Source organism: Urocitellus parryii, chromosome 8 (assembly GCF_045843805.1).
Source record: "Urocitellus parryii isolate mUroPar1 chromosome 8, mUroPar1.hap1, whole genome shotgun sequence".
In the NCBI taxonomy this organism is placed as follows: Eukaryota; Metazoa; Chordata; class Mammalia; order Rodentia; family Sciuridae; genus Urocitellus; species Urocitellus parryii.
Window position 1 is genome coordinate 16,104,190 of NC_135538.1, and position 216,693 is coordinate 16,320,882.

The following is a 216,693-nucleotide window of genomic DNA, read 5'->3' on the forward strand; positions in this document are numbered from 1 at the left end:
GGGATGCAAGGTTGGTTCAACATAAGGAAATCAATAAATGTAATTCATCACATCACTAGACTTAAAGATAAGAACCATATGATCATCTCAATAGATGCAGAAAAAAACATTTGACAAAATACAGCACCCCTTTGTGTTCAAAACACTAGAAAAACTAGGGATAACAGGAACATATCTTAACATTGTGAAGGCTATCTACCCTAAGCCTCAGACCAATATCATTCTAAACAGAGAAAAATTGAAGGCATTTCTCTAAAATCTGGAACAAGACAGGATGTCCTCTTTCACCACTTCTATTCAACATAGTTCTTGAAACACTGGCCAGAGCAATTAGACGAAAGAAATCAAAGGGATATGGATAGGAAAAGAAGAATTTAAATTAGCACTATTTGCTGAAGATATGATTTTATACCTAGAAGACTCACTCATGTAACCCTGCTTTACATAGGGCTTAAATCTTCTCCCAAAGTAAATAGGTTCTTCAGGGTCATAATTGGAAAGCAGCCATCTCAACTTGTCTAGTATGACATATGTATCATCATCTGCTTTCAGAAACCAATCAGCATCTTCTAAATAATGGTCATGAACATACTGAAAAGCTTTAATTGTTTTCCAGTAGAGTTGATCTCTGCCTCCTTTGGTTTTTAATCCCACAGTAGGAAAGTCTTTATTTTCTTCTGAATTCATAAACAACATTTTATTACAACATTGAGCCCATGTAGCTTTGACAGGTTTGGCCTTATCTCTAGATTCTGAGGGCCTGTCAAAACCCAACAAAGAATTTTAACTTTCTGAAGGAGGTTTTCAGCGATGTCTGTGTTCTCATCTTTATGTTGGCTAGAATCTGCATTGAAGTTCACTTGTCCTTGCAGATGAGTCTGTCCATTATCATCTGGATGCCTAGCATGAGGATCATTATGAAGAATATTGGGCTGTGTGTCACCCTGTTCTCCCAACAAAATACTAAATAGCTGAGAGCATTGAAAAAAAAAAAAACACAACTATTGTTGATCCACAGAGGAAAATTTAAAAATTCAACCAAGATTTAGAGGTTATTTCCCGAAAGTGTGTTTTTTTTTTTTAATTTGTTTTAGTTGTAGTTGGTCATAACACCTTTATTCCACTTGTTTATGTTTTGTATGTGGTGCTGAGGATGGAACCCAGGGTCTACCATGTGAGAGGCAGCCAGAGGGAGCAGCTGCTGATGTCAGAAATACACTGGGGGCTGGGGGGGGCGCGGGGGGGGGGCTGGGGGGGGGCGGGGGGGCCTACCACAATCCCAGCCCCCTCCCCAAGTGTATTTCTGACATTAGCAGCTGCTCCCTCTCGCCCTTCCAGGGCTGGCGACTTTTGCTTGACTCCACTCAGAAGCTGCAGAACTGGCTTGTGGCTGCTAGCCTGGACCACCCTCTACAGCCCAGATCATTCTCCCACTGAGGTGGCAGCAACAGCCAGCCAGTGGCAGCAGCAGCCAAAGCGGCTGCAGGCAGGCCTGTGCTCCCCCAGGCTCGCCCTGCCCCTCCCTACAGCGCTGCAGCCACCCAGGGGGATCCTAGCCACCGCAGAGGAACTATGTGGGCTCATGCTTGCTTTAAAAACAAGCATCTACTGTGTGTATATATGTGACTGCATGACCAATATGATTCTGCAACCTGTACACTCAGAAAAATGAGAAATTATATCCCATCTGATTCAAATGTATGATATATCAAAATCATTGTACTGTCATATATAACTAATTATAGCAAATTTTAAAAATTTAAAAAAAACAAGCATCAAGGACTGGGGATATAACCCTGCCTAGCATATATTAAGGCCCTGGGTTCAATCCCCAGCACCACCACCAAAAAAAAAAAAAAAGTATAAAAATAAGCATTAATACATCAACAGAGCTCTCTTTTTCCTAGCGAGGACACTGTTCCCATAACCTATTCTGAGTTTGCCTGTCCACTGACTAGTCATCAACTCCCCTGATTCTACAGTGTCCGAAATCAAACAACCTTATTGTGGGATTAGGACAGGAGCATATCCCAGACTGGAAGCTTGAAGGAGTCCCTGGTAGCAGACCGCGCAGCGCCCAGTGCGCAGGACCTGACTAAGCTGGGCCCCCTTCTCCGCCCCAGCCCCCCAGGTCCAGGTTACCAAGTCCAGAGCCTCACCCCCTCCCCCGGGTGCAGCAAAGGTTACCTGACCGGACATTGCCACTAGGCACAAAACTGCTGTGCTTGTTAAAACACCTTGAGAAGAAGAAAAGCAAAACTCGACTGGGAAAAAAAAGACTTGCAAAATATGTCTTGGATAAGACCATTTTTATGGAAAAGAAAAGGGCGGAGGCTAAAAACCGCTGATGGAGAAACCAAGGGAAAGCGGCCTCAGTCCTTGAAGTGAAAATTCTGAAATTCCTTAACCAGTGGAGGCTTAAGGAGGTCCCGCCCTCCACAAGGCTCTCATCAAAACACAGAAGTTCCTCTGGTCTTCCAACTCACGACCTAAAAAGAGAAGTTTTCAGCTCCCGCCAAAAACTTTCCATTTACTAATTTATGCTGCAGTACAACAAGCCCGCCCCCCCCCCGCCGCCACCCCTCCCCCGCCAGGCCCCAGCAGAATCTTTTAAGAAGCCGCTGCACACATTGCCACCCTCTCGCGCTCTGTCTAGTCCAGATATGGCTCTGGACACCCTCATCGGGCTCTTTTCTGTCACCCTGGCTCTGCTTCTGGGACCCAACTGTTTCTGGGCGGCGCCAACCGGTGAGTTCCCAGGACACAACTTAAGGGGTGGCGAAGGGGTCATGGGACAGAGTGTCACCTACAGACACCTGATCTCAAGACTGAGCCTGGGTCCCCTCTTCAGGCCCCTCCACCATCACCACCACCACCACACCCCTCACCCACCCTCCTCCACCCCCAGTGAACTCAGTCCTGCCTGGTCCAAGTCTTCTTGTCTCGTTCTCATCCTCAGGCCCTTGAGAGGAGCAAGAAAGAAAACAGTAACCACAGTAGATGGGAAGGACAATAGGGAAGGAGACCACAAGTTGACAAAACTGGTGATGTCCCCAGCCCCACAGCTGCCTTCCCAAATCAGTGCCACAGCCACAGCCACAGCCACCAGGACCAGGTGCACAGGGGCAAGATCCCCCAGGTTCATGACAACAGACACCCCCAGACTCAGCTCTGCCCTACAGACTCTCACCCCCTGCAAACCCTTCAGCATCCCAAGGCTGCTGACCCTTGAACTTCCCACCACACTTTGCCTGGGGATCTCAGGAAATGCACCCACAGAGCCTCACTAGCCGCATCCACCCATTTTTCTGTGATTCATTGAGCAACAACCCAGCTCACTTCCCTTCACTGCTTTTCTCATCTAACCAAACCCACCCAGGGCCTCCCTACCTTCCCATCCACCTAGGGACCCTCACCTCCTCCACCAGGACCATTGGCACCATATGCCTCTGCCTGAGGACACAACCAGCAAACATCCCCACCTCACCCACAGATCGTAACACAAGAGGAGGGGGCCCCATTTCTCCAAATATGGCCCTGGTAATTTATAGAGCTGGGGTCTTCTAAGAAACTGAAACAGGGCAAAGACCCTCTGTTTAAACCCCGATTCTTTGATCAACTCAGATTTCAGACTTGTTGCTCAGAGTAACAGGAATGAGTTCATTGAAGGGATAGGAAAAGGGAAGGGCAACACTCTCAAGGGAGAGAGTGGGTTCTCTCAGAGAGGAGAGAGACAACCTGCCTCTCCTGTGCTCCAGTTTTATTGGGGATCCCAGGAAAGTCTCCAGAGAGTCCCACCCAGGCCCTCCTCTTGGCTTTTGACTGACAGCAGGTGACATCAGAATTTCAAGTCTGCTTTGCCATGGCAACTCTGTCACCTTGGCCCATACTGACTGGTTCTATCTGCATTCTTAATCATTTTTGCAGGTTTTATGGTTAGGAGGAATTATCCTTATCTTCCAGAATTTGGTCTGTGAAAGGTCACAAATGTCTCCCTGCTAAGTAACTTGAGTTTCTCTTATCAATGTTACTTCCTGCCTGCATTTTCTTGCAGTTAACAGGTAGTTTGCTGAGGAATGTGACATATCCTGTCCAGTAGAGAGAGATAAATTGCTTTTTAGCAAAGAAAGCATATGGGGGTCAGCACAGTGGGATGTTTTATAGAATTATTCTCTTGACATCATGTTCCCACCATCCTCATCTGTCTGTCTAACAGCAAAGGTGCATCTATATGTTTCTTTTGTGGGGGCATCTATACACTCCTGACCTTGGATCCTAAGCCCATCTAGTCTATCTCTTGGGGATCCAGCATCATATAATGGTATAAAGTAGGCACAAGTTGCAGACAGTAAAGGCAGACAGTAAGCACTTTCAACTCTGCAGGACACACTATACTATCCTGTCTCTATATCAAGTACTCAATTCTGTTTACTGTGAGAGCAACTGAAGACAACATGAAAATGAATGGGGCACTGGATTTGCCCACTGTCCTAGTCATCTGACCCTAGATTAGAGTGCCTCCAGTGTTGGTGCCCATCCCCAGGTTGTCTTCCCCAAAGAGTTCTGCAGATGCATATTTCATAGTAAGAAGCAGGTCCTATGTTCCTGTGGCTTCAGGTTGGACTGGCTTTTAGGAGGGGTTCCTGTAGATTGGGGTTGACTGTCCCCCAAACCACACCATTTGCTATTTAGTGGATTCTTTGATTCATTGGGCAGTAGGCTCCTTTCTGAAGTCACAGGTGAGAGCTGAGGGTGAGATGTTGCACTAAATAGAGGACAAATATGTGTCCTCCAGGATGAGATACTATTTTATTTTTTTCTTTTTTTATTGTTGGTCGTTCAAAACATTACATAGTTCTTGATATATCATTTTTCACAGTTTGGTTCAAGTGGGTTATGAACTCCCATTTTTACCCCGTATACAGATTGCTGAATCACATCAGGTATACTTCCATTGATTTACATATTGCCATTCTAGTGTCTGATGTATTCTGCTGTCTATCCTATCCTCTACTATCCCCCCTCCCCTCCCCTCCCCTCCCCTCTTCTCTCTCTACCCCCTCTACTGTAAATCACTTCAGGGTTATACAGAATTACATACAAGAGGAAGTGAGGGGTAAGGGAAGAATAATACAAGTGGAGATACTATTTTAAACAAACTGCCTGGGCAAGGCATTGTCAGAAGATTGTACTTAACCTTCCCTACAGGGGGAAGCCCTGACCTCACAAGTGACTCACTAAGCCCATGGATGATTCATTCCAGTTACAAATTCAGAGAATTTGAAATAACCATTGAGTGGGTCTGTGGCCCCAGACCCCTATGAGTAGGACCTGGGACAGATCCATTCTTTCCTGGCCCCACATGTACCTTGTCAGTACCAGGGGGCCATGGTGGTGCTTCAGATGCCTGGACATGGGGTCAGCTCACACTGTCTCCAGGATGAATGTCTGCATGTTTTCTGTTTCTCTATGCACACAGACCCAAGTGAATGGGCGGATGCTGTGGGGCAGGCTGAAAGGAGACATTGAACTGGCTCTGGGCTTGAAGGGACCCTCCTGATAGGAGCCTGACCTCTTCCTCCTAGGACTAATTTCAGGCTCTGAGACATGGCTGGGGTCTGGAAACTGAGCCAACAACCAGACTTTAGTTGGGTGTCAGCTTTCAACCTCCTGATCATCCCATGCTTGGATGTGGTTTCCTTCCTGAAATCAGGCAGAATCTGGTTGCCTGCCCAGGTGCTTTGCCATGAAATTCCCTGTGATCTCTCAGCCCCAGGGCTTAGCTTCCTGAGGGTCAGGCCCCTGGCTGTCTTTCTGCTCTCTAATCATATACACACTCTTTCTTTCTGCCTCCATTTGGGTTCCATGGTATCAGAGTTTTTCTTCCCCATTACTCACTCTGAGCCCAGTCCTGGAATTCTCTCACCCATCATGCACCTCAACCTTTAGCAGTCACATCAGTGACCTTTTACACAATGCTGGTGCCCTTCTTGGCAGGTTTTTTTGTTATTTTATTTTTAATGGCTACATATTAGCATAAAAAATTCATATATTAAGGGAGAGAGGTTTTGGTACTGTGTGAGGTTTAAATCCTGTTAAATGTAGCTGCAAGCATTTATCATTTCTTTATGGTGAAAACTCAAAATCCTTTCTTTTTGCTACTTGAGTTCCACAGGACTTTTGTTGTTGTCTATACTCACCCCACTGTGCCATAGCACACCAGAACTTCTTACTCCTAGGACCATCAGTCAAGCTTTCCCCAACCCTCTTTTCCCACAGCTTCTGCTAACCACCGTTCGATTTCAACATTTAGGATCAACATTTTTGGATTCCACCTGCAAGAGAGATCATATGGTACTTGTCTTTCTGTGCCTGGCTTAATTTCCTTCACAGTGTTGTATTGCATATAGATAGACATAGACATGAATGAAATAGAACTAGAAACCCAGAAACAAATGCTTACATTAGGTTTGTTTGGGGCACAGGTGCAGAACAATTCAATGAGGAAAAATAATCTTTTCAACAATTTTGAAACAATTTTAACACCTGGATATATTTGTGCAAAAGTGCAAAGTTAGACCCTTCATTACACCACATACAAAAAAGGAACACAAAATGAGTCATCAACCTAAATGTATAAAATAAAACTGTGAATGCTTAGAAGAAAATACAGGAGCAACTCTCACATTAATTTAGATGACTTCTTCTAACAGATCATACCAAAATAACAAACAGGAAAAGAAAAAATAAACTGGATTTAATAAAAATTAAAAACCTTTGTGCTGCATACTGTACCATCCAGAAAGAAAATAAACTGGGTGCAGTGGCATACACCAGGAATCCCAATGGCTTTGGAGGCTGAGGCAGGAGTATCATGAGTTCAAAACCAGCCTCAGCAACTTAGCAAGGCCCTAAGCGACTCAGCGAGACCCTGTCTCTAGATAAAATATAAAAGGGGTCTGGGATTGTGGCTCAGTGGTAGAGCACTTGCCTCAGATGTGTGAGGTTCTGGGTTCAATCCTCAGCACTACATATAAATAAATAAATAAACAAACAAACAAATAAATAAATAGTGTCCACGTACAACTAAAAATATATATTTAAAAATTTAAGAAAAAAAATAAAATCAAAAAGGCTGAAGGTGTTACTCAGTGATTAAGCACCCCTGGGTTTTTTTTCCTTGGTACAAAAAAAGAAAAGAAAAGAAAAAAGTAAATAATCAATATAATCAACACACAGAATTTTAGAAATATTTGTAAATCATAGATCTAATGAGGAAATAATATCCAGAATATACATGAACTCTTTTAAAAGTCAACAAGAAGATAAATTGCCCAACTTAAAATAAGCAAAAGATCTAAATAGACATTTCTCCAAAGAGAATACATTAACCATCAGTAATCACATGAAAAGATGTTTAATATCATTAGTATTTGAAAACTACAAATCAAAATCACAATAAAATACCACTTCACATTCACCTGGATGGCTGTAATCATGAATACAATAGACAATATAAGATATAAATCAGAACCCACGTACTTTGCTGGTGGTAATGTAAAATAATGCAGCCACTTTTAAAAAACAGTTGGGAAATCCCCCCAAATATCATCAGAGAGTTAACAGTGACCCAAGAACTCCATTCCTAAATATATAGTCAAGAGAAGTAAAAATATGTCCACACAAACTGTATACAAATGTTCACAACAGCAGCATTCAGAATAGCCAAAAAGTAGAAATAATACAAATGTCATGAACTAATGAATGTAAAATCAAAATATGGTATATCCACATGATGGATCATTATTTGCAACAAAAAGGTATGAAGTAGTCATACATGCTGTATCATAGATGAACCTTGAAAATATTACATGAAGTGATGGAAATCAGTCATATAAAGCAACTTATTGAATCGTTCCATTTGTATGAAATGTCTAGAATAGACACAGAAAGCAGATTACTGGATGTCAGGGGCTGCAGGGGAGGGGGGAAGATGTGAGACCTGTTATAGATGTGGCTATTAAAGCATAGTTTCTTGGAATGATAAAATATTCTGGAATTAGATGGCTCAACTGTGTGAACATGCCCAAGAATCCACTGGATTTAATACTGCCCAGGGGCCAGTTTTATTGTCTGTGAACATCAGATGGTATACAGACATCTCTATCAAACCTCCCCCTGAATGCTTTTAAAAATAAAGGTCATGGGCCATTTAAGTGGGGGACCACCTAGGAGGCTGCTGTAGTAACAAGCAGCAGGTGAAAGTTGGGGGCTGACCTAGGGTGGGTGCAGGGGTGGGAGTGAGAAGTGATCAGATTCTGATTTAATTTTTTTCTCTCATTTATGGGAATGTAGGAGATTTCCATGCCAAATGAATATGGTTTATGGTTTGTGCTGTGTGTGTGTATCTTCAGGATGGCTACATATTATCTCTTAGTGAGGTCTACAGTGGCTAGGAGACAATGTTGAAAATATAAACGATGTCCAGTGTTCCATTTGGGGTTTTGGATAAAGGAGAATTCAGAGGCGAGGACAGTGAAGCATGGGAAAAGCGAGCATTCGGTGGAAGCTGGGAATTGGAGCCAAAGGCAACCAGAATAACATGGGCCCAGCACTGTCACAGAATTCAAAGAGTGGAGGGAGACATCCAGTTCTCCAGAAAACAGGAGGAAAGGCCTCCACCTCAGATGGATTAAGACTTGAGACATCTGGAACACTAGGCTTCTGCAGTGACTTTAGTTGCACTGACAGAAAAGGGGTACAATTGGAGCAGAAAGGAACATGAGTGCCTTAGGTTACAAGGATCACTCTGGCTTCTTTCAACAGGAAATTCTGAAGAAGGTTGAACCTGGAAAGACCAAATAGTACAGGAGAGCAATAATCCAGGCTAAAGAGGAAGGGGCCTTAGTAAATATTCAGTAAGAAATGAGAGATAGTAAAATAATCAATATTTTATTTCTAATCCAAAAAAAGTAGGAAAGAGATGAAGTTAATATAGGATTTTTTAATACTAACTTTGGCATCACTACCATATAACCCCTAAGTCTTTAGTCAAGGTACCCAGGATAAAAAGAATTTGCTATCACTGAGGCAGGTGCTCTGGTCTGGATATGGATTAACTGAGTGCCCTCTAGTCCAGGTGATTGGAGGCTTGGTGCTATTGGGAGGTGCTGTGGAGCCTTAGAGGAGTGGTTCTAGTGGGGGGCCTCAGGTCTTGGGGGTCACCCTCGGAAGCTCGCTCTCCAGGTGGGATTGTAGAAGGAACTGTCTGGCCCCCCACCCTGCCTGTCTGGCTCCAACTGTAATCTTGCTCCTCTCACCCGCTTGCCATTGCCATGAGGCAACACAAGGGACAGTTCTTGTCGCACAACCTGCACAGACAGTTTGAACTTCAACCTTCCAGAACCATAAACCAAATCAATCTCTTTACTTTGTAAAGTAGGGCTGTTCAGCTATTTCATTGGGTCTGATTTCAGTTGGGTCATTGATAATCAGTCCAGCCCTGAACTGGACTAAGAAGGAATCCCATCCTACAATGACTAATGTGGCAGTGGCCAGGCAGTACCATAGATGTGTTTTTCTGAGGGAGGACTCCATGCCCAATGGGGCTGAGCCAGTTTCTGCTCCTCCAAGAGTTTGCCCTGCACCCCTGAACAATCCTATTCCCAGGAGGCCTCTTCCTCATACTAAGGCCAGAGACCCAAATCCAGACTCCAGTGGAAGGGGGAGTAGCATGTTTGTGAGGGAAGGAGAAAAGTGTGGGGAACAGGACGTGAGAATTGGGCTTGGGATATAGCTCAGTTGGTAGAGTGCTTGCCTCACATGCACTAAGGCCCTGGGTTCAATCCCCAGCACCAAAAAGTGAGAGATGGGGGAAAATTATGTTTAAGAAGCACTTCTGCAAGATCACAGAGCCCACAACACAATGGTGGTCTGGTCGGGTCTCATCTCAGGTAAGATCTTACCTCTGGTATCACTGCCAGGAAACAAACTTAGCAGGAGAGAAGAAATGAGGGAGCTACAGGTTCAACAGATTTGTGAACAGGTTTGGCTGCTACAAAGCAGACACATTTCAGACACACTCAAGTATATTGAAAAAAAGTCAAAGTCAAATATTCCATTGTGTATATATACCACATTTTTGTTATCGATTTATCTGTTGATTTGCACCTAGTTTGGTTTTATTGCTTTGCAATTGTGAATTAAGCTGCTATAAACACTGATGTGGCTACATTACTGTAAATGATGACTTTGAGTTCTTCAGATACATATCAAGGGGTGGAATAACTGAATCAATTGATGGTTCCATTCCATATGTGTTGAGGAATCTCCATAATGCTTTCCAGAGTGGTTGCACCAATTTGAAGACCCTCCAGTAATGAATAAGTCAAACTTTTCCCCCATATCCTTGCCAAAATTTATTGTTATTTGTATTCTGTTTTTTAATATGGATACAATATCTTTACTTTATTTATTTCCTTTATTTTTATATGGTGCTGAGGATCTGCCGCTGAGCTATAACCCCAACCTTGTTGCTTGTATTCTTGATAATTGCCATTCTGAATGGAGTGAAATGGAATTTCAGTGCAGTTTTAATTTGCATTTCTCCAATTGCTAGAGATGTTGGACATTTTTTCATATAGTTTTTGACTATTTGTATTTCTTCTTCTATAAAATGTCTGTTCAGGTCCTTTGCCCATTTATTGATTAAGTCATTTCGGTTTTTGGCATTAAGTTTTTTGAGCTCTTTGTATATCCTGGAGATTAATGCTCTAGCTGAGGTGCAGGTGGCAAGATTTTCTCACATTCTGTAGGCTCTCTGTTCACATTCTTGACTGTTTCCCTTGTTGAGAAGAAGCTTTTTAGTTTGATACCATCCCATTTATTGATTCATGACATTACTTCTTGTGCTTCAGAAGTTTTCTTGAAGAATTTGGTTCCTAAGCTGACTTGATGAAGAGTTGTGCCTATATTTTTTGCCTGTTTCTCTATGACTTATTCTTAACAGAATGTCTGCAGTATATTTTGCTAGGTATCTTCTTTGATACTACCACTGCTAGTAGAAGCTTGGAAGACTCTGGGTCATGAGTGTTAGCAAGAATTAGTTGGGAACAGGGAAGAGAGATTGGGGCTCCATGCTGGTCACAGATAAGTGGAGATCTCTTCTGAAGAATGGGGAAAGGGTGTGGTTTGGCTGGAAAGGTTCCCTGGAATCTGATAATCAGCTCATAGGGCCCCAGCCTAGGACACCAGACTAGGTTCTGTGCTCCTGTGTGGCAGCTCCCCTCTGCTGCCATGTTCCTGCATCTACTCCATATGACCTGCCTGAACACCAAGACCATGATGAATTGACCTGTGATCCCTGATGCCTCCTTTTCTACTCTATTGGAAATACTGTATGTTCAGCTAAGTTTTAAGTTAAAGGAGGACTGATACCATCCTGTATTTTTTAACCCAGAACTTGGTAGAAGTCACTAAAAGTTCTTATCAGATGAATCCTCCTAGTAACACTGTGCCTGTGAGGGGTCCCTGATGGCATGTGAGCATTCTACCACCTCAGTTAGACGTGACACCAAAATAAAGATCTAGAATATTGAGAAGGTCTAGGATGAAGAGTCCTCCCTCTGCCAGCCTGGCCCTTCAGAGGGAGTCTGGGAGTCACAGAAGGATGGGAACTAATGGTCCTCTTCTCCCTGTCCTGGACCTCACTTCCATGTTTCTCTCACAGGTACCCACTCTCTTTGCCTCGACTTCACTGTCAAATCTCAGTCCAGACCTGGAGAGTCCTGGTGTGAAGTGCAGGGCTCAGTGGATAAGACCGCTTTCCTTCAGTATGACAGTGAGAGCAACAAGATCAAACCTTTGGGTCACCTGGGAAGGGAGGTGAATGCCACCAAAACATGGACACAATTGAACGAAATGCTGAAAGAACTGGGGCAAGATCTCAGGATGATCCTGCTTGACATGGACTTGGAAAAAAAGATGGCCAGGGGTAAGTAATGGAATGGGGTGAACAGAGAGAGCAGGAGAGAGGAAGGGGTGGAGTGCACATGTGGAGGAGGCTCTGGATGTATTTGTGTAAAAGAGCTGGACATTGGCCCAGCCTTAGAGGGATGCAGGACTTAATGTGCAAGAAAGGGCAAATCTGGGAGAAAAGAATACAGGCCTCTAAATGTGCAGAGAAATGCTCAACTTATTGGGAGGTGATGGATCTATCAAGAGTGGGAGATGATGGTTTTGTTGTGTATTGCAGGTCATCTCACCCTGCAGGCCAAGATGTCTTGTCAGCTTGAAGGAAACAATGACCTTGGTTCATTCTGGAATTTCAGCATTGATGGACAGCCATATCTCTGCTTTAATGTGATGCACATGGAGTGGACAGTGATTAATCCTAGAGCCAGAGGGATCAAGGAGAAGTGGGAGAATGACAAAGAAATGATAGAACGTTTAAGGAAGGTCTCCATGGGAGATTGCAATCACTGGCTCAGAGAACTCTTAAAGCACTGGAAGGAAATGCCAAGTAGGTGGGAATGCAGGGTGGGAAGCCTGTGGGAGTTCCCTTTGAAAGTCTGATGACTTTCCTGTGGGGTGTTAGCATGTGCATGTAATGAATGAGTGACTGATTTCTTGATGGGCTTCCTCACTGGACAGTCAGTGATCTCCATGTGGATTTGTCACCAGCCTCCTTTCTCATCTCACCTCCCAAGGTCTCCTCCTCTGTGCAGGAGCCCTCATTGTCCATTAAACAATGATCTACTCATTAATGGCCTGCTAACTAGTTCACAGGTCTATAAACATTTCTGCAAACTTCCAGGCCTTCTCTTCTTCCTTTGTTACAATTAACCTTCAACAACTTGATGGACATTTGCTGTCCCCTTCAGTAGTAATGTGAGCTCCATAAGGACATGGCACAACCTCTGTTCATCTCTGTACCCCCCCCCCAGGACCTGGTAGAATAGTTGTCCCATAATGAATCAGTAAATATGAGTCGAAAGCACTGTATGGGGAAAACAGCTGCTGAAGAATGGATATTCTTAAGGTTGACAGGGATTTTGCTCTTTTGTTTGTTTTAGCACCAACATCAACAGTCCCAGTTACCAGCGGATCTCCACATGCCTCATCTGTTACAGTGACCAGCTTAGGGATCATCATTGTCTTAATTGTAGTCGTCAGTCATCATCATCTTCATGGCCATCAAGTTCTATAGGAAATCAACAGACACCATGAAAGGTGAGGAATAGGCTGTCCTCTGGCCTTTGGGTGGCGCTGTCTCAGTCTGGTAGGGCCTTGGGACAGGTGTCCCGCGAGTTTCACCCAAGCCCCTGGCCACTGATATCTCTCCACAGAAATGATGCCCTTCCTTAGCCTTGAACACTGTCCATTCCACAGTAGTGCTGGAATGAGGGCTGCTAAGTAGAGGAGGCCACTGTAGGTAGCACAGCAGTGCAGTGAGAGGAGGGACACACAGGAGTCTCCTCCTGAGCTGGGGCAGTGTCTGAGATCTGGAGAATCTGGTGGGTGTTGGCTCCAGATCTTTGGTTGAGGAGTTATTTGCTCTCTGGGATAATATAACAAAGGCTAATAATTTTCCTTAATATTGTAGAAGCTGTTCCATCATCTACTATGTCTTCTGTGGACCATGGGAAGGCAACATCATCAGACCACCCTTGGTGGCAAGAAGGGTCCTTCAATGACAGTCTTGGTGACAATCTTTACTCTGCCAATCTTCCCACTTCTGAGCCTGCCTGATTAACAGTAATTTAAATATTGAACCTTCTTGAATATTACACAAAGCTCCTAACATTGCACATTGCACCTGTGGATTGCAACTATGGAAAAGCTCCATAGATGTTTCTTTTTTCTGTAAAAAAAAGAATAATGCTTGCATAGTCTTTAACCTGATTTGACACATATCTAATAAAGATTGCTAGATAACCTTGAGATCTGCTTCTCCACCAGAGAGCAGCACTCCACCTAATCAGAGCTATTTGATTCAAAATGTATGTGTAAGGTTTTTTATTTTCTAATCCAATCATTGCCTCTTGCCAGAATCATGAGTGTGGCCACACTGGTCACAGCATATTTTAATGTCTGGCAAGTGTCAATGTGATCTTCAAGTCTGTCTGCTTTGCCGAAACTTTCTCACAAATGACGTGTGTGTGTGTGTGTGTGTGTGTGAGTGTGATGCTGGTGAGCAATCCTAGGGCCTTATGCATGAGAGGCAAGCAGTCTACCAACTGAGCTATGTCTCCAGACCACAAATAACTTTTTGATGACAAAACCTATACCTATATCATAAACATCCTGAGCTAGCTCTAGGTTATTCATCCTCCATCAGAGATTGAATTCGCACCTGGCCTCAGGCTTTCTGTCTGTTTGTCTATTCGCAGTCCCCCATCACCTCTCACCAGTTTCTGAATTAACAGCCATGCAGGTCATTGCACCTGAGTTCAGAAAAGCTCCCTGAACTTAGCTGATCCAGATGCTGCACTGTGCACTGGTGTTTGAAAAGTGCCCTGTGCTACCCAACTAACCATGGGCACCTGAGGCAGAGCCATCTTGAAGTGTCCATTCTGCATCTGCTTCTTAGGGAGCCAGGAAATCAGAGCAAAGACTGTCACACTGTCCCAGCAGGCACCTACACTACAGCCTAGGGTGTACCTAGCAGAATGGGAGTGAAACAGGCACAGAGAAGATTATACCCATGGTGATTCACATTGGAAAAGAGAAAGGGAGCCCAACCCACTTCCTTTTTGAGTCTAGTGGTTCACATGACCAGCCAAAGCAGGTGTGAATATACTCAGGGACTAACTCGGGAAGGCTGTACTCATGGGTAGCAGAGTGTGGAGGATTGGCTCCCCTGTGCCATGAATGGAATTCATGGGAGGTTCCTGAGATCCGCACAAGAGATGGGCAACTGCCAGGCCCTAGGGGTATATTGATCTAATGCCTCCAGAGCAGAGTCCACCCAACAAAGTCTCTGAGGCCTGATTAGACCTCAGTCCCACTCACAAGCTGTCCCCTCATAGGATTCTGTGGCTGCCCCACCCTGAGAAGGCATCAATCTGGTATATGCAGACAAAACGCCCACTGACAGTAGTTAACATCCCATCCTACCACATCCTGGGGAGAAGAGAAGCTGAGAATTGTTTCAACCAGCTTCAGTTTAGACCATACCAACTGGCTTCTAGGTGAGCAACACAGGAGGAAGAGGTTAACAACCCCCAGCGCTTGCCCTCCTGCTCAGCACATAGCTCAAGAAGAAATAGAAAGGACAATAAAGCATAGACAGTGATCATCTATTCTTGTAGGCTGCTTTGACAATCTCAGCAGAGTCCTTCATTTTCCATTAAGAATCTTTTTTTCTTTTTTCTTTCTGTGATGATTTAATTAATGTATCTTATGCTACTTGTTAAGTACTAAATCAAATCTAAAATGCAAAGATCAAGATTTTCAGCTTAGGCCAGGCCTGGTGGGGCATGCTTGTAATCTCTGTAGCTCAGGAGGCTGAGACAGGAAGATCAGGAGTTCAAAGCCAGCTTCAGCACAGCAAGTTGCTAACAACTCAGGGAGATCCTGCCTCTAAATAAAATAAAAAATAGGGCTGGGGATGTGGTTCAGTGGTCGAGTGCCCCTGAGTTCAGTCCCCAGTACCCCCCCAAAAAAGATTTTAAGATTAATGTTTTATGTTTTTCATTAATAAATTTTTTTGCACCAGAACTAACAATATGTATTTTAAATGTAAATATTTAATTTCTTACTTGTTGCTGTTAGTCATTTTCAAAGTTTAAAATGTGTGAGGAACCAAAGCAAAATTTCATAATCTTTAAACCAAAAAGTTGGCTAATAAGCAAAAAAGTAGGAAAACAGTAGTGGAAGTTTTACAAATTCCCACAACCACCTAAAAATGATTTTAGGAAAAGCATTTTACTAAGCTTGTAGATAGGGACCCTTGAAAAAGAAGAAGAATTAGTACCAGTTACTTTCTTGCCTTTCACCCTTTGGTCAGACTTGGTCACTGAGAGGAGCAAGACAAGTCAATCTACATAATTTAAACTGTCTGCTTGTGCAATACAGGTCAGGTTTTCTGTTTGTTTTTGGGTTTTGTGCTGGGTACCAAGGGGTCAGGTTTCAGGGAGTTAAGTCTAGTTTCCTCATATCTTTTGTCAGCAGATTGACTCAAAGGCAGAGCAAGCAAAAGGGACCTATTTGTGCACAGCCCAGACAGAGCAGAATCGTCAGTCCAGTCCACTTTGTGTGCTCAAAATGTTCACAGCCCCCACACACAGCCCATGGCTGGCTCTCCAGTCCGGAATAGAATGAATTTAAAAGACGGTAGTGGGCTTTAAAGTGGGAATGGTAATGAATACTTTTAATTTATGAAGAAGATCTCAAACCAATAGGGAACTGGGCACTTGGTACAACTATTTAAAAATGGGATAGTGAAAAGGATTCAAATATGCAAAAAAGGGTAGGTCTCTGCAATGGATATGTAGGGGTTCCTGAGACTCCCACAACTGGGGTATTTGGTTTAAAAGTATATTCATGGCACTTAGTCCAAAGCAAAAGAGCTGCCCCACTGTCGACCACTATCGACCACAAATGAAACCTCATGGCCGTCCACAATCCCTTTAACCCAGGACTCCTCAGATGTGCCACCTGTGATGGCAGAGGCAATGGAGCCCAGTGAATGGGACTTGGGAATTGGGTGTGTGTACCCAGGGGAGGGGTGTCATTCCCTGGGGACATTCCACATTTAAGGATCCCCATTTCCCACAGTTGGGACAGGTCTTGGAGAGGGGCCCCAGGTTAGGGCAGGCTTTTGCCCAGTGTCCATCTTGCCCACATTGGAAGCAGGGCCTTGGAAATATATTGGAGGGTCACATGAGGCCATGAACCATGAGGATATTAGAGGGTCAGGTGGGGTCATGAGCCATAGGGGCTTTCCTTGGGCTCTGGATGGAGGAGGCTGGGAGCTGATAGTTAGGTTTAAAAGGTTTCTGTGTTGTGGCCTCATCCTCCTGCTTGCTAAAAAAAATGAAAGCTGTATCTAAAAGTAACTACTGAGGAGACTCAGGACCCTTCTCTTTCAGTTTCTTGCAGATGTCAGGTGCAGACCCGCTGATAAAGTTAAAATGTAGAAAGAGACTGCCACCAGGACTGTTGACATCCGAATTTGTATACTTGGTGACATCCTCAGAAGTTGGGCCAAAAATAGGGTGGGAATTTTCATCAGGTCCCGGGTAACTTCCTTTATCTTTTCCCAGTTTACTTGGGTGTGAGAATTTTTGTCATTCCTTCAACAAACGATCATGTGTTGTAATCTTATAACCCTTATAAATTCTATTTCGGTAATCATTCTATTTTAACAACTGTCCATATATATAAGCTATTGGCTGTTGAGCCAGTGTGTTCATGGCCATCTCTCTAGTACATTGGGGGTGACTATTTATAGGGTTATTTCTCTCGTGACAAACAGGTTAAATCTTATTTAGTAGGTGAACTGAAGACAGGAGCTCCAAGCAAGGCCCTGTTTTAATGTCTTAGAGGCTCCCAAAACCTGCTCACAACTCAGAGGGGGAGTAAAATTTCTACCCCTCCTGGGGCCAAGACTAGCATTTCAGTCTTTTTTTTTTTTCTTCTATGCTCTTCTTTCTTTTTATTTGATCTCTATTTAAGCTGCAGGGTATCATCTAAGAATTGATCAGAGCCATATGTCAAATTTTGTAATTTCCTCTGAATGTCCGGGGCCAACTGAATGATAAATTTATCTTTTAAAAATGAATGGCCATCTATAGATTCAGGATTTAGGATGCTATGTATTGTCTCCTTCAGTCTTTCCATAAAAACAGCAGGAATTCCCTGAAGGCCTACTATAATTATTTTCCAGGCATCCTGTTCATCATTTGCATCCCAGGTTGTTTTGGGAATTTGCTTGTGCTCTAGATAATAATTAGACTTGTTTGTGCTGTTGGGGCATGGGCAAGTGCAACGTTTTTTGTTCCTTTGACAAGTAGTCATTTCCCTATTGGTATGGGGTTGGTCTAGGTGGAAGTTTTTGGATTTTTGGTGTCTTGACTTTTGTAAAATGATATAAATGTACTATTCCTGGCCTATCATGACTGTTATATGAAATTAGTACATATATGCTACAAAAAGTTATTCTGGCTGTATATTAAAGTAGATGCTGCTCTCTAAAATTGTCTCTGGAGTGGATACTTTGTGTCCTTAAGCTCCCTGCAGATGATGTTAGAGGCTAAGATTCCCAGGAAACATGATTTTATTGTTATATAAAGTATGTATATTTATGTGTACAGGAAACAGTTTAAAAAGTCATATATTAGATGTCAACAGTAGTTAACTATGGACAGTGGAATCCTATGGGGTTTATATGTATGTCTCCTATTAATTTCTGTAACCATGGGTCTTTTGGATAAAGATAGGTAAAGTGTTTTAATCTTGAAATTAATTTGAGTTTCTCATTAGATTTTCAGCCTATAAACTTTGGTATGTAATTTGGTGTGTGTGGGGGGGGTAACATAAATAAGTCGATCCTTAGGATTATAGCTGTCTCAAGGAATCCACAAGCTAGGACCCGAAACAATAGTTCCCCTAGGACAATATCCTCTACCCCAGAGAGTAAGGCAATTTAGAGGCTTCCTAGGAATAACTGGACACTGCAGGCTTTGGATTCCAGAATATGGGGAATTAACTAAGTCTCTTTACAGCCTCCTTAAAGAAACTTTACACCAAGGAACAACTGCCATATGGGAGCCAGAACATATTAAAGCCCTTAAGGCATTATTTTTTTTTTCCCTTACCAGATCTCTTTATTTTTTTCTCTACATTTTTTATTGGTGTATTACAGTTGTAAACAATGATGAGTTTGTTGTTACATATTTGTACATGCACACAATATAACAACATGACAATATGATTTGGCCAATATCACTCTCCACCTCTTCCCCGCCTAGTCCCTTTCCACTACTGATTTTCCTTTGATTTTCACGAGATCCACTCCTACCTTTCTTTTCATTTTTCCTCTCTATCTTCCTCCTATGAGAGAAAACATATGACCTTCTGAGTTTGATTTATTTCACTTAACATGAGGGTCTCTAGTTACATCAATTTTCCTTGTCCATCAACAGATGAATGGATAAAGAAAATGTGGAATATATATACAATGGAATTTTATTCACCCTTAAGGCATTAAAAGAGGACTTGTTTTAAGTTCTTGCCCTCACATTACCTACTGAACAAAAATTTAAACTGTTGTCACTGAGAGGGGATGAATAACACTGGGAGCGGTCATAAGAAAGAGGGGACCTGATCAACAGCCAGTAGCTTATCTCAGTAAGGAGACTGACATATTGTTTGCAAGTGGTTGCAGCAGTTGCCCTGCTAGTCCCTGAGGCAACCAAAAGCACCCTGGAAAGAGACCTCATTGTCTACACCTCCACTTGTCACCAGCCAGCCAGGGACTAGGTGTAGGCTGTTGCACTGTAGCCTCCTGAGGGGATAGGTCTGGAATTTCAAACTCCCTGTTGAAAGAAAAGTGACCACAACATTCAGAGCGACCAAGAGATCTTTATTGCAGCAGTGAGAGAGAGAGAAAGAGAGAGAGAGAGAGAGAGAGAGAGAGAGAGAGAGAGAGAGAGGGAGAGAGAGAGAGAAGCTAGAGAAGAAAGAGAGAGTGAAAGCAAGAGCAAGAGAGATCAAGACATAGGGGCCCAGCAGGAGGAAGTTTTTATAGCCAAAATCTAATGGGCTCTCTGGTTCTGCAAGTGATTGGATCATATGATAGTGTCATCATCTGCCTTCAGGCAAACAGGGCAGGTGCTGGATGTGGGTTCCCTTGCGCCAGACAGGTGGGGGTCGAGTGTCAGCCTTGAGTGGGGTTGAGTGTTCAGACTTGATGCAAACAGGTGATAAAGGACCAGACAGAGGGGGTTTGAGTGCCAGGGTTATCCTGCAGCTAATGTTTGTTCATCCTGCCCTCCAAACAACTTAATTCAGCCTGCCTTGCACCTAATACCTGTAGCACCCCCTAAAGGACTGATCACCTGATGCAGATGAACCTCCCTCCCAAGCTCTGCCTAATCCCATACTGCATCTGAGATGGGTGTGACATGCCAAGATGACAATCAATCTGCTGACCAGAAGACTCCACCCTTGAAACCTTATCCCTGCTTTTGATGTCCCTGTTATAAATAAACCAAAATAGGGTTTATTCTCTCACTCTTCTTCCCAGTGTGGAGGCAGGATCCTTAAGGTCACAGAGTCATCCCACCCCCATTCCAAAATTATTTCTGTGTCATGTGACTTTTCGTTGTATTTTGAAGTCAGCTCACTACACATATGGGAGGGAACACAGCATATCTTGCCTGAGGGGGTTGCACCTGGGACAGGGACTTTCTCATTGCATGGATTCAAGGTGAATGGTGAGATCTAATAGGTGAGGTCCGACCTCTCTCATAGGTAAATCCTGCTTATGGTATAGATATTGTGGGAGTTTTTTAATTGTGGATTCCCTGTATAATGGATTGAAGAATTATTGAATGGAAATGTTTGGGAAGAGAATTTTGTGGATATATTGTATTGTGGATCGTAGTGTTATGGATAGAAATATTTTGAACAGGATTAGCATGGAAATTCAGTGCTCTATGGATTAGTTTTTGAGAGTAAGAGGAGAAGGGAAAGATTTCTTTTACTGTGAGACATTAAGCAGGAGGAATTCTCCATTTGGGAGAAACAATTTTACAAAAAAGCAAGCAAATAAAATAAAGAGACTCTTTTTCTACTGCTTTCGGGAATATGCAGGCAATTTGAACTGGGCTGGCAGAACCCGCTGATCCTCTCGCTGCATTCTTGCGGATTGCTGCGACCAATAACCTAACCTAGAGCTGTAACCAGGCTGAGCTTTATTTTTGCAGATTCCGTACTCTAAGACAGGAGCAGGGCTCTAACCGCTGATTCCTTCCGGGTCCACCCAAGTACAGATCCGCAACCGGCAATGTTTTTGCCCCTTAGACACCTAGCTTGGGCGCAGTGGCCCTGGGAACTGCTAGCTGGAATTACCTTTGAGTTGGAGAATATTTGTGGTGTGCACCCTTTGGAGGGTGCTTGGGCGCCTGCCCGCGAGCGGGAGGGACACGGGAATGGCTGCTGTTCCCGCCCAAGGCTCTGGGGCGATAAGGAAACGCCCGCCCGCGGGAACCCCCGCGCAATGCTGCCATTGAGGGGTTCGGAGCCGTGAGATGCAAGCGGGTTGGGCACGATGTGGGCCACCGGGGAAGCTCTGGGAGTGGGCGGCGGCTGGCGGAGCACTTGCCCCAGCCTTAGGAACCAGGCACCGCGCACAGCGGCACAGCAGCGGACGTGGCGGCTCGCTAACAGGCGTCCACAGAAGGCTGCCAAGGCTCCGGGAAGCTGCCGCTCTCCGCCCTGCGGAGTCCAACCAGGACTACTTCAGAGGGACGGCGCGGAGGGCACTCAGGAGGGGACTACAGGAGGAGTGGGAACCCCGGGACTGACTCCCACCTCCCGCACTTTCGTGGACTTCCCTTTGGTCCTTCCCGCTGTCACTCAGGCGGGGCTTCACCTCCCCACCTTTGCTAACCCGCATCTCACCCTCTCTCCACACAGACATCCAGCAGTTTCTGTTCCTTAAGGAGAAGCGCCTAACTCTGGAGCCCTAATTCCTAACTACTAACCCCAAGCATTTCTTCCTTATAGTCAAGAGTCCAGACAGGCAAACTTCTGCATCCTCAATAAGAGTCTTATGCTTAACCTTTAGAGACTGCCCCTTTTTCTCCACAGTTATGCTACCAAGAAAGAGATGCAGAAGAATTATTCCATTGATGAAAGTTGTTGTACTTACGCTTGTTATATTTTAACTTTCCTTTCAGGGATTTTAGAGGTAAATCCTAATCCAAAATTCTCATTCTTCTGAATTCTAAGTATGTAAATACAAAAAAAAGAATAAATATATGCACAGTAATTCTATTTTAACTACATTACATTTGTCAAGGTTTACACAGATAAGAGTGCACTCAAAAAATTTTTAAAAGAGTGCTCTGATAATATTCAGACTAAGATTTTAAAAGATCCAAATACTTTTTAAATCGTGATTTAATAATATTCAATTCAAATTAGGTAATTATATAAGAATAAACTGTATGTTTATTCTTGATATATATTTTCCACTTGCTTAAATAATCTATAATCTTTAATTCATAAGATAATTAACATATGTGTATTCTTCTAACCGTTTTTCCTCAACAGGAAACATGTAATTCATATTTTCATTCATGTGTTTACCTGATGCTCTGCCTTTTACAGTTAGTGATATTCAAGATAAATGCAATTTATTATATAAGTGCTTATCCAAAGGGATACTATTTAAATTATAAGATTAAGATGCAACCATCAAGTAATCTTACCTGCCAAATGTTATTCAAGTTTTCATAAGATGCTAAACAGAGGGCTGGGGCTGTAGCTCAGTGGTAGAGTGCATGCCTGACAGGTGTGAGGCACTGAGTTCAATCCTCAGCACCACATAAAAAATGAATAAATAAAGTTAACCAAAAAAGGTGGATAATAATTACCTTGGGAAAAAAAAAAGAGATGCCAAGCATATGATTCTATGAACAACATGTCCAAAAATTTTGGCTACATTTCTATTAAAATATTTTTAATTATGAAAATATAATAATTTGTTTAGATTCTAAGATTTACAGAAATTGTTCCCAAGTATAATCAAAAGGAAGAATTCTGGAAGGAGAAAAAGAAATGCTTCTACAAAGAAGAAACAAAAATTGGAGAGTCCTAAAAGAAAGAAAGAAAACATTTCTGGGTAAAAAAGGGCCTTTATGTATTCAAGACTTTATGGATAAAAAAATTTTCCTCAGGCTGGGGATATAGCTCAGTTGGCAGAGTGCTTGCCTCACATGCACAAAACCCTGGGTTCAATCCCCAGCACCACACAAAAAAAAAAAAAAAAAAAGGTTTTCCTCAAAAGAAAAATCTTAATATGATTATCTAGACAGGTGATATAAATGGTTAAAATAATTGAAAAAACAAACTTATGTATGACTAAATTGGCTAGAGATATATTGTTGAGAGCCACAGCCAAAGGGGCCCCAGCAAACTTCCAGCTGCCAGCAAACTTCAGACTGCCAGCTGATGATTGGCTCACAGCGGCCCCAGCAATAAATATATGAAGCAATCAATTTCAGAATATTTCAGGCTTTTCCCTAATTATGCTAATATTATGCTGAAATAAACCAAGATTTTACTCATATATTGAGATGACAAAAACTTATGGAAACATTAGTCTATTCTCATTCCAATAAAATCATTACTTATGCCTAGTAATTTTTACTATTTAAACAAAGGAATAATATTTAATAAATTAAGATTCGTGCATCTTTGATTAGATGGTAAACGTTTTCAAATAACACGTTAAGTTCAAATTTTAAAACTTCTCCACAAAAGCTAAATTTGATTGATATAAAAACATCAATAATTATGATAATTATATCAATTCTATCTCTGTTTTCTAAAAATGTCTTTTAAAGTATAAGATTTAAGAGAACATTTTAACAGAAGTGGTTTCCTTCAAACTAAAGCTATATGTTAATTCTAAATTATAAAATTTACAAATTTTATTATAAATTCATTTATATTGTTTAGGGTTATCTAACTGGACCTATTATTAATAAGATATATTGTAAAATTTGTATGTTATTCCCTATACTGGAAAGTAAACTTGGTTATATTTTTAAAGGACAATTGAGAGACACTGACTTGTTTAGTTGGTAGCATTTAAAGATACAAAGATATTTTAAGACCTTCTCTTGTGAAGGAATTAAAAGTTTTCTTAATTTGTCCATTTTATATTTTAGATTTAACATTAAACTGGCTTTTCTAATATAGTAATTAGTTCCCCTTTCTCTGATGCCACAAGTCTGGGGCCCAGGTCATGAGGTGGGGCCCCCTGTGTGCTTCCTGGGTCTGAACCCTGAATGTGATGTAAGAGGTGGCAGACCAGCAGCCACTCATCAAGAAACCAGGGTAGAGAGCCCCAGACTCCCTTCACAGTACTGCAAAAGAAAATTTAAAAAATTGTTTCTGCAAGCCTCAATCTTGCTGAGATGGCATTTCATGTCCCACTGTGGGAACAGTCCTAAAGGAGAAGTTGCTCTTGCTTGCTTTCAATGTTTTGTTTTGGGTTTTTTGTTTTTGTTTGTTTGTTTTTCTTTTTCCTCAGGTTGCAGACCAGGAGCCACTCATCAACAAGCTCCTTCATCAGCAGTCTTCTTAGACTCAGGTGATCATTACTCTCATTCTCACACTGGCCTGAAATGTGTATCTGAAGTTATTTAAATGGTGCTTACCTGGTGGTTGCAGGATGTTTAAATGATTGCATCTCAAGATAACATTGAAAGTGACTAAAGGAAACTTTAAGAGGTTAATCATGGCCAGGCACTGTGGCACATGCCTGTGATCCAGCTTCTTGGAGGCTGAAGCAGGAGGATCCCATGTTCCAGGCCAGCCTGGACGATTTAGCCATATCCTGTCTCAAAAAAAAAAAAAAAAAAAAAAAAAATTTAAGAAGCCCCTGGATTCAATGCTCAGAGTACCTCAAAAGAAAAAGAAAAGAAAAGAAAAGAAACGATTCTTTCTGCCTTCAGGGCACAGAAGAGCTGGCATTTCCTGACTGTGGATCTTTTCCTAAAGAAGTTGCTTTTGCTTTCGGAGAGTTTTTCCTGAAGGTTTTAGGCTCCCACAGAGAATCTACTAAAACCCATGATTGATGGCGGGCTACCTAAGCCCGAAGTTCTTTGGTCTTTTCAGAATAAAAGGGATGAGCCCCAGGATGGTGTTGGAGATGGTTAAAGGCCCTTGCCCAAATCTCCAGAGGAGGAAGGAAAGAGGATGAGGCTGGAGGCACCAACTTGATCCTTTGCATGGGGTCCACCATATCCAGAAAACAGCTGGAATGGCTGGGAGGGCTAAGCCCTGGGGAGTCTCTGGCGACTTCGCAGGAAGACTGACAGAGGTGTGTAGGAGAAACACACTGTCGCCTATGTCACCTTCAAGGACAAAAGGCGAGCCAAGACTCAAGCTTTAGTCTCTGCGCCTTACCTGGGCAGGTGCGGTGGGCGCTGCCCTCTTTCTAGGCGTCCTGGCTCAGCTCCCGCCTTCCTTTATTTGGGCGACACAGGCTGATGAGTTGCGGGATCGAATTTACCGGGCGCCTCCTTCTTCCCCTCAGTCCCCAGACTTTGTCTGCAGGCTCTGTCCCACAGGTCTCCGCCCTGAGGCAGGTTCTGCACCCTGCGCCTGCGGGGAGAGCCACAGGACGAGGTAGCGGTAGCCCCGGAGCAGAGAAGAGAAGGAAAAGTAAGGTCAGGGAAATGCCAGGGAGCCAGATGTCAGGAGAGTGAGAGGTGGCTTGGTGTAGGTCCTCAGTGCCACCTGCGTCCTCAGAAGCGGGAGCACTGCCCCTCCTTTGCGGGGGCACTGCCCCTCCTTTCCGGGGCCCAGGAGCAGGAAAGGGCCATTATGAAAGGGTTTCCTTTTCCCGCTGCAGATGGCATTTACATCTGTGTTGAGCATTTCCAGTGAGGATTTGCCCTGAACTGCACGCAGCCCCTTTGCCCAGCACAGATGCCTCTATCCCAGGTCCAGTGGCTTCCAAGTTCATGTGATATCTACTTTTTAGAATTTTCTTTTAAAGGAAAAGAAAGGTAGGGGAGGTGTCTCAGGAAAATCAAGGGTAGAGTAGAAGAAAGAGACCAGGGGAGAGAGGAGAGGAGAGGAGAGAGAGAATTTCCATGTCAATGATATAGTTGTATATAGAATTCAACATCACATTGAAAATTCACACACAATGATCAAGTTACTTTTATTCCAGAGATACAAGATTGGTTCAGCATATGCGAATCAGTAAATGAAATATACCACAAACTTAGAATCAAAGATAAAAATCACATGAGCATATCCACACCTACAGGAAAATATACTTGAAAAGCCACAGGAGTATGAATTAGTCATAAAACATCCCTGATGTTAGTGTATGTTACTAATAATCTGACTGAAATGGTCAACAGGAACCCAGTGACAGTGATGAGAATTTACTGTAGGGCTGGGGATGTTGCTCAGTGCTGTGATGCCTGTCTAGCATGTACAAGGCCCTGAGTTCAACCTCCAATACTGAAAAAAAAGGGGGGGATTATGGTAACATGTTTGAACCAATTGATAATCCATGGATGGAACAAGAGGGTACACCTTGAAATACTATCATTTGGTGAAGGAATCTTTCTGGAAAAGTATATGTAACTGAGTTATGTCTAGGAATATTTCTCTAGGTCCTACTTTTAGTGTGTGGTTATGTAATGAAATTTGTATATAGATAGGTTTATTTTGCTTTTACTTTTCAAGGATAATTTTTTGTAGAATTTAATTTTATTTTTCATTTATATAAAATATTGTCATATTCCCAAAGTAAAATTTTATGAAACCATGTATGCTCAAACAATGGTTTTTTCTTTGTTTGTTTTAGATCACTGAGCCACATCCCCAGCCCTACTTTGTATATTATTTAGAGGCAAGGTCTCACTGAATTGCTTAGCACCTTGCTCTTGTTGAGGCTGGCTTTAAACTCCTTAGCTTCCTGTCTCAACATCCTGACCTACAGGGATTATAGGCATGTGCCACCAAGCACAGCATAGTCAAACAATTTTAATTTCTATCCCTGTCTCTTTCAGTGGGCTTTTCTTTCCTTTTCCAGACAACGAATTTCAGAAGGAGATTTCCTGGTGAACTTTCTCTGGAAGTCGGTATGTCCCCCATGAAACTGTCTTTTATCTTCCTGCTCTCAGGGAACCTCTTGATCTTCTTCCTCATTAAGCTGACCCAAAGGGACTATGGTTTACTCTCTTGGACTGCTTACTGTTCCCACACCAGTTTGCATAATGGCACTAGCTTCTGATCATCTCAACATTTACACAATTTTTCCCACCAGATCTACTAGCAATATTTCTTCAGGGGTGGGTTTAATGTCGTCTGCTAACATGTTTTCTCAACCTGTCCCAGATCTATGTACCTATATTTACAAAAGGCTCTGGCTACAGAAGAATTCCACCAGATGTGGACAGAATGTGGTCTCTCTGACTCCCACACTGGGATGATTGGCTTTTTAAAGAAAGGGAAGGCTTTCTTTGCCTTTGACTCCCTGGGAGAACCATATATACAACATAGGTGCTCAGTATATGTTAAGGAACTATTTAGTAAACTAACAACAGAAATTTCCCCAAATCATGAAAATTATATGCACATTCAGGTACTCGATTTATTTGTGTTGTGTGTGTGTGTGTGTGTGTGTGTGTGTTGTTTGGTTTTTGGTACTAGGGTACTAGGTATAGAACCCAGAAATGCTTAATACTTGATGCCTAACCCCTGTCCTTTTTTTAAAAAAAAGTATTTATTTTTTAGTTATATGTGGACACAATATCTTTATTTTTATATGGTGCTGAGGATCCAACCCAACCCAGTGCCACAGGCAGGTGATTGCTAGGTGAGCAATCTACTTCTGAGCCACAATCACAGCCTGCCAGTCCTTTTTAATTTTTTTGTTTGTTTGTTTGAGACAGGTTCCACTAAGTTGCTCACACCCTCCCTGAGTTGCTGAGGCCAACTCTGCAGTCCTCCTACCTGGGTTCCTTAGCCACTAGGATTACAGGTGTGTGTCACCATGCCCAGCTTGGGGTTATGTTTTTGTTTGTTCGTGTGTTTGTTTTGCTTTGTTGAGTCATTTATATATTCTGGATATCAGTCCCCTGTCAGAGGAACAGCTAAGGAAGGTTTTGTCCATTGTGTAGGCTGTCCCTTCACACTTTCTATCCTTTCCTTTGCTGTCCAAGGCTTTTTAATTTGATGGCCTCACATTTACTGTCTCTTGATTTCTTAAGACCCTAAAGGGGAAGGGTCTTGTTAAGGAAGTAATTGCCTGCACGTATTGGATAGAGTGTTGCCCAATGTATTCTTTTAGCAGTTGCAAGGTTCTGGTCTCTTTCCTCAAAGACTGTCTTTGAGGAGCGGGCCAGGAGCAGGGCTCGGGTCCTGGGGAGGGAGGGCTGGGCGCTTTCCAGAGGAGCGGGGCGGGGCCGCGGCCTTGCTGGAGTCGGCTTGGCGGGGCAGCTGGTGGCAGATAAGCGCGACGGAGCCCCGACGACCACAGACCTAAGGAAGCGGCAACTGGAGCCCCGGAGACGCAGGTCCCGCGGAACCCTCCGACAGAGAGCCCCGCGCAAAAGTCGGGGCGGGCACGTCCGGGGCGAGCGTCAAAAGTCGGGGAGGGGAGTCGGGCCGAGCGAGTCCCAGGCCAGCAGCGAGGCTGCACGGGGAGCTGCGGCGGGGGAGGAAGGAAGCCGGGGTGAAGGGGCGGGGAGCCGGCGGTGAGCGGGGCTTTGCGTTTTCAAACGCCGGGAGAGAAGCCGGGCGAGGGGGCGCGTGGAGAGCGTGGAGGACTGGGGACGAGTGACCGGTGAGTAGGGCGAGGGCAGAGCAAGCCCGGTGGGGCCAGGCCCAGCGGGTCGGGCTGCGGGATTCGCAGCTTCCTCAGGTGCCGGCCGCTCCTCAGCCTGGTCTGGAGGCCGGGCCGCGGGCTTGCGAAGGAGCATGAACGCGAGGTGGGGGTGGGCGCTCCGACCCACGGGACAGGGCAAAGCCCCCACCTTCCGACAGGAAAAGGGGTGCAGCGGAAGCTGAGGGCCTGGCCGCGGGGCCCAGAGGCTTGCAGGGGGGTAGGCGGGGCAGGGAGTTCACAAATGAAAGGGTGGCGCCAGGGGAGCCCAGATGCCCAGCGTCCTGGACTCTGCTCCTATCCTGTCCCCTTCCTTTAGATTCTTCATTGCGCACCGGGTCGTCAGCTGATTCACTCAGTCTTCATGGCCTGACGTTGTTCTATCCTCAAAGCTGGAAGTGCTGCTTTCTAGGCAGTCTAACGTGTTGGTGCTGTCGCCAGGGAGCTTTTAATTCAATTCCTTGTCTCATTCATTTACAGCTATTCTGATTGGTTTCTTTTCAATATCGACATGGTCTTTCGTCTGCATTTATTCTCTTATTCAATTGTTAGATCTTCTTTTAGATCATTGGATGCTTTAATAATTACTTTTTCATAATCTTTATCTGGAATTTCATCCACTTCCTTATCTGTGGGATCCTTCCTTGGAGGATTCTAAGTGGGGGAGGGGGATTTTTTGCTTGTTTCCTCATATTTTCTGAGATCTTGGACTTTCACACCAAATGAGATGGATTTTCTTTCCTCTTTTATATATGGGTCCCTTTGTCTGTAGTTATCCTTTTGTTGGTATATTTCTGTTTCTGATATATGAGTAGATGTCAGGAGTGGGAGACCTAACATCTCCTCTGGTTGTTCCTCCTTGGGGCTTGGTTGTTAGTTTCAGAGTTTTGTGGTTTATTTTTTATTTGTTTGTTTGCTTGCTTGCTTGCTTTTAGTATTTTTATAGTAGATGAATATGATGCCTTTATTTTATTTTTCTGTGGTACTAAGGATTAAACCCAGTGCCTCACACAGTGCCAGAAAAGTGCTCTACCAAACTGAATTGTAAGGACAGCCCTATAGTTTCAGATTTTTATCTCCTTAGTTCTATGTGTCCCAGTTTTGTTGAGGCTTAGAAGGGGCTACATCATGTGTGGGGTGAGATTCACTATTACTTGCTGAGTTGTGAGTATTGGTTGGCAGGAGGATCTCTACTCTTTGAACTTGAAGTGTCCCCACCACTTTCCAGCCCAGCTTAGAGGAAGAGGGGAGCCAGGAATTGCTCTAATGTTAACAACAGATGTACAGCCTTAATATTAATGCCCAGTGTCTACTTTGACATCTACAACACTAACTGCCAACACTTTTTAATATTTATTTTTTTTAATTGTAGAAGGACACAATACCTTTATTTTGATGATTTACTCCTATGTGGTGCTCAGGATCTAAACCAGTGACTCATACTTGACAGGCAAATGCTCTACCACTGAGACACCACCTCAGCCCCTGCCAACACTTGCATGAAATGGTGATTCAATTTGATCATGTTAAATAACTTTTTAGTGGGCAGTTGAATTTAGTTTGCTGATTGATATTTTGTTCAGGATTTTTGCATCTTTATTCATCAAGAATATTAGCTGTGGATTAGTTTTGTGTGTGTTGTCAGGTTTGGGGATCATGGTAATGCTGGCTTTATCAAATGTATTTGGAAGAATTTATTTCTCTTCCATTTTGGGGAATAACTTAAGGAGAACTAGAAACTGTTCTTTAAATATTTGATAGAACTTAGCAGTAAAGCTCTCTTGTATTGGTATTTTCTTTCCTGGAAGGCTATTACTACTGATTCAATCTTGGTACTTCTTATTGGTCGGCTCAGTTTTTTTTTTTATTATTATTTCTTCATGATTCAACCTGGATAAGATATATATGTGTAAGTGTTCAGGAATTTGTTCATTTATTCTAGGTTACCAAATTTTTGCAGATAATAACAAACATGGATATCTTTGTTCCTAATAATCTCGAATGAACCTTTGTATTTCTGTGATGACACTTGCAATGACCCCCTTCTCTTGTCTGAATTTGAGTCTTCTCTCTCCTTTGCCTAATTAGTCCAGCTAAGGTTTATCACTTGCTTTAGTTCTTTGAAGAACTCCTTATTCTATTACTCTCTTGTGCTTCTTTTTGTCTCTAATTCATTTATTTGTGCTCTGTTCTGATCTTATTATTTCTTCCTTTCTGCTAATATTGGTTCTGGTTTGGGTACCAGACATTTTCTAATACATTTGATCAATAAGAGTCTCCCAGGCTTTCTTATAAAGCACAGGGGACTGGGCATTTCACTGGCTTTTCTATTACATCTAACCTGGTACATACACTTTTCTGAGCCACAAAGCACATACTTTGGATTCCTTCCTCTACTGCCTTTCTTTGAACTTATGGATTTTTCCATTTCTTTTAGGGTAGGATATCAATTCCAACCTGAAAAAAGGAAATCTCCTGGGATACTAGTACCATCTAACACTCAAGCTAAAACCTATTAACCATAATTATGAACTCTTTCTCATGCAGCTGTGATCCCATCCTCACTGTGCCCACCATGACTCAGCATGCACAGTCCCTTCTCCTGCGTCTGATCATCCTCTGCCATGCAGGCCCTTCCCTCACAGCAGGCCTGGCACCTCCATTGCAAGGTGATGTGCTGCTGGGTGTAGGCATTGTTCAAAGGGCAGAGGGGAAGTGGGCCATGTCCTGGGACATGAGATTGCTGTCCCCTCCTCCTCGAAGTAGGGGAACATGCCCACCTTAAACAGGTGGAGCAGACAGCCTTGGGAAGGGTCATTCTTGCTCTGCCAGCTCAGCCCTTCAGAGGGATGGGGAGGGGGTGCCTAAAGGGTCCTTTCTCACCAGCCCAACCCTTACTCGCCTTTTCCTTCATAGGGACTCACTCCCTTTGCTATGACTTCACCATCAATTCTAAGCCAGCACCTGGACAGCAATGGTGTATGATCCAAGGCCAGGTGGACCACAAGAATTTTCTCTCCTATGACTGTGGTCTGGACAAGGTCAAATCCATGAGTGCCCTGGGAGGGAAAGTGAATACCACAATCACCTGGGAAGAGCAAAACACCATGCTGAGAGAAATGGCGGATATGCTAAAACAGCAACTGGCTGACATTAAAGCAGAAAATGGCATGGCCAGGGGTAAGTAAGGATGGTCCAGGGGCATGAGAGAGCAGACTGTTGGTGTAGAGATATTGATTGTATCCAAGTTAAAAAAAAAAAAGGATGTTTTTCATGCTAAAAAACGCACACAAGACTGGTTTGGGGGAGAAAACCAGCCAGATTAGGAGGCCGGGGAAGGTGGTACAGGATGGACAAAGGATTTGTTAAGCATGGAGGCTGATCTCTCTCTGATGGGTGCAGCTCTCGAGACCCTGGAGGGGAGAATGACTTGTCATCATAAATCCAGTGGATGCACCAGTGGCTCCTGGCAGTTTGGATTCAATGGACAAATGTGGCTTCGCTTTGACTCAGACAAGAGAAGCTGGACAGAGGTTCATCCTGGGTCCAACTGGATGAAAGAAAAGTGGGAAAATGACAGGGAAGTGTCCGAATTCTTACACAAGACCTCAATGGGTGACTGTAGAAACTGGCTTGAGAAGTTCTTGGTGGAATGGGAACCAGAGCTGGAGCCAACAGGTAACTGGCAGGAGAGGGAGGAAGTGGGAGCTGCCTTCACATGAGATGCTGCTACCTGAATGTGTGTGTGTGTATGTGTGTGTGTGTGTGTGTGTGTGTGTGTGCCTGAATGTGTGAGAGAGAGACACATCATCCACCTTGAGTCAGACCTGGGTTAACAGCCAAAGGTATAGTCTTCCTATCTTTTCCCTTCTCACTTCCTAATGCCTCTTCCTCAATGCACATGCTTTGGTCTGCATTTGCTCATCTCTTTTTGGAAATTCTTGTGAATCATTTCACATGTCAGTTCCTGAGACCCTTCTCCACCACCATCCTCATGGGTCACCTCATATTCTGCCACCAGGAAGGATGGGAGTTGTATGTCACCCAGGCTTCTCCCTTTATCTATGTGAGCTTCTTAAGGTCAGGACCCTTCTCCTGTCTCCCTCCTTCTCATGACCTGCACAGCAGCTGACACATAGCAGAGGTCTAGGAACTATGTGCCTGCCTGAGTGACATGGGGCAGCAGGAGCTGAGCAGGCATCTCCACAGATTTTGGTCTGAAAAAGGGCTAACACTCTTGTGTTCCCATTTCAGGACCTTCAACCACCACCCCAGACAGAGTCTCCCAGGAGTCCACAGCCAGCACCCTTATTCCCTCGGTCCTGCTCTTGATCCTCACCTGCTTCATCCACCTAGGCCTCCAGACCTTCCTGACAGGTGCTGTGGGCAGAATGGGAAGAGAGACATGGGGCAGCTGTGTGAGCAATGAGGACAGGAAAGTGAACTCCCAAGGTCCTAGTCTGCGCTCTGACTGGTCCTTCTCATTCTGAGATGAGACAGAAGAATCAGGCCTCCCTCCTGTCACTGGTAGCAATAGCTTGGCCATGCTCAGCTCTGAGTTCTGAGAAATCCTCCCTGTCAGGGCCCATGGGAAAGAGGAGGGGCCATACCAAGGCAGCCTGTGGATTCTAAAGGGTTTTAGCTTATGCAGGTCTGACTCAGACCAGATTTCTACAAAAAAGGGGCCCATGGTGCATGGTGAACAGATAACAGGAAGGAAATACCCAATCCTGGGTGATGGCAGCAGGGTAGCTCCATTCAATTTGTTAAAAGAAAGGAACTCCTTACCCACAGTCAAAAAGAGAGGTCCTATGGCTAATTCCAGGATAGGGAGCAGGAAAGGTCTTTCTCAACCAAGCTTGGAAGGCTGGAGTTCAGGGCTGCATTCCCACAGGAGGCTCATTTCCAGCTGTTGAATAGATAACTGAGAAGAGAGTCTGTCCAGGATGAAGGCAAAGGATGCCAGCTCTCTGGGGATCCCTAGGACTCCAGAATTGACCCTTGGGCTGTGGCCCTGGAACCCAGCCTCCTGCAGACTCCAGATCCTGAGCCAGCTCAGCAGCCTCTGCCTTGAGCAGAGCCTCTGCAGAGACAGGTGGGGCTGAGCAGCTGCTGGAGTCTGATGCTCCAGCTGACTTAACCAGAGTGGAGGGAGTAGGCAGGGCCAGTCACTTTTAGAGCTGTGCTGCTCTGAGGTAAGGAGAGGCTGAGGGAGAAGGGGGAAGAAAGATGTCGTCTGCAATCCCACCCAAGGCCCAGGAACCAGGTTCCAGGCCCTTCTCTTTGGGCAGGGTTCTCCCCATCCCCAGGTCCTATGGCCCCTCCTATCTGGAAGAGGAGCAGGCTCCCAGTCAGGGAGCAGATCCAGTCATTACAGCTTCAGTCCTGAGACACCAAGGCCTACAGCAGGGCTGGGCTGACTCTGGCCTGTGAGAAAGAAGGGAGGAGGGTGGTAGAGGCTGCAGGACCCTTGGGTTGAGGGTGGAGGGGAACACATGACCCAAGGTGAGCATGGCTCTGAGAAGGGAATGCCTGGTGAGGGGTCACCTAGGAGAACTTACTCAGGATTTCTTCAGAGAGTTGGAGTAACATCTGTTTTATTCTAAAAGTTAAAGATGCTCATCTTCTGCTAATGTACTACCTGCTATTCCTCCATAGATATATGAAGATGAAAGTGCAAATCCAGAGGCTCCAGCATGTCAGACTTTGTCTGGGATATGAAAAGACATCACTGTTTCTCAGGCTCCATGACTCAGATTTAGCCTTCGACCATTTCAACCCTCAATCCCAGGTCTTTGGTTCAAACTGAATTAATCCCCTTGCTTTCCTGATTCTCCAGCCTGCAGACAAACACTGGAATGTCTTGGCTCCATAAACCATATACTGTGGGAGACCAACCTTGCACTTGACTGAGTCACAGTCAAGTGGGTGCTGAGGGGCTCAGTTGCAGAAATGTGGCAGCACTTTCCCCACCCTTCTTAGGTGGGAGGGTCAGTGTCTCGTGCATGGGTGTGTCTTGCTACAGCCCCATTAGTGAAGCTATGGTCACCTGTTCCTTTGTAATATAATCCCTTGCCCTGTTTAGGATAGAATATTAAATGGAAGTGCCTTGTATGTGTCCCCTCCTCTTACTGTGTCCTTGGGTGTGGCCTACCCAGGTGTCAGTCAACCTGCTGACAGTGGACATCATGAAGATAGACTCAGTCCCCTGAAACCTGACCCCTTGCCTCATTTGAATAGCTTCTCCTCAATAAAAGGGGTCAACTAGTGCTCTTGCTCTCTCTCTTCCTGTGGACCCTTTAAGTCAGAAGAGCCCTCACAGCAACCCCAAAGAAAAAGGTATTTGTGTCTCTTGTGTGGTTATTTTGCACAGTCTAGTCAGCCCAGTTCAACTGGAGTAATCCCTGAGCATGAGAACAGAAACCTGGCAATAAACCAATTATTACAACAAATCTCTGGGTTCTGTTTCCCTGGAAAACCCAGATCAAAAACTTAATAGAGAATGAATGACATTTTGTGCTCTTTTCGCATTGTAAACACAACCAGTGATTTTGCTAAATTTGTGTATGTAAGTAGAATTGAAGGATTAATCTTAAACTACTAGGTAGTCTAGATGTCAAATCTCAAACATTTTGCTGGCTCAAAACAAATTTTATTGTGCTTAAGGAATGAAATTTTTCCCGGTTCTACCCAAGTGTACATCACCCTTGATAGTGATTTTTTGTTATTATTGTTATTCCTCAACCTGACCTCACCTTTAATTAGAAGTAAGTTGTATGCATGTAAATATGGGTGTATAGAGTGGAGTGAAAATTAAAAAAAAAAAAAAAACAGTTCCATTTGTTCTCTTCCTTCCCCGGTAGAAAAAAACAAACAAATCTTTACATTCAAAACAAAAAGAAGAAATACACTGCACAGCAGAACACTCTCTACTTTAAAAAATTGTTTTACTTATTCAAGGATAGGATTAATATTCAAAATATATGAAGAATTTCTACCAAAGTTAGTTCTTTTGACATATGTGTATATGCTATGAGCAATTCACAGCATATAATCCTGCACCAAGATTCTACAATCTGAAATAATCAGGAGCACAGATTAAAAGCACACTGGGCCATTATTACAACCATCAAATTGACAACTTCTTGCATATACATGTACCAAGTGGGGAATAGGAAAAAGATCAACATAGCTGTCATATTTCTTGGTCAGAACATAAATTGAATCAATCCTTTGATATGTAACTGGATAATAACCTGTACAGTTAACAATGCGCTCATGCAACTTCATAACAATATGGGCATTATTTCTGGGTTTCCGAATGTGTTCATATAGCATTTAGATGTATAGTTGCTTATTGTAGTGTGGTAGTGTAGCCAGAAAGAGTTCTGGTTATTTCATTTTTCCTAGATTGTGGTTACCAAGGTAATAGGCCTTTTATCCCTGTGTGGCAAGCTAGAAAAAACATTAAAAGCATAATTTTGCATTTGTGTTCCAAGGTTTTACACATTGCAACACACCTCCTCTTCATTCAAATCATTCTGGGTTTCTAATCTGGCTTAGGTCTTGGAATTGATTGAGGTAATACAGCTGTTTTTATTATTCCAGTTAGACCTTCCCCCTTGGTCTTAAACTCTTCTGTTTACTCAGATCCAATGAGGATTTAGCAAACCTCTCATATCTTTCACTTCCAGGGACACCATGAACTCACATCCTCGGCTGCAGGAGTCAGACTATTCTGTTTGCTGTTTTGACTCTCCTGCCCATTACAGTAGCCCCTTTTCTCTGCAGCGTGAGTGCCATCAGATGACTCCCATTGCATTTTAATGTCCTAATTCAGGGATGTGGGCAGGATGTGGAGACAGACAGGGTCAGCTTCATCAGGTGAGAGGTTGTAAGAGGATGTGAGGGCATCTTGCTTTCAACTCACCTAGCCAATTGACTGGCACCCATCGGACTGGAGCTGTCATCAAACTCCAGACAACCCCCACCCCCATCACAACTCTAAATGAGCTCAACTTGAGCCTGTTTTGCAGCCATTCTAACATGTAATAAGTTTCTTATCTTAGCTAAGTGGGACAAATAATACAATACAACATTACATCTGAAACATGAATCAAAGGCTAAGAGAGCTTTTAACTTTCTTTTTGTGGAAAAAGTGAAAAAAATGCTTCCATGTTTTACAATTTCACTTTTAAACAGATCAGGCTCTCCTTACTAGCTTCCAAAACTGCATTTAAATTCCAATTCCTTTGTGAAGAGTAAAACCAAATTGTATATATAACTTATTGACAATAGGTTACTTGATCCAGCTATAAAACCTCAAATGACATGAATAAATACCAACCAAATTTGTTATTTTTATACAAATCAGAGATTTTGTTACACATAATCTTAGTTTGTAGAACACCAACTTGACAAAGCTTTGCATTTAACTAAGTGTAACTTTTAAAGTGCAATTTAGAATCCACAGTGCATGGTAACAGTAACCACAGGTCTGTAGGGGTTAACAAAATCAATAGTGTTAAATCTCTTATACATTTAGGAAACAGGGCTAATGATAAGAAATTGACTTACTCAAAGCAAACATATATAAGACAGGTCTTCAATTGAGAGCATACCCTTCAATATCAGATATAATGTATAAAAGAGAGCACTTAGTGGTTATCTTGCCATTAAACTTCAATACACTTTCATTTTATAAACTTTTACAAAACACATACACAAGGTTTAGACAGCTATGGTTTTCAGACGCATACATATACCTAGTCACATATATTTAGGGTGTCATACATATCGGTAGGTTTAAATAACAGTTGCTTGTTTAACCAGTTACAAAGTAATCATTTCAGACTTTCGAACAGGTACAAACCCTAATTACCTTAGGACTTAATTTCCCCTTTCCCCCCCAAAACCTAACAAATACAAGAAAATTATCTTGATTAGATAGATAGATAGATGGAAAGCTTTTCCATGCTGTAGTGGCAACCCCTCCTCCACAGAATATCTTAACCAAGCTTCTCCAGAAATCTTCACCATAATTGATTTTAGGACTATCAGCAAAAGAGACTTTACAAAAGAGTTCAATGTACGTAAACTTCCTATTTTCCAGTTGCTCAATTTTACTTGGCCATTGGCCTGGAAGAAATCAGCACTCCAGGTGCTAAACACCCCTTTACAAGTTTTTCACAAATATTTATCCAGTATAGTAGTTTGTAGAAAGTGTTTGCAAAGGCAAAATAAAACACATACTCCAAGGAGTGTTTGGGGCATTAAAAAAAAAAAAAAAAGATCTTTAACAAGGCCTTTGGCCCTGAGCTGGAGTTTTACAGAGATGTCTACATTTCTAAGATAAGAGAAGATACCAACAGGGCTCCATGTTAACATCTGGCAGGAGGAGGGAAGAAAGTGGAGAAGAAGCTCTCCCCTTATCAGGTGTTGTCCTTGAAGGGTTAACTTGTCCAGAACAGTGAAAGAAAAATCTGCTTTTATGTGAACTTCTGCAGACTGTGAGCTCCTGAGCCCCTTCCCTTACATGCTGCATATGAAGTTCTGAAATGACCTGAACTCAGGGTTCAGGGAATTAATTGATTACAGTGAAAGCTTATCCTCTGAACTTGGCTGCAGCCAAATAAAACTGTTCCCTGCTATCTTCAGTGCCCTGCCTCGTCCTGCAACAATGCTTTTAGATAGGCAGAATTAATGGTCTCAAAATGGCGATACTACCAAAAGCGCTATACAGATTCAATGCAATACCAATTAAAATCCCATCATCATGGGCTGCATTTGTGGTTCAATGTTAGAGTGCTTGCTAGCACACATGAGGCACTGGGTTTGATCCTCAGCACCACATAAAAATAAATAAGTAAAATATAGGTATTGTTTCCATCTACAACTAAAAATTTTAAAAATTAAAATATCATACCTAATAGAAATAAAAAAAGCACTAATGAAATTCATTTAGAAAAATAAGAGACCCAGAATAGCCAAAGCAATCCTTAGCAAGAAGAGTGAAGCAGAAAGCATCACAATACCAGAACTTAAACTATATTACAGAGCCATAGTAAAAAAAAATGGCAAGATGTTGGCAACAAAAAAGACATGTAAACCAATGGTACAGAATAGAAGACACAGTGACAAACCCACATAAATACAGTTATCTCATAGTAGACAAAGGCCCCCAAAACACACATTGGAGAAAAGATAGCCTCTTCAACAAATAGTGATGGGAAAACTGGATATCTACAAGTAGCAAAATGAAATTAAACCCTTATCTCTCTCTACAGAAAACTCAACTCAAAGTATGCCAAGGACCTAGGAATTAGACCAGAGACTTTATGCCTAAGAGAAGAAAAAGTAGGCCCAAAACTTCATCATGAGAGATTAGGCCCTGACTTCATTAACAAGACTCCTAAGCACAAGAAACAAAATTAAGAATCAATTAATGGTATGGATTCACTTAAAAGCTTCTTCTCAGCAAAAGAAACAATCAGTGAAGTAAAGAAAGAGCCTACAGTATGGGAGCAAATTTTTACCAAATGCACATCAGATAGCACACTAATCTCCAGGATATATAAAGAACTCAAAAATCTTAACACCAAAAAAAACCCCAAAAAACCCATCATAAATGGGTTAAGGGGCTAAACAGACATCTTTCAGAAGAATATATACAGTAAATCAGTAAATATATGAAAAAATGTTCAATGTCCCAGTAATTGGGAAACATAAGTCAAAACTACTCTATGATTACATCTCACTCCAGTCAGAATAGCAGTTATCAAGAATACAAACAACAATAAGTGTTGGTGAGGATGTAGAGGGAAAGGCACACTCATACTTTGCTGGTAGGACTGCAAATTGGTGCAACAAATCTGAAAATTAATATGGAGATTTCTTTAAAAATTTGGAATGGAACCACCATTTGATACAGCTACTCTACTCCTTGGTCTATACCCAAAGGACTTAAAAACAGCATACTATAGTAATAGAGCCATACCCATGTTTATAGCAGCACAATTCACAATAGCTAGAGTGTGGAACCAACCTAGATTCCCTTAAATAGATAACTGGATAAAGAAATTGTGGTGTATATGCACAATGGAATATTATTCATCAGTAAATGAGAATAAAATGATGGCATTTGCCAGTAAATGGATGGAGTTAGAGAATATCATGCGAAGCAAAGTAAGCCAATCCCAAAAAAACCAAAGGCCAAATGTTTTCTCTGATAAGTGGGTGCAATTCATAATGGAAGCGGGGGCATGGGATAAGTGGAGGAACTTTGGATTGGCCAAAGGGGAGGCAGGGGTGGAGAGGGGCCATGGGAATAGGAAACATGTGGGAAAAATGAAACTACTCTAGGCACATGTAGGATTGCACAAATGGTGTGATCTTCCTTTGTGTACAAACCAGAGAAGCTCAAAATTGTGCCCTATTTGTTTATAATGAATCAGTCTGCTGTCCTCTATAACTAATAAGAACAAATAAATAAAACAAAATTATTGAATCCCAAAACTTAAAAAAAGAAAAGCAGGATTCAAACAGTGAGAGAAATGGTTTGCTTTTCCCATGCTGTCCCTTCCCCAACTGACACGAAACCACACACAGCACATACCCCTAAAACACGGTTTCTACAGTGGAAAATGTGAAGTGGAGGTAGACATCAGCTTCACCACCATTCTGGAGCCTTTCACAAGAGGCAGGGCCCTGTCTTGCCCCACTAAAAACATAGGAAGCAATTGCAGAATTGGATCAACTAGAGCAGCTATAAAGAAACAAAGAGGAGCTCACAGAAAAAGATGTGCAGATCTTGGTGGTTGCCCTATACTCTGGCCCAGGGAACACTGTAAAATTCTGACCCCTACAGGGAAGCTGTGGCAATCCTGGTCCTATAGTGGGAAGTAAGGGTCCAACAGCTGCAGCAGAGACCAATCCAGATAGTCTGATGGGACTTTATGAACAGGATGCCTATTGGAAAACCTAATAGGATAAAGATAGCTAGGAAGACTGGAATAAATATACATATTTCAAGCAATACAGTGTACATGACAAATGAACACAATGTTATTGGTCCACTTTTTTAAGACAATAAAAATTAAAGCCTCAGCCAATTAAAAATAGAAGAGATCCAGATGTGGTGGCACATGCCTATAATCCCACCAGGTCTGGAGGCTGAGGCAGGAAAATTGCAAGTTCAAAGCCAGCTTCAACAATTTAGTGAGGACCTAAGTAAGCAACTTAGTGAGACCTTGTTGTTGCAGTCCGACTGCAGCAAAATAACCGGGGGGTGACAAATAACTTGTGTACGTTGATACAGCAGGAATGGGAGCCGTTTATTGTAGGACAACAGAGGTATTTATACATTTTACACAGCTTATCTTAATTAGCATAAACTAGATACATCAGTCAACCAATAAGAAATCTCCACACTTAATGGCTAGCTTTTGTTACTTCTCAAACCACTCCCTCTGGCATTTTGCCAGGCACCAATCAGACTTGTTTAGGAACTCTAACATTCCCCTGGCAAAATACCAGGTGTTATTTTGACTTGTCTACAGACCTTAACACCTTGTCTCTAAATAAAATACAAAAAGGGCTGTGGATGTGGGTCAGTGGTTAACACCCCTCTTCTATCCCATTGAATAATCAAACAATTAAAATATATCCTATAGACTGTATAAATTGTCTCCCCCATGCAAGCCTGCATCCTCTGGCATTAGCCACACACTCAAGATAAAAAGTTTTATGGAATTATTTGTTACCCTCACAGGGAGGATACATTTCAAGCATTATTGGGAATGTATTCTCCACTGGAAATTCTCTTTTACACTTATAATGAAAACTGAAAACTGTCATGTTCTTCTTGGGAAAAGTTGTACCAGTTTGCACTCCTACTATAGTAAGAGTTTCAACTTCCCTTGCCAATGCTGGGTCTTAACAATTACAAGTTTTTACAAATCATTGCCCTAGATGAAATGATGCACTTTTGAATTGTATCAATTTGCACAGCAATTTATTCTAGGAAATTGTTTAGAGGCTCATACATGTATGGTTATTGCAACCTTCTCTATTTGTCAAAGTAACTAACCAGAGACAATCTTTATCTTCAACAACAGGAAGCTGGCTGCATATAAATCTAACAGTCATTCCATAGCTTGCCAAGCAGAGCTAAGAAGAAAAGTACCTGTAGGATGCTCTAGTCTGGGAGAAACTTCAAGAAGATTGTAAGACATACACTGGGAGCAGCAGAACATAAAAGGGATCATATTTGCTTTGAAGATAAGCATTAATACACGGACACAGCTCTCCTTTTCCTAGCGAGAACAGTGTTCCCATAACCTATCCCAAGTTTGCCTGTCTGCTTGTAGGAAAAAGAAATATATTTGAAAAGCCACAAGTATTAGTCATCAACTTTGGTGATTCTGCAGTGAAATAATCAAACCACCTTATGTCACATTAGAACAAGAACAGGGTCCCAGCATGCAGGGTGGGGTGAGGGAGCTCATGAAGATGCCCTCTACCTGGTACATTATAATAAAAATGGCAGCATACAGAATAAGGAGAGAATTTTCAAAGCCACAAGAGAAAGGAATCAGATTACATACAGGGGGGAAACCAATTAGGATCTCTGCAGATTTTTCAAACCAGACCCTGAGAGCTAGAACATCCTGGAACAACAAAAACAAAGCTCTGAAAGAAAATGGATGCCAGTCAAGAATCTTCTGTCCAGAAAAATTAACCTTTAGATTTGATGAGAAAATAAAAATCTTCCATTATATACAAAAGTTAAAATAATTTACAACTAGAAAACTTGCACTAGAGAACATCCTCAGCAAAATGTTCCATGAGGAAGAAATGAAAAAAACAATGAAAATCAGCAAAGTCAGGAACTACACTAAAGGAAAAAATAATCAAAGGAGAAACCAAGTCAAGTTCAAAAACCAAAATAAACAAAAATGATGGAGAATATGAATTATGTCTCAATAATAATCCTGAATGTTAATGGCCTAAACATCGATTGGCATATTGCATTTAAAAATGATGCAACAGGGCTGGGGTTGTGGTAGACTGTTCACCTAGCTTGTAGGAGGACTGGGATCGATCCTCAGCACCACATAAAAAATATAAGATAAAGGTATTGTGTCCAAGTACAACTAAAAAATAAATATTTTTTTAAAAAATGCAAAAATATGCTGTCTTCAAGAGACTCATCTCATAGGAAGAGACATCCAGAGACGGAAGGTGAAGGGTGGGAAAAAACATACTACTCATGTGGACTGTGGAAACAAGCAGGGGTTTCCATCCTTATACCAAACAAAGAAGACTTCAAGCCAAAGTTAATCAAAAGGGATAAAGAATGATTTTACATCCTGCTCAAAGGAACCATTCACCAACAAGATTTAACAATTATAAATATATATGCCCCAAACAATGGAGCCTCTGCATTCATCAAACAAAATCTTCTCAAATTCAAGAGTCAAATAGACCACAACACAATAATTCTGGGTGACTTTGACATACCTCTTTCACCACTGGATAGATCTTCCAAACAAAAGCTAAACAGAGAAACTATAGAATTCAATAACATAATCAATAACTTAGACTTAACAGACATATATAGACTATTTCATCCATCAACAAGTGACACTTTCTTCTCAGCAGCACATGGATCCTTCTTTAAATTAGACCTCACATTATGCCACAAAGCAACTCTTAGCAAATACAAAAAAACTAGAGATACTACCCTGAATTTTATCAGACCATAATCAGATGAAATTAGTGCTGAGGGCCATTACCAAGTAGGAATGACGCATCGTAATCCTTGCCAGCATACCCCATGTTAAATGGACTTGCCTTGGAAATTTGCTGCGACCTTGCTTGTGTGTTTGAGAAAGGTGACCCTGCTCAATCACCAGGGTGGATCCAGGATTAGGGTGTATCTTGCAGGAAGTATCCCCGTCCTTGGGTTTAGGGCGTGACAATAGGAGTTTTAGGGAAGTTGGAGGTTGAAGATTATTCCTGCTGGGAGTAGGGCATGCCTGCTGCCTGAGTTCCCGCTGAGTTCTCCTGGAGAGAAAGTATTTAGGACTTGAATTGTACGGGAGATTGGAATTGCCCCTGGACCTGTGTGGAGGCAGTGTGAGTTCGGAATAAAGAATTGCTGTTTGAATCTACAAGGTGTGTGGTGGCTCCTGATTCTGTGCCAAGCCAAGACATTGGCATTTGGCATTTAGAAATCAATGATAAAATAAAAAGTATTCTCCATCACCTGGAGACTAAAATACGCTATTGAATGAACAAAGTATTACAAAAGATATCAAAAAGGAAGATTAAACAATTCTTAGAGGCACATGAGAACACTGATACAACATATCAAAATATCTGGGACACTATAAAGGCAGTACTAAGAGGAATGATCATTGCAGGGAGTTCATTCCTGAAAAGAAAAAGAAAAGTCAACAAATAAATAAAATAACATTACATGTAAAAGCCCTAGAAAAAGAAGAACAAATCAACACCAAAAACAGTAGAAGACAGGAAATAATTAAAAACAGAACTGAAATCAATGAAATTGAAACAAAAGAAAAAGTTGACAAAACCACAAGTTGGTTCTTTGAAAAAAATAAATAAAATTGATAAACCCTTAGCCATGCTAACAAAGAAAAGGCGAGCGAACACTCAAATTACTAACATCCATGATGAAAAAGAAAATATCATGATGGACAGAAACACAGAAGATAATTAGAAATTGTTTTTAAAACTTGTATTCCATCAAAATAGAAAATATCAAAGTCAATAACAGGTTTCAAGAGACATGATTTGCCTAAACTGAATCAGGATGACATACACAAGTTAAACAGATCGATTTCAAGCAATGAAATAGAGGACACTATCACAAGCTTACCAACCAAGAAAAGCACAGGACCACATGGATACATAGCTGAGTTCACAAGACCTTCAAAGAAGAACTAATACTGATACTTCTCAAATTATTCCATGAAATAAAAAGAGGAAACACTGCTAAATCATTATATGAGGCCAATATCACCCTGATTCCAAAACCAGGCAAAGACACATAAAAAAAAAAAAAAACCTTCAGACCAATATCTCTAATGAACATAGATGAAAAAATTCTCAGTAAAATTCTGGCAAATCGAACACAAAAATATATTTAAAAGGTAGTTCACCACAATCAAGTGGGGTTCATCCCAGGGATACAAGGTTGGTTCAACATACAGAAATCAATAAATGTAATTCATCACATCAATAGAAATATGATCACATGATCATTTCAATAGATAGAGAAAAAGCATTTGACAAAATACAGAACCCCCTCATGTTCAAAACACTAGAAAAACTAAGGATAACAGGAAGATATCTCAACACTGTAAAACCTATATAAGCTAAGCCCAAGGCCAACATCATTCTAAATGGAGAAAAATTGGAAGCACTCCATCTAAAAACTGGAACAAGACAGGGATGTCCTCTTACACCACTTCTTGTTAACATAGTTCTTGAAATTAGACAGATGAAAGAAATTAGAGGATACAAACAGGAAAAGAAGAACTCAAAATATCACTACTTGCTGACGACATGATTGTACACCTAGAAGATGCAAAAAATTCAATGAGAAAACTTCTAGAACTAATAAATGAATTCAGCAAATTAGCAGGATATAAAATCAACACCCATAAATCAAAGGCATTTCTGTGTAATAGTGACAAATCCTCTGAAAGAGAAACTAGGAAAACTACCTCATTTATAACAGCCTCAAAAAAAAAAAAAAACGTTGGGAATCAACTCAACAAAAGAGATCAAAGACCTCTACAATGAAACTTTTTCTGAAAAAAATCAAAGACCCAGAATAGCCAAAGCAATCCTTAGCAAGAAGATTGAAGCAGGTGGCACCACTATACCAGAGCTTGAATTACACTATAGAGCAACAGTAACAAAAATGGCATGGCACCAAAATAGACTTGTAGACCAATGGTACAGAATAGAGGACACAGAATCGAATGCACATAAAAACAGTTAGCTCACTCTAGACAAAGGTGCCAAAACATACATTGGAGAAAAGATAGCTTCTTCAACAAATGGTGCTAGAAAAACTGGAAATCCATATGCAGCAAAATGAAACTAAAACTCCATCTCTCACCATGCACAAAACTCAACTCAAAATGGATGAAAAACATAGCAATTAAACCAAAGACCCTGCGCCTAATAGAAGAAACAATAGGCCCAAATCTCCATCATGTCGGATTAGGCCGAAATTCCTTAATAAGACTCCTATAGTATAAGAATTAAAACCAAGAATCAATAAATGGGATGGATTTAAATTTAAAAGCTTCTTCTCAGCAAAAGAAATGGTCAGTGAGATGAATAGAGAGCTAAAGAATGGGAACAATTTTTTACCACACACTCATCAGAGAGAGCAATAATCTCTAAGATATATAAAGAACTCAAAAAAATAAACACCAAAAAACTCAATCAATAAATGAGCCAAGGAACTGAATAGATACTTCTCTGAAAATGATATACAATCAATCAACAAATATATGAAAAAATGTTCAACATCTCTAGCAACTAGAGAAATACAAATCAAAACTACTCTAAGATTTCATCTCACTACAGTCAAAACTGCAGTTATCAATAATACAAACAACAATAAGTGTTGGCGAGGATGTGGGGGGGAAAGGCACATTCATACATTGCTGGCAGGACTTCAAATTGGTGCAACCAATCTGGAAAGCAATATGGAGATTCCTTGAAAAACTTAGAATGAAACCACCATTTGCCCCAGCTATTCCACTCCTCAGTTTATACCCAAAGGACTTAAAAACAGCATACTACAGTGACAGAGCTGCATCAATGTTTATAACAGCACAATTCACAATAGCTAAATTATAGAACCAATCTAGATGCCCTTCAATAGATGAGTGGGTAAAGAAACTGTGGTATAATACACAATGGAGTACTACTCAGCATTAAAACAGTACTACTCAGCATTAAAACATTAAATCATGGTGTTTGAAGGTAAATGGACAAGAGTTGGAGAATATCATGCTAAGTGAAGTAAGCCAATCCCAAAAAAACAAATGCTGAATGTTTTCTCTGATATGTGGATGCTGATCCATGATGAGGGTAGGGAGGGAACATGGGAGGAATCTAGGAACTTTAGATAGGGTAAAGGGGAAAGAGGGAGAGGGAGAGAAATGGGAGGAAAGATGGAGGAATGAGAAGGATATGATTACCCTGAATGCATATATGAAGACACCAGTGGTGTGACTCTACTTTGTGTACAGAGACATGAAAAATTGTGCTCTATATGTGTACTGTGAATTGAATTGCATTTTTTTGCCAGGTATAACAGATTAGAATAAATTTTAAAATTTTTTTAAAAAACTTCCATTAGTCATAAAATATCTCATTATGTCTGATGAACGAAGCTGACAGTATGACTAGTGTTTAAGCCTATGATTAATACGTGCTTCCAATGGTCTAAAAGGATTATATGTTTTATTAAAATACCTAACATAATTATAATAAATCTAGGATAACATGGACTGGTTTTATGAAATCTATAAAATCTTGGAAGTCACAGTGAACTATAGTTCCAGAATTCATTTTGACTGAAGTTAAGTGTTTTTACTGAAAAAAAAAAGATTTTTTTCCCTTCAGAAAACATGAAGATACTACAACATGGAAATATGATTCTCAGAATTTACAGGTTGGTAAGATGACTCATAGCAGAAATCATACCATACATCTCTTTTTATGTCTGTAGCCTGGTAATATGCTAAATTACCAAATTAGACAAATGCCCACATATTTCTAACATACTCCCCAAGATAAGGGACTTTAAATTCAAAAAGAAGTTTTGTTCTAAATTACCTCAATGAATTTGATTTTTATAAAAGTGAGGGGAAGATGAGACTTGTAGCAGCTGAATAAAACAAAAGCAATGAATTTATTGTATCTACCAGTGCACCTAAGAAGAAGCAGGGAAAGAAATTAAACCTCCCCACCTCCAAGAGACCATGACCAGCAGCCAAGTAGACTGCAAAGCTCAGCAGAGGTGACAAACCAGTTCAGCCTTCTGGCTCCCTTCCCACATGGCCCTGAGAAACAAGTAAGAAGCAAGCACAGCAACAGACTCCTGGACAGCCATCCTGGTCACATGAGAACTAAGAAATATTATTTCTAAAGCATTGAAAAAAAGAATTTTATATCCAGGCAAATTCTCATTTAAATGGGAAGGAGTTGGTATTCATTTTGTATCACAGTCATGACAAATAACTCCGAAACTAGCTGCTTCAATCAACACATTTATTATCTTACAGTTATATAGGTCAGAAATCTGAGTTGGCTCAACTGATGTCTCCACTTTGGATTTCACAAGATCAAAATCAAGATGTTGAACAGCTGAACTCTTATGGGGAAGCTCTAGAAAAGATGTGCGTCGAAGGGCGTTCAGATGGTTGACAGAATCCACTTCCTTGCTGGCTGTGAGCAGGACACTCCTTAACTTTCAGAGGCCTCTCTCTGGTCTACACATCTCAAACCCACCAACAGCGCATGTAATCCTTCTCTTGTTTAGAGTCAAACTTCTCCTTTCGCTTCCTCCTTCCTGCTTCTAGCCTGAGAAAGTCCTCTGATTTTAAGAGCTCATCTGATGGCCCTGGGCCCACTCAGGTAACCTGGAAAGACTTTCTATTGGAGGGCCAACTGATTGATAACTACAATTATAAAATGCTCTCAGAGCTGTGTCTAGATTAGTGTTTGAATAACCAAGAGATAGAACCTTGAAAAGACAGCTTTAGAATTTGTCTGCCAAGTGTGCTAAAATATTTTGAACATAGAAAGAATATTTCCCCTTGAAGACCCAAGTTGGCAATAGAGGAAGGGAATAGAGAGAGGGAGGAGGGAAGGACATAGAGAACAAATTCTACCAAATCATGCTATGTCCATGTATGAATGGACCACAATGAATCTGCTTATATATACAATTATAATATTCTATTTAAAATAATCAAATAATAGAATGGAGATTAGCTGAGTACAACAAGTGAGTCACAGGGAGATTCCTGGCTGCCAAACTCAAACCAGATCCCAAATGGGGACAGAATCAACTCCAGAGTTGGCTGAAAGAGTGTGAGTTGGAGATTGTACTTTCGGAAGTAGAAGTCATGATATTTTGACTGATGAGTATTGCACTCCCATTTTTAAACATTTTCCTGCATCAATATTAACTTCTGTCTGTTAGTGCCCTCTGGTGGAAAGAAGGTGAATGGACGCACCCTGTAGTTAGACAAACTGATCCCTCACCAGGACTTTCCTAACTCAGTAGTTAGTTCTCCCTTCTCTGATGTCACAGGCCTGAGGCCCAGGCCATGAGATGGGGGTCCTGTGTCTGAACCTCTGAATGGCAGTATCTCAGACCAGGGGCCACTCATCAAGAAGCCAGAGTCTTCTCAGACTCATGTGATCATTTCACTCATCCCCACACTGGACTGAAATGTGTATTTGAAGTTATTTAAATGGTGCTTACCTGGTGGTTGGATAGACATTTAAATGATTGGATCTTGAGAAAACAATGAAAGTGACCAAAAGAAACTTTAAGAGGTTAATCATGGACAGGCACTGTGGCACATCCCTGTGATCCCAGTTTCTTGGAGGCTGAAGCAGGAGGATCTCAAGTTCGAGGCTGGCCTGGACAATTTAGGGACTTGCCATCCAAAATAAAAAAAATTTTAAAGGAGCAGAAGATGTAGCTCCATGGTGAAGCACACCCAGATTCAATCCTTAGTACCTCAAAAGAAAAGGGGAAAAAAAAAAGATTTTCGCCTCAAGCTGGCAGCAGAGCTGGGCATTTCCTGTTGACTGTCAGAACTCTTCATAAAGGAGAAGGTGCTTTAGCTTTTGCTTTCAGAGAGTTTTTCCTGAAGGTTTTTGGCTCCAAAGGCACAGAAAAACTATCAAGAAAACTATTGTTGATGACAGGCTACCTAAAAACTGCCTCCAAACACATTGATTTCAGATGGGACTTTATTGGGGGATGGAAATTCTTTTTCTTTTTCTTTTTTTTTTTCAGAATAAAAAGGAATGAGTGTGAAGATGGGAATACAGATGGTTTGGGTCCAATAAGTCCCCAGAGGAGGCAAGAAAGAGGCTGAGGCTCGAAGCCACAACTTTAGCCTTTGCTTTGGGTCCACCTTCTCTGGGTAACAGCGGTGGTGGCTCAGTGAGTGAGGCAGGGAGGGCTGAAGCCAGTGGCAAGGAGGCAGCAGGAGTCACTTGGGAGACCTCAGGCCCATGCCCTCCCAGGAAGTGGAATACAGGTGTGGTCCCACACAAAAGTTTCTGCCCATGGCTCGAGGCACAGGAGCAGAGGTGTCTGGGTCTTTAAAGGCTGGACACCAGGAGGCAGGTCTCCCAGTGCTCTTGAGCTTGGGACCCAAGGCAGGTGCAGTCAGCTCTGCCCTCATTCTTTGCATCTGGGCTCAGCTCCAGTCTTATTTTCTTTGGGTGGCACTGGCCAGTGAGTTGTGGGATCCCTCTTAAGGGACACCTCCATATCCACCTCAGTCCCCAGACTTCCCCTGCAGGCTCTGTCCCACCCACCGGTCCAAGTCCTGCATCAGGTTCTCCACCCTACACCTGCCTTGGAAGCCTGGGGACTGAGGTAGCCCAGGGAGTGGAAAAGAGACTAAAAAGTAAGGGCAGGTGAATGGGAGGGAGTGAGATGGCAGGAAAGAGCAAGACAGTTGGTGTAGGTCCCCAGTGCCACCTCCATCCTCAGAAGTGAGGGCAGAACTCTGTCTCTGGGGGCCCAAAAACATGAATGAGCCACTGTAAAAGGGTTTCCCTTTTCCTGCTGAGGCTGGCATTTCTGGAATTCAGGGACTGTGTTGTGTGTTGGCATGAATTGCATGTGGCCCCTTTTCCTAGCACAGATGCCTCTATTACAGGTTGTCCTGAATCATAGTGGCAGGTCCAGTTCCTTCCAAATTCATGTTTTATCTACTTTACAGAGTTTTCTTTTAAAGGAAAAGAAAGGTGGGGGGAGGGGTCTCATGAAAATCAAAGGAAGATAAGTAGAGGAAAGAGATGAGGGGAGGGAGGAGAGGAGAGAAAGGAAACAGTGGGGAATTATATTGGCCAAATTCTGTTGCTGTATTGTGTGTATATGAATGGAACAAGAAATATAAACATTACGACAACTACTATAATGCACCAATAAAAATAGAGAATTAAATTAAAATTTAAAATATCCAAAAGAATATTCCTACATTTGAAATATCCCTATTTAAATCAATAGGAAATTAGTTAACTAAAGTATGATAAATCCTTTTACTAGAAAACTACTCACTTGATACAAAGAAAGTACATGTTTCCCATCCTTAGCAATCAGGGAAGTGCAAATCAAAACAACATTGAGATTTCATCTCACCCCAGTTAGAATGACAATCAACAAAACTACAAATACCAATAATTGCTGATGAGGATGTGGGGGGAAAGGAACAATTATGCATTGTTCATGGGGCTGCAAATTGTTATGCCACTTTGGAAAGCAATATGCAGATTTCTCAAAAGACTAGGAATGAAAGTGCCATATGACCCAGCTATTCCACTCATTGGTATTTATCCAAAACAAAAAAACTAAAATCATCTTATTATAATGATATGTGCATACTAATGTTTATAGCAGCACAATTCACAATAGTTCGATTATGGAAAAAGCTCAGGTGCTCACCAACATTGAATGAATAAAGAAAATGTGCTATATTTACACAGTGGGGTTTAATTCAATCACAAAGAAGAATGGAATTACATCATTTGCTGGTAAATAAATGGATGAACTGAAGAACATCATGCTAAGAGAAATAAGGCAGACTCTGAAACTCAAAGGTTAAATATTTTCTCTCTCATAGGTAGAGATGTCATTTCCTGTCTGACTGTCGCCACTTTTCCTAAAAGAGAAGTTGGTTTTGCTGTTACTTTTAGACAGTTTTTCCTGAAGGTTTTAGGCTCCAGGGTCCCAGAATCTACTAAACACTATCCCTGAGGGTAGGCTAGCTAACATCTGCCTTCAACCAGGCTGATTTCAGATCGGATTTTATTGGGGGACCGAAATTCTTGGGTCTCTTTAGAATAAAGGGGATGAGTTCGGTGGTAGTTCAGGTGGTGAAATACCTGGGCCCAGGAAGTTCCAAAAGGAGGCAGGAAAGAGGATGAGGCTGCAGGCCCCAACTTTACCCTTTGCTTTGGGTCCACCTTCTCTGAGCAATAGCCAGAGCAGCTCAGAGTGAGGCGGGAAGGGAGGAAGGCAATGGCAGGGAGGCAGCAGGAGTCCCTGGGACACCCCGTGTTCCGCCCCGCGAAATCCTAGAAAGTGGGACCAGAGCACGTTACTGCCTACTCAGAGATCCTGACACAGATTCTGGGAGGACACCTGGGCCTGGCGGCTTAGGGAAAAACAAGGGGGCTTAGTTAAGGCCAGACGCAGGGGGAGGGAGGTGGGGGGATCTGTGGAGGGGCGGAGCCTCTGCTTTAAAGGCTCAGACCCAGGTGAAGGTCTCCAGGTGCTCTTGAGCACCAAGACCTGGGCAGGTGCCTTGCGCCTTCCTCTCATTCTTAGCATCCAGGCTCTGCTCCCTCCTTACTTTCTTGTGGGGCCACTATCAGAATTGCAGGATAGAACTTAAGGGGACACCTCCGTCCCCTCCTCAGTCCCCAGACTGCCCCTAAAGACTCCTTCCCACCAGTCCACGTCCCTGCAGCAGGTTCTCGACCCTGCGCCTGCAGTGGGAGCCTCGGGACCGAACCGAGGTAGCCCAAGAAATGGAAAAAAAGACAAAGCATTTGGGCAGGAGGATGGGAGGGAGCGGGATGGCGGGGGGGGGGGAGAGAGAGAGAGAGAGAGAGAGAGAGAGAGAGAGAGAGAGAGAGAGAGAGAGAGATTGCTGTAGGTCCCCAGTGCCACCTCCGTACAGGAAGTGGGACAAGGGCAGACTTCTGCCGCCACGGAGATCCGAATGATGATTCTGTGAGGACACGGTGGACAGGGGAGCATGGGGAGAAATACCACGGGGCGAAAATATGGCCAGATGCGGGAGGTAGGGTGCTGCAGGAGGCCAGGCCTCGAGCATTAAAGGCTCTGACCACTGCCCAGGTCCAGCAAAGCTCTGAGCACCTTAAAGATGACAGGTGCAGTCCGCGCTCCTCTCATTCTTAGCATCTGCTAAGAAACCTCTGCTCCCCCCTTACTTTCTCTGGGCGGCACCCTCCAGTGAGTTGCATGTTGGAACTTATGGGGAGACTTCCCCAGACTTCCCCTGCGGGCTCTGCCGCGGGTCCACTTCCCCGCAACAGGTTCTCGACCCTGAGCCTGCGGTGGAAGCCGCGGGACCGGGACCGAGGTAGCTGGCGCAGGGAGCAGAAGAGAGGGAAACGTTAGGGCAGGCAGAGGAGTGGGAGCAAGAGGGCTTGGTGTGGTCCCCAGTGCCACCTGCATAGGGGACATGGGAGGAGAGCAGGGTTCTGCCACCGCGGCAGTCCGAAGTATAATTTTGGAGGACTTCAGTGGCCCGGGTTGCTGGAGGGCTGGTAACAAGGGGGTGAAACTATGGCAGGGCGCTGCGGGCGGGGTGGGGGGGATCTCGCACATTAAAGACTCTGACCTGGTCCAGGTCCTGGAGCACTCTGAGCACCTCAAGGATGGCTGGTGTAGTCCATGCTACTCTAGCTAGGGCAGGCGGATGGGTGGGAGCGAGATGGCAGGAGTGAGGGATGGCTTGGTCTAAGTCCCCAGTAACAACTCGGTGCAGGAAGTGGGACACAGACAGGCTCCTGCCACCACAGCGATTCAAAGGACGATTCTTCGAGGACACGGTGGACCAAGCAGCACGGGGTGTGTGTGTGAGGGGGAAATGCCAGGGGGCTAAACTATGGCCAGACGGCGGGGGGCAGGGTGGGGCAGCGGGTCGGGCCTCCAGCATTAAAGGCTCTGATTGCTACCCAGGTCCAGCAGTGCTCTGAGCAAGCACCTGAAGGATGGCGGGTGTGGTCTGCGCTACTTTTACTCTTAGCATCCGAGGTCTGCTCCCGCCTTACTTTCTTTGGTTGGCGCCTACCAGTGAGTTGCAGGATCGAACTTAGGGGGATACTTCCGTCCCCAGAATTCCCCTGGGGGCCTGTGCCTCTTGACCACTTTGCAGCAGCGGGTTCTTGATCCTGAGCCTGCTGTGGGAGCCTCGGGACCAAAGTAGCCCTGGGAGCTGAAAGGGGAGGAAAGGGTTAGGGCAGGCGGATGAGAGGGAGCGAGATGGCAGGAGTCAGCGAGATGGCTTGGATCCCAGTACCACCTCCATAGAGGAAGTGGGACTTGAGCAGGGTCCTGCCACCACAGGATCCAAAGGATGATTCTGCGAGGACCGCGGTGACAAGGGGACGAAACTATAGTCAGACCCGGGAGGCCAGGCGTTGCGGGAAGAAGGGTAAAGGCTCTGACCCTGCCCTGGTCCTGCAGCGCTCCAGACTTCCTTAAGGATGGCAGGTGAGTCTGCCTTACTCTCATTCACTGCATCCAGGCCCAGCTCCCTTCTTACTTTCTATGGGCGGCTCCGCAAGGTGAGTTGGGAAATGAACTCACAGGAACACCTCCATCCCCTCCTGGGTCCCCAGACTTCCCCTGTGGGCTCTGCCCCACACCTGCACTCATGCATCTCATTCTTGACCCTTTGCCTGCAGAGGCTCCAGGGAACCAAGTTAGATCAGGGAGAGGAAAAGAGATGAAAAGGTAAGGGCATGAGGATAGGAGGGAGCAAGTTGGCAGAAGAGAGCAAGATTGCTTGGTGCTGGACCCCAATGTCACTTCTGCCCTCACGTGGGGAGGGGGCGAGGTGGGATTTGTACCTTCCTATCCAGGGGCCCAGGAGCAAGAAAGAACCACAGTGAAAAGGAGTGCGTTTTCCAGCTGCTCATGGCATTTACTACTGGACCCTAGGGTCTGTGTTGTGTGTTTCCAGTAAGGAATTGTCATTAAGCCCTCCTGGCCCCTTTTCCCAGCACAGATGCCTCTAACATAGTTTGTCCTGAGTCATAGTGGCAGGTCCAGTCGCTTCCAAGTTCATGTGATATCTACATTTTAGAATTTTCTTTTCAAGGAAAAGAAAGGTAAGGGGAGGTGTCTCATGAAAATCAAAGGGAGAGTAGAGGAAAGAGACCAGAGGAGGGAGGAGAGGAGAGAAAGGAAATAGTGGGGAATTATATTGGCCAAATTCTGTTACCATATAGTGTGTGTACGAATATTTGTAACAACAAATATGAACATTATGACAACTATAATACACCGATACAAATAGGGAATTAAATTAGAATTTAAAATATCAAAAAGAATATTCTTACATTTCAAACATCCCTATTTGAATCGGTAGGAAAATAATTAACTAAAGTATGATAAATCCTTCTATTAGAGTTTATTCAGGAAACTGAAGGTACATCTGAAATGCATCTGTATTTTGGGCAAATAACAAGAGTAATATGAAAAATAGAATTTTATTTAAAAATATGTTTTCGGTTTTTTAATTAGTGCATTATAATTATACACAATAGGAACAGGGATGTAGCTATATGTTGGGCTTCATGCACCAGACCCCGGTTTAAAAAAAAGACCTTAGAAAATAAATAGGCAGAATTAATATTATCAAAATGACCATATTTTCAAAAGTGATCTACAGATTTGATGACATCTCCATTGAAATATGAATGACAACCTTCACAAAACTAGAGGGGGAAAACAGAACATAAAATTCATCTGGAAGAATAGAAGAACCAGAATAGCTAAACCAATCCTGAGTAGGAAGATGGAAGCTTGTGACAGTCCCTGATCTCAAATTATATTACAGAGCTCTAGAAGAAGATGATGATGAGTATGTGGAAGACGCCATGGTATTTGAAAAAAAAAAAAGATATGAAGACCTGTAGAATAGAATAGAAACCACAGAGACAAATTCACATCAATATGGTCATTTGATCCCTGACAAAGGTGCCAAATACATATTTTGGAGATACGACAAGCATTCTAATGGTGCTGGGAAAACTGGATATCTCTGTGTAGAAATGAAACTAGCCTATTTCTCACCCTGCACAAAAGTAAATCAAAAGGGATCAAAGACTCAAGAATTAGATCAGAAACCTTGCAACTGCTAGAAGAAAACATAGGGTCAACACTCCAGCATATAGTTACAGGCACCAACATCCTTCACAAGATGCCCAAAGTACAAGAAATAAAATCAAGGATGAATAAATGCAATGCCATCCAATTAAAAAGCTTCTGTACAGCAAGGGAAACAATTAAGAACATGAAGAGTGAGCCTACATGATGAGAGAAAAACTTTGCAAGGTGTTCCTCTGACAAGGGATTAATATCCAGAATACATAAAGACTCAAAAAACTTATTGAAAAATAAAAGAAAATAACCCAATCAACAAATGGGATAAAGAACTAAACAGACATTTCTCAAAAGAAGAAACACAAATGGCCAACAAATATGTGAAAAATGTTTAACATCCTTAACAATAAAGAAAGTGCAAATCAAAACCACATTGAGATTTTATCTCACCCCAGTTACAATGACAATCATCAAAACTACAAATACCAATAATTGATGAGGATGTGGGGATAAGGTACATTCATGCATTGTTAGTGGGGCTGCAAGTTGTTATAACCACTTTGGAAAGCAATATGGAGATTCCTCAAAAGACTAGAAATGGAACTGCCATATGACTCAGCTATGCCACTCCTTGGTACTGGGAAGTACTGGGTAATAAAATCTACCAGATTGTGCTATGTGCATGTGTGAATACGGTGTACATCCCATTATTATGTATAATTTTAATGAACCACTGCAAATATTTTACATGAGAATGTGCAGGGGCAGGAGAGGGGGAAACATACACTATTGATATGAAAGTATGGCTTCTTTTGAGCTACAAAAGCAGAGTTGAGTAGTTGTAACAAAGACTGCAAAGCCTAAAATATATAATAGTAATCCCTACAGAGAAAATTCCAGGATTCAGGCTGGGAATAAAATAGGAGAGGATAGAGTTGACCTATGTGCAACTTTCATGGTTTTAGATCCATAAAATCTCCATGTGTTCTCCAGGATGAGATATTATTTTAAACGTAGTGTCTGGGGGATGGGGGAAGCAGTGTCAGAAGATTGTACTTGGCTTTCCCTACTAGGATAGCTCTGACTCCACAAGAGACTCACTAAGACCAAGATTATTCATTTTTATTACAAATTTGGGGAATTTAATGACCCCTATGAGCAAGGGCCTGGGATAGGTCCATTCATTCCTGGCCCCACATGCACCTTTGCTAGTACCAGGGGGCCAAGGTGATGCTTCAGATGTCTGCACATGAGGTCAGCTCACACTGTTTCCAAGATGGAGTGTCTTCATGTTTTCTGTTTCTCTATGCACAGAGACCTGAGTGAATGGGCAGATGGCCCTTTGGGACAGGCTGGAAGGAGACGTTGTAATGGCTCTTGGGTTGAAGGGTCCCTCCTGATAGACTCCTGGCCTCTCCTCCTAGGAATGAGTTCAGGCTCTGAGACATGGCTGAAGTCTGGAAACTGAGCCAACAACCAGACTTTTGGTGGGTGTTAGCTTTCAGCTTCCTGATCATCCATCCTTGGGTTTTGTTTTCCTTCTTGAACTCAGACAGAATCTGGTTGCCTGCCCAGGTGCTTTGCCATGAGATTCCCTATGATCTCTCAGCCCCAGGCTTAGCTCCCCTAAGAGCCCACTGCTTCCTGGATTCTTCCTTTTTACCTCTCTGCATCATTCCATATACATTCCTTCTATCTGTTGATTGCCTCCATTTGGAATCTATGGTATCAGCATGTTTCTTTCTCCTTACTACTGGGACCACAGTTCTGAAACCCTAAATTCCACCATAGACCCTAGCCTTTAGCAATCATCAGCAGCAGTGACAATGCTGGTGCCCTTGTGAGCAGACTTTATTTTATGTCATTAACTAATACATAACAACATAAAATTATACATATTAAGGTGTGCCATGTGAAATTTTAATACATGTTACATTGTATAAAGTTTAAAGCAGGTTAAACATATACCTCTGCAAATTTCAAAATCCTTTCTTTTTTATTTTTCTTAGAGCATTTTAGTTACACATGGCAGGGTGGATTCATCCCAACATAATCATACTGGCATGGAATCTGACACACTCCAATTTGGTCCCCATTTTTCCCCCCACCATGCCCCCACTCCCTCTCCATTGAACCTCCCCTCGCTTATCCATTTATTCATCCTTGTTTGATTCTTTTTGCCTACACATAAATGTGAAGTTCCCTGAGGTACATTTATATATCATTTTGCTAAATTTATATATACTTTTGTTAAATTCATTCTACATTTCCTCCCTTTTCTGTCCCTCCTCCCTTCCTATCTCCTTCTACTCCACTGATCTGCCTGTATCTTTATGATATCTGATCCTCCTCCCACCTTCTTTCCCTTATTTCTCTCTAGCTTCCACATATGAAGGAAAACATCTGATCTTTGTCTCTCTCAGTCTGGCTTACTTCACTTAGCAGGAAGTTCTCCATTTTCATCCATTTACCTGCAAATGCCATAATTTCATTATTCCTTATGGCTGAGTGCATATATACACCATGTGTATATATATCACATTTTCTTAATTCATTCATCTCTTGACGGGCATCTGTACTGGTTTCATAATTTGACTATTGTGAATTGTGCTGCTATAAATATTAAAGTAGTTGTATCATTATAGTATGCTGAATTTAGTTGTTTTGAATAAAGATCAAGGAGTGGGATTCCTGAGTTGTATGGAGGCTCCATTTCTAGTTTTTTGAGGAATCTCTGTACTGCTTCTCAGAGTGGTTGTATTAATCTGCAGTCCAACCAACAATGTAAGAGTGCACCTTTGTCTCCACATGCTCCCTAGCATTTATTATTTTTTTGTTCTTGATAATTTCCCTTCTGGCTGAAATGAGATGAAATATTAGTGTAGTTTTGATTTGCATTTCTCTGATGTATTTCTCTGAAGATAGAAATAATTGAACACTTTTCATTTATTTATTGGCCATTTATGTTTCTTTTTGTAAGAAATGTCTCTTTAGTTCTTCTGCCCACTTATTGATTGTGTTATTTAGGTTTTGGTGGATACACTTTTTGAGTTCTTTATATAATCTGGATGTGACAGGAACAGCTGGTAAAGATTTTCTCCTGTCATGTGGGCTCTCTCTTCATGGTCCTGTTTTTCTTGCTGTGCAGATGTTTTTTTTAATTTGGTGACATCCTAATTACTCATTGTTTTTTTTTTCTTTTTTTAAAATTTATGTGTGACAGCGGAGTGCATTACAATTCTTATTATACATATAGAGCACAGTTTTTCATATCTCTGGTTGTATACATAGTATATTCACACCAATTCATGTTTTCATACATGTACTTTGGATAATAATATCCATCACATTCCACCATCATTTCTAACCCCATGCCCCCTCCCATTCCCTCCTACTCCTCTGCCCTATGTAGAGTTCGTCTCTTCCTCCCATGCTCCCTCTCCTAACCCCACTATGAATCAGCCTCCTTATATCAGAGAATACATTTGGCATTTGGTTTTTTGAGATTGACTTATTTCACTTGGCATTATCTTCTCTACTTCTATCCATTTACCTGCAAATACCATGATTTTATTTTCTTTTATTGCTGAGTAATATTCAATTGTGTATTTATGCCACTTTTTTATCCATTCATCTATTGAAAAGCATCTATGTTGGTTCCATAGTTTAACAATTGTGAATTGTGCTGCTATAAACATTGATGTGGCTGTGTCCCTGTGGTATGCTGTTTTTAAGTCCTTTGAGTATAGACTGAGGAGAGGGATAGCTGAGTCAAATGGTGGTTCCATTCCCAGTTTTCCAAGAAATCTTCATACTGTATTCCATATTGGCTGCACCAATTTGCAGTCCCACCAGCAATGTATGAGTATACATTTTTCCCGACATCCTCACCAACACTTATTGTTGTTTGTCTTTGTAATAGCTGCCATTCTGATTGAAGTGAGATGGTATGTTAGAGTAGTTTTAATTTGCATTTCTCTAATTGCTAGCGATGATGAACATTTTTTCATATTTTTTGATTAACTGTATATCATCTGAGAAGTATATCATTAATTGTATATCATTCTGAGAAGTGTCTGTTCAGGTCCTTGGCCCATTTATTGATTAGGTTATTTGATTTTCTGGTATTTAGCTTTTTGAGCTCTTTATATACCCTAGAGATTAGTGCTCTATCTGATGTGTGAGGGGTAAATATTTGCTCCCAAGATGTAGGCTTTCTATTCACCTCACAGATTGTTTCTTTTGCTGAGAAGAAACTTTTTATTTTGAGTCCATCCCATTTATTGATTTTTTATTTTAATTCTTGCACCAAAGGAGTCTTTTAAAGGAAGTTGGGGCCTAAACCCACACGATGGAGATTAGAGCCTACTTTTTCTTCCATTAGACGCAGGGTCTCTGGTTTTATTCCTAAGTTATTGATCCATTTTGCGTTGAGTTTTGTGCATGGTGAGAGATAGGGGTTTAATTTCATTTTGTTGCATATGGATTTCCAGTTTTCCCAGCACTGGTTGTTGAAGAAGCTATATTTTCTTCAATGCATGTTTTTGGCACCTTTGTCTAATATAATTATAATTTTGTGGGTTAGTCTCTGTGCCTTCTATTCTGTACCATTGGTCTACCAGTCTGTCTTGGTGCCAATACCATACTAGTTTTGTTACTTTTGCTCTGTAGTATAGTTTGAGGTCTGGTATAGTGATGCCACCTGCTTCACTCCTCCTGCTAAGGATTGCTTTAGCTATTCTGGGTCTCTTCTTTTTCCAGATGAATTTCATGACAGCTTTTTCTATTTCTATGAGGAATGTCATTGGAATTTTGATCAGAATTGCATTACATCTGTGTAATATTTTGGTAGTATGGTCATTTTGATAATATTAGTTCTGCCTATGCAATGTCAAGGTAGATATTTCCATCTTCTAATGTCTTATTTGACTTCTCTCTTTAGGGTTCTGAATTTTCATTATATAGATCTTTCACCTCTTTTGTTAAGTTGGTACCCAAGTTTTCTTTTTCTTTCTTTTTTTGAGGCTATTGTAAATGGAGTAGTTGTCCTTGTTTCTCTTTCTGAGGAGGAGGAAACCCTATGATACTCAACATTACGGTCCTCACTGTGGTGGTGGTGGTGGTCCACTCTGCAGACAAGTAAGCTCTTACTGATCTGGCTAATGTCTTCTTTTCCATCCATTTTCTGGATGAGGATCAGGACCAATTTTCATTTATCTGAAACAGCCTGGAATATACTTCCACTGTACTTCCTTCAGGAGACTTTAGTTCCCCTACAATACAGCAGCAGTGAGCAGGACTTGATCTGCTACAAACCCATTGCCCATGGAAAGAAGTTCTTCATCCTCAATCTAAATGACATCCTGTCAGCCAAAATCACAAACAAGTTGGCTATGCCCCTACATATGGTCACAGACACCATGACACATGCAGGTTGAGCCATCAATCCCAAAAAATTCCAGACCTGCCAACAAATAGTGATCCAAATGCCATCTCAGTCAGTCACTAAAAGAAATTTCCTGATAAGTTCAAACAATCATTGCTGCCCTTGAAAGCCTCAATCAATGACCAAGAAGCTGAATAGCTAGTAGGAGTATTTGACCCACTGTGTCATTCTGGATGTTTTTTGGATCCTTTAATTAAGGTTACCTAAAGAGATAGTGACTTTTGAATGAGGGCCCCTATCAACGGCAAGCTTTATAGACCATGCATCATGCAAGGGAACAAGCCATGACATTGGGGGGTCAATGAATCCCATCAACCCTATGAAACCACAGGCCAGCACCTCTTACACATACAGAATAGAACCTGTGGCAACCAGAGACTCCTACAAAGGTATCTAATCCTCTCAGACTTTAGACATAAAAATTATCAGTGGCCAAAAATTATACCCTATTGGATCACTAACTCCTAGCCTCTGATGGGACAGGGACAAAATATATCCTTTAAGAGCACACTCCCATGGACCTACTTCCTCCAACTAGGACTCACCTCCTAAAGTATTCATCACCTCCCAATAACTCATTAAGTAATAAATCAATTTATGGTTTGGATGTGAGATATCCCCCAAAGACTCACATGTGAGACAATGAAAGAAAGTTCAGTGAAGAAATGATTAGGTCGTGAGAGCCTTAACCCAAACAGTGAATACATCCCCTGATGGGATTTACTGAGCTGTAACTAGAGAAGGTGGGGCACTGGGGGACTTTGCTTTGGGGTACATATTTGTATTTGGTGAGTGGAGTCTCTCTCTTCTTCATGATCATCATGTTATTAGCTTCCCTCTGCCACATTTTTCTGTCATAATGTTCGGTCTCACCTTGAGCCATGAGGAATCAAGCCAGGCTTCTATGGACTAAGACCTATGAAACCCTGAGCTCTCAAATAAATTTTTTCTCCTCTGCCATTTTTCTGGTTGGATCTTTTACTTAGCAGCAAGAAAGCTAACTAAAACAGAAATTGCTACCTAGAGTGGGGTCATTGCTGTAAATAAACTATGTGATTCTAAATTTATTGGAGCTTTTTGGAATAGGTGGGAGGAATTTTGATAGGTTTACCAGTATACACAGGAAATGCTTTAGATTGTTGTAAATGGAACTTAAAGGCTGATTCTGGTGGAAGCTCCAAAGACCAGAATGCCAATGGGACTGTGGACAGTGAAGACAGAGTTCAGGGGAGTTCCAAGAAGGAATCTATGGAATTTGTGTTGCCAAAAGCTCAGTCCTGTATCCAATCCCAATCCATTAATGAGGATATGGTATTATTGAGGGAAAAAAAGGGGGAGTATTGTTTTGGTAGCAAAGGAGAAACACTGGGGATTCCTTTTCCAGAGTCTGTGATTCTGGACATCAGCAGGAACAGGGGACTTTTAAAGGATGATTCAAAGTCTACATTCCACTTGTTCTCTGTTGGAATTGTAATTCACTTGTTATTTTGGGAGATAGTCATTTCTGAGATCTTCTGGTACCATCCCCAAAGTCTGAATTATTTTCTTTCTATGATGGGTGTATACTCAAGGAGAGATATCTCTGCCTATGATGAGGAATAAAGGTAATCTTGTTTCCCAAAGTTTAGGGAAGGAGAAGAATTGGGGAGGAAATGGGAGAGAGGAAGAGAAAGAAACATGTCCTTTTAAAAAGTATGTTGCAGTAGCTGAGAAGCAAGGACTATATTCAAAGCACAAAGTGAACCACTGTTAGATTTCTCCACTGTCAATCTCTACATTCCATTTCCATGGCAAATTGGGTGATGTGCCAGGTGCATTGGCACATGCCTGTAATCCCAGCAGCTCAGGAGCCTGAGATAGGAGGATCATGAGTTCAAAGCCTTCCTTAGCAACAGCACAGCATAAGGCAACTATTGAGACCCTCTCTCTAAATAAAATACAAAAATAGGGCTGGGGATGAGGCTCAGTGGTCAAATGCCCCTGAGTTCAATCCCCGATATCAAAAAAATAAAATAAAAAATATAAAGGGTGATGACATTTCCAAACTGTTTCCTACTGAAAGGGGGTAAAGTTGGCAGAAGTAACCCAAAGACCTTGTTCTCTATCAGGTGGGGTGTGGACAATTAAGGACATTCACCATCAAAACAGTCCAGAGGTCCACAGTAGCAGATGGCAGGTGACTGGACAAGGCATACATAGGACAGGGATCATACTGACACAACCCTAAATAAGACAGAAAAGCATTACTATTTGTAAATAATTAGTCACAAAATAATTAGTATTTCATCCAGTTTCTGAAAAACCATGAGAACAGTAACACAATTTTATTAGTGAAGAACAGATCAAGTTTATCAATGTAGGAGGTTAGGAAGATTTGTAGGTCTATGGGATCAGACTCAAATTTAACTCAGGACAAATTTGTGGCTCTAGAGTCCTTTGTGATCATTACTATTAGGCACTCTGACACAAAACACTTCCTTTCTAGCTTTCAGCCTTACTTCCTTTTGGTATTGCTGACGTAAGTGTACATTTTAATATACATTTTTTAAAAATTGGTATTCCTTTTAAATATCCATGTAAGACTGTGCTCAGGCTAGACTCTCCTGCCAGTGTTTAAGACCAAGTTGGTCAAAACTAACTTTCTTCCTATCTACTCATAAGAATCACTTGAGATTCCTCAGAGATCATTCTTGGGGATGCATGCAAAGTCTCTTGGCTCCTTTGGCTTTCATCTACCAGGGGTTCTATCTGTCAGGATGAAAAAGGGTCCTAATGACCATATGTAGCTTCTCATGAAAGCATCATGAACATTTCCATCTCTAATGACCCTCCTCTTTGGAGACTGTGCGCTGGTTTTGGTTTCCTGTTCTCTGGGATCCTCTAGATCTCCCTGATCAGATCAGGTGACTCACCAGAATTGCAGAGCCCAGAGAGGGGTCCCATGGTTCCCTGGGTTCTGGCCAACCGTATAGTGCAAGAACCAAAACATTGGCTGCTTTTTCCTTGGCCCTTTTACTTTCTTCACTTTGGTCTCCAAGGTTTTCATTTTAAACACCCAGCAAGCCAGTTTCACCAGTCTTAATGAGCGAGTGACAGGTTATAACTTCAATATCTATAGTTTTATAGACATCACTTTTATTTAATTTGGGTTAGAAGTAGTAGTGGAAGTCAGCATTATATAATATTTGTCCTGTAGGTGATGGCTTATTATCTCAAATTAACCCAGGTTTATTTAGGGATTTTTTGTTTGTTTGTGTGCAAAAAACTAACAGGCAACAGTTATAAAGTTTACAAGAAAAATACATACTGAAATTAACAGATCAAAAACAAATATTCAGTTTGTATAACAGGTATGAACCAAGAAAAATGACTTTTATAATCTTGAATGTTTACCTAGTTATATATTCCCTGCTTGAGATCATAGTAATCTTCACAACAAAAATCAATCTTTTGAACACAACTTATTTTAAATAAGCTAAAGTATAGCCTATTTTGGAGCCATTCTAACATGGAGTTTCAATAATAAGGTGGGAGGCAGAGCTTTCTCTCAGGTAAAGTGGGCTGTTAACAAACAACACAACACAACATTATATCTGAAACATGAATCAAAGAAAGGCTAAGAGAGCTTTTAACTTTCTTTTTGAGGAAAAAGCAGCAGATTGCTTCCATGTTTTAAAACGTCACATTTAAACAGATCAGGTTTTCCTTAATACCTTTCAAAAATACAATTAAATTCCTATTTCAGTGTGAAAAGTAACACAAAATCGAATATATGACTTATTGACAATGGGCTATTTTATCCAGCCCCAGTGATGAATATCACCTGGCCAAATGGGATATCCAAATATCACCTAAAAAGGGAGACTATTCCTGTCCCCAGGTCAAAACTTAAATCACTGAAACCTACTATCACATTCTTTGTGGGCAGCAGCCTCCACCCCAGGGGTAAAAGGGACTGGAAGGCAGGGCAGAGACCAGGTTCTCTTTGGCCATTTTCTACAGCACAGACAGCTTTTCTGGGATTTTCCCCCCAGTTTAGAGCTGGTGTTCTTTACCCACAGTGAGATGATCAGCAGCCGCCTGAGGCCAGGCTGAGACACTGCTGGAGTGCCAGCACTGGGCTTAAAAGATGGAAGTCTTTTTAACCCTTTCTTCTGGTGTCCTGCTGTCCTTGCACACCAGAGGCTCTGTCTTTTGGCACCGTCAAATTATTTCCTGATGGTTCAGACCCCTTCATCATGCAACTGCATAAGTGCCTATACATACAGAATCTCATTCATATACTTTACCCATGACAGACCAACTTCAATGTCAAGATTGCATAATAATCCAGAAAAACCACTTAAAGTCTATATTGTGTTACAGCAAACCCTCTTTCTTAGACATGGTTTTCCCCATAGGTGGCTTGTGCAGTCAAGATCTCTCTGCTCAAGAAATTACTAGTAAGATCAATACAGAATGGCCCAGGTCTTAAGGGTCAGTAACAGAATCCCCCCCCCAACCCCTCCTAAAAAAAAAAAACAGATAAGAGAAGATCACCAAAACCAGAGCTGACAGAGGGGACCCTTTAAAACAGACAGTCATGCATGTACAAATTGCTTCCACTTACTTTACCTTTGACAGACCAACTTCAACTGCAATATCGCAGAATAATTTAGAAAGCTATTAAAAAGCCAGATACTTACAGTAAAACATTATCTTAGACAGACTTCTTGGTGACCCTTTCTTCAACTCACTTTCCCTCTGACAGGCCAATGCTAATTACAAGATTGTACAAAATGGAAACGAGAGAGACAACCAGAGAGGAGCCCCAAACCAAGGTCAACCGATGGGAATCTTTATATTGAGCAGCCAAGATATTTCCCAAGAAACTACCCATAAAATGAATGCAGTACTGACCACATCTTACAAGGGCCAGTAATAGATACAAACAAAATGGACAATCAGAGGGAATTCCCAAGCCTAAGCCCAACAAACAGAACATAGAATAGATCAGAAGGGAGTAAATATCCCGAGGTTCTAAAGTTTCACTTATATATGACTCCTATACCAGTGGTGCCACAGATGTCCCCAAATGAGTGACCAGCTCTTCCCATGAAGAAGAACCTGATGTGTGGAATCAAGGGTCTCATGGGCACACCCAAGGACTTACCAAATGGTCAGGGTGTCACGACCTTACTGAGTTCAGTTTCCTTTGTCTCAAGGTGGACCATGACGGAGCAACCTCTAATATTCAGGTTCAGGGAGCAAAGGTAGAAGCTCCCTGAAACAAAAGCTTCAGAAGCTGCAAGATAGCCCCAAGTCCCTCCCTTTACTCAGAGAAACAGCTCCTCTGGTTTGACATGAGTGAGGCAAACTCACCCTCAACAAGTTTGCCTGTACCTTGCATCCTCAGCATGGAGTGGGAGTCTTTGGAGAGCCTGGCCTGCCCAAGAAAGCCAGAGTAGAGCTGCTCTCAGGTCCCATCTGGATCACCATATTTGTTGTTGAAAGCACAGTCCATGTCCCCAGTACCAATCCAATAATAAGGACATGGTTTTGAGAAGAAAGAAAAAAGAAAGTCTATTGCTTTGCTAGCAAAGGAGAAACACAGAGGACTCCAATCCCAAAGGCATGATTCTGCCTAACAGCAAGAACAGGGGGCTTTTAAAGGGTGATTCAAAGTCTACATTCCACTTGTTCTCTGTAGGAGTTGTAATTCCTTTGCTAATTTAAGAGATAGTCTTTTCTGAGATCTTAAGACTAGATTACTTCCTTCCTATGGTGGGTGTGTACTCAGGAACAGATAACTCTGCCTAGGATGGGGAAGAAAGGTAATCCTGTTTCCCCTGAGATTAGGGAGGGGGATAGATTAGGGAAAAGCAGGAAGAGAGGAAGAGAAAGAAACGTGCACATTTTAAAGAATAAGTGCAGTAGCAGAGAAGCAAGGGCTATATTCAAAGGTTAAAGTGGACCACTGTTACAACACATTACCCACACACATAACACAATTCCAACAGTGATCAGTCTTATTGTGTGCACATTCATCATAGCCCAGGAATGGAACTTATTTGCATAGGAAAATGGATTTCACTGGGAACAGTGATGGAGTGACATGGGTTCTGTTTTCTGGATATGAAAAATAAACACCAGAGAAACGCTGAAGCAATTGTAGAAAGCAATGGGAACACAGACTTCTTTCTGCCTGGAAGAATAGGGGGACCATAGTTGCTGTCCATATGTAATGGGTAACTGACTCAGGCCTGGATAGAAATTAAACTAAGGACACTGTCTGTGAAAATTAGTGCCTGGGAATGGGAGAATTCTCCTGTCCCCTTTCTAGCTGATTTTCAGGGAATCTAATTAGCACTATTCACTCTGACTTTCCCTAGGATCAACTACTTTCCATTGAAGTGTTAACACCCCTGTGAAGGCTCCAAGTCCAAGGCTAGAGATTTACTGAAGGCTTTGTAAAAGGAGTCAGTTCACCTCTATGGCACTATGCCTCTGTAAACATGCTTCCCACTTAAACACTCTTAAACACAATCATATATCTTTTTTTAAAAACCTTGTACATAAGCATGTACCATTTCAGATTAGAAGATTTATGTCACTAGATAGCCTATAAATGGTGTGAAAAACTGCTAAGTGGTTCTCAAGAATCTGGAACGCTGATCTCCTCTGGGCCCTCTGGTGCAAAATAAAGTTTGGTTTCTCCCACTCTTCCAGTGGCATTTGCAGATTCTCGCCTGATTCCTGCAATGTGGGTATTGGTATCGCAAGTGGGAATGTCCTACCCTTTTAATAAATTTCGGGTTTTATTAGTTCTCCTGCCCTCTTCCCTCTCTTATCTCTCCCCATCCTGCGTACATGATTAGGCCTATGTGACCAGGGCAGGGTGAGCCCAAAGGTGAGAATCAAATGGACAAGGGGTAGGGACAAATGGTGGAGTGATCAGACAGGCTGCAAGCCAGGAGACATTAATTAACAGCTCCTGCTAGTTACTTTAGCAACAGGTTGGAGCAGGGGAAAGGGATTTAGAGGGATGAGGGAGAAAGGCAGCATTTGATTTTATTTCCTCTCCAACTAGGACTCACCTTCCTGATTGAACCCAAGTATTTATTTCTTAAGCTGTCTTTTTGTCCCCTGTCACGTCCCATGTCCCTCCCCACTTCCTGGCCTCATGAGGACTCTGATTATCCTCGCTCTTCCCCAGGCACTCCCATTTTCCTATGACCAGGTCTATTCTCTTCCTCTAAGTTTGTTATTCACTCCTCTTGGTTGAAATCTAAATTCTTGACCCAAGTGAAGTTGAGCTGAAAATCATTCAGTGCTTGAAGCTGCCAAATGTGAGTGGCAATACAAGAGGGGCACCCAGTCTGAAGCAAGAGATGGTGATCAGAAAACAATGGAAAGGACCAGACACCAAAGGGATGGTTTATAACCAATTATTGTAATTTCCAATTGTAAAATTGATTTATACTGATCACACACCATTTGAAAATCAAGAATATGTAAATAACTAAATTAACTTACATGTACATTAACAACTCAAAGATAATTAGTGTGGGTGACATCAGGAAGTCGGCCAGATAGAAATTCTTCAGCTTCATCCTGCTCCTCCCATACAAATTCACCTAGCAAATATGCACAGACAAGAACATTACCCTGGATGTCCCCAAAACTTGGGAGTAACCTGAGACAAACTTCTGAATCAATAAAAGCGGAATTCAAACAGTAAGATAAAGGGTTTGAATTTATCATTCTGCCCCTCCCTCAGCTGGCATGACACCACACACAGCTCATGCCCCTACACATAAGGGTTTCTACAGCTGAAAATGTGAGGTGGAGGTGGACATTCAACTTCATTGCCATTCTGGGGCCCTTCATAAGAGGCAGGCTCCTGTCTTGTCTCATAGAAAACACTGGGAGCACTTGCAGAACTGGATTAACTGTAGCAACTGTAAACAAACAAACAAACAAAAAACAAAAAGAGGAGAGCTCACAGCAAAAGAAGTGCAGATCTTGGTGGTTGCCCTATGCTCTGGCCCAGGAAACACTGTAAGATTCTGACCTGTGCAGGGCATCAGTGGCAATCCTGGGCATACAGTTCCACCTAGTGGTCCAACTACTACAGCAAAGAGACCAATCCAGATAGTCTATGGGACTTTATGGATGTCTCTTGGAAAACCTCATAGGACAAAGTTATCTAGGAAGACTGGAATAAATATACACACTTAAAGCATAAAAGAGTATACATGACAAATACACAATATTATCTATCCATGTTTAAATAATAAAAGTTAAAGGCTCAGCCAATGAAAAATAAAAGAAAGCCAGGTGTAGTGGTGCATGTCTGTAATCCCAGCAATTCTGGAGATATATATATATATATATATATATATATATATATATATGATAGCCAGGTAGAAGTGCTTCAGCTTCATCCTACTCCTTCCATACAAATTCACCCAGCAAATATACACAAACAAGAATACTACCCTGGATGTCCCCAAAACGTGGGAGTGACCTGAGAAAACTTCTCAATTAATAAAAGCAGATTTCAAACAAAAAGGGAAAGCGGTCTCAGTTGGGTAAATGAAAAGTCTGAAAGTTGACATTAAAGTGCTAGAACTAAGGCCCGAAAGCCCATGCTTGCGTGGTGTCCAGGGAATCGCCACACCTTGGTGACCAGTACGCTTTGCTCATTCCATGCAGTGACCCACAAGCCTGTCCCATCATTTACTAATCAATAAGCAACTCTATTGTCAACTGCTTTGAGAAAGCATGCTTTCTTTGATAGCTATTGACAACCAAGTATATTGTTACAGTTGTGTTTTAAGTATTTCCTTCTATAGAAATACCTAATCTACTATATAGGTGTCTGCTCAATATTTGAAATGTTCATATCCCAAAATGGCATGTCCATTTCTCTTTATGCTCATGTCAGCTACATTTAGAGCTAATAATAATTTCTAAATTTCTTTTCTTTTCTTCCCCGCACTCTCCTCCTGCTGGTTTTGAGAATCAAATCTAAGGCTGTGCAATTACTGTGGCACACTCTCCATGAGTTCCCCACCCCTAATCCCAGAATTTCTAATTTTCCAAACCTGCAGTGCTGAGATCAAGATGGAAAGTAGCAGTTAATGAAAACTGTTAACTGAGAGGCTTTACTTGCCTAGATTTACAGTATTTTTTAACTCTCAGGCAGTTTATTGTATTATTATTTCTTGGTAGGGTACTGGAGATTGAAATTGGGGGAAATCAACCACTGAGCCCCACCCCCAACCCTATTTTATATTCATTTAGAGACAGGGTCTCACTGAGTTGCTTAGAGCCTTGCTTTTGCTGAGGTTGGCTTTGAACTCTTTATCCTCCTGCCTCAGCCTCTGGAGCCCCTGGGAATACAGGTGGGCATTCCCGAGCACAGCCAATTTATTGGATTATGAAAGGTCTTTTGCACAGAGATTATTATTTGTTTCTTTAGAATATGTTAACTGAGAAAAACTGAGTATATAACAGAACTCTTGTCATATAAACAAATGTGGAGAGATAATTAAGAAAAATGTATAGAATTTCATGTTCATGAGCTCTTTTTTTTAGGAAGATGCTTATGTTCGATAATTCATGCTATGCAAAATAATCCAATCCCAAAAAACCCAAAGGCTTAATGTTTTCTCTAATATACAGATGCTAATTTACAATAAGTTGGGGGGACACTAAGAAGAATAGTATTACCTTAGATTAGGTAGAGGGAAGTGAAGGGAGGGGAGGGGGAACGTGAAGATAGTAGAATGAAACACACATTTTTACATTATGTATATGTGTGACTACATGATCAATATGATTCTGCAACATATACATTCAGTAAAATGAGAGATTATAACCCATCTATGTGTGATATACATAAATGCATTCTACTGTCATGTATAACTAATTAAAACAAATTAAAAAAAATTTTAAAAACTGGTTCAATTGAATAGCATAATATATAATATAATATCAAGGAATATTGACTGTAGTCACTGTGTATATACTGCACAAGCTTAATTCATTTCCAGGGATTCTCTCCACTAAGTATTGCAAAAGCCTAGAATCTTGAGAGGCTGGAAACATAGGCATTTTCTCATTTATCAAACACTAGAAGGCTGGACACACTTCCCATTGCTTAAAAAGACACAGCAAAAGTAAAAATTTTTTACTTTTGTTATATATTTTTGTTTTATTATTGTCACCCTTAAAGATTTATAACAACATCCACTGAAGAGTACCAAAACTACACAATTGCTCTCCCAACACATGCACATCCAGGTAGCTGAAAATTAAATTAAAGAACCTTTTTTCACTTGTTTTTCATGGAAGACAAATGTCCTATCACTGTCAACTCCAGGCCTATGCAGTCAGAGTGTGAAAGTTTTAATATATTTCTCTCAAGCAACATCTTGAGATAAATTAAAATCATAGAACTTCACACACAAAAAAAATGATAATAATACAGAAGAATATTCCTTACCTTAAAGGCTTGGTGCCAGAGCATTTTAGATTTGGGATTTGTTTAAATTTGTTACACAAAATGAGAGCTCGGGGCTGGGACCCAAGTCTAAACACCAAATGCATGTGTTTCGTATACACCTTATATGCATGGCCTAAGGATGATTTTTATAAAATTTTTAACGAGTCGTCATTTTGACAGCATCCCATCACGGGAGGCCAGGGTGGAATTTTCCACTTGTGGCATCAGGTCAGAGCTCAAGCACTCCCCCTGCTGACCAGAAAATGCCGAGTAAGTAACTTCTTCCAGTCCTCACTTCTGCCACAAAAGGGAAAGGACTTGGACATTGTCAGCTCAGGCATTCACCTTACAGATAATTGAGGACAACTTCCTCATCTGAAAGACCAAGAAATCAAGACCCAAAGAAGCCAAGGCGCGGTGACGAGGCCGGCTGGACCCAGCCAGGGCAGCGGGGCGAGCGGTGTGGATAGGGCTCTTGGGGGCGCTCGCTGCAGGTGGGGGTGCTCACTCTGGGCTCTTTTAGCTCAGCCCCCTTGCTGGCTCCTGCCTATCTTGGCAGGATAAGGCGGCGGCAGTGGCTGGGCATCAGACAGGGCTTCGGATCGGAACCTGGAGTGGATCTGCTCCCTGTTCTGGTCCTGGACTTATGGGATCACCAGGGGCGGTCCAGTCACCGTCATCATTGAGGAGGCCCAGGGTACCCCTGGCTGCACCCTATCACCAGCGAGGCCCTGGTCACAAGACAACACTGGTAGAGCTCAGATTGCCTACTGGCTGGGAGGAAGCCTATACTCTCAGAGGTGCAAGATCCTATCTACAGAGGCTACCCCAGACGTGCTCTCTGTTGGAGAAAGAGTTCAAGAAAATGAGCAGAAGCCCTCAAGGTCTCCTGGGGTCTGGGCTTCCAACTGGGGCACTGAGGCTTCTACCACTTTCCCTTGGCAGAAGGTAGTCATGAGGCCAGCTCAGATTCAAGGACTGGAGACATAGATGGCTTTTTTTGATGGAAGAGGTTGCAAAATCACATTGGAAAAGGTTGTCGATTCAAGGAGGAAATGAAAATTGGGACTTTTTATTTTTATTTTTGTCATCCATATAGCATGTTACAAAAGCATTACTGAACCCAGCTGAAGTTTTATGATTCCTCCTTCTCAAATAGTCAGGTAACACTTGGTCTCAGGCAGAGCGTTAATCATATACTCCTTTGATTATATACAAAAATTAAGTGGACACATGTGAGGATTCTTTTTTTAAAACTTTTTTTTTTTTTTTTTTTTTTTTTTTTGAGACAGGGTCTAAGATGCTTAGGACCTCAAGAAGTTTCTGAGGCAGGCTGGCCTTTAACTCACAATCCTTCTGCCTCAGCCTCCTTCGCCTGGGCCAGTATGCCTGGCTAAAACAGATAATTCTAAACTTCTGTAAAATAAGGTGATTGATTGATTGGTTGATTGATTTTTAGGCATGTGTGGGTTTTTTTTTATTTGTTTGTTTATTTTGGCTTTTTTTGTTTGTTTGTTTTTTGTTTTGGTGCAGGGGATTGAACCCAGAGGCACTTTACTACTGAGATACATCTCCTATTTTATTTTATTTATGTATGTATTTTATTTTGAGACAGACTCTCACTAAGTTGCTTAGGGTCTTGCTTAAGTTACTGAGGCTGGTTTGAACTCATTATCCTCCTGACTCAGTCTTCATAGTCACTGGGATTACAGGTGGGTACCACTGCCAACCCAGCTATTTTTTCATTTTGATTCTGGTTTAGTTGGTTTGAGATCCTGTCAGTTAGTTAAAGCCCACAAGGCCTGAGTACTTCTATTTTGGGGAATGGAGAAGATGGGTTTCAATTTGTTTCTGAAAAGGCTTTTAAGATGACCTTCCTGTTCTGTTGATGAGAAAAAAAATCTGTATGTGTTCAGTACAGACAGAACCATTAAAGGCCTAACTGCACAGCACATGAACAAGGCTCAAGGTACTGAAGAGAAGGAGGATCTCTGAAATGGCAGAAGGACAATAAGTCACTTCATTCACACAGATTCTGCTTACTGCTCAATGTGAGGCTAATTAAAGTTGGAATTGTAAGAAGTTCCTGGGGAAACCCTCCACCATCACATCCTATCTGCAGGTGATTGAATCTGTGGATGCTGAACCCATAAATATGCAGGACTGACTATATGCTCATTTAATAGTTTTGTTATTTGCACTGTCACTTTTTCAGAATATTTTAAATATATTTTTCATTAGAAATTACATTTGTAAGCTATTTAAAGATATGAAATATTAATAATATATGCAAATTTTAAAGGATAATGATTTAACTAATTTATGTAATGCTATTGTTATGTAGTAAGTCAAATTCTAAAATGCAATGATCAGATCAGGATTTTCAGATCAATATTTTCTAGGTTTTGTATATAAAGTTTTTTGCATTGGTACAAACAATAGATTTTTTTTGTAGAGATACTACCATTCTATTTATTTTATTATTATTATTTTTCCTTTATTTATTTATTTATTTTTTATTATTAGTTGTTCAAAACATTACAAAGCTCTTGACATATCATATTTCATACATTTGATTCAAGCAGATTATGAACTCCCATTTTTACCCCGTATACACATTGCAGATTCACATCCGTTCCACATCCACTTTTTTACATATTGCCATACTAGTGTCTGTTGTATTCTGCTGTCCTTCCTATCCTCTACTATCCCCCCTCCTCTCCCCTCCCCTCTCCTTCCATCTTCTCTCTCTACCCCATCTACTGTAATTCATTTCTCTCTCTTGTTTTTCCCCCTTTCCCCTCACTTCCTCTTACATGTAATTTTGTATAACAATGAGGGTCTCCTTCCTTTACCATGCAATTTCCCTTCTCTCTCTCTTTCCCTCCCCCCTCTTGACCCTGTTTAATGGTGATCTTCTTCTCATGCTCTACAATAGATATTTTAAATGTAAATATTCAATTTCTTACTTGTTGCTGTTAGTCTTTTTTGTTTGTTTTGTTTTCTTTTTTTGGTAGTTCAACACAATACTTTTATTTTATTTTTATGTGGTGCTGAGGATCAAACACAGCACCCAGCATGTGCCAGGCGAGTGCTCTACCACTAAGCCACAACCCCAGCCCACTGTTAGTCATTTTGAAAGCTTAAAATGTGTGAGGAACCAGAGCAAAATTTCTTTATCTTTAAACCACAAACTTGGCTAATAGGCTAAAAAGTAGGAAAACAGTAGTGGAAGTTTTACAAATCCCCACAACCACCTAGAAATGATTTTAGGAAAAGCATTTTATTACAAGCTCATAGATAGGGACTCTTGAAAAAGAAGACAAATTAGTACCAGTTACTTTCTTGCCTTTCACCCTTTGGTCAGACTTGGTCAGTGAGAGGAGCAAGACAAGTCAATCTACATAATTGAAAATGTCTTCTTCTGCAATGCAGGTCAGGTTTTCTGTTTCTTTTTGGGTTTTGTGCTGGGGATCAAACCTATGCCCTTGCTCTGTTAGTCAGCTTTCCATCTTTCCATCACTGTGACAAAATATTGAGAGAATCAATACAAAAGATTCCCAGTTTGGGAGGTTTCATTGCATTTGGGCCTGTGGGGCAGCGTACCATGGTGGGAGTACAGAACTCCCACTAACCCCCCCATGGCATCCCCCCCCCATTTTAAGTTTCCACCAAGTTCTAATAGTGCCACACTAGGGCCAAGTCTTTAACCCATGGGCTTTGGGGTACATTCTAGATACAAACTATAGTACTAGTGCATGCTAGGCCAGTGCTGTGCCACTGAGCTTTTATCTCCAGTCCCCAGGTCAACTGGAAATAGTGTCACTTCTGAATCAAACAATATTTTTATCATACTGATTAAATATGATGGTAAGAATTTTTTTAAAAAAACTTTTCAGTATGTGTTTTATTATGAAAATTTAATTATGTACCAAATGAATATAACATTTATCAGACATAAAAGAAAAATAAGATGAATAACCTTATGATATAACTTATGCATATGATAACTTAAAAATATATAAAATTTTTCTTCATAGAACTTTCTCTAACACAGGTGACTAGGAGTGTAATTGAAGTTGGAAGGTATGTACATTTCACCTTTATTGAAAAAAATCTAAATAGTTTTCCTAAGTAGATTTATTAGTAGCATTTGCCTCTGAACTATATGAGTCTGTGTTATTCCAGCACAGACTTTGTCAGCACTTAAGAGTGTCCAATTTTGGCATATTTTGCCAGTCTATTGGATCTCAATATTTTCTCCTTGTGGTTTTAATTTGTATTGCCCAGATTAATGAAATAAATTGTCTTTTAATACAACAAAAAAGACCCAAAGGAAATTAAGAAACTTGTCAAGATGATAGGAGTTGGTTTTACCACCGAGATGTGCTAATCAACAAATAGAGCTGCACTTGACTTTGTGGTATCATGGGTAAGCACTACACTTAGACTATTTTTAACTGAGCCTTGCAACACTATTTCAGGGTAGACTATACTTCCTCCTATTTTAGGGATAGGGAAATAAAATTGTGGAGATCCAAGATGGCAAGCTAGAGGGAGGCTTCATTCTTTGTGTCTCCGTGACCTGGGATTCAAGTAGTGGGAATACTATTTCTTTGCAAGTTATTAGAAGACCCTGAATGCTGCTCCAGCACAGGAATCCTAGCCACCTTGCCAAGCAGGACCAGGGGCATCAGCACCCATGCAGGACCCCCTGCTGCTGTTTCCATGTAGACCCCCATCTACCAACATGAGGCTTCCCTGGTCACCTCCATCTGCAACCACTGCTATAGTTTTCTACACATGGTAGCTGGCACCTGAGGATAAAGGACAGGATCTGGAGACAGCTGCCAGCCACAACATTGCACGCCACAGAGGTGCACCCTGATCACACCACCCAACACCACCATAGGTCATGACTCAACATCCCATCTCTGAAAGCAGCCACCTCCATCTTGGGACACCTTTGTTGCAACTTTACTTGAGGCAACTCCCAGTTTGGGACACTGGCTAGGACCTAGAAGCAATATCAAGGTACTTATAGTCCCCAACTCCCCCCTCTCCCCCACAGCCACTAGCCCAGCACAATGATTGCAGCTACACAGCTGGTCCCTAGCTCACAAAACCTGACCCTGAACTGACCAATAGAAACCAGCTCTCTCTGTGACAGGTGTACAGTCCACAGAGCGCAGCCCACAAGACCTCCAGAGAGAGAGGTTCCTGACTAGGAAGTAAAAAGGGAGGGGGTGAGTGAGATAAGTTTAGAGACTAAATTAGAGATCAGTATATGTGAGGTCTACAGGCAATATAAGGAGATAAGACCAGACGCCCACATCACCCAAGTGGGCCCCAAAGGAGAGCCTTAGGATGCAGTCTCCCAACAGGGACTGGCAGGTGCTCCAGGAGCCCCACCCCCAACACCACTCTCTCACCCTAATGACCTTCATCACCCAGAGGGTGGAGAGACCAGCAAACAACAGACCACCCCACCTATTGGATGAGAAGGGAAGCAGGAAACATACTCAACTCCAACAGAAACAATCCTTTAATTTTCCTTCAATTTTTTCCTTTCCTTTTCTTTTCCTTTCTTTTTTCTTTTCTCTTTCTCTCTCTCTTTTCCCACCTTCACATCCCCAACATTTGTGAAACCAAGTACTTTTCATGGATTAGGCTACTGAGAACTGGGATGTCTGATTAGTATATTACAGTTGTGTTCTATATTCTTTTATCTCCTATTTTTTACATTTTTAAAATTTTTCTTAATTTTTACTTATTTTCTGTACTCTCTCTATTGTCTTCTCACTTACTTGTCTCCCCAAATCACTTTCTCTCTTTCTCCTGCTACTAGACAACTTCTTTTGATTCCTCTTTCTTGCTTCCTAAGATCTAATAACTATATCCACACCTCCCACCTCTTCAATATCTCATCCTACACCTCAATCCCCAGTTCTCTCTTAGTCCACCATCAGAAACTGTAGACCTTTTTGAAAACCTACTGTTTATATTGTAGATAATAAGTGAACTCACCATTTTTGTATATTTTGACAAAACCATAAACTTCTTAATAGGAGCTATTTGGTTTAAGGCTGTATGTATATTGTTTGTATCGGGATCTGTTAACATTGATTTCCCCCATAAAGGAGAAGTATTAGAACTCTGCATGACATAATAAACCTCTAGGGTAAAAACTGTAACAACTTGAATCCGCAGTGCTAGAAGGGAAGACACATGAACAACGTGAAAAAACAAGGGAAGAAAGTGCCCCCAACAAACTAAGATGCTACATTATTAGAGTCCATGGCTAACACAGCAGAAGAAATGTCAGAGAAGAAATTCAAGATATACATAATTAAAATGTTCTGTGAATTGAAGGATGATATAAGAGAGCAAATACAGGCAGCAAAAGATCTCATTGATAAAGAGTTACATAAGCAAATACAGGAAGCAAAAGATTACTTCAATAAGAAGATAGAGGTTCTAAAAAACAAAAAAGAAATCCTTGAATGAAGGAAACAATAAACTAAATTAAAAACTCAATAGAAAGCATCACCTACAGATTAGATCACTGGGAAGACAGAACCTCAGACAAGGAAGACAAAATATATAATCTTGAAAATAAAGATGACCACACAGTGAAGACAGTAAGAAACCATGAGCAGAACACTCAAGAATTATGGGATAACATAAAAAGACCAAATTCAAGAATTACTGGGATAGAGGAAGGCAAAGAGTTATAAACCAAATGAATGAGCAATCTATTCAAGGAGATAATATCAGGAAAATTTCCAAACCTGAAGAGTGAATTGTAAAATCAAATACAAGAGGCTTACAGGACACCAAACAGATCTAAACCAAGGCAAATTTTAATAAAAATGCTTAGGATACAGAATAAGGAGAGAATTTTAAAGCCACAAGAGAAAGAAATCAGATTACATATAGAGGGAAACCAATTAAGATTTCTATAGATTTCTCAACCCAGACCCTCAAACTAGAAGAACTGGAATAATATATATACCAAGTTCTGAAAGGAAATGGATGACAAACAAGAATTTTATATCCAGCAAAATCAAACTTTAAATTTGATAACAAAATAAAAACCTTTCATGATAAACAAAAATTAAAAAATTTATAACTAGAAATCCTGCACTACAGAACATCCTCGACAAATGTTCCATGAAGAAGAAATTTAAAACAACAATGAAAATCAGCAAAGGGAAGTATTACACTAAAGGAAAAACCAATCAAAGGAGAACCTAAGTCAAGTTCAAAACAAAAAATAAACAAAAATGAATAGGAATATAAATCATGTTTCAATAGTAATCCTGAATATTAATGGCCTAAACTCTTCAATCAAAAGACATAGACTGGGGCTGGGGTTATGGCTCAGAGGTAGAGTGCTGACCTTGCACATGCAAAGCCCTGGGTTCAATCCTCAGCACCATGTATAAATAAATAAAAAATAAAGTTATTAAAAAAAAGACATAGAGTGGAAGACTGGATTTTTTAAAAGATACAACAATATGCTGCCTTCAAGAAACTCATCTCATAGGAAAAGACATCCACAGACTAAAGGTGAAAGGTTAGGAAAAGAACATAGCACTCACATGGGCTGTGTAAGCAAGCAGAGGTATTCATCCTCATATCAAATAAAGTAGACTTCAAACAAAAGCTAACCAAAAGGGATAAAGAAGGATATTTTATACTGCTTAAGGGAACCATATATCAACAAGGCATAACAATTATAAATATATAGTGCCCCAAACAATGAAGCATCTACATTCAATCAAACAAATTCTTCTCAAGTTCAAGCATCAAATAGAACACAACAAAAGAACACTGGAAAGTAAAATATCTGGGAGAAAGGTTGAGGAAACATGGGCATCCACATCACACACAAACACAGGTTTTGAACACCAGGCTGAATCTGGAACCCAGGATTGAAATAACTACTCATCTTATTGCATTTATGGTAACTGTGTATGGAGATATATAGGTAAAGGTATATGGACATACTGTATTTAGGTATATATGAAAAATCAATAAGCAAGATATAACATTATTTTTGCAGATTTTCAAACAATAACTAAATTGCATTTCAACTGAAGGGTGGACAGGGGAAACAGGAGCAGGACATCCATTGTTTCTTCTTTCTACTGTACCTTCTATACCACAGAAACCATAAAAGCTAAATGCTACACTTCCCAGACTCCTTTGCAATCTAACTACTAGAGGTGCTTTAGATTCTGTCAATCAAATGTAACAGAACTGGAGCAGAGGCCAGGCATCTGTTGCTCCTGATGCCACAATGGTTATGAAGACATGTGGTTTCTTTGCTGTACCATTAACAGAGGTTCTGGGCTGTGGTCAGTGGTTTGGAGGGCAGAGGGCAGGGCCTACGGCATCCATTCTAAGAGTACAGAAGCTTATGGGCACAGTGTGATTCCACAGCCAGCAATGTCATTGTGGCTATTGTGGTAAGCACTATGGTGGTTTCCTACCCTAACTTGATGGCTTCTTAGTTGTGATAGAGTGATATGGCACCCCCCCCCCCCCAGTGACTCATGCAGGTTTGGATAGCTTCCTAGGGCAAAGCAAGAAGATATTGAAGTTCACGACCTTCCAAAAGCAAGGACCTTGAAAAATTCCCTGCCCTTTGTGGAGTGATCCTAAAGGACTGGACCCTCAGAGGAAGGGTGACCTGGAGGAAAACCAGTCTTCAGACCACTGCAGTCCAGCCTCAAGGCTTCTGCATGGCCTGAAATATCTTAACTCCTGAAATGGAAATAAGTAATTCTGGACTTGTGGCTACCAAGTCTGGTACAAGCAAATGAGAATAATACTAGAGGAGGGAAATACCCTAAGCATCAAATTCTTTCAATGGAAACTTTTAAAACAGCATATCTCACAGAGACCATGATAATCAAGCATTAGGATAATAACAATGAGAACCAGCAGAACATTCAATAGAAAAAAGAAAATATACAGAAGCTGTAGATCAGAATTCTAACAAAAGTCTAGTGCATGTTACAAATGCAATTTAAAACTTTCTAGTAACAACATTAAAAAGATCAAAATAGTTTGTGAATATTTTCCTATAACTCAATGTATGTCAACTTATATTTTTATTTAACCACTATTGTTTCAACACGTACTCACCACAGGCCACATCTCCACTTCCTCTCACAGCCCAGCCATCCTCTTCCCACCAAGGGCTACCAAACAAATGATGAATCCGGGATCTGTGAAAAAATAGGCATTGCTTGCAGTGCACTTGGACTCAGCCATGGAACACTAAAGACAGGGACACTCCATGTTATAACCAGGAAAATGCATCTTTTGACCAAGAGTGGAGACCAAAACTATTGTAAGAAAGAATTCCTGCAAAATAAGAGAAAGGTAGAGTTCAAATAGTCCTTGGTAAGGAAGTTCTACAAGCTGAAATCATACAGAAGGCAAGCATATTCCTTTGAGATGAGGATTACTGATATAAAGAATATATCAGTAATATCAGAAATATTCTGACAGTAACAAAAATAGATAGCATCCTTTGAAAAGCAATTTTTTCATATTCTGGAAGGAAAAAAGAGAAAATGTCTTATCGGTTAAAAAATTAGAAAAAGGAAAACAAAAGCAATTATCTGCTTTTCTCAAGGTCAAATTCAATATTTGGCACATGCCTAACAAAGCAAAATAGTCTCATGAGAAATGCACGTTTTTGGCTTCTCATTTCATGTCCATCTACCATTTTTAAAAGTAAATAAATATTAATCCACTCCAGTTTTAAATCCCATCCCATAGTGCAAGCATCAGAGGCTTCAATGCTGTTCATTATTGTTGCTGGTTTTGCTTGTTTGCTAGTTTGTTGAGGAGGAGGGATCTTAGATAAAACGCTTTGCAAAAGGATATCTGAAATACACCACAGTGAATCACCACATCTGTACAACCACATGCTGGTATCCTAATTAGAGTAAGATGTACTCCATGTCTGTATAAATATGTCAAATCCCATTCTACTGTCATGTATAACTAAAAAGAACAAATAAAATAAATAAATGAATAAGAAGATTTGAAATAATTTCCTGTTCCACTCTTGCTAGGTCACCTGGTGTCTGCCAGCCAGAGCTGACAGGGTCAAGCCGTTTCTAAGCAGAAAAATGCTCACATGGCAGTAAACATAGAGGTATCCCATGAAGTGGCTCTAGTAATAAGTATTTTCATGCTCATTTGTACTCCAAATGTACAATTCTCTTGACTTTACATGATTTCCAGTGTGCCATTCTATATGTGAAATCCATAAATTTTGATGATTTCTTTTCAAAAGCAAAATGTTAGTATACTTCTCAAAGAACAAGTATGATCTTTCAAAATATTTACATATATTTATAATTTAGTCATTAAACTTCTGTTTAATATCTCATAATATCTGATGAATGCAGCTAACAATATGCCTAGTGTTAAAACCTATGATTAACACATGCTTCCTTGACTGAAAAGGATGATGTTTTATTAAAATACCTATTATAATTACAATAAATCTAGGATAACATGGACTGGTTTTATGAAATCTATAAAATCCTGGAAGTCAAAGTGAACTTAATGTAATTCCAGCATTCATTTTGTTTAAAAGTTTATATGTTTTTATTGAAAAAAAATTGGTTTTCTTTTCCCCTCTGTAAACCTGAAGAGGGTTCTGCATGGAAATAAGATTTTCAAACTTTACACTTTGGTAAGATGACTCATGGCAGAAGTAATACCATGCACCTCTTTTTAATTCTGTAGCCCTGAGAATATGCCACATAAATTAGCCAAAGTCTACATATTTCTAACATACTCCCCAAGATTAGAGACTTTAAATCCAAAAAGGAGTGTTGTCTTAAATTATCTCAATGATTCTGATTTTTATAAAAGAGAGGGGAATATGAGACTAGTAGTAGCTGAATAAAACAAGAACAATGAGTTTGTCATATCTATGAGAGCACCTCAGAAGAAGTAGAGAAAGAAATTAAACCTCCCCCCCTCCAAGAGACCATGACCAGCAGCCAAGTAGACTGCAAAACTCAGCAGAGGTGACAAACCCACATCCTTCTTTCCCAGAATGCCCTGAGAAACAAGTAAGAAAAATATAGAGCAACAGACTCCTGGACACCCACCCCGGTCATGTGCAAATAAAGAAATATTATTTTTAAAGCATTGAAGAAAAGATTTTTATATCCAGTCAAATTCTCATTTAAGTTTGAAGGAGTTCGTATTCATTTTCTATTGCAGTCATGACAAATGACCCCAAACCTAGCTGCTCAAATCAGCATATATATTATCTTACAGTTCTATGGGTCAGAAATATGAGTTGGCTCAACTGATGTCTCCACTTTGGGTATCACAAGGTCAAAATCAAGATGATAAACAGCTAAACTGTGATGTGGAAGGTCTTGAAATGATGTGCTTCCAAGGGCATTCAGATGGTTGGCAGAATCCACTTCCTTGCTGACTGTGAGCAGGGCACTCCTTAACTTTAAGAGGCCTCTCTCTGGTCCACACATTTCAAATCCAGTAACAGTGCATTTAATCCTTCTCCTGCTTGGAGTCTAACTTTTCTTTCTGCTTCATCCTTCTTAACTCCAGCCTGAGAAAGTTCTCTGATTTGAAGGGCTCATCTAATGGCACTGGGCCCACTCAGGTTACCCGGAAAGATATTTCTATTGGAGGGCCAACTGATTGATAATTACAACTACAAAACACTTTCAGAGCAGTGTCTAGATTACTGAAAGAATAAACAAGTAAGGGGAACTTGATAAGAGGACTTGTTTACAAAGTGTGCTAAAAATATTTTGAACACAGAAGCCTATAAAGAGTATTTGCCCCTTAAAGGTCCACGTTGGCAATAGAGTAGAAGAAGGAGATTGGGAGGGAGGGAGGAGGGAAGGACATAGGGAACAAAGTCTACCAAATCATGCTATGTCCATATGCGAATGGACCATAATGAATCCCTCTTACATATATAATATTCTAATTAAAATAGGACACTCCCTATCTGATCTTGGAACATTTTGATTTCGCTTTTGTTCTCAGAGTTTTTTCTGAAGGTTTAGGTTCCAGGGAGATTGGTCAAGTAGAGCAAGTGAGTCAGGAGGTTTCTGGCTGCCAAACTCAAACCAGATATCAAATGGAGATGGAATCAGCTCTAGAGTTGACTGAAAGAGTGTGAGTTGTAGATGGTACTTTCTGAAATAGATGTCATGACATTTTTGACTGATGACTGTTGCACTCATTTTTTTTAAAACATTTTCCTGCATCAATTTGCACTTCTGGTCAGTGCTCTCTGGTGGAAGGAAAGAGGTCAATAAAGAGATTATGCAAGAGCCCTGCACTTAGACAAGCTGATCTCTAGCCAGGGCTTTCCTAACTAAGCAGTTAGTTCCCCCCTTTCTGATGCCACAGGCCTGAGGCCCAGGCCATGAGATGGGGCCCTGTGTGTTCTTCCTGTGTCTGAACCTCTGAATGGCTGTGTCAGAGGTGGTAGACCAGGAGCCAGGAAGTGGTAGACCACTCATCAAGAAGCTGGAGACTTCTCAGGCTCAGGTGATCATTACACTAATCCCCACATTGGTTTGAGTGGGTATTTGAAGTTATTGAAATGATGTTTACCTGGTGGCTGGATAGCTGTTCAAGTGATTGGATCTCAAGATAATGATGGAAGTGACCAAAGGAAACTTTAAGATGTTAATCATAGTCAGGTGCTGCCACACATGCCTGTGATCCCAGCTTCTTGGAGGCTAAAGCAGGAGGATTGCAAATGGAGGTCTGCCTGGACCATTTAGCAACATGCAGTCACAAAATTTTGGAAAAAAATTAAAGAAGCAGAGGATGTAGCTCCTGATAGAGCGCCCTTGTATTCAATCTTCAGCATCTCAAAAGAAAAAGAAAGAAAGATTCTTTCTGCCTCATGCAGGCAGCAGAGCTGGACACTGTCTATCTGACCTTGGAACATTTTGCTTTCGCTTTTGTTCTCAGAGTTTTCTCTGAAGATTTAGTCTCCAGGGGCACAAAATCCACTCAAAACTATCCTTGATGGCAGTCTAGCTGACAACTGCCTTCCACCACGTCGATTTCAGAGGGGACTTTCATTTTCAGAATGAAAGTGATGAGACCAAAGGTGGAAATGCAAATGGTTAAACCCCCGACCCAAGAAGTCCAGAGAGGAGGCAGGGAAGAGGATGAGGCTGGAGGCTCCAACTTACCCTTTGCTTTGGGTCCACCTTATAAGGTGACAGCCAGGGGAGGCGCGGCAAGTGCAAACCACAGGGCAGAAGCCAGTGGCGAGGAGGCAGGAGGTGTCGCTGGGGACGCGTCCTGTTCCGCGCCCTCTCAGGAAGGGGGACCAAGGCGGGGTCCAGCACCTGGCCGGCGACATCTCTGCCTCGGGCAGGGGAGCGGAGGGGCCTCGGGCTTTAAGGTCTCCCAGGGCTCCTGAGCTCCGGATCCACGGCCAGGTCGTGCTTGGCGCCTGGGCTCAGCTCCCGCCTTAATTTATTTGGGCGCGCTGGCCGCTGAGGGGCGGGACCGAACTTATGGGGACACCTCCGTCCCCTCCTCCGTCCCCACACTTCCCCTGCGTGCTCTGTCCCGCTGGTCCGCGTCCCGTGGAAGGTTCTCCGCCCTTTGCCCGCAGAGGGAACCGAAGGAGCTGAAAAGAGACGAAAAGGTAAGTGCAGGAGGACGGGAGGGCGCGAGGTGGCAGGAGAGAGCGAGTGCGGGTCCCCAGTGCCACCTCCGTCCTCAGAAGTGGGGACAGAGCTGCTCTCTCCCGAGGCCCAGGAGCACCAAAGAGCCACTGTGAAAGGTTTTGAGTTTTCCCGCTGCGGGTGGCATTCACTTCTGGACTCCAGGGGCGGTGTCCTGAGTTTCCAGGGAGGAACTGCCCTGAACCCCAGGAGGCCCCTTTGCCCAGCACAGAAGTCTCTATCACAGGTCGTCCTGAGTCACAGTGGCAGGCCCAGTCCCTTCCAAGTTCATGGGATATCTACTTTTTAGAATTTTTCTTTTAAAGGTAAAGAAAGGTGGGGAGAGTGTCTCATGAAAAATCAAAGGGAGATAAGTAGAGGATAGAGACCAGGGGGAGGGAGGAGAGGAGAGAAAAGAAACTCAGGGGAATCATACTGGCCAAATTCTGTTGCTGTATTGTGCGTGAACGAATATGAAACAACAAATGGCAACATTTCAGACAACTGTAATGCCCCAATAAAACTATGGGATGAAATTAAAATTTAAAATATCAAAAAAGAATTTTCTTACATTTGAAATATCACTATTTCAATCGTTAGTTAAAATTGTTAACTAAAGTATGGTAAATCCTTCTACTAGAGAATTAGGCAGTTGTTATAAAGAATGTACATCTGAAATGCATCTATATTTTAGATTAAAAAAGAGCCAAGTGCAAAAGAAAGATTTAAGAAAATATTTTCTCTTTTTTAATTGGTGCATTATAATTATACACAATAGGACCCAGGATGTAGCTCAGTGGTAGGGTTGCATGCACCTGACCCTGGGTTCAATGAATACCTTAGAAGATGGATAGTCATAATTAATATTGTCACAGTGATCTACAGATTTGATGCAATCCCCTATTGAAATATTAATAACAGCCCTCATAAAACTACAGGGGAGAAAAACCAGTCATAACATTCATCTGGAAGAATAAAAGAACCAGAATAGCCATAGCAATTCTGAGTAAGAAGAGCAATGCTAGAGGCATGTGACAGTCCCTGATCTGGTCTCAAATTATACTACAGAGCTATAGAAGACAAAAATAAAATAAAATAAAACCTACATGGTATTGGGAGGAAAAAGATATGGAGACCAATAGAATAGAATAGAACAGAAACCAGAGACAAACCCACTTAGATCCAGTTATCTGAGCCTTGACAAAAGTGCCAAAAAGATATATTGGAGAGAAGACAGCCTTTTTAGTGGTGCTGGGAAAACTGGATATCTATATGTAGGAAGTGAATCTAGCCTGTCTCTCACCCTGCACAAGACTTAAATCAAAATGGATCAAAGACTCAGGAATTAAATCTTAAAACTGCTAGAAGAAAACAGAGGGTCAACACTCCAGCACATAGGTGCAGGCACCAACTTCCTTCTGAAGACACCCAATGTACAGGAAATAAGACCAAAATGAATAAGTGTGATGCCATCGAATTCAAAGCTTCTGCACAACAAGGACAACAATTAAGAACATGAAGAGAGAGCCTACGTGATGGGAGCAAACCTTTGCCAGCTCTTCCTCTGACAAGGGATTTTTATCCAGAATATATAAAGAACTCAAAAAAATTATCACCCAAAACAAATAAACAGACAACCCAATCAACAAATGGGCCAAAGAACTAAACAGACATTTCTCAAAAGAAGAAACACAAATGGCCAACAAATATGTGAAAAATGTTTAACATTGTTAGCAATCAAGGAAGTGCAAATCAAAAGTACATTGAGATTTCATCTCACTCCAGTTAGAATAACAATCACCAAAATTACATATGCTAACAATTTCTGATGAGGATGTGGGGGAAAAGGTACTTTCATGCACTATTCATGGGGCCACAAATTCTTATAGCCACTTTGGAAAGCGGTGTGGAGATTCCTCAAAACACTAGGAATGGAACTGACTCAGCTATTGCACTCCTTGTTATTTATCCAAAAGAAATAAAATCAGGATACTATGATGATATGTGCATACTAGTGTTTATAGCAGTGCAATTCATAATAATTAAGTTATGGAACCAGTCTAGGTGCTTATCAGCATTGAATGGATAAAGAAAATGTGCTCTATTTACACAGTGGAGTTTAATTCAGGCATAAAGAAGAATGAAACTACATCAGTTGCTGCTAAATGGATGGAACTGGAGAACATCATGCTAAATGAAATAAGACAGACTGAGAAAGTCAAAGGCTGAATGTTTTCTGTCTCATAGTTTGAAAAAGGAAAAGGAAAAAGAATTTAACAATAAAGGGACAATCTCCGGAAAATAGAGGAAAAGGGAAAACAATAGAACAAAGGAAGGGACTGGAGAAGGAGAAATGAGGAGAGAGTATTGGGAAGTACTGGGTTACAAAATCTACCAGACAGTGCTATGTGCATGGATGAATATGACATAAATCTCACTATTACATAAAATTATAATGAACCACTGAAAATATTTTACACATATTTGTTTTTTCTCCTTTTTAAATTGTGTCTTATAATTATACATAGTAGGATTAGGAGCATAGCTGGGTGGTAGAGTGCTTGCCCAGAATTTGCAAGGCCCTGAGTTTGAGCCCCAGCATCGCTAAAAAAAATTAATTTAAAAATAATAGTAGGATTTATTAAAACATGTTCATTTCACACATGTATATGTATAACATAATTTGAACAATTTCATTTCCCAGTACCTCCCCTTTCCTCCCTTCCTTTCACCCCTTGATCCTATTTCTCTACCCTAGTCATCTCCCTTCTATTTTCTTATTGCCTCCACATATGAGAAAAAATATATGACCCTTAACTTTCTGAGTCTGGTTTATTTAACTTAACATGATCCTCTTTAGCTTCATCCATTTTCCTGGAAACAATATAATTTTGTTCTTCTTTAGGGCTAAATAAAACTCAATTGTGTATATATACATTTACTTTACCTATTCATCTGTCCACAATCAACTAGGCTGAGTCTATAACTTGGCTATGGTCAATAGTGCAGCTATAAACATGGCTATACCTTTATCTCTATAGTATGCTGATTTCAGTTCTTTTGGATAAATACCAAAGAGTGGGATAGCTGGATCATATGGTAGTTTCATTGCTAACTTCCAAAGTAGGTGATTTTTAAAAGTTGATGTACAATAACCCAATCAATAAGAGGGCAAAGGAACTAAACATGTTTCTCTAAAGAAGTACAGATAGCAACAAATACATGAAAAACCACACGAAAATTTCATCTCCAGCTACAATGGCAAGTATCAAGGTTAAAAATTATAATTAGAGCTGGTAAAAATATTCAGGGGCAGGAGAGGGGAAAACATGCAAAATTTGAAGACACGTGGGTTAATATGGCTGCTTATAAGCTACAAGAACAGAGTTGAATGGTTGTAATAAAGACTGCAACGCCTAAAATATATAATAGTAATCCCTTTACAGAAAATTTGAGGGCCCAGGCTGGGAATAACAGGAGAGGATGGAGTCGACCCAAGTGCATCCCTCAAGGTTTTAGATTGGTAGAAATCTCCATGTGTTCTCCAGGATGAAATATTACTTTTAACATAGTGTCTGGGGAATGGGAGAAGGAGTATGAGAAGATTGTACTTGGTTTTCCCTACTAGGGTAATTCTGATTCCACAAGTGATTCACTAAGCTCATGATTATTCATTTCTATTACAAATACAGGGAATTTGAAATGACCCCTATTAGCAGGACCAGGGATAAGTCTATTCATTCCTGGCCCTTCATGCACCTTGTCAGTACCAGGGGGCCATGGTGATGCTTCAGATGCCTGAATATGAGATCAACTCACACTGTCTCCAGGATGAATGTTTGAATGTTCTCTGTTTCTTTGTGCACAGAGACCAATGTGAACAGGCAGATAGCCTTGTGGGGCAGGATGAAAGGGGACACTAAACTGGCTATTGTGAATTGTGGTGCTATACACATTGAAGAGGTTGTATCATTATAGTGTGCTGATTTTAATTCTTTATTTAAATAAACATCAAGGAGTGGGATAGCTGAGTTGTATGGAGGTTCTATTTCTCGTTTTTGGAGGAATCTCTGTACTGCTTTTTGGAGTGGTTGTACTAATCTGCAATCCCACCAACAACGCATCAGTGTACCTTTCCCTCCACATGCTCACTAGCATTTGTTATTATTCTTGATAATAACAAATGATCTGTATTCTTGATAGTTGTCCTTTTGAATGGAATGAGATGAAATCTTGATGTAGTTTTGCATTTCTCTGATGTATTTCTCTGATTCTAGAGATGTTGAACATTTTATTCATATATTTGTTGGCCATTTGTGTTTCGTTTTGTGAGAAATGTCTGTTTAGTTCTTTTGCCCATTTATTGATTTGGTTATTTGGGTTTGGGGTGATAAGTTTTTTGAGGTCTTTATATATTCTGGATGTTAATCTTCTGTCAGAGGAACAGTGACAAAGATTTTCTCCCATTGTGCAGACTCTCTTTATGCTCCTGCTTCCCTTGCTGTGCAGAAGATTTTTAATTCAATGGCATCCCAGTTACTTGTTCTTGGTTTTATTTTTTGAGCTTTGGGGGTCTTGTTAAGGAAATGCACCTATATACTGCACCTATATATTAAAGTATTGGCCCTATGTTTTCTTCTAGCACTTGCAAGTTTTCTGGTCTAATTCCTAAGTCTTTGATGTTTTTATTGAACTTTTGTGCAAAGTAAGAGATACAGATCTAATTTCATTCTTTTACATAAGGATATCCAGTTTTCCCTCCACCATTTGTTAAAAAGCTGTCTTTTCTCCAACATATCTTTTTGGCAACGTTGTCAACTCTCAGATGGTGAACAATACACTTTTGACTAAGCAGTCAGTCTTTCAAGAAATCAAGAAGGAAATTTAAAAATTTATGGAGTCAAATGAAAAGAGAAACACAGAATCTTTGCAACAGTAAAAGCAGATACATGGGCTGGGGATGTGGCTCAATTGGTAGCGCACTCGCCTGGCATGCGTGCGGCCCGGGTTCGATCCTCAGCACCTCATACAAACAAAGATGTTGTGTGTCTGTTTCTCTCCCTCCTTTAAAAAAAAAAGCAGATACATGATGGAAATTTATACTCATTAATGCCTACATTAGAAACAGAAAGATCTAAAAAAAAGTAACCTAATGATGTATCTCAAGGCCTTAGAAAAACAAATTAGCCCCCAAATCAATAGAAGGATAGAAGTAATAATAATCAGAACAGAAATAAATGGGACAGAGACTAAAAGAACAATACAGAGAATTAATGCAATGAAGAATTGGTTTTTTGAAAACATAAGCAAAATTGACAAACTGTTAGCCAAACTAACCAAAAGAAAGAGAAGACATAAATGAATAAAATTAGAGATGAAAAGAGGATATTCCAATAGGTGCTATTGAAATCAGGGGATCATTAGGGAATATTTTGAAATATTATGTAACAATAAATTGGAAACTCTAGAAGAAATGGACAAACTTCTAGACACCTATGACCTACCAAAACTTTTCCAAGGAGATATTTTTAAAAACAAATTGATCAATGACCATAACAAGACAATGAGATTAAAGCAGTAACAAAAATTCTCCCAACAAAGAAACTCCCTGGACAACAGGGACTCGCAACTGAGTTCTTCCACATTTTAAAGTGGAAGTACCAGTGCTCCTTAAACTATTCCATAAAATAGAAAGGAAGGAATGCTTCCAAACTCATTCTATCAGGCCAGTATTAGCCTGATACTACAACACAGTAAGTTCATATAAAAAAAAAATAGAGGGGCAGGGGTTGTAGCTCAGTGGTAGGGTGCTTGCCTCAAATGTGTGAGGCACTGGGTTTAATCCCAGCACCACTTAAAAATAAATATAAAGATATTGTGTCCATATACAACTAAATTTGTTTTTTAAAAAAACTATAGACTGATATACTTGGTGAACATAAATTCAAAAATTGTCAGTGAAATAGTTGTAAATTGAATTCAACTTCACATTAACAATTCACACACCATGATTAAGTTAGTTTTATTTCAGAGATACAAGATTGGGTCAACATTGCAAATCAGTAAATGTAATATACCACATACATAGAATTAAGGATAAAAATCGCATGACCACCTCAACACATAGAGGAACATGAACAAGGAAAGCCTTTGATAAAATTCAACATCTCTTCATGATAAAAACCCTATGTAAAGAAGGTATAAAAGGGTCATACTTTAACATAAATATATTACCATGCTACATATATCTTGTGCCATACATCTTCTAAGATCTTCTTCAATTCATTTCTTAAGAAACAAAGGATTGCTTTCTAGAAATTCTTTCTAGAAATTCTTCCTAGAATGGATTTGTATTAATTAAGAGTGCTATAGTTTTCATTATAGAGATCTTTATCTCCTTGGTTAGATTAATTCCAAAGGCTTTGGGTGTTTTTGGTTTTGTTTTGTTTTGTTTGGGGTTTGGTTATTGTTTTAGGGTTTTGTTTGTTGAGGTTATTTTGAATAAAGTGATTTTCCTTATCTTGTCAGCTGAACCACTGTTGGAGTATAGGAAAGCTATTTACTTATGAATGTTTTCTAATATCCTGCTAATTTGATGATTTCATTTATCATCTTTAGAAAGTCTTCTGGTGAACTTTTTGGGGGTCTCTATATGTAGGATCACGTCATTAGCAAACAGAAATGGTTTGACTTTTTCTTTTCCTATCCATATCCCTTTAATTTCCTGCCCTTGTCTACTTGCTCTGGCTAGAGTTTCAAAAACTAAATTGAATAGAAGTGGTAAAAATAGACATCCTTGACATATTACCTGATTTTAGAGAGAAAGCTTTCAATTTTTCTCCATTTAGTATGATATTGGCTTTGGTTTGTTATGTAGTCTTTATAATGTTGTGGTATATTTCCTCTATACCTATTCTTTTCAGGATTAACATGAATGGATGCTGTTTCTTATCAAAGGCCTTTTTTCATCTATTGAGATGATCACATGATTCTTGTCCTTAATTCTATTTATGTGGAGAATTGCATTTATTTTTTGTTATTTTGCAGGTACCAGGGATTGAACCCAGGGCACTCAACCACTGATCCACACCCCCAGCCATTATTTTGTATTTTAGAGTCAGGTATGGGGACCGCTGGCCCCTGAGCTAAGCTTGCTGTCTCAACCTTGAGTGATTGGCTTGGCACATGCGCTCCACACACCACCAAGCAAGTGCCCTTACCTTCACTGGGTGAAGAATCTTGCTTCAGCCCTGGACCTGAGCATTACCCAGTGGGGTTGAGAAACACCCCAGCCCATCCCCACTAATCCCTGTCGCCCCCCTATGAAACCTGATCCCCTGACTAATTTGGGGTAGAATACTCTATGGAAAGTCCATTTCTCCCTTTCCCTATAAATGAAAGGAATCCCGGTATGCTAGCTCTCCTGCCCTCTCTTGCCTTCCAGTGAGGAATAGGACCCTCCAGGTCCCAGAGCCCTCTGCAACCCCCGCTTTGTGATAAAATTGCCTCAGTCTCTGTGTGGTCATTTCGCCCCAGTCCACGCCCCACAGAGTGATCCTGATTCTATTGCTGGTGCTGGATTTGGGCGACAGAGAGAGTCTCACCAAGGTGCTTAGTGCCTCACCAGGCTGAGGCTGGCTTTGAACATCTCAGCCTCCTGTGTCACTGGGGAGGTGACACAGGAGGCTGTGTGGGCCACCACGCCTGGCTAAGAATTGCATTCATTGATTTCTACATTTTTGAATAGACCTTACATTCCTGGGATGAATCCCACTTGATCATGGTGCATTATCTTTTTAAAATATTTGTTTTGTGGTTTGCTAACATTTTATTAAGGATTTTTGCATCTATGTTCATTAGGGAGATTGGTCTGCAGTTTTCTCCCTTTAATGTATCTTTTTCTGGTTTTGGTATCAGGGTTACAATGAATTCCTAGAATGGATTTGTGAGTGTTCTCTCCCCTTCAATTTTGTGGAATTATATGAGAAAGACTGGTGTTAGTTCTTCTTTAAAGGTCTGGTAGAACTCAGCTGAGAATTCTTCTGGTCCTGGGCTTTTCTTAGTTGGAAGACTTTCAATTGCCATTTCAATTGTATTATTTGTTATTAGTTTATATAGGTTTTCTATGTCTTCCTGATTTAATTTGGGTGGTTGTATATATCTAGAAATTAGCCAATATTTTCTAGGTTTTCCAATTTATTGAAGTTTATATATTCAAAATAGTTTCAATGATCCTCAAGATTTTAGAAATGTCTGTGATAACATCTCTTTTTTCACCTCTAATTTGTTTTTGGTTTTTTTGTTTTGTTTTATTTTTTGTGTCTTCTCTCTTCTTTTCTTTTTGTTATTTTGGCTAAGGGTTTATCAATCTTATGTATTTTTTCAAAGAAGCAACACTTTGTTGTATGGAACCTGTGTATTTTTTTAATTCTCAATTTCATTATTTTGAGCTCTGGCCTTAATTATTTTCTGTCATCTACTGATTTGGGGATTAGTTTGTTCTTCCTTTTCTAAGACTATTTATTTAGGATCTCTCCATTTTTTTAAGGTTGGCATACATTCCCTTAGAAAAATTCATACCCCAGAGATTTTGATATATTATATCTCACTTCCCACTTGTTTCTAAGAACTTCGTGATTTCTCTCTAATTTCTTCCATGACCCATTATTCATTTAAGAGTATTGTTCAATCTCCATGAGTTTATGTGGTGTCCATCATTTTTCTTGCTGCTGAATTCTAGTTTCATTCCATTATAATCTTATAGGATGCATGCCATTATGATAATTTTTTGTATTTACCAAGATGTGCATTGTGAGCTAGAATATTATCTATTTTGGATAAGGTTCCATGAACTTCCAAGGAGAAGGTAAATTCAGCTGTTTGGGGGTGAAATATTCTGTAGTTGCCTATTAGATCCATTTGATTTATGCTGCTATTTAGATTGAAGATATCTTTATTGACTTCACATTTGTATGACCTCTCTATTGATGATAGGAGTGTGTTGGAATCAGTATTATTGTTCGGGTGTATGAGGAATTGAACGTCAAGAAGTTATTCATTTTATGTAATTAGCTCTACTGACATTTGGGATATGTACGTTACTACTGTTATATCTTCTTGTTGAATTGCTCCATTAATCTATGTGGTGGCATTCTTTGTCTCTTCTCATTAATTGTGCTTGAAATCTGTTTTATCAGATGAGAATAGCTGCTCCTGCTTGTTTTTGGACTCCATATGCATGAAACAATTTTTCCATCCTTTTACATTCAGCCTGGTGTATTTGTCTATGAGATGAGTCTAGTGCAAATAGTAAATAGCTAGATCTTATTTATAGATCTATATTCAACCAATCTTTGTCTTTAAATTAGGAAATTGAGACCATTTGCATTTAGTGTTATTATGGATATGTGTTTGTAGTTTCCTGCCATTTGGCTTTGTTTGCTATATTTAATTCTGTCTTGATTCTCATTTGGTTGTTGCTCTTCTAATGAATCTTCATCTATTGGGGAGTTTTTTTTTGTGTGTGTGTGGCAGGGAGGGGTTCCTCTGTGTGCAGTTTAACTTGGCGTATTTTTTGTAGTGATGGCTTAGTGATCATGACTTCTTTTACTTTATTTTTGTCATAGAAAGATTTAATTTCCCCATTGATTTTGAAAGAAAGCTTTGATGGATACAGCAATCTTGTCTAGAAATTGCTTTCTTTTAGAACTTAGAATATCTCATTTCAGGCCCTCCTTAGTTTTAGGATCTTATTTGAAGTGAGCCTTATTGGCTTTAAATGAAACAATATTTTTCTCTTTCAGCTTTTAATATTCTTTCCTTATTTTCTGTGTTAGGTATTTTGACTATGATGTGTCTTTGAGAATTTCTTTGCTAATCTTGTCTACTTGGGGTCCTATACATCTTCTGTATGTAATTGTTTATCTCATTTCTGATACAGGGAATGAGATACCCTGTATCTCCATATTCTTTTCTATACCAAGTATTCTCGGGTTTGTTCTCTTGATGCTATCACGGAGTTTTTACATATTCTGATCATGATCATTTTTATTTATTTTTTATTACCAAGTGATATAATTGGTGATATGCTGTTTCTTCAATACCCAAGCCTTGGGAACCCAATGACTATCCCCCAAGAAGAATCACAATGTGAGGCTGTCTACAAGGTCCAGATAACAACTGTTTCCTCATCACAAAGTTACCCCACCTGGCAACCCTTTAGAGAGAGATTAAGGGGGAGGAAGGGAGAGCCTCTTAGGAGGGTCTAGCCTTATGGCTCCCCTAGGGCTGCATCCCAGCAAAGTTCCAACCCATACCAGAGAGGAGGAAGGAATGAGAGGGATCCACAACTAAACCATCTCTACTTCACCATGGGAAAAACCAAAAACCTAAAACCCCAAAGGAAGGAGGGTGCCAAATGTATCAATGGAGAAGTATTTTACAATTGGGATGCTTGCTCTGCCCATGGCCTTGCATCTTCTCATTGCTGAGTCACTGGCTAAGCCTTAAGGTGTTGAAACTGGTCTGGTGTCTTGCTAATTAATGAATTACAAATCCCCCCCGGCATGTGCATTTTCCCTGGTCACTGTTCCAGCCTCTGGTGCCTCACTGAGCTCCATCTTTTGGAAATGGGACAAGCAGCAGAACAATAGGCAAGAGGGTCAGTCAGCCCAGACAAACAGCAGCAGGAAAAATACCATTACTTGCTTTGAGGCCAGTTCACTGGCATTTGGAGAATGTATCACTGCATTTATTCAAGGGGGAGGGAATGTTAGATGATGAGGCAGAGATAGGGTGGGAAGAGGGAACCCAAACAGGGCAGGAGGCAGGGGGTAGGTAATACTGCTGGTTATAGGTGATGAATCCTGCTTTCTCACATGTTGAAGTTTGAACATTAGAGAAGCTCACTAAGGCAAGCATATAAAGCAAGTTTATTTAAAAAGGGGTAACATAGACTTCTCCTGGGAGGGAGAAGGGGGCCATAGCTGGTATCCTGGTATCCCCAGAAATGAGGTGTTCTGCCCTTTTATATGTCCTAGCCTTTCTTTGTTCTGAACTTATGTCTCTCCTTCCTGCATACATGAAGGCCTAGAAAATGCTCAGTGGGATGACCAAAAGTTAGGAAACAGGTAGGCTGAAGGCAGAAGGGCAGGATGGTGCAGCCAACAACACATTAACAACCTTATAGCTTCCTGTAGGGAGGGGCCAATCCTGGGACAAGTTCCCTTAGCAACAGGTTGGAGCAGGGGCAGGTTCTTGATAAGGGTGGAGGATGGGCTCTGAAGAAATTAACATTTCAGTCCCACAAGGGACAGTCCCCACTTCAGGGAATTCACTCAAAATTGGCATCCTTGATTAGACCTGACTCACTTTAACCATTTATGCTGATTGCCCATCTAATTCTGGTTTCATTCCCCCCTCTAATTTTAGGAACTCTTATTGCTGTAAGGAGAATGGGCAATTACTGCTCTGGCTGCTTCAAAGCTGAGAGGGGACAATATGAGGTGGGGCAAGCAACTTTGGAGTTCCCTTTTAGAAATCAGGGTCAGTCCAGTTGTGGAAGAATGGGTTGTAAAGTCATTTGGGGATGGGGGCATCTATGAGAGAGAAACAAAAATATGAGTACTGAATAAAGGTTGCAGCATTTGGGACATGTCAATGTATACCATACAGATAATAGCAGTCAATAATCTCTTACCAGGAGGTGTGAGGGCTGAGAAGTTGTTTCCATAATAAGGCCAGAGTGTACAAAGCCTTTATTTGGAAATGCAAATCTTTAATATCCCCAGAGTTACCAGGAATGTAAACACAACATTTAACTTTTAATGTTACAAATGTCAATCCCCATAAGATGTACTTAAGCTACTTTATGTCATCTGATCTTATAAAACCTTTCTACTGGTATGATCTCTGTCTAGTAGAGAACCCATTGTTTCTGGTACTTAGGGCTAGATAATGATACTAGAGAACATCAGGCCTACCTGTGTGGGTTAGGAAGATCTGTACCCTTAAACTGACTAAAAACTTCTGACTTGGCAGTTTCACTTGATAGTTATTAGGCATTCCTTCCTAAGAATCTCTCTTTTGTAGCAACTAGTCTTACTTATTTTGGGAGGCTAACACAAATGTATATCTTAAGTTACATTTAACTATTATTTTTTTAAATGCCCAGGAATGGCTGTGTTTGGGTTTTAACTGTTTTTGCTAGGTGTTTAAGATGAAGCAGGTCAAACTGACTTTTGTTTCTATCTATTGTTAAGAGTCAGCTGAATTCCAATGAATGTCACTCTTGGGGGAACTTGAGAGCAGCTTCTTAGTTCTGCTAGTGCCATTTGCACTAGGATGGTCCAGGTCTTACTTGACCATGGGGCTTCCCTGGAAGCATCAGGGATGTCTCCCTTTTCCAATGATCTTCTCCTTCATAGCAAGTGCACTGATTGATTTTGGCTTTCTGTTCTCCAGGAGTCTCATTAATCTCCCTGATCAGGAGGTTATGTGGCTCAGAGTTGCAAAGCCTTTAGAGAAGTTTCCTGTTCCCTGATTCAGACTGAGTCCGAGGGCAAGAGCCAAGTATTGGTTTTCTTAGCCCTTTTAATTTAACTTAAATTTTTAAGTCATGATCTTAAACATCTAGCAAATCAGTCTCATCAGATGTAAATTAAAATTACTGGACATTAACTTTAATGTCTATAACCTTATAGTCATTTACCCTTTTTATTAATTGGGTTCTGCACTATCCTATCTGTCCTGTAGGTGATGGCTTATTATCTTAAATTAACCCAGGTTGTATGTTCTTAAAGCAATAACTCTGCAAAACATTAACAGACAACATTTAGACCATTTATAAGGAAAATATGAAATAAAATGAAAAAGAGTAGAAACATATTTACTTTGTGTAATCATTATCTTGAATTTTGACTGAGTTATACATTATACCCCTCGTTTGAGATCCTGGTAATCTTAAAAACAAAAATAAATATTTTGAACATAATATTCAATGAACTGAAGTCTGGCCTACTTTGGAGTCATTCTGACATGTAGTAAGATGGGAGGCAGAGCCTTATCTCAGGTAAGACAGGACTTCATAAATTTTTATAAATCTTAAGTAAAGTGTTCTAGTTCTGAAGCTGATCTTTGCTTTTTTAAATATCATATTACAAAGTTTACATATGTTGCTCAAGGTCACATGAATATTAGCTAACACAGTATGATGTTACATTTAAAACATGAATTTAAAAAAATACTGAGAGCTTTTAAACATTTGTGGAAAAGTAGCAAAATGCTTTTGTATTTTACAATATTAATCTTTACATAGATTAGGCTCTCATTAACTTAAAAATACATAAAACTTTATATATCTTATTGAAAATAAGTCCAGTTACAGAACATTAAATGATGTAAATAAGTCTTCAATATGTTATTCTTATAAGCCTAAATTTACCATAAAACTTTAGTTTGGAGAACACCAGCTTGATATAATGCTCTTTTAAAGCTTTTACTTTAAAGACTTGCTTACCTGGAAGATATTAACACATTTAATACCCAAAGAAGAGTAATAGCACCACAATTGCATTGATGTTTTTATATTAACCAAGTTTAGCCTTTAAAGAAATAACATAGTACAATGCACTAACAGTTGTTGTTTAACCAGTTGTTGTTTAATTTCTTCAAGATTACTTGCTCTAAAAAACCAAAACTTAATAAATACAATGTTATGGGTAAATTAATGTTTTAAAAAAATCTTTGTCCCTTTAACATATAGGTGTGTTTACCAAGGTAATAGGCCTTACATCTCTGTGGAGAATGTTGGGACTAACATTAAAAGTATACTTTTGCATTTGTGTTCCCAGTTTACTCATTGCAACACCCCTCCTCTTCATTCAGATCATTCTGGGTTTGTAATCTGGCTTAGGTCTTGGAATTGATTGAGGTAATGTAGCTGGTTTTATTATTCCAGTTAGATCTTCCCCTTTGGTCTAAAACGGCTCTGTTTACTCATATCCAGTGAGGATTTAGTAAACCTTTCACTTCCAGGAACATCATGAACTCACATCCTCGGGCTGCAGGAGTCAGACTATTCTGTTTGCTGTTTTGACTCTCCTGCCCATTACAGTAGCCCCCTTTGCTCTGAAGCTTGAGTGTCATCAAATGACTCCCATTGACTTTTAATGTCCCAATTCAGGGTCTGGTCTCAGGATTAGAGTAATGACAGAGCCCTTCAAGGATTCCAGAGTTTCCCTTGTAAATTGTGTTGCACAGTAGTGGTGACAGTGGTAAGAAGCAGTGGGGACTCTCAGGGTGCCACTGCCGCCACTGTCGCCCAGAAGTCCAACTTGGGCTGCAGGTCTCCCTCCCACTTACAGCGTTTCTGACACTCGGATGCAATTTCTCTAAGCATTTATGTTTGGTTTGCACTCTGGTTGTTCATTTACTAAAAATAATCTTGAAGACAGGGCCTTTGGCTCCCTCACCTTGTACTTCTTTTTTGCAGTTCACACAGTGTCTGATGCTATGGGTGCTCACTAAATATTTGTTGAATTTCACTGTATCATGAATTCAGATTCCCAATTTAGACTGTAACTGGTAAATGCCCTATCACCAATGTATTTGCCCCACTTAGAAAGTTGAGATAAATAATAAAACTAATGAAAGGAATAATAACTTTTCAGAAGTCTGTTTCAAATTTTAATTCTTCACAGTCACATTGTATTTTAGTCCAGTGCTGCTATAACAAAATACTTGAGATTGGGTTATCTATTTTTTAAAAAAATTATTTAGTACAGTTCTGGGGCCTGGGAAGTCCAAGTTTAAAGGAACCCATATCTGATGAGGTCTTGCTTACTACTTCATCTCAAGACAGAATAATATGAGGACATGAAGCATAAAAAAACTTAAGCACATAGACTCAGGCATTTGTATAATGGACCTGAATTCACTCAGGAGGGCTCCACCTTCATGATTGACTCATCTGTTCAAGGTCTTGCCTGTCAACACTGTTGCATTGGGGACTGAGTTTGTAAGAATTTGGAGGTGCACATGCACAACAAAGCACCCAATATAGAGGGAGTGGTGGCTTTCTTTCACAGGAAGATAGAGGAAAGCAAGAAAGGCAGATTCTGTGGTCCATCCTGTCCTGGAACTTGATGCTCACCAAACCATTCTCACTACAAGATGGGTTTCCCAGGTGTCACCAGCCATCCATGGGCTCTGTGTGTGAGCTGTGTGCATTGGAGCTGTGGGACGGGGCAGGTGTGGCATTGCACTCTGATTGGGCTGTGCAACACAAATGCGCCTCTCTAACTCTGCCTACGATCACTGCACTTGAGATGGGTGTGACTTGCCAAGATGTCAGTCAATTTGCTGACATCTCAAAGCAAGACTCTTCCTTTGAAACATTATCCCCTACCTTATTTGGTGAAGAATATTCCATCGAATCTCCTTTGTGAGTCCCACTTATAAAAATAAATAGATTCCAGATGCACACTCTCTTTCCCAGCTGACCCCTAAGGTCTCAGAGCTGTCCTACCCTTGACATGAAAACTACTTCTGTATTGTGTGATTTCTCACCATTTTTCTTAGCTTAATGTTGCAGCCAGCTCTTTTGAACCCAGCTTATCTCATCAGTGCAGGCAGCTGGCGAGACCCAGGTATGTGGAAAGGAAGGCTCACAAATACTTTGAGAAATAAGAATCAAGAGGCACGTCACTGGCCTGACTTCCATGCTGCCATTAAAACTACTTATAAACATCAGGGTTTTCCCTGTGCTAGCCAGAAGGGACATTAACCTAATCATATACATTTGTTTTACAAAGTACTGTATCATCTCCTCTCCTGGCCAACTCCTGTGACTTTTCAACACCCTCTTCAAGTGGCACCGCCTCTGTAAAGCTTTCCACAGCAGCCCAACCAGTCCACGTTTGTACACTGAGCACCTAGGATGTGCTAGTCACTGTGCTTAGTGCTAGAACACAGTGATGAGCAGGACTGACGTGGTCCCCACCTTGTGGAGCTCATGGATAGTGTAAGGTAAGGTTCAGCCTTAGGACAGGGAACTGTAACCTTGAGCAGGGTATCAGGGAAGACTTGGAGGCTTCCATCCTTGCTTGGAACCATGAGGTCAATCTACCCATATGGGTCAAAGACAAAGACATGGTAGAGCCTGGCATGGGACAGTGTTCGGTATGTTAGTCAGCTTTTGATCACTGTGACCAAAAAACCTGACGAAAACAACTTAAAGGAGGAAAAGTTTATTTTGGCTCATGGTTTTAGAGGGTCAGTCCGTGGTCAGCAGGCTCCATGGCTCTGGGCCTAAGGTAAGGCAAAACATCATTAACAAAGAACACGGCAGAGGAAAGAGGATCAGCTCAAAATGGATAAGAAGCAAAGAATAAGAGAGGAGCCAGGGACAAGATATAGAGTCCCCAAGAGCACAAGCCCAGTGACTTACTACCTCCTCCAGCTATGCCCCAACTGTCTGAAGTTATCACCCAGTAATCCAGTCAAATCATTAATCCATCGAATGGACTCATCCACTGATTAGGTTACACCTCTCATAATTTCATCATTTCACCTCTGAACATCCCTGGATACCCCACAGGTGTTTGTAGAATGAGTGAGGCAGCTCTCTGGCCCAGCCTTATGACAAAGTAGACACTGGTCAGAAGAGGACAAACATCCCACCAAATCTATAAGACCCCCTGGGTGAGCTCTTTGGGGATACTTAGAATTGGCTCTGTGTGACCTTCTAGCTGACCATGGTGAACTCCCATCCCAGACATTTAGCTACTGGTAATCACCCTCTTATCCTGACATAGATGAAGCCATGACACAGGTAATAAAATAACACCTGGCAGAGAAACAGTGCAGGTTTGAGGTTAGAGGGAGCCCAGAGCTCAAAAACATTCAAGTAGGTCTTTTTCTCCACCATGTCCCTCTCTCAGGCCAGGGTTAGCAGCTAAGGTCTCAGAGGCACAGCTGTGCTGTTCTCTTCCATCACAGTAGTGAGAGAGAAGCCACATAATCGCCCTAACTGACCTTGAAAACCAAGCCTCATGTGGAAGAGTGCTTACCCGCCTTCCAAGGGGAGGCCCCCTTCAAAGCTCAGCCATTTTATCCCACACAAGGAGATAAACTTGAGGGCCATCAAAATCTTCTCTAAGGTCAGCCCAGCTTGCAGAAAGAACACTCAGAATTCATTAGTATGAAGTAATTGTGGGAGGGCTGAAGGCAATTGCCACCAGAAGAACTGGTTTAAACTCACTTAATCCTACTCAAACTGTATTTTCTTCAAAAGACACTGACCACCAAGGACATTTCTAGCACAAGGCTCAGCAACAATTTCCAAAGGGTCAATTGGGCTGAAACCAGCAGGATCCAAAGAAATCCCTCTTTCTAAGTGTTGTGTTAGGGATATTTGAACCCCAACCTGCTGGAAAGGGGCCAAGGCTGTAGAGCAGGAGACTTGGTAAGAACTTCTAGGGAAACATAAACCAGGGTGAACTTTTCATTTGAGAACTTACTATTTTTAAGTGCTATTTATTTTTTTACTCATGCATCCATGCACCCTATTGTTCATGGATTTCATAACATTCCATGTCCTGGACAGTACTAGGTGACAGTGACACAGAGATGATATGAACAGCCTTTGCCCTTGGCCCTTGTGATGCTCTTAGTCCATCAAGGGACATGGAGGCACAAACATTGGAGAAAAAAGAGTAAACTATGTAGCCACATCAGAGGATCACCCAGGAGGGAGTTCCTGATGGAGGACCCATTGAGACAGGTGACCCAAAGCTGGGGTCATAAGCACAGGACACAGGAGCCCACCAGGAGAGAAGGATGAGGAAATATTCATATGGACATACACAGATTAAAGCACTTCTTGAAGCTCTGATGTCTTTATCTAGTAAGACAGAAGAAGGCATGGATGTGACATTCTTGATGTCATCCCTACTGGTGCTCCTGAGAGGATTAGGGAGCAAATGGCAAGAACAACAGCTGACACTTGCATAGCACTCAAGGAGCTCACCCTCTGGTGAGGCCATTTCCCAGCCATGGTGGGTGGATTTAAGGAGATTCCTTCCTGCTGAGACTCATTCTTCCAGGAGCCTGGAGTGTGCCTTTAGCATCCAAGGGCCAGAATTAGAAGGAAGCCCACAGCCAAGGAATAAAGCAAAGTTTAGCAGTGGAAGTGGTTTAGTGAATCACGACCACAGGCCATGAAGATGAAGCAGCAGCCAAGGACACCGGCTTGAAATGAACTTGTTGAAGGCAAGCCATCTCCCGTCTCAGTTAGCAAAGTGCTTTCAACTGCTAGACACAAGTCTTTGGGCTCCATTTCCTCATTCAACACTTCAGACTTCACTCCCATCTGTTATCTGTATTCAGATTTCCTTCTTTCTTTTAAAATACATATTTCTACTGCTGAGGGACTGAGACTAAATCTAATATCATGGACCATCTTAGATTCTTCCATAAGCCACCCAATCATGCCTTCTCTGAATTTTCTAATTGGCCAAGAACAAGTATCCAAGGTTAACTTGAAGATGGAAGGCGTATAAAGCCAAATTACATTCACAAATCAGGTTTTCTCTTTGTGCTTTTTTTTATGTCGAATGAGATTGTTAAGCAAGGATCTGGTCTGCAAATGTTTAAAGAGCATGAGTGAGCATTTGTTTTACACTTAAGGACCAAGAAATTCATTTCAAAGCCCTCTGCAAGAGAGAAATGTTTTTGAAGTTCTTGATTCTTGCTGGAAAAAAGTCATGAACAGTTTTGCATTTTACTCCATAATATAGCTGGATTTGTTTTAATAGAAACAAGGAAACTAGCTTGAAATGAGTTTCTCCTCTGCAAATTTTTGACTCAAATGGATTCTTCTAACCAATGTCCCAGCTCACCCTATACTTTCCTGCACTCTTGTCACTCAGCAGAGAACCAACAGGTGCATGCAGGTGAGATTCAGAGACTTACATACCTTGTCCATCTCTGACCCACATCTTATAGGCCTTCACTGAGTCTCAAAGAACAAAGCTATGAAGTCACATCCAAATTTGATAATGAGTATTATGAAGATGACAATGAAAAATAATGATTTTTACATTTGTATGTGCAAAAAAAACCCACAGCTCCTTCATGCCAACCAACCAGTATACTATGGATCTGCAAATTAACACTCTATGACTAGAAATTTGCTTTAAATATGAAACATGATCCCATCATTTACTAATCACTGAGCAAGTCTATTGTCAACTGCTTTGGGAAAGCATGCTTCCTTTGATAGCTATTGGCAACCAAGTATATTGATAAAGTTGTGTTTAAGTATTTCCTTCTATGGAACTACTTAATGTAGTATATATGCATCTGCTCAATTTTTGGAATTTTCATGTATGCCCAAATTGGGATATCCAGTTCTCTTAATGTTCATGTCAGTGATAGTTATAGCTAATTGGAATTTCTAATTTCCTTTTATTTTCTCTTCTCTCTCACAGCCCCCCACCTCAGTCCCCTACCAGTGCTGAGAATCAAGCCCAAGGCTAAGCAAGCATTGTGGCACAGTGTTCCCACCCACTAGCCCAGAAACTTTAATTTTCTCCACCTGCAGTGCTGAGATGAAGATGGAGAGCAACAGTTAATGGAAATGTTTGTTATCTATGAGAGGCTTTATTTGCCTAGATTTCCATTATTTTTTAACCCTCAGGCAGTTTATTTTGTTATAAATGTTCATTTGCACAAGATCTTTATTTTTTCCCTTAGAATATGTTAATTGGGAAAAAAGAGTATATAACATAATACAAACCCTTGTCATATAAACAAATATTGAGAGATGATTCAAGAACCCTGTATAGAATTTTATGTTCATGAGCTCCTTTTCTGGGAAGTTGCTTATCTTTGAGAATTCAAACTGGTTCAATTGAACAATGTAATATGTCATATAATATATAATATCAACTAATATTGACTGCAGCCACTGTATCTGTACTGACACAAGCTTAGTTCATTTCTAGGGGTTTTTTTCCACTAAGTACTGTGAAAGCCTAGAATCTTGAAAGGCTGGAAACAAGGGCATTATTCATTCATCAAACACTGGAATGCTGGGTACACCTTCTACTTCATAAGCAGCCCCAGCAAAAGTAAAGATTTTCAATTTGGTTATGTGTTTGTTTTATTTAAACTTTTATTTAAACTTTATAACAAAAATCCTCCTGAGGATATCAAAACTATGCAATTGCTCTCCCAAGGCGTGCACAACCAGGTAGCTGATGATTGAATTAAACAACCTTTTCTCACTTGCTTATCATGGAAGCAAACGTTCTACCACTTCCACTTCCAGGCCTCTGCACTCAGACATTTCCTCCCCACCCTGGAAAAACCTAGCTAGTCACCTTTGCTTCCTCCACCTCATTCTTTGACTGAAGTGCCCTCTGGTTTTTAGCAAATTCACTAGCCTCTGATTCAAATGCCTCAGTGGAAGTTTTATCATGTTACTCTCAGGCAACATCTACAGATAAATTAAATTATAGGACTTCACAAAAAGTGATAATAATACACCTGAATATACCTTATCTTTAAAAAAAAACATGTTTTTTAATGTGGTGTTGAGGATTGAACCAGTGCCTTAACACATGCTAGGCGCACTCTACACTGAGCTACAACCACATCCCCAAGAATATCCCTTATCTTAAACACTTGGTACCAGATTTGGGGTTTGTTTCAATTTCTTATACAAAATGAGAGCTTGGGGCTGGTACCCAAGTCTAAACAAAAAATTCATGTATATTTGTTTCATATATACCTTATATGCATGGCCTAAAAATAATTTTATAAAATATTTTTAATGAATCTTTATAGTGGCTGCAACCCATCAAGGGAGGCCAGGTGTGGAATTTTCCACTTGTGACATCAGCTCAGTGCTCAGGCACTCCTCCTGCTTACTGTAAATGCTGAGTAAGTTACTTCTTCCACTTCTCACTTTCTCCATGAAAGGACTTGAGATTGTTAGCTCGGGTATTCATGTTATAGATTGTTGAGGACAACTTCCTTACCTGAAAGACCACAACATAATGACCTAAAGAAAATTAAGTGACTTGTCAAGATGATATCAGTTCGTTTTACCACCTCGATCTTCTCCTACTCATAACAAAAAGAACTGCAATTTACTTCATGGAATCATGAGCCAGGCACTACACTTAGATGACTGCATGTATTATTTTATTTGAGCCTGACAACACTATTTCAAGGTAGATTGTCCTTCCACTTACTTTAGAGATAGGGAAATAAAATATCTGGGAGAGAGGTTGAGGAAACATAGGTACCCACATCACATACAAACACAGATTTGAACACCAGCTGAATCTGGAACCCATGCTTCAAATCACTACTGATCTTGCTGCCTTTTTGGTAACTGTGTATGGAGATATACAGGTAAAGGTATATAGATATACTGTACCTGGTATATATCAAAAGTCAATAAGCAAGATATACATTATTTTGCAGGTTTTAAAACTGTAATAAAATTGCATTTCAACTGAAGGGTGGACAGGGGAAACAGGAGCAGGACATCCATTGTTTCTTTCTTCTACCTTCTATACCACAGAAATCACAAAAGCTAAATGCTACATTTCCCAGACTCCTTTGCAACCTAACTCCTGGAGGTGTTTTGATTCTGTCAATCAAATGTGGCAGAACTGGAGCAGAGGCCAGGCATCTGTTTTTTCTGATGCCACACTGGTTGTGAAGACATGTGGTTTCTTTGCTGCACCATTAACAAAGGTTCTGGGCTGTAGTCACTGGCTTGGAAAGGTTGAGAGCAGGGCCTGTGGCATCCACTCTGAGGGTACAGATGCTTACAGGCACAGTGTGATTCCAGAGCCAGCAATAGAGCTGTGGCTATTGTGGTGAGATACTGATTATGGTGGTTTCCTAGCCTAACTTGATGGCTTCCTAGTTGTGATAGAGTGGTATGGCAATGATGTCAGCAGTATTTTGATCAAGAATGGGACACTTCCCCAGTGACTCATGCAGGTTTGGTTAGCTTCCTGGAGTAAAGCAAGAAGATATTGAAGTCAAGGCCCTACCAAAAGCAGGGACCATGATAAATTCCCTGCCCTTTGGGGAGTGATCCTGAAGGACTGGACCCTCAGAGGAAGGGTGACCTGGAGGAAACCAGTCTTCAGACCCACTGCAGTCCAGCCTCAAGGCTTCTGCATGGCCCCAAATATCTTAACTCCTAAAATGGAAATAAGCAATTCTGGACTTACGGTTACCAAATGTGGTACAAGTTAATGAAAGTACTTCTGGAGGAAGGAAATATCCTAAACTTCAAGTTTTTTGAATGGCAACTTTTAAAACAGCATATCCCACATGTTGCCTATGATAATCAAGCAGCTATGACAATGAGAATGAGAAACAGCAGAACCTACAATAGAAACAGAAAATAATCAGAAGTTATAGCTCAAAATTCTAAAAGAAGTCTAGTGCATGTCAAATATATGATTCAAAACTTTCCAATAACAACATTAAAAAGGTAAAAATAATTTATAAATATTTTCCTTTAACTCAATGTATTTCAATTGATATTTTTTGCTTAATCCTGATGATTTCAACACATACTCACCACAGGCCCCATCTCCACTTCTTTGACTCTCAGAGCCTAAGCCATCCTCTTCCCACCAAGGGCTGCCAACAAATGATGAATCCAGCATCTGTGAAAAAAATAGGCATTATTTGCAGTGCACTTGGACTCAGCCATGGAACATTAATGACAGGGACACTCCATGTTATAACCAGGAAGATGCATCTTTTAGAGACCAAAACAATTTAAGGAATCATTGTTACAAAATAAGAGAAGGGAAAGAAAGAGTTCAAATAGTACTTGGTAAGAACTTTCTACAAGCTGAAATCATATAGAAGGCGAAGAATATTCCTTTGAGATAAGAATTACTGATATAAAAAGATATGAAATATTATGACAGTAACAAAAATGGATAGCATCCTTTGAAAGGAGCAATTTTTTAATAATGTGGAAGAAAAAAAAATGTCTTATGGATAAAAAATTAGAAAACAAGGGGAAAAAGCTACTATCAGTTTTTTTCAAGGTCAAATTCAATATTTGGCACATGCCTTACAAAGCAAAATACTCTCATGAGAAATTCACGTTGTTGGCTTCTCATTTTATCTTCAAACACCATTTTTAAAGATAAATAAATATTAATTCACTCTATTTTTAATTCTCATCCAGTAGTGCAGGAGTCAGAGGCTTCAATGTGTTTATCATTGAACCATCGTTGCTGGTGTTGCTTGTTTGTCAGTTTGTTGGGGAGGAGGGATCTTAGATAAAATGCTTTGCAAAAGGAGATCTGAAATATACCACAGTGAATCTCCATATCTGTACAACCACAAGTCTGGTATCCTAATTAGAGTACGATGTACTCTATATTTGTATAAATATGCCAAACCACACTCTACTGACATGCATAACTAAAAAGCACAAATGAAGTAAAATAAATAAATAAGAAGAAGATTTGAAGTAAGTTTGTTTCTAGTAGGACCTGTCTGCTGTTGCTAGGTCATAAAATATTCTCCAGCCAGAGCTGGAGGTGACTTATGCCATTCTAGGCAGAGAACCACTCGCATGGCAGTAAACATCCAGGCATCCCAGGAGGTGGCTCTAGTAATAATTTTCTTGCTCTTTTGTACCCTTAAAGGTTCAATTTTCCTGACTTTTTACTTTTTCCTGGCGCCATTCTGTATGTAAAATCCAAAATTGATTATTTCTTTTCAGAGACAAAAATGTTACTATACTTCACACAGCCTAAGTCTGATCTTTAAAAATATTTATATCTACTTACAATATATTCATCTTTGTCATAAAATATCTCATAATATCTGTGTTTTAGCCTATGATTAACATGTGTTTCCAATGACTGAAAAGGGTTGTATATTTTATTAAAATATCTATCATTATTACAATACATCTAAAATAACATGGACTAGTTTTATAAAATCTAGAAAATCCTGGAGGTGAAAGTGAACTATTGTTCCAGCATTCATTTTTGTCTAAAACTAAAGAGTGTTTACTGAAAAAAAAATAGATTTTTTTTCCCTTCTACAAACCTGAACATAGTGCCACCTGGAAATAGGATTTTCAGAATTTACAGGTTGGTAAGATGACTCATAGCAGAAGTCATACCATACATCTCTTTTTATGTCTGTAGCCTGGTAATATGCTGTATAAATTAGACAAATGCCCACATATTTCTAACATGCTTCCCAAGATAAGGGACTTTAAATTCAAAAAGAAGTGTTGTTCTAAATTACCTCAATGAACTTGATTTTTATAAAAGTGAGGGGAAGATGAGACTAGTAGCAGCTGAATAAAACAAAAGCAATGAATTTGTCGTATCTACCAGTGCACCTAAGAAGAAGCAGGGAAAGGAATTAAACCTCCCCACCTCCAAGAGACCATGACTGGCAGCCAAGTAGACTGTAAAACTTAGCAGAGGTGACAAACCAGCACAGCCTTCTGGCTCCCTTCCCACATGGCCCTGAGAAACAAGTAAGAAGCAAGCACAGCAACAGACTTCTGGACAGCCACCCTGTTCACATGAGGACAAAGGAATATTATTTCTAAAGCACTGAAAAAAAGAATTTTATATCCAAGCAAATTCTCATTTAAATGGGAAGGGGTTGGTATTCATTTTCTATCACAGTTATGACAAATTACCCCAAACCTAGCTGCTTAAATCAATACATTTATTGTCTTACAGTTCTATCTGAGTTGGCTCAACTGATGTCTCCACTTTGGATTTCACAAAGTCAAAATCAAGATGTTCAACAGCTGAACTTTGCAGAAGCTTTGAAAACAATGTGCTTCCAAGGGCTTTCAGATTGTTGGCAGAATCCACTCCCTTGCTGGCTGTGAGCAGGGCACTCCTTAACTTTAAGAGGCCTCTCTCTGGTCCACACATTTCAAATCCAGCAACAGCATATCTAATTCTTCTCTTGCTTAGAGTAACTTTTTCTTCTGCTTTATCCTTCTTGTCTCTATCCTGAGAAAGTCCTCTGATTTTAAGGGCTCATCTGATGACACTGGACCCACTCAGGTAACCTGGAAAGATCTTTTTATTTGGGCTTCAACTGATTGATAATTTTAACTACAAAACCCTTCAGAGCAGTGTCTAGATTAGTGTTTGAATAGCCAAGGGACAGGAACTTGAGAAGAGAGCTTTAGAATTTGTCTGAAAAGTGTGCTAAGAATATTTTGAAATAGAAAGCCTAAAGAATATTTTCCTCTTAAAGACCCAAGTTGGCAATAAAGGAAGGGGAGGGAGAGAAGGAAGGCGGGGAGGACACAGGGAACAAGATCTACCAAATCATGCTATGTCCATGTATGAGCAGACCACAATTGATTCCGCTTATATAATATTTTAATTAAGATAATAACAATAACATTAGGGAGATTAGTTGAGTAAAGCAAATGGATCAGGAAAAGGAGCAGAGGAGTGCTGAGGGCCATTACCAAGTAGGTATGACACATCGTTATCCTTGCCAGTGTACCCCATGTTAAATGGACTTGCCTTGGAAATTTGCTGCAACCTTGCTTGTGTGTTTGAGAAAGGTGACCCTGCTCAATCACCAGGGTGCATCCAGGATTAGGGTGTATTCCTGCAGGAAGTATCTCCGTCCTTGGGTTTAGGGTGTGACAATAGGAGTTTTAGGGAAGTTGAGGTTGAAGATTATTGATGCTGGGATTAGGGTGTTCCTGCTGCTTGTTCCCGTTGAGTTCTCGTGAGATTAAAATGGGATTTGAAAAAAGCCTCGTGGAGTAGGATTTGGGATCGGACATTTTGGAATTGCCCCTGAACGTGTGTGGAGGCTGGTGTGAGATCGGGAATAAAGAATTGCTGTTTGAACCTACAAAGCTGTGTGGTGGCTCGTGATTCTGTGCCAAGCCGAGACATTGGCACTTGGCTTTCGGCAGAGGAGGGATAGGGAAAAGGTGGGGAAGGAGATTGTTCAATAACGTTTTGTGCATGTACGAATGTGTCATAGTGAATTGCACTATTATGTATAATTATAATGCACCAATACTTTTTTATAAGATCCAAGTTGAAAGAACTTTTTTGCAGAAAGCACCCCAACTATAAGGGGGGGGGGGAAGAAGACAAGAGAGCCAATGTGTTAAATTACACGAGTAATGTGTTAAAGATTATGACTGGAAAAACAAAGGGGAGGAAGGAAAAACTGAAACAGAAAATAAGAAGTATACTTCTAAATAACCCAGATACATAATTCAGAGCAGTCTCAGGGCAATAGGGCTGGAGGTAGCACACAGAAGAGATGTGAAAATATGCCAGATACTTTTTATTAGGGACAAAATTAATGACAAATGCAAATAAATATTAGTATTTGTCATAAGTGAAGAGTAACTAACACGACAAGAAAAACAGAATGTGTAATTCATGAACCAGCAGAAGAAAATTCAGTATAGTAGCCAGAACACAAAAACAGAGAAAGAAATAAATCGCCAAAATGCACAACAAATGGAAAATATGATGACAAAGTCCAAATATTTAACAGAAAGTCCAAATATGCAACCCACCTAAAAAACTAACCTCAGCAATGAAAGACCTGAAATGCTCAGGTTGAATTTTTTAAAACTCTAACAATGTGCATTGTTTTACAAGATACCCTGAACAGGAAAAGAAAAAAATTTAAAATTTTAAAAGTAGTGTATCAGTCAAGACAGGCCAGGTTTGACTGGAGAAGTAAACACCAAAATTTCAGAGGCTGAAAACATTTATTATACACTTAAAATGGTTGTAATGATAATTTTGTTATATTTTTATCACAAATCTTTTAAATTATTTTAAAAAGAATGTTTACTTATGCTATATGTTCAACTTGGGGTAGCAAGAAGGCTCTCTGCACATTAAAATAAAGGACAACAATTAGAACTTTGTTTTTTTTTATTAGTTGCTCAAAACATTACAATGATCTTGACATATCACATATCATACATTTGATTCAAATGGGGTATGAATTCTTATTTTTACCATGTGTACAGATTGCAGGATCACATTGGTTATACATCCACATTTATACATACTGCCATACTAGTGTCTGTTGTATTCTGCTGCCTTTCCTATTCCCTTCCTATCCCCCCTCCCCTCCCCTCCCATCATCTCTCTCTACCCCATCCACTGTAACTCATTTCTCTCTTTTTTCCCCCTTTCCCCTCACATCCTCTTATATGTAATTTTGTATAACAATGATGGTCTCCTCCCATCTTCCGTGCAATTCCCCTTCTCTTTCCCATTCCCTCCCACCTCTCGTCCCTGCTTAATGGTAATCTTCTTCTCATGCTCTTCCTCCATGCTCTGTTTTGAGTCACCCTCCTTATATCAAAGACGACATTTGGCATTTGTTTTTTAGGGATTGGATAATTCACTTAGCATAATCTGCTCTAGTGCCATCCATTTCCCTGCAAATGCCATGATTATGTTATTTTTTAGTGCTGAGTAATATTCCATTGTGTATAAATGCCACATTTTTTTTATCCATTCATCTTTTGACGGGCATCTAGGTTGGTTCCACAGTCTAGCTATTGTGAATTGTGCTGCTTTGAACATTGATGTACCTGTATCCCTGTAGTATGCTCTTTTTAGATCTTTGGGGGAATAGTCAGAGAAGGGGAATAGCTGGGTCAAATGATGGTTCCATTCCCAGCTTTCCAAGGAATCTCCATACTGCTTTCCAAACTGGCCACACTAGTTTGCAGTCCCTCCATCAATGTACAAGTGTACCCTTTTCCCCACATCTCCGCCAGCACTTTTTGTTGTTTGACTTCATAATGGCTGCCATTCTTACTGGAGTGAGATGGTATCTTAGAGTGGTTTTAATTTGCATTTCTCTGACTGCTAGAGATGGTGAGCATTTTTTCATGTACTTGTTGATTGATTGTATGTCCTTCTCTGAGAAGTGTCTGTTCAGATTCGTGGCCCATTTTTTGATTGGGTTATTTGTTTTCTTATTGTTTAATTTTTTGAGTTCTTTGTATACTCTGGAGATTAGGGCTCTATCTGAAGTGTGAGGGGTAAAAATTTCTTCCCAGAATGTAGGCTCCCTATTTACCTGTCTTATTTTTCCTCTTGCTGAGAAAAAAAAAAAAACTTTTTAGTTTGAGTACATCCCATTTGTTGATTCTTGATTTTAACTCTTCCCGAAAAAGAGTTAAGTCCCTCATAGTTGTTCACGTGCTGCTGGCACAACCCATGTCTCCCCCCCCCGCCCCGCAATATTAAATATTTCTATGTTTAAACAGGAGATTTGAAACCACAATTGAAAGTATAATTGTTGGGACTGCTGATTCTTGGAATCATAAAGGCTAAAATGCAAGATCAAGGAAGGTGGACGAATGTGTGAGGAGGACGGAAGAAGATGTTCATGTGAGAGATGCATGAGGAGTGTTTGTGTTTATGTTAAAGCAGAGAATCCACTTAGCTGCCCACACCTGTTCTCACTGGTTGGCACAAGGGGCATGTAAAATATGAGGGACAGGTAATACCATAAGGTGGGGTCTGGAAGACTTGGAAGCCTATGGGTGACAAGGGTGTGTCAGGAATTCGGATGAAGGGGGAAGTTTCTCCTGGCTCCCAGGCCAAGAAGAGAATGCCACAACACAGTGGCCCCCATGGAGAGTGGCTCTCTCATCCTGGGCCAGACCATGCTTCAGGAATAGAGGAGAAATGGGAGAGCACAGGAGGATGGGCTGTGTTTCTGGAAGGTCTCAAGGGAGGATCATGGGAACAAAAACAAACTGGAAAAAGCTCCTGACTCCTTCCGAGAAAATTCAGAGCTGACAGGGACCAAAGGACAGAAAAGGAGTTGGCAGCATATCTGAGGTGACCTCAGCTCTCCTCACTCTGAGTGTGCATGTTGGAGAGAGTGTGTCAGGCATGTACCGCATGGACCTGCATGCACCACTGAGGCGCAGAGAGCTTGTTTCTCTCATAGATTTTCTCCCAGGCTCACAACTGCCCTGGGATCTCCCAGACCCCTCCCTGCCCTGTTCACCACCACCATCTCTTCCTTCCCAATACCCCATGGTTGAGCGTCCCTTGTCTACCCACCAGCCCCCGCTGTCCTGCCTCCTGGCTTTCTATCTGGCACATTCCTCTACCTGGAGTACCTGCTTCCCCAGCCAAAAGCCAGTCATCCTTCATGAGTGGACACAAATATCTCCTGCCATTATCTCTTCCTCATCCTCCCAGGATAAATAAATAATTCTCTCCTGTGTTGTCTAGTCCTTGAGTTCACAGTAAGAGTACCTCACATTGTGATGACTGTTTATACATTTCAAGGAATAAGATATTTGAGAATATACATATCCCTTTATAGCTTTTGTTTAATCAATTTTTTTAAAGGAACTACTGGGAAAGTATGGCCCTCTGGTTATGTGATAAATCATGTTTCCATGGGAAGCAGGAGCTAAGAGAGTGTTCTTCTTGTGTTTGAGGGTCCCTTTCCCATACAATCATCTGGGACAATACAATACCTCAATCCACAGCTGCATCTGCATCTCCCCTCAGTTCATCACTATGGTCACTACAGTTGTCTTCAAAGGTGTACCCTGGCAGCATCCCTGTCTCAGTCATCATGAGGCCAGCAGGTCATGGGCAGAAGTGAGAGGGAAGTAAGAGCCAGTGGCATGTGACAGCTATGGAGAGCAACCTGGGCTGAGACCGGGGAGAGAACCTGAATCCCACTCTGACTCCACCCACTGAGTCTTCTCCCCATTAAATGGACACATGAACAAGATGTCCTACCCTCCACAGCCATCAGTGGGGAGGATAAGCCCCTATTCACCATAAAATCACATGATCCTCAGGCTGTGGTAAAGTAGAGGACTGCTGAACCAAGCACAGAGCCTGACGCTGCTGCTTCAGGGCAGGGGCACAGGATGACTGCAAACAGATTTCCTTAGGTACAAAGAAGCAGAGAAGATTCTGGCCTGATTCATTAACATCTCTACCCAAGAGGACCATGTGGAAGGTGGGCTACAAGACAACAGAAATATGAGGGCTGGGCAGTACACAGACTTGGGAGAAATAGTACTTGGTGGCTCCCATGCATACATCTGGGGACAGGAGCCTTGGGTAATCCCTGGGAGGAGGCAGCTGGGAAGGGCTTGGCACTCCTAACTCTTGAGTCTGGGTGAACCAGGCAGGTAACCTGGAGAACAGAAGGAATAGAAGGCTGCAGTAGAGACATAGGAAGGATGGCCAGGTGAGAAGGAGATGGAGAGCATATCTGGGCACTCCTGCCCCTTGCCTGGTGCAGATTCCTGGCTTCCAAGCTCAAACCAGATCCCAAATGGGGATGGATGAGCTCCAGAGTTGACTGAAAGAGTATGGGTTGTAGATTGTACTTTCAGAAATAGAAGTCATGAAATTTTGACTGATGAGTGTTGTACTCTTTTTTTTCTTTTTAACGTTTTCCTGCATCAATTCCACTTCTGTCAGTTAATGCTCTCTGGTGGAATAAAAGGGGCAAATGACAAGATTATGTAAGTGCCCTGCACTTAGCCAAACTTATGACTCACCAGGGCCCTCTCTTCCTTCTTGTGTTTGAGGGTCCCTTTCCCATACAATCATTTGGGACAAAACAATACCTCAATCCACAGCTGCATCTGCATCTCCCCTCAGTTCTTCACTATGGTCTCTGCAGTTGTCCTCAAAGGCTTACCCTGGCGGCATCCCTGTCTCAGTCATCATGATTCTACAGGCTCCTGAGGTCCAGGCCATGAGATGGGGACCTGTAGTTCCTGTGTCTGAACCTTTGAATGGCAGTGTGAGAGATCTCAGACCAGGACCCACTCATCAAGTAGCCGGAGTCTTCTCAGACTCAGGTGATCGCTTCATTCGTGCCTACACTGGCCTGAAATGTGTATTTGAAGCTATTTAAATGGTGTTTAAATCGTGGTTGAGTGATCGGATCTCGAGATAACAATGAAATTGACCAAAGGAAACTTTGAAAGGTTAATTATAGCCAGGCGCTGCTGCACATGCCTGTGATTCCAGCTTCTTGGAGGCTGAGGTAGGAGTATTGCAAGTTGGAGGATGGCCTGGATGATTTAGCAACATCCTGTCTCAAAATAAAAATTTTTTAAATGAGCAGGGGACTTGGCTCAGTAGCAGAGCGCCCCTGCTGGATTCAATCCTCAGTACCTCAAAAGAAAAAGAAAAAGATTGTTTCTGCAAGCCTCCAGGTGGCAGCTGAGCTAGGCATTTTCTTCCTGACTGTCCGAACTTTTCCCAAAGGAGAAGTTGCTTTTGCTTTTAGAGAGTCTTTCCTGAAAGTTTTCGGGCCAGGGGCACAGAATCTACTGAAAACTATGGCTGATGGCAGGCTAGCTAACAACTGCCTTCAACCACGTTGATTTCAGACGGCACTTTATTAGGAGCCCGAATTTTTTTTGGTATTTTAATAATAAAAAGGGATGAGTCGGAAGGTAGGGATGCAAATGGTTAAACACTCGGGCCCAAGAAGTCCGGAGAGGAGACAGGAAAAGAGGTGAGGAAGGCGACACATCAGAATGGTTAAGCAGCGCAGGGATCTGGGGCAGTCAGTGGACAGCGGCCAGTCCCGGGGGCCAGTCAGCGGGGCGGCTGCTGATGTTTTGTAAAAGGCAGATTTTTCTTCTGCTCCGACTTGGGTCGCCACCTGCCCTGGCCCGAGGCCCCAACTTTATCCTCGGCTTTGGGTTCGTCTTCTCCGGTAACAGCCAGGGCCGCGGGACGAGTGCGAAAGGAGGGCGGAAGTCGCGGCGAGGAGGCGGCGGGAGGCGCTGGGGACGCGTCCCGGTCCCGCGCCGTCGCAGGAAGGGGACCCAGGCGGAGTCCAGCACCGGGCGGTGATTCAGCCGACGCCTCTGTAAGGGCACGGTGGCCAGGGGAACCCGAGGGAAAAACGACAATGCCCAAAGGCCAACTTAGTGGAGTGGCTTAGAAAGTCGGGGCGGGGCAACCGCCGGAACCAATCAGCAGGAGGAAGGAGGCGGCGGAGCGGATTCCCCGGGGGGCGGGGCGGGGGTTTCCGGCTTTAAAGCCTCTGAGCGCCGCCGCAGGTCTCGCAGTGCTCCTGAGCGCTGAACCCGTGGCCGGATGGGTCCGCGCGGCGCTCTTTCTTGGTGTCCTGGCTCAGCTCCCGCCCCACTTTCTTTGGGCGTCGCCGGCCGGTGAGTTGCGGGATCGAACTGACGGGACACCTCCGTCCCCTTCTCAGTCCCCAGACTTCCCCTGCATGTTGCGTCCCACCGGTCCACGTCCCCGCAGCAGGTTATGCTCCCTGCAGCTACGGAAGGAGCCGCGGGAACTGAAAAGAGACGAAAAAATAAGGGTAGGAGGATGCGAGGGAGCGAGATGACAGGGGAGAGCTAGATGGCTTGGTACTGGTCCCCAGTGCCACCCCTGTCTTCAGAAAGCGGGAATCCGAGCTTCTTTCTCCAAGAGCCCAGGAGCAAGAATGAGTCACTGTGAAAGGGTGTGCGTTTTCCCGCTGCGGGTGGCATTTACTGGCTGTGTTGTGCGTTTCCAGTGAGGAATTGCCATGAACTCCTCCTGGCCCCTTTGTCTAGCACAGATGTCTCTATCACAGGTCGTCCTAAGTCGTAATGACAGGTCCAATCGCTTCCAAGTTCATGTGATATCCACTTTTTAGAATTTTCTTTTAAAGGTAAAGAAAGGTGGGGAAGGTGCCTCATGAAAATCAAAGGGAGATCAGTAGAGGAAAGAGACTAGGGGGAGGGAGGAGAGGAGAGAAAGGAAATACTGGGGAATTATATTGGTCAAATTCCGTTGCTATATTGTGCGTGTACGAATGTGACAACAAATGTCACCCGTGATGACAAGTATAATACACCAATAAAACTATGAAATGAAATTGAAATTTAAAATATCATCAATGGGCACTCTCTCACTCTCTTTGGTATTTGGAGGCCATATGCTGCAGGCACAGGTTTCTTTGAGCCTAGTTCAATCACTCTGGTCCAAGCACACTCTGGAGATCATGATGGGCACCTTCTGGGTTCGCTTCACCTTCCTTTCTGAGTTACTGATCTCCAGTCTGCTCACTGCTGCACAGCACCTAGCAGTGACTCCTATGCTGGCAACCCAGTTCCCACCGAACTATCAGCCTGTGGGCTGAGATATTTTCATTGTTTTGCAATCAATTGCTTCCCTACCAACTCTGGGTCCACTGAGTTCAGCCTCCCTCTCTGTTCCACAGGTTCTCACAGACAGGTATATTTTAATCTGCCGCTGTCCCCCCCTCCTCCCCTCAGCAACCACAGTTGCTGCTGCCAGCCAAACTGGCACAATTCTAAACATATTATTTCTTTTATTATATTTAAAGTTTCTGACTTTCTATGTCTCTGCAATTTCTTTTACAGTTCCCCTAGTTACCTACCCATCTCTCTAAGGAGCACTCTTCCCATGTTTTAAGTCTGCTGCTAAGGAACTATGGGAAATTGTGCCCTTCCTCTATTCTGCCATCCTCTCTCTCAAAATTCTTTCTTCCAGCTTCTTGAGATAAACAGGATGTTACAGTTTTCTATAGTCTTTCTACGGTGCCAGAACACAACAGAAATTTCACTGTTATCTGTTAGTTCCCTTCTATCAACATTTTCTCATCCCTCCATCCCTCTTACTGTCCACACCATCTAATTTCAACTTCTGAGATCAACTTTTGTGGATTCCACATGCAAGTGAGATCATTTGGTACTTGTCTTCTGTGCCTGGCTTACTTCCCTTAACATGATGATCTCCATTTCCATCAATTGTGTTGGAGAGAACATGATTTTGTTCTTTTTATGGATAAATAGTATTCCAGTGTGTGTAGGTACCACATTGTCTTCATCTGTTCATCACTTGATGGACACCTAGATTGTTTGTTTCTTTGCCTTTGTGAACAGTGCTAAAATGAACATGGGCGTGCAGATGTCTTTGACAGACTGTTTTTATATACTTTGGCTATTACCCAGTAGAGGAATTCCTGGATCATATGCAAGTTCAATTTTTCAATTTTTGAGGACCTCAATACTGTTTTTCCTAGTATCCCTATTATTACCACCTAGAGGTACTAGTATCATTGACTCCATTCAGCAAAGAATCTAAGAACAAGACACCAAGATAGGAAGTAAGAAGTAGGTTTATTGCAAATGTGAATAAAGATATAGAGAAGACTTCTCTGAGAAAAAGGACCTCAGACACGGGAATCTGGTGGGGGAGTTTGGGCCTGTTCTTTTGATGGTCTGTGGAATTCCTCCTTTCCTTATCTGCTCCCCTGTTCATGCTCTCCTCACTATTATTGAATGGTGCCCCCTCTGTCCATGCATCTGTTTTAGTTTTCCTATTGGATCTCTTGCTTGGGAGCACTAGTACGGAAGTGTCTAGTGCTGACTGGGTCTCCTGTTTGTGTCCACAAGCACTTAGGTCAAGCAGGAAGTTGACCTCATCAGAAGACCCTCCCCATGCTCCTTTGTTCTGACCCTGCCCAACCTCCTCACTTGCCATCTTGCCCTGGTTGCCGAAGCCCCCCTATCTCTCCCCCACTATGAATCTACATCCGGCTAACAATTTGCAGGATTCTCTTGCAGGCACTTATTTTCTTTTGTATTAACAACCATTCTTACTGGAGTGAGATAATATCTTCTTGTGGTTGTGATTTGCATTTCAGTGGTGACTGGTGATACTGAGTACTTTTTTGTATGCCTATTGGCCATTTTACTTGTCTCTTTTGAGAAATGTCTTTTCAGATTTTTCTCCATTTTCTAATCAGCCTATTTGTTTTCTAAGTATTAAGTTCTTTGAGTTCCATATGCATTCTGGATATCAACCTATTATCTGATGTACAATATGCAAATATTTTCTGACATTCTGTAGGTTCTCTCCACTCCCAAAATTGTTGCCTTTGATGTGCGGAGGATTTTTTAATTTGACTCTTCTATTTGTCTATTTTTGATTTTGTGTTCTGTGCTTTTAGAGACTTGTCCAAATTCTTTTAGAGACTTTCCCATTCCAATGTCCTGAAACATTTTCACTACATATTCTAGTAGTAGCTTCATAGCTTCAAAACTTACATTTAAGTCTTCGGGTTTTTAGTTTATTTGTTTGTTTTTTCAAGTACTGGGGGTTGATTCCATGGTCTTCTGCATGGTAAACAAGCATTTTACCCCTGAGCTTTACCCCCCAGCCCATTTAATACACTTTAAGTTGATTTTTCTAAGTGAAGAGCTACAGAGGTCTAGTTTTATTCTTTTTCTTGTGGATTCCCTCCCCTGTTTTTCCAACACCATATATAGAAAATACTGTCATTTTTCTACTGCACATTCTTATCACCTTTTTCAATAATAGGCTGCTGTAGGTGTGTGGGTCGAATTCTATGCTCTCTGTTCTGTTCCATTGGTCCATGCTTCTGTTTGTAACCCAGCACCATGCTGTTTGATTACACCAGCTTGGTTGTGTATTTTGAAGTCAGTTCATGTAACTCCTCTTGCTTTGTTCTTTTCCTGCAAGATAGCTTTGACTCTTCAGCAATTTTGTGGTTCCCTGGAAATTATAGAACTGTCTTTTCTATTTCTGTGAAGAATGCCCTGGATGTTTTGATAGGGATTACATTGAATCTGTGGATCCTGTTGGGTGGAATAGACATTTGAACAATATTGGATCTTCCAAAACATGAACATGGTGATCTTCTCCTATGATTTGTGTGTGTGTGTGTGTGTGTGTGTGTGTGTGTGTGGTATGTGTGTGTGTGTGTGTAGTTTTTAATGTCTTTCCTCAGTACTTTATAGCTTTCACTGTAGAGATATTTTGCCTCTTTGGTTAAATTCATTCCAAGCTATTGTATATTTTGCAGTTACTGTAAATAGTATTGTTTGCTTGATTTCTATTTCAGATTATTTGCCATTGGTATACAACAACTCTAATAATTTTATTTTTTGTATTCTGCAACTTTGCTAAATTCATCTATCACCACTAATAGTATTTGGTGAAGTCTTTAGAGTTTTCTATATGTAAGGTCAGCTCATCAGCTCATCTGCAAACAGTGAGTATTTAATTTCTTTTCTTTTCTTTTTTTTTTTTTTGAGTTTAGATACTCTATTCTTTCTCTTGCCTGATTGCTCTACCTAGCACTTCCAAAAGTTCAATAATTAAAAGTGGTAAAAGTGAGCATCCTTCTCTTGTTTCAGATTGGAGAGAGAAAACATTCAGTGCTTACCCACTTGTTATGATGTTAGGTGATGGCTTATTTCATATGTCCTTTATTCTGATGAGATATATTCCTTTTTGCCTAGGTGGTTTGGCATTTTTATTATGAAGAGATACGGATTTTATCAAATGCCTTTTCTTCATCTTCATTCTATTAATGTGGGGTATTACATTTATTGAAGCTAGTGTTGAACCCTGGTTGCATCCCTGAGATGAATACTCTTTTCAGTAGGCAGTTGAATTCAGTGTGCTAATACTTTGTTCAGGATTTTTTCATCTTTGTTCACCAAGAATATTGGCTGTGTTCTTGTCCGGTTTGGGTATCATGATAATTCTGGCTTTATCAAATGTATTTGGAAGAATTTCTTTCTCTTCTATTGTTTGGAATAACTTAAGGAGAACTAGAAACTGTTCTTATTTAAATGCTTGGTAGAGCTCAGCAGTACAGCTCTATGATCAGGGGATTTTCTTGATGGGAGGCTATTACACCTGATTCAATCTTGTTACTTCTTATTGGTCTGCTCAGCTTTTTTATTTCTTTTGATTCAGTCTTGGTAAGGTATGTATGTGTAAGTGTTCAGGAATTTGCCCACTTCTTTTAGGTTGCCAAATTTTTACAAATAATTACAAACATGGATATCTTTGTTCCTAATAATCTGTAATGAACCTTTGTGTTTCTGTGATATCAGTTGCAAAGTCTTCCTTTTCTTGTGTGAATTTATTTGAGTCTTCTCTCTCCTTTACCTAGTTAGGCTAGCTAAGGGTTTATCACTTCTGTTTATCTCTTGAAGGACCAGCTCCTTATTTCATTCATCTTTTTTGCTGTTTTTTAGCCACTAATTTATTTATTTATGCTATGCTCTGATATTATTTCTCCCTTTTCTCTAATTTTGGTTCTGTTTTGGGGTACTTGATATTTTTTATTAATTTTTTCAAGTTGTAGTTGGACACAACACCTTTATTTTCATGTGGTGCTAAGGATCGAACCCTGTACCTCCCACATATGAGGCAAGCACTCTACCACTGAGCCCAAGCCCCAGCCTAGTACCTGATATTTTCTAATACACTTGATAAACAAAAGTCTGCCAGGCTTTCTTACAAAGCACAGCAGACTAGGCATATTTCTGCCTTTCCTATTACATCTAACCTGGCATAAACACTTTCGGATCCTCTAAAGCAGATAGTTTTGATCCCTCCTCTACTACCATTCTTTGAACTTATGGATTTTTCCATTTCATTCATGGTAGGATATCACCTTCTATCCGAAAAGAAGGTAATTCCCTGGCACACAAGTGCTGTCTTTGAACAGTCAAGCTACAAGCTATGAACCATAATTATAAACTCTCCCTCATGCAGCTGTGATCCCATGGTCACTGGGCCCACCATGACTCAGCATACACACTGCCCCTCCCTGCAGTCCAGGGCACTGCTTCTCCACATCCTCTGCCATGCAGGCCCTTCCCTCACAGCAGGCCTGGCACTGCCCTTGCAAGTTCCTGTGCTGCTGGGTGTAGGCATTGTTCAATGGTCAGAGGGGAAGTGGGCCATGTCCTGGGAATGAGGTTGCTTGCCAAATAGTGCCCCCATCTGCCTGAAACAAGGAAACATGCCCACCATAAACAGGTGGAGCACACAGCTTGGGAAGGGTCATTCTTGCTCTGCCAGCTCAGCCCTTCAGAGGGATGGGGAGGGGGTGTCTAAAGGGTCCTTTCTCACCAGCCCAACCCTTACTCGCCCTTTTCCCTCACAGGGACTCACTCCCTTTGCTATGACTTCACCATCAATTCTAAGCCAGCACCTGGACAGCAATGGTGTACGATCCAAGGCCAGGTGGACCACAAGAATTTCCTCTCCTATGACTGTGGTCTGGACAAGGTCAAATCCTTGAGTGCCCTGGGAGGGAAAGTGAGTGCCACAGTCACCTGGGAAGAGCAAAAAGCCACACTGAGAGATATGAGGGATACGCTAAAACAGAAACTGGCTGACACTAAAGCAGAAAATGACATGGCCAAAGGTAAGCAAGGATGGTCCAGGGACATGAGAGCTGATACTGGGTTTAGTGATATCATTGTGTCCATGAAAAAAAAAATGGGTGTTGGTTGTTCCAAAAAGCCCAGACAGGGCTGGTTTGGAGAGAGAACACAGCCAGATTAGAAGGAGACCAGGGAAGGTGGGACTGGGTGGGACAAAGGATTTGTTAAGCAAGGAGGCTGATCTCTCTCTGATGGGGGCAGGTCTCCACACTCTGGAGGGCAGGATGTGTTGTCGGCTTAAATCCAGTGGATGCACCAGTGGCTCCTGGCAGTTTGGATTCAATGGACAAATGTGGCTTCGCTTTGACTCAGACAAGAGAAGCTGGACAGAGGTTCATCCTGGGTCCAACTGGATGAAAGAAAAGTGGGAAAATGACAGGGAAATGACCAAGTTCTTACACAAAACCTCAATGGGTGACTGTAGAACCTGGCTTCAGAACTTGAAGGAATGGGAGGCAGAGCTGGAGCCAACAGGTAAGTGGCAGGAGGGGGAGGAAGTGGGAGCTGCTTTCACATGAGTTGCTGCTACGTGTGTGTGTGTGTGTGTGACCCATCATCCACCTTGACTCAGACCTGGGTTAACAGCCAAAGGTATAGTCTTCCCATCTTTTCCCTTCTCACCTCCTAATGCCTCTTCCTCAATGCACATGCTTTGGTCTGGCATTTGCTCGTCTCTTTTTGGAAATTCTTGTGAATCACTTCACATGGCAGCTCCTGAGACCCTTCTCCACCACCATCCTCATGGGTCACCTCATATTCTGCCACCAGGAAGGATGATTTTTATTGTCACTGAGGCTTCTCCCTTTATCTATATGAGATTCTTAAGGTCAGGACCCTTCTCCTGTCTCCCTTAATCTTCATGACCTGTCACAGCAGCTGCCACATAGCAGAGGTCTAGGAACTATGTGCCTGCCTGAATGATGTGGGGCAGCAGGAGCTGAGCAGGCATCTCCACAGATTTTGCTCTGAACAAGGGCTAACTGTCTTGTGTTTCCACTTCAGGACCTTCAACCACCACCCCAGACAGAGTCTCCCAGGAGTCCGCAGCCAGCACCCTTATTCCCTCGGTCCTGCTCTTGATCCTCACCTGCTTCATCCACCTAGGCCTCCAGATCTTCCTGACAGGTGCTATGGGCAGAATGGACAGAGAGACATGGGGCAGCTGTGTGAGCAATGAGGACAGGAAAGTGAACTCCCAAGGCCCCAGTCTGCACTCTGACTGGTCCTTCTCATTCTGAGATGAGACAGAAGAATCAGGCCTCCCTCCTCTCACTGGTAGCAATAGCTTGGCCATGCTCAGCCCTGAGTTCTGAGAAATCCTCCCTGTCAGGGCTCATGGGAAAGAGGAGGGGCCATACCAAGGCAGCCTGTGGATTCTAAAGGGTTTTAGCTTATGCAGGTCTGATTCAGACCAGATTTCTACAAATAAAGGGGCCGAGTGGTGCGTGGCAAAGAGATAACAGAAACACAGGAAGGCAAATATCCCATCCTGGGTGATGGCAGCATGGTAGCTCCATTCATTGTGTACAGAGGAAGGAACTCCATACCCACAGTCAAAAAGAGAGGTCATACGGCTAATGCCAGGATAGGGAGCAGAGAAGGCCTTTCCGAAGCTGGAGTTTAGGGCTGCCTTCCCACAGGAGGCTCATTTCTAGCAGTTGAAGGGAAAACTGGGAATAGAGTCTGTCCAGGATGAAGGCAGAGGATGCCAGCTCTGGGGACTCCTACAACTCCAGGATTGACCCTTGGGCTGTGGCCCTGGAACCCAGCCTCCTGCAGACTCCAGATCCTGAGCCAGCTCAGCAGCCTCTGCCTTGAGCAGAGCCTCTGCAGAGACTGGTGGGGCTGAGCAGCTGCTGGAGTCTGGTGCTCCAGCTGACTTAACCAGAATGGAGGGAGTAGGCAGGGCCAGTCACTTTTAGAGCTCTGCTGCTTCCAGGTAAGGAGAGGTTGAGGGGGAAGGGGGAAGAAAGATGTGTATCTGTAACCCTACCCAAAACCTGGGAACCAGGTTCCCCACCCTCTCTTTTGACAGAACTCTCCCCACCCCCAGGTCCTATGGCCCCTCCTATCTGGAGGAGGAGCAGGCTCCCAGTCAGGGAGCAGATCTAGTCATTAAAGCTTCAGTCCTGAGACACCAAGGCCTACTGCAGGGCTGGGGCTGATTCTAGCCTGTGAGAAAGAAGGGAGGAGGGTGATAGAGGCTGCAGGACCCTTGGGTTGTGGGTGGAGGAGAACACATGACCCAAGGTAAGCACCCAGGAGAACTGAGGTAGGATTTCTTCAGAGAGTTAAAGTAACATGTTTCTTGTCTAAAGGTTGAAGATGCTCCCGAGAAGCTTCTGAAAATGTGATTCAGTTAAATAACTGTCCTTACTGGTCTTCTGCCAGTCTACTACCTGCTCTTCCTCCATAGAGCAGATGAAGATTGAAGTATAAACCCACAGGCCTCCAGCATGTCAGACTTTCTCATGTAGCCTAGAGCTCCTCTGCTTATTCAGATCTAGTGAGATTGAGAAGAAAGTTGTGAATGTCCCTTCCAGGCACACCACGAGCCATAATCAACTTCTGCAAGAGTCGGACTGTTCTGATTGCTGCTTTCACTTTCCCATCCATTATAGCAGCCACACATACCTTTCCTTTGCCACCCACTGGCCCCTGCTACCCCAGGATCTGATGACCCCCATGAAGATTCTGTGACTTCAGCTTCAACTTTGAGCCCCTTATTCTGTTTTGTGATAGTCCAATTCTGCACTCTTTGTTAACACGTTAGGCCAAGTCCTTTGCTAACCTATGGAATTGTACACTTAGCTCTGGCTGCTGGAACAGGAAATCTCAACAAGGAGTTTCCATCCTGGTTCTGTGTAATCAAATACTTCTCTGCACCTTGAGTTGACCTTTGTATAGACTGGATCTGGAATGTCCCCCAAAGATCTATGTGATGTATGTGTTGACTCTGGTGCTATTGAGAGGCGAAGAAAACTTTAGGAGGTGAGGAGTTGGGTCACTCTTTGAAGGGCTCTTTATGTCCCAGGCCCCTTCCTCCCTCTCTCACTCTCTTTTAAAAAAGAATAAATTACTTATCATTGCTACCACAATGTGAGCGATATCTTCTGCCACGGCTCCTACTGCCAGGATATTCTGCCTTATCTCAGGCCAAAAAGCAATGCAGTCAGCCAAACTTGGACTAAAACTTCTGAAACAGTGAGCCAAAAACTAATATTTCCTGTTTTGTCAGATGTTTTGTCACAATGATGAAAAGCTGAATAACACTGCCTTGAGATGGTGCAATATGTCTCTAAAATACCATGGCAGACTTCACTATTAACTTCAGGGACTCTGTCTGTTTTGTTATATTTAAATAAACATCTCTGTTTTTTAAAAAAAATCTTATTGGTTTGGAGTTTTTTTATGCAATCAATCAATGTGGTGGTTAATTTTATGTGACAACCCACTGCCTCAGGGATACCCAGATAGCTGGTAAAAAACAAAAACAAAAAACATTATTTCTGGGTGTTTCTCTGAAGGTGTATTTGGCAAAGATTTGCTCTGAAAGCAGTAGCCTGAGAAAACAAATCTCCTTCCCTAGTGTGAGCAGGGATCATCCAATCCTTTCAGGGCCCCCAGCAAAACCCAAAGCAAGATTCTTTGTGAGATTCCTCTGCGTGATCTGAGGTGTCCATCTTCCCTGGTTCTGGGATATGACAAGCCATCACTGATTCTCAGACTTCATGACTCAGATCAGGACTTACACCATCAGCCCTCAGTCCCATGTCTTTGGTTCAATCTGAATTATACCCCTTACATTCCTGATTCCCCAGCCTGCACACAAACACTGGAATTTCTTGGTTCCATAATCCATAGACCAATTTCTACAGTAAGTCTCTCGGTTCTGTTTCCTTGGAGAACCCTGACCAATAAAACTTCCTAGAGAATGAGTGACATTTTGTGCTTCCTTCATATTGTAGAGTAAATAAAACCAGTGACTCTGCTACATTAGTTTATGTAAGTAGAATTTAAAGATCATTCCTAAACTAATGGGTAGTCTAGATGGCAATTTCAAACATTTTGCTGGCTCAAAACAAATGTGCTTAAGGGATGAAATTTTTCCTGGTTTTACCCCAGCACACTTGATAGTGATTTTGTTGTTGTTACTGTTATTCCTCAACCTGACCTCACCTTCAATTAGAAGTAAGTTGTATGCATGTGGGAATGGGTGTACATAGTGGAGAGAAAATTATTTAATTATTTAATTATTTTTAAAATTTATTCTCTTCCTTCCCCCAGTAGAAATAAATCAAATCTTTACATTCAAACAGCAGAACACTCTCTACTTTGAAAAAGTTGTTACTTATTCAAGGATAGGATTAATATCCAAAATATATGAAGAATATGTACCAAAAGTTACATATTGAGCAATTCACAGCATATAATCCTGCACCAAGATTCTACAATATGACACAATCAGGAGCGAGATTAAAAGCACAACGGGCAATTATTACAACCATCAAATTGACAACTTCTTGAATATAACTGTACCAAGTGGGGAATAGGAAAAGGATCAACATAGCTATCATACTTGTTGGTCAGAGCACAAATTGAATCAATCCTTTGATATGTAACTGGATAATATTCTATATGGTAGGGTTGGGGTTGTGGCTCAACGGTAGAGTGCTCGCCTAGCACATGCGAGGCCCTGGGTTCGATCCTCAACACCACATAGAAATAAATAAAACAAAGGTTTAAAAAAAGATTTAAAAAAATAACCTGTATGGTTAACAGTGTGCTCATGCAACTTCACAACAATCCCAGCATTATTTCTGGGCTTCCAAATGTGTTCATATAGCATTTAGATATATAGTTGTTTATTGCAGTGTGGTATGTAGCCAGAAAGCGTTCTGGTTATTTCATTTTTCCTAGGATGTGCTTACCAAGATAGTAAGCCTTACATCTCTGTAGAGGATATTGGGACTAAGATATAATTTTGCACTTGTGTTCCAAGTTTTTACTCATTGCAACACACCTCCTCTTCATTCAGATCACTCTGGGTTTCTAATCTGGCTTAGGTCTTGGAATTGATTGAGGTAATATAGCTGTTTTTATTATTCCAGTTAGACCTTCCCCCTTGGTCTTAAACTCTTCTGTTTACTCAGATTCACTGAGGATTTAGCAAACCTCTCATATCTTTCACTTTCAGGAACACCATGAACTCACATCCTCGGGCTGCAGGAGTCAGACAATTCTGTTTGCTGTTTTGACTCTCCTGCCCATTACAGTAGCCCCTTTGCTCTGCACCTTGAGTGCCATCAAATGACTCCCATTGCCTTTTGGTGTCCCAATTCAGGGACTGCAGTTCCCTCTCTGAGGTCTGGTCTCAGGATTAGAGTAATGGCAGAGCCCTTCAAGGATTCCAGAGTTTCCCTTGGAAATTGTGTTGCACAGTAGTGGTGACAGTGGTAAGAAGCAGTGGGGACTCTCAGGGTGCCACTGCCGCCACTGTCGCCCAGAGGTCCATTGTGAAGTTGCCTGCAGGGTTGGTTGCACACAGCCATTTCCATCTTGGGACAGTGGCCAGAGCCTTGTGGGCCAGGGTGCTTGCAGGCTTGCTGCTACCACCATCTCACAGTGCAGCCACTTCTGCCTGAGAACACAACACAGGGCCTGAGATCCAGTGTCAGGGTGCCTAGGTTTTGGCTGCCCTATGGTTCTCCTGCTGGGAGTGCTGGTGGCCACCATTTTGCCACTTCTTTGCAAGGTCACTCATTTGTGCACATGTCTCATGGTCTCTCTGCAAGGTGGAATGGCATTGAAATCCTGGGACTGCAACATAGCTGAGCCTGGGGAATCTTACATCCTTATCTGTCAGACAGTGAGTGGATCTGCCTGGGCTGTTCATGGCCAGGCAATCCTGTGAACATTCAGACTGGGGGCATTTTGCCTGGGGGAAGCATTAATTGTAGATGCTAGAGAGTGCCGGGCTCCCCAGCTTCACTAGTTCTGAAATATGCCTGCATTTGGATTGGCTCCCCACAATGACCCTTAACCCTTGTTATACTCTCAGCATGAATAATCCACCCCACAACAAACCTTGGCTCTCTGCCATCTGACATTGCCCCACAGGCTGAGGAAAACCAGCAGTACAGGTGCCTTTCTAAGAAAGCCCCTGACATTTCCTCCTTCTGCTTTTAGCCTTTGTTCCAGATTCTCCCTGATCTATCTCCTGGGGTGGGGTTTTTCTGGGTGCTGAAGAGAGTTGCCCCCGGTGAGTTCAGCAGATGTGGCACCTTAGTGATCTTCCAGAAGGACAAGGCATATTCTCTCCAAGGAGGAATGGATCTCAATCCCTGGAGGAGGCAGGAACTTTTCTAGACTTATTCCTTCCTTAAGCGCTGCCTCAGCATTAGAGATAAGGGCTGCTCCCCAGACACGCCACCTATGAATCTTTAGAGCTTCCCCCCCCCAACAGATTAACACTGTTAGTGTTAATAATTCCTCTTCTTAAACATTGATTGCCTCTACTTCCTCATATTAAACATTGCCATTCCTCTGTGGTTTGAGTCTCCTGATTGGACCTAGGCTAACACCACTGCTCTCCAAACCATTATTCTGTGTTATTTTGGCACAGCCGGTGAGTAATTCACCACAGAGATACCCCTTCCCAATGATACTTCTCAGTCTTCCCTGAAACTGTCAGTAAGGCAAGCATAGTTGTGCACACCAGTAAGCTCAGTGATTTGGGAGGGTGAGGTAGGAGGATCACAAGTTCAAGACCAGCCTCAGCAACTTAGTGAGGCCCTAAGGAAGTTAGCATGACCCTGTCTAAAAAATAAATACATATTTTTATAGGACTAGCAGTGTAGCTCAGTGGTAAAGTGCCCATGGGTTCAGTTCCCAGTATCAAAAAAAATTAATAAAAAGTAAAACCATGGGGTTGTAGCTCAGTGGTAGAGCACTTGCCTAGCATGTTGAAGGCAATTGGTTTGGTACTTAGCACCACATAAAAATAAATAAAATAAAGGTATTATGTCCATATACAACTAAAAAATCATATTCAAAAAAAATAAAATCATGGACTGGGGCTGTAGCTTGGTGGCAAAGAGCTTGCCTAGCATGTGCAAAGCCCTGTGTTTGATATTTAGAATCACATTAAAATAAAATAATTTTTAAAAGTAAAACCATGTAATTAGATATTACCCAATATTTCTCATAAGACTAGTACACCACACATGAGATCACCTGAACAGATAAATTTATTGCCCCTGTACACCTAATCCAGGATGCTGATTCAGGAGCCTGAGGAGCACTCTTCTTTTCCCTTGGAATTCTCACAATTGGTCTTGAAAAACTGATTCAAGATTCTTTGTTTTTAAAAAAAAAATTTCTGGGTCTCATATCAAGAAGACTCAGTTGGTCTTCTCTAAACCAGTACTTTTCAATTACAGATGATGTTGTCCATCAGTGGAACATTTGGCACTGTCTGAAGGCAAATTTGTCTATTACAACTGGTGGAGGATGTTATTCATCCAGTGAACCAGGTTTGCAGCTCCAACCAATCTACATAGCACAGGGCAACTGACCATAGCGAAGAACTATCTGGCCAAAATGACAGTCATGATCAGACTAAGAAACTTCATAGAATTTGGTCTGGCCAGTGTCCATTTCCATTTGGTGAACACATTTCCATTACCCACACACATAACACAATTTCAACAGTGGTCTGTCTTATTGTGTACATGTTCATCATAGCCCAGGAATGGAACTTATTTGCACAGAAAATGGGGACTCACTAAGAACAGGGAGGACTCTCATCATCCTGGCTCTCCCCCCTGACCCAGCACTCCCATTTTCCTCTTACCAGGTCTATTCTCTTCCTCTAATACCAAGATTCACTCCTCTTGGCTGAAAACCATTATTCTTATCCAAAGTAAAAGCATTCAGTGCTTGAAGCTGTCAAACGTGAATGGCAATGCAAAGTGACCCAGTCAGAAGCAATAGATGATTAGAAAAAAATGGAAAGGATCAGACACTAAATGGATGGTTTATAACCAATTATTGTGATTTCTGACTGTAAAATTAATTTATACTGATCACACACCATTTGAAAAGTAACAATATATAAATAACAAAATTAACTTACATGTACATTAACAACTTAAAGATAATTAGTGTGGGTGACATCAGGAAGGTAGCCAAGTAGGAGCGCTTCAGCTTCATCCAGCCTCTCCCATACAAATTCACCCTGCAAATATCCACCCCATTAATAATAGCTCCCCTCCCTTGGGAATCAATTTAACAAAAGAGATGAAAGATTTCTACAGGGAAAACTACATAACACTAAAGAAAGAAATATAAGAAGGCCTTAGAAGATGGAAAGATCTCCCATGCTCTTAGATAGACAAAATTAATGGCCATATTACCAAAAGCACTATACAGATTCAATGTGATACTACCAATTAAAATCCCAGTGTCTTGGGCTGGGGTTGAGGCTCAGTGGTAGAGCACAAGTCTAGCATGCATGAGGCACTGTGTTCAATCATCAGCACCACATTAAAATAAATAAGTAACATATTGTAAGGTATTGTTTCCATATACAACTAAAAAATAATAATAATCCCATACCATACCTCACAGATTTAGAAAAAGCAATCATGAAATAAATTTGGAAAAATAAGAGACCCAGAATAACCAAAGCAATTCTTAGGAAGAAGAGTGAAGCATGAGGCATCACAATACCAGATCTTAAACTATACTACAAGCCACAGTAACAAAAACAGCATGGTATGGACACCAAAACAGACATATAGACCAATGGTACAGAATAGAGGACACAGAGACTAACCCACATAAATACAATTGACAAAGGTGCCCAAAACACACATTGAAGAAAAGATGGCCTCTTCACCAAATGGTGCTGGGGAAACTGGATACTGATATGCAGCAAAATGAAATTGAGCCCTTAGCTCCCTCTATGCACAAAATTCAACTCAAAGTGATTAAGAACCTAGGAATTAGATCAGAGACCCTGTGCCTAAGAGAAGAAAAGGTAGGTCCAAATCTTCATCATGTCAGATTAGGCCCCGACTTCCTTAACAAGACTCCTAAGCACAAGAAACAAAACTAAGAATTAATTAATGGGATGGATTCACTTAAAAGCTCCTTCTCAGCAAAAGAAACAATCAATGAAGTAAAGAGAAAGCCTACCTTATGGGAGCAAATTTTTACCACACACACATCAGATAGAGCACTAATCTCCAGGATATATAAAGAACTCAATAAACTTAAAACCAAAAAAAAAAAAAAGAACCCAATCAATAAATGGGTTAGGAGACTGAACGGACACTTCTCAGAAGAAGATATACAATTGATTAACAAATATATGAAAAATACTTAACATTACTAGTAATTAGAGAAATTTAAATCAAAAGTACAGTCTCATCTCACTCCAGCCACAATAGCAGTTATCAAGAATACAAACAACAATAAACGTTGGTGAGGTTGTGGGGGAAAGGCACACTCATACATTGCTAGTGGACTCCAGATTTGCAACCAATCTGGAAAATACTATGTAGATTCCTTTAAAAACTTGGAATGGAACCACCATTTGACCCAGCTATCCCACCCTTGGTCTATACCCAAAGGACTTTAAAACAACACACTACAGTGACACAGCCATATCAATGTTTATAGCAGCACAATTCACAATAGCCAAACTGTGGAACCAATCCAGAGGCCTTTCAATAGATGAATGGATAAAGAAACCATGGTATATATACACAATGGAATATTGCTCATCAATAAAAGAGAATAAAATTATGGCATTGGGAGTAAATGGATTGTATTAGAGAATATCATACTAAGCAAAGTAAGCCAATCCCCCCAAAAACGAAAGGCCAAATGTTTTCTATGATAAGTGGGTAAGAATCCAAAATGGGGGGCTGGGGCATATGATGAGTGGAGGAACATGGGAGGGGAGGGCAGGGGCAAGGGAATAGGAGAGATGCTGGAATGAGACAGACATCACTACCCTAGGTACATGTAGGATGCACAAATGGTGTGACCCTACTTTGTGTTCAATCAAAGAAAACAAAATTGTGATCCATTTGTTTACAATGAATCAAAGAGCATTCTGCTGACATCTATAACTGATTAGAACAAATAAATAAAATAAACTTAGGACTACAAAAACTTAAAAACATAAGAAAAAAAGCAGGATTGAAACAGTGAGAGAAATGGTTTGTTTTTCCTATGCTGTCCTTTCCCCCAATTGACACGAAACCACACACAGCCCATCCCCCTACACACAGGGTTTCTACAGTGGAAAATGTGAGGTGAAGGTGGACATTCAGCTTCACCACCATTCTGGAGCCCTTCACAAGAGGCAGACCTCTGTCTTGCCCCCCCCACACACACACACACAAAAAAAAAAACAGAGAGCACTTCCAGAAGGATCAACTGGAGAAACTATAAAGAAAGAAAGAGGAGCTCACAGCAAAAGATGTGCAGATCTTGGTGGTTGCCCTATGCTGTGGCTCAGGGAACACTGTAAAATTCTGACCTGTGCAGGGCAGCTGTGGCAATCCTGGGCATGGAACTAATGGTCCACCAGCTGTAGCAGAGAGACCAATCCAGATAGTCTGATGGGACTTTATGAACAGGATACCTGTTGGAAAACCTCACAGGATAAAGTTAACTAAGAAGATTGGAATAAATATACATATTTCAAGCATTATAGTGTCCATGACAAATGCACCCAATAGTATCTGTCCACTTTTTAAAAATTAAAGCCTCAATTAGAAATAAAAGAGAGCCAGGTGTGGTGGTGCATGCCTGGAATCCAAGCAGGCCTGGAGGCTGATGCAGGAGGATTGCAAATTCAAAGCCAGCTTCAGCAATTTAGTGAGGCCCTAAGTAAGCAACTTAGTGAGACCCTCTTGCTACATAAAATATAAAAAGGGCTGGGTATGTGGCTCAGTTGTTAAGCACCCCTGAGTTCAATCTCTGCTACCATCCACCCACCAGTACCCCCAAATTTATATATATATATTTTTCCACAACACATGACTAAACCAGTCAGAATCACTCCAGATGTATTAGCCTGGCATGAAATAATCACACAAAGACAAAGAAAATACCTTTTTCTTTGGGTTCTGTGATGGGTCCTCTGATTCAGCTCTCACTAGGGGGGCAAGGCAGGCAAGAAAGAGAAGGAGCACACCTCAAACCTGGGTTTTATGGGGTGAGGCTGTTCAAAAGAACATTCCACTCATATAAGGCAGAGGGGTAATGTTACAAGGGGCAGCCCACTCCCAAAGTTGTGCTCCTCTGCTGAGTGGAAATGGGGATCCACCTGCCTCCTGGTCAGGGAAGCCAGTCTCCACATTTCCATCTCTCAAAGCTAGGGGGCGCTCAGCTCCCATGTGGCAGCTCCCAACATATATTCACATTCAACACTCAAACAATTAAAAATATATCCTATAGACTGCATAAATTATCTCCCCCATGCAAGCCTGCATCCTCTGGTATTAGCCACACATTCAAGATTAAAAAAATTTATGGGATTATTTGTTATCCTCCCAAGAGTCTTAACACAATTTCAACACATGTACTGGGAATGTATTGTCCACTGGAAATTCTCTTACTTTTACATTCACAATGAATACTGTCACATTCTTGTTGAGAAAAGTTGTACCAGTTTGCACTCCTACTATAGTTGTAGGGACAAACGAGACAAGGCACCTAAGACAACAGGAAACAGTTTTATTTGGCTGCAGCCAGGTTCAGAGGGCACAGCTTTTGCTATAATCAATCAATCCCCTGAACCCCGACTCCAGGCCGCCTCAGAATTTTACACCCAGCATGTAAGGGGAGGGGCTCAGAAGTTCACATAAAAACAGCCTTCCCTTTCACTGCCTTGGGCAAACCAACCACCAAGGACAACCAACACCCAAGAAAGGGAGAGCTTCTTCTCCCCTTTCTTTCCTGCCCCTGCCAGCTGACACCAGGGAGCCCAATTGCAACTTATCTGAAAAATGTAGAGATCTCTGTGAAGCCCAGCTCAAGGCCAGAGGCCTTGTTTGCACATTTCCACAAAGCACCACACTGGATATGCTTGTGAAAAACTAGTAAGAGGGTGTCCAACACCTAGAGTGCTGATACCCTGTCCCTCCCCCTGCACAGCCAGTGGCCAAGCAAAACAGGGCGACAGGAAAATGGGAAGTCCACCCACACTGAACTCCCCTGCAGAGACTCTTTTGCTGACAGTCCTAAAATCAGCCACTGGGAAGATTTCTGAAGAAGCCCAGCCAAGACCCCTCTGTGGAGAAAGGGGGGGGGGTGCCACCACATTGTAACAGTTTCAACTTCTCTTGCCAATGCTCCACTTAACATTTACAAGTTTTTACAAAATGTTGCCCTTGATCAAATGATACACTTTTAAATTGTATCAATTTGCACAGCAATTCATTCTAGGAAATTGTGTAGAGGTTTATACATGTATGGTTATTGCATCTTTCTCATTTGTTAAAGTAACTAACAGGAGACCATCTTTATAAACACCTGGTTGCTTATAAATCTAACAGTCATTCCATAGATTGCTATGCAGAGCTAAAAAGAAAATCACCTGTATAATGTGCTATTCTAGAAGGAACTACAAGAAGATTTTAAGATATAAATTGAACACTTTATTTCATTTATATTTTCTATTGGTTAGAATTTCTATTAAAGGGGCTGGGGATATGGCTCAAGCAGTAGCGCCCTCACCTGGCATGTGTGCCACCCGGGTTCAATGCTCAGTACCACATACAAACAAAGATGTTGTGTCTGCTGAAAACTAAAAAATAAATATTAAAAAAATATTTAAAAATAATTTCTATTAAATTTGGGGCAGCTGCAAGAGATTAGATCATAATGTCTGCAAGAAATGGAAGTGAAGAAAACAACTAAGATAATGAATAGTATGATCAGATATATTGATCAAGGTGTCCACCACAGACACATGACATTGAAAACCATGATGGCATTTGCATTGGGAATGGAAAGATAATGGACTTGCCCTTAAAGTGACAAGTGTAAATATAAATAATTGCATTTTATGATGCATGTTGAACTGATATCCAGCCTGCTACAATGAGGTAATAAAGTTACTCTTCCCAAGAGCTGTTCCTTATATTCTCCACCTTTCTTTAATGAAGCTGTACATCCTTGCCCTTGGAGCAATGTGGAAATCACAGTACAGTGTATGTGTCTCTTGCATGTGTGCTGTCCTAAACCATCAGTTGAGTCTTCAGACCAACAAGGGTTGTGGCTCAGAGCTAAGAAACAAAGCCACAAGACAGCACCAGCATATAGATCAAAAGTCCTGTTCCTACTGAAGCAGGTTTAATCACAGGTAACATCGCTACCTGAATGTCCCTTCTTAAAGAATCATTTGTCTGCAAGAGGGGAGGCAAGGAGACCTAACAGGAAGTGTCAGTGTGTGCATCATGATAATTCTCCCCCACACACTCAGCCCGTCACAACTATATCATGAAAATGCAGGTCAGGAGCCAACACCCTCACTGGCCACTGGAGAGGCCAGCTCAGGTCCCACAGGTATAAAGACACGGGAGAAGACACCAAAGCCAAAGATCAGGAGAGTGAGGCCTATGCAGTGCCAATGCAGAGCAGCATCCAGTAAAGGAGAGAAGACCTGAAGGGATGAGACTGAGCAGGAAAAAGGAACCTGCTAGCAGAGGTCAAGCACAGGAGAAGGGAGGAAAAGGCTCAAGAGGAGAAGCCCAGAGACTGCCACCTCAATTCTGGAGACCTTGACCTCTGGCCAATGTTCCAGGCCCTTGTCTGCCTCAGGGCAGGCTGCCTCCTTCAGGGAATATTATTTATTCTCTCTTACTCAACCTTATAGACACTATATGCTGACATATCCACAAACAAAAATTAATCTGACAAGTCTCACGAGAAACAAATCAGCAGGCCACAAGTAAACACCATAAAAAGTATTCTATATTGCCCTATTGTTCTAAGCCTTTTCAGGGGACTTTGCCTTTATGAGAATAGTATTTGTGTATCAATTCAAAAATACAAATTTCTGTAGATTTTTTTCATGAAAATAAAAGACATAGACTGAGAGAGCAGGTTACATGGGTTCATATTTGCTTTGAAGATAAGCATTAATACAGCGACACAGCTCTCCTTTTCCTAGTGAGGACAGTGTTTCCATAACCTAGTCCAAGTTTGCCTGTCTGTTTGTAGGAAAAAGAAATATATCTGAAAAACTACAAGTATTAATCATCAACTTGGGTGATTCTGCAGTGTCAATCAACCAAAGGTATGGTCAGATTAGAACAAGAACATGGTCCCGGCATGCAGGGTGGGGCGAGGGAGCTCATGCGGATGCCCTCCTCCTTGTCCACCACTTCTGCTCCCTTCCGTAGCTCCTGGAGGTGCTTGTGTGCTCCTTAGGTGCAGACATGGTACCTATTTTGTGAAGAGGCAGCTGAGGAGACTCTGGCAGTCACCATGGTGGTTGAAAAGCCCAAGGAAGGAGTCAAGACTGAGAACAACCATCATACTAACTTGAAGGTGGCAGGGCAGGATGGTTTTGTGGTGCGGTTTAAGACTAAGAGACTCTTAATAACCTAATGAAAGCCTATTTTGAATGGCAGGGTGTGTCAATGAGGCAGATCAATTCCGATTTGATGGGCAGCCAATTAAAGTAACACACACGCCTGCACAATTGGAAAGGGAGGATGAAGATGCAATTGATGTGTTCCAGCAGCAGACAGGAGGTGTCTACTAAAAAGGGAACCTGCTACTTTACTCCAGAGCTCTGTTCTTACAGACCAAGAACACATTCTCAATTGCAAAACTGCAATTTAGTTCCAGCTCATCCTGACTTCTACAGTATAGTCGTCTCAATTCTTTCATTTTCTGCTTCTCCATTCCTTTATTGAACATAATGTAACTGGTGTATGTGCACAAGCAAATTGCATTTTTAAGAAACTAAATGGCCAATGAAATGTTTTGATTGACATCCAATGGAGATGGATGGGGAAATACTGGTTCTGTGAAAATATCCTCTTTCTCTGTTAATGACGTGCTCATTCAACTCTTATCTTTATACTCCAATAAGTTATTTTGCTCTCACTGTTTTAACAAAAAACAAATAAACAAAAGCCCCAGAAAACATAAAAACATGTTCATACCTTGTTCAATTGGAGAATTTTAATGTTTTTCATTTATCATTATAAAACCAAAGACAATTCTTACATTTTATGGACATTGTTTTTACATGTAAGGCAATCTGTCTTTAAGAAGGGGTAAATTACTCTTTAAAAAAAAATTACTGGGCTGGGGATGTGGCTCAAGCGGTAGCGCGCTCGCCTGGCATGCGTGCGGCCCGGGTTCGATCCTCAGCACCACATACCAACAAAGATGTTGTGTCCGCCGAGAACTAAAAAATAAATATTAAAAAAAATTTCTCTCTCTCTCTCTCCTCTCTCTCACTCTCTCTTTTAAAAAAAAAAAAAATTACTATCCAGGCAGTGGCACAAGCCTGTATGTAATCCCAGCGGCAATGGAGGATGAGACAGGAGGATAGCTAGTTCAAAGCCAGCTTCAGCAATGGCGAGATGGAGAGATGCTAAGCAACCCTGTCTCTAAATACAATACAAAACAGGGCTGGGGCTGTGACTCAGTGGTGGAGCGCCCCTGAGTTCACTCCCTGGTACCCACATCCCTTCCCCCCTAAAAAATTTCTAGTTTTCCCTTCAAGTCAAGCATCTTGTTTAAATAAACCTCTTGTTGCAGACACACACACACACACACACACACACTGTGCCAGCCCGGAATCTTGAAGGAGTCGCTGACTGCTATACCAAACAGCATGGAGGGCGCAGGACCTGGCTAAGTGCACTTCTCTCCTCAGCTCCTGGTCCAGGTTCCGGGCTCCTTGAGCGAGCCTGCTTCTCACCCACCTCCCCACGGAGAACTGCAACAGTTGCCTGGCAGGACATTACCACTAGACACAAAACTGCCATGCTTTTTTTGAACACACATTTAAGAAGAAGAGAAAAAAACATCAAAACTCGACTGGGAAAAAAGACTTGCAAAACCTGTTTTAGATAAAATCAATTTTTATGAAAAAGAAATGGGTGGAGGCTAGAAACTTGGGTGGAGGAGAAGCCAAGGGAAAGCAGCCTCAGCTGGGTAAATGAAAAGTCTGAACGTTGACATCAAAACGCTGGAACTATGCGCTGGCAAGTTCAGGCCCCGCGAGGTGCCCAGGGCAGCACCAGCCGCCTTCTTCCATGCTGCCACCCCCATCCTGTCCCATCATTTACTAATCACTAAGCAAGTCTATGTCCACTGCTCTGGGAAAGCATATCCTTCGATAGCTATTGGCAACCAACTAAATTGTTACAGTTGGGCTAAAGTCCTTCCTTCTATGGAACTACCTGATGTACTATATAGGTATCTGCTCCATTTTTGGAATTTTCGTACGTCCAAGTTGGGATGTCCATTTCTCTTACTGCTCATGTCAGCTACAGTTACACCTAATAAGAATTTCTAATTTTATTTTGTTCCCTCCACCCACACCCTGCAGCCAGGCTGAGAATCAAACCCAAGGATAAGCAGGCAGTGTGGCACTCTGTTTTTGAGCTCCCCACCCCCAAGCCCAGAAGTTCTAATTTTCTAAACCTGCAGTGCTGAGATCAAGATGGAGAGCAGCAGTTAATGGAAACTTCTGTTATCTGGGAGGCTTTATTTGCCTAGATTTCCATTATTTTTAACCCTCAGGCAGTTCATTGTATTATAAAATGACATTTATTTGTTCCCTTAGAATATGCTAACTGGGAAAAAAGAGTATATAACAGAATATAAACCCTTATCATATAAACAAATATTGAGAGATAATTTAAGAGCCATACAGAATTTGATGTGCATGAATGTCTCTTCTGTGAAGTTGCTTATCTTTGAGAATTAAAACTTGTTCAATTGAAGAACAAGTATGTAATATAACAGCAACTAATATTGACTGCAGGCACTGTGTATATACTGCCACAAGCTTAATTCATTTCCAGGGGATCTCTCCACTAAGGTCTGCGAAAGCCTAGAATCTTGGCAGGCTGGAAACATGGCATTTTCTCATTCATGAAACATTAGAATGCTGGACTCACTTCCCATTGCATAAGAAGCCACAGGAAAAGTAAAGATGTTTACTTTTGTTATGTGTTTTTGTTTTATTCTTGTGATCCATTAAGCACAACAAAACTACAAAATTGCTCTCCCAAGATGTGCACATCCAGGAAGCTGAAGATTGAATCAATCAACATTTTTTTCTACTGATTTTTCATGGAAGATAAACGTCCTACCACTTTCACCTCCAAGCCTAAGCAGTCAGACTTTTCTCACGGAGCAAAAAACCAGGCTAGTCAATCTTCCTTCCTCCACCTCATTCTTTGACTGGAGCTCCTTCTGATGTTCCATCTTGATTTTAGCAATCAAAGTCATTGGCCATTTTTTATTTCAAATGCTTCAATATGGAAATTTTAACATGTTTCACTCAGGCAACATCTAAAGATAAATTAAAATTATAGAATTTCACAAAAAAGATAATAATACAGCTTCACAAAAAAATGGTAATAATAGAGCTGAATATTCCTCATTTTAAAGGCTGGTGCCTGAAGCATTTCAGATTTGGGATTTGTTTAGACTTCTTATACAAATTGGGAGCTTGGGGCTGGGACCCAAGTCTAAACACCAAATGCATGTGTTTCGTATACACCTTATATGCATGGCCTAAGCATGGCTTTATAAAATATTTTAAGGAGTCGTCGTTTGGGCTGCAACCCATCACAGGAGGCCAGGTGTGGAATTTTCTACTTGTGGCATCAGGTCAGAGCTCAAGCACTCCTCCCTGCTGACCAGAAAATGCAGAGTAAGTAACTTCTTCCAGTCCTCACTTCCTCCATGAAAGGACATGGAGACTGTCAGCTCAGGCATCCACCTTACAGATTATTGAGGCAAACTACCTCATTTGAAAGACCAAGAAATCAAGACCCAAAGAGGTCAAGGCACTAAGACATGGGCCAGACCCGGCCAGGATGCATGGCTGGTGGTCAGGCAGCACTCACTCGCCTCCCTTTGCAGGCCAGTGGCAGAAGGAGAAGGCTCCAGAGGCAGTGGCTGGGGATCAGACAGGGCGGCGGATCTGAACTGGAGTGCATCTGCTGCCTGTCCAGGTCACTAGGGGCGGCCAAGTCGTCTTCATCAATGAGGAGGCCCAGAGCACCACTGGCTGCACCTGGTCACTGGCAAGGCCATGGTCACTGGTCACCAGTGGTAGAGCACAGATTGCCTACTGGCTGGGAGGGAGCATAGACTTTTTTTCCTGGGGTGGGGGGAGGTCAGTCCCAGGAATTGAACTCAGGAGCACTAGACACTGAGCCACATCCCCAGCCCTAGTTTGTATTTTATTTAGAGACAGGGTCTCATTGAGTTGCTTAGGGCCTCACTTTAGCTGAGGCTGGCTTTGAACTCCTCTTCCTCCTGTCTCCACCTCCCCAGCCCCTGGGATTATAGGCTGCACCACTGTGCCTGGCTGAGGAAGCATATACTTTCAAAGGTGCAAGATCCTATCTAATGAGAGCTAACCCAGACTTGCTCTCTGAAGGAGAAAGAAAGGCAAGCAAATGAGCAGAAGCCCTCAAGGTCTCTTGAGGTCTAGGCTCCCAACTGGGGCACTGTCACTTCTACCACTTTCCCTTGGCCGAAGGTAGTCATGAGGCCAGCTCAGATTCACAGACTGGAGACATAGATTGCTTTTTTTGATGGAAGAGGTTGCAAACTCACATTGGGAAAGGTTGTAGATTCAAGGAGGAAATGAAAATTGGGGCATTATTTTTGTAATCCATATAGCATATGTTGAAAAGATTACTGAACCCAGCTGAAGTTTGATTCCTCCATCTCAGATAACAGGATTACACTTGGTCACAGGTACGGCATTGATCATATACTTCTTTGATTATATAAAAAATTAAGTGGACACGTGTAAAGATTTTTTTATTAAAAAACAAAATAATTTTTTTAAAAAAACCAGGGTTTGAATCCAGGGGCCCAAAACAACGGAGCTGCATCTGCAGTCATTTTTTTAAATTACTCATTTTGAGACAGGGTCTCTCTGTGTTGCTTGGGGCCTCAAGAGGTTACTGAGGTTGACATTGAACTCACAATCCTCCTACCTCAGCCTCCTGAAGCATCTGCCACTATGCCTAACTGAAACATAATTCTTACTCCTGTAAAATAAGGTGATTGTTGATTGATTGAATGATTTTTAGGCACGTGTAGTCTTTTTGGTAGTTTTTGTTTGTTTGGTTTTGGTGCTGGGGATTGAACCCAGATGTTAGAGTCTGTAAACAAGTCAAAAAACACCTGGCAGTTTGCCAGGGGAATGTTAGAGTTCATAAACAAGTCTGGATGGTGCCTGGCAAAATGCCAGAGGGAATGGTTTGAGAAGTAACAAAAGCGAGCCATTAAGTGTGGAGATTCCTTATTGGTTGACTGCTATATCTGGTTTATGTTAATTAGATAACCTGTGTGGAATGTATAAATACCGCTCCTGTCCTGCAATAAATTGCTTCCACTCCTGCTGTATCAACATACACAGTTATTCGTCCCCCCCCCGCCCCCCCCCAAGTTATTTTGCTGCAGCCGGACTGCAGCACCCAGAGGCACTTTACCACTGAGCTACATTTCTTATTTTATTTATTTGTGCATCTTGCTTAAGTTCCTGAGGCTGAACTTGTGATCCTCCTGACTCAGCCTTCCCAGTCACTGGGATTATAGGCGGGTGCCACTGCAACCCAGCTATTTATTGATTTTTGATTCTGTATTCAGCTGGTCTGAGATCCTGTTAGTCAAGGCCCACAATGGGCCTGAGGGCTTCTATTTTGGGGGTGGAAAAGCTGAATTTCAGTTTGTTACTGAAGCTTTTAAGATGACCTCCATGTTCTGGTGTTAAGAAATAAATATCTACATGTTCAGGACAGAACCATTAAAGGCCTAACTGCATAGCACATGAACAAAGCTCAAGGTGCTGGAGAGACCGAGGATCTCTGAAATGGCAGAAGGACTACAAGTCACTTCATTCACATGGATTCGCTTACTGCTCAGTGTGAGGCAAATTAAAGTTGGGATTTTAAGAACTTCCTGGGAACCCCTCACCCTATACTTCCTATCTACAGGTGATTGAATCTGGGGATGCTGAACCCATAGATATGCAGAACTGACTATATGCTCATCAAATATCTTTGTACTTGAACTGGAGTTTTCTTTTTCAGAATATTTTAAATATTTTTTCATTAGAAATGACATTTGTAAACTATTTAAAAATATAAAACATTAATGATCTATGCAAATACTAAAGGATAATATTTAATTAATGTATGTAATGCTATTTGTTAAGTACTAAGTCAAATCTAAAATGAAAAGTTCAAGATTTTCAGATTAGGCTGGGCCCAGTGGGGCACACCCATAATCCCAGCAGCTCAGGAGGCTGAGATAGGAGGATCAGGAGTTCAAAGCCAGCTCATCAACGGAAAGATGCTAAGCAACTCAGTGAGACCCTATTTCTAAATAAATACCAAATAGGACTGGGGATATGACTCAGTGGTCAAGTGCCCCTAAATTCAATCCCTAGTAGCACCCCACCAAAAAAAATGATTTTTATATTAATATTTTGGTTTTTGCTCATAAAATTTTTTGCATTGGTACCAACAATAGGTATTTTATTTTTTTATTTTTTATTTAAAGAAAGAGAGAATTTTAATATTTTATTTTTTAGTTTTTGGCGGACACAACATCTTTGTTTGTATGTGGTGCTGAGGATTGAACCCTGGCCGCACGCATGCCAGGTGAGCGCGCTACCGCTTGAGCCACATCCCCAGCCCCAACAATAGGTATTTTAAATGTAAATATTTAATTTCTTACTTGTTGCTGTTAGTCATTTCGAAAGCTTAAAATGTGTGAGGAATCACAGTAAAATTTCATCATCAAGGTATTTTAAATGTAAATATTTAATTTCTTACTTGTTGCTGTTAGTCATTTCGAAAGCTTAAAATGTGTAAGGAATCAGAGTAAAATTTCATCATCATTAAACCACAAACCTGACTAACAGGCAAAAAAGTGGTAAAAACTGTAGTGGAAGATTTACAAATTCCCACAACCACCTAGAAATAATTTTAGGAAAAGCATTTTACTATAAGCTCACAGATAGGGATCCTTGAAAAAGAAGAAGAATTAGTACCAGTTACTTTCTTGCCTTTCACCTTTTGGTCAGACTTGGTCAGTGGGAGGAGCAAGACAAGTCAGTCTACATAATTGAAACTGTCTGCTTATGCAACACAGGTCAGGTTTTTTGCTTGTTTGGGGGTTTTGTGCACATCAAACCTGTTCCCTTACTCTCTTAGTCAGCTTTCTATCTTTCTATCACTGAGACAAAATATTAAGAGAATTCATATATAAGGCTCCCAATTTAGGAGGTTTCATTGCTTTGGGGGCCTGTGGGGCAAGGCAGTGTACCATGGTGGGAGAACAGAACTCTCAGTAGCTCCCCCGTGGCATTCCCCCATCTTAAAGTTTCCAACAAGTCCTAATAGTGCCACACTTGGGCCAAGTCTTTAACTGAAGGGCTTTGGGGTACATTCTAGATCCAAACTATAGTACTGGTGCACGCTAGGCCAGTGCTGGGCCACTGAGCTTAATCTCCAGTCCCCAGGTCAACTGGAAATAGTCTCACTTCTGAATCAAACAATTTTTTTTTTATTATACTGCTTAAATATGATGGTAAGAATTCTTTTTGAAAACTTTTGGGTATGTGTCTTATTGCATTATGAAAATTTAATTGTGTACCAAATGAATATAACATTTTTCAGAATAATATTAATCAGAAATAAAAACATAAGATGAATAACTACTGCACATAACTAAAAAATATAGAATATTTTTCTCCATAGAAATTTCTCCTACATAGGTAACTAGAAGTGTAACTGAAGTTGTAAGATATGTGCACTTCATTTTATTGAAAAAAAAATCTAAATTGTCTTCCAAGGTACATTTATTAATGGCATTTGCTTCTGTATTATATGAATTTGTGTTCTTTCAGCACAGACTTTGCCAGCACTTAATAGGGCCCAATTTCGGCATATTTTGCCAATCTAGTGATTCTCAATGTTTTCTCCTTGTGGTCCTAATTTGTCTTGCCCAGATTAATGAAATAAATTGTCTTTTAATAGAATAAAAATGACCTAAAGAAAATTAAGTGACTTGTCAAGATGATATGCATTGGTTTTACCACCTAGATCTTCTGCTGCAGTTTACTTCTTGGTATGATGAGCCAGGCACTACACTTAGACTACTGTATGCACTATTTTAATTGAAATGTGCAACAGTATTTCAAGGTAGACTCTCCTTACACCTATTTTATAAATAGGGAAATAAAATATCTGGGAGAGAGATTGAGGAAACATGGGCACCCACATCACACACAAACACAGGTCTTGAACACCAGGCTGAGTCTGGAACCCATGCTTCAAATCTCTACTGATCTTACTGTCTTTTTGATAACAGTGTATGGAGATATACAGGTAAAGCTGTATGGATATACTGTACCTAGGTATATATTATGAATCAGTAAGCAAGATATAACATTATTTTGTAGATTTTCAAACAATAACTAAAATGGCATTTCAACTGCAGAGTAGACAGGGGGAACAGGAGCAGGACACCCATTGTTTCTTCTTTCTACTGTAACTTCTCTACCACAGGAACTATAAGAGCTAGATGCTACACTTCCCAGACTCCTTTGCAACCTAACTCCGGGAGGTGCCTTTAGATTCTGTCAATCAAATGTGGCATAACTGGAGCAGAGGCCAGACATCTGTTGTTCCTGCTGCCACAATGGTTTCTTTGCTGTCCGATTAACAGAGGTCCTGGGCTGTGGTCACTGGCTTGAAAGCATTGAGAGCAGGGCCTGTGTCATCCATTCTCAGGGTACAAATACTTACAGGCTCAGTGTGATTCCAGAGCCAGCAATAGAGCTGTGGCTATTGTGGTGAGATACTGATTATGGTGGTTTCCTAGCATAACATAATGGCTTCCTAGTTGTGATAGATTGGTATGGTTATGATGTCAGCAGTCTTTTGATCAGCAAAGGGGCACCTCTCTTAGTGACTCATGCAGGTTTGGACAGCTTCCTGGGGCAAAGCAAGAAGATATTGAAGTTCAAGACCTGCCAAAAGCAGGGACCAAAATAAATTCCTTGCTGAAGGACTGGATGCTCAGAGGAAGGGTGAACTGGAGGAAAACCAGTCTTCAGACAGACTGCAGTCCAGCTGCAAGGTTTCTGCATGGCCCCAATCTTAACTCCTGAAATGGAAATAAGTAATTCTGGACTTATGGTCTTGAAGCAAATTAGAGTCGTTCTGGAGGAAGGAAATACATGAGCTTCAAATTCTTTCAATGGCAACTTTTAATACAGCATATACCTCACGGAGACCATGATAATCAAGCATATATAACAATATGAACGAGAATCAGCAGAAATGTACATTAGAAACAGAAAAAATACAGAAACTATAGATCAGAATTCTAACAAAAGTCTAGTGCATGTCACAAATGTAATATAAAACTTTCTAGTAACAACATTAAAATGGTGAAAATAATTTGTAAATATTTTTCTTTAACTCAAAATATTTTAACTAATATTTTTATTTAATCCTGATGATTTCAACACATACTCACCACAGGCCACATCATCACGTCCTCTCACAGCCCAAGCCACCCTCTTCCCATCAAAGTGCTACCAAACAAAGGATCTGTGAAAAAAATAGGCATTGCTTGCAGTGCACCTGGACTCAACCATAGAACACTAATGACAGGGACACTGCATGGTATAACCAGGAAGATGCAGCTTTTGACCAAGAGTGGAGGCCAAAACTATTGTAAGAAAGAATTCCTGCAAAATAGGAGCAGAGAAAGGTAGAGTTCAAATAGTACTTGGTAAGGAAGTTCTACAAGCTGAAATCATACAGAAGGCAAGCATATTCCTTTGAGATAAGGATCACTGATATAAAGAGATAGGAAATATCCTGACCGTAACAAAAATGGATAGCATCCTTTGAAAGGAGCAATCTTTTAACATCGTGGGAAAATAAAGAAAAAATATCTTCTGCATAAAAAATTTTAAAAAGGAAAATAAAAGTAATTATCTGCTTATGTCAAGCTCAAATTCAATATTTCTCATGTGCCTAACAAAGCAAAATATTCTCATGAGAAATGCATGTTGTTGTCTTCTCATTTTATGTTCACACACCCTTTTTTAGATAAATAAATATTAATTCACTCTATTTTTAATTTGCATCCAGTAGTGCAAGCGTCAGAGGCTTCAGTGTTATTCATCTTTGTTGCTTGTTTGTTAGTTTGTTGGGGGAGGAGGGACCTTAGACAAAATGATTTGCAAAAGGAGATCTGAAATACACCACAGAGAATCTCCACATCTGTACAACCACATGCTGGGATCCTAATTAGAATATGACGTACTCCATGTTTGTATAAATATGTCAAACCACACTCTACTATCATGTATAACTAAAAAAAAAAAATAAAGAAAATAAATAAATAAGAAGAAGATTTGAAATAAGTTTGCTTCTAGTGGGAACATTTCCTGTCCACTGTTGCTAGGTCACATTGTGTCTGTCAACCAGAGCTAAACAGTTGGCTATGTTGTTTCTAGGCAGAAAAATATTCACATGGTGGTAAATATTGAGGCATCCCATGAGGTGGCTCAAGTAATAAGTATTTCCTGGCTCATTTGTACTCTTTTATTTATTTATTTTTTCTGGTACTAGGGATTGAACTCAGGGTCACTTGATCACTGAGCTACATCCCTAGTCCCTATTTGGTATTTTATTTAGAGACAGTTTCTCACTGAGTTGCTTAGTGACTCTGTTTATGAGGCTGGCTTTGGACTTGAGATCCCCCTGTCTCAGCCTCCCTTATTCCTGGGAACACCACCATGCCCAGCTCATTTGTACTCTTAAAAGTATAATTCTCCTGACTTTTTACATGTTTTCTTTGGTGCTATTCTGTATGTGAAATCCAGAATTGATGATTTCTTTTCAAAGAAAATATGTTACTATCATTCACACAATCTAAGTCTAATCTTAAAAATATTTACATACATTTATGATTTATGCCTTAAACTTCTGTTAGGAGGATCCAAGATGGCAGGCTGGAGAGAGGCTGCATTCTGTATTGCTCCATGAGCAGGGATTCTAGTAGTGGGAATACTGTTTCTCTGTGAGTTACTAGAGGAGCCCGACAGCTGCTCCCATACAGGAATCCTGGCCACTGTGCCCATGCAGGTCTCCAGGCCTCAGCACCCGCACAGGAACCGTGGCCACCCACCTGCACAGGAATCCTGACCTCCTATCCATGCAGGATACCAGGGAGCTGCCCACATGCAGAACCTCTGGCCACCATTCTCATGTGCACCCTCATCTGCCAACGTAGAGCTCCCCGATCGCCTCCATCTTGGGACACTGTAACCACTGCCATAGTTCCCTACACGTGGTAGCCACCACCTGATGACAAGGACAGGGTCTGGAGACAGCCACCAGCCACAGCACTGCATGCGACTCAGCTGCATCTCTGAACACTCCACCCAGTGCCACCACCCAGCCCAACGTGACCCGACACCCCATCTCTAAAAGCAACCACCTGTATCTTTGAACACCTTTGTAGCCATCTTTAGTTGGGGGCAATTCCCAGCTTGGGACACTGGCTGGGGCCCTGAAGCAACAACAAGGACCTATACTTCCCAACACCCACCTCTCCCCCACAGCCACTAAAGCGGCATAGTGCTTGCAGCTATGCAGCTGGTCCATACCTCGCAAAGCCTGGCCCTGGACTGCCCAATAGAAAATAGCTCTCCATAACAGGTGCATATCCCCCAGAACACAGCCTACAAGACCTCCAGAAGAGAGGTTCCTAATTGGAAAGTAGAAAGGGAGAGGGTGAATGAGATACAGTTGAAAGACAAAATTAGAGACTAGGAATTCTAAGATCTACAGGTGATATAAGGAGATAAGACCAGGTGCCCACATAACCCAAGCAGGCCCCAAAGGAGAACAGCAGGGTTCAGTCTCACAAGAGGGACCAGTAAGTGCTGTACCCCACTTCCAGGAGCTCTGCCCTCAAGACCAACCCTCCCCCCTAATAACCTTCACCATCCTGAGGGTGGATATACCACCAAGTACTTTTCAAGAATTTTCTAGAATTAGTAAATGAATTCAGCAAAGTAGCAGGATATAAAATCAACACCCATAAATCAAAGGCATTTCTGTATATCAGCGACAAATCCTCAGAAAGGAAAATGAGGAAAACTACCCCATTTACAATAGCCTCAAAAAAATAAAATAAAATATTTGAGAATCAATTTAACAAAAGAGGTGAAAGACCTCTACAATAAAAACTACAGAACCCTAAAGAAAGAAATCAAAAAAGAACTTAGAAGATGGAAAGACCTAACTTCTCCTGGATAGACAGAATTAATATTATCAAAATCATACTACCAAAAGAGCTATACAGGGGCTGGGGATGTGGCTCAAGTGATAGCGCACTCGCCTGGCATACGTGCAGCCCGGGTTAGATCCTTAGCACCACATACAAAGAAAGATGTTGTGTCCACCAAAAACTAAAAAATAAATATTAAAATTCTCTCTAAAAAAACTATACAGATTTAATGCAATTTCAATCAAAATCCCAATGGCATTCCTCATAGAAATAGAAAAAGCAATCATGAAAATCGTCTGAAAACATAAGACACCCAGAATAGCTAAAGCGATGTTTAGCAGGAAAAGTGAAGCAAGTGGCATCACTGTACCAGATCTTAAAATATACTACAGAGCATAGTAAAAACAGCATGGTATTAGCACCAAAACAGACTGGTAGACCAATAGTACAGAATAGAGGACACAGAGACTAACCCACAAGATTACAATTATCTTATACTAGACAAAAGTGCCAAAAACATACATTGGAGAAAAGATAGACTCTTCGACAAATGGTGCTGGGAAAACTGGAAATCCAGATGCTGCAAAATTAAATTAAACCTCTATATCTCACTATGCACAAAACTCAATTCAAAGTGGATCAAGGACCTAGGAATTAAACCAGAAACCCTGTGTCTAATAGAAGAAAAAATAGGCCCTAATATCCACCATGTGGGGTTAGGCCCCAACTTTCTTAATAAAACTTCTTTGGTGCAAGAATTAAAATCAAAAATCAATAAATGGGATGGACTCAAATTAAAAAGTTTCTTCTTGGCAAAAGAAACAATCTGTCAGGTCAATAGAGAGCCTACATTCTGGGAATAAATATTTACCCCTCACACATCAGATGGAGCACTAATCTCTAGGGTATATAAAGACCTCAAAAAGCTAACCACCAAAAAACAAATAACACAATAAATGGGCCAAGAACCTGAACAGACACTTCTCAGACGATGATATACATCAATCAACAAATACATGAAAAAAAAATGTTCATCATCGCTAGCAATTAGAGAAATGCAAATCAAAATTATTCTAAGATTTTATCTCACTCCAGTCAGAATGGCAGCTATTATGAATACAAACAATAATAGGTGTTGGTGAGGATGTGGAGGGGAAAGGTACACTCATACACTGCTGGTGGGGCTGCAAATTGGTGCAGCCAATATGGAAAGCAGTGTGGAGATTTCTTGACAAATTGGGAATGGAACCACCATTTGACCCAGCTATTCTTCTCCTCGGTCTATATCCAAAGGACTTAAAAACCACATACTACAGGAACACAGCCACATTAATGTTTATAGCATCAAAATTCACAATAGCTAAATTGTGGAACCAAGATGCCTTCAATAGATGAATGAATAAAGAAACTGTGGTATATATACAGAATGGAATATTACTCAGCATTAAAAGAGAATTAAATCATGGCATTTGAAAGTAAATGGATGGAGATGGAGAATATCATACTAAGTGAAGTAAGACAATCCCAAAAAACCAAAGGCTGAATGTTTTCTCTGATATGTGGATGCTGATCCATAATGGTGATGGGCGGGGGAAGAAAGGGAGGAATGGAGGAACTTTAAATAGGGCAAACGGAAGGGAGGGGAAGGAAAGGAGTATGGGTAGGAAAGTTGGTGGAATGAGATGGACATCATTACGCTAAGTACATGTATGAAGTCACAAATGGTGTGTACAGAGACAAAAAATTGGGCTCTATATGTGTACTATGTATAACACATTATAATAATAAAAATTTTGAAAAAACCTCAGCCAAAAAATATCTCATAATATCTGATTAATGAAGCTGAAAGTATGACTAGTGTTAAAGCCTATGATTAACATGTGCTTCCAATGATTGAAAAGGAGTGTATGGTTTATTAAAATAACTATCATAATTACAGTAAATGGTTTTTTGAAATCTATAAAATCCTGGAGGTCAAAGTGTACTTAATGTAGTTCAAGAATTCACTTTGTCTAAAAGCTAAATTGTTTTTACTGAAAAAAAAATATTTTTCCCTGTGCCAACATGAAGATGGTGCTGCATGGAAATATGATTTTCAGAATTGACAGGTTGGTAAGATGACTCATGTAGAAGTAATACCATGCATCTCTTTTTACTTCTGTAGCCTAGGAATATGCCTCATAAGTTGAAAAATGCCTACATATTTCTAACATACTTCCAAAGATAAGGAGGAGTGTTAGCTCAATGAATTTGGTTTTTATAAAAGGGAGGTGAAGTCGAGACTAGTAGTAGCTGAATAAAAGTAAAACATTAAATTTGTCATATCTATGACTGCACCTATGAAAAAAAGAGAAACAAATTAAACCTCTCCATATCCATGAGACCATTATTGGCAACGAAGTAGACTGTAAAACTCAGCAGAGGTGACAAACCAGCACAGAGTTTTAGCTCCCTTCCCAGATGGCCCTGAGAAACAAGTAAGAAGCAAGCACAGCAACAGAGTCCTGGACAGCCACCCTGGTCACATAGGGACAAAGGAATGTTATTTCTAAAGCATTGAAGAAAACAATTTTATATCCAGTCAATTCTCATTTAAATTCGAAGGAGTTGGTATTCATTTTTTATTGCAATCATGACAAATTATCCCAAACCTAGCTGCTTAAATCAACACATTTATTTTCTTACAATTCATTAGGTCAGAAATCTGAGTTGGCTCAACTGATGTCTCCACTTTGGATTTCAAAAGGTCAAAATCAAGATGTTGAAGAGCTAAACTGTGATGCAGAAGCTTTGAAAAAGATGTGCTTCCAAGGGCATTCCGATTGTTGGCAGAATCCACTTCCTTGCTGGCTGTGAGCAGGGCACTCCTTCACTGTAAGAGGCCTCTCTCAGGTCCACACACCTCAGATCCAGCAACAGCACATCTAATCCTTCTCTTGCTTATAGTCAAACTTCTCCTTCTGCTTCCTCCTTCTTGCCTCCAGCCTGAGAAAGTCCTCTATTTTAAGAGCTCATCTGATGGCCCTGGGCCCACTCAGGTCACCTGGGAAGGTTTTTCTATTGGAGGGTCAACTGCTTTATAATTTCAGCTACAAAACCCTCTCAGAGCTGGGTCTAGATTAGTGTTTGAATAACCAAGGACAGAAACTTAAAAAGAGAACTTTAGAATTTGTCTGCTAAGTGTGTTAAAAATGTATTGCAGATAGAAAGCCTACAGGATATTTGTCCCTTAAAGACTAAAGTTGACAATAGAGAAAGGAAAATCAAGACAATGGGACGAGGGAAGGATATAGGGTATGAAATTGTGTTATGTCCATGTATAAAATGGACCACACTGAATCCCACTTATATAGAGAATTATAATATTCTAATTAAAATAATAACAATAACACTAGGGAGCTTAGTCGAGTAAGCAAGTGGGTCAGGAGGAAGTTCCTGGCCTCCAAACTCAAACCAGATCCCAAATGGAGATGGAATCAGCTCCAGAGTTGGCTAAAAGAGTGTCAGTTGGAGATTGTATTTTCAGAAATAGAAATCATGACATTTTGACTGATGAGTGTTGCACTCCTTTTTTAAATGTTTTCCTGCATCAATTTCCACTTCTGTCAGTTAGTGCTCTCTGGGGGAATGAAGGTCAAGGAAGAGATTATGCAAGTGCCCTGCACTTAGACAAGCTGATCCCTCACCAGGGCTTTCCTAACTCAGTAGTTACTTTCCCCTTCTTTGATGCCACAGGCCTGAGACCCAGGCCATGAGATGGGGCCCTGTGTCTGAACCTCTGGATGGCAGAATAAGAGATCTCAGGCCAGGGGCCACTCATCAAGAAGCCAGAGTCCTCTTAGATTCAGGTGATCATTTCACTCATCCCCACACTGGCCTGAAATGTGTATTTGAAGTTATTTAAATGGTGCTTACCTAGTGGTTGAATGGAGGTTTAAATGATTGGATCTCGAGATAACAATAAAAGTGACCAAAGGAAACCTTAAGAGGTTAATCATAGCCAGGCGCTGCTGCACATGCCTGTGATCCCAGCTTCTTGGAGGTGAAGCAGAAGCTTGGCAAGTTCCAGGCCGGCCTAGGCGATTTAGGGACATGCTGTCCAAAATTTAAAATTTTTAGAGGAGCAGAGGATTTAGCTTCATGGTGGAGTGTGCCTGGATTCAATCCTCTCTACCTCTAAAGAAAAGGGGGGGAAAATGATTCTTTCTGCCTCAAAATGGCAGCAGAGCTGGGCATTTCCTGTTTGACTCTCAGAACTTTTCATAAAGAGAAGTTGCTTTTTACTTGTGGTTTCAGAGTTTTTCCCTAAGGTTTAGGCTCCAAGGACACAGAGCCTAGGCTCACCTTCTCTGGGTCGCAGCCAGGGCGGCGCAGGGAGTGAGGCTGGGAGGGCTGAAGCCAGTGGCGAGGCTTCGGGAGTCGCTGGGGAGTGTCTGGCCCTCGCGCTCTCAGGAACTGGGACCCAGGCGAGGGCAGCAGAGGGGAAGTAGGGCGCTGGGCACCAGCGCGGAGGACCCTTGGGCTTTAAAGGCCCGGCACCAGGTGGCAGGTCTCCAGGACTTGGGAGCTCAGACCCATGGCAGGTGTGGTCAGCCCCATGCTCATTCCTGGCTCTGCTCCTGCCTTCAATCCCCAGGCTTCTCCTGTGGGTTCCGCCCCACTGGTCCGTGTCCTCGCGGGTGGTTCTGCACCTAGCTCCAGCGGTGGGAGCCAAGGGATCCAGGTAACTCAGGGAGCAGGAAAGAGAGGGAAAAGTTAGGGCAGGGGCTGGGATTATAGCTCAGGGGAAGAGAGATTGCCTCGCACTGGGTGGAGCCTCAGCAGCACATTAAACTCAATAAAGATATTGTGTCCATCTTTTAAAAATAAAATAAAATTTAAATAAGGGCAGGAGGATGCGAGGAAGCAAGAAGGCTTGGTAAGGGTCCCCAGTGCCACTTTGGTTTTCAGAAGTGGAGGAAGAGCCTCTCTCTCCAGAGACCCAAGAGCATTACAGAAAATGCTTTAAGTTTTCCCAATGCGGTGGCATTTAATTCTGTACTTCAGGGGCTGTGTTGTGCTTTCCAGGGAGGAATTGCCATGAATTCCACGTAGCCCCTTTGCCCAGCACAGATGCCTCTATCAAAGGTCGTTCTGAGTCATAGTGGAAGGTCCAGTTGCTTCCAAGTTCATGTGATATCTACCTTTTAGAACTTTCTTTTCAAGAAAAAGAAAAGGGGGGTGTCTCATGAAAAATCAAAGGGAGATCAGTAGAGTAGAGGAAAAAGACCCACCAGGGGGAGGGAGGAGAGGAGAGAAAGGAAATACAGGGGAATTATATTGGCCAAATTCTCTTGCTATATTGTGCTTGAACCACTATATAACAACAAATACAAACATTACCAAAACTATAATACACCAAGAATAAGAGGGAATTAAATTAAAATTTAAAATATCAAAACAAAATTTCCTACATTTGAAATATCCCTTTTTCAACCACTAGGAAATTGTTAACTAAATTTTGGTAAATCCTTCTACTAGAAAACTATTCAATTGTTACAAAGAAAGTATTCTGAAATGCATCTGTATTTTTGAAAAATAAAAAGTTAAATGCAAAAAAAAGAATTTTTAAAGAAATATTTTTGGGGTTTTTAAAAATTAGTGCATTATAATCATCCACAGTAGGATGCAGTGATAGGGCTGCACTCATCAGACCTTTTTGAAGGTGAGTAGGCAGAATTAATGTTGTCAAAATGACCATTTTGTCAAAAATGTTTTACAGGTTAGATGTGATCACCATTAAAATGAGAATGACAACCTTCACAAAACTACCAGGGAAGGGGAAAGTCATTTAATTCATCTGGAAGAATAAAAGAACCAGAGTAGCCAAAGCAATCATGAGTAAGAACAGCGATTCTGGAGGCATGTGACCTGATCTCAAATTATACTACAGAGGTATAGGGGGGGAGAACACATGGTATTGGGGGGAGGGAATTTGAAGATCAATAGAATAGAATAGAAACCACAAAGACAAACCCACTAATATTCAGTTATCTAATCTTTGACAAAGGTGCAAGAGAGATATGTTGGAGAAAAGACAGCCTTTTCATTGGTGCTGGGAAAACTGGATATCCATATGTAGGAAACGAAACTAGCCTGTCTGTCAACCTGCACAAAAGACATATCAAAATGGTTGAAAGTCTAAGGATTTAGATCAGAACCCTTGAAACTGCTAGAAGAAAGCATAGGGTCAACACTCAGAGCATATAGATACAGGAACCAACATCCTTCACAAGATGCCCAAAGTACAAGAAATAAAACCAAGATTAAATAAGTGGGATGACATCCAAATAAAAAGCTTCTACACAGCAAGGGAAATAATTAAGAACATGAAGAGAGAGCATACATTAAGGGAAAAATCTGTCAGCTTTCCTCTGACAAGGGATTAATATCCAGAATACATAAAGAACTCAAAAAATTTCTCACCAAAAGGACAAAAAAAAAAAACCAAAACACCCAAGTAACACAATCAGCAAGTGGACAAAAGAACTAACCAAACATTTTTCAAGAGAAGAAACACAGATGGCCAAGAAACATATGAAAACATGTTTACATCCTTAGCAATTACCGAAGTGCAAATCAAAACTATACTGAGATTTCATCTCAACCCACTTAGAATGACAATCATGAAAACTACAAAAATTGCTGAAGAGGATGAGGGGGAAAGGAACAATCAAGCATTGTTCATGTGGATGCAAATTGCTATAACCACTTTTGAAAGCAGTATGGAGATTCCTTAGAAGACTTGGAATCAAACCACCATATGACCCAGCTATTACACTCCTTGGTATTTATCCAAAAGAATCAGGATACTATAATGATGTGTGCATACTAATGTTTATAGCAGCACAATGCATAATAGTTCAGTTATGGAACCACCTAGGGGCTCATCGACATTGAATGGATAAAGAAAATGGGCTAAACTTACCCAGTGAGGTTTAATTCAATCACAAAGAAGAATGGAATTATATCATTTGCTGGTAAATAAATGGATGGACTGGAGAACACCATGCTAAGTGAAATAAGACAGACTCTGAAAGCCAAAGGTCGAATGTTTTCCCTCTCATAGTTAGAGAGGGAAAAAAGAAAAAGAATTTAAAGATAAAGGGGGGGGGGGATCTCATGAAAATAGAGGGAAAGGGCAAACAATGGAGTAAAGGAAAGGGCTGGAGAGGGAGGAATGAAGGGAGGGGATAGGGAAGTACTGGGTTACAAAATCTACCAGATTGTGCTATGTGCATGGATGATATGGCACTCATCCCATTCTTATATGTAAGTATAATGAAGCACTGCAAATATTTTACATGAGGATGTGCAGGGCGGGAGGGGGCAAAGGGTACCCTATTGATAGGAATGAGTAGTGGCAGATCAGGAGCCACTCATCAAGAAGCCAGTGGTACAGAACCCCTGGATTCAATCCCTAGTACCTCAAAACAGAAAGAAAGATCTTTTCTGCAAGCCTCAAGGAGGGAGTAGAGAAAGCATTTCCTGTCTGAATGTCGCAACTGCTAAAAGAGAAGTTGCTTTTGCTTTTGCTTTCAGAGAGTTTTTCCTGAAGGTTTTGGGATCAAGGGGCTCAGTGTCTACTGAAAACTATCTCTGATGGTAGGCTACCTAACAACTGCCTTCAACAATGTTGATTTCAGACCGGACTCTAGGGGGGTAACGAAATTCTTTGGTCTTTTAGAATAAAAGGGATGAATCCGGGGGCTGGAATTCAAGGAGCTAAACACCCAGGCCCAAGAAGTCCCTAGAGGAGGCAAGAAAAAGGATAAGGCCTCAGGCCCCAACTTTACCCTTTGCTTTAGGTCCACCTTCTCAGGGTAGTAGCCAGGGCCCCGGAGAGTGAGATGAGGAGATCAGAAGCCAGTGGCTGGGAGGCGACGGGAGTCCCTGGGCGCGCGCTCCGCACCATCGCACCATCGCAGAAACCGAAATGAGGGCCAATTCCTACCACCACAGCGATCCGGATGACGCTGATGACACCCTGGGCCAAGCAGCTTCGGAAAGACAGAGGGGCGGAGCTGAGATCAGACACCCGGGACAGGGAGGGGAGTGATACAGGGGGCGGGTCCTCAGGCTTCAAAGGCTCTTACCCTGGAGGTGGTCTCCCTGTGATCTCCAGCACAGTGACCACAGCCAGTGCAAGCCTACTTACTCTCATTCTTAGCATCCATTCTAACCTTACTTTCTTTGAGCGGTGCCAGCTGTAGAATTGGAAGATCGAACTTATGGGGACACCTTTGTCCCCTCCACACTCCCCAGACTTCCCCTGCGGGTTAGGTGCTGCCAGTTCTTGTCCCCGCAGCAGGTTCTCCACCCTGCGTCTGCGCTGGGAGCCACGGGACCCAGGTAGCCCAGGGAACAGAAAAGAAAGGAAAAACTTAGGGCAGGAGGATGGGAGGGGGCGAGATGGCAGGAGAGATTCAGATGGCTTGTTGTAAATCCCCAGTGCTACCTCCATACAGGAAGTGGGACGCATGCAGGGTCCAGCCACAGAGGGGATCCGAACGAAGATTCTGTAAGGACACGCTGACCTGGCTGGGGAATACGAGGGGGCGAAACTATGGCCAGATGTGGGAGGCAGGGTGCTACCAGCGGGGGTGGGGGCGGGTGTCGGGACTCGACCATTGAAGGCTCTGATCACTGCCCAGGTACAGCAGCGCTCCGGAGCTCCTTAAGGATGGCAGGTGCAGAACCCGCTATTCTCATTCATATCATCCAGGCTCTGTTCCCGCCTTAATTTCTTTGGTCTGTGCAGGCCGGTGAGTTGAGGGATCCAACATATGGGGACACCTCCATCCTCTCCTCACTCCCCAGACTTTCCCTGACGGCTTTGTCCCTCTGGTTCACAGCAGGTTCTCCACTCTGAGCCTTCCGTTGGAGCCAAGGGACCAAGGTAGCCCAGGGAGCGGAAAAGAGAGGAAAAAGTTAGGGCAGGCAGATGGGAGGGAGCGAGATAGCTTGGTATAGGTCCCCAGTGTCACCAAGGAAGCGGAACGTGCACCAGATACATCCACAGCAGCGATTCTGAAACTTTACCGTGTCCTGGGCCGCTGGAGGGCGCGGGGGAGGGGAAGAAGGGTAGGCGGAGTTACGTCCCAACGCAGGAGGCGGGCATTGCTGGGGGGCGGGCCCTGGGACTTTAAAAGCTCTCAGGGCGGCAAAGGTCCCACAGCGATCAAGAGCTCCTTGACCATGGCAGGAGTAGTCTGCGCTACTCTGATTCTTATCATCGAGGCTCTACTCCAGCCTGACTTTCTTTGGGCGATGCCAGACGGTGAGTTGCGGGATCGAATTTGTAGGGACACCGCCGTCCCCACTTTATTCCCCAGGCTTCTCCTGCGGGCTCTGGGTCCCACTTCATCGCAGCAGGTTCTAGATCTTGCAGCTGCGGTGGGAGCGGCGGGCCCGAGGTAGGCCAGGGAGCGGAAAAGAGACAAAAAAGTAAGGGCAGGAGGATGCGAGGGAACGAGATGGCAGAAGAGAGCGAGATGGCTTAGTGTAGGTCCCCAGTGCCACCATCGTAATCTGAACGATGTTCCGATGATTCCGCTGGGACATCGGGCCCCGGGCAGCAGGAGGGCTTGCGCTTTGGAGGGGGGGGGAGGGAGGATGGTGACGAATAGGTGGAGCTACAGCCAAACGCGGGAATTGGGCGCTGCTGGGGGCGGGGCCTCGGATTTAAAAGGCTCAGACAGCTGCCAGGGCCCTGCCCTGCTCCTGGGCTTCTTAAGGAGGGTAGGTGTAGTCTCAGCTACTCTCATTCTTAGCGTTCAGGCTCTGCTCCCGCCTTACTTTCTTTGGAGGGCGCCAGCGGGTGAGTTGAGGAATCGAACTTACAGGGACTCCTCTGTCCCCTTCTAAGTCCCCAGACCTCCCCTGCGGGCTCTGCCCCTCAGATGCGTGTCCTGCTTCAGGTGCTTGTCCCTGCACCTGCGGAGAGAGCCACAGACCGAGTTAGACCAGGGAGCCAAAGAGAGAGGAAAGGATAAAGACGGGAGGATGGGAGGGAACGAGATGGCAGAAGAGAGCAAGAAGGCTTGGTACAGGTCCCTGATGCCACTTCTGTCTTCACTCCTTGGAGGGGGAGTGGGGCTAGAGCATCTCTAGAGGCCCAGGAGCACGAAAGAGCCACTGTGAAAGGGTGTGCGTTTTCCCACTGCGGGTGGCATTCACTTCTGGACACCAGGAGAGGTGTTGTGCGTTTCCAGGGAGGAATTGCCCTGAACTCCTGGAGGCCCCTTTGCCCAGCACAGAAGTCTCTATCACAAGTCGTCCTGAGTCACAGTGGCAGGCCCAGTCCCTTCCAAGTTCATGGGATATCTACTTTTTAGAATTTTCTTTTCAAGGGAAAGAAAGGTGGGGGGAGGTATCTCATGAAAATCAAAGGGAGATCAGTGGGAATAGGTCCCCAGAGCCATCTCCATGCAGGAAGTGGAGATTCCGCCACCGCAGTGATCTGAACAATAATTCCTCTGGGACACCAGGGCCCAGGCAGCAGGAGGGCTTGCGCTGTGGCAGGCGGGGAGGGAGGATGGTGACAAATAGAGGGAGCTACAGCCAGATGCGGGAATTGGGTGCTGCTGGGGACGGGGCCTTGGACATGGGCTCTGACAGCTGCCAGGATCCTGCATTGCTCCTGGGATGAAGAAGAGGAGAGAAAATGGAAATACACGGGAATTATATTGGCCAAATTCTGTTGCTATATTGTGTGTTTACAAATATGTAACAACAAATGCGACCATTATGTACAACTATAATGCACCAATAAAAATAGGGAATTAAATTAAAATGATAAATATCACAAAAGGATTTCTTACATTTGAAATATTCCTATTCCAATCAGTAAGAAAATAATTAACTAAAGTATGGCAAATTCTTCTACTAGAGAATTATTCATTTGTCATAAAGTACATCTGAGATGCATTTGTATTTTTGACAAATAACAAGAGTAATGTGAAAAAATAGAATTTCCTTTAAATTGTGTGTGTGTGTGTGTTGCTGGGGATTGAACCCAGGGCCTTGTACATATGAAGCAAGCATGCTACTGAGTAAGCTGTATCCCAAGCCCATATTTTTTTTAATTAGTGCATTGTAATTATACATAATAGGAACAGGGATGTAGCTCAGTGGTAGGCTGCATACACCAGACCCAGGGTTGATGGAAGACCTTAGAAGATGAATAGGCAGAACTAATATTGTCAAAATGGCCAATTTTGCAAAAGGGATCTACACTTGATGAAATCCCCCATTGAAATATGAATGACAACCTTCATAAAACTGGGTTGGGGGACAGACATAACATTCATCTGGAAGAGTAAAAGAACCAGAATAGATAAAGCAATCCTGAGTAGGATCTCTTTCCTCCTTTCCTCCCTTCTTCCCAACCCTTCATCCTATTTCTCTACCCTTTTGGTCTCCTTTCTATTTTCATGATATTTGTTGTTGTTGTTGTTGTTGTTGTTTCCTTTTTTCTCTTTGGTCTCTACATATGAGGGAAAATGTATGAACCCTAACTTTCTGAGTCTGGTTTATTTCACTTAACATGGTCCTCTTCAGTTCCATCCATTTTTCTCAAACAATATGATTTTGTTCTTCCTTAGGGCTGAATAAAAGTCCGTGGTGTATATATACATTTACTTTACCCATTTGTCTCTTGACAGAAAATTAGGCTGGGTCACTGATTTGGCTATGGTCAATTGTGCTGCTATAAACATAGATATTCCTTTATCTCTATTATATACTCGCTTAATTCTTTTGGATAAATACCAAAGAATGGGATAACTGGATCATATGGTAGTTTCATTCCTAATTTCCCAAATACATGAAATACATGACTTCCAAATAACCCAGCCGATAAATGGGCAAATGAAATAAATATGTTTCTCAAAAAAAAAAAAAGCACAGATGAGCAGGAAATATATGAAAAACTACACAATGATTTTATCTCCAACTAGAATGGCAAGCATCAAGTACAAAATCACAATTAAAGCCAGTGAGGATGTACAGGGGCAGGAGAGGGGAAAAGAAAACATATACAAGATTGGTAGGAATGTATGTTAGTATGGCTACTTTTGAGCTACAAGAGCAGAGTTGAGTGGTTGTAACAAGGACTGCAAAGCCTAAAATATGTAATAGTAAGCCCTTTACAGAAAATTCCAGGGTCTGGGCTGGAAATAACATTGGAAAGGATAAAATTGAACTACATGTGTCTTTCAAGGTTTTAGATTGGTGCAAATCTCCATGAGTTCTCTAGGATGAGATATTATTTAAATATAGTATCTGGGAAATGGGGGAGACAGTGTCAGAAGATTCCTTGGCCTTCCCTACTAGGGTAGCTCTAACTCCACATGTGACCCACCAAGCCCATGATTGTTAATTTCTATTACAAATTCAGGGAATTTGAAATGACCCCTATGAGCAGAACCTGGGACAGGTTCATTCTTTCCTGGCTCCACAGGCACCTTTGTCAGTACCATGGGGCCATGGTGATGCTTCAGATGCCTGGACATGAGGTCAGCTCACACTGTCTCCAGGGTGAATGAATGCGCGCTCTCTCTCTCTCTCTCTCTCTCTCTCTCTCTCTCTCTCTCTCTCTCTCTCTCCAGAGTCCCATGTGAATGGGCATATGGCTTTGTGGGACAGGCTGAAAAGGGACACTGAACTGGCTTTGGGGTTGAAGGGTCCCTCCTGATAGGAGCCAGGCCGCTCCTCCCAGGAATGAGTTTAGGCTCTGAGACATGGCCCAGGTCTGGAAACTGAGCCAATAACCAGACTTTGGGTGGATATCAACACTCGGCCACCTGATTATCCATCCTTGGGTTTGCTTCACCTCTTGAAATCAGGCAGAATCTGAGTTGCCTGCCCAGGTACTTTGCCATGAGGTTCCCTGTGATCTCTCAACCCCGGGTTCAGCTCCCTGAGTGTCCGGTCCCTGGCTGACTTCCTCCATTTTCACTGTCTGCACCATTGCACACACTTTTCTTCCACCTGTTCATTGCCTATTTGGAGTCTATGTTATCAGCATTTTTATTCTCCTTTACTACTGGGACCCCAGTTCTGAAATCCAGCTTCTACCATAGACCCCAGCCTTTAGCAATCATCACCAATGATCTTATAAACAATGCTGGTGACCTTGAGAGCAGACTTTATATAATGTTTAAAGCAGGTTAAACTTACATATCTCTGTAAATTTCAAAATCCTTTCTTTTTTATTTTTCTTAGGGCATTTTAGTTATACATGGTAGCTGGATTCATCCCAACACAATCACATATGCAGGGAATCTGACCCACTCCAATTCGGTCCCTATTTTCCCCCCTTCCCCCACTCCCCCTCCATTGAACCTCCCCATACTCACCCATTTACCATCCATGGTTGATGTTTTCCAAACACATAAAAGAGAAGTTCCCTGTGTTACATTTATACATGCATATAACATGATTGTGTTAACTTAATTCTGAATTTCCTCCCTTTCCTGTCCCCCCTCCCTCCCTATCTCCTTCTACTCCACTGATCTTTCCTGTATTGTTTTGATACCTGATCCTCCTCACCACCTCTTTTTGCTTATTTCTCTCTATCTTCCACATATGAGGGAAAACATTTGACCCTTGTCTCTCTGAATCTTCACTTAGCAGGATATTCTCCATTTTTCATCCATTTACAGGCAAATGCCATAATTTCATAATTCTTTATTTTAAATTCCATTATTTTATTATTCTTTATTAAATCATAGATCTGCTGAGAAACTTGTATCCAGAACATATATGAAGTCTTTTAAAAATCAACAAGATAAATTACCCAATACACAAAAGATCTAGACATTTCTCCAAAGAGGACACATTAGTCATTAATAATCACATGAAAAGATGTTTAATATCATTAGTATTTGGAAAATACAAATGAAAGTCACAGTTTCACTAAGTGAAGGAAGTCAATCACAAAACCAACTTACTGTATGATTCCATTTATATGAAATGTCTAGAATAGACAAAAGCATTGTGACAAAGTAGATTACTGGTTGCCAGGTGCTACAGGGAGGGGGTGAAGATGTGAGTTCCCTTAGAGATTTGGCCTCAGTTTCTTGTAATGATAAAAATGTTGTCGAATTAGGTAGCAAAACCAGATGCACAACTCTGTGAATATACCCAAGAACATACTGAATTGAACATTGTAAAAGGACCAGCTTTATGTTTGTGAACATCAGATGGTATGCAAATATCTCAAAGAAGCTTGCCCTGACTCTGCTTCTTAAAATAAAGGTCACAGTCCAATTAAGTGAGAGACCACCTAGAAGGTTGCTGTAGTAACAGGCATGAGGTAAAAGTTGGTGGATGAACTAGGGTGGGTGTAGGGATGAGAATGAGAATCGATCAGATTCTGATAGAATTTTTCTCCTCATTTGTGGAAATGTGGGAGATTCCCATGCCAAATGAATATTGTTTATGGTTTGTATTGTGTGTGTATGTACACTAAAATCTTCAGGATAGCTTCATGTTTTCTCTTATTGTGTTGTATAGTGACTACATGACAAAGCCAAATTAAAGAGATCCCCAGGGTTCTACTTGGGTTTCTAGATTATAGAGAATGGAGAGGCGAGGACAGTGAAACAAGGGAAAAACTAGTGTTCAGTGGAAGCAGGAATTTGGAGCCAGAGGAGACCAGAACAATATGGATACAGCGCAGAAATCAGATAGTGGAGGGAGACATTCAACTTTCCAGAAAACATGAGGAAGAGGCCTTCATCTCAGATGAAGGCTTTCGACTCAGCAGGGCACAGTGGCACATGCCTGTAATCCCAGCAGCTTGGGAGGCTGAGGCAGGAAGATTGGGAGTTCAAAGCCAGCCTCAGCAATTTAGCAAAGTCCCAGGCAGCTCAGGGAAACCCTGACTCTAAATAAAATGTTTTTTAAAAGCTGGGGATGTGACTCAGTGGTTCAATATCCAGTTCAAAAAAATCAAAACCAAAAATTTTAGATATCTGAAACACTAACAATATTTTCAGGGACAACTATAGTAAAACTGAGAAACAATACACAAAACTGACGTGTATTCTGCAATTGACAAAACTTCTTCCTAAATTTTTTATTATGATGCTCTGCATTAAAAAATAGCTAAATTTGATACTTTTTTCATTCCCTCAGTTTGGTGATATGTGCTACGTGTCCTCCACTGGCCAGTCGAGGTAGAATGAAGTTTTTGCCAGGGGACAAATACAGCTTGCTGTTTTTACTGCCTGTGAACTAAAAAAAAAAAAATGTGTTCTGACTTTTGTCTCTCTTATACCCTGTTCCTCTGCCAATAATCCTGCAGACCATGAACTGAATCTTGTCTCCTATCACTCAAGGTTGGACTCCTTTCCCAGAAACTCTCTCACTCTCTGGATATTCTGGAAATAGAGCCTTGGTTCTAGAATCTCCCTACAATCTTACTTCCCTGTGTCCTACTCATTGCCAATTTCCACCTTCTCCTTCAGGAGCCCTCTGACCACCTGAGCCTACTGTTCACTTACCACATTGCCCAGGATGCTTTGGCTGTTCCTTGTCTGCTGAAACTCCTTTGGGTCAGGTAGAGTACAATAGGTACCTGGAGGAGAGACGCTTGTTCTTCGGCAGCATGCCCCATACCCAGTCCAGGTTTTTGCTCTTTGTAACAGCTCTCCAAAACATGTTTTTGCCAAATGGTTGTCCCAAATGTAGAGCTTGAGAATGAGGCTCCTGCTCTACCAGCCAACCCTAATGGGTTCCTTCTGGAGTCACAGGGGCAGGGGGCTAAAGGGTTCTTTTCTCCCCATCCAGCCTCCCCTGACCGACTCCTATATGCTCACTGTCTTTAGTACAGCCTCAACATGACTCAGTCCAGACTGGAACAGCTGTGCTGATTGGTCCATGGTTGGCTGGATGGAAACCTTGTCCTTCTCTTTGAAAATGACAGCATGGCTCCCTGACATGATTAATGACAGATTAGGGGTGACACAAAGGCATGGGGAGGCCCAGACTATATCAAATACAGCCACAAGGTCAGGATAATTTTGTTGGAGAGAAAGCTGGAGACTTCCCTAATCAGCCTGGATTTGGGGAGGGTCAGGTTGGGAGTCAGTCAGCAGGGGTGGTTTAAAGAAAGAACAGATATGTGGGCAGATGCTGGGGTTGCATTTGTGTGAAATAATAGGTAGCAGTTAGTCTAACCTTTAGCCTGTGCAAGACTGGAGAACAGAACTGGGGCCTTTCACAATCCCTAGGACAGATGCCTCCAGTTTATGGAACCCTTTGTGCCATAGTAAATTTGTCAATGCACCTCTAAAATAAAAGAAATATCTAGAAATTCTGTATATGAGGTAGTTATGGCTAAATAATAAATATTTATGCTGTAGCAATATGAGAGTCAATTAAGAAAATCATATACCCAAGTTGAAAGAAAAACCAATATGTTTATTTTTTTTCTTAAATAAGTAAATTTACTAACAAGACATGTGCATCTGTTGGGCACCATACAATTTCCCCAACCAGGAATCAGATTGTACACTGACATCTTCATTTCCCATTTCACACACATTTTTATATCAGTATTTAAGTTTTATCCCTGCAACTGCTGAAACAGAGTGTAAAAATAAGATAATCCAAAGAAATGTTGCATAATCTAAATGTTGAAACTGGAAAAAAATAAATGAATAGAAACTTTGAAATAGTACTTCCTATGGTGTCCAGCAAAGGACAGTGTATGTTGCTCAAATCCTTCTTCATTTGGGTGTAGAATTCCTCTGACTACCTTCTGCAATCCTAGTTTAGTGCTCATAAATCTTCTAATGTAGACTTACATTGCAAGGCTTTATTTTGCCTTTAATTATGAAGGATAACTTTTCCAGATATCGTAATTCAGGTTGGCAGTTATTTTCTTCCAAGGTTTGAAATATATCCTTCCGTGCCTTCTTGGCCTTTAGAGTTTCTTCTGAGAAATCTGCTGTTATTCTCCTAACTTTGTCTTTGTAAGTGATTTGGCACTTCCCTCTTGCAGCTGTTAACATTGTCTCTTTGTTTTGTGCTTTCTACAATTTAACTATAATACATCATGGAGAGATTCTTCCCAGGCGGTGTGTATTTGAGCTTCAAATGCCTCCAGTACCTGGATGCCACATCAGTCACAAGATTTGAGAAATTTTATGTTATTTCACAGAAAGGTTTTCTCATGCCATTAGTCTGTAGCTTGAATCCCTCTTCTAAACCTATGATTCAAATGCTGGGTCTTTTACTGTTGTCCCAGAGATCTTATACATTCTCTTCTTGTTATCGTTTGCATGTGAGGTGTCCCCAAAAACTCATGTGTGAGACAGTGCAAGAAGGTTCAGAGGAGAAATGATTGGGTTGTGAGAGTCTTAACCCAATCAGTGATTTAGTCCCTAAGAGGGATTAACTGAGTGGTAACTGAGGTGGTAGGCTGTGGCCGGAGGACGTGGGAATTGGGGTGTGGCTTTGGGTATATATTCATATCTAGCAAGTGGAGACCTCACTCCCTGCTTCCCTCTGCCACACTCTTCTGCCATGATATTCAGCCTCACCTTGAGCCCCCAAAAATGGAGCCTCCTATCTGTGGATTGAGACCTCTGAAACCATGAGCCCTTAAATAAACTCTTCCTCCTCTACAACTGTGCTGGTTAAGTCCTTTAATCACAGCAGCAAAAAAGCTGGCTAAAACACTTCTTATTTATTTTTTGTTCTTATGATTTGAATGTGTTAATTTCATATACCTTGTCTTCAAACCCTAATATTCTTTCTTCTTCTTGATCTAGTCTCTTGCTGAAGCATTCAACTGAAGTGATTTTCTTGTCACTGTTATTTGGTACCAGGGATTGAACTTTGGGGCACTTGATCATTAAGCCACATTCGTGCCCATTTTTGTATTTTATTTAGAGACAAGGTTCACTGAGTAGCTTAGTGCCTCTTATTGATGGCTTTGGACTCACAATCCTCCTATCTCAGCCTCCCTACCTCCTGGGTTTACAGGCACCACTGTGCCCAGCTCAACTGAGTTTTTAGTTTGACTCATTGAGCTTTTTAATTGAAAAATTGCTTTATGTTACTTTTTCCATTTTCAAGATTTCTGCCTGGTTCTTTTTCAGAATTTCCATATTTTTATTGAAATGCTCTTTCCTATTCTTCATCGTTTTCCTTAATTCATTCAGCTATTTATTTGTATCTCCTTTGAAGTTATTGCTTTTTTAACAATCTTTCTAATTCTTTGTCCCCATTTCATCCACTTCAGTGTCTTTGAATTTGATCACTCGGGCATTTGTGCATATGAGCGAGCAGTCTTGTTTTTTGGCATTGCCTGTTTTCTATGTTTTATTGATTCTTGATTTTACTTCCTGTGCTTTAGGAGTCTTCTTGAGGAATTTGGTTCCTAAATTGATCTGTTCAAATTTTCTGTACCCTCCTGATTCAGTTTTACTAGATCATATGTCTCTTAAATTTAAGACAGAACATGTTGACAAACTGGTAAACTGTTTTCTTAAAGAAGCTTCCTCCAGTGCCAGAGATCTTGAATTACCTCCAGATCAATCATCCAAAAACATCTCTCCACATAATTGAAGAACTTGGCTTACCCTTTGGGAAGAGAAGCACCTTTTTGGTATTTTCTTTCATTTTTGCTTTTCTGTCTTCAACAGAAGTAGGTCTTTGGTTTTTCAGGAGTTTTTCCCTGTGTTTAGGAGGATTCTTGACCTCTTGATCTTGGTGTCGGTGGCTTTGCATCTTTCCTGTTCTTGTGTCACTGTTGTGCATTTTCAGCTGCTGGGTCTCAGAGATTTTCTCACTAGAGCTTTTGTTTAGGTTCCTTATTAACAAAATCTTCATCTTCAGCAGCAGCAAGTTTTGCTGCTTTCTGTTAAACCCTGATACTGCTTCCAGGGTCCAGCTGAACCACACTTCATGTCAAGACCATAGGTGGTGTCATTTTCCAGTCCACAAGGGAAATTATTTACTGCACAGACATTTTTCAAAACTGCCACGATTGCCTTGAGGGGACTGCCTTCATAATCCATTGCCTTTACACTAGCACCTGAAGTGACCATTCTGAAGAATTACTTGTGTTCATTTTCATCATTATCCACCTCAAAGTCATCATCTTTGTCATTCTCTATTCTCAACAAGAAAAATAATTCTGGGGCGTTAGGACTTGTGTCTGTATTAATTGAATCTTTCATTGTGACGTATTTAATGCAAATGGATCCCAATCATTAAGAGGAAAGAATTTGAAAAGATTAGATTTAATGTGATTGAGGAGAGTGAGGCTGGGAGAAAATATAGACATGGGAAGAAACAGATGGCAAGGAGACAGGAAAAGGAGGAGGAGAATTGGGTAGAAGAAGGGCAGAAGGAAGGAGCTCAGTAATCTCCAGCAAGCTCTGCTTCCCCTACAGAGATGGGGTATTCACAGTGAATTTTCATTTTTTAACATCTCCTTTTCTATGTTTGAGCATTCTATTAAAAAGAAATTCTGTGTTGCATTACCTGCTAAACATGTCTTTGACAACATTTTTCTTCACTGAATATCAACTGACCGGTTCTCAGTCCACCATTGTAGATTTGGGGCCAGCCCATGCCACAGGAGAAAAGGCATATTTGCACATGCCTGAATCCTTCTTGCCTGTTACTCTGTGATTTATTCTCAATAGAATGTCTCCAGTATATTTTGCTATATATCTTCTTTTGCTACTACTACTATGCTGCTGGTAGAAGCCTGGAAGACTCTGGTCCATGATTATTAGCAAGAACTAGTTGGGAACAGGGAGGAGAGATTTGGGCTCCATTATGGGTACAAACAAGTGGAGATCTCTTCTGAAGAATGAGCAGAGAGTATGGTTAGGCTGGAGAGGTTCCCTGGAATCTGATGATCAGCTCATAGGGCCCCAGCCTAGGACACCAGACTAGGTTCTGTGCTCCTGTGTGGCAGCTCCCCTCTGCTGCCATGTTCCTGCATCTACTCCATATGACCTGCCTGAACACCAAGACCATGATGAATTGACCTGTGATCCCTGGTGCCTCCTTTCCACTCTATTGGAAATACTGTCTGTTCAGCTAGTTTTTAATTTTCAGGAGGACAGATACAATCGTGTATTTTTTGTGCCCAGAACTTGGTTGAGATCACTGAAAGTGCTTTCAGATTAATCCTCCTGGTTACATTCTGCCTGTGAGGGGTCCCTGATAGCATGAGACCATCCTACAACCTCAGTTAAAGGTGACACCAAAATAAGGATCTAGAAGATTGAGGGGGTCTAGGATGAAGACTCCTCCCTCTGCCAGCCTGGCCCTTCAGAGGGAGTCTGGGAGTCACAGAAGGATGGGAACTAATGGTCCTCTTCTCCCTGTCCTGGACCTCACTTCCATGTTTCTCTCACAGGTACCCACTCTCTTTGCCTCGACTTCACTGTCAAACCTCAGTCCAGACCTGGGGAGTCCTGGTGTGAAGTGCAGGGCTCAGTGGATGAGACCGCTTTCCTTCAGTATGACAGTGAGAGCAACAAGATCAAACCTTTGGGTCACCTGGGAAAAGTGGTGAATGCCACCGAAACATGGAAAAAATTGACTGAAACGCTGAGAGAACTGGGACAAGATCTCAGGAGGATCCTGCTTGACATAAACTCGGAACAAAAGATGGCCAGAGGTAAGTATGGAATGGGGTGAAGAGACAGAGAGAGCAGGAGAGAGGAAGGGGTGGAGTGCACATATGGAGGAGGCTCTGGGTGTAAAAGAGCTGAATATTGGCCCAGCCTTAGAGGGATGTGGCAATTAATGGAGAAGAAAGGGCAGGCCTGGGAGAAAGAATACAGGCCTCTAAATGTGCAGAGAAACGCTCAACTTATTAGGAGGTGATGGATCTATCAAGAGTGGAAGATGATGGTTTTGTTGTGTATTGCAGGTCCTCTCACCCTGCAGGCCAAGATGTCTTGTCAGCTTGAAGGAGAAAATCACATTGGTTCATTCTGGAATTTCAGCATTGATGGACAGCCATCTCTCTGCTTAAATGTGATGCACATGGAGTGGACAGTGATTAATCCTAGAGCCCGAGGGATCAAGGAGAAGTGGGAGAATGACAAAGAACTGATAGAACGTTTAAGGAAGGTCTCCATAGGAGATTGCACTCAATGGCTTAGGAAATTCTCAGATCACTTGGAGGAAATGCCAGGTAGGGAGCTGAGTTGTCATGATATAGCTCAGCAGAGTGGGAAAGATGTGGGAGTTCTCTTTAAAGGTCTTATTCTGAGGGCTGGAGTTGTAGCACAGTGGTCGAGTGCTGGCCTGGCACGAGTGGGGCACTGGGTTCAATCCTCAGCACGACATAAATAAATAAAGGAAAGGTATTGTGTCAATCTATAGCTAAAATAATTTAAAAATAAATAAATAAATGCCTAATGGCTTACCTGTAGGATATTAGCATGTGTGTAATGGAAAATTTGTTGAGCTGAATGACTGACTGATTTCTTGAGGGGCCTCCTGCCTGGATGGTCAGTGATAGCCATATGGATTTATCACCAGTCTCTCTTTCCCATCTCACCTCCTAAGTGCCCTTCATTATGTAGGAACTCCCATTCTCCATTAAATAATGATCCAGTTTTAATAGTCTGCTAACTAGTTCCCAAGTTATATATACTTCTGTAAGCTTTCAGGCCTGCTCTTCTCCCTATGATATAATTACCCTTCAACCAGCTTCAGTGTTAACTTCTTATGAAGCCTTCCCTACCCCCTCAGACAAAATGAAGCACCACCAGTTGTGTCAACCGCCAAAGTGTCATAAGTACAATAAATATGCCAGAATGGATGGACATTTGCTGTCCCCTTCAATAGTAATGTGAGCTCCATAAGGACACGGCACAACCTCTGCTCATCTCTGTACCCCCAGGACCTGGTAGAATAGTGGTCCCATAATGAGTCAGTGAATATATAGTCCCATGGGCTGCATGGAATAACAGGTGCTGAAGAATGGATATTTTCAAATCTGACAGCGATTTGCTCTTTTATTTGTTTTAGCAACAACATCAAGAGTCCCAGTTACCGAGCAGTCTCCACGTAACCGATCTGTTTCCATGATCATCATAGGGGTCGCCAGTGGCCTAATCATAATTATCTTCATCATCATCTTCTTTTTCTGGAGGAAAAAAAAAAGACACAATTAAAGGTGAGGAATAGGCTGTCTTCTGTGGTTGTTTTTTCTTTAGTGGGGAGCAGTGTCTGTCTTAATCTGGTAGGGCCTTGGGACAGTGAGGGGAGGGCATACAGCAGTCTCTTCCTGAGTGGGGCAGTTCTGAGATCTGGAAAACCTGTGTGAGTGTTGGCTTCAGATCTTTGGTTGAGGAGTTATTTGCTCTCTAGGATAATATAACATAGGTTAATAATTTTCCTTCATATTGTAGAAGCTGTTTCATCATCAACTATGAATTCTGTGGACCATGGGAAGGCAACATCATCAGACCAACTCGTGATGGCAAGTGTGGGGAGCCATTCTCACACGTGACTGGGCAACTCCCGGTTTGGGTCTGAGGCGTTCTGGCTGTGTTGGAGCTTTCCCGGCCCTCTCCTGATGAGAGAACCCGTCCGTGTGGGGGTGTGACTGACCACTGACCCCGGGGGCCCAATCACTGACCCTGACCTTGGAGTGCGGCCCCCCCTCAACCTTCATTAGATGGAATTCTCCCCTGAATCTCTTGTTCCCCAATAAAAGGCTACTCCCTGGCTTGCTCCCTCTCTCTCTCTCCTGCTAGCCCTGAGTAATCATTGCTGCCCTGCCGGGCGGTTAGAGGTGGGAGCCAGAGAGGGGAGCCGTCTCGGACTTGGTCATATTAAAAGGTAACTGAGTCTGTGTGTTTTATTTCGATCTCTGCCAGCTAACTTTTATGCCAAGAACCTCATTAATGAAACCATTGCGTTGGCCGCATGGTGGAGGCAAGAAGTGTCCTTTGATGACAGTCTTTATTCTGCCACTCTTTTCAACAAACTGTCCTCCATTTAGGTGGAATTGGAAAGACTGTGGATGTTTTCCTTATTTATAGAGGAAAATGAATTAGAAGTGTATAAATCCTGGTTTAATGAGGTTTATTTATGTGTTTACACTTATTTTTATGTATACTTAAGTTACTGATGGGCAGAAACCACAAGTCAACTGTGCTAACACCCTAGATGTCATGACCCAAAGGATGAAGGCCATAGAGTGAAGTGACATGTGGATATATTAACATCTTGTTGTGACACTTGGAACAAAAGAAAGGATAAAGTGTGACATGTTTATAGCTGGAACAGTTATCCTATAAAAATATGGTTAACTCCCATTGTGGAGAGCAGTGACAATGACTGGTAGACCAGTGTCTGAGATTGGGATCCCTGATGACTTCGTGGCTGTGGCATATTTGGTGGCTAGGGAAGTTTTGGTGCAAAGGCATAGGATGCCTGGTTGCTGTGAAGATGTCCTCCCTGCTAGAGACTTATCAGCCTCAACCTTATTCTCAGGCACCTCAGCTCCTGGGAATGATGGAACTTCCTTCCTAAGATAAGGACAATGTTTCAACAGTTCTGCTGCTCCTGAATCTGCCTGTGAATTAGTAGCTTTAAACAATGGACTTTGTTGAGAGATGCACAATTCTACTAACATTGCACATTGCAACTGTAGAATGTAACTGAGGAAATAGTTTTACACTATTTTCATGAATATAAAGAATAAATGCTTGCATGGTCTTTAATCCCTGATTTAGAGATATATATAATAAAGATTTCCTGTGTAATTTTTAGACCTGCTTCTAAAGCCCTCCATCCAACCCCAGCTGTTTTATCTTCAAGATCCACACATGTTAACTATTTCTTCCAATCTCTCATCGCCCCTCGCCAGAATCTTCTGCTAGTTTGGCCATGCTGGTCGTAGCTCCCACAGATAGGATCTATGACTGTCTTAGACCCAATTTTCATAGATAGGAGGACAACGCCAGACACAAAAGAATCGATACTTTATGATTTAATTTATCTACATTTTAAAAAGAGACAAAACTAATCTTTAGTAATAGAAGTCGAATTATGGGGGATTTGGGGGTTTCATGATGGCAGTTTAGAGGAAGGCTGCATTCCTAGTTGCTCCATGGCTTGGGATTCAAGCAGCAGGAGTACTGCTTCTCTGCAAGGTGGGTAAAAAAGCGATTTCACTGAAACTCAATATTGGACAGTCACAGTGGCTTAGAGACTCTGAAGTTTGGGTAAGTAAAACAAAGAAGAAAGAGTACATTGAAACCGAGCTGGTTTTGGCAGCAGTGGTAGCAGCACTGGTTCAGCACAGAGGGAGAAACAAAATTAACAGATTTAGTACAGAAAATGCTGAGTGTAGACAGCAGGGAGTTGAACCATGATTTCTAATTGCCTCATGTCTGTGTTTCTGCTGGGAACCTCCTATGTAACCGTTGAGGTCAAGGTGGCCCGCTTGCTATGGTGATGCCCAGCCAGAGGAAGCTCCCTGGGAAGGTGCAGAGCTGTATCATTTCAAACCTTAAACTCAGGCATCAACTTCCTGGAATAGAGAATTCTGAGCATGATAACCTCTGTGGAGAGTGGTGACAAAGAATGGGAAAGCAGTGAATGAGACTGGGGGTCTCTGATGAATACATGGCTGTGGTACATCTGGTGCCTGTGAATGTTCCTGGGTGGCCGCATAAGATGCCTAGCTGCTATGATAATGCCCTGCATGAAAAGGATCTTCATAAGAGGCTTAGCTTCAACCTTGATCTCAGGCACATAGCTCCCAGGGATAGAGGAATTCTCATGCTAGATGACCACAATGTTTCACCAGCTCTGCTACTTCTAAGCCTGCCTGCTTAATAGTAAGTTTAAACAATGGACCTTCTTGAGCATTTCACAAACCTGCTAACATTCCACATGGCAACTGTGGATTGCAACTATGGAAAATCTCCATAGATGTTTCTTTTTTCTGTAACTTTCCTGAAGACAAAGAATAATGCTAGCATTGTCCTTAACCTGATATGAGACATACATAAATAAAAATTGCTGGCCAATCTTGAGACCTGCTTCTCTATCAGAAAGCAGCACTCCACCTAATCCCAGCTACATAATTCACAATCTGTGTGTGAATCTTCATTTTCTAATCTGTTATCACCCTTTGCTGGAACCATGAGTTTGGCCACACTGATTGCAGAAAATCTCGATGTCTCAGAATTTTCACTATGGACTTCACATCTCTCTGCTTTGCTAAAACTTTCTCACAAATCACTGTGTGTGTGAGTGTGTGTGTGTGTGTGTGAGTGTGTGTGTGTGTGTGTGAGTGTGTGTGTGTGAGTGTATGTGTGTGTGTTGTGCTGTGGAGCAAACTCAGAGCCTTTGCATGAGAGGCAAGCACTCTACCAAGTGCACTATGTCCCTAGCCCACAATAACTTTTTGATGAAAAAAAACTATATAATAAACATCCTGAGCTAGCTCTGGGTTATTCATCCTCCATCAGAGGTTGAATCCCCACCTGGCCTCAGGTTTTTTCTCTATGTGTGTCTGTTTGTCTTTTCTCAGTCCTCCATCACCTCTCACCAGTGTCTGAATTAATAGCTATGCATGTCGTTGCACCTGAGTTCAGAAAAGCTCCCTGAACTTAGCTGATCCAGAGGCCGCACTGAGCAATAGTATTTGAAAAGTGCCCTGTGCTTCCAAATGAGTCATGGGCACCTGAGGCAGAGCCATTTTGAAGTGGCCATTCTGTGTCTGCTTCTTAGGGAGCCAGGAAATCAGAGCAAAGACTGTCACACTGTCCCAGCAGGCACCTACACTACACCCTAGGGTGTACCTAGCAGAATGGGAGTGAAATAGGCACAGAGAAGATTGTACCCATGGGGATTCAAGTTGGAAAAGAGAAAGAGAGCCCAACCTGCTTCTCCTTTGAATCTGGTGACTCATATGACCTGCCAGAGCAGGGCAGGAATCCCAATAGGCAGGTGTGAATATAATTCAGGAAGGTTGTACTCATGGGCAGCACAGTGTGGAGGATTGGCTCCCTTGTGCCATGAGTAGAATTCATGGGAGGTTCCTGAGATCCACACAAGAGATGGGCATCTGCCAGGCCTTAGGGGTGTGTTGATCTAATGCCTCCAGAGCAGAATCCACCCAACAAAGTCTCTGACTCCTGATTAGACCTCAGTCCCACCCACAAGCTGTCCCCTCATAGGATTCTGTGGCTTCCCCACCCTGAGAAGGCATCAATCTGGTCTGTGCAGGCAAAACTCGCACTGACAGTAAGTAACATCCCATCCTACCACATCCTGGGGAGAAGAGAAGCTGAGAATTGTTTGAACCAGCTTCAGTTTAGTTCATTCCAACTGGCTTCTAGGTGGGCAGCACAGGAGGAAGAGATTAACAACCCCCAGCCCTTGCTCTCCTGCTCAGTAAGTAGCTCAAGAAGAAATAGAAAGGACAATAAAGCATAGACAGTGATCATCCATCCTTGTAGGCTGTTTTGACCACCTCAGTGAAAACAAGCCCTTCATTTTACATTAAGAATATTTTTTCTTTTTTCTTTCTTTTGTGTGTGTGTCTGGAGTGCTGATTGGTTCATGGAGATAGATATAGATATAGATACAGATATTACTTTTTCTCTCACTTTTAGCATTTTTTTAAAGTGTAGTTATTTCCCCTTACCTTGAAGCTTAAGATTGGGGGTTTGAATATTTTGGTTTTGTTTTATATTGTTTTCTTTTCCTCTTGTTTCTCTCTTTCTCTCTCTCTTATCATGCCAGCAGCCAGAATCCATTATCCTTTCGTTTACTCTCCCTTTACATTGTTACTTCTATCTTTTCTCCCCCCTTGCTTATAACCATCACCTGTTCCATCTCTTCTGAATTCTTTCTGGTCCCTTTTTGAAATCATTAACTCTTTCTTGTCTTTCTATCACACCTTCTTTCTCCTAACTTATTCTTCCATTGTTTATCATGAATTGCTTTATATAACTCCTGCTCCCACCATTAATGCTTTTGTAGTTTTAACTGCTGTGGATGGCAGTTGACACCTGTTGTTTGGTTTAATGCCAGGTCCAGATAATGTTACGAACTGTTTTTGCCATTGGTAATTTCTGACCCCAACATTTCTGGGGTTTTTGTTTTGTTTTGTTTTTGTAAAATTAACAGTGTAGATGTCATAGTGGGTAAATTCTAACAGAATATGATTTGAGTGAATTAATAAGCATTCAATGCTCTTTCTTTACCACATTTATCTCAGGCCCAAATTTATGCATTCCTTTTTATTAGATCTGAACCAACAGAGCTAAATATTTTATTCCATCATGAACAAAAGCAAAAAAATCATAATTATTCTAAATGGATTTCATGAAAATCTAAAAGATGGGTTGTTTTTTAAACTCTGTAAAGTTGAGGCAGTATTGCAGAATTATGAAAGATCTCTGTTTTTTCTATATATGAAAGCATTATAGCATTATAGTTCTAAAATCTAAGAACTTTTGCCTAGGAATCTCTCTTCTGAATTCAATTTTAATAATATCACAATATTTTTCAGATTTTACATTGGCAGTAACATTTAGAAGTACAATAGTTCAGTGAAGTTGTTCAAGTGTGTCATTTATACTTTAGGGAGTAGTATTTGGGAGGGGCAGGAATTCACCTTTTTCAATTACCAATAAATCTAGATATGCTTCAAAGCTTAAAATTGGTTTACAAATAAATATCACTACAATTTTACAGACCACAATTTTAATCAGTAGAGAAAAACTTTCAGAGTTCCAGGGCAAGGGCATAGCCACCCCACACCCACACAGAAAGTCAACCTGTGCTGAGGTTCCTTACTCACCAAAGTGTGACTCTGCAGCCTAACATCAGGAAACATACAGTCTTGAGGCTTCCACTGATAAGAAACTGGAATATCACTGCTTCTATCAAGAGGCAACAATAAGGGCCTGGTAAAATGTCACCAAGGTCCCTGTGGCCTGGCCGCACCAGAGGTTTCTCTACCAGGGGTGCTAACAGTTATCCTATTACTAAGTAACAGAGAGTCTTGCAGAGGGTTGCCTATCTTTTGTTTCTCCTACTAATAGCCAACTTCCTATGATCATCCTCTCACAACTCATATAATCTATAATGCATATTCTCACATCCTACCTCATAAACATCTCCTCCAACAACCTAGTCTGCCTTCCACCATCAGAAACTGTAAATCATTATGCAAACCTATTGATTATATGGTTGAAGAAAACCAAACTCATCATTTATGTTCATAGTGACAATACTGTAAACATACAAATAGAAGCTAACTGATATATGGCTGCACATTCTATACATTGAGGGCTATAATGTTAATCTCTCCCTTAAAAATGAAGTATGGGTAACCTGTAGGCACACTATAAGGCAATAGGACAGAAGCTGTAATATCTCAGATCTACACTGCAAGAGAGGAAGACACATAGACATAATTTAAAAAAAAACAAGGGAGGAAAGTGCCCCAAATAAACCAAGATACTACAACAATAGAATCCATAGATAGTGAAGTAGGTAAAATATCAGAGAAGGAGTTCATAATATACATAATTAAAATGATTTGGGAAGAATGACCTAAGTGAGCAGATAAAGGTAAAAATCAATCACTCCAACAAGGAGAAAAGAGAACAAATTCAGGTGATCATTGATCACACCAACACAGAGATCAGAGAGCAAATACAGATTAAAAGAGATTACTTCAAGAAAGATATAGAGATACTGAAAAAAAAAACCAGAAATCCTTAAAATGAAAGAAACAATAAGCAAAAAAAAAAAAACCCTCAATAAATAGCATCACCAACAGACTAGACCACTTGGAAAACAGAACCTCAGACAATGAAGACAAAATATACATTCTTGAAAATAAAGTTGACCTCACAGTAAAGATGGTATGAAACCATGAACAGAACATCCAAGAATTATGGAATACCATCAAAAGACCAAATTTAAGATTTACTGGGATATTGGAGGGTTCAGAGATTCAAACCAAAGGAATGCACAATCTCTTCGATGAAATAATATCCAAAAATTTCCCAAGCATGAAGAATGAATTGAAAAATCAAATACAAGAGGCCTATAGGACACCAAGTGTACAAACTTACAACAGATCTACACCAAGACACATTATAATGAAAATGCTTAGCATGCAGAATAAGGATAGAATTTCAAAGGCCACAAGAGAGAAAAATCAGATTACCTCTGAGAGAAAACCAATGCAAATCTCAGCAGATTTTACAATCCAGACTCTCAAAGCTAGAAGATCCTGGAACAGCATATACCAAGCCAAAAAGATAATGGATACCAACCAACAATATTATATCCAGCAAAATTAAGCTTCAAATTTGACAATGAAATAAAAACCTTCCATGATAAACAAAAGCTAAAAGAATTTACAGCAAGAAAGCCTGAACTACAGAACATTCTTGGCAAAATATTCCAAGAGGAGAGATTGAAAAACAACAATGAAAATCTGCAAAGGGAAGAACTTTAATAAAAGAAAAGCCAATTAAAGGAGAAACCAAGTCAAGCTAAATACTAAAAATAAACAAAAATGCCCAGTTATCCATATCATATTTCAGTAATAACCCTAAATGTTAATGGCTTAAAGTTACCAATCAAAAGACATAGGCTGTTAGATTGGATTTTAAAAAACAAAAGAACCAAAAATATGCTGCCTTTAAGAGATTCATGTCATAGAAAAAGATGCCCATAGACTGAAGGTGAAATGTTAGGATAAAATATACCATTCACATGGCCTACATAAGTAAGCAGGGGTTTCCATCCTCATATCAAATAAAGTAGACTTCAAGCAAAAGTTAATCCAAAGCGATAAAGATGGACATTTCATACTGCTTAATGGAACCATACATCAAAAGACATAACAGTTATAAATATATATACCCCCAAAAGTGGAGCATCTACGTTCATCAATCAAACTCTTCTCAAGTTCAAGAGTCAAATAGATCACAACACAAAAATTCGGAGTGACTTTAACACCTTTTCACCACTAGATAGATCTACCAAAAAAAGCTTAAAAAATAAACTATAGAACTCAATAATACAATCAATAACTTAGACTTAACTGAGCTTAATTATAATCCATCAATGAATGAATACACTTTCTTCTCAGTAGCACATGGATCCTTCCCTAAAATTGACCATATGTTATTATGCCACAAAACAAATTCTAGTAAATACTGAAAAGTAGAGATACTACCCTGCATTCTATCAGACAATAATGGAATGCAATTAGAAATTAATGAGAAAATAAAAAATAAATGCTACTCCAACACCTGGAGACTAAATATTATGCTACCAAATGAGCAATGATTAACAAAAGATATCAATGAGGAGATTAAAAAATTCTTAAAAGTAAATGAGAACATTGATACAACATATTGAAATCTCTGGGACACTGTGAAGGCTGTTTTAACAGGAAAGTTCATTGCATGGAGTTCATTCCTTCAAAGAAGAAAAAGTCAACAAATAAATGACCTAACATTACATCTCAAAGCCCTAGGAAGAGAAGAACAAATCAACCCCCAAAGCAGCAGAAGGTAGGAGATAATTAAAATTAGAGCTGAAATCAATGAAATTGAAACAAAACAACAATTGAAAATATTGACAAAACAAAAAGTTGGTTCTTTGAAAAAATAAGTAAAATTGATAAACCCTTAGCCATGCTAACAAAGATAAGGAGAGAGAAAACAAAAATTATTAACATCCATGATGAAAAAGGAAATATTATGATGGACACAACAGAAATACAGAAGATAATTAGAAATTATTTTGAAAATTTGTACTCCAATAAAGTGGAAAATATCAAAGACATCAACAAATTTGTCAAGGCATATGATATGCCTAATCCAAATCAGAATAATATACACAATTTCAACAGATCAAATTCAAGCAAGGAAATAGAGGACTCCATCAGAAGTCTACAAACCAAGAAAAGCCCAGGACCAGATGGATACACAACTGAGTTCTAAAAGACCTTTAAAAAGAACTGACACCAAAACGTCTCAAACTATTTCATGAAATAGAAAAATTGTCGAAATGACCATACTACCAAAAGCACTATATAGATTCAATGGAATTCCAATCAGAATCCCAGTGGCATTTCTTATAGAAATACAGAAAGCAATCATGAAATTCATCTGGAAACAGAAGAGACCCAGAATAGGTAAAGCATCCTTAGCAAGAAGAGTGAGGCTGGTGGCATCACTATTCTAGAACTAAAACTATACTACAGAGCAACAGTAACAGAAACACCATAGCATTGGCACCAAAACAGTCTGGTAGACCAATGAATGGTACAGAATAGAGGACACAGAGACTAACACACAAAATTACAATCATCTTATCTTAGAAAAAGTGCCAAAAACATACATTGGAGAAAAGATAGCCTCTTCAACAAATGGTGCTGGGAAAACTGGAAATCCATATGCTACAAAATTAAATTAAACCCCTATATCTCACCATGCACAAAACTCAACTCAAAGTAGATCAAGGACCTAGCAATTAAACCAGAGACCCTGTGTCTAATAGAAAAAAAAATAGGCCCTAATATCCACCATGTGGAATTAGGCCCCAACTTCCTTAATAAAACTTCTTTGGCGCAAGAATTAAAATCAAAAATCAATAAATGGGATGGACTCAAACTAAAAAGTTTCTTCTCAGCAAAACAAACAATTAGTAAAGTGAGTAGAGAGCCTACAGAATGGGAGGAGATCTTTACCACAAGCACATTAGATAGAGCATTAATGTCTAGAATACATAAAGCATTCAAAAAACCTAACACCAAAAACAAATAACCCAGTAAATGGGCCAAGGAACTGAACAGACACTTCTCAGAAGAGGATATACAATCAATCAACAAACATATGAAAAAATGTTCATCATCTCTAGCAATTAGAAAATGCAAATAAAAACTACTTTAAGATTTCATCTCACTCCAGTCAGAATGGCAGTTATCAAGAATACAAACAGCAATAAGTGTTGGTAAGCATGTGGGCAAAAAAGCACACTCTTACATTGCTGGTGGGACTGCAAATTGGTACAGCCAATCTGGAAAGCAGTGTGGAGATTCCTTGGAAAACTGGGAATGCAGCCACCATCTGACCCAGCTATCCCACTCCTCAGTTCATACCCAATGTACTTAAAAACAGCATATTACAGGGACACAGCCATATCAATGTATATAGCAGCACAATTCACAATAGTTAAACTGTGGAACCAACCTAGATGCCCTTCAGTAGATGAATGGGTAGGAAAACTTTGGTATATATACACAATGGAAGATTATCTGCATTAAAAGAGAATAAAATCATGGCAATTGCAGGTAAATGGATGAAGTTGGAGAATATCATGCTAAGTTAAGCATGCCAATCCCAAAAATCCAAAAGCCAAATAGTTTCTTTGATATGAGGACACAGACATAATGGTGATTGGGGGTGAGCATGGGAAGAATGGAGATACTTTAGATAGGGCAAAGGGAGAGGTGGGGAAGGAAGGGGGAAAGAGGGTAGGAATGATTGTGGAATGAGTTAGACATCATTACCCTAAGTACATGTATAAGACATGAGTGGTGTGAAAATATTCTATGTACAATCAGTGTCTTGAAAAATTGTGTTCTGAATGTATAATATGAAATAAATTGCATGCTGCCATGATGTATAATAACAAATCAGAATAAATTTTTAAAAACAAGTTTGAAAAGCAGAGAGAATAACTTTCAGCAGACTTTCAATTGATGCTTGATAAAGACATTCTCAATGCAGTTTTCAGATTTTGTGCTCAAGTGTTTAAAATTCAGTTACCTAAAGACAAGAATGTATGAATAACAGAAGTGGGTACTTAGGGGAGAAAGATATGAATGTAACATTTTAGAATTTGAACTATGCAAATACTAAAGGATAATGATTTAATTAATGTATGTAATGCTATTTGTTAAGTACTAAGTCAAATCTAAAATGTAAAGATCAATATTTTCAGCTTAGGCCGGGCCTGATAGGGCATGCCTTCCATCCCTGCAGCTTAGGAGGTTGAGATAGGAGCATCAGGAGTTCAAAGGCAGCTTCAGCAACAGTGAGGTGCTAAGCAACTCAGTGAAACCCTGTCTCTAAATAAAATAAAATATAGGGCTGGGGATGGTCCAGTGGCTGAGTGCCCCTGAGTTCAATTCCTTTTAGGACCCCCCCCCCCAGAAAATTTCAGATTAATATTTTATGTTTTTGTTCATAAAATTTTTGCATTGGTACTAACAATAGGTATTTGAAATGAAAATATTTAATTTCCTACTTGTTGCTGTTATTCATTTTGAAAGTTTACAATGTGTGAGGAACTAGAGCAAAAGTTTATAATCTTTCAACCACAATATTGGCTAACAGGCCAAAAAGTAGGAAAAACAGTAGTGGAAGATTTACAAATTCCCACAACCACCTAGAAATAATTTTAGGAAAAGCATTTTCCTATTGACTCATAGACAGGGACTCTTGAAAATGAAGAAGAATTAGTACTAGTTACTTTCTTGCCTTTCACCCTTTGGTCAGACTTGGTCAGTGAGTGGAGCAAGACAAGTCAATCTACATAATTGAAACTGCTTGTGCAATACAGCTCAGGTTTTTTGCTTGTTTGGGGGTTTTGTGCTGGGGATCAAACCTGTGCCCTGGCTCTGTTCGTCAGCTTCCCCTCTTGCCATCACTATGACAAAATATTGAGAGAATTAATGTATAATATTAATATATGCTCCCAGTTTGGGAGTTTTGGGGCCTGTGGGGACTGTGGGGCCTTTAGGACAAGGCAGCATATCGTGGTGGGAGTACAGAACTCTCAGTAGCTCCCCCGTGGCATCCCCCCATCTTAAAGTTTCCACCAAGTCCTAACAGTGCCACACTAGGGCCAAGTCTTTAACCCAGGGGCTTTGGGGTACATTCTAGATCCAAACTATAGTACTGGTGCATGCTAGGTCAGTGCTGTGCCACTGAGCTTCATCTCCAGTCCCCAGGTCAACTGGAAATAGTCTCACTTCTGAATCAAGAGGAAGCACCAGGGGGGGTTGGGGTGGGAATAGGAGGGGATGAAACTATACCCAGACCCCAGAGGCAGAGTGCTGCAGGGGGCCTGGCCTGGAGGAAAAGGCTCTGACCTCCTCTTAGGTCCAAGTGCCTTAAGGAAGACAGGGACAGTCCGCATTACACTCTCTTCATCCAGGCTCTGCTCCCTCCTTTCTTTCTTTGGGAGGCACTGGCAGTAGAATTTGAGGGATGGAAATGACAGGAAGCCCACCTCCGTGCCCTCCTCAGTCTCCAGACTTCCCTTAGGGGCTCCTTCCCGCTGGTCCACTCCCCTGCAGCAGGTTCTTGACCTTGAGCCTGTGGTGGGAGCCAAGGGACCCAGGTAGCCCAGAGAGTGGAAAAGAGAAGAAAAAGTTAGGGCAGGCTTGGGAGGGAGTGAGACTGCAGGAGGGAGAGTTGGCTGGGTGTAGGTCCCCAGTGCCACCTTCAAAGAGGAAGTGGGACATGGGAGGATCCCTCTACCTCAGCTAGGGGAATGATGATTCTGCGGGGTCATGGTGGCTCTGGCAGGTGGAGGACTTGGTCCAACCGGATGCAGGAGGAGCGCGCTGCAGGCTGCTGGCTCTGGCTTTTAAAGGCTCTGACCTCTGCCCAGGTCCTGCCTTGCTCCCCAGCGCCTACAGGATGGCAGGTGCAGTGCCCACTACTCTTTCTTATCATCCAGGCTGAGCTCTGCCTTACTTTCTTCCTTTTGCTCTGGCCAGTGAGTTGTTGAAATGAACTTATGGGGACATCTCTGTCCCCTCCTCAGTCCCCAGACTGCAGGCTCTGTCCCACAGGGGCACTTCCTGCATCAGGTTCTAGACCCTGCGCCTGCAGAGGGGACAGGAGACAGAACTAGACCAGGGAGCAGAAAAGAGATGAAAAGATTAGGGGCAGTGGGATAGGAGGAAGTGAGCTAGCAGGAGAGAGCCAGATGGCTTGGTGCAGGTTTCAGGTGCCACTTCTGTCCTCACTGGGGGAGGGGGGGCACTGAGCCTTTTTGTCCAGGGGCCCAGGAGCATGAAAGAACCACAGTGAAAGGGTGTGGGTTTTCCAGCTGAGGAGGGCATTCACTTCTGCACACTAGGGGCTGTGTTGGGGCCCCTTTGCCTAGCACAGATGCCTCTATCATAGGTTGTCCTGGTAGTGGCAGGTCCAGTGGCTTCCAAGTTCATGTGTTATTTACTCTTTAGAATTTTCTTTTCAAGGAAAGAAAGGTGGGGGGAGGTCTCTCATGAAAATCAAAGAGGGATCAGTATTGTAGAAGAAAGAGACCAGGGGAAGGGAGGAAAGGAGAGAAAGAGGAAATACTGGAGAATTATATTGACTAAATTCTGTTGCTATATTTTGCATGTACAAATATGTAACGACAAATACGAATATTATGACAAGTACAATGCACCAATACGACTATGGAATTAAATTAAAATTTAAAATATCAAAAAGAATTTTCTTACATTTGAAATATCCCCATTTCAATCAGTAGGAAATTACTTAAGTATGGTAAATACACCTGCTAGAGAAATATTCAGTTGTTATAAAGAAAGAACATCTAAAATTGCATCTGTATTTTTGATAAATAACAAGAGCAAGATGAAAAAAATAGAACTTTCTTTAAAGATTTTTTTTGTTTTTTATATAATGCTTTATAATAATACACAATAGAAACAGGGATGGGGCTGCATGCACCAGTCCCTATGTTAAAGAAAGACATTAGAAAATAAATAGGCAGAATTGATATTGTCAAAATGGCCATACTTTCAAAAGTGATCTACAGATTTGATGACATCTCCATTGAAATATAAATGGCAACATTCACAAAACTAGACTGGGGAAAACAGACATAAAATTTATCTGGAAGAATAGAAGAACTGGAATAGCTAAACCAATCCTGAGTAGGAAGATGGAGGCATGTGACAGTCCCTGTTCACAAATTATACTACAGAGCTATAGAAGAAAGAAAAACTGCATGGTATCTGGAAGAAAAAAAAAAGGTATGCGGACCAATAGAATAGAGTAGAAAACAAAGAGGAAAATTCACATTGATATGATCATTTGATTGTTGACAAAGGTGCCACATATATATTTTGGAGTGGTTAAGAGAGAAGGGGGAAGAAATATGCTGTCTGAAACCCCACCCAAAACCCAAGAACAAGGTTCTAGGCCCTCTCTTTGGACAAGATTCTCCCACCCCCAGGTCCTATGGCCCCTCCTATCTGGAGGAGGAGCAGGCTCCCAATCAGGGAGCAAATCCAGTCATTACAGCTTCAGTCCTGAGACACCAAGGCCTACAGCAGGGCTGGGGCTGACTCTGGCCTGTGAGAAAGAAGGGAGGACCTGGTTGGTAGAGGAGGGATACACATGACCCAAGGTGAGCATGGCTCTGAGACTGGGAGTGACTGGTGAGGGGTCACCAGGAGAACTGACGGTAGGATTTCTTGAGAGAGTTGAAGGAACATCGGTTTCTTTTCCAAAGGTTAAAGATGCTCCCAAGAAGCCTTTGGAACTGTGATTCAGTTAAAGAACTGTGCTTTCTGGTCTTCTGCCAGTCGATTCCCTGCTATTCCTCCATAGAGCAAACAAAGATTGAACTACAAATCCAGAGGCCTCCAGAGAGTCAGTCACCGGTTCTGACTTAGCCTAGAACTCTCCCACTCACATCCCGCAGGGGCGACCTTTGGGCACCCGTGGGAGGGATGGGCTCTTTGTGAGCTATGAGAGTGTATGTGAAGAAATAAAGACCAAAAGGCAAGAATTATATATTTGCAAAGCAGGGGCATGACCGGTTGAGCCAACCAGAAGGGCCTGACTTGTAACAAAGAATAAGCCTACACTTGGTATATTTATAGCAGTACAAATCAAAGTTAGTTTTAGGACTTGTTTGTCCTCTAGGTAATAGCCTTATTACCTTAAATTAACTTATGTTTTATATTAGAATTGGTACTCATATAAGACATTGACAAATAATAGTTGTAAAGTTTGTAAGGAAAATACAATATAAAATTAACAAAAAAAACATTTAATTTTTTATTACTTATGAATTAAGGAACATAATTTTGAATATTTATTTAGTGATATATCATATTTTATTTATTGTTTGAATACAATAATGTGTATAACAAAAGTTTATCTTTTAAACCTAACTTTAAGTGAACTTGAATGATTATCTTAACCTGGATTGACATGAGAGACAGAGTTTAAGAGAGGTGGCCTCTACAAAGAATACAAAAGATTCAAACTGACACTTTTTATAATAAGAAATACATAAGTTCAATGAGCACAGGAGAAATATCTTCCACCTATTAATAATAAAATACAGGAAACAAATGAATGAATAGCTTTTTACCTACCAAATTAGGAAAGGTTTTCATTATCATAAAATCTAATATTGATCCAAGTATGGGGATACTTGGATCAACACTAGATACTGCTGGGTAGAATGTGAATTTGTAGTATCTTTCAGGACAGTAATTTTAAAATCAGTGAATTAATCCTTGATGGGATTACCTGAGTGGTGACCAGAGGAGGTGGGGCATTGAGGGCATGCCTTGGGGTATGTACTGCATCTGGTGAATGGAGTCTGTCTGTCTGTCTGTCTCTCTCTCTCTCTCTCTCTCTCTCTCTCTCTCTCTCTCTCTCTCCTCTCTCCCCCCCCTTCTTTCTGACCATCATTTGAGCTACTTTCCTCTGCCACATTCTTCTGCCACGATGTTCAGCCTCACTCAAGCCCCAATGAATGCATCCAGTCTTCTATGAACTAAGACCTCTGAAACCCTGTGAGCCCTCAAACAAACTTTTCCTCCTCTACAATTGTTCTGGTTGAGTCTTTTCGTCACAGCAGCGAGAAAACTGACTAAAACAATTCATAAACGGATTAATCCATTAAGGAGGTCAGAATCCTCATGAACCAATTATCTCCCCAAAACCCTGTTTCTGAACATTGCTGCTTTGAAGACCACATGAATTTTGGGGGGCATTTAAGATCCAAACCATAGGAGACTACCTTCTTTTTATAACATTTAGATTAGAAACCACTGCTTTGCCTTTAGAAAAAATCTTTGCCATGTGCTCAGATGTCCATCAGGATTCCATTACCAACCACTAGCACCTTCACACCTTCACCACACAAGTGCACAGGGGTGGACACCCTCCCATGGCATTGCATCTGTTTATTTCAGGTGCAGAGCAGAGAGTAGAAGGGACTAGAAATTGAACACGTTAGAAAACAAAGTTAGAGGAAACACTGGGCCCCATCTCACTACTCCATTCAAATTGTGGAGGTAAGGACATACATAACTTTGAGTGACATGGACTGCAGAGGGAGCCTGCTCTTAGCTGAGGACTATGATTACAGTGTGTCACTGGGGCTGAGGATTGTTCCATTGGCAAGGTAGTCACCTGCACATACCTGCAGCTTCCTTAGGTGCCCAGAAGCAGCATGAAGGATTCACATCTGGCTGGTTCTGAGAAGCACTTTTAACCTGTGGTTTAAAAGTCCCCTGAAGGTGTCAATAAACGTTATAGTAATCAGGTTACACTATAGTGTGGATATTAACGATATCAGACATCCACCGTACACATTGCTTCCAAATTTATGGAGCTCTTTCTTTCCTGATCTTCACAATGTGTCTACAAAGATACTATAAGCCCTGCTGCCAGCCTCCACAACTGTGCAAGAGGAGTTGTGGGGAAGGGGACTGGTGCCTGTGCTTCTGCACAGAGGAGATGAGGGCAGCGGGGAGGACAGCCCAGTGCCACACCTGCTATTATTCTCAGCCCATCGGGTGCAGTTAACTCACATTTGACTGGAAATGATGTAGAAGCTGCATCTGGGGTATGATAAAGTAGGGGGGTTAAATTTTTATCTTATCCAATTTTATAACAACTGAATAAATTTTAGTTATATACATTTTTATTTATATTTGACAGATTGAAGCCTGTTGATAAGGCTTTATCCAGGACCTGAGAGGGAAAAGTCACCATGGGGAAGGATAAAGCTCAGAATCTGCCCAGGATTTGGGATTATAGACAGGGGAAAGCTATCTTGATACCTGCCCCTCCCCCAGTGCCTTCCGCCTACTGGCCTAACCTATAGCCACCTGGTTTTAGACTGGGTGTAGGAATTCATCTTCTGACTCTCATCACTGCCACCCTGACCACCTGCATTGCCCCAGCCTTCCAAGTGCATCCCGTACTCTAGGTCTTCACTGAATATCCTGTGGCTGTGCATGAAGGACTGGATTTGTAAGGCTGTCAGCAGGAGAAGGTGTCCTGTTGGGGACCATCGTCCTGTCCACACTGTGAGCCAGACCTGACTTCACAGAGCTGGTCCCTGAGCACCTGCTGCTCCCAGGGTCCCCAGAAACATGCTGGCCATCCTAGCTCTCACCTGGTGAGTGTCCAGCTGGTGAAGGAGGAAGACTGGTCCCTGGTGCTGGAGAAGCAGGAGCAGGACAAGGAGAAGCTGCAGGAGGAGGGAAGAGGAAGGGCTCTGCTCAGCTGGTCCTGCGCCCAGAGGCCTGACTGGCAGAGGGCAAGACTCTCCAACCCTACACACTCTCCAGCCTTGCTAATGTGGGTGTGAGGAGAGAAATGCATTCATCATGTCTCCTGTTCAAGGATAACAAATTGTTAACTTTTACATTCTATTCTTTTCTATCTTCCTTAAAATCTGGAAAAACAAAATCTACTTTGTTTTTTAAAACTGAGCATCATAGTTCTAATCAATGATTGGGAGAGTTTCCCTCTGAGAATAAAATGATCAGGATTCTCAACTGGAAGGATGAGACCATCTAGGTTTTATTTGATATTGCTGGGAAAGGAAGAGAAGTATGTGGGATAGAACACTGCATAAAATGGAAGAGGGCACCTTGGTGTACTTAAATGCTGTGAGTTGCCTGATTTCATGTGTATAAAGTGCTGAGACATATGCCTTCTATACAGTAAGTGCTCAGTAAGTGTTTACCATCATCATCATCATCATCATCATCATCATGTCATCAGCAGCACTTTATTTCTACTCCAGCCATCCCATTTTGCAGGTGAGAAGACTCAGACCCAGGGACCCAAGGACAAAATTTAGTTAGGGACAGTGTTGAGACTAGTAAGAGTCTACAGGATCTAATCCATGGCTCCTTTGGAAACAAAATCCTCAGGTGCAAAAACCTTGGACAGAGTCCTGTCCAACCACCAACCACCAACCGAAATCCAAATCTCTCTCTCTCTCTCTCTCTCTCTCTCTCTCTCTCTCTCTCTCTCTCTCTCTCTCTCCCTCCCTCCCCCCCCCAGTGTCCCAGCCATGGGGTCATCACACCAGAGATTTCACTGTGTCCCTGGCTCTTTCTAGTAGCCTCCCTGCCCACCACCTTCAGCTCACTCATGATGAAGCTTCAGGTGACACTACCCACATGCTCACAGCCACTGCTGATGAGACAAGGGGTGAAACTATGACCAGTGTGGACCCAGTGACAGATGACTTCCTAGGGTCTTGGAATGTGGACAAGACCAAGTGCAAAGAGAAGCCTGGTGCAAAGGGGCAGAGTTACCTTTAGGGACATGCTTTATGATGAAAGGCCAGGCACATGATGGAGCAGAGAGATTGGCAGCAGAAATGGAAGAGAACAGCAGCCCTGCAGAGATAATGACACAAGAGAGGTGGCAGAGAGAAGGATATAGGGACAGTGGAGCTCCAAGACAACTCTCCAGCTTCACAAGGCCCAGATGTTCTTCCTCCAAACTTCCCCTTTGAATGACCCCAGTGTCCTGACAAAAATCCCCTTTTCAGGTTTCTCTGTGGGGCTTTTACATTTCTTCCCAGAAACTCGATTCTCCACATTCATCTCACTTCTCTTTCTTTGGCTTGAAGAAAAACAAATTCAACTCCAGTTGTTTTGAGTGGCAAGAGGCTGTTTGCTAATGACACAAGCTGTGTCCTGCCAGCCAAGGATATAAAGGCCATTGAGGACAGGCAGAAATCCCATTTACCTGACAGCCTGTGTCTCTACCCCCTCCTTCACCTACCTCTCACCTCAGACATTGACTTCTTCCCTGTAGAGATGGCATTCTCCCCTCTCCATACCCCACACCTTCCCACAGAGATCAAGCTTATATAATGTCAGTTCCAGGCACTTACAGAGTGGCATCAGCAATTCCATCCCAGTCCAGAATTCCCTGGGCAGAGGCTCTAATGATTGTGGTGTGGGTGCCAATGCCAATGCCTGAGGTCAAAGCTGCAGGATCTGGAAGTGGGGGCAGGGAGGGCAGGAGGAGTATTTTCAATACACCATGACCAATTTCAGAGCATCTTTAAAATGGGAACACTAACGGTACTTTCCCATCTGTTGTTCTGCAGATTGAATTAAGTAACACCAGGACAGCCAGGAAAATATAAGCACAGATTCTTGCACTATATTAATGACCCTTGATCCTTGTCATACTCTCAGCATGAATAGTCCACCCACAACAAAACTGGGCTCTCTGCCATCTGACATTGTCCCACAGGCTGAGGAAAACCAGCAGTACATGTGCCATTCTCAGAAAGCCCCCGAAAGACATTGCCTCCTTCTGTGGTTAGCCTTTATCAGGGATTTTCCCTGATGTATCTCCTGGAGTGGGATTTCCTGTGTGCTGAAGAGAGTTGCCCCCAGTGAGTTCAGCAGATGTGGCCCTTAGCAACCTTCATTGCAACCCAGAGGAACAAGGCATGTTCTGTCCAAGGAGGAATAGATCTGAAGCCCTGGAGGTGGGCAGGAGGCTCTTCCAGATATTCTTTCCTTAAGGGCTCTGCCTCAGCCTTGGGGATAAGGGCTGCTCCCCAGACACGCCACCTATGACTCTTTAGAGCTCTTTCCCTCTCAGTAGATAATCACTGTTAGAGTTAATAATTCCTCATATTAAACATTGCCTCTATAAATTACTCCATGGTTTGAGTCTCATGACTGGACCTAGGCTGACACCACTGCTCTCCAAATCATTATTCTGTATTATTTTGGCATGGCCAGTGCATAACTCACAAATGCCCCTTCCCAATGTGTTAGAGTCTGTAAACAAGTCAGGATGGCACCTAGTATTTTGCCAGAGAAATGTTAGAGTCTGTAAACAAGTCTAGATGGTGCCTGGCAAAATGCCAGAGGGAGTGGTTTGTGAAGTAACAAAAGTGAGCCATTAAGTGTGGAGATTCCTTATTGGTTGACCGATGTATCTAGTTTATGCTAATTAAGATAAGCTGTGCAAAATGTATAAATACCTCTGTTGTCCTACAATAAACGGCTCCTACTCCTGCTATATCAACATACGCAAGTTATTCGTCACCCCCCCCCCCCGGTTATTTTGCTGCAGCCAGACTGCACCACCAATGCATACTTTTCAGTTTCTATCAGGCAGGCATGGTATCTCAGGCTGAGGCAGGAGGATCACAAGATCAAGACCAACCTCAGCAATTTTTTTAAGTAGTGTATCTTTTTTTCTTATAATATTTTTGTTTTGTTTATTTATTTGTTGTTATTTTTAATTATACATGACAATGGAATATATTTTGACATATACGTACATGGAGTATCACTTCCAATTCTTATGGTTGTATGTGGTGTGGACTTACACTGGTCATGTATTCATATATGAATATAGGAAAGTTATGTCTGATTTATTCTACTCTCTTTCCCAGTCACATCATCTGCCATTCACCATTTACCCCTGTCCAATCCAGTGACCCTCCACTCCTCCCTCCCCGTATTGTGAGTCAGCATTCCAGCCTCAGCATTTAGTGAGGCTAAGCAAGTTATCAAGACCCTATCTCAAAAATACATAAATAATTTTTAAAGGACTGGCAGTATAGCTCAGTGGTAAAGTGCCCAGTATTAAAAAAAATCCTTTTCTTAATAAAAAGTAAGATCATGTAAGTAGATATTACCTAATATTTTTCAACAGGTTAGTCCACCTTTCATGTTAGTGTGAAACACATGAGATCATCTGAACAGGTAAATGTTGTTGCCCCTGTACACCCACACAGGAAGCCTATTGGATCCCCAGGAGCACTCTTGCTTCCTCTTGCAGTTCTCTCAACTGGTTTTGAAAAACTGGTCAAGAATCTTTTCAGAGGAAAAAAGAGAGAGAGAGAATTTTTCCACGTCTCATGTCAGAAGACTTGGGTAGCCCTTACATAAATCTCCACTAAAACACTGGGCATGGTGGCTCATGTCTATATTACCAGCATGAGCCTAGGCAAACTTTTGAATCAAGAAAAGCTGTTTTCAAAGGGTTTGCTTTTATCATTCTGTCACTCACCTCCCTGGCACGACACCACACACAGCCCATCACCTACACACAGGATTTCTACAGTGTAAAATATGACATGGTGGTGGACTCTTGGCTTCAGCACCTTTCTGAGACCCTTCACAAGAAGCAGGCCCCTGTCTTACTCCACCAAAAAACATTGGAAGCGCTTGAAGAACTGTAGCAACTGTAGCAACTGTAAACACAGAAAGGGGAGACCAGACAGCAAAGATGTGCAGATCTTGGTGATTGCCCTTTGCTCTGGTCCAGGAACTGTAAAATTCTGACCTGTGCCAGGCAGTTGTGGCAATCCTGGGCATACAGCGGCACCTAGTGGTGGCACAGCTGCCTCTTGGAAAACCTCACAGGACAAAGTTAACCAGAGAGACTGAAATAAATATACATACTTCAAACATTATATTGCACATGAAAAAAATACACACAACATTATCACTTTTTTGTAGTAGGGATCGAACTCAGGAGCACTCAAACACTGAGCCACATCACCAACCCTATTTTGTATTTTACTTATAAAGACAGAGTCTCACGGAGCTGCTTAGTGCCTCCCTATTGCTGAGGCTGCAATCCCCCTGTCTCTCTCAGCCTCTTGAAGCTGAGGCAGGAGGATTGCAAGTTCAAAGCCAGCTTCAGCATTTAGTGAGACCCTATGTAAGAAATTTAGGCATACCCCATCTCTAAATAAAATATAAAAACGTCCGGGGATGTGACTCAGTGGTTAAGTGCCCCCTTGGTTCAATCCCTGGTGGTGTGTGTGTGTGTGTGTGTGTGTATATATATATATATATATATATATATATATATATATATATATATTCACATTTCACAGAAAATTCAAACATAGTGTATAGACTGCATAAATTGTCTCCCCCATGCAAGTCTGCATCCTCTGGTATCGCGGGGTGCCAGACCCTGACAGGGTAATTCCTGCTCAAGAACTGTGACCCATCTGAGAAATAGAAACTCTGAAATAATGAGAAATACAGACAGAGCCAGAATTACATAAGCAGAGCGCCTGATAGGTCTTCCAGTACTGCTAGGAACTGGAACAGAATGACTAAAAATGGCTCTGATTCTTTATTGAAGGGGGAGTAGGTGAAGGACAGGGATAAGGTTTCAGTGAGTGGAGTCTTGGGTACTTGCTTCTGGGTGGCAGGGGTCTTGCAGTAAACAGGTTGATTGGCATTTTGGCAAGCCATCTCCTAGAGACTGTTAGCTCTGGTGGGTCACCCCATCTCTGATGTTGTACTGAACTTTTGATGGAGCTGGGTAGGAAGCCACATAAACCAAGCATTCTCAAACCATCAGGGTTGCCACTGAGAGTTCCCAGTACCAGGCTTTCCTGGCCAATGGCTTCCACATGGATTTGGTTGGTGCACAGTTAATTCACAGATGGCACTCTGATATTAGCCACATACTCAAGATAAAAAGTTTTAGCCCACGGGGTGGCGCCCGCATGCCTGTAATCCCAGTGGCTGGAGAGGGTGAGACTTGAGGATCAGAGTTCAAAGCCAGCCTCAGCAACTTAGCAAGGGTGTAAACAACTCAGTGAGAGCCTGTTTCTAAATAAAATACAAAATAGGGCTGGGGATGTGGCTCAGTGGCCCAGTGCCCCTGAGTTCAATCCCTGGTACTACACACCCTCAAAAAAAAAAAAAAAAGATAAAAAGTTTTACAGGATTATTTGTTATTCTCTCAGGGAGTATTAACACAATTTCAACACATAGAAATGTATTCTCCATTGGAAATTGTTAGAGTCTGTAAACAAGTCAGGATGGCACCTGGCATTTTGCCAGAGGGAGTAATTTATGAAGTAACCCCAGTGAGCCATTAAGTATGGAGATTTCTTATTGGTTGACTGCTGTATCTATTTTATGTTTATTAAGATAAGCTATGTGAAATGTATATATACCACTCCTGTCCTACAATAAACGGCTCCCACTCCTGCTGTATCAATGTACACAAGTTGCTCGTCACCCCCCCCCCCATTATTTTGATGCAGCCGGACTACAGCAGGAAATTTTCTTTCTTTTACACTTACTATGAATACTGTGATATTCTTGTTGAGAGGAGATGTACCAGTTTGCACTCCTATCACAGTAACAGTTTCATTTCCCTTTCCAACTCTGGGTCTTAACAATCACAAGTTTTAAAAAATGTTGCCCTCGATGAAATGATGCACTTTTAAATTGGATGGATCTGCACGGCAATTCATTCTAGGAAATTGTATAGAGGTTTATACAAGTATGGTTATTGCAACATTCTCTTTTATTAAGTAACTAAAAGGAGACCATCTTTATTTTCCTCAATAGACAGCTGGCTGCACATAAATCTGACAGTCGTTCCATAAATTGCCATACAGAGTTAAAAAGAAAAGTGGTTCAATGCGCTGGTCTGGGAAAATCTTCAAGGTGTATATTATTTTAAGATATAAGCTGAGAGCAACAGAACATATACGGGCTCATATTTGCTTTGAAAATAAGCATTAACACATAGACACAGCTCTCCTTTTCCTAACGATGAAGTGTTCCCATAACCTATTCCAAGTTTGTCGGTTTTTAGGGAAAAAAAAATTATTTGAAAAGCCAAAAGTATCAACTCCTGTGATTCCGCAGTGCCTACAATCAATCAACCATATTGTCAGATCAGAACAAGAACAGGGTCCCAGCCCAGAAACTTGAAGGAGTCGCTGGCAAACAGTTGGTAGCAAACAGCTGGAATGGAGTGCTCTGGATGCAACTAAGCATCCCCTCCCCAGGTTCCCAAGGGCACAGCTCCTCACCCACCTCCCAGCCAGGTACAGCAACAGCTGCCTGACTGGAGGCTACCACTAGACACAAAACTGCTCTGCTTTTTTAAACACACGTTTAAGAAGAAGGGGGGAAAAAAAACCCAGCAAATCATGATTGGGGGGAAAACTTGCAATACTTGTTTTGGATAAAACAATTTTTACAGAAAAGAAAAGAACAGAGGGAGAAGCCAAGGGAAAGCGGCCTTAGTTGAGCAAATGCAAAGTCTGAAAGTTGACATCAAAGCACTGAAACTATGTGCTGGCACCTATGACTGCTGCCTTGACCCTCTGCCTTGCCCTAACCGCTGCCCCTCCCGCGTGGCCACCGCACCCCTGTGCCATCATTTCCTGATCACTGAGCAAGTCTATTGTCAAGTCTTTGGGAAAGCAGGCTTCCTTTGACAGCTATGGACAACCAAGTATATTGTTGCAGTTGTGTTTAGTGCTTCCTTCTGTGGAACTACCTTATGTACTGTATAGGTATCTGCTTGATTTTAGGAATGTTCACATGCCCAAGTTGGGCTGACCATTTTTCCTTATGCTCATGTCAACTACAGTTACAGCTATGGGAATTTTTAAGTTCTTCCCCACCCCCACCCCACCCCCTACCCCACCAGTGATGAGAATCATTCCCTGGGCACTCCCACAAGCAGGGGACTTCCAACCTGGCTCACTCTGCGCTCTCTCTGCTCCATTCACTCGCTTGCTCCCGCCTCCCTTCACAGTCAGGGTTGCTGCTATTGAAGGAGGATGCCTTCAACAGGGTGCACTGGCTATTAATTTATTTTTGATTCTGTATTTGGTTGGTTTATGATTGTGTCCGTTAAGTCCCACAACAAGCCAGAGTGCTTCTGTTTTGGGGAGTGGAGAAGGTGAATTTCAGTTTGTTTCTAAGAAGGCTTTTAAGAGGACCTCCCTGTTCTGGTGATAAGAAAAAAAAATTATCTGTATGTGTTCAGTACAGACAGAACCATTAAAGGCCTAACTGTACAGCACATGAACAAGACTCAAGATTCTGGAGAGACTGAGGATCTCTAAAATGGCAAAAGATCTACACATTACTTCATTCACGTGGATTCAGCTTACTGCTCAGTGTGAGGCAAATTAAAGTTGGGATTGTAAGAACGTCCTGAGAAGTGCTCCCCACATACTTCCTATGATTGAATCAGTGGATGTTGAGCCCACAGATATGTAGGACTGACTATGTGCTCATTTAACAGCCTTGTTATTCGCACTGTAGTTTTTTCAGAATATTTTAAATATCTTTTTCGTTAGAAATGACATTTGTAAACTATTTAAAGATATAAAATATCAGTGATATGTGCAAATAACAAAGGATAATGATTTAATTATTGTTATATGATGCTATTTATTAAGTACTAAGTCAAATCTAAAATGCAAAGATCAAGTTCCAGCAGAGAGCATAGTGAGAAATGGGACCCTGGACCCGCGGGCTGCCAGGTCTCCTGCTCCAATCCTGTCTGTCCCAGCTGAAGCCGCCACAGCCCAGGACGTGGCGCCTTTGGGTGGCTGCAGGGGTGGCGCTGCCAGAAGAATGGTGGAGGCCGGCTGGGGCTTAGAGGTCCCAAGGAGAGGGGACGCCCAAAAGCGTGGCCATGGTTTGGCCAGTGGAGACTCACAGATTAGCGCCCTCCGTGAGCGCCCGGGGCCCGGCTCCTGGAGAACACGCCTTGTCCTGGCAACCTGGAGCCATCAGGGCAGGTGAGCGAAGCCCCCGCTGACGAGGACGGGTGGGAGGGTTATGGCCTCGGGCGGCTGGTGTTGGTTCTACCAAGGAGAAACGGTAGAGTCACCTTAGAGTCACCAGCCGCACCTGCCCAATAGGAACCGGCCGCCACCCTCTGGGAAGATTTCCTGCGCCTTTGTAGAAGGCCCCTGTGTATAATAGGCAAAAGCTTCTCTCCACCTGTCCCCCAAACTTAAAACTTGTGCTATGTCTGGACCTTCTAAATGGGAAGAGGATGCCCGACGTGTGCACCTGTGATAGAGTTAGAAAATAACACTTGTTTAAATGCCCACTTGTTTAAATCAATCAGAAATGCGTTCTGGAAGTGACTTTGAAATGAATTTGTTAGACCACCTCTAGGAGCGACACTTGTCCACCTTTGTTCAGTGGGTTGTTGGACATGGAGAAAACTGACCATGAGAAGGAGGTCCTGTGCCACACTGGTTTTACCTAAAAGACATTTTTCATATAATAACCGTTGTTTTCTGTGTGCATTTTATTCCTCATTAGTCTATTTATAGTTGAAAATGCTAAGTACTTTTTTTTAATATCTAGGTTTTCTAGATGATCTAAAGTGCCTGATAAATGTTGAAAGTAGAAGTGGTAAAAATACATATTTTGTAAATTTCCTTTTGTTAAATTCTTATGAAATGTTTTTCTTTTTTTGGCGGGGGTGGTGCGTGGGGGGTGGGAATGCAATAGCCAAACCCCTGTTGAGTAGTACAGAGTTGTATACTGCTTCTGGGGAGTACAGTGCTGTGTGCTTACTGTGAGCTAAGAGTTGTACCTATGTCTATGGGTTCTGTTTTACTTTGCTGTGTACATACAATATATAAAAGACAAATGAGTCCTAATCTACATCTAGTCTTTCTAGATGTTAAAGAGGTTGCCAATGTATGACAAAAGTAGAATTAGTAAACCAGTTTTGTGTTAATATTCTTAGGAAGGATTCTCTTCCACGAAATGGAACAATATAGCTCACCAAGTCAGTAAAAGGCCAGAATGCTCATAGTTTGAAGACATTTTCAAATTAGAACAATTATTACATGTGTGCAGTCCTTATTTGAAACGTCTAGTCTTGTCTAGATGTTTAGAAGGGTTATATATATGTTAAATGTACAGGTAGTAAAATACCACTTTGTAAATATGTTTTTGCTAAAATTCATATGAAATTGTCTTTTGGGGAATGGAACTATTAAACCACATCTATGACCAGCATAGTATTGTCTGTACTTGCTCAGTGGTGTGGAGGAGGTGGGAAGGAAGCAATTTCAAAAGGTAATATGTCAGTGTGTTCATACTTGGACATTTACAGACATCAGTTTTCTGTATCTTCTGTGCATTTTGTTTTGCTATGTATATAGTGTATATAATGGACAAATGAGTCCCAATTTTGCAACATCTATTCTCTGGATGTTAAGGAGATTGCCAGTGTAGGACCAAGTAGTTAGTAAAATTAGAACATTTTGTACATTGTTAGTTGAAATTCATAGAAAAGCTTATCCTCTGTAAATGACTTTTGGATATGAATTTGTTCATCCATCTCTAAGTGTTACATATTCATGTCCTTGTTTACTGGACTGAAAATACAGAGAAGGAAGTGGGGAGAGAAAGGTTCAAGGATAAAATGATCATATTAGAAGAAAAAAATTTATAAATGCTGTTATATTCAACATGTTTATTTTAGCATATGTTCAAATTATGTATAACCATACTTTTTTTTTGCTAGACGATTCTTACACATTCTGTAAGAGATTACAAAGTTCTGCAATATTATTTTGATTGTATCAGAATATTGAATTTCCAAGAGTGTTTACATTATGTGTTTCACAACTTTATTGTTTGATGTATGAAGTTTCAAAATTGTTACCAAAAAAATTAAAAAATAAAGTTAGCCTACTTAAAAAAAAAAAAAGAAGATACCTCAGATTATAACCATTGCTATGTGTCCAATTTTATTTACCAGTGCTGTGTGCATAGCGGACAGGTTTCTTATGTGGAATAGCTAGTCCTTCTGTATATTTAGAAGTGCTTGATATATTTAAAAGCAGAAGTAATAGAACTGAAACTTTTTGAAGATACTTTTTAAAAACTGATGAGAAATACTGTTTGGATTGTTAAACCACCTCTTAACAGAATACTGTCTATACTTGTTCATTGGATTGAGGGAGGCAGGAGGGAAGAAGTTACAGAAAGTGTTTTCTTAGAGTGCTAGAAAATTTCAGCTTACCCATTGCCCTATAACATGCATTTCATTTAACTTTGCTGTACTGTATATATATTGTATATAAATCGGACAAAGGAGTCTTAATTATATAATATCTAGTCTTTAGATATTAAATGAGGTTGCCAATGTATGACAAAAATAGAGTTAGTAAACTCACACATTTTGTACACTTTGTGTTCAAATTCATAGAAAGGCAGTCTTCTGAAAAGGACTTTTAGAAGTGAAATTGGAACATCATATCATCTGACACTCAGGTGTGACACATGTAACACAGGAGAAAGAAGTGGAAGAAATGAAGGATTCTAGGTCAGAATGATCCTACTTAGAAGACACTTTCAGGCATAACCATTGTCACGTGTGTGTTGCTTATTCAACACTACTATGTACATAGTGGACAAATTTAAGTCCTTATTTGAAACATCTAGTCTTTCTAGATGTTTAGAAGTACACAAAGTATGTTAAAAGTAGAGGTAGTAAATAAAACATTTTGTAGATATCTTTTTGTTAAAATACATGAGGAATGATCAAAACACTTCTCTGAGCAGTGCATAATATATTTGTGCTGGTTCAGGGAGGAAGAAAGAAAAGAAAATATAAAGGGTTTTATATTTTTTGTGAAGCAAAATTAACCATTGCCTCTTTATATTAGCGAGTTTTGTTTCACTATTCTGTGTAAATAGTGTATATAAAGGACAAATGAGTCCTAATTTACATCTAGTCTATCTAGATGTTAAAGAGGTTGCCAGTGTATGACATAAGTAGAGTTAGTAACTAACACATTGAGTAAATGTTGTGTTAAATTCATAGGAAAGACTCTTCTTAAAATAACTCAGGAAGTAAATTGTTAAAGTCATCTCTAAGCATTACAGATGCATATATCTGACCCATGGGGTGATAAAACTAGAAGTGTTCTAGGCCAGAATGTTACTGTTTGGGAGACACTTTCAAATTCTAGCCTTTAAAAAAAGGGGAGGAGTTTTGCTTTCAAGTGTAGTCTTTGTTAAGTAACTGTTGCAATTTATTCAGTGCTACAGTATGTATAGTTGGCAACTTATGTCCTTGTTGGAAACATCTAGTGTTTCTAGATGTTTAAAGTGCACAACACATGGTAAAAGTACAGAGCTAAGTAATGCCCTTTAAGTAGGTTTTGTTACTACATAGGAATGGTTGCCATTTAGAGGAATGGAATTGATGAACATGATGTCTTGGAAGGTAGGGGGAAGGTTCACTGAGTGGGGGGTGGGGGAAGAAGAAAATATGCATAGAGAAGCATTCTGTGCCCCTTAGATTAGTTCAGACTGTCTAGCCATTGTTATATGTGTATTTTAGTTAATCTTGCTGGGTATTAAAAGATAAGCCCTAATGCCCAAAGTTTGCTAGAAGTAGCAAAATTATCCCTATATGAATATACTTTTGTTAGTTCTTAGGAAGAACTGTCTTCTGGGAATGACTTGTTAATCCACCTCTTGGAGCTAGGGGTAGTCCTGAATTTAGTCATTGGAATGGTGAAGGGACAAAAGGAAGGGTGAAGGGAAGTGCTCTTTGTTAGTGTCGCCATATCTGGAAGATCTATAGGTGCATTTTTGGTAAGTTGTGTTTATTTTACACAAAGTTTGTATTTCAATTCACAATATCTAAGTTTTCTAGCTGTCCTGAGGTGACAGTGAATCCTAAAAAGTAGTGCTAGTGAATTAGCCAATTTGTAAATATATTTTTGTTATAATTGAGATGCATCTTGAACATGGAATTGCTTTATCTCTGGGCATTGTATATCAGGACTTGTTCATGAGGCTGGCAGCAGAGGGGCACAGGGAAACACACAGGGAAAGATTGGAGCAAGTGCTCAAAGATTTACATTTTGATGTGAGCCATGGGTGTGTGTTCATCTTCCGACTGTACTATAGGAATACTTTAATTCAATGGGAACATGCATTCTGCTAATATTTGAATAGTAGAAATCTGGTAGTGAAACAAGCTTGGTTTACTCTGTTGCTATCTCATTTTAAATTGAGCATCAAGGGAATGAATTATTTTAGTTGTAATTACCAAAATGTCTATCTAGAGGCCTGTTGCCATTTCTGTCTTCAGTGAAATTTTTGTCCCCAAGAAAGGATAACACATTGAGTTAGTTGTGTATTCTTGGTTTTCAAAAAATACTCATCAAAAAAAGGATATCAAAATACTTGGTTATCAAAAAAAAAGTAGCTTTGGGAATTTAAATTGGTGAATACTCATGATGTGTGGAAAAGCATGACACCATAATCTCAATCACACAAATGGGATATTGCGTATATACAACCTATAGCAACACGTCCAACTAAGCTCTTCTGACTGGCTGACTTTGTTCTTTGCTTGTGTTTTTATTTTCCCTGTAATGCAGAATTAATTTTAAAAAATAAAAATTATTTTAAAAACCTGTAAAAATAAATGAAATGCAAAGATCGAGATTTTTCAAATTAATATTTTCTTTTTTTAACGTTTTTTTGCATTGATACTACCAATAGATATTCTAAATGTAAAATTTAATTTCTTATTTGTTACTGTTAGTCATTTTGAAAGTTTACAGTGTGTGAGGAACCAGAGGAAAATTTCATTATATTTAAACCACAATGCTGGCTAATAGGCAAAGATGTAAGAAATATAGTAATCAAAGATTTACAAATTCCCACAACCACATAGAAATGATTTTAGGGAAAGCATTTTACTATAAGCTCATAGACAGGGACTCTTGAAAAAGAAGAATTGGTACCAGTTACTTTCTTGCCTTTCACCCTTTGGTCAGACTTGGTCAGTGAGAGAAGCAAGACAAGTCAGTCTACATAATTGAAACTGTCTTCTTGTGCATTGCAGGTCAGGTTTTCTGTTTCGTTTTGGGTTTTGTGCTGGGGATCAAACCTGTGCCCTGGCTCTGTTAGTCAGCTTTCCATCTTTCCATCACTGAGACAAAATATTAAGAGAATTAATATACAAGGCTCCCAGTTTGGGAGGTTTCATTGCACCCCTGTGTAATCGCCTCCAACACCTCACTCCCAACACACACACACACACACACACACACACACACACACACACGTCTTAGAGTTTCCACCAAGTCCCAATACTGCTAAACTAGGGCCAAGTCTTTAACCCATTGGCTTTGGGGTACATTCTAGATCCAAACTATAGTACTGGTGCATGCTAGGCCAGTGCTGGGCCACTGAGCTTTATTCCCAGTCCTCAGGTCAACTGGAAATCGTCTCAGTTCTGAATCAAATAAGATTTTGATTACATATGATGGTAATTTCTTTTTTAACTTTTCGATGTATGTTTTATTTCATTATGAAAATAATAATTATTTACCAAATGAATATAACATTTATCAGACATAAAGGAAAACAAAGATGAATAACCACTGCATGTGATATTGACCTTAAAAATATAGAACATTTTTCTCTATAGAAATTTCTCTAGCACAGGTAACTAGGAGTATAATTGAAGATGTAAGGTATGTGCATTTCACCTTTATTGAAAAAATCTAAATTGTTTTCTAAGGTCCATTAATTAGTGGCATTTGCCTCTGTATTTTATGAGTCTGTGTTGTTCCAGCACAGACTTTGTCAGTACTTAATACTGTCCAGGTTTTGCCAATCTAGTGGGTCTCAATGTTTTCTCCTTGTGGTTTTAATTTGTCTTGCCCAGATTACTGAGATAAATTGTATTTTAATAGAAAAAAAAAAAGACCCAAAGAAAATTAAGTGACTTGTCAAGATGATATACATTAGTTTTACCACCTGGATCTTCTGCTGTTCATAACAACAACAAAAAAAAATCTACAGTTTATTTCCTGGAATCAAGAGCCAGACACTACTGCATCCATTATTTTAATTGAGCTGCACAACAATTGTTATCCCAAGATAACAATGAAGGTGACCACAGGAAACTTTAAGACATTAATCCTCATCAAGCTCTTCTGTACTTGCCTGTGTTCCCACCTCCCCGGAGGCTGAAGCAGGAGGCCTGGATGATTTAGCGACCTACTGTCCAAAAGAAAAATTTCCAAAGGAGCAGAAGATGTACTCCGTGGAAGAGCATCCCTGGACTCAATCTTCAGTACCTCAAAAGAAAAGGATGAAAGAGGGGCTGGGGTTGTGGCTCAGCTGTGGAGTGCTCGCCCAGCACTTGGAACGCCCTGAGTTCGATCTTCAGCACCATATAAAAATAAGTAAGTAAAATAAAGGTATTGGGGGGGGGGAAGATTCTTTCTGCCTCATGCAGGCGGTAGAGCTGCTGGGCACTTCCTGTCTGACTGTTGGAGCTTTTCCTAAAGGAGAAGTTGCTTTCAGTTTTGCTTTCAGAGAGTTTTTCCCGAAGGTTTTAGGCTCCAGAGGCACAAAATCTACTCAAAACTATCCTTGATGGCAGGCTCCCCAACAACTGCCTTCAACCACATTGATTTCAGAGGGTCCAAAATTCTTTGGTCTTTTCAGAATGGGAGCGATGAGACAGAAGGTGGGATTGCAGATGGTTAAACACCTGGGCCCAAGAAGTCCCCGGAGGAGGCAGGGAAGAGGATGAGGCTGGTGTCTCCAACTTGATCCTTTGCTTTGGGTCCACCTTATCCAGGTAACAGCCTGAGCCTCGCAGCGAGTGCCCCAGGGAGGGCGCAAGCCGGTGGCAAGGAGGCGAGGAGGAGGGAAGGGGGGGGCGGGACGAGCTGGGGCTGCGTCCTGACCCGCCCTGTGGCAGAGATCCTGGCGACGTCAGACACCTGGCCACCGGTGTCTCCGCCCCGGACATCAGAGGGAAAGGAGGGCGCCGGGCGCGGGAGAGGAGGGGCCTCAGGCTTTAAGTCTTGGCGCCAGGAGGCGGGTCTCCCAGGCCCAGAGCTCCCGGACCATGGAGGGTGCGGTCCGCGCGGCGCTCCTTCTCGGCGTCCTCGCTCAGTTCCTGCCCAACTTTCTTCTGGCGTCGCGGGCAGGTGAGTTGCAGATCGAACTTCCTCAGTCCCCAGACTTTCCCTGCGGGCTCTGTCCCGCCATTCCGCGTCCCCGCGGCAGGTTCTCGACTCTGCGCCTGCGGTGGGAGCCGCGGGAGCTGGAGGATGCGCTGGAGCGAGGTGACAGGGGAGGGGGAGTGACAGCGCCGGCGTCTCTTCCGCCCTCAGAAGCGGGGGCCGAGCCTCTCTCTCCGGGGGGGCCCTGGATCCCCCTGGAAAAGAGACTCCGCAAAAGAGCCACTGTGAAAGGCTGTGCGTTTTCCCGCTGCGGGTGGCATTTCTGCACTCCAGGGGCTGCCTTGTGCCTTTCCAGGGAGGAATTGCCCTGAACTCCAGGAGGCCCCTTTGTCTAGCACAGGTGTCTCTATCACAGGTCGTCCTGAGTCACAGTGGCAGGTCCAGTCCCTTCCAAGTTCATGTGATAATGTACTTTTTAGAATTTTCTATTCAAGGAAAAGAAGGCGGCGGGGGGTGGGGGGGGGAGACAGGTGTCTCATGAAAATCAAAGGGAGATCAGTAGAGAAGAGGAAAGAGACCAGGTGAGGGAGGAGAGGAAAGAAAGGAAACACTGGGGAATTATATTGGCCAAATTCTGTTGCTGTATTGTGCATGTACGAAAATGCCACCCATAATGACAACTATAATGCACCAATAAAAATATGGAATTAATTAAAATTATAAATATAAAAAAAATAATTTTCTTACATTTGAAATATACTGATTTCAATCACTAGGCAAATAGTTAACAAAAGTATGATAAATCCTTCTACTAGAGAATTATTCAGTTGTTATCAAGAATGTACATCTGAAATGCGTCTGTATTTTTGATAAAGAAAAAGAGCCAAGTGCAAAAAAATTTTTTCTTTATTTTTTTTTCTTTTTTAATTGGTGTATTATAATTACACACAATAGGAACAGGGATGGAGTTCAGTGGTAGGGCTGCATGCACCTGACCCTGTGTTCAAGGAATACCTTAGAAGATGGATAGAGAGAATTAATATTGTTAAAATGGCCATTTAATCAAAAGTGATCTACAGATTTGATGCAATCCCCATTGAAATGTGGATGACAACCTTCACAAAACTACAGGGGGGAAAAAGCAGTCATAAAATTCATCTGGAAGTATAAAGGAACTAGAATAGCCAAAACAATCAGAAATCTTGAAACTGCTAGAGGAAAACAGAGGGTCAACACTCCAGCACATAGGTGCAGGCACCAACTTCCTTCAGAAGACACCCAATGTACAAGAAATAAGAACAAAATGAATAAGTGTGATGCCATCAAATTCAAAGCTTCTGCACAACAAGGACAACAATTAAGAACATGAAGAGAGAGCCTATGTGATGGGAGCAAACCTTTGCCATCTGTTCCTCTGATGAGAGACTATTATCCAGAATATATAAAGAACTCAAAAGAAATTATCACCAAAAATAAGTAAATAAATAACCCAATCAACAAATGGGCCAAAGAACAGACATTTCTCAAAGGAAACACAAATGGCCAACAAATATATGAAAAATGTTTAACATTGTTAGCAATCAAGAAAGTGCAAAATAAAAGTGCATTGAGACTTTATCTCACCTCAGTTAGAATAATAATCACCAAAATTACAAATGTCAACAATTTCTGATGAGGATGTGGGGGAAGGTACTTTCATCCATTGTTCATGGGACTGCAAATTGGTATAGCCACTTTGGAAAGCAATATGACGATTCCTCAAAAGACTAGGAATGGAGCTGACCCAGCTATTCCACTACTTGGTATTTATCCAAAGGTGCTGAGAGCCATAGCCAAGTAGGAATGAGGCATGGCAATTTCCTTGTCAGCCTACCCAATGTTGCTTAGAGGGAGGACTCTCCATTGTGGAAATGGGCTTGCCTTGGACCCAGGTCATTTGCAGTGACATTGCATGAATGTTTGAGAGTTTTGGTTTGAAAGGTGACCCTGCTCAGGGATTAGGGTGGCTCGGGTTTAGGGTGGATCCTGCTGGGAATAGGGCTTATCCTGCTGCCTCAGGCACCCGCTCCTTGAGTTCTTGCAGGGTTCTGAGAGTATTTGGTATGCAGAGCCCAGTGGAGGGGGTGTATTTTCCCCAGAACATGCGTGTAGAGTGCCGGTGAGAGTTCGGGAATAAAGAGTTGCTGTTTGAATCTACAAGGATTTTGTGGTGGCTCGGTTATTTTGTGCCCAGCCAGACTGCGGCACAAAAGAACCAAAAACAAGGTACTATGATGATATGTGCATACCTGTGTTTATAGCAGTGCAATTCATAATAATTAAGTTGTGGAACCCATCTAGGTGCTCATCAACATTGAGTGGATAAAGAAAATGTGCTCTATTTACACAATGGAGTTTAATTGGGGCATAAAGAAGAATGAAATTACATCATTTGCTGCTAAATGGATGGAACTGGAGAACATTATGCTAAGTGAAATAAGACAGACTGAGAAAGTCAAAGGTTGATTATTTTCTGCCTAGAAAATAGCTAAAAAAGAAATAGAATTTAAAAATAAAGGAAGGATCTCATGAATATAGAGGGAAATAGAAAACAATAGAGTAAAGGAAGGGGCTGGAGAGGGAGGAATGAAGGGAGAGTATTGGTAAGTACTGGGCAACAAAATCTACCAGATTGTACTATGTGTATGTTTGAATATGATGTACATCTCACTACTATGTAAAATTATAATGAATTGCAAATACTTCACAAATATTTGTTTATTTTCTCCTTTTTAATTGCTGCCGTATAATTATACACAGTAGGAATGGGAGCAAGCTGGGTGGTAGAGTGCTTGCCCAGGATTTTCAAAGCCCTGGGTTTGAGCCCCAGCATGGCGAAAAAAATTAAATAAAGTTTAAAAATAATAGTGAAATTCATTATGACATATTCATTCAATGTGCATATGTATAACATAATTTGAACAATTTCATTTCCTAGTACCTCTCCTTTCCTTCCTTCCTCCTACCCCTTGATCCTATTTATCTACCCTACTAGTGGTCTCCCTTCTATTTTCATATTTTCCCCCCTTGGCCTCCACATATGAGAAAAAAATATATGACCCTTAACTTTCTGAGTCTGGTTTAGTTCACTTAACATGATCCTTTCCAGCTTCATCCATTTTTCTGCAAACAATATAATTTTGTTCTTCTTTAGGGCTGAATAAACTCCATTGTGTGAATATACATTTACTTTACCTATTTGTCCACAGACAACTAGGCTGGGTCTATAACTTGGTTATGGTCAATTGTGCAGCTATAAACATGGCTATACCTTTATCCATATAGTATGCTGACTTCAATTGTTTTGGATAAATATCAAATAGTAGGATAGCTGGATCATATGGTAGTTTCATTCCTAATTTCCCAAATATCTTATTTTTAAAAGTAATTGTTCAACTAACCCAATCGATGAGAGGGCAAATAAACTAAACATATTTCTCTAAAGAAGTACAGATGGGCAACAAATACATGAAAAACTACACTAAAATTTAATCTCCAACTACAATGGCAAGTATCAAGGCTACAAATTACAATTAAAGCCAGTAAGGATATGCAGGGACAGGAGAGGGGGAATCATGCAAAATTTGTAGAAATGTAGGTCAAGTGTTGGGGTGTGGCTCAATGGTAAAGCACTTGCCTAGCATGTGTGAGGCACTGGGTTCGAGTCTCAGCACCACATATAAATTAATGAAATAAAGGTCCATCAACAACTAAAATTTTTTTAAAAAAATAAAAATAAAAAAGAAAGAAATGTAGGTCAATATGGCTGCTTATGTGCTACAAGAAGAGAATTTAGTGATTGTAACAAAGACTATAAAGCCTAAAATATATTATAGAAAATTCCAGGGCCCAGGCTGGGAATAACAGGAGAGGATAGAGCTGACCTACGTGCATCCTTCAAGGTTTTAGGTTGGCACAAATCTCCATATTTTCTCTAGGATGAGATCTTACTTTAAAAGCAGTGTCTGGGGAATGGGGGAGACAGTGTCAGAAGATTGTACTTGGCTTTCCCTACGTAGCTCCAACGCCAACCAGTGACTCACTAAGCCCATGATTGTTCATTTCTATTACAAATACAGGGAATTTGAAATGACTCCTATTTCAGCAGGAAGTGGGATAGGTCAATTCATTCCTGGCCCCATATGTACCTTTATCAATACCACGGGGCCCTGGTGATGCTTCAGATGCCTGGATATGAGGTCAGCGCACCCCGTCTCCAGGATGAATGTCTGCATGTTTTCTGTTTCTCTGTGCACAGAGACCCACGTGAATGGGGGATGGCTCTGTGGGATAATCTGAGAGGGGACACTGAACTGACTCTGGGATTGAAGGGTCTCTCCTGATAGGATCCTGGTGTCTCCTCCTAGGAATGAGTTCAGGCTCTGAGACATGACCGAGGTCTAGAAACTGAGCAAACAACCAGACTTTTGGTGGGTGTCAGCTTTCAGCCTTCTAAACATCCATCCTTGGATTTTGCTTTACTTCTTGAAATCAGGCAGAATCTGAGTTGCCTGCCCAACCCCAGGCTTAGCTCCCTGAGGCTCAGGCCCCTGCTTGGCTTCCTCTTTTCTGACTGTATGCATCATGGCACACATTTTCCTTCTACCTTTTCATGGCCTCCATATGGAGTCTATCAGTATTTTTCTTCCCCTTTACTTTTAGAATCCCAGTTCTGAACTCTAACTTCCACCATAGACCCCAGCCTTTAGCAATCATCATCAGTGACCTTCTGGACAATGCGGGTGCCCTTGTGAGCAGACTTGTTTTATGTTATTAACTGATACATAAAAAACATCACAATTACACATATTAAGGGGTGCCATGTGAAGTTTTGATACATGTGTACATTATGTACTGTTCAAAGCAGTTTAAACATATGTCTCTGCCAATTTCAAAATCCTTTCTTTTTTATTTCTATTGCAGCATTATAGTTATTCATGGTAGCTGGATCGTCCCAACACAACCACACATGCATGGAATCTGACCCACTCCATTCCAGTACCTGTTCTTCTTCCCCCTCCATTGAACTTCCCCCACTCATTATTTAGCCATCCTTGATTGAAGCTGTCCACACACACATACAGGGGAAGTTCTCTATGCACATAACATCATTTTGTTAAATTCATTCTGCATTTCCTACCTTGCCTGTCCTTCCCCTCCCTATCTCCTTCTACTCCACTGATCTTCCCTGTATCCTTATGATATCTGATTGTCCCAAACACCTTCTTTCCCTTATTTCTCTGTAGCTTCCAAATATAAGGGAAAACAAACATTTGACCTTTGAGCCTGGCTTATTTCACTTAGCAGGATGTTTTCCACTTTCATGCATTTACTGGAAAATATCATAATTTCGTTATTCTTTATGGCTAGGTAAAACTTCATTGTGTCTATATACCACATTTTCTTGATTAATTCATCTCTTGATGGGTATCTGGGCTGATTTCTTATAGGGTATGAAATTGTGTTATGTCCATGTATAAAAGGACCTCACTGAATCCCACTTATATAGAGAATTATAATATTCTAATTAAAATAATAACAATAACACTAGGGAGCTTAGTCGAGTAAGCAAGTGGGTCAGGAGGAAGTTCCTGGCCTCCAAACTCAAACCAGATCCCAAATGGAGATGGAATCAGCTCCAGAGTTGGCTAAAAGAGTGTCAGTTGGAGATTGTATTTTCAGAAATAGAAATCATGACATTTTGACTGATGAGTGTTGCACTCCTTTTTTAAATGTTTTCCTGCATCAATTTCCACTTCTGTCAGTTAGTGCTCTCTGGTGGAATGAAGGTCAAGGGAGAGATTATGCAAGTACCCTGCACTTAGACAAGCTGATCCCCCACCAGGGCTTTCCTAACTCAGTAGTTACTTTCCCCTTCTTTGATGCCACAGGCCTGAGGCACAGGCCATGAGATGGGGTCCTGTGTCTGAACCTCTGGATGGCAGAATAAGAGATCTCAGGCCAGGGGCCACTCATCAAGAAGCCAGAGTCCTCTTAGATTCAGGTGATCATTTCACTCATCTCCACACTGGCCTGAAATGTGTATTTGAAGTTATTTAAATGGTGCTTACCTAGTGGTTGAATGGAGATTTAAATGATTGGATCATTTAATCATTTAAATGATCAAATAATTGAGATAACAATAAAAGTGACCAAAGGAAACCTTAAGAGGTTAATCATAGCCAGGCGCTGCTGCACATGCCTGTGATCCCAGCTTCTTGGAGGTGAAGCAGAAGCATGGCAAGCTCCAGGCCAGCCTAGGCGATTTAGGGACATGCTGTCCAAAATTTAAAATTTTTAGAGGAGCAGAAGATTTAGCTTCATGGTGGAGTGTGCCTGGATTCAATCCTCACTACCTCTAAAGAAAAAGGGGGAAAAATGATTCTTTCTGCCTCAAGATGGCAGCAGAGCTGGGCATTTCCTGTTTGACTCTCAGAACTTTTCATAAAGAGAAGTTGCTTTTTACTTGTGCTTTCAGAGTTTTTCCTGAAGGTTTAGGCTCCAAGGGCACAGAATCTACCCAGAACTATCCTTGGTGGCGGTCTAGCTGACTTCCACCACGTTGATTTTACATGGGAGTTTACCGGGTGACGGAAATTCTTTGGTCTTTTCAGAGTCAGAAGGTGGGAAAGAGGATGAAACTGGAGGCCCCAACTTTATCCTTTGATTTAGGTTCACCTTCTCTGGATCTCAGCCAGGGCGGCACTGGGAGTGAGGCTGGGAGGGCGGAAGCCAGTGGCGAGGCTGCGGGAGTCCCTGGGCCCGCGCAATCCCAGGAACTGGGACCCAGGCCAGAGCAGCAGAGGGGAAGTAGGGCGGGGGTCACGGGGGCGAAGGGGCCTTGGGCTTAAAGGCCAGGCACCAAGAGGCCAGTCTCCAGGGCTCCGGAGCTCAGACCCATGGCAGGTGTGGTCCGCCCCATGCTCATTCCTGGCTCTGCTCCTGCCTTCAGTCCCCAGGCTTCCCCTGCGGGTTCCACCCCACTGGTCCGCATCCTCAAGGGTGGTTCTGCACCTAGCTCCAGTGGTGGGAGCCAAGGGATCCAGGTAGCCCAGGGAGAAGGAAAGAGAGGGAAAAGTTAGGGCAGGGGCTGGGATTATAGCTCAGGGGTAGAGAGATTGCCTGGCCCTGGGTGGAGCCTCAGCAGCACATTAAACTCAATAAAGATATTGTGTCCATCTTTTAAAAATAAAATTAAATTAAATTAAGGGCAGGAGGATGCGAGGAAGCAAGAAGGCTTGGTAAGGGTCCCCAGTGCCACTTTCGTTTTCAGAAGTGGGGGAAGAGCCTCTCTCTCTCCAGAGACCCAAGAGCATGACAGAAAATGCTTTAAGTTTTCCTGCTGCATGGCATTTAATTTTGCACTCCAGGGGCTGTGTTGTGCTTTCCAGGGAGGAATTGCCATGAATTCCATGTGTCCCCTTTGCCCAGCACAGATGCCTCTATCAAAGGCCATTCTGAGTCATAGTGGCAGGTCCAGTTGCTTCCAAGTTCATGTGATATCTACCTTTTAGAATTTTCTTTTCAAGGAAAAGAAACGGGGGGGGGGTGTCTCATGAAAAATCAAAGGGAGATCAGTAGAGTAGAGGAAAAAGACCCACCAGGGGGAGGGAGGAGAGGAGAGAAAGGAAATACAGGGGAATTATATTGGCCAAATTCTGTTGCTATATTGTGCTTGAACCACTATATAACAACAAATACAAACATTACCAAAACTATAATGCACCAAGAATAAGAGGGAATTAAATTAAAATTTGAAATATCAAAACAAAATTTCCTACATTTGAAATATCCCTTTTTCAATCACTAGGAAATTGTTAACTAAATTTTGGTAAATCCTTCTACTAGAAAACTATTCAATTGTTACAAAGAAAGTATTCTGAAATGCATCTGTATTTTTGAAAAATAAAAAGTTAAATGCAAAAAAAAGAATTAAAAAAAATATTTTTGGGGTTTTTAAAAATTAGTGCATTATAATCATACACAATAGGATGCAGTGATAGGGCTGCACTCATCAGACCTTGGGTTAAAGGAAGACCTTAGAAGATGAGTAGGCAGAATTAATATTGTCAAAATGAACATTTTGTCAAAAATGTTTTACAGATTAGATGTGATCACCATTAAAATGAGAATGACAACCTTCAAGAAACTACCAGGGGGGAAAAAGTCATTAAATTCATCTGGAAGAATAAAAGAACCAGAGTAGCCAAAACAATCATGAGTAAGAACAGTGATGCGGGAGGCATGTGACCTGATCTCAAATTATACTACAGAGGTATGGTGGGGGGAACACATGGTATTGGGGGAAGGGAATATGAAGAGCAATAGAATAGAATAGAAACCACAAAGACAAACCCACTTAGATTCAGTTATCTAATCTTTGACAAAGGTGCAAAAAAGATATGTTGGAGAAAAGTCAGCCTTTTTATTGGTGCTGGGAAAACTGGATATCCATATGTAGGAAATGAAACTAGCCTGTCTGTCAACCTGCACAAAAGACATATCAAAATGGTTGAAAGTCTAAGGATTTAGATCAGAACCCTTGAAACTGCTAGAAGAAAGCATAGGGTCAACACTCAGAGCATATAGATACAGGAACCAACATCCTTCACAAGATGCCCAAAGTACAAGAAATAAAACCAAGATTAAATAAGTGGGATGACATCCAAATAAAAAGCTTCTACACAGCAAGGGAAATAACTAAGAATATGAAGAGAGAGCATACATTAAGGGGGAAAAATCTGTCAGCTTTCCTCTGACAAGGGATTAATATCCAGAATACATAAAGAACTCAAAAAATTTCTCACCAAAAGGGCGAAAAAAAAAAAAAACACCCAAATAACACAATCAGCAAGTGGACAAAAGAACTAACCAAACATTTTTCAAGAGAAGAAACACAGATGGCCAAGAAACATGTGAAGACATGTTTACATCCTTAGCAATTACCGAAGTGCAAATCAAAACTATACTGAGATTTCATCTCAACCCACTTAGAATGACAATCAAGAAAACTACAAAAATTGCTGAAGAGGATGAGGGGGAAAGGAACAATCAAGCATTGTTCATGTGGATGCAAATTGCTATAACCACTTTTGAAAGCAGTATGGAGATTCCTTAGAAGACTTGGAATCAAACCACCATATGACCCAGCTATTACACTCCTTGGTATTTATCCAAAAGAATCAGGATACTATAATGATGTGTGCATACTAATGTTTATAGCAGCACAATGCATAATAGTTCAGTTATGGAACCACCTAGGGGCTCATCGACATTGAATGGATAAAGAAAATGGGCTAAACTTACCCAGTGAGGTTTAATTCAATCACAAAGAAGAATGGAATTATATCATTTGCTGGTAAATAAATGGATGGACTGGAGAACACCATGCTAAGTGAAATAAGTCAGACTCTGAAAGCCAAAGGTTGAATGTTTTCCCTCTCATAGTTAGAGAGGGAAAAAAGAAAAAGAATTTAAAGATAAAGAGGGGGGGATCTCATGAAAATAGAGGGAAAGGGCAAACAATGGAGTAAAGGAAAGGGCTGGAGAGGGAGGAATGAAGGGAGGGGATAGGGAAGTACTGGGTTACAAAATCTACCAGATTGTGCTATGTGCATGGATGATATGGCACTCATCCCATTCTTATATGTAAGTATAATGAAGCACTGCAAATATTTTACATGAGGATGTGCAGGGCGGGAGGGGGCAAAGGGTACCCTATTGATAGGAATGAGTAGTGGCAGATCAGGAGCTACTCATCAAGAAGCCAGTGGTACAGAACCCCTGGATTCAATCCCTAGTACCTCAAAACAGAAAGAAAGATCTTTTCTGCAAGCCTCAAGGAGGGAGTAGAGAAAGCATTTCCTGTCTGAATGTCGCAACTGCTAAAAGAGAAGTTGCTTTTGCTTTTGCTTTCAGAGAGTTTTTCCTGAAGGTTTTGGGATCAAGGGGCTCAGTGTCTACTGAAAACTATCTCTGATGGTAGGCTACCTAACAACTGCCTTCAACAATGTTGATTTCAGACCGGACTCTAGGGGGGTAACGAAATTCTTTGGTCTTTTAGAATAAAAGGGATGAATCCGGGGGCTGGAATTCAAGGAGCTAAACACCCAGGCCCAAGAAGTCCCTAGAGGAGGCAGGAAAAAGGATAAGGCTGCAGGCCCCAACGTTACCCTTTGCTTTAGGTCCACCTTCTCAGGGTAGTAGCCAGGGCCCCGGAGAGTGAGATGAGGAGATCAGAAGCCAGTGGCTGGGAGGCAACAGGAGTCCCTGGGCGCGCGCTCAGCACCATCGCACCATCGCAGAAACCGAAATGAGGGCCAATTCCTACCACCACAGCGATCCGGATGACGCTGATGACACCCTGGGCCAAGCAGCTTCGGAAAGACAGAGGGGCGGAGCTGAGATCAGACACAGGGGACAGGGAGGGGAGTGATACAGGGGGCGGGTCCTCAGGCTTCAAAGGCTCTTACCCTGGAGGAGGTCTCCCTGTGATCTCCAGCACAGTGACCACAGCCAGTGCAAGCCTACTTACTCTCATTCTTAGCATCCATTCTAACCTTACTTTCTTTGAGCGGTGCCAGCTGTAGAATTGGAAGATCGAACTTATGGGGACACCTTTGTCCCCTCCACACTCCCCAGACTTCCCCTGCGGGTTAGGTGCCGCCAGTTCTTGTCCCCGCAGCAGGTTCTCCACCCTGCGTCTGCGCTGGGAGCCACGGGACCCAGGTAGCCCAGGGAACAGAAAAGAAAGGAAAAACTTAGGGCAGGAGGATGGGAGGGGGCGAGATGGCAGGAGAGATTCAGATGGCTTGTTGTAAATCCCCAGTGCCACCTCCATACAGGAAGTGGGACGCGTGCAGGGTCCAGCCACAAAGGGGATCCGAACGAAGATTCTGTAAGGACACGGTGACCGGGCGGGGGAATACGAGGGGGGCGAAACTATGGCCAGATGTGGGAGGCAGGGTGCTACCGGCGGGGGTGGGGGCGGGTGTCGGGACTCGACCATTGAAGGCTCTGATCGCTGCCCAGGTACAGCAGCGCTCCGGAGCTCCTTAAGGATGGCAGGTGCAGAACACGCTATTCTCATTCATATCATCCAGGCTCTGTTCCCGCCTTAATTTCTTTGGTCTGTGCGGGCCGGTGAGTTGAGGGATCCAACATATGGGGACACCTCCATCCTCTCCTCACTCCCCAGACTTTCCCTGAGGGCTTTGTCCCTCTGGTTCACAGCAGGTTCTCCACTCTGAGCCTTCCGTTGGAGCCAAGGG

At 41.6% G+C, this 216,693-nt stretch overlaps 3 protein-coding genes, 1 long non-coding RNA gene and 2 pseudogenes across 4 annotated transcripts; 4 read left to right on the forward strand and 2 right to left on the reverse strand.

Moving 5' to 3' along the window:
• Positions 1-218: 218 nt before the first annotated feature.
• LOC144256654 (glycoprotein-N-acetylgalactosamine 3-beta-galactosyltransferase 1 pseudogene) lies at positions 219-1,068 on the reverse strand (annotated as a pseudogene).
• A 1,595-nt stretch (positions 1,069-2,663) lies between these two features.
• On the forward strand, positions 2,664-12,970 carry LOC144256655 (retinoic acid early transcript 1E-like). The gene is made up of 4 exons (XM_077802021.1): positions 2,664-2,748; positions 11,729-11,992; positions 12,254-12,520; positions 12,945-12,970. Exons 1-4 carry the CDS (start codon positions 2,664-2,666, stop codon positions 12,968-12,970), a joined length of 642 nt encoding a protein of 213 aa, XP_077658147.1.
• A 32-nt stretch (positions 12,971-13,002) lies between these two features.
• LOC144256690 (uncharacterized) lies at positions 13,003-158,270 on the reverse strand. The gene is made up of 3 exons (XR_013344199.1): positions 158,128-158,270; positions 108,035-108,122; positions 13,003-13,201 (listed from the first exon to the last, which is right to left on the reverse strand). It is a non-coding gene; the product is annotated as an uncharacterized LOC144256690 (long non-coding RNA).
• LOC144256627 (UL16-binding protein 1-like) lies at positions 120,914-124,962 on the forward strand. Its single transcript, XM_077801983.1, has 4 exons — positions 120,914-120,962; positions 123,442-123,705; positions 123,926-124,198; positions 124,727-124,962. The coding sequence occupies exons 1-4, from the start codon at positions 120,914-120,916 to the stop codon at positions 124,960-124,962; spliced, it is 822 nt and encodes a 273-aa protein (XP_077658109.1).
• LOC144256723 (small ubiquitin-related modifier 2-like) lies at positions 138,239-138,518 on the forward strand (annotated as a pseudogene).
• Positions 158,271-158,897: 627 nt separating the features above from the next.
• LOC144256656 (retinoic acid early transcript 1E-like) lies at positions 158,898-198,203 on the forward strand. The gene is made up of 5 exons (XM_077802022.1): positions 158,898-158,985; positions 159,510-159,611; positions 170,727-170,990; positions 171,246-171,512; positions 197,968-198,203. The coding sequence occupies exons 1-5, from the start codon at positions 158,898-158,900 to the stop codon at positions 198,201-198,203; spliced, it is 957 nt and encodes a 318-aa protein (XP_077658148.1).
• The last annotated feature ends 18,490 nt before the right edge of the window (positions 198,204-216,693 follow it).

What these genes read in the sequence shown, in the direction of transcription:
- LOC144256655 (XM_077802021.1), top strand. Translation starts at nt 2,664, where the DNA reads ATGGCTCTGGACACCCTCATCGGGCTCTTTTCTGTCACCCTGGCTCTG. An exon ending in GGAAAAAAAGATGGCCAGGG is followed by an intron (nt 11,993 to 12,253) that starts GTAAGTAATGGA and finishes TGTGTATTGCAG; the next exon opens with GTCATCTCACCCTGCAGGCC. An exon ending in GCACTGGAAGGAAATGCCAA is followed by an intron (nt 12,521 to 12,944) that starts GTAGGTGGGAAT and finishes CCCCCCCCCCAG; the next exon opens with GACCTGGTAGAATAGTTGTC.
- LOC144256627 (XM_077801983.1), top strand. Translation starts at nt 120,914, where the DNA reads ATGCTGTTTGATTACACCAGCTTGGTTGTGTATTTTGAAGTCAGTTCA. An exon ending in GTATTTTGAAGTCAGTTCAT is followed by an intron (nt 120,963 to 123,441) that starts GTAACTCCTCTT and finishes TTTCCCTCACAG; the next exon opens with GGACTCACTCCCTTTGCTAT. An exon ending in GGCAGAGCTGGAGCCAACAG is followed by an intron (nt 124,199 to 124,726) that starts GTAAGTGGCAGG and finishes TTTCCACTTCAG; the next exon opens with GACCTTCAACCACCACCCCA.
- LOC144256656 (XM_077802022.1), top strand. Translation starts at nt 158,898, where the DNA reads ATGGCCAGATGTGGGAGGCAGGGTGCTACCAGCGGGGGTGGGGGCGGG. An exon ending in AGGCTCTGATCACTGCCCAG is followed by an intron (nt 158,986 to 159,509) that starts GTACAGCAGCGC and finishes AAGGTCCCACAG; the next exon opens with CGATCAAGAGCTCCTTGACC. An exon ending in TCTTTGGGCGATGCCAGACG is followed by an intron (nt 159,612 to 170,726) that starts GTGAGTTGCGGG and finishes TTTCTCTCACAG; the next exon opens with GTACCCACTCTCTTTGCCTC.